Below are 250,362 nucleotides of genomic sequence, written 5' to 3' on the forward strand. Positions count from 1 at the left end.
GAGTGGCTGGGGAAACTCAGCCAGATGGGCGGGGTATAAATAATAATATATTATTATTATTATTATTATTATTATTATTATTATTATTATTATTATTATTATTATTATTATTATTATTATTACTACTACTATTACTATTATTATTATTATTATTATTATTATTATTATTATTTGCCATATCTATAATTTAGGATTAGGATAGTTTGAGTGTTACAGAAACCGCATTGACAGAAATGCTTGCAGAGCTTCTCTGAATTCAAGTAGAAGTATAAAATGTGTTTTGAACATGAAAGAATGTGTGATGTTGATTTTTTGGGGTTGGGGAGAATTTATTTTTAAAATGCGTAACGTGTTATGTGAGAGGGCTGTGCGCCTGTTGCCTCAGTGGACCATCATCCACTGTGTAACCCCTGTTTAATATGGGGCAATTAAAAATACAGTGGTGCCTCGCAAGACAAAAAGAATCCGTTCTATGATTCTCTTCGTCTAGCGGTTTTTTCGTCTTGCGAAGCAACCCTATTAGCGGATTAGCGCTATTAGCGCTATTAGCACTATTAGTGGCTTTTAGCGGCTTATCTGCTGATCGGATCAGCTGATAAGCGGCTTGGCGGCTTAGAAAAAGGGGGGAGGAAAAAAACTCCGCAGGAACTCGCAAGACATTTTCGTCTTGCGAAGCAAGCCCATAGGAGATTCGTTTTGTGAAGCACCTCCAAAACGGAAAACTCTTTCATCTAGCGAGTTTTCCGTCTTGCGAGGCATTCGTCTTGCGGGGCACCACTGTAAAATAAAATCCTGTTTTCACTTGTGTTTATGAAGAGATTACGATCCAAAACTTTAGTTTCCATGTTGTCTGATTTTGCAGTTTTGTGAATGCAAAATCCTGAATTATTTAATCCCTGCAGTATGTGAAGTTTCTTGGCCTGGTAGATTAAGTCACCCCAGCAAGACTGAAGCCAGCCCATCTCTGACATCTCTTTCTTGCAACAGCAAAACAGCTGTTGGAAGAAAGCCTGCTGTCTGCGATTTCAGCATTGTTTCTTTCACTTCCAGTTTGGAGCATAATGTGGCAAGCTGGGAGATGGAGGCTGCGTTGGAGCTATGCCCACATTAGTCTAATAATCCCATTTCTGGGGAATCCAGCCCATTGAGTTGAACTGGAATTAATTCCAATTGCTATGCACAGAGAGTCAACCCTGGCAGTTTTTAGGAGTTTTTCAGTGGTTGCTCTTCAGAGAATAATATTCCAGCAGCTACTGGGGCGATTCTTTCTCACCAGGAGAGGCAGCAACAGGGCCAAGGGGTTGTTGTTCTTCCTTCTTTAAAGAACCGCCTGCACTTCTACATTGGAACTGGGTAAATGTAACCACCCCTCTTTGTTCCTAAAAATACCCTGGGAACTTTTCAGGAGCTGGCTTGTGTTCGCTTGCGTTTGTCTGCCAAACCCCAAATGTTATCTTGTGAGAAAACCAATGTTTCTGTCTAGCAAGTAAAAGGAGGGTTTAAAGGCAGAATATTTTTAGCTGCGAGGCCACAGTGGAGCTGGATAAGAGCTTATTGTTTTCCACAGTGCTGAAAATGCTACAGTTTGATGAAGCAGGTGTGAGAGAGCAGGTTTGGGCTCTTGTGAATGGCTCCTTTGTCTGGTGTGGAGCTCAAAGCCAGTTCCTTCAAAGTGTCTGCCACAGTCAGGCCAGAAGGACTCGTGAGCAAGGCAGCAGCCAGCCTTAAGGAAACATGTTGCCTTTTCAGAGTGCATGCAGTTGATTCCTGGGACCAAGTCAGAGCCAGTGTGGTGTAGTGGTTAAGAGCAGTAGTCTCGTAATCTGGGGAACTGGGTTCGCATCTCCGCTCCTCCACCTGCAGCTGCTGGGTGACCTTGGGCCAGTCACACTTCTCTGAAGTCTCTCAGCCCCACTCACCTCACAGAGTGTTTGTTGTGGGGGAGGAAGGGAAAGGAGAATGTTAGCTGCTTTGAGACTCCTTAAAGGGAGTGAAAGGCGGGATATCAAATCCAAACTCCAAGTCAGGAGCCCCCGGGGAACGCTGGGGCTGGGAGCCAATTTTGCACCCTTCGGCCTCATCCTGCGGCCACCTGCAGGTCTTGTCTGTCAGCTCCCCCTCACCTTCCTGTGGCCTCTTGCCAACTACGGCCAAAGTTACTAATCAGAAAAGTCTTATCATAGAATCATAGAATGGTAGAGTTGTCACCTGACGCTCCCATGGGGAGAGCAGGAACAAATATAAGCAAATCTCCCAGGTATTTAGAATGCACCATGTGAAACAAAGCATTTTAATGAAGACTCTTCCTCACCACTCAAAGCAACATGTTCTGTCAAACAGCAAACTTGAATGTTTACCTAAATTTTCTTTAGGCAGGCTTTTTATTAGCCTGGGTGCTTTTTTATGCACTCTGATGTTTTAGTTATCTGCCACACTATTTTGGGTTTTAAATTGTTTTATTTTGATTTCTTTTAGGGAGCGGATGTTGCTAATCACCTTGAGTGGCATTTTATAGTGGAAAGGTGGGGTGTCTTTTTTTTTAAGAACCAAGGAAGCAGATAAGTCAGTTAGCGATAGGAGCTCTGGTAATTCACTGCCCAAGTTTTTGAAATAGTTTATTATAAGAAGCGTGATACTATCGTGAGTGGTTTTGCCTACTTTGATGCCCAAAAACGCTTAATGTTACTCATAATGGTTGAGTAAGATGTTACTTGAACTGCTGATTCATCACACAAACAGTGCTCTGGACATGTTTGTGTGAGGGAGTGGAAGTGGGGGGGGGGGTCCCTTAAGTGACTGCTCCCGAAATTGATTGCTGGAAACCTCAATGCCTGTTTTTCAGTCTGATCCCCTTTTCAGTAAACTCTGATTAGACACTTTGAAATTAAGAAAACATAAGAAACCCTTGATAACTCTCCAGCCATCTATCATTCAAAGGAAACTAATGGAAACTAAAGCTGCACTCCTGGTCACACATACCTTGGAGAAACTCCCACTGAACATAATGAGATTTACTTTGGAGTAAACGTATAGGGAGTAACCCTGGAAGCAGAGTCTCTGGGACTTCTCATTCTTCCTTGACTTTTGGCTGCCTGGAACTGATGGGAGCTGGGAAGTCAAATATCAGCTTGGAGGTCACCGGGTTGGGGAAGGCTTCTCTAAAGCCTATCACAGACTCACATACCGACAGAACAATAGATAGGAATTGCCACAGTATGAACGTCAATAACCATAGGAGCCAACTCCCAGGGGCCGAGGGATATTGAATCACACCAATAAAATATTTGAGGGGGGCAGGTTCCCCCCTCAGTTGATGGGCATTGACATTCAAGTGGTGTGTACAGCAGCAAGAATACTCATACAGCAGCAAGAATACTCATTGCTAAGTATTGGAAGACACAAGATCTACGCACTCTGGAAGAATGGCAGATGAAGGTGATCGACTACATGGAATTGGCAGAAATGACTGGCAGAATCCGAGACCAGGGAGAAGAGTCGGTGAAAGAAGACTGGAAGAAATTTAAAGACTATTTAAAGAAATATTGTAAAATTAATGAATGTTAGAAGGATGTTGGATAGAAACTAAGTGGTTTCCAGCTGTAATGCTTTAGGAGACATGAAAAAAAAAGATTCACAAATGGGTAAAAGTTTAATGGTAAGGATTTGCTGAACTAACAAACTGAATTGGAATACAGGGAGGGGAGGTGTGAGGAGGTCTGAGGAAATAAGTGTACGGAAGTTATGTTATTGAAAATTAATGTGTGTTTTTAATTGTTTTTTATTTTGTATGTTTATTTTTCATTTTTTGCTATATTTTAAAAACTTTCAATAAATATCTTTTTTTTAAAAAAAGACATTCAAGTGGTGTGTGTGCACCGTGTCATGTGATTAGTTATGCAGGGTGGGGCTTACCTGCCCTCCCCCCCCATATTTTATTCAATTGGCAGTCAAGGACTGAGAGGGGAAAGCCATGGCCATCCTTTTGTTCTGCTGTTGGGGCTCCTCCAACCCTGGTGGGTGGAAAAGTGCTTCACCCAGGGCTGTGCAAAAAGAAATTGAAAGGCGAAGTTGTCACAAGGAGTTCCCATTGCAGGAAGGGGCATTTCCCGTCCCTGCCTAGTGGGGAGGCCAGGGAGTTAAGGATGAAGAAACCCACTCCCACTCCCCTAATTAGGAAAAGCATTTTAGGCCAGAAAAATAAGTAAAAGTTTAATGCCAGTTCTTGTCAGACTGAGATGTTTGCCAGGAAGAATTAGGGCAACAGTGGATTATTATTTCCTTAAGCCTTTGATTGAGATTTCAGACTTTCATCATGGCTTCTGTAGTGATGTAAGGGGGAGTCCAAAGACTCTGGCAGGAAAGGGAGACTCCCGACTGAAGGCCAGAAATCAAAGCAACTTTGGGGAGCAGCTTAGGCAGGTGGGTATTTATCAAGCCGCCTGCTGGAAGAAACAAAAAAAGCGGGGGAGCTATTTGCCTGTTGCTTTGAGAAATGTGCAATCATAAATGTTTTCCCAGGGGAACACAGCAAAAGCAAAAGCAGAATTAATTTTGCAGTTGTTAAGCAGAGAAGCTGACAGGATCTGGAAGTCCCAGAAGGAATTTCTCTCTTTGTCTCTCTCTCTCACACACACACACACAGTCTAGGGTTGCAATATTTTGAAGAGCAAAAAAGAGGACACATTTGCCAACTTCTGCTTTTAACTATGGATCACCATCATGACTCTCATTTTACATACCCATGAAAAAGAGGACATGTCCTGGAAAAAGAGGACATGCGCGCGCGCACGCACACACACACACACAGTGTTGGCACTGGCTTTTTGGTGTCATGTGTTATAAGAATTCTAAGGTCTCAGATATAGAATAAATGTTCATAAATGCACAAGGCAAACACACATACATGAGTATATAAACCACGTGTCTGAAATAGTACAAGAGAGCAATCCCGAAGCCATTTTGGCTCTCCCAAATTGACCTCAGATATTCCTCTGCAGTAAGGGAGGCAAATGGGCTCAGCCTTCCCATTGTCTTTTCGCTTACAAATCCTGTTTTAAGGGCGTATTTGTGCATGAAAAGGGTGAGCCTGCGACCTGAATTCAGGAACTAAAGCATTCAACCATCACAAAAGAATGGCCAGACCGCCCAGGTAATGTAACCAGTGACCATTATCAGGTCTCCTCTGCTGTAGATCACCTCCTTCTGTGATGTACCCTATGTATGAAGTTTTTTTTGGGGGGGGTCTTGGGCTACAGGGTGGGCAGTTTCAAAAGTCTATATAAGGGCTTGCGCACTATTGTTCTGGGTTCAGCCCGCCCTCCTGCGTGTGGGGAGTAGGGACCCTGTTGCAACAGTTAATAAAGATCAGGCTTACTAGCCGATTTGCTTCTCAATATACCATACTCTGGTTGGCCTCTGTTATTTTCTCCTATCAATAGGGAACCCACATAAGGACTCTATAACAGGCTCTTGGATACCCCATAAGGGAAAAGGAGTTTTTTCTTCTAGCACATGAATCCGATTCTCACTTTTGACATAGAAGCCTGTCAAAGCACACAGGAATGTCTGAGTCCTTTAGCTCTCCATCCACACAGGTGACATAACAAGAAGAAGAAGAAGAGTTTGGATTTGATATCCCGCCTTTCACTCCCCTTCGGGAGTCTCAAAGCAGCTAACATTCTCCTTTCCCTTCCTTCCTCACAACAAACACTCTGTGAGGTGAGTGGGGCTGAGAGACTTCAGAGAAGTGTGACTGGCCCAAGGTCACCCAGCAGCTGCATGTGGAGTAGCGGGGAAGCGAACCCGGTTCCCCAGATTATGAGTCTACCGCTCTTAACCACACCACCACAAAAGTGTGGCCTTCCATTTTGTGACCAATAGCTCCTGCTGCATAATGTAACCAGTCTTCTCTGTCGTTTAGCACACGGTTTCACATCACTTGTATCTTTTTTTTTTTTTAAAGAAAAGCAGGAAGAGATTGAGATAATGGCACATGCAGAGGGTTTTGAACGGATTCCTCCTCTATTTGAGTCCCAGAGAATATTAACCCCACCTTCGTAAAGCTGCTATTTGACACAAGAGGACTCTCCTCCCTGGGATAACAAGGGCGTAGCCAGGATTGGGGGCGGGGGCGGACAGGCATTATGTTGAGGGAGGGAAGAACCGAGTTATCTGCAGCGCAGTTGGTCAGTCAGTTAAGTATTAAGAATAGCCCCTCTTTATGTCTCATATTTCCAAGTGGAGAAGGGCTCGAGCAGTAGCTGGCCTCATCACCAGCTCCAGAATCCAACAAGCTCAGAGCCAGCTCTAGGGCAGGCTGCCCCATCCTGCAAGGGGTCCTGTGATCTGCTGAATACGGCTACCTGTAGGTTTTAACCTGGTGGTCTTGTTCTGGCAGTTTATAGGCTTGTGGGGATGTTAGTAAAAGCTAGCAGCACAGCTGAAAATATATACAGTTGGTACCTGATTCTGTAGAATGCTGATTTCCCCCCCTTTTGGTATGTACACCCTGTGCTGTTTTACAAACAGTGGCTCAGGAAAAGGTCTTCCTTATTCCCTACAGAACAGCTGTGAAGGCTGAGAACTGCCCTCCTCCATTCTAAGCTATTGCTTTGGATGCTATGTTGCTAGGATCAGAATTCCAGAACTACGCTGTCCCGTTGACTTCAAGGCTCCCTGCAGCTTCTTCATTGTCTGAATCAGTTCACCGTTCTTTTAATTTAAAGCCACTTCTTTCCACTGAGGCCCCCCCCAAAGTCATTCTCATTAGTAATCAGGAGCTTGTCTGTTTACATTAAAATCTGTTGTGAAATAACAAGCAACAGTCATTTGAAGAGAGCGACAGGGAGAAGATCAAACATCATCGGTATTCTTTAAGCCTCCATACTAGAGCTGGTGGCAGGTTCACAGGGTGTAAATCAATCACCAGTGGGAACAGGATGCCCCAAGGCTTGGCATAAGTGGGCATCTCCCAGGGGGCCAGACCCCAGCAGGAGCTCCCCTTACAGTGAGGAGGTAGATTCACAGAGGGAGGGTGTATTCTGAAAGGCCCATCGAAATCTAGAGCTGACAATGTGGCAGAATTTCAGATACCCTTGCAAAATAAACAAGTTCTAAGGCAAACAAGCTGTCTGTGAAGGTAGCCCTCTGGCCCCACTTCCTCCTCATCCTTTCTGTGGTCTTAGAGCAGGTGGGCAGAGAGGGTGCTCTATCGGTGCAGCACCCACCAAGCCAAGCTGCCTGCCTCCTCTTCCTTTTTTCTTTTTTGTATAATAATTTTTATTAGTTTTTCATTAATAACAATCCAATATAGACCACATTAATACAATACCAAATCATAATTCAATTAAAGAAGCCAATTGTCAGATTCCAAATTAAACATTTTGGTTGACTTCCCATGTTCTGATTTTAGTTTTTTAGGTCATGTTGATTCCTTGTTCCTGCTCCAATCCACTTATTTAATCCAAATAATACAGTTCCGATGTTGATCCTTTATTTTAACAGCCACTGATGTGTTGACTTTCGTTCGTTTTAAATTGTTCCATATCCTTTAATTTGCAAGAGGAGTTTATATCTGGTAACTTTCTGTGTGGAATGTTTTTTTTTAATGTTTGACTTTCCTTTCTTGTTTCAATCAATCATTTTCGGCATTCCTCCCCGCCCCCCACTCCAAGGACTCAATTTTACTGTGTAGTGACCTTTTGCCATCTTGCTTTTCTCAAAACCGAAAGTGGTCTGACGTCTGGCAAATGGCCATTACTCCAGGCAGACTTCCAGAGTTTTCTTTGAATACTTTCCCATCCGATAACAAGCTGATATCTTGCCAACACCATAATAAATCAAAGTTACGAGTTCTCCGTAAGAGGGTATTGCCACAGAACATCCCAATATTTTCCACACAATTCCATTGTTTCAGTTAATCCATAAGCATTATAAAGTTCTTGCTGATTCCCTCTTGCAGTCCATTAATAATTGCAATCCATTAATAATTACAATCCATTAGTAGCTACCGTAATTTTTTCTTCGGTGAAGAGCTGCCAAATCATAAAACAGCATAGTGAATATATAAAGAGAAAACAAAGGCTTCTCTCTACCACATACCACTCCAATTACGACAAAAATCTTCTCCAGATAGAGACCTTGGCACTCAGTGGCTGATTCATTTAGCAGGTTAACTTGTCTCCTTCTTCCAGCACATGCCGGTTTCTTAAGTCCAAATTCTGATATATCTTAAAAAACAGAAGCATCTCTGCTCACGGTGACCGCGTTGGAGTTTCCGATGTGTGCAGTGCTATGCACTCAGCGTTCCCTCCCCCCTGCCTGCCTGCTCTTTCTGAGACGCTCCAGCCTCATATGTGCGAGGGCTGTCCTCTGGGCCCACATTATATTCAGCAGTAAGTAACAAGACATGGGCTGAATATGGGTGTTTCTGAGCACAATAAGAGTTCCATTCCCCACTCTGCAAGCAGCTCCGGGAGGCCCCAGGGTTGAGAAGTTCTGGGAAGCTTTGAGCAAAGAAGTGTAGCTTCTAGAAGGCCCTCTGGAGTTGACTGCTAATCAAAGGATGCAGGCAATTTCATTTCTCAAGGTTTTGTTTTTCTTGCATATTGTAATTGTTGTTAATAAATTATTTTTATTATTACTATATGACTTTCTTTTGGCACCCTCAAAGCAACTGTTCTAGCTAGCTACAAAGTACCTCAGAACAGGCTCCCTGGTGGTGCTCACATCTTTTGATACCCACCACAGAGAAGCCAAGAATGCAGGGATATTTTTCATCGTCAAGAACTTTGTGGTTCTTAATAGTTGCCAAATGAGTTCTGCTTGCTGTCCTTTGATGGAGGTGGCTTTTTGCTATGAGAGGGGTGAGGAAGGGGCCTGCACATTTCTGCTGCTCCAGAGCCTGTTTCTTCTGGCCAACCTTTGCCTTTCCTGATTCATGCAATAAAAAAGCACATAAAATAGAAAAGCTAAGCTTTTAACTGTTCCAGGATTCAGCTATGCTCTCTGGCTAGTTGCTGTTGCTACAGAACATTTCACAGAGAGCTGGCTCTACATCTGTGCTTCTTTCTAAGATTCTCACCCACCTTAATCTCAAATGCTTTTGCTCATATTTCAGTGAGATTGGGGCCCAATCCAACCTTTTATCATATGTGGTGGACCTGTAGAGTAGCTGAGGAATATTGGGAAATGATACATAATGAGCTGAAAAAAATATTTAAAGTGGGGGGGGGGAGGTTGTTGGGGGTCAGGTTAGCCATATTGATTTGTAGGTGTGTGTTGTTGTGTTTTTTTTTGGGGGGGGGGAGATATGTCATTGTCCTGTTGTGCTGGGTATGTGATTAAGGGGAACCACACCAGGGTGAAGGCATCCTTTCTGCTTGTCCCTTGTGCTAATTTAAATTTGCTAGTTACCTTTTCTAGTAGGCAGTTTCCCATACATTTTGGTACCAGTGGTCTATGTTCACTCCTGATAGGTCTTTCCAGTGTCTAGTGTTTCTTGCTGCTGAAGAGTAAGCAACTTATGAGTTCCTTGTCGTCTGTGTGTACATTGTTGTTCTGGAAGATATTTAATAAGGTTAGTTCTGGAGTTACGTCTATTATGTGTTTTGCTATTGTTTCCTGCAGCTCTGATATCCAAAAGGATTGAACTTTGGGGCATTCCCACCACATGTGGAGGTATGTGCCTATGAAGGTGCAGCCTCTCCAGCATTCTGAGAATCTACCCATGGTGAGTTTTAGTAATCACAGCATCCTTTTCTAAGTGCTCATAGTCTGTTGAATTATCTGTTCTAGGATCTTTCCTGTATTGTGTCAAGCCCACACTTGAGACTGCTCTTACATCCCCATGATGAATGCCCTCCATCATTCATCATTCTCAGGTAAAAGTGGAAATTGGTCTTACCATGAATTCTGTTTACTGAGAATGATGAATGACATTCCACCCACCTCTCCTTCTTCTGTTGGCAAGCTGAGGGGTGTGGGTTTTGACTCTTGCCACAGCCATACATATGGTTAGGAGTTTTGCCTGTCAGTGTATGTTCCATTCATATTTTTTTGGGGGGGGGGTATCTGTTCTACTTTGCTGTGGATAAGCCCTTCTTATGCTTCTCTGTTTAGTGGTGGTTTCTCTTTTGCTGTTCAGTACTGTTTCTCAACTGCTAGGTTTCAGTCAATGGCAGAGTTGAAATGTTGGTGTGGGGTCAAGTTGTCCGTTCTGCTAGGCAATCTGATGTGAGGCATAACGTCTGCCCCTGGGGAGGAGGCAAAAAGCTTCAGTGGACCCTGCCTGTTCCTTCTAGGAGGAGGAATGTCCCTTTGAGGAATGTTATCAATCATTCGCAGTAAACAGAAAAATTCAGGGTAAGACCAATTTCTTTCTTTCTTTCTTTCTTTCTTTCTTTCTTTCTTTCTTTCTTTCTTTCTTTATTTTTCTTATAAATCAAACACACAATAGCATAAGAAAAGTGTTAAAATAACTGATTTACAAAGGCTTTTTTAAAAAAAGATGGCACATTTATTGCTACATAAATGTTATATACATAGTGTTTTCTGTTACATTTGACAGAAAAAATGTTGAACTTCTTTCTGCTGGTTGAAAAAGTTTATCAGTAACATCCTGAAATTTGACACAGGGTACAAATTTTCAATAAACCAACAATGGAAACCGGGTAACAAGATGAGAAGCAATTCATCTCGGACAAGTAGCTCTTACAATACTCCATAAGGTACTACACAGTATGCTAGAACCCTACTATGCTCTTACAATGCTATTGTAAATTTATGGTATTAATGGACAGGTTACGGTAAATAACCCTACATTTTTTACTACCTAATATAGTAAAATAAAGTAAGAAATTTTTTTTACTGAAAACTTTTTTGATTTCAAAAATCTAGAAAGAGTAATATTTAGAATTCAAGACACTTTCTTACAAGATTATTGTATAAAAGACTAGCTACAGTGAAAAATAAGCCAAATGTTTTCTTTTTCTCTCTCTCTCTCTTTCTATTTTATGAAGGAAAGCTTCTGGGCATACCACAAAGTCTAATACAGCCAAGAGACAACAAGCTTGGAAGGAAAAAGGTCAGGCAGTGGCAGATGAGCACTTTCACATGTCATCATAAGCAGAAGTTCATTGAGACAAGAAGCACTGAAATGAAGAACAAGGCCACAGAAGTTGGATCAGGTGTTACTGGAGAACTGATAAATAATCCAGTCAGTCACTTCACAAACCAGTTGATTTTCTAGGAACCATCTAAGACATGATCTCAAATTCTTAAGCCTGTTGTAGCAACGTTTTTGTTCTTTCAAATGTGGTGAGATTATTCAAATGGCTAGTTGATCTATTTCTTTAGTGAGTACAAGCAGATGGCAACCAGGAAGAGAGTTAAGAAAGTTGTGTTTTGATTGTCCCTCCCTCTCTGCCACACTCTGGGGTGCTACAGTGGAAGACAGCTTTTATGAAAGTTCAAAAGAGCTGGGATATCCCCAAAAGAGGGAGCAAAAAGGGAAGACTTAAGGACCATTCAGGTCAAGCTGCAGCATATTCTGAGATTGCTGGGGCAGCTTATTTTCTAGGACAAAGATGTTCTGCAAGAAGTTGATAGGATCCCATCCCAACCTTCTTTGCAGGTAAACTAGATGATAATTTTTAAGCTAAAGTGTAAGGACAGACTGGCTGTTGCTCTTGTATCCCAGTGGTCAGATCCACTCACCCTACTCCTGCCACAACAAACTTCAGATCGGACTGCTCACCAGACTTTACAACAGGTAAGTAAGTCTCCTTTGCATTTTAATATATTTTATGCTTACAACCATTTACTTATACTTACTGCTTAGAAAACAAAGCAGTTCTAAGTTGGTTGTCCCCCCCCCAATTTACAGTTCACATTGTAAGTTATACTAGGAACCCCAACTGTCTAAAGGGTTTGAGAAATCAATAGTACATCACTTCTTTTCATTCCAAGAGTGCTGTGACCATAGTATGGTTCATGCCTTGCACTTGGAACGTGAACACCTTTGCAATAAGGAACTGTGCCTGAGAGGGCTGGCAAGCATTTAAAAATAAAAAGACATACTAAGGAAAACATGCACCAAACAGCCAAAGGAATGGGAAGAATGACAGAAGCCCTTGTCCCTTCTTTCTTTTAAGACATTCACAAGTATGCTGGGAATGTGAAGGGTTAGAAGTTTTTGTAGTTTTGCTCTCTTAACACCAACCTCTCAGCTGAACTCCCATCAGCTTTGAACAGCTTAACATTTCCCTTCATATGTAGACCTTCACAGTTCCATTACAAATAAATAACAATTTGTAGTTACAATGCATTTGTCAATTCAGTTTAGGCACAAGGCAACTTCCACAGCGAGTGGAGGAATCAAAGAGTCTCTGATTGTGCTGGAGCGGCATGCTGCTTGCAAGAGGACAAGGAGGAGGAGGAGGAGAAGATGCACAGAATATTTCTGGTGCTGAAATTCTATCAGGAGGAGATGCTGTTGGCATCATCACCCTGATGCGGTTGGTCACCAGTTACTTTAACCATATAATTGTGTTTGGGTTTCTTGTGTCTCCTATCAGATGTGTCTTCGTTCAGTTTTGAGTCTGTGTCCTTGTGAAGAAAAGCAGGTCACCTTCTAGGTTTCCTCCCCATGATTCTGGAATTCTGGTGTGAAAATCATAGAAGATATTAGCAAATGATGATGGCACCATGAATGTCTGCTAAATCTGCTAATAGTTACTATTTTCACCAGCAAAGCCTGGCTGATCTGCCGCTGGCTGAAAGACTAGTCAGTCCCAGCAAGCCATGTAGGACAGCATCCCGTTTTATGTGGAAGATCAGATTCTGTTTCTCTTGAAGCAGTTTATCCCTTAGCACTGAGGCCCAATGGCCCCATCCAAGAAACTAGAGGCAGATCTACACTAAACATTAAAATCCTATCCAACACACATTTAGCCTCTCCCCCCCCCCCCAAATCCTGTGAACTTAAACTACAGCTCCCGTGATTTGGGGGGAAAGTCATGTGCTTTGAAAGTGCACTGAATGTGCTTTAAATGTATAGTGTAGATCTGCCCCACATAGAAATTGGTCTATTGCACTAGCCAATAGATCAAGTAGGAGCTGAAATGGCTTGACTTGCTTCCATTCTGTGTGGAGGGAGAGCAAAGTCAGCACCAAAGCATCAACTGTGCAAAGGAAAACACTCTACTCAGAAGAATCTCTCTGTCATGACAAGCTCATGGAGAAAATATGCCCAAGAGCCCATTTGCATTACCAGCTACTGGTCTAATTGCAGATGACCCCCTCAAAACTGGATGGACCACCTGCTGTAACCAAGTCAGGCACACAACAGAGACCATTCCTATACCAAGCAATCAGTCTAGTTTGCACGGACAGAGTATTAGCCTTGGTCTACCCTCTTCAAAACTGTTCTGTCTTCACAATATATACACACTTTGTGGTTAATCCTCACAGTGAGTTTTACAGTAGCACAAAACACAGGGAGGAGCTGGCATCTGTGCAAAGCACTTACCCACAAAGCAAAGAGCCAGGTGACAAAGTGCTTGGCACTCAGCTACTTTTGTGCAAAACTGAAGTAGCAAGGGGGAAAGTGAAGGATGCCATAATAACAAAACAGCTACATCAAGTCATGAGGGCCAATCAGGGAGCTCACTTGGATGCTTCTTCCACAGAATTGGTTTTTTTTTGTGATTGTTTTTAGTTGCATCTCTCATCTCTCCCTGCTAAAAAGTGGTACAAGTGACTTATGCAAACACCTACACAGGCTGACGATCCGGTGCTTCTTAAGGTGAGCTCTCAGTAGATTTTTAGCAATGGCAAGTCCTAAAGGTTTTTGTTGAGTACTGCTATTCATTTTAACAAAACTATATTAGATGTGGTAAAATGGTAAAGGACTTTATAGCATTTGAAAACAACAACTAGATCTGGGTCTCATGGCAACAGCACAAAGCACAAAGAGTAGTCAAATCATTTTCATATTTTAACTACAGTGGTGCCTCGCAAGACGAAAAGAATCCGTTCTGTGATTCTCTTCGTCTAGTGGTTTTTTCGTCTTGTGAAGCAAGCCCATTGACGGATTAGCACTATTAGCGGCTTATCGGATCAGCTGATAAGTGGCTTAGCGGCTTAGAAAAAGGGGGGAGGGAAAAAACCCCGCAGGAACTCGCAAGACGTTGTCTTGCGAAGCAAGCCCATAGGAGATTCGTTTTGCGAAGCACCTCCAAAATGGAAAACTCTTTCGTCTAGCGAGTTTTCCGTCTTGCGAGGCATTCGTCTTGCGGGGCACCACTGTATGTCCTGTGTCCTACACTCAAATTTCAATTCTGGATATTCAGAAGAGCTTTTTTAAACTCACACAGATGTGAAATGTTTCACTTACCTGGCTGGTGTTTACATATGACCCATAGGGTTGGTAGTTTCACTAAGTCCAGGATGGCTCCCTGGATGTGATGCTGGTGGCTCTGCCGATACGGCAGAAACTTTTTCTTCTTCCCTTCTCTTAAGGCAGGCTGCTTTTGGGTTTAGGTTCCTCTCTAAGAGTAACATAAAAAACACCACCTCTGTTAATGCATGAAAGGTGTGGTTTTGATTGGTGACTAGTTCTCAATAAGGAAGCAAACCAAAGATCTATCTACCTGGCATTATCAAGCATGCTGAACTCCACAGATAGTTCTTACAGATGTTTATTTATTTTAATCTAGATATGCCACCTTTCTGAGCCAAGGCATTGCAAGGCAGCTTGTATAATGATCTTTCACCAAAGCCACCTTTGAAACACACTGTTTTATGATTCACCAATTTTGCACAAAACAAGAGTTTCAAAAATAAAAAATCTGTTTATTTGCTGTACTCAGCCCCAACCAGATAGAGAACCAGTAGTCCACCAAGAGTTCAGAGATAGCCTGGGAAGTTTCCACAGAAGCTCTGCACATTCCTAGTGGCATCTGATTCTGGTGTGGAAACTCATGATGCAAAACAGAAGGACCATGTTGATTTACTGTTTTTCACATTTATACCCCAAATATGGTTTCAGCTGGTCCCTGAGGCAGTACAAGTCACAACTAAAAACTTTTAAAACAGTATTTAATAAAACAAACACCATGTTAAACATTTTTCATAAGATACTCCAAAACACAATGGAGACATTGCGACGTGTTACTGGGTTGTTGTTTTAATTTTGATTATATATTTTATAGTTTTGCTAATGAAGCTTAAATTCACATTAGCTTTTTTTGCATCTGTATCACACTAGTGACTCATGTGCAGCTTGTGATTGATTAAAACCTCAATAACCCTTTCAGATATACAGTGGTTAAGTACTTAATTCGTTTGGGTTATACCTCGGGTTAACTACTTAATTCGTTCCTGAGGTCCGTTCTTAACCTGAAACTGTTCTTAACCTGAAGCACCACTTTAGCTAGTGGGGCCTCCTGCTGCCGCCACACCGCCGGAGCCCGATTTCTGTTCTTATCCTGAAGCAAAGTTCTTAACCTGAAGCACTATTTCTGGCTTAGTGGAGTGTGTAACCTGAAGCGTATGTAACCTGAAGTGTATGTAACCCGAGGTACCACTGTACCAGTGTCAATATATTCTCTAATCTATATATCTGTGTATTTTATTGATTTTTGTCTAAATGCAGAAGTTTGCATTTGGTTCTGTTGAATTTCATTTTGTTAGTTTTGGCTCAGATTTCCATTTTGTCAAGATCAGGACTGTTTTCTACACTTGATCTTAGCTGATAGGCTAGGTGATTCCTGTTTTCTGAGATATTACTGATTCCTCCCAGTTTCATTTCTCATTTACAAATCTGCTAAGGATTCCGTTCACCTGTTCATTCAAGTCGGCCATCCTCAACTTTGTGCCCTCAAATATGTTTGAGACTACAACTTCCATAAATCCCAACCAGCACAGCTGTGTGGTTCATCTGGAGGGCACCAGGTTGGGGAAGCCTGATCTAAGCCATTGATAAAACTACTGCTATTAAATATTCCATTTCCATGTTCAGCTGTTAATTCCGTCACTTCCAAGATAAACACACTCATCCTTGTTTTCTTACAACGTCACAGGAAAAAAGAATACAAAATGAGGCCCAAGTTGCTGGCATAAGCAACAGAACAGATGAGATGTCACTCGGTGATTTAGACCACTGAGCAGATATTAATGTTGACACCTTCTGCATCTCGAAGACATTTATATGTACACCCTGGAAATGCATCAAATGAGAAAGCACAATACAAAACACAGCTGTGTCCAGGCGGCCCACAGGGAGAAATAAGCAAGGGAGGGAGAAACGCATCCTCTTTAGTGGGAGATGGTGTGGCTCTGATGTCCGTCTCATCATTTCTTTGACACAGATATAAAAGGAGTTGCATATGAGAGGTCAACAGTCGCTCCAGTTCGACAGGAGAATGTGATTATAAAGAACTGTGCTTATTTTATAACCCAACCTCAAGAGAGGACTTTTCAAGGTTGACATGGATATGGATTTGTTGCTAAGGGTTAACTCTGCTTCCAGTGGCAGCTGGTGCCCCCTCAAAGTCAGGCAAACCCCACAAGGATTATGATAAATGGACTTGACAGAATGTAATTTAAATAAAAAATTATCGCCTATGGTTAGGATTTAAAGCACTCAGGGCACTGGTGTGCACACAGAGCTCAGCAGGAACATTCCTGACACGGAAGACAAGGGGACAGTCCTTCCTTGCACAGAGCTCCAGGCATGCAGTGGATCCTCCTCCTATGAACCCGCACTGCAAACACCACACAAGCTGAATTCATGATCATTAGCGAAGATTATCAATGTCTTTTCAGTTGCATCTATCCTTTGCTTTCTTTATTCAGCTTTAGTATTTCAATTTGTAGATATAGCCAAACACCCAGAGGTTAGGGAGGAATTGGACCTGAGAGAGCAAGCTTAAATTCTCAGTCCAGTCATGAAGCTCCTAGCTTGCCTTGGGGAAGTAGATCAAAATCTAAAATTGCCTGCCTGCACCGTGGGAACAGTGGTGGCTGGCACAACAGTGCTGCTCACCTGCCTTCCCAGCATGGAGGTTGCTGCCAGGAGCTAAGGGAGCAGGGAGGTCGGTGTTGTGGGGGCATAGCTGCAGAACCAATCAGATAATCCCGGGGGCATGTTCTGCACCTCACCCCCCCTCAGGTTACCAGCAGCGACCTCTGCATTGGGCAGCCAGGTCAGCAATGCTGCCCCACCCTGTTCTGCCAGCTACTCCTGCCTGGGAATAAGGACTGACCTTATGTTAACTTACGTTTACTGATTTCATGCCTGCAGTAACAGTGAAATAAGCCCAGACAGAAAATCACCACAGAGTGACTGCATGGCAAGTGCCTGTTGAAGCCCTAGCACACAGTTTGAAGGAAGAATGAGGTACACAAACCAAAAAAATCACAAATAGGCCTACAAAGACTTTATGGTAAACATAAATTGAATTATAAAAGCAAAACAATTATACAAAACACACAGTACATAAATAGTATAACACTAATAGAGAAGAAAATACATGCTCCCCCGCCCCCCGGCATGGCACTTTACCCCCTTTTTCCTGAAAAAGAGCCCCAATCATAACTGATAAAATGCTACCACATGCCTATAGAGAAGGGAAACTGAGGCAGGGAGCTGCTGGCCTTGGCTTAAAGTTACTGCGCTCTGTCCCAAGCAGCACCATGCCAACCCCAGAGGGTCCAGATGCCTGTGCTGAACTGTGATTTATTTATTTTAAAAATTGATATACCACTTCATTGTTAAAGAAATCTCTAAGCGGTTTACAGCAATATTAAGCCGTATGTGATACATGGGCATTTTCTTGCCTCTGTGATCTTTCTGGGGGGCGGGGGGCGGTTTGGGGGAGAAGCAGATACAGTAGCCTGGGCCCTTTTGTTAAAAAGCAGTAAAATCTGAGTGCGTTCCCAGGTTTATGTTGAATCTTACTGAAAAAAGGAACTCTTAAAAGTTATACATGCTCAGCTCTCCCACTAAATATGCTGGAACTCAAAAAGGGTTAGGTCTGGCCATCCTAAGTTTATACACAACAGAGCTGGCAGCCGCCCATGATACTGTGGAATTGCACCACCCAGCATGAATGGATAGGTGGTGTATCCTGAGTGCATCACACCCACTTCACACAGCACTGTGCAGAAAGGTCCTGCCGCTGCCACCTCTTGCCCACAAGGCAACATGGCCTGCCCTCCTTCTTCATCCCTATCCCTCTTAGATGCAAATTAGAACATGGCTTAATGAATGACATTCAAACTTGGATGAAGAAGGCAACACAAAAACTGGGACAAAGAGGGAAAGAAGAGACACACGTTCCGCCCAGCCAAGCTCACCTCTGACTTGCTGCTCGAGACTGAGGATGACTGCCACCGCCTGGTGAAGAATAAGCAGCTTGGTCTGAGGTTTCTCACTCTTCAGATGAAGTTGACACATCCGGCCCAGCTCTTTGAATGCTTCGTTAATATCTCGGACCCGCAAGCGCTCACGAGCGTTGTTGGCCATCCGCCTCTCTCGCTCCCGCTCCAGCTTTTGTTCCGGATTTAAGTCTTCATCTTCGTTAGTGCTGCTGTTGAAACACAGGCAGGTAAAGTGCCTGGAGTAAGCACCCTGGCAATCATCCCTGTTCATATCATATCACAGAACTTTTTACTGCTGCCTACATTCCTCCTTTTCAAGAGTCTTCCATGCAAAAAATTGGCCTCTGCAAACCAGAACAATGAGCCCTAATTTCTCACTCTAACCCCACCCCCCACCCCGCTTTGGCCACTTTTGGCCAACCTGTCTCTCACACAAGTAGAACAATTGCATGAATAGTGTAATCTGTCAGTGAGGTTATGGCAACCTGAAGACAGTGTTCCAAAAATGTTGCCAGAGTTGAGATCTGTGAGCACCTGGCTCTTAGTTTATGCAAGCAAGTTGTAAGCAAGTTCACCCAAAAGTAATTAACAAGAGAAATTACTGCCGCCAAGGGGAATTTGCTGAAGTGATCCTTCTTTTTGCCTTACTAGTCATTTCCTCCAAACCAGAAGCAGATCTTTCAGAGGTCCACGCAGCTCACATGAACAGTTCAGGATGGAAGGTATACACAATAAAGACTCAGAGCTTACTTAAGAATGGCAGCTTATCAGGAAGAGCAAAAAATACCTACACCTGGCAACTCACTCCTGACTTGGAAAGCTGCCCACTTCTCCATGTGAAGTGCCTGTCATCCTTTGTGGTGTACCAGAAATAGTGGACCTTATTCTGAGGGGACAATAAAGGTCTTAAGGGCACTGCCTGGAATGAGCCTGACAGTTTGCAGGAACTACTGAGCCTTAGAAGACACTAGGGAAAAACTTCCATATTGAACTTTCCATTATTTGTACACTGAACTGACACCTGAAATCATATATGCTCTTTTTGATTATGCCCCCCAAATCACTCTAAGACTTCTTCTCACCCCAGGCAGAGGGTACTGACAGAGAACCTGACCTCTGAGGAGTGGGCTGCTATACCTTGTTCTTCCTCTTGATGAGATTTTGATATCCTTTTGGGAGGACTCATCATCAGATTTCATATCATCAGAGGAGGCAGGTTCATGTGTGTTTTCATCTTTCTCCTTGTGCTCTGACTTGATCTCAGCCGGACCTAATGCTACGGAGTGGTTCGGCAACCCAGATGACAGCACTGCATGCAAACACAACAGAGTGTAACTGGCAATAAGAAAACCGCCACTTCCCTTATGTTTGTCCAAAGACAACCTGGCTAAGAAAATGGGTAGCAAGTGGCTTCCACCCAGATAGAGAAGACATAGGAAAATGTTGAAGAAGGAACGAAGATCAGGAGGAAGGTCATATGGTAGTATTAGAAAGCCCTCCCTTCTTTTGCTCCAAACTAAACATAAGTGTTTCAAGGTGACAATGTGGGAGGCTCTAATGTTGAGTCCATTAGCTGTCTGAAATAGCTACTTGATGGGTTGGATGCATTTGTGTTTTGTGGGGAAGATGATGTACCGTATTTTTCGCTCTATAAGACGCACCAGACCACAAGACGCACCTAGTTTTTGGAGGAAGAAAACAAGGGAAAAAATATTCTGAACCTCCGAAGCCAGAACAGCAAGAGGGATTGCTGTGCAGTGAAAGCAGCAATCCCTCTTGCTGTTCTGGCTTCTGGGATAGCTGCGCAGCCTGCATTTGCTCCATAAGATGCACACACATTTCCCCTTACTTTTTAGGAAGGAAAAAGTGAGTCTTATAGAGCAAAAAATATGGTAATTTAATATGACAGATAAAAACAGTTTGCTTTTTCACTTGAACTCCTCCAACACTGATGCTTTTATTGGCTGCTCAACATGTCACCCATTAGACTTTTTTCTTGGTAAAAAACCCCCAAAACTTGCAGTTTTCATTTAAGAATCTCTCACAATTCCAGAAAACCTTTGAAATGTAATTGCTGTCTACCATAAATTAGAGGTCCATGCCAGAACAGTAGAAATTTGAGACCGTGCTTATTTCAGCAAGTGTCACAAAAGACCAGGACCAGTTCACAACAATTCTGAAGTGAGAAAAAGAGCCTCTAGGAACTCTGCTGGATACTTCTGCCTTGCCCCCGTTTTGGCTTCAAATAAGTGATCATGTAAAGCCCCGGGCAATAAGAATTCTCCCTGCAAAGACAAAAACAAATTGCTTTGGGAGGGGGAGGCAGAAACTTTTCCAGATTCCAGTCGCCTTGCCCTGCTAGCATTGTGTGCCTCAAGTGGAACTAAGTGTGGCTCTCATCCCAAACCCTTTTCAGTGCAACATGAATGGTTCTCATTTCCTCATATTCCTACTCTTGAGAACCTGAAATACATGGCACAGGTCCATATGCACTGCCTCCTGCAGCAGACTCGTATTAAGTGATCCTTAAGGGGATATAACCTCTCCATAGTGCCCTACTGTCTATGAGAAACATTGAGAGAATAAAACTTTTTTGTGATGTACCTAATAAATGATTACTGCAGGTTGAAACTGCAGGACCCACAAGCCAAATCACTGTGCTGTGGATTTACAAGATGCCATTCAAAGAAATATTATTTTAAGAGACCATTTGGAGAACTGTTGGCAAACACCATATGAATAAATCAGGGACCAGAATGGGCAGTCGTTGTGCACTGTGGCTGTAAGTTCCAACTGGTCCAGAAAATGACGCATTCTACCCCCTCTGTGCATAAGACCTACTCAAAGAAGCCATCTGTGGTACTGCTCATTTTACTGTGTGACCTAAAGGAAAAAAGGAGGGAATCCATCCATTCAGGCCAGCAAAACTTCTCATGCCTTAGCTTGTTTCAGCTGAGAACTGAAAGTGCTCTTAAAGGTACCTGCTATGAATGGGTGTGTTCTGCCAAGGCTGGGGTATCAGTTCAGCTTGTTACTGTATAAACATCATTTTTTAAAACAGGAAGTGCTACACAAGTCCATTTCAGTTTATAGGGAACAACTTCTGCAGGTGGAAAACTATCTCCAAAAGTGATTGTGCAGATTTAATCCCCTTTAGTAGATAGGCTGACACATGCAGTTTGGAAGGAAAGACAGACAACTATTATGAGATATGCTACATTAATTTACTAACTTGCATCCACATGGCCATGTGTGTGTGTGTGTGCGCGCGCACTTAAGCAGAAGTGGGGAACTTCCAGCATGCACATCAAATTTAGCCTAACTAAACTCCCCATTTGGCCCCCAAGGCCATTTTGGCCAAGCCATGCCCATGTGCCCTACACCTGATATCATACAGGATGTCAGGTGTGGAGCAGGTAGCGGTGGGGTTAAAAGAGGCATCCCACAATCAGCTGGTTGTTAGGCTTTTGGGAAGCGTATTACTGATTGAGAAGTATATGCAAAGTACTTTGCAGTTATTGTGCTCAGCACTGCCCAAACACCAACTAGAGCAGAGCTTTCCAAACTGTGTGTCATGACCCGTTAGTGTGTCGGCTGCAATGTGTAGGTGTGTCGTATGAATGCTCTTATAAGGGGTTAGTTTGCTACTAAAACTGAATCACTGTGCGCGAAATGAAGCATGTCTAAAAAGTGTCACCAACATGAAAAGTTTGGAAAGCTCTGAACTAGAGGCTTTGCAAAGCACCTTGTGCAGCAATTCTGAAGCACCCAACAATCTGCTGGTTGCTGGGTGCTTAGTAAACTCTGCACATGGGTTATGCTTTGACAGGTCCTGTCTACTTGTCAAAGATGGCCTGCACAGGTGGGGTGGGGAGAAGATACAAGATATGGCTTACTGGGGCAAAAATGTTTCCCATCGCTGTTTAAGACAGGTATACAAACATTGCCAAAGCATGCCTGGGATCACAACAAACAGCAACCCAAATACAAGTTTTTAGGAAGAGGAATCAGTGGGGTTTACATGAAGAATTTTACTGCATATCACAAGGATTTCTCCAGCTACAGTATATTTCTCGTTCATGAAGTGACAATTAAATACAGGCAGGTTTGTAGATTAGGATGCTTAGATGGTCTAGTCACCCAGAGTCCTGGGTTAGGAAAAATCCAGCCGGAATTCATCTTACCTCTGTACTCGTCTTACCTCTGTAGCTTTCTTGTGCTTTGTGGTTTAGTTCAGAATTCTGAGCAGAAAGGGCACTGGACAATCCCGAATGATTGCCACTGAGGCTGTCTTCTCGGTGCGCACTGACCTAGGACAAAAAAAGCACAATCACAGATAATCAGTCAGGCAATAGAAGCAGTCAACCCAAGGCCTTTCTCAGTGGCAGTGGTTCCTAGCACTGCTGACACAGGTTCTTCAACTGGCGGAACAGGAAATGAGTAGTGAGGTGGTTATGTTTGCTGATGATCCTAAATTGTTCCAATAAAACAAAAAGTGATTGTGAAGAGCTCCGAAAGGACATATCCAAACTGACCAAATGGGCAGTAAAATGGAATTCAGTGTAAATTCAATGTAAACAAGTGTAAAGGGATGTATGTAATGGGGGGGGGGATCATAACTGCACAAACAACATAATGGGATCTGAACTGGCAGTGACTGACCAGGAATGAGACCTTGGAGTGAAAGTAGATAGCTCAACAAAGATGTTGACCCAGTGTACAGCAGCTGTGAAAAAGGTAAATTCCACGCTGGAGTTAAGAAAAGAATTGAATTTGGAATACTTTGTACAGTTGCAGTCACCTCATCCCACAAACAATATTGTAGTTGGGGAATGTTCAGAAAAGGGCAACAAAATGATAAAGGGATTACAACTCCCTGTGAGGAAACATGGCAGCATTTTGGGCTCTTCAGCCCAGAGAAAAGGCAAATAAGAGGTTACATGATAGGCATTTATGAATTATGTATGGCATGGAGAAGGAAGAAGAAAAGTTTTTCTTCTTGCATAGCACTAGAACTTGTGTGCATTCAATAAAGTTGAATATTGGAAGATTTGGGACAGAAGAAATTGCTTCTTCACATACTGCATAGTTAATCTGCTATTGAATTTACACAACAAGAGGTAGTGATGGTCACCCAATTAAATGGCTTTAAAAGAGGATTAGATAAATTCATGGAGGACAAAGCTATCAGTAGCGGCTAGCCATGATGGCTATGCTCTGCCTTCACAGGCAGAGACAATAATGTTTCTGAATGCCAGCTGCTGGAAACCACAAGCAAAGGAGAGTGCTGTTGCGCTTGAATCCTCCTTGCAGTTTTCCCACAAGCATTTGGTTGGCCATTGTGAGAACAGGATTCTGGCCTAGATGGGCCATTAGCCTGATCTAGCAGGTGCTTCTGATGTTCTTATGCTCATGCTGCCAGTGCAGAGTTATGGCTCCCCTCCTATGACACAATGCTTCTACCATTAATTGAAGACGATTCAAGAGAAGTGAAGTTAAAAGTACCGTAAATGGGAAGGGAAATAATATCACTTCACACAGCCAAGGTCCTAGTCTTATTATAATTTACCGTATTTTTTGCTCGATAAGACTCACTTTTTCCCTCCTAAAAAGTAAGGGGAAATGTGTGTGCATCTTATGGAGCGAAGGCAGGCTGCGCAGCTATCCCAGAAGCCAGAACAGCAAGAGGGATTGCTGCTTTCACTGCGTAGCAATCCCTCTTGCTGTTCTGGCTTCTGAGATTCAGAATATTTTTTTTCATGTTTTCCTCCTCCAAAAACTAGGTGCGTCTTGTTGTCTGATGCATCTTATAGAGCGAAAAATACGGTATATACCACCCTATACCTGAAGGTCTCAGAATATAAAACCACAAGGTACTTAATCAAAATAAAAACAACCACCACCCAACAACACCCCCCAAACACATATTAAAAGGGCATAGGATGTCAATCAAATAAACCAAAGGCCTGGCTAAAGAGGTGTATGATGAAGGCTCCAGGCGAACCTCCCTGGGGAGAGCATTCCATAGACGGGGGGCCACTGCCGAAAAGGCCCGTTCTCATGTTGCCACCCTCTGGATCTCTCTTGGAGGAGGTGGGTTCATGTGGAAAGAGGCGGTCCTTGAGGTCTTGTGGTCCTGAGCACTTTAAGGCTTTATAGGTCAAAACCAGCACTTTGAATTGGGCCCGGAAAATAATTGGGAGCCAGTGCTGTCGACCAGGATTGGTGTAATATGCTCAAACCGTCTCGCTCCGGTGAGCAACCTGGCCTTGCAACAACAAACATTTGATTATTTGTACCCCACCCGTCTGATGGGGTTGCATAGGCAGAATCCAGCATATACAAAAGCATAATTAAACATTAAAAGCATTCAATATTAAGCACTTCCCGATACAGGGCTGCCTTCAGAGGTCTTCTAAAGGTTGTAACATATCTCAAGGGTTGAGAGTTGGCTTGTAAGAGTTTGTCTCCTCACCCCTCATGAGAGACCCCTTCTTGCAACATCAGTGTCAATATCATACATTTTTTGCTGATTTGCTGCCAGGATTGATGACATGCTTCACAATGAACCCTTGGCTGCTGGCACTGGAAGGCCTATGCTATAAGTTTGGCAGGTCAAAGGCCATCCCCCTCCCCCCTTTAACACACGTATTCATGGGAGAAGGAACAACAAATGCAAACCTGAAAGGGGGGGGGGCATGCAATCAAGCACTACTATAGAGATGAAGCTTCTTTATAGGAATAAATAGCAGAGAACAGCAGCTAAAAGATTAAGCCTTTAATTAAATAGGTTTATTGCCCACAGTTACACATGAGAACCCCTGCTTTTCAATAAATCCTTCAAGCCTAGTAAACTGCTGAGCTTTGAATCCCTCTTGAGTAATTAATGCAGCTTTTCTCTTTAACATTTAGTGTGGGTTTTACTGAGACAGAGATAAATACCCTTATGCAAGTTCATGCTTTAATTTACTGTTTCCTGTGAACTCCAATTCATCCTGATTTGTTGTGTTACTTTCCAAATGCAAGATTCTTCCACAAAGACAGATGCACACTAGTCAAATATTTTCTAGATGCTCTTATTTTCCTTTTAACATAGAACTGTGCCTCAGGTTAGTGTAAAGTTTCACAAGAATATCAATAGTCACCAGATAGAAATAGAAATACAAACAAGTTTCTATATGAAGAAAGTGTGAAACTCTCCGGGTTAAAAATAAAACTTTGTTAAATTCTGCCCTAGAAGTTTTGCATATCTTTATTCCAGTTATGCTCAAATCCAAATAACATTCAAGCTGCTAATCATGAGATGTCTTAGGGGTAAAGTAGCTACAGAATATTATTAAATTTTTATTCCTCAAGCAATGTCCAAACCTAACAGCTACCAGATTCTTGATAATGTTAAAATCTAAGACTAATCCAACAATGACAGACAGATCAAATGTTAGATTCAGAAAACAGTCTGGAAACTTTGAAAGTGAAGTTGAACTTCTCGGAACATATGGTAGGGGACTCAAGAAAATAATTTAGATTAAATATTTTGCCAGGAATGTCATTACACAGCAATGTAAGACACAGAATCATAGAGTTGTAGAGTTGGAAGAGATGCTAAGGATTATCTAGTCCAGCCCCCTGCAAAGCAGGAATATGCAGCTGTCCCCTGCGGGGATCAAACTTGCAAGCTTGGCATTCTCAGCACCATGCTCTAACCCAGTGTTTCCCAACCGGTGTTCCGCGGCACAGTAGTGTGCCGCCGGACGTCGCCTGGTGTGCCGTGGGAGGGAGGCGGGCGAGTCGGGCTAATCCTCCGACGAGCTCCACCTCCAGACCCATTGCTCAAATCCTTTAACCCAGGAAGGCAGGAGGGCGGGAAGGGGGGGAGAAAGAGAAAAAAGAAAGGGTGGAAAAAAAGAAGGGGAAGAGAAAATATTTTTTTTAAAAAAGGAAAGAGAGGGAAAAAAGCGAGGGATGGAGGAAGGGGAAGGGGGAAGAAGATGAAATTTGTGTATAAACAGAAGGGGAGGACAATGAAGAGGGGCGGGGCTTGGCAGGCAGCAGATAACTGGGGAGGAGGGCGCGGCTGGCGGCGGCTCAAGGCAGGAAGGGAGGAGCTGCCTTGCGGAGAGTCTTGGGCTGCAGAGATTTCCTGTTCAGGAGCGCGGGAGGCCACGCCGTGGATGGGAATCTCCTCCTCCTCTTCCTCCTCCTCCTCCAGGAGAGAGGGTGGTCCGCCCCACCGAGTCGGGCCTGCTCAAGCGTGGGAGTCTATAGTTAGAGCTCAGCTCCTTTTCTTGCCTTCCCCGCCCCCCCGGAGCACATTTTCCTCGCCCCCCCAACCCCCGCATGTAGAATAGAAGCCCTCCAGCCTCCACGGTGCACAAACTCTGTCCTCTGCAACGAAGCGCTTTGTTGCATATCTTTGGTGAGGTTTTTAGGCAGTCTTGGTGCACCTTAAATCAGCGCTAATTGCGCCTGGACGCAGTATTTACTTCCGAGTAGGCCCCCTTCTCCCCCCCCCCCCGTAGCACCTGACGTTGCTATTCGTATCATCAGGTTTGTTTGTTGATAATTTAATTGTTTTAAAAGCATCATGCTAAAGAGCTCTCTCCCACCCCCAGACCCTTGGGCAAAACAGAAACACACACAAACACAGAGATTGAGCCCTGCAGGTTTTATGAAATGAATGGATTCTGAATGCCTGCTTCAGTGGCTTGTCCGCCTTAGGCTGCTGGGCCAGACACCTGTTACACGGTGCAGTCCGTAAGCTGTGAGCGCTGCTACCTGCTGCCGAGACCACGTAACGACAGTCTTGAAAGACCTACATTGGCTCCCAGTACCTTTCCGAGCACAATTCGAAGTGTTGGTGCTGACCTTTAAAGCCCTAAGCGGTTTCGGTCCAGTATACCTGAAGTAGCGTCTCCGCCACCATCGTTCAGCCCAGACACTGAGATCCAGTGCCAAGGGCCTTCTGGCAATTCCCTCACTGTGAAAAGTGAGGTTACAGGGAACCAGGCAGAGGGCCTTCTCGGTAGTGGCGCCCGCCCTGTGGAATGCCCTCCCATCAGACATCAAAGAGATAAACCAGTGTTTCCCAACTGGTGCGAGACGTTGCCTGGTGTGCCGTGGGAGGGAGGCGGGCGAGTCGGGCGGCGAGAGGCGGGGTGGCGGCGGCGAGGAGAGGCCGCCCAGCGCGGGGCTCTCGCCGTCTGCCTGCCTGGCTGCCTGCGTGGCGCTGACGTCACGGGGCTGTAACGTGCCCCACATAGGCACACGCGGGGCGGCGAGCGAGCTCCCTCCCACATCCCATCGCCGCTCGCTTCGGCCGGCCTACTGGGCTGTCGCAGGCGGAAGGCCTGCGCATGCGCGAGGTTTTCGCGCCTTCGGGATTCCCTTCACGCCTTCCTCCTCCCGGGTCCTTGAGAGCGCGGGAAGCGGCAGCGCGAGACCGGCGTTGAGCCTGGTAGGTATTGCGCTTGCCAAGGCAGTCATTTGGGAAATGAAAACTTGCAAAGCAAGCAACCAGTTCAATCTGAAGTACGTGTATGCTTAATATCCTGTATCTGAAACCTGTTCTGCCCCCTCCCCCACACTTGGTGCCATTTTCATCTACACATGCAGCAGAGTAAGTTGACCCAGAATAGTACCAATTCAGATGGCAGATGGGAGAATGACAGTGCTGAATGCTTTCCCATGTAGAACAGTCCCTGCAAATAAAAACCTAGCATATTTGGAAGAGGGATGCTAGCCTAACCATTACCTTCTATGCTGTTACTATTTTTTTATTTTTTTTTACATAAGTAAAAAGTGACCTTTCCCCATCTGGCATGATACAAGCCCATTCTTACAACTCAGAATTTTTTCGACTGTTTCAGCTACATATGTAGAATATGCCTTCATTGATTCCTATTAAAGAGAGTTACTTTATATATAGTCAATATAGGCACAGAGTTAATTTTTTAAACATTTTCTAATGGTGGTGTGCCTCGAGATTTTTTTCATGAAACAAGTGTGCCTTTGCCCAAAAAAGGTTGGGAAACACTGCTCTAAAGAGAGAAGCCCCAATAAGACCAGAGCCTTAAATTACTGCACTGCACCTCTGCTCAGCCCCCACCCACTCCATCTGCAAAACGCAGATAAAAATGACCAAGTTGATGTGTCTGCTGAAGCTGGTGCCCTCCAGATTTATTGGACTACAATTCCCATCATCCACGATCACTGGCTATGTTGGCTAGGGCCAATGGGAGTTGTAGTCCAACATCTGGAGGGCACCAGCTTGGCAGGTCAACTTCAAATTTTCTCCTACATGTGCTTCTACTTCGGTGACCTGGGGGTTAAGAAAGAGAAGAGCCTCCTTAGTGGTGGCCCCCCGTTAAACTCCCTTTTTACAAATGTATACCCAGCACTTTTGCTGGCCCTAGGGAAAGTGCCTGGCCTATTCATCCTTTAATTACTCAATTCAGCTGTTATTTTTAAGTAACAATGTTGTCTTGCTTCCATTTTTATATTTTGCTACTGTTTCAATCCTTCTGCTAGAAATATTTTAACAAAATACATAAACATAAAATGTACACGAGAAGCACGCAGGGCAGAACTAGGCATTTCTGGCCACCTGGGCCTATAGCCAAAGCCAGCTTCCCAGCATCTCCTCTCTCTCTCTCTCTCTCTCTCTCTCTCTCTCTCTCTCTCACACACACACACACACACACACACACACCATTCCAGGTCCACTATATAAAAGGTACCATGGATGGTGCAACTGCAGAAGGAGCCCACAAGACTCCCTAGTGGAGGGCAATATCTGCCGGGGCACCAGTTCTGCAGTGCAGCCTAAGAGGCACATGCTGCTCAATGGGCTAGCACAGCAACCAAGAAAGCTATCCACTTTGGTGACCAAAACGGATCCAAGTCTCTCCAATACAAATTCTTCCTCTCCTGCTTCCAAAAGTAAAAAGCTTTACATAAGTAAAAAGTGACCTTTCCCCATCTGGCATGGTGGTGTGCCTCGAGATTTTTTTCATGAAACAAGTGTGCCTTTGCCCAAAAAAGGTTGGGAAACACTGCTCTAACCAACTGAACCGCCCAGCCATGTTAACCAAGTACAATATCAAATCAACTTACATGAGTTCTCAGGTTGATGAACTAAACCCCATTAGATCATCAACTGAATTCAAACAGTTACTTTATTAATAAGATAATTCAGGAAATATTAATTTCTGGAATTTCAAAACCTGGCCAGAATGTAAACTTTGCAACAATACTGGCAGTGTTTAGACATCACACTAAGCCATAGTTTAGAGCAAACTTAGTCTGGATTACTCAGCTCTCACTCTAATGTAGCAATCCTAAAGTAACTGACACTGAAACCAGAAGGTTTCACATCTGATCAAGGTGACAAAAAGAGAGAGCAGAGGACAACTCCCCTGTTGAAAACAATCCTGGCATCCAACAAAATGAGGGCCCATTTAAGGGGGCACTTCCATGTAGGCCAAGCCAAGCCTATGAACACAAGGATCAAACATACAGAACCAACTGTCTCCCATGCATCACAGATTTTGAGGGGATATTTACTGAAACCTTATCAGGTGCGACACGAAACACCAGCAGGAGCGCTAGCACCTGTGGGTGCTGCACTGGCAACCCCTGCACTATACATTTCTTGCAGCGGACCGAGAAAAGTACAGCATGTCCAAGCAGCTTGCAAAATAGGACTCTAACTTGTTATTGAGTACCGAGTACAAAAGGAAATACGTCAAAGAATAGAGAGACAGCCAACTTACTTGAAAGTGCTCAACATGTCTGGCAAGAGAGCTAGTGAAGGACTCTGCTCCCTACTTTAGCTTAAAGTTATTGTAGTTCATGCCAATGCCAGGCTTCTCCCAAAAAGCACAATGGAATCTAACAGTAATGTATGCTTCCAAACATGAAACAGAACGCAAAATGGTGGGTTGCTTTTAAGATTTAAAATGATCATTGTGTAAAGAGCAGGGAAAGTGTAACAGCCAGCACAACAGAACACACCAAAACAACAATTAAGCAGAGATGCAGGAAATGGTTTTTTTTAAAGCTGGCAGAAAACTTAAGCAAGTGTTACAATAAAACCATGCCTGGTTATGCAAGTCATAAAAAATAAGACTTACATTACTCATTTCCTTGTTTCTTCTGCCAAGGACATTTTCAAGGAAATTTAATTATTTTTTCTAAGAGTTAAGAAGTTAAAATGAGCTGCAATGGGATGTCCAAAATATATTGCTAAATCTTAATGAACTTTTTTTGGCCAAGGTTTACTCAGAAGGGCAAACTTTCCTACTTCATCAGTGCTTCAGTCAACATACATGATCTTCCCCAAGCTAGGGTTCTCCAGATGTTTAGAACTGCAACTCCTTTCAGACCCAGCCAGCATAGAAGGCTTTGTCCTATGCATTCTATCGACTGAGAGCAGTCAGAATTCCATCAACAAAAATTATATGGAGAAGAAACTACTAGGCACCCATCCTTCACTCAGGCCAAGGGATTCAGACTGCTCAGCTGTGGATGATGCCTCCATACCCAACTGGTGAACCCTCCACAGTTTCTTCTTAAAGAGCAAGCTAGAATGAGAAAACCTTAGCTCTTCCTCCCTGGTGCTTGAGAGGTGATGAGAGGGGTAAGGAGGTTTGGCCTTATAACATTATTACTTTCATAATGTTATATTTGATTAAGAGCTATACTCGTAATGTTCACCAATATTAGCATGTCTACTTGCACTAGTCAGCCAGCCCAACAAATCTGAGCATATTTTCTATCTCACCACTGAAGACAATCCTATACCAGACCCACCAGTCTGTTTCTCCCTTAGTACCTATGATGTAGAGCCCATCATTTCTGAATTAAATGTGGATTCAGGACAAGTTTCCAGTGATACACACAGACCATGACTGCATCTTCTACATAAATCACAATCTCTACACCCAATATGTAGTTCAAAAAAATGAAATTGGTTCTTACTATTTCTATTTGCAGATTAGGTTGGAAGACATTTTATCTTGAGTATGCCACTTCCTACTGGATTTGATAGGCAGGGACCTAAGAGTCTTTTGCCTCTTCCAGGGGGAGGAGTCATCTTGCCCCTCCAGATCAAACTGGCAGAGCAGAAATAACTCCTCAACCCTAAAAATCAAAACACAAAAACAGAACCATGCAAGGGAATAGGAAAGAGAAAACAATAACAGAAAGAAACAAGTTGAACAAACAGCATCACTAAGCACTGTGTGCAGATTGAAGGATGCAGGTGGCAGCCATGATGCCCAAACACCACAGAAGAGGGATGCAAAGTGTTTGCGAATATGGCAAACACTTACTGGTACTCCACAAAGACACCTTTTATAAGAATTACACAAAAACAAAAATCATCCGAATTAGGACTTTGGTAGCAGTCCAAGAAGATCAAGTTAGAAGAGTATTAAAATTTAATTGTCAAGGGTAAGAAGCCTGATACCCACAAGAATATTCATAGTTTGACATTTTGCTCTTTGCTGACCACAACAAATGCAGCTTCTCTCTCCTTCTGTATTTCAGTGGTTAGTTTGTTCCACCAGAGCACATCTGCAATGAATGGATACATAGCTGGCTGAGTTCCAGAAAACCTCAATATCCTTTCTACAAATGGCCAGGACAACATGGACCAATAGAAACAAAAAGGAATCCAGTTAGGGGTACCAGAAGAAACAAACTCTTAGGATATATGCAGAGAGGGGCAAAGTGGAAGGCGAAAATATACCCAGAGCCTTGCATAAGATTAAGAACAGTCTTTTACTTCCCATATAAGCCTGGTCAGTGAGTTTCATAAACTCAAAACCAAGTCCCCCATTTAACCTACTTTTCCAGTGTGAAGTGTTCGGTTTACACACACACACACACACACACACACACACACACACACACACACACACACTTTATTTCCTTCTTCATTATAGCTTCTCTCTGCACCAAAATGCATGAATAACAAAGGCATTCTAGTTTCAAGGCAATCATACAGGAAGGAGGGAGGAATGGCATTATATGCAAAGGATGTGTACACTTGTGAATAGATCCATGACCTGGAGCATGGAAAGCAGATTGAGACAATATGGGTAAAAACTGTAGGAGAGAGAAACAACAGTGACCTTACTGTGGGTGTCTGCTATAGACCGCCAAGCCAGACTGAAGTCTTGGATGATGCCTTTCTAGAGCAGATTACCAAACATTCAAAAAGGAGAAATACAGTGGTCATGGGAGACTTCAACTTCCCTGATACTGTTGGAACTCAAACACTGCCAAGAATGTAAGGACTGACAAATTCCTCCATTGCCTTGCTATCAATTTCATTTCCCAGAAGGTGGAAGAAGCAACAAAGGAATCATCTGTCTTGTACCTGGTCCTCACCAACAGGGAGGAACTATTCAATGAAATGGAAGTACAGTGGTACCTTGCTTTAAGAACAGTCCAGTTTAAGAACGATTTGGTTAACAAACTCCGCAAAACTGGAAATAGTGTCCCGGTTTGAGAACTCTACCTCGGTCTAAGAACGGAATCCAAACGGTGGGAGGGCACCAGCGGCGGGAGGCCTCATTAGGGAAAGCACGCCTCAGTTTAAGAACCGTTTTGGTTTAAGAATGGACTTCCGGAACAGGTTAAGTTCATAAACCAAGGTACCACTGTACTGGGAAACTTGAGAGAAAGTGATCATGTCCTCCTGGGTTTCGTGATACAGAGGCAAGGAAAAGCTGAGTGTAGTTGCACGCACTCTGGACTTCAAGAAGGCCCAATTTCAAAAGCTTAAGGAACTACTGGATGAGAGCCCATGGTCAGAAAAGAGAGTCCAAAATGGATGGGAGCTTCTTCAAGTTGAAATATTGAAGGCCCAAATGCAGACAATTCCAACAAGAAAGAATATTGGGAGGCATCTAAGGAAACCAGTGTTGATGTGTAAGTTTCTGACAGTAAGAGCTGTTCCGACAGTGGAATGGTCTGCCTCGGGTGTTTGTGGTCTCTCTTTCCTTGGAGGTTTTTAAACAGAGGCTGGATGGCCATCTGCCAAAGATGCTTTTGTTGAGATTTCTGCATCAGAGGGGTTTGGACTAGATGATCCTCAAGGGCCCTTCCAACTCGAGAGTCATAAATTTCCAACTCTAGAATCATAAACTTAGCCTGCTGATAATGTCTATCATGAAATTCTATGAATGCCTCGAGCCAAACATGCCATGGGAGGAGGGGGATTAACAGGAAACCAACTAGTCTCCTTGATGCTTAACAGTATTAATATAAATGGAAGTGAAAGTCAATCTGTTTTATATATTGTACCCCTTCACCAACTACTTTGGTGGGAGGTGAAATCCTGCCTTCATTAAGAAATACCCAGCTGTGAACCTGTTTAAAAGGAAACATTCTCAGAATAGCCAGCAGCTTTGAAAATCATGCAGTAAGCAAGCCAACCTAAACTGTTTGAGGGGAGAAATGAACAGAAGCAAATCTGCGGTATCATTTTCTTACACAACGATTTCAGCGTCTGACTCTGATTCATAGCTGTCTTAAATCCATTTATGTAGAATGATTCATATATGTATTAATGACAGTGAGATATTTCTCTCTTCTGGGGATGAGGGAGAAGATTAGTCTACGGACTTTGCTTTCCCATTGTTACATAAACTACAGCTGTGCTCAAAGTCATTACATTTACATTCTGAGTTTGGGCACAACCTGGTTTCACATACCAGCAGCTTCTTTCCAGGCTTGTTTGCCAGCATCTGTTACTAGAAGCTGGTTGCATTTTATAACCATTTTTGCAACCCAGAACACTTGAGACCAATTCCATCCTCCTTGACTGCTTTCCCAGTTCAATCTCCATGTTTGCTACTTCAAGAAGAACATGGCCTGCCAATTATTAAACATCTGGAAAAATCATATGTATAAGCTCAAGTACTATTAGCAAAAGTCTCCGGTTTCTGTATCGGTCAAAGCAGCAGGATTTTACGGAGCGTTCACCAGGCGAACCACTTTAGCTGTTCCCCTCTTTCTGCCCTCCCTTCCCCACCCTCTACATTCCTCCCAAATGGGAACTACCAGCAGATGCACCAGGCTGCCATTTCTTCTTGCACAACCACTATCACTAGTTTGGTTTCCGACAGATGTTACTAATGCATAACATCAAATTTTCAAGCTTCAGTTCTACTAAAAATTAAATCAAGAGTCAGTCAGTTTAACACATTCAGTAGATTAAATAGCTACTTACTATTGAGGCTTGCCGACTGGTGGTTACAAGGCTGGATGCTCCATAATTTGAGTTCAAACTACTAACTGGCCCATTGTGGGAAGATCCCAGTAAACTATGTATCTCTCCATGGGCACTCGGCAGGCTCGTTGAAGGCCCCACCGCATGGCTCCTCAGCACATTGATGGCATCATCGAGTCTGTCCAAGCGATCCTCCATCCGGGACTGCTGTTAGGATTTAGAAGGAGCACAAAGGTCATTTATTGTACACATCTGCTAAATCCATTATATACTGTCATGCTTTCTACAATGGAAGACATGAAAGGCAAGTGAAATGCAATATCAAAAGGATTTCAAACGCAGCTAAGCAGCACTCTAAACAAATAGGTGGGTAGTGGGGGCCGGTAGCTGATTGGAGAGGATGTGGAATTACTTCTGTCTAAAAAAAGAAAAGGATGTTTTTCAACATTCGGTTATTTGTAAGATTAATGCTATTTGATATTTTAGGATGCAACTTGAAGAAAGAAAAACCAGCAAAAATGTCAAAATCCCAATTTGGATTTAAAAATAAAATTGCTGCATAATTTTGCTGAAATGAAATGTTGGCCTTTTCAGTCAAATGTTGGCCTTTTAGTCAGCAAATGACTGGTGGAGTAGATAAAATACTGAAGACCCATGTACAAATCCTGCCCACCCTACAAACTCCCTCCTAACTAAGCCACAAAGATCAAAAACCGTCCTTAAGACAACTCACAGTCCTTTAGCCCTAAAACCCACCTCATTTGATATTTGATAAAGCAAACATTTTAGAAATTAGTCTGAGCTCAATCCAAATACAATTTACATACCAAAAGGAAATTTGGATTTCTCTCCCCCCCCCCTTTTTTTAAAAGGAAGTTTGTATTTCTTATTTCAATTTATCACTTTCCCAAACAGCTCAGAACAGTATTTCAAAACTACCATCCTGTAAAGTAGGTGAGGCTGAAATAGTAACTTGCATTAGGCTAAGTGAATTTTGTGGCAGTGTGGGGATTTTGAATCTAGATTTTCTGTATCGAAAACCAACACTCTAGCCACTGCACTGACTATGGCATTTTACTGTCCTTAACTAAGGTTTATTGTTTATTTAAACAGAGTAGACAAAAATCAGCTTAACCTTGGAAACTCTCTACAAAGTGACATAACAAAATGGTTGAAGGAAATGTGTTATCTACAGCTTTCACCAAACTAGCACCCTCCACATGTTTTGGAGCACCAATTCCCCAAGATGGCTAGGACTGATAGGCGTTCTAGTCCAAAATATCTGAAGGGCAGCTGGTTGGCAAAGGTTACCATACTATACTATATGGTATTTACTGCTACTTTAGGAAAGAATCTGTAAGTAGTGTTAACTGGAAAAATAAAAAGGCACCATCTAAAGAGAAATAGTACCTCACAGACATCCTTTAAGAAGGACATAGCATCTTGCAAATGCTCGTGAAGTTGTTGCTCAACTCGATTTTTCTGGCAAAGTCAAGACAGAACAAGAAGCAAAGCACAGGTTAAGTAATTTTAAAGAGGTGAGATCAACAGCTAGTATGTGTGACAGCCTCAGTGGTTAGTTAAGTTAATTCAACAAAGATTTAAATTATACTGAGAAATGAGAAGATAAAATACTGAATACTGTAGTAACATTGGAAACCTAATTTCCACATACTGCTTACATTTATTAGTAAATGTATGGCAGTAACAGAATACTCTTATTTGTTAGTTGCATGGAAAATGTTATTATTATTTTTTATCATTGTAGGTCTTTGTTCCATCCCCCCCCCCCCCAATTAGGAAATGGTACAGTGGTACCTTGGGTTACAGGCGCTTCAGGTTACAGACTCCGCTAACCCAGAAATAGTACCTCGGGTTAAGAACTTTGCTTCAGGATAAGAACAGAAATCGCGCGGCAGCAGTGGGAGGCCCCATTAGCTAAAGTGGTGCTTCAGGTTAAGAACAGTTTCAGGTTAAGAACGGACCTCCAGAACGAATTAAGTTCTTAACCCGAGGTACCACTTTACTTCCAGCTATACTTGATTACTGGTTGCCTGCAAGTGAATGTCCTCAGAATCCCGACCAAAGGCTATGTGCCATTTCTATGTAGCACACAACACAGAAGAACAGATGAGAAAAAAGCCCTACTCATTCTAGCAATCTGTTTCTCACAGGGCTAAACAGAGGCTTATGGGAATCTCTAGGCAGGCAAGGGAGCAATAAACTTCTCCTGATGTTATTCCCCAACTAGTATTCAGAAGTATGCTGCCTCTGATCTTGGAGATAAAATGTGCCATCATGACTTGTAGCCACCAACAGTTTTATCCTCCATTAATATGTCTAGTCCCTTTTAAAGCCATTCAAGTTGATGGCCATTACCACATTGTGTGGTAGCAAATTCCATAGTTTAACATTGTGTTGTGCAAACTAGTGCTTCCTCTTTGCATCTTCCACTATTCAGCTTTATTGGGTGACCCTGGATTCGAGTTTCAAGAGGGAGGGAGAAAAACCTCAACAGCCACTTTCTTTACTTTTTTCTTTACCATGGCATTTGCCTTCTTTTCTAAACCAAAAAACCCTAAATGCAACTTTTTCTCATATGAAAGTTGTTCTCGTCACCTAATCACTTTGATTATCCATGTCCAACTCTATATTATTCTTGCTGAGATAAGTGCTCTGTAGATACGGCAGGTGTTAAAGAAATATCAGAGATGGAAGTCACAGCAACAGCGAAGGAAAGTTAGAATCAATCATCTCTATACCAATTTCCATATCAAATTATCAAGCCCTTATTTCCTAAATAAAGAGTTATCATACTTTTTTGTATCAAGATGAGCAAGACATATTTTAATACTTTTCATAGAAACACAGAATAGTAGAATTGGAAGGAACTCCAAGGGTCATCATCTAGTCTAATCCCCTGCAATGCAGGAATCTCAACACACAGTTCCCCATCCAATTTGAAACCATACCAGACCCTGCTTAGCTTTGCAAATGTGCTAGCAGTTTTACTGCTGCACCACTAGTTCCATTGTTATGACAGTTTCATAGTCAAACACTGAAGACAAAAACAAAAAATGCAAGAATATTTTTTTTAATTGTGAAGTATTTGCACACCTTTTTTCTTGCATGAATTTGCTGATGGGTTACAAAAAGGTAGCATAATTTCTAACAAGACTATCACATAAGCTGTCTTTAATACAGAAGCTTGATGCCCAGCAAACAGATGGCCAAAGACCCACCCTACATATTTGGTATTGTTCATTTAAAGACAGCCATTTTTGTTAGCAAAAACTCAATTTGTAATGCTGTACTACTGCTTCCTTTAAGGACTGTAGAATTTATTAAAATTAAAGTGGTATCTTTTGGCAATGAAGTCATAACTAGCTTTAAATAATTCTTACCAAAGAGTGCAGAGAATTTTCATAGTTTGGAGAGGAAGGGGCTTGTCCTCCAGTCCTTGACCACTGACTGGCACCTGTCAAAATCAACCAGAAGAAATTCTGATGCAGGCAGGAGAAACAGGAAACAAAAAAGGCAATTTACTGTAGCAAAGTGAAGTTCCACATCATTTGTAACACAAGACTTCTTAGCTTCTAAAACTTGAGCTTTGGGAAGGACTGTAGTTCAGTGGCAGAACACGTGCTTTGCTGGTACAAGGTCCCCAATGAGATCTCCAGGTAGAGCTTGGAAATGCTCCTTCCTGAAACCATGGAGAGCTGTTGCTGGTTTGAGTACACAATACTGAGTGCTAGATGGCCTAGTGGTCTAATTCTGTATGACGCAGCTTCCTATGTCCTAGAATTCTATCACAGATGCTAGGAGTTTCCTAGATAGTATGGTAGTTTCCCAAGAGAGACAAATACGTGCCAACACAAATGTTATTTACTTATTTAGAAAACAATGGATGCTGCCCATCGAGAGGGAGGGGGGGAAATCTTAGGGCAGTTTACAATAAAATAATAAAAGCAGATGGGGAAGCAATGAATATTCTAGTAGAGTTAGCAACTGAACATCTAGTGATGTTTCCCAAATGCTGGATACTCTTTGCTATGACCCTAAATCGAGGCAGATTAAATAACCTCCTGAGAGCCTAACATGGAATAAGATCAGATTGGCATGAAATCAGGAGTTCCTTTAAATAGCATGAATTATTTTAAATGAACGCAGCACTCAAAGCCAACATATTACATCAGAAAAGTTATGACTCTGCTGAAAACAGGAATCCTATGTAGAAATTAGCCTTGTCAAAAGACTCCCCCTTGCACCCTCTTTCTTAGTGGTGGCTGGAAGCAGAGTTAAGGAGGATGGTATAGAAGCCTCAGGACTCAGCAACTGAATAATCCTTCTGAATAAATGAAACAAAAACATTTTCTACCCAGACCCTGGAAAACTTCTCAACAAGAGGGATTCTATCCTCTGTCCAACTTGTTTAATTACTTGTTTAATTACTCATTTTTATAGCCATAACACCATTTGGGGGGAAAGACAGGCAATATAAGAAGAGTGAAGTAAGCTATTACACTCCACACCTATAATAGATCAGGATTATTGTTAGGCTTCAACATAACTGACATCAGCTATTTTGTGTGGACATTTCACCAAGCAGCAAATGCAATACAGAGATTGCTATAAAGTTTTTTGTATAAATTGTACAAACTATATACTTTAAGAGTTGCATCATCCTGCCATTAGTTCTAATTCCTTGTTAAATAACAAATTTAAGTAAATTGGGCTTTCATAAGTATTCTCTGCGTGTTGAACAGCTGTTCAACATTTACTTGGCAGCTGAGGCCCTAGTATCAATGGAAGCAATAGTATCCGCTAAGAATGATGCAGCTGCCGAAAGTACCTCTCCACACTAGACAACACTCAACCCATTCTTACAAGCAATTCACAAAACTCTTTTAGAGTATTTTGTTTTAAGGGCACAATAATGTAACACCCACAGCATTCTCTCTTCCCTTTCCAGAACACAGCAGCAAGGAGTAGAAATTAAACACACACACACATTTCACAGAAACACTTTTTCAAAAGGAAACTCAAGGTTTGTGCAGCGTTATTTAAAAGCAATCTCACCATCTTGTGTTGTTTATGCAAGGTTTTCCTGAAATGCCTCTAAATTCAAACAGGAGTAGTACTAAGTGTTAGTCCTACCCAGGGTAGATGCACAGAACATGACTAACTTAGGTTAATTTCAATGAGTCTACTCTGAGTAGGACTAAGTTGAAGATAATTTTTGATTTTTGTAAGTTACTTCATTATACAGCAATTTTAAGCAGCCAATGAACTAAAAAGTAGCTAACTATACTATGCTAATCCATGCTGACTCAAAGGTGAATCCCATTGAATTAAATTATGTTTACCCTCAACTAAGTGTGTTTAGCACTGTAGCCAAGGTCTTTAAAATGTAGGTGTTTCTATTATCAAAAATGGCCATTATGACAGTTATATCTTGATTTTGCTTCATTTAATAAGATTAGGAAAACTGTGAAAGAACAAATCATACAAACAAAAAACTCCATCAGCATAGAATCTATCAAGTCAAACTACCGAGGGTGAAACCAGAACCCTAAAAAGCAAGGTTGTGGCAATGGCCCCATGGTGGTAAGTTATGACTGGGCCCCTTACAGTCTGGCTGAGCAGGGCAGAGCTCTGGACTCTCCTTGTCAAGCTTGCGTCTATGGCTGTGATATCAGCAGAGAAACCAAATTAGCTGACAGCCTGTCGGAAATTTGCCAGACAGTGTATCTCTGTGAAACCAGACTGCAACATCCAAATTTCTCTTAAGAAATAAACATATACCCATCCTTAAGAAGGATATGCAGAATACAATAAAGAGTAAAATGGGTAATCTAATAAGGAAGACATTAACTAAAAACTGTGAGCAGGGCTGGGTGATATCAACTTTTCAACATCTCAGTATTTCACCAGCCAAACATCACGGTCTGGAGATAGACCGCAACGTTGAAAAAACAAGCTGCATTGGCCCCTGCCCACAAGGTGCCGGGTGAAACTGCTGCGGCTCTCCCTGCAGGAGCTGAGGCAGTTTCACCCCAGTGCCTGGGACAAAGCAGCTTGTTTGCATGGCTCAACTGGGGTGCAGAAGGGCTCCTGATCCCCAGCTGAGGCAATCTCAGTGTTCCCCCCGCTTGCACACGATCCAGTGCTGGGCTGGGGGCTCTTTGAACTGCTCGGCTGAGGGGAGCGGCAACCACGCTCCCCTAGGCTGAGCAGTTTCACGGGGCCCCCACCCAGTCACCAGCCCATGCAGATGGGGGCTCCGTAAATCTGTTCAGCTCAGGCAAGGATAGCTTCACGTTCCTCAGCTGAGCAGTTTAAAGATGCAGAGGGAGGAACAAGCTGTATCACACTGTATGAGGGCAGAGTGGGATGGCGGTTACACTCAGCGTGAGGAGTCAAGAGTCTTGACTTCCTCCAGTGGGCATTGCTAGCAGAGGACTCAGGAGCGGCGGTGGTTTCACCAGCGATATAGCTGAGTGAAGCTGACATTGCAGTCTGCTCCTCATACTGGTCCTGGGCGATATATCACCCAGGCCTAGCTGTGAGAGGTGACCCTACCTGTGAGAGGTGATGGTGATCCAACAGGTGTTGAAGGATTCGAAGGGAAACTACTGCTAGTGTGATCAGGCGAATAAATCTAAAGGAGAAAAGGCACAAATGCAGTAATTTGAACTAATTATTATACATTAGCAAACTGTCAGTACATACAAGGTCATAGTTTCTGTTTGAACATTTTTGAAGGAAATAAAATGGTTAGAAAGCATGTATTGATATATCACCCAGCCCTAGCGTGCAACTGATCTAGCACACTGAAGTGAATAACCAGAGTTGTTAAGTTGCACCATAGCTCTCATTCACTGAGACAGAGTCAGAATTTTCTAGTGCCAGTGTTCGAAACTCCCATTGTTCTAGGCGCATTTTGCAAAGGACCAGACCATGTGAAAAATGAACATAATATTTTAGCTGCAGTTCATTCATTTTCAGCTTTGTATTCTTGTTATTAATTGAAATCAAACCTTTATTAGGCATTATGCAAATAAAACCGTAAGAAGGAAGATAACATGTAAAAGCCTTGAAATATATATAAAAAGGCAGCAGTTGGCTTCTTGTTATTAAAAAAGCGCACATAGACATTCCATTGTTGCACCCAAAAACTAGGTTTAAGGTGCCATTTAGCTCCTAGCTTTCATATCTTGGTTCTTATCTCTGTCTTAGTGCACAGTGCCCTGTAAGTTTCGGATGCATAATACTCACTTTATAGTCTTTCTAATAAGCATCTAAGAAACTTGGGAAGGCAGAACAAAGCCTAATATAATCACAATCGGATAAGACATGATGCTTTTAAAAAAAATAGAAGAAGGAAAATGTGTATTTTTAAAAGCCCACAGTTAAAAGAGACCAATATTTCTTATGCAAGTGAGGGCTGCTACTTTTGCTGCTGATGACCAATGAGGAGGAATTTTCTGGGGCTAACACGTTTTTTCTTGCAACAAATAAGACCCCTCTTTTGATTAGTCATGGTCCATTCTAACCAGTGGGATGCCAATATGCCTGGCCAAATGAAAAGCTGTCCACACAAAGCCTAAACAACTGAGAGCCTGCAGCACCAAGCCTTGGAGCTGTTAGCACACTGTTTTAAAACAGAGTACATTTCAGTTAAGCTTTGTCATGCTAATGTCACTGGGCCTCAAGCAACAAAGGCCATTCAGGAATTACTTGGAAAAGTCAACTTCCAAACATTTTCTCCTCCTTTGTTCAAGGACTACTGGCCATTTAGCTATCTAAGCGGCACAAAGGCTGTTCCCCCCTGGTTTGGAGGTAGGAATCAAAACACAGGTTCTGACAAAGAGATTTGATATAATCAACAAAGTTAAACAGCTCTCCACTTTGATCTCCTTTAAATTAAAGACCAAGTGTTTTGATTTGGCATTAAGCACTGAAATAAACCAGATGTTTCTCCTGCCATATAACCCTCCATGGGCACAATCTTAAAAAGGTTATTGTTTGGCAAATGTTCAGGGAAACACATTACAAATGGCACAAATACCCAGATTTTCTTTGCTTTCTATCTACACTGGTTCATTATCCAAACCAATGTATAATCCGTTGGGCTTTGGGAACTTTGTGTAAATACTTTCATGTACAATTCTCTTTCTTGCCTACTCTGAGATTAAGACCACAATTATCCAGGCTTAGACCTAAAATAAAAGAACCTTTGCAAACGTATTATCTGGCCTTACATGTTTAATCACATAGTGGTCTGTATGGTCTTTAATACTTAAACCGAGGAAGAATGTTGTATCTTCTGATGATTCACACATGAAAGGCTTTTGTTTTTGAAATGATGCACACCACCCGAATTTTACAATTAGACACTCTTTTTGTTGCTACTAACAATATTCAAAAGCTAGTAAAAAGAAGCAGGTTCACAATTTCAAGAAGATTTAACTACTTCAGCAACAGTTCATAGTGCTATGAACCAGGTTAAAAAGAAAACTCAAGAACAAACACACCGTGATCCCTTTATATTACTATCTACTTCCTGAAGTATAGCTTGCATGACACTGTTTGGGTCAGTGGGAACAGGTGGAGAAATACCAGAATTCCAAGTGTGCAGACTTTAGCATGAACTGTTGGAGGAGATGGAATGCATCACCATCAGCTATGATAGAAATGGTTTATGGAATGACCTACCAAGAACAGCACAGGATGGGAGACCTAAGTTACCACGACAACTGAAGTCCACCCTTCAGTTACATATACTTCTTCTTTCATCCAAACACAATAAATCTACACCCCTGCCACCTCCTGTCCTCTGTCCAACTGCCTAACCATACAAGCTAAGGTTACATTGGGGGTTTGGGTTAGGAACTTGGCCTACTCTCTCCCATTTTTCCCCCCAAAGGGCCTTGTTAGCCAAACTAGTAGCTGGGCAGGGATCAAATTCTGACCAACCCAAGAAAAATGGCCCCTGTCAAAATAGCTAACTGGAGCCCAGGACAGCAAACAACAGGAGATAAAACAAGAAAAACAAATATAAACAATTTCAATACAAATGCAGAATACGAAAGATATCCACTTCAAATGCTTGCTGGAAGAGGAAGGACAACAGAGATGGCGGCAGTCTAATATTCAACGCATATGCCTGATATAAACAAAAGGACAAGAACTTGCATATAGCTTAAATTATTCCAGAAAGTGCTTCAGATAGTATTGCTTACAGATGCCAAGGCTTTTCCAAGAGCATCCCCAGTCTGTGAGCTTCCGGCAGCATTGCCTCTGTTGACTGTAAAGAAAAAACAATGTGAATGTTGATTTAATGCAGAAGATAATTGTGGTATGCTGTTATTTAATACTCATGCTCTTTCAAAAGGATTACTATGATTTAAAAAGCAAAAATATGGGGAAGACCATAAGGGAAAATTGGATTCACTGGTGAATTGCTCTTCTCAGTGGTACAGGGGTGTGGGAGTCTTAATATTTGGGAACATACCTTATCTTAGTTGTGTTAGGTAGGTTTAGGCTGTAAATACCAAGAGAAGGTATGGAGAGCTTTCCTTACCTATACACAAAACCCCAATAGGATTGACAAACTTTAGAATAGTTATAAAAGCCACCAGACTGTCAGCAAGTGAAAAACCATGAGGAGGATAGGACATATGGCCATCCCCAGGACTCTTAGATAGTTAGCCTATAACCCAGAGCCAGGTCAGTTCAACTTGGGTATTATATTCACTGTTATGGGGGATCAGGTGGCCTCCACCATCCTGATTCTACTGAGAACAGAAATTCAAATGCAAGACCAATATTCCCTTTCTCCAGTGGTGCAGTCTTCATATCGGGAATATACTCACTCCTTTAGACAGCTAGAAAGCTACGTTTTTCCAATTATTAGGAGCCAGTCTTTGCAACATTTTCCTCCCAAATGCAGCATTGTAGACAATATACCTTTTAATGCTTTATACTTGTAAGTAGTACTAGGACCATGTAGTGAACACTGTCCAATAGCATTGCATGCTCAATCAGATTAAAATTTGCAGGAGATTGGAACTGTAGACATAATACCATCTGAGTAACATCACTTGGAAAGACAGGAGAATTAATGTCAGTGTACTGGAAGAAGCAAAGATTGCCAGTGATGAAGCAATGATTCTTCAACATCAACTTCATTGGACTGGTCATGTTGTTCAGATACCTAATTATTGTCTTCCAACTACTCTACTCCCAATTTAAGAATGGAAAGCATAATGCCGGTGGTCAACAAAAGAGGTTTAAAGATGCTCTCAGGGCAAATCTAAAAATGTAATATAAATGTAAAGGTACCCCTGACCGTTAGGTCCAGTCACAGACGACTCTGGGGTTGTGGCACTCATCTTGCTCTATAGGCCGAGGGAGCCGGCATTTGTCCACAGACAGCTTCCAGGTCATGTGGCCAGCATGACTAAACTGCTTCTGGCAAACCAGAGCAGTGCACGGAAACACCGTTTACCTTCCTGTTGGAGCGGTGCCTATTTATCTACTTGCACTTTGACGTGCTTTCGAACTGCTAGGTGGGAAGGAGCTGGGACTGAACAACGAGAGCTCACCCCATCGCAGGGATTCGAACTGCTGACCTTCTGATCGGCAAGCCACACTGGCCTGTAAGCACTCCAATTGGAGAACAGCCTTTACCAAAGGTGTCATGGACTTTGAAGAAGCACGAACTCAGGGTGAAAAGGAGAAATGAGCTAAGAGGAAGGCATGTTTGGCAAACCCTCACCGTGATCAACTCCCGCCCAGAAACCCATATCCCCACTGTGGAAGGACGTGTGGATCCAGAATTGGCCTCCACAGTCACTTACGGACTCACTGTCAAGACTGTATTCATGGAAGACAATCTTACTCAGCTACGAGGGATTGCCAAAGGAGAAGAGGAGTAACTTAACCTCCACTGCAGTTGTTGTTCAACACCAGACTGTTAATAGCTGAGAACTGCACAGCATTTCAGAATGAAGCTGTAAAGAATGTTGCTGACAAAGAAACCCTTTGTGTAAATCACCTTTGGGGAATGTGTGTGTATAAATTACTGTTTGGGAATCTCAGAATCTCCCACCACCAGATTATCTAGCAACCAATACACGTTTGTGAGTTCAACAATGAGACCTGCAATACAGCCCAAAGAGGTCTCTAACTCCTTCATTAAATCTACTCGAGCTGCCTTCAGCACCATTTAAAATAAACATTTTAATGCATTTCTCACAGAAGTTCTGTAATAAAACAAGTGTATTCACCAAGTTGGTCTACAATCTGACATTACAAAAAAAAAAAAATATATCCTCCAGATTGGGTACAGGCAGCCACTGTTTTAGGAGTGTCTGATATGAGGGCAACTGCGCACACATGCAGCACACCGAACCAGGAAGTGACCCCAAAACATCACAAAAACGTAACAAAAAGGCGTGGAATGCAGGCTTTTTCGATGGTGTTTCAAATATATGTGATTTCACTTAAACGTGCAGTAGTCTGGAATGTAACCCCGCTTAAATATGCAGTTGTCTGTACTTTAGAAATAATGCCCACATCAATTAAACAATACTGTCAGAGTTTCCTCACCTTTAAGAATGATACACTAGATTCTTGAATGAATCCATTAGGGGGGGGAGAGAATAAATTTTGGCTGGGCTCTCTCGGTGAAAAACAAAGTAATGAATTGGAAGCCCAGTTCTCACTTTGTATAATAATTTGCCCAGCACTAGAAAGTACTCCACACTACCAAATATATCCACCCACCCATCCTGCCCTGGAACCATCTCTTCAGGCAAAATTCCAGTAGTCAGCACTGACAATGCTGTAACCCCAAACGATGCAACAAAAGCTTGTGAAATGACACATTCACTTTTACACTCCACATGGACCATTAAACAGCATCAGCATGGACATACAGAGTTCTAGATTAGCCATAATCTTCCCATGATGCTTTAGGGATTCAAAAAATCTCACCCAGTATGTTGTTGTTATCTGATCCATTGACAGGTGGAGTGTGTGAGGCAACATACGACGAACTGCTGGTACTGCCCCGGTGGAAGCTAGACATTGGAGGAAGGCTGGCGTTTATATCCGATGGTGAGACTGAATGTGGGGGATAGCTCTAGGAAAAAGCAGAAAACGGGGATCATAACCGAAATATGTGCCTTAGTTAGTATTAACAAAATAAAAAGTAAACCAAAACATGCAAGTTAAGAATGTCAGAACTGTCTATCTACAACAGACCAAAGTTTATCTAGCTCAGGAGCGGCTAGAAATGTGTCATGAATATCAAGATTCTATCATCAGCTATTAGGGCTAACAGCCACAGATGGATTGAGAGACAATTCAGATACAATGCTTCCTGCTAAGTGAATGAGCCTTACGGTTATGTGGTTCCCACCCCTTTCTAAGCTATGAGGTGAAGTCTAGAAGTTTCCACTTCTGGCTGTAAATTAACCCCAGCTCCTCACTGGTTGAATTCAGATTATAAAAATCTTATGGTTTAAAGTTGGCTTCTGTCTCCCAGCTTGTTTGAAAGCCATTAACCACAGTTCCCAGCCAGGACATAATGGGAGAATATGGTGAACTGCAACTTTCTGGGTTGTTTTACTACTCACACAAAATGAGGAGTGAAATGGCTACATGAGGGTGACTGAAGCTTATGCCTTAATTTTGGGAACTGTGGTATAAAAACAACCAGGATCCAAAACTATGGCTTGAGCCTGGCATGCTCTAACAAACCACCTTGATATAAGAGGAAGCTGAGGTTATATTAAAACTGTAAGCAAAAGCTTCCAATCTCCTCCTTTGCGGAACTATAATTTTCTATAAGACCCAAAGTGATGTTTCCTGTTCTATTAGAACTTCAAGATAACTTATTGGATAGTCACAGCCCATTCGTATCCAGAGGTACCACTGTAAATATAAAATTAATGGAGAATATCATTGCTTACATCCCTTTAATGTGAAAACTCTTGGTAGAATGTAATCCACTGCTTCCTGTCTATTTTATTATGGGTTACAGGCTCCTCAGCCAAATTGCCATCACCCAGGATAAGAATGTGCAGGAAGACTGAAGAAAGTGAGAGTAAACTTACAATATTAACAAACAAGAGCTTCCCCCAAGATTAAACTATTTTATTATTTATTTTATTTATTTCAAGTATTTATATGCTGCTTTTAATAAGAAAAGATCACAAATCGGTTTACAAAGAAATAGCAAAATAGGAGTATGTACAATATTAAAAATGAAATTCAGTATGGAAAACATCAAAACCCATAAATAATACCGTATGTACAACACCAACCTCCATAACATAGAATTATATTCATTCAATACACTTACTCAATATCCTGTTAGTTTTTCCTTTTCCATTCTGTATTACAGCAACATACAAGGACCTAAGGAGCTTTTTAAAAAGTGAACACCTTTGTCCTTTTGTGCAGATTAAAATTTGTTCATGCTTGGCTATCATAGATCAATCAGCTAAAGGTTTAAATGACAATTTACTTATACCCATAATCCAGCAAAACCAGTCTCTAAAAGGATAGTAAATTTTAACAACTGTGTTTCAACTGACCAAACTGAGAGATCAAGAGTTACTGTCTTACCAAGCGGTCATGTGTGTGTCGACTGCCATAGCTGCTGGACTGTGACATGTGAGAGGAGGAGCTTTCTAGCATTCCACCAAAGGCAGGCTGGCTCATTCCACTGGAAGGGCTCCAAAGGTCTGAAGCACTGTGAGTCCCATCTTTATTTGTAATAAAAACAAAATAGAAAAAGAATGATCTTAGATTAGTAAAACAGCACATGCTGTACCGGCACTTCATTGCTCATGTCATGTACATTTTATACCCTAGCTAAATTTTATTCCGAGTCAGTGGAGGCTGGTCCACTGGGGCTACTGGGACACAGCCCTCTCACTGAAAAAGTCAATTTTTTTAAAAAAATCCTCAAAATCTCAAAGCCACACACTCTTTTCTGTCCCACACATATTTTATGCTTCCTTGTATTTAGAGGCACTCCTGTCAATCTCCTGTTCCCTGGCCAATCAGCTCTCTGCACCACTCAGTCAATCCTAATCCAAAAACATAGCTATGGCAAGAAGAGAGGGAACTCATAACTGTGATGTATGTCGCTACAACCTCCTGTTTAGAGTATAGCAACAGGCTCTATGTGAGGCAAATGGAGAAACATTCAGAAAGTGTAACTAGTAGACAGGTTGCTATTGCTGTCTGCACAGAATTCAGAATGTCAATTTCACATAAGCTCCATTTGTTACCTGTTTCCGAACCAAATTGTGCTGGTCTTCTGCTTTCAAGCTGGGTCTGGAAGGACCTTCTCAATTATGTAACCTCTTCACTGTCACCCATGAGAGGTCTAGTGGCAGCAGTTTACTGCAAGTGCCTACTGTAGTATTAGTGGCAGTGGTCCTGAGGGCTTTTCCTACTAAACTCGGAACCCACTGAACCATCTCCCCACAAGGAATCTGTCGGAGCCAGGAGACGGGTCTGCTTAAGCAAGCCTTGTAACCTTTTTTTCATTCAGAATGGATGAATCTGCAGCTCAGAGCCTGCAGTTGCTACTTGTCTCCATTCTTTTTTCTTCTTTGTTGTATTAATTTTATCATAGCTGTTCACCAACTTGGGAACATTTTACTGAAAGAATGGTTAAACGTTTACTGAATAAATAAATCTTAGCCAAGGACCCTGGGGAGGGAAAGGGAAGATTGCCTTTGCATGGGACAAGAGAAAGGTATGGAGTGTGTGTCAGTCCTCTGGGTGTACGGCTGTCATTTCACATTTGGTAGGAGAGAGGTTTGTGGGTGATGTTATTGGTTGGTAGATGCAAATTTGCTATGCTTTTTGTGGGAGTGGATGTCACTGCTGATGGAGTTTTGCTATTCTTGCTAAGCAATTGGCATGTTTCTGAGCTTGTGTTGTGAGCAGATGATACTACAGACTTCACCAGCACCTGCACAGGGGTCAGCTATGCAATAGGAATGATAACTAGGCTGTTTTTAAGCTCTTAACCAAAACATGAAATTATAATCTGATATAGAAGAAATGGGCCCTGAAATGACATGACCTATGAAATCCAAGCGTATACTTAACTTCAGATTAGCATAATGAAAATGAACCAGGAAGAAGCAATAGCACATTTTCATTTCCCACAAAACTCCTATAATGTATGAACGTTTTCTCCCTCCCCAAATTCTAATCTCACCCAATAATATTTGTTTACTTGCTATGCTAGTCTTTTAAAAAGTTGCTCAGTTCACAACATCTTACCTTGCAAAAAGAAAGTGCTAGCAAACATACTGCTTGGTGGTTTAGGAGATGGGTAATTTGGAGATTCTCTGTTAAAGTCATCTGAATTAGATGGCGCATAAACCTAAACCAATAAAATGGAAGGGAAAGGAAAGATAAACATGTAATTGTTAAAAGTGACAATAAAGGTTCCAGTGGAACACAGGATAATTGAACAAGCACAGTCAGCTCTGAAGCTAAAACTTAATTCCTCAGTTGCAAATACCTTTCCTGGAAGTTAGAAAGTGATAGTGAGCAGGCTTAGCTCCGCCCAGCCATCTCCCCCACCCCTCCAAGGTACTAATTCAAAGAGGCAACCTGATAAAAGTCTAAACATGAGCAATTACTTAAATTAAAAAAGAAAAAGGAAGAACAAACAGCAGGCTCCCTAAACAATATTTGAATTAGAGGCATTGAATTTTTCAGTGTTTGCTTAAGTTACAATTCCAGGAGTCAGGTAAAAATATAGCGTATCAAAGGATAAACTTTGATGGGCCATCTTCTACTACATCTGATGCCATAATAAATTATCTAGTCTAAGGTGTCATAAACCTATTGCTGCACCACATTAAAGTGGCTACCCCTCTACAACTATTCAAAAGGTGCAATCAGAGTGAGTGGATTTCAAGCTTCTTGGGTCTTCATTTCTTTTTAGACTTCTGAAGTCCAAAAACCAGAGCCAGGTACAAAACACAAGAGAAGAAATCTAAGCCCAGTAATTTGTTCCGAGTATCAGAATAGCACAAAGCTCACATGGACAATATAAATTTTACATGATCTATCATTCATAATAGACAACCAATCAAAATTCTCGAGAGAATGATGTGTTTTTCTAGGGAGATTCAGAATTTAAGCCGATTTTGGTTTACACTATTTTATTCAAATTGTATAACATTTTATTTCATTTTAGTTGTTTTGCTGTTTAAGAGTAGTAATCTTTCCCTTTTTAAGAGGCAAAGTTATGATTTTCCAAGGAAATTCAGCATTCTAAATCTGTCATGTTGTAGTTTGCATCCAAGTTAATTTCTGCTACATTGTCTTACTTTCATATTGCTAAACTTCCAGAATATCTAAAAACAACAAAGAAATTACTCTGAATCTTCTACGCTCAAAATCCCTCCACACATAAATTCACTACCACACCCCACTTCTTCATTGCAGCAGTGTAATTTGTAAATAAATTCAATTTCTATTTGCTCCTGCAATACACCACACTTCTGCAAGTAAAACAGAATTTCAACAAGCAACAAGCAAATTCTTACAAGTCTGGAAAGGCTACACACACACACACATGGCCTACTGCTTCAGAATGTCATGCTTTAAATATTTCATGCTAATACAATGAGCAACATTATCATTTGAGAATCAGCCAGATACTTTCAACTGCAGTCAACAAGTGAACAACTGTGTCGTATAAAGTGAAGATATTTTGCTTACAAGGTGTATAGTAATTAGTGCTGCAATTTCAAATCTAGTCCAAAATGTATTCTAAAAAACCTTTTAATTATTGTGTGTGTGCACATGTACTACATGTTTTTGTTTAACTTCTCTTACATACAACTTACATGAATCACTCAGTTGCCTACTATTCGAGGAGCTCAAACCACTTCAAAATCTGGCATGTATAGCTTAACGTTATTATCTCATTCTGACAAGATTCTTAAAATGTGCTGTGCTTTGAAATGCAATAAATATTCACAATGAAGGCTACTAATGACATCTCACAATTCCAATTACTTTTTCCTACCTGCATTTAAGAAGTCAATATTTGGCAAGTTCAAGTAATACATAATCTGATACATCAAAACAAAACTATTTCTTAGAAGATTAATTCATTAACATTCTATTAATTGATTTCACAATGAAATATCAATATATCAAATTAACTACATCTTCCTACTAGAGAACAAAAAGATTTATTATTATTATTATTATTATTATTATTATTATTATTATTATTATTATACTGCCCTATACCCGGAGGTCTCAGGGCAGTTCACAGAAAAAATCAACATAAACATCACAATATATATGATCAAAATTATCCAATGCCGACTGAACCTTAATCACAGCTGCCTTCACTTTAACTATAATCCACGTTTCCTTTCTTGATACCAATCCACATTATTCTTATATAATTTACGTAATGTAATTGAATAGCAATTATTTCCTTTTTATTTTTAAGGAGTTGTAAATATTTTTTACTTTTCAAGAAATTGTCAGGGGGGAAATAATCCTATGTAATGGCTGTTGAAACAGTAACAACTGCTAAATGTAGTATCTGAGTGTATATATAGCAAGATTTTGGGGTTTAGTCTACATCTGATGAGCTGCTGTGATCAAACTGGAGACTGTCAAATCCACCCATGGACTTTCCTGCTTATTTCCAAGTGTGCCACGCAGTCTGTTTGCCTGTGGTTTCTGCATCACGTAATCCAAGAGTCTCTCTGCATCCAGTCTGCGAATGGCAATAACGCAAAGAACAACCTGCAACCCCCCTGACAGGGCTGCCCTCCCTATCCCTCCCCTCACAGCTATGGATCACCATTCTGACTTTGGAAAGAATGATTTTCCCTTGTTGGATATATGAGAGCTGACAATAATAACACAGTCATCTTAGTTACTGTCTTCTTTAAAAGACTATGTAAGATCTTCTGCTTGTTTTACTGTTATAAAAGTAATAAAAAGGAACTGCACAACTGAACATTCTACACAGTAGTCAACTGATCTCAAAGCTGTTTTGTGCACTTGGAAGAGGAGGGTGACAGAAGCCACCAACTTTTAAAAGCAATTAAAAAAACTCTGATTTTTTTATCTGCAGTGGAGAGCCTGACAGATTTAATTTTGTACAGTACAGTTTGCTGCAATTTACAGGAAGTACACTAGTACATTCATAAGCATGGATTGTATACACCCACACATACTTAGTAACCAAATGCCCAATTTTAAATCTTCAGAATCCAAAGACACCAGGCAGACAGAGAATACTTAATTTACAAGTTGAATCCTAAACATTTTAGCATGTACTGCAGTTCCTTCAATAAGACTTACAGAATGCAGAAATGGAGATGAATATTATTGTATTAACGCCAACAGTGATAAAAACACGCTATTTTGAAACTGCACTGGGAAAATGCTCAACAATTCATGTGAGCAAGTCTGAAGCTCAGTTTAATAATCAGTGCAAGGAGAAACTGAAAAGAAAAAAAATTATCTGCAAGAAATCTGTGACAGCAATATAATACAGACCACTTTTATAATAAAAAGTGGAGGAAAAGAGTCCTTTCAAAAAGGACCAGAAGTGTTCTAGTGCAGGCACACAACTTTATATAGTTTTGCTGTGTTCCAGTATCTTAAGTATAGCTTGCAAAAACATAGCTGCAGTGATATCAAGCTGCATTTCTTCCAGTCTGGATTCTGAAGATCAAAGAATTCTTGCGGCAGAACACAAGTGATGTGGTCTCAAAAGGCTTCATTAATTCCAGATGTGGTGAAAAAGTCTGCCAATTCCACAAAAAAGAGCGAGCTTTCCTTTGTTACAGTCAGAACCGCCCACAAATTAAAACCAGGTCTCTTAAGTCATTTGATCACCTGCAGATGACTGCCAGCTCACCCCCGCCCCACCTTGCAAGCTAAAAGCAGGTTTTATTTTTTGTTACTAGAAACAAAAATTTAAAAATACAAGAACAAAAAAGAATTACTGGGATAGTGAGATTAGGCAGCCTATGAGTAAACAGATCTGCGCTTATAACTGCAACTTGACAATGAAGGTATTTTAGACTTTAAATATAGGCAGATGCTTCACTTTAAATAGAATCAAGGCATAGGACCCAATCCAGCACAAATTAGGCTCAGGTGAACAGATCCAAAGCCTTGCTCTTAAAGTTCTGCTCTCACCTCCTCATGGACCATTAATAATATAACCATTTCCCTCTAAGCTTTATTCGTTCTTTTTTTTGCCTCCCATCTTCTGATTCCATTTCTAGAGCACTTAGACCAGGACTCAGAAAAGGAACTACTGGGTACAATTCAGCCTGATTTAAACAAGCAAGGGTGCCAAGCTGCCAACTGATACTAGGCAGGAAGCCTCACTATATTGCTATCAACACCTGCTGCAAAAGTTTTTGTTTAGGCATGTCTACTCAGAAATGTAATTTTGATGCATATTTTTTTAAAAAACTGCTGGTTTTACTTTTCAAAATTTTAGGTGAAGTTGTTTGCAACTTTTGAGTTTATCTGTATTTTAAATATACATTTTACATTGGTTTTTTGTAAACTGTTTAGATGTGTTGAAGATCCAGCGATATATAACTCTTGTTAAATAAATCTTTGCTGCAGTACATTATTAATAAGATGTATGACTCTGAGCCCTGAAATTTAATGAAAAGACATTCTCAAAAGCCACTTCCCAGTTTGGGGGCTCCCTCATCCAGACATCTGGAAACGCCCAGGCCTCAGAATTTTTCAGAAGAAATGCCAAATCTTTTTTACTCAAGCACACACACACAGAGGCTGTTGATAAACAGAGGGGCCTTCAGGGGGTAGCATGCTCTTTAAGTGTTTGGAGTACTTTCAAAATGGTAAACTATTCAAAACCTTTGTGAGCAATGACCCACCTTCTGAAAATCATGTCTCTCTTACCCCTTTCAGGCTGTGCACAAGGCTCTACACTCACAGCTCTCGAAGTCTGTGGATTGCAGCAAAGCATATCTCAGAGCCCAAGACAACATAAAACAATGTTTAAACCCTCCTCTGGTCGGCTGAGATAGCCCATCTGACCAGGCTTTCCAGCCTGCAATAAACAGCTAGCCTGACCTCCCAGGCATCCCTACAAGCTCTGAAGTGCTTAGCATCTCTTACCCTAATAAATGGGTATGTAAGAAAGGGTGACGCACACACTTCTCTCTCTCTCTCTCTCTCTCTCTCTCTCTCTCTCTCTCTCTCTCTCTCTCTCTCTCTCACACACACACACACACACACACACACACACTTTATTGTCTTTGTCAGACCACAACAGTCAAGTTAAGCTCTGCCACATGCATCGTATTCCTTGGAATAATTACAAATCCAATGAACCCATCATGCATGACTTTGTATTTAGCAGGCACAGCATTAAGAATTTAATTTTTTTATGAATTAGGAAAGCACCTCAAGCATGAAGTGCAGCAAATAGCTGGAATGTCAGGTAAATTATTTGGAAGGAAAATATTAAATATTCAGCACCTTCACATATAAAGAATATGGAACAACCAGATATTAATGCTGTCTTATCTGATGTCAAGAAACTACAAAAGAATACAAAATGTTCACTGAAAATTATCCATTCTGGAACCCTGGACAATGAGGAAGCAAACATTTAAATCTCAAAAGAAATAAAAGTTGTTTCATGCTCACCCTTACAGGAGAGAGAGGGACATGGAGTGCCCCCCTTGCTTTACCTGTAGATGGGCTTGGGAATGCAAAATGGGAAAAGGAAGCCAGCAGGCAAACATTTGGGAGTTAAAGGCAGGTGGGAAGGACTGGTTAATAAATGCAAGCAGGCTCTGTACTCTCAGACACTACCATTAGAGATAGACTAAATTCAGGAAAAATGTTCTGAAACGAAAGTGCTGAAGTCACTCTCTCCATACCTAAAGAAAGGTCAAGGGCTACTGAAGCCATTTAGAAAACAAGAGCATGACTCTGCTCTCTTCTTCATCCCTCTCTTTAGTGTGGTCAATTGGTTTAAAGTCAATGTTGTTGCAGCTGCAGACAATGTCAAAATGTATTTGAGGTAATGCAAGAGAAGGCAGGCAATGGGTATTTCTGACAGTCCTGAACTATGCCAGATCCAAGCGGCATTTCGTGGAACAAACAGCAAAGTAGCAACTTCTGTTTATCAAAGGCATTCTGCAGAATAAAGAGTGATTCTTAAATGAATACAGTGTAAAAATACGGTACTTTAAAAAGAGGTTTGTGCCCAATAAGTTCATCTTTAAAAGCAGCAAAAAATATTTTCAAATTTGTGCTGTGTAAAGCCTACCTAATGAATTAAGTTCTTTTGAAATAACTAGCCCTGGCCTTATGTACTTAGAGGAGTATATATTGACAAATAGGGGTGGGATGGATATATATTTCATGCAGCAGAACAGAAAATTGGGCGGTTTCTCTGGAAATTTCTCTCAAAAGTTTCTGACAAAGGAACACATTAAAAAAAAATGCACCTCTATCTTTCTGTAAATGGCCAGCAAAAGTGAATTGTCCTATCTATATTTATACATCGTCTCATCAGTTTGAAAAGATCTGTAAGTCAGATGTCTGGAGCAGAGATAGAAACATTTTCCTGGGCTACTTCAGTACAATATCTACTAGAGACAACACAGCAGAGAGAATAATCAAACAGTGTAGTGCTACCAGCAAGTTTGCTTCTGGAGATTCCTGGATGAACCCCTTCTTAGTCTTGACTTGCAAATGTTTATTGTGATCTAGAGTCAGCCAAACACAACCCATACAGATGCTGAGTTCAGACAATCATATCTGATATTCATAAGGCGATGAATGAATCAACCTTTTGCTCATACACTGAGACCCTCTGCTCTTCTGTTCACCACGATTAAGCAAGGATATTTCTAATTAAGCATAGCTCCCTGTTTCAGATGGACTGAGAAACTACTGTTCTTTTAGCCTTGTAACACACCGAGTTCTTAATCCCGGCCAGTTCCAAATCTGTTAACCATAGTTACTTGATAAATATAGGCGGCTGCAGTACTAACTACACTTACTTAGGACTTACTTGTGAGTAGACATGGTTAATATTGCACTATATGTTATATATGTTATGTACTGATAAAAGAGGACACAAATATTTCTTGCAGCAATTGCATACGGCTGCTGCAAATTTTACTCCCCCTCCCCAAATCTACACATGAAGATATTTTCTCCTATTTCAACTTAGCATCTGTATGAGGAATTATGAGGGAATATGGCATACTAATAATTAAAAAATGTGAGATATCCAGTAATATATTAGTAAATCTAAAATGAAGATTGTTTTCTCTGCTCCCCACATGCTGATAGTCCTATAAAGTTAATATAATATCTTTCTGAAAGCATGCCTTACCTTAAATCAAATTAATGGAGTTATGTCTTTTAAAAGAAAGAACAGGATGGTGCTTCAGGTTTCTGAAACTTTCCCCCTCAAAATTTCAAGTATTTACAGTCAATCTGCTATGATGACTGTAGTTCTTAAGATCGATCATTGGCGGTATTCTCTTAACGAGTCACATCAGCATAACAATTTTTTGCTTCTGCGACAAAACTTTCTGTCCTCTTCTCCCTCCATGTACACCCTATGCTCTCTCCAGATCTGTTCTGGGAGGTTGGTGATACTCCTTGAACAGATTTAGGGGGTGTGCAACGAGTGGCGAGGGGGAAAGAACATTCTGTTGTGCAAGCCGAACTCCTTGCACTGATGGAATGATTGCCTTGCTACTATGTTGGATTCCACCCCTTACCCTTGGCTAAGAGAGGCGTAAAACAATTCAATTTCAAAGGTCCAGTTTTTACAATCGGTCAAAGTGTTCAAACTTCCATGACTGTACCACTTTAGCCTTCGGGGGGGGGGGGCAGCCTCCTCTCTAAAAATCTCCTTGCATACAGAAAAGAGAAATCTTCAGCCTCCTCTTTTCTTTTACATGCTATTTTTCTATATGTAGGTCCGCCCCCCCTCATGGGAACAATTCAAAAACAACAACTTCTTTCCAGTTTACAGTTCAAGAAAAACTTTATCCCTCCATCCCACTGATTATATAAATTTAACCCCAGTGTGTCTGATTGTCAGATCCAGACTCTAAAGAACACCTACATTCATCATTAAAAGACTCTGATCCAAAATGCACAACTGGGTCCATGACGGTGATGCGCAGCTCCTTGCCAGTCAACTCTTCCCTATTTACTGATATGTTAGGTACATCACCATAGTGTGTATGGATTCACTTTCTCAGATTTATAATGTGTTTGGCCCAGTTGGCAGAAAGCTGCTCTCTCACCAGGGTTTGACAGCTGCCATGGGAATATTTAACACAGAGCCGGGGCAAGATATTACCTCAACTTCAGTTGTTAAAGTGGAATTAAGTGGCATACAACGAAGGCAACACAGAAGAAAAACTGCATTAATACAGTGAGATTATTCTCTAACCACAACCCATTGTCTCCAAAATGTCAACAGGTTATTCTGTTTGGTAATTATTTGGTAATTCTTCACAGAACGCTAGCCCAATGGTTGCCATCAATCTGATTTGAACTGATTTTATAATGAATTGATTTTAGAATGCTGTATTATTTAACTGTTGTTAGCTGCTCTGAGCCCAGCTTCGGCTGGGGAGGGTGGGATATAAATACAATTTTATTCTTACTCTTATTATGAGACTGCAGACCACGGACCTCTTTACACAGTACAACAGTCCTTTCGAAAAAATAATCTGACAGAGGTTGCCTAACGGATACAGACAGTGCAACACACTGTGGCAACATTTTACCTATTTCTGTAAACTGGCTTACCTACACTCACAATGCACATTTTGTTCCCAGAAGATGGATGCTTACTTTTTAAATAGGTAGAGCAAAATGTAAACAAAATTCTGTCTGAAAACTAGCTTGATAAATTGCTTACACTGCATCTGTCTGCAGGGAGGGCCTTACTTGCCTTTTCATTTTAGAATTAAACTACTCAAAACTACTTCTTGCTCTATGGTTAAGCCACAAGGCTTTAATATGTTATGGCTTAATGGAGGAATAGTTGAATTTTTAAATACCGATCTGTAACAAAATATAAAGAGGCACATTTATTTCATTCTAACAAACAAAATCTGATTTTTACTTTATTTCCGTCCCAACACATTAGAGCCTATAAGGATTGCCTCCTTCATCTTATCCAGAGATAACTGAAAGAATCCCTTTCAGTTTAGTTCTTATATTGCCTCTATTAGTTAACTTGCTAACCTTTTGTCCTCCTTTAAAGATCAAAAGGGGACAGGTCAAGGAGTGCTACAGATATGAACAGCAGGCCTTCCCATGGGCTCCAAAAAGCCCTAGTAGCTTTTTCTAAATCATACACTGCCACTGAAACTTTCAGTTCCTCACTGCATGCCGGAATCTTCTGATACTTAACAATTAAAACTGTTATTTATTTGAAGTTCTGAAACATGTAACCAGACTTTATTAACTATAGACTGGGCAAATACTACACAGAAGGTGGCTGGACATGATTCAGTCTGATACGGTTTTAGGAGTGTATTAGCTATTCTTGACAAATATTAAGGCAAAAACATGCTTCAGAATGAAGCCCTGAATCAGAGCAGAAGAGAAGACAAGCCAACATTTTCCACTTAACACCACAAATATGAATACACCAATGAATCAGGATGATTTAACCTTTCTCTTTCCTACCCCCTTTTGAGTTGCTTCCATAAAGCCTAAACGCTAAAGTGTCACAACACAGAAGGGGCACCAGGATATGGAATTGTTATACAATTTCTAGCTCTTCAAGTTCATGAGCGTCACCCATGAACCATAACAAGCAGATGCTATCAATTCCTGAGGCTTGCTTCTTTACAGTACCAGCACTTCCATCCATTACAAGCCTGGAAATACTTAATAAGATCAAAGCTTTCCCCCTCGCTGCAGAACAAAGAGGAATGTTCAGAGCCAGAGAAAGAATAAAATCAACACTCCATGAAAGCCAGACTCCCATTGCTTCTGGGGAACTGCAGGCTTCATTTTACTTCTTTCCAACATACACCATCTTCACACAAAACTGCAAAACTACTTAAACATAGGAGGCGACATAAAAAGAATCAGGTTCCCATTTGGAGGGCTTGGGATGTTGACACCAAAGAAAATAAGTTTCCCTAAAGTTGCCTGAAACTCAGATGCACTTTATAATGATTTAGATAGTCCAGAGGGCAATTTACCAAACCTTTAGCATTTTGCAATGCTACTGAAGTTTGACTATGCTTTAAAAGACTAAAAACAAAACAAAACAAAACTGGATCACATCACTCAGATTGCTAATCAACGGCAATAAAATATGAGGCCATACTTGGAAAGTATAGGCAGAACATAGGAATGCCTCAATATTAATTGCAACTTATCTCTTCTAGTTAATGCCATTTGCCAATGTACATCGTTAGTAAAATCCTTAAAAAGACTAAAGCTTTTAAGTACTTTGCAGAGTGAGCAGCAGTCATTACATGACACATAACACGACTGGATTAGTTTTCTGCGGTGTCTAAAATCAGTTTTGATTACCATCAAACCCATAAAATGCACTTAAGGCTCCTATGAAATGTGGAAGGTTCAGTCTACATTACACAATAGCCATATGGACAAAAGACCAACGCACAACACAATACTTATCAAACTCTAAAATGTACACATTGCTCCAGAACTTTACACATCTGAAGAGATGCAGATTTATAAACCATTCCTAGGCTATAGAAAGTATTTTTGTATAAAGGAGGATTCAACTTCATGAATCAGATTGAAGATGTTCAAAATGAAAGCACACGGTATCACTGTAAGGACAGTATCTGACTGAAGCACAAACACTTAAGTGCAAAACAGCAGCCTGGTCAGCCAGTTGCTTTCTGAAATATTCCTCACTTTTTGTACTCACTTTTTAAAAGCAAGTAACTGGAACGGTTTCAGTTTCTTTCACTGCTGCATGAAACAGCAATAATGCCTTTCACATTTTCAAATGCATTGCTACATGAGTGAAATAATGACATTCTCAAGGCAACAGAACAGCTGCATAAAATAAAAGCAAGTTATGTGCAACGATCATAGCGCTAACTGAAGCAATTTAGTCTAAGTATTCTAGTCTATACAAGTATATCTAGCTGCTAGACCAGTCCAGAGACGACAAACAACATTTCCAGCCACACTACTTCGGAAAGTATCAGAACAAAAGGAAAGTCCCCTTACCGTTTTTCCATTGTAGTAATACATCAAAGAGTTGCTGCTCATTCCAGGTACAGGATACGCACAATACATGTTCACTCTAAAAACAACACAGCGTGCAGTCTAAGAGCACAGCTTCCCTCCAAGACATCAATTCACCAAATGAAACACAGCAATTCTTCAGTCAGATACAAGCACACATGCATCTACTCAGAAAGAATTTATGCAAAATAGGACTGAACCATCTAATACAGGAAAATAGGGTGTGCGTGTGTTAGAAACTATGCTGTAAAATCTTCCTTCAAAAGTAATCCAATTTTAGTTGTAATGCAAACAAACAAGGACTTCCATAAACGATTTAAGAATTTACACCTTAGTCAAAAGGGCAGTAGTTTGCAGCTGCACTCAAATAAAAAAGCCATTTTTCAGAGCCAAAAAGGGAAGCAATGGTAAATCCTTAGCAATTCAATCTTTTTTTGTTTTAATTAAATGAGAGCTTTTGTGGCAGCAGAGACCAAACTTCATGCATCTCTAGCCATACTTCCATCTGGTTCTCTCTAAAGCTGCTTCCAACTTTCACGAATATACGCCACTCACTGGTTTGAAATGCTGAATTACACGCTGGGAGAAGGAGGAGGAGGACCTAGACAGCTAATTGCTTCCTGGACCAAAAAAAGCAATAAGCCCTTCATCATTAGGTGCCTGTTAGAGCCCAGGGTCAGAGGACATCCAATGTCCTTTCAAAGAGCTGAGGGGGAAAATGTGGTACTTTAGGACACAGAATTCATGCATCAGTCTAATAGTTATGAACATACAAAAACAGACTATAATTAATATTTAAATTGACATAACAAAATAAGCTTGGCCTTGTAGTTGTCTGTTTTAAACATATTTTCCAATTCATTTTAGTGACATTTTTACTTAAATTTTTTAAATGTTGGTTAATATTACTTTTCTCCCTGAATGATGTAATTCAGACCTTAAGATTTCATTTCAATGCACAAAAATAAATTTATTTACAAAAATAAAGCAAGGTATAATAAAAACAGGAAGGTTAAATGCAATCAATAAATACCATATATTAGTCTTACTAAGAATTCTCAACTTGGGTAAACAGGAATTTATGTTGTGGGGGTGCAGCCTTCATGTTGCTGGTGGGGGCAGAACCTCAGTTAGTTAAGTATTTTTATTGATTTAATTGATTTGGGGGAGCAGCTGCCCCCTGGCTAGGCCCATGACTCTGTCCAAAGAATCACACAATATACTCAAATGCAGCTAAATGCTGGACATTTTAAAAACTATTTTTACTGATTTTACATTAATAACATACATAGACTCAAATACAGTGTGTGGGCAGGATGGGGGGTTGCGGGGGGGGGAGTTTGTTCAAAATAAACTTGCATCCTTATTTTGTGGTTTCTTTCAGGTCATTTCTATGTTCTGATTTACTAACAGTTTTGAGCTGAAATGTGAATATTTTACCATGAATATTATGAACAATCAAGAACAGAAATGTATACATTTTAATGTTTATATTATATGGCAGGTTCTATGGCAATATTATATGGCAATATAATTAAATGCAGACCAAAGGGATATTGTTTTAAAAAACTTAATATAGGTTGTTAGATCAGCCTTGAAGGCCCTGCTGTCAAGCCCATGCTAACTGGAAAGGAGTAGGGACAGGGCTTTCTCTGTGGTGGCACTACAGTTGTGGAATTCCTTCCATGGAAACAACCAATAGGCTCTGTTGCTTCCTGCTTTTGGATGGTCTTCGAAAACATTTTATTTCAATTAGCATTTGATGTATGATTTCTGCCATTGTGATCACTCTATGGCAGGGGTAGGCAACATAAGGTCCATGGGCCGGATGCGGCCCAATCGCCTTCTCAATCCAGCCTGCAGACAGTCCGAGAATCAGCGTGTTTTTACATGAGTAGAATGTGTGCTTTTATTTAAAATGCATCTCTGGATTATTTGTGGGGCATAGGAATTCATTCATTCCCCCCCCCCCCAAAAAAAAATATAGTCCGACCCACCACATGGTCTGAGGAATGGTGGACTGGCCCACAGCTGAAAAAGGTTGCTGACCCCTGCTCTTTGGTGAGGTTCATTATTAATTGTATTGCTTACATTTGTAGATAAAAGAGAAATCACATTTAAGAAAGACAACAACAGCAACAATATCATCATCATCAACAACAAATCCCATCTTTACAAGCCTTCAATTTGGCGTTGAAGATCTTCAAGTTGCTTCTTCCTAAAATTTACTATGCTGCTCTTTCCTGGATTGGTGCTAAAACATTTTTCTCATGTTAATGATACTGTGCTGTTGAGAGCTATTCTTAATGCTGTTTATTGTTATTGTGATAATTATATATTTTAAGTGTTTTGATGAAGCATTTTGTGTTTTCGTATGTTGGAAGCTGCCTAGTGAGGCCTTGGCCCTAAAGGGGACCTAAACAAAAACAAACCAACTGAACAGGCTGAGGAACAGCTGCAAAACAGCATCAGGATACAGGCTGCCAAGCGCAGGCGTGCCAAGCAGCTTGCAACTCTCTCTGTCCGCCCTCAGAGGCCACATGGGTCCTCTTGGGTTCCCAAAGCACTGGCTAAGATGGCTTGATTTACAAGAATGTCACTCTAGTGTTTATACTTCTGCAGGCAAGATATGTTAAATCTCTCTTTAGATCTTACTCAGGCTCTCCCCCAAAGGTTAGCAACTGTTCTAGGATTAAGCTGTTTTCCAGAAGAATATACTCTATGTCAAAGTATGACAGAATGTTTAAGACCTACTTGACTGACAAAGACAGACAAATGTAAGAATTTCCATCTGGAAGAGTTCACAGGAACACTTTCAGTCAAGTGATCCATGGCAATCTCAGTACACTTCATGAAGCCTTGACAGATATTTTGCAGGGGTGAAAGAGTTCTTACCAATCTTGACAGACTTTTTCGAGTGTAAGCATGTCAACCTGCTGTGTGACATGGCAGGCTGTAATACTTAGTCACACGGAGATTCCCTTGCAGTTTGGGTTTCCTAGAAGCTACCGATCACAAAATGTGAGTAATTGTGTTGGCCACCCAACAAAAACCATTTTTGGACCTACAGCTTTTAAAGTGAACTTTTAATCTGTGCAACAGCTACATCACACTCTCATTTTTCAGGAACAGCAGAAACTGGATCAGCAACCCAATTGGTGAACAAGTTATTTTTAAAATACCTGTTTTGATTTTTTTTTCACAATAAGAAACAGCCACCACATATGAAAATCACTTTCTTTCTCTCCCCACCTCTTTTCAATGCTTTTTATGCCAACTGTAACACATTCCTCTTCATTTAAAGGGTGCTTGAGACCACCAGCATATTTTAAAGCTCTCAAATGTGATGAGTACTGACTACTCATCACATTTAGAAGTCCTAAATCCTTTTCACAGGCTCTCATGACATGAAGCCGCCCCCCCATACAACATAGTTATTAAATTATAAAACCCTTATGCTTGAGAGTTCTGTGTGAGATAGTGAGGCAAAGTAGAGTCTGGAAGGATGCCTTGATTATATGAAATGCTGCTATGGCAGCCACCCCACATATTGCCCAGGGCAGGAGGCGTCCAATACTTTGTTCTAAGTGGTGCCCATTTATTAAAAGACACCTGCAGATCCTATCTGAGTGTCTGGTGTAAAATGAGCAACAGGAGACAATGGAATATATTTGATCTTACCCTTTCCTGGAAAATGCCATGAACAAAATTAAAGAGCATCTCTGAAACAGCAACAGCCCAAGCCTACAACCAAGTAAAAACCCACTGAAGTGAATTAGCATGTATCCAGTATACAATGGTATTGAAATATAAGAGCATATGTAAAGCCCTGCTGGACCAGCCCAGTGGCCCATCTAGTCCAACACCCTGTTTTCACAGTGACCAACCAGATGTCTGTGGAAACCACGCAAACAAGACCTGAGAGCAACAGCACTCTGCAACGATTTTCAGCAGCTAGTATTCAGAAGCACATTGCCTCTGACAGAGAAGGGAGAACACAATCATCATGGTTAGTAGCCACTGACAGCCAAATAATAGTTAGTGGTCACCATTGCCTCTTGTGTGAGTTAATTCCATAGTTCACCTATGTGTTGAGTGAAGCACTTTCTTTTGTCTGTCCTGAATATTCCAACATTCAGATTCATCAGATGTCCCTAATTTCTAGGGTTATGGGGGCGCGGGAGACTTTTCTCTATCAACTTCTTTCTCACTATCCATAATGTCTCTCCCATCTTGGGCTCAACAGGCACAGCAGGTGCAGAAACTCTCCCAACAGTTTGACTTATTCTATAATATTCAAGACAGACTGATGCCACCATCATCATGTCTCATCCCCACTAAACTAAAATCATCAAAATATTGCAAATGCACACACCCCAACTAAAATAAAATCTTAAAACGTAAAGGGGAAAACAAATCCCTCGGCTAGCTCAGCTCTATAACTTTAGGTTTTCCTGTTTAAAACCTCTTAATAAACCATTGCATTGGTTACATGCCAAGATACAATCATTGGGTATCAAAGTACTGCTGCAATTTCGGAAATTTCCTGCAGATGGCTGTATAATCTAATCCTTCTCCCTAATCAGAATACCATACTGTACTTTTAATCAAAAGTATACCAAATCAAAACGATCATGTAGCAAGTTTTAAAGCAAGCAACAGGAAGTCTTGTTTTGCAGAGCATTCTACTGGCTTTTGGAAATCATGGCAATGGGAAGTGCTATGCTCAAATGGCATGAGGAGAGAAATGGAAAATGCAAAAAGGAGCTGCCAGGCTTCAAAGACACGATGGTCCTGGCACACTGACACACAAATTTTAGACTGCTGGAAACTGGATATTGGCAGACACTAGAAAAGCCACTCAGCGTCCTTCCTCTTGCGCATCCCAAATTTATTTTGGCATCACAGCACTCAGCAAACAGAGTACCCCCTACAAGTTTTTCCTTTGATGAAAGTCCTGGCAGCAGGATTTATGCCAGAGTCTGATGCAAAGTCCAAGGCCTTTTGAAATTATTTTAATCACATGAGTTCCTTCTATGTATATTCCTGTGTGCAAATGTTATCTGGCTAGAAGCCACCATCCGAAACATGATCTGCATAATGTTCCATCAGCTTCCACATCTATAATCTGTCTCCTTAGCCAGAACTGCTTTAATGGAGCAGATAGAAGGTGGAACCCTAGAAAGCTTAGTAATAGTAGTAGTAATGTATTAGGCAAACATTTGGCTTTCTTAAAAAGGAAGTGGTGTGGGTCAAAAAACCCTTCATGATCTGGGACCCTGTTACTTAAATGACTGTATTTGCTCATATGAACCAACTAAATTTTTAAGGATCTGCTCTCCAGGCTTCCACTAAATTGAACGTGTTTGAGGAATATCAGAGACATTGTCTTCTCTGAAGCAGCAACAATTCCTTATCTAGGGAAATTTGCCAAGCCCTAAATGGTTCCCCCCTCTTAGGAAATACACTGGAGAAATCTACAGCTAAGATGAAGGCTTGAGTACCTTTATGACATCAGTGGCCAGTAGCCCTTCATCCCATCTTATCTACATGGGGCCTTCTTCATCCCACCCTTAATTAAATGATTAGGGCACTGACTAGCAATAAGGCATTGGACAATCCTTGTTGATACTTCAAGAAGCTGCAGAACAACCAACAACATCACCCATGCCTCACATGAAGGAAGTTGCAAGTTCCATGAAGGAGGCAAACATTACCTTCCAGAACAGACATAGAAAGAAAAGACCATGGAGTAACCAAGAGAGCAGCTTTCCTGGACACTCAATATAGCAAAACAGGACTTTTACTAGGCAAAAACCATTGAGAAAAAAGGACTTGAGAAGGACCCTGAGAATGCACACGCCCCTTGATGTGAAAGTCTCCCTTTCCTCAGAACAGCCTGCGTGTTCTCAATTGGAGCAGCATTGAGAGACACCAAGTAAAACCAGGATGCTTACTGGTGAGTAAGCACCAGAGAACACAGTTAGGCTTCCTTTATAGTAAAGGTGCATGAGACCAAACTTCTAAAGCTGCAGTCCTATGCATATCTACTGTTGATGTTGGTGGAGCTTACTTCTGAGTAGATCGGCTGCATGATGAAGTTTGGGGAGAAAAAGAAATGAAACTGTAGTTACATTTGGGACAGAAAGGGTTAAGGAGAAGGAGGGGAAACATTGTTGTAGATAACTGAGATCATGTCTGAGAGCTCTTTTGAATGCAAGACTTTCCAGGTTCCCCACTCCTTACATAGATGCCTTTTGCATCCAACCCTAGGTAAAAGGTAAAGGTACCCCTGCCCGTACGGGCCAGTCTTGACAGACTCTAGGGTTGTGCGCCCATCTCACTTAAGAGGCCGGGGGCCAGCGCTGTCCGGAGACACTTCCAGGTCACGTGGCCAGCGTGACAAAGCTGCATCTGGCAAGCCAGCGCAGCACATGGAAACGCCGTTTACCTTCCTGCCAGTAAGCGGTCCCTGTTTATCTACTTGCACCCGGGGGTGCTTTTGAACTGTTAGGTTGGCAGGCGCTGGGACCGAGCAACGGGAGCGCACCCCGCCGCGGGGATTCGAACTGCCGACTTTTCAATCGGCAAGCCCTAGGCGCTGAGGCTTTTACCCACAGCGCCACCCGTGTCCCTGAATCCAACCCTACCTACACACAAATCCCTCAGTAAATCCCTCCTATTTCTTTTCCACGTGCATCATTTGTATTAAATATTGACACTGGTTTTTAATTGTATTTTCATTCCTTCTTTCATTCAATGAGGGGATTCAATGTTAACTGCTGGTCTATTTTTAGCTCCTGCTTGGGAACTGAAATGGGGGAGGGGAAGATTCCTGAGGTTGCCATTGTGACCCTGAGTTTACTGGGCAGCTATTCAGCCCATGAGCTTATGCAAGCAAAATCTGTTAAGAGTCTCTCCAGCTGTAAGCTGGCTTCCAGGTAAGCTGCAAGTTCATAACACAGCTGCCCCTCAGTCTGCCCAACACACATCTCACTGGAAGGAGGAGGAAAATGAAAACAGAAACTTGGGTTCAGTTGTTTTGTGAAATACAATGGAGGGCATAAACAAACCAGAGTACCAGCTCCATTTCAGAACTAATGCCAAAGAAGGAAAGATCTGGCCCATTTTGCATCCACAGCTTTCCTCCTGCCTTTGCAACAGCAGCAGCCCATTCTATTCAGCCTGCACAGCTTTGAGTTATGACTCATCCAAGTGCACCTGCGCCATGTGTTAAGTACTGCTGAATAAAAGCCCAACACCTCCATTTACACAACAAAGAAACATGTTCTGCATCTCTCCCTCCTTTCTTGTTTGCTCTGAAAGGGAGGGATGGGTGGAAAATCCTGCCTGCATTTGATGTGGATTTTAAATACAGATTAATATATTAACCATTCTCTTTACAGAATAAGACACTTTTAATACCACAACACCACCAAAAAGCATTAGATTATCACATTTATTGATGATTTTTTACCAAGCCACGCCAACCCCAACTCCCCAATTAAAGCCCTTTATTCTCAAAGGGCACATTTTGGAGCAAGGGAGATGAACAAACCGGTTGCTTGAAAGCATTCGTGATGTTAGGCTCAAGTTAGAAAAGACTTAATGAAGGCTTGAAAATCCACAAGGGCTTCATAAGGAACATCTGACTTGGTGATTTATGCATATTAATAACAGTCCTATTGAGGCAAGCCGAGCTGCACATGTCCTACGAATCTTAATGTCTTCAGCTCCACTGGGATTATTACCAATGTAAATTTCTAGGATTCTCAGCTATTAATCTGTCTGTCCTCCTGTTCAGCAACATAATGACTAATTAAACATCAAAAGACATGAACAGAAGATAGTTCCTGGGCCACCCCTCTTCCCATGAGAGAAATGTGCATGACAGGGACAAGTAGGTAAAAGTGTACAAATATTTTACAAATCATTGCTATCAGATGTTTAAAAGCACTACAAAGGTGTAGCTAAACCAGGGGCAAAACACTCATTTCACCTTAAAGGCCACTTTAGCATTATTGATGACTCAAGAGGGATAAATCTAAGTTACACATAGAAAGTCACTACCACAATTTTAAGTTTGCATTTTGTGTGTGTGCATTCTGATAACTCCCCTTTACTCTGTGCATGACCACAGGTCATTCTGAAGCCCTTTATCCACGCTCATCTCTGCTTCCCATTCTTTATTTCATGAAGCATGCTTCCCACCTCCTCCTCTCTGTGTGTGCATAGGACTGGTCTGCAATCTGCATCCCAGTTTGTCATTTTTTTTCCTGCTTTCCTGCCCACAGATCTTTCAACAGCTGCAGTCCCTTCTTCTCTGTGCACCCCACAGCACTCTTCTCTTTTTGTCCAATCCATTTGTTCCTCACTTCCTCCTCCTCCTCCTCCTCCTCACTCCATTCCTTAGATTCCAATTTTCCTTCAATCTCTCTTTCACTCTTTCCCCTTCTCCTCACTGACTTGGGTCGCAGCAGCACAGAAGGCTTTCCCTCTTCCAACAGTTCATGTTAAGGGAGACTCAGGACTCAGCTACATTAGTAAAGAAAAAGTGTTTTATATGCATTATAACACTGTGACACCAGATGGTGCTGTGGAGTCCTGTCTTTCTCCAACATGATTTCTCACTATGAGGTTTACAAATCATTTTCCTGAATTTTTTTTTTTACTGTGTCTAGATCCAGCCTCAGTAAAAGCGGACTGTTCAACATGTCCAGCTAATTGCAAAAGGATGAAAAACTTGACCAGTTCCAACATGTCACCTGCTCCAGAAAGATGAAGAGCAGGGCAAACAGTTCTAGAGATGGCCACAATTGGTTGGTAGGCTTATGTTGTGCAAGCCTTAATTAGATTTTCAAACCGCCCTCACATCAGCATTAGCCAGCTTGGCCACTGGTCAGGACTGATGGAGCTTGAGTCCAACAACTTATGGAGAACTACTGGTTAGTTATCCCTGCTTTATAACTTATTGCTGCTCAATTTTACTCTTTGTAACCGATACACAAAGAAAGCAATCCAATGGTAACTGTTTACTGAAAGAAAGAACAACCATCAATACTTACGGATGAAGGCAAACCTGGGGGCACTTTTCTTACTTTCTTGGTCTGTAGAGAATCTGTATATGAAAAGCCAAATTTTATCAACCAGCAGCATTAGTAACATTAACAGAGTAAGTAGCATTGCCAAAGAAAAGCTGCCTAAATGAGAAAAGAACTAGAAAAATGTAGTCCTAAAGAGCAGAATAGTAGCAGGTGCTGTTATAAAACTCTTTTGCCCAGCTACTTATCTTCCAGATTCAAATACAAACTGTTTTTTTAAAAGGACACTAAGAATTATGAATTAATTTCCAAGATCTAGTTTAAGAGTTGAACCAGTGGATTCAGCCCAGTAAACACAACCAAATAGAGTTCACCTCCCAAAAGAACACCTCCTTATTGGGGAATGTTTAAGTACATGCTTCTGGGACATCATTCTGCTCTTACAACTCTTTTGTGGTGGACTGCACACTACATGGGGAATGGATGACTGGGGAGGAGTTACAGAAGGAAAAAGGCAGCAGATGCTACCTAATTTTGCACTCAAAAGGGAAAAGTGCAATGTCAAGCTGCTGGCTCCCTCCTACAGCCCACTTCAATGCTCTCCCACTTTCAACTAAGCCGCCAGGTTAAACAGAATATAAAATTCACAGAAGATAATCTATAATTAAACACATTTCTTGGGGGAAATAATTGGACATCTCCCTGAAAAGAGTGTTCTCAATCTTAAAAATGTGATGTGGGGAAAGCAGCATTAGCTAACGTATGATTGACTCACCAAGAGAAGATGAATCATGAAGTGATCTTCGTCGTGGATTTGTGGTAGGAAATGGGTAATATGATGTTCCGGCTTTTCCTGAGGACATCAGACCTGGACTTCCAAGCCCAATATCTGATCGAATCAGACTTGACTGCAAAACAAACCAACAGGAGTAGGACATTAAAAGTCTCTTTCTCTGTGCCTGGGACGCGGGTGGCGCTGTGGGTAAAACCTCAGTGCCTAGGACTTGCCGATCGTATGGTCGGCGGTTCGAATCCCCGTGGTGGGGTGAGCTCCCGTCATTCGGTCCCAGCTCCTGCCCACCTAGCAGTTCGAAAGCACTCTTAAGTGCAAGTAGATAAATAGGGACCGCTTTATAGCGGGAAGGTAAACGGCGTTTCCGTGTGCTGCGCTGGTGCTGGCTCGCCAGCTGCAGCTTCGTCACGCTGGCCACGTGACCCAAAAGTGTCTTCGGACGGCGCCGGCTCACGGCTTCTAGAGCAAGATGAACACGCAACCCTAGAGTCGGACATGAATGGCCCGTACGGGCAGGGGTACCTTTACCTTTACCTTCTCTGTGCCTAAAGGACCGGTACACACTAAGCTTTAAAGCAGGCACCCCCAAACTTGGCCCTCCAGCTGTTTTGGAACTCCAACTCCCATCATCCCTAGCTAACAAGACCAGTGGTCAGGGGTGATGGGAACTGTAGTCCCAAAACAACTGGAGGGCCAAGTTTGGGGATGCCTGCTTTAAAGAGATGAAGTATAAGAAAGCAAAACCCACCATGATTCTTTGGCTTGTGCACTCTCCCCTCCCCACTGCTCCCCCCAACACACCTAGGAGGACTATGTTAGCAGATTCATTCATCCCTTCCCCCTGAATCCTTGACTTGTTGTGTTGCCTAGACCAGGATTATTGTTTTTAAGAATGGTGACTGGTGCACCCACTGGCACCAGAGCTGGAGTCAGTGACAAGTGGAGCTACTTAAGTCTAGTTTTGTTCCCATTCTCCTCCATGCTGAGTTTTACAAGGGAAACAGTGAGACTGAAGAGGAGGAAGGTGGCAGCCAGGCTCCCCACCCCACCACTCAGGCCTGTGCTGAGCTTGTCTGAGGCTCAGAGCTGGAGTCTTGTTAGAATTAAGTTACAAACAAAAAACCAGCCAGTTCCTGGTGGAGCCCCCTAACCGACTTTGAGGCCCAGGGCAAGTGTACCTGGGCGGCTGCCCCCTCTCTGCACAGGCCAGCCTGCACCCATAAATAAGAAGGCAGACAACTGAGGGCTTGCTGAGGGCAGAGATTCATTTGCCCTAAGGGAGCAGCTTTCCACTGGTTTTTAACAAACTCTGATCAGTTTCAAAACAACTCAGCTTCCAAGTCTTTTTTAAGGAAAGTGAAAGTAAAACCCGCTAAGTCCATCTCCGGCTGTGTTTGAAAAGGACTGGAGAAGTGTGTGACACAAGCTTAAGACTGCTTCTTCCTGCTTGTGATGCCTTGCTAAAGCAATATACTATTAGCATAACGTATTAGCATAGACTGGGCCTAAGTCTCAAATGATGTGGTTAATGCATCAACCAATGACTAGTGAGAACCGTGGTATTCAGCTTCAATCTCATATCACTGTTGAAAGAAATGTTAGTTGTGGTTTTTTGGGGTTGTTGTTTTTATTAAGCCTAAGAATTATTTATTATTTTATTTGTTTGTTTCACAACATTTATGTGTCACTTGCCTGCAAGGGTTAGGGACCCCCGACTGTGGGTGCACAACGCGCCACGCAGCACATCAAGACATGACGTGACACATTATTTTCCTGGGGCAGAGGTCAACTGTGCCTTGTGCATGCTCCCCCACCCCAAACAATGGGGCTCATACCCTGAGAACTACAACCGAACTCCACTTCCAATTGACTTTTTAAAGCTATTTGAGGAAAATAATTTCAAACTAGTGGGGTGGGTAAAACATCCAAACATAGAAATAAATCCTGGTGTGGGACTCTATAATTTAACTCATTAACAATTAGAAGCAATGTTTATGTAGTGACTGAAGCTGATACAGTGGTGCCTTGCAAGACGAAAATAATCCGTTCCGCGAGTCTCTTCGTCTAGCGGTTTTTTCGCCTTGCGAAGCAACCCTATTAGCGGCTTAGCGTTTTAGCGGCTATTAAAGGCTTAGCGGATTAGCGGCTAAAAGGCTATTAGCGGCTTAGCGGCTTAGAAAAAGGGGGGGAGCGAAAAAAATCGCAAGACTCGCAAGACCTTTTCGTCTTGCGAAGCAAGCCCATAGGGAAATTCGTCTTGCGAAGCGCATCGAAAAACGGAAAACCCTTTCATCTAGCGGGTTTTTCGTCTTGCGAGGCATTCGTCTTGCGGGGCACCACTGTACCTCCAATCAATGGATTAACAGCAACTGCAAAACCTGAAAGTTGCAATAGTTCACCTGTCCCCTTCTCAGTTTTCTTCTACTTGGGGGGGAATGGCTCCTCTGTTAAATTAGCATAGTGCCATGACACCTTCCTAGATTTTGAGGATTCAGGGTAGTTTGTGCTAGTTTTAAAAAGTCATTCCTCTAAAAATGCGAGTTATTTATTTTTCTGTATTATTGCTGATACTTGAAAAGGTTTTATCCGGCTTATTTGAAGTACTTCTGTTTGCCAAATCAAAATCAATACATATGTAATTAATACATCTCATTGATTTTTCTGCCTAGCAGAACCAAGCAACCTTAAGATCTATCCTACCCTGAGGGCATCAGATAGAGATGGAATACTCCAAGGATGATCATAACACTATGAAATAAGCTTTGTATTATCAATACCAGGCTCGCTCTTGATCAAGAGCCTGGGGTCTCTTCAAAAAGATAAGTTTGCTGACATGATACATGTAGCTTAGTTCCTAATGCTCTTAAAACTGAATTGGAGACTTCTCGCAAGCTGGAACCTCGTCTTCTAAACTCACATCCAATTACTAAAGGATAATCAATAGCAAGCAATTCTCCTGGAATACTGACTAGCACTGCTTGGATTACTGTCCTCAGTAATAAGCCCTCACTGCAGTAAGCTAATTCAAATATACCTAGCTAATCCACAAATAACCTCCAACAGACACCCAAAGAAAAAAGTCAGGGACTACACAAATACTGTGCCGACTATTCACCAACCAATGAATGACCAGAAACTTTTAAAAATACCTAGGTGCTGACATCCATTTCCAAATAAACACGTTTAATTGAAACGGCAAGGCAAGTAAAGCTATCAATAAATTAAATATTTAAAATACTCAGGATATGAGTTTGGAAATCCACAGAACCTGCAGCCACAGGCCACTCAAGAGTAGTGTTAAGGATTATTCTATGGACTGCAGGACTACTGAATTCATTCTATTAAGCAAATATTTATAATGATCTACTATTTTAATACTATTCCAATAGAATTCTGTTGTATTTTTGTCACATTTTGTCACTGCATGAGGAAATTGCCTTATGAGGTATACACCCCAAAGAGTTGGCTAAGATACACCTGTCATTTGAAGAACACTATGTCTTCTTTTTCCTCCACTGTATAACACCCACAATATCCACTGAGGTGCAAGGCTATCCATCCAGCACCAAAAGAAACTTTGTTCTATCCATTATTTTGCACAGAACTCAAGGGATAAAAAATTTGGATATAGTTTTAGGGGTACAGTTACTCCTATTGCACAAAAAATATATAGTTTGTTCGGTTTTCACCTGTTTTATGCTGTAGGAAATCTAATACGATGAATAAGCTTACATTCTTCTTTGCTTTAATGTGTAAAGTGGCTTACAATAATAGAGCATCATACAATACATAAGAGCATATACAGCAAGCCATTCATAAAACAGCTATCACAATGGAGCACAACAAAACAATAAAATAGGAAAATCATCAAGAGGGAGTAGCATTAAAGTAATAAATAATGAAGGGTGATATACATTGTTTTATATAAATATAGTGGGTTGCAGCCAACCAAGTTCTACTCAGAGTAGACCCATTAAAATTAATGGATCTGACTTACTCATGTCTATTAATTTCAGTGGGTCCACTCTGAGTAGGACTAACATTGAATACAACCCAGTATATACAAGATATAAATGCTGCATTTTAAACTGTTGAATGTGTTACTTTTAGAAAAATAAAACCATGGGAACATCAAACATGGGGAATAATGACATTTAGAAATTATATTATATTGCAAATTCATTCTGAATGGAAATGTTAGAAATAAGCTCACAATTATCTGTAGGTTGTTAAGAATTCACTCTGGAGAATATCATTAGATAGTGAAAAACAAAGGAACCTTGAATGAGTAATCAATAGCAACTGCCAGAAAATGAGATAGATTAGGATTCTCTCTGGTGGTTTGTCTTAGAAAGTTTTCATTAAATGCATTGTGCTAACAAGTCATTAGATAGGTACATGATCGCATAGCACTTAAAAATAAATGGGATCTGTTGGAAATCAAACAGTGAAGAATGAAAGGTCTAATAAATTCTTGATATGCTGATAATTTCATCGTCCAGAAGAACTGGTTGATGAGATGAAAGGAATGGGGACCTTGGGTGGAGGTGACCACATCACGATACTGAGGAAAAGGAAATCTTGATCCAAGTCACAAGTGCCTCAAATATGCACTAAAGGAGGTGCCTCAGAGTTCTGCTCTGGGCCTGGTGTGATTTAACGACTTTATAACATGACTTGGATGGAGTGGAGGAGATGATCATCAAATTTTCAGTGGACATCAAATCTTGGGACATTGTGGAGGCGTTGCAAACACCAGACATGATCTAAGATATTGACAGGATGGAGAACTGGTCAAACTAACAAAAATTATTTAAACAGAGATCAATAAAAAGTTTGGTATTTAAAGTATGAAAAATCAGATGTGCAAATACAGTATGGATGACACCTGGCTTGACAGCACACACAGAAAACGGATCTAGGGGTTTTAGCAGACCATAAAGTCAGCAATGGAATGCAGCAGCTAAAAAGGGTAATACAAATCTAGGCTGGATCAACAAAAAGACAGTGTCCAGTATAGGATTTCTACCTGTCCATAAAAAATGGAATCGTCCCATTTTTGGAAGTAAATAGCTGTGTCCTGTTTTAATTTAAAATGGGACGCAGTTCTTCCATTTCTGAAATCGTCATCAAACTGTGAGGGTAGAGGGTGGGTCCAGTGGTAGGAGAGCGAGAGTTTGCGCAAAGCAAAACCAAGTTGCGCTGGGAAGGAGCAGAGTACAGTGAGGTTGCCATTGTTCAAACTCACTGCCTCCCTTCTGTGCCTGCTTGAAATGTGATGGCTAAGCCACCAATTGGAAGAGGAGCAAGAGGAAGAATCGCATCCCGGAGGAGGCAGAGTATGATGGTGCTGACTGCCTGTAAGCTCCAGTCCCACGCTGCCAGAAGCGCCTGTGGAGGGCAGAGGAGGCTTGGGGTGCGCTGTTGCGCTGGGTGCGCAGTGAAGGCAAGATGGGCAGCATACGAAGCACCACCTCACATGAAACAAACATGACGTGAAATGTCCGCTGCTGCAGCTGTTGGGCCACCACTTACTCCTTGGTAGCAGTGGCAGAAGCTGGCATAGGGATGGCACTGGGCTTTGATGTGGCACTCCAGGTCTCAGCCAGCCCCAGTATCAACCTGTGCTGGTTCTGGGCTATCTGTTGGGCTGAGGCATGCAATGGAGAGGTGAGGAACAGGTGGCCAGGTGCACGGGGAGGGGAGGGATGGGGAGTGGGAGAAGGCGGCCCTTGCTCACTCGTAAGGTGGAGGGGGAAAGCATGAGTGAACGCGGGTTGGCAAAGATGGGGCTTGCACCCAACAGGAAACCAGAAGCCTGGGCTACCGCAGGAGACTGACAGACACTGACAGGCACCCCAGGATTCAAATTGCTGGTGCTGCTGCACAAGTGAGAATGCTTCCCTACCTGACTCCTGAGTAAGTTTGCTGCTGCCTGAGTGAAATGCCGTTTCTCCAGCCACAGTGCAGATCATCTGGCTGGCACTGAGGGTTTGGGGCTAGAAAAGCCGCCCTGCACGACTCCAAAGTAAAAACTGCTCTTAATTTTTCCAATTCATTTGAATACTGTGCTGTTAGAACAAAGGTTGAGGAAGCGGAAGAACTGTAGCTGCCTGCTGCCCTTTTAAATGCACTCCCTGTCTCCCCTGTCCGTCTCAGGGTGTGTGTGGGCAAACTTTGAGCTCCTCGTTTCAGGGACTGTTCAATCTTATTTAGATAGATATTCGCTTCCCTTTGCTGTTTGGTGTTAAGCATCATGTATTTGTCTATTGATGTAAGTGGGCTTATGCAGAAAGCATATTGTTGCTACATACAGATCTGAGAAATTTCAGTGGTGCAAATCTGTTTTGGATATTGTAAAAGGATCTTTCAGGTATGCCTTTTTGCACATGCTCACTCCAGATCCTTGGCAATGTACAACAAAAGGTCTCAGGAAGTGCCACTTACTATTGCCTTGCAAACTGAGAGTGCCTGAAATGTGCAACACAGATCATTTGTTGACAGAAGCATTGCAAAGCAAACTTTGGAAGCATTTAACAAAGCTTTTAACCTTATGTTCTGAGGCAAACCTAGCAGTCGTGGAATTGGAGAACAAGACAACTTGAAGATTGCCTGAACCATAATATTAAATTGTAGTTATAAACTCTAATAATTACAGTAATAAAATATTTATTTAACAGATTTATAAGCTGCCTTCTAGGTGACTACCCTCACAAGGTAGCTTTCAGTCAATATTAAAATTCAAAAATACAGATGACTGTACACATATTACAAAAGCTATTGCACAAAAAGATAAGATAGAGCGGGAGGACTGTAGCTTCACAGAGGGGGAGGAGTATAGCAGAAGACTGACAAACCAACAGGAAGTGAGCCAGAGCAAATGGCAGGCAGAGCCACCCCTCATTGGTTGTAAAGGCGGGCAGGTGGGGATTGGCTCAGGGCAGACTGAGGTTGGCAGGGCAGTGCCAGATGTGTCCTAAGAGCCAAGCCTCCATTGCTACTTAGAACTGATACACATCATGGTTACATCACTGATAGTATGGTTAGAGCAAACCATGGCAAGAAAGATATACAACAAGAGACTTTATAGCATGTCCCCAATCTCCTAACCATGGTTAGAAAATCAGGACCTGCAGGTGAAGCATCGTAGAGGCATGATATTGATATATTGATAAATATATTGATATATTGATAAAATGGGAGAATTGCAGAGCAGAAAACTAACTTCAAACATACATATCCAGATCCTATACAATCACAAGCCATCTGCATTACCTCTGCATGCCCAGAAACACTAACAGCATTAGTACTAATAAGCTGCTGAAATGTTTTAAAACTAAAACATTTACCTGACAGCCTGAGAGTCCTGGTTCTCGACCAAACAATGGAAATTGAGTTCTTTCTGATGTCTTTCCTATAAAATAAAAAATAAAAATGAACTACCTACATGCAGAGAACCTCCTAAGTCGAGATTTAACAATACATCAACACAGCATAAAGGGTACATAAAAGAAAACAAGTACAAATGTTTGATACTTTAAAAGGTTGATTTTTTTTTTATCAGAAGCAAAAACTACAATTATTAATTTCCACACTTTGGCTTAAAATGAGGAACTTGAAAAAAATACATTTGATACACTTGCTAAACCTGTAATGAAAAATGCTAGCTTTTGATGCCTTCCAAGTATGAAATTATTTTTGCTGTTTGATATTGAAAAAAAATGTTATTTACAAATTGCTGCTTAAGACTGCAAGGCATGCAGGGGTTGAGACCTAGATAATCTATCCCTCTTGTAACACAGAATTGGAGTTTCTTGGGAGGTTAATAAGACTGACACATATTTCACTATCGCTTACTTGAAAAACGGACACATTACTGTTAAAAAAGCAAAAGAAAGTTACCAATTTTCTGCTCAAGCAATTTGCCCCCAGCAACTGTCAAGAGACCAAGCAAATAAAATACCTAGCTTGCAAAATTGTTTGAAGCAGTGTGAATCATGCTGTTCATGTTAACTGCACTCAGCATTTTCTTTCCTGTAAATAAGAAGCTCTATACCAAATGATAAACAGCTTTGACTAAAGTATGCAATATTCCAGGCAGGGTTTATAAACAAAATATTTGCACAAGACTAAATTACAAGTACTGAAAAATTGCTGCGGCAGAGGACAAGCTGAAATCTACATCTCTACAACTTTGTGGGAGAACACCTTCCCAAACATATATTAAATAGTCACTTCCTTTATTTACAGACTGCTGCCGTTTGGGCCTTTGCGCTCCCAGGCAGTACAGATTCACTCTGAAATAGGTAACTCCAAGGGCCAGAACAACTAGACCATAACCTCATTGCAAAACCAGCACTGCACGGCTAAATTCTAGATCTGAGATGATTCAGCCCAAACATGTGACATCAACAGCTCTTAGGATAGAATATACTTCTATTTTAGTAGAAGGCAAGGTCTGGCTTTGGGGTGGAACTTATTGTCTGCAGTTTTTACTCTTGGAAGAGTGTACTTCTAACTTGATAGTGTGTGAAAACTCTTAGGAGTTGTTAGAAGAATTTCCAGTTAAACAAATTTTGTATGTGTGGTATGGCAGTACCCTCTTTTTTTCAGCGCCCTACAATAATGCAAACATCTGGTTTCTCTTAAACAGATCAATGTAATTTGACATCAGAGCTCTGTAACAGGAATTAAGAATGCGGAGCCTTCTAGATTTTGTTGGACTACAACTCCCAATGCTGGCTGGGGTTGATAGGAGTTTGGAGTCCATTCAACAACTGGAGGGTCATAGATTATCCATCCCTGCTCTATGACAGGCATGTTCTTCAATACATAGAAGCCATTTTAGCAAGTAAACAGTGTATAGAATAACAACAACAACAACAACAACAACAACAACAACCACCACCACCACCACCACCACCACCATTATCCTCATCATCAGATCAGGAGGTGTTGTGAATCCACAAGGTGACTGTTAATTACTTGAAGTTGTTACTTTTCCTAAAGTATAGGAAACCATTTGCATTAATTTCCTGCAGCATTTTCTTGCCAGCTATTTTTGAAGAGAGATTTAACAGCATGCCATATGTGAAGCGTGTATGCCCATGTAAAAGGTAGGAGTTAGAAACTGAATTATACAAGTTACCATTTTGTAATTTTTATAGGGTCAAAAGATTTATTTGTTCTCTAATTGCTCCCTTCCCAGAAAGATCTTTAGAGCAGCATATGGCCTTCCTGGTCATGGATATGCAATTCCATGCAGCTGACCGCCAATGTTATATTCCAGGCTCTTGAGATTTGTAAGCAACGTTTGAAGAACTGATAACAAGTACTGGTTGTTTTGATCTTGTTCAAATCTTGTTTCCATTTTTAACAATGAGAAATATGTTGGTAGTGAGCTTTTCTGTATTTTTGTTTTTCCCTGCCCACATATTGCATGGAATCTTTAATTTTTTTAATGAAGGTGGGTGCATTATTAATAAAAGAATGTGGGAAGCCAAAGACCTATCTAGGTCAGCATCTTGTTCTCACGATGGCCTATGGGAAACCCACAAACAGGACCTGAAAGCCACAGCACTTTCCCCACCTGCAATTCAAGCAACTGCTATTCTGAGGCATACTTAGTAGGTTAGTAGACTCTAGGAGTTTGTGTAAACCTCTTTTAGAGCCATCCAAGTTGGTGACCACCATTACCTCTTGTGGAAACCAACTATGTGCTGTGCGAAGTAGTACTTAATTTTGCTGGAAATTTCCAACATTCAGCTGCACTGGGTGGCCCCATATTCTAGCATTATGGGATTGGGGCAAACTTTTTCCTATCCGCTTTCTCTGCAATATGCAGTTTTACACACATAGAATTGTGTGTCCTCTTATTTGCCTTTGCTCGAAACTAAAATGTCCAAATGTTGTAACCTTTCCTTACAGAGGAATTGCTCTTGAACTTGAACTCAGGTTTATCTAGCTTCTTCTCCAAAGAGCTCAGGGGTGGTTCTCCTGTGAGGCTGAGAAATAGTGACTGAGCCAAGATCACCTAGTGAACTTTGTGGCTAAGTGGGAATTTGAAGCCAGGATTTCTTGGTCCTGATCCACTCTACAAGATCAGGCAGGGTTCCATGGCAACCCAAGGACTCCTGCTCCTGCTGAGCATGCATCATTTCAAGCCCCCACCCCATGCTCACAGGAAGCATCTCAGGAGAAGAGTGTGTCCTGTCACAACAGTGCTGCTTACATCTCCAAAGAAGGGCAGGAGCCACTGCCATGAAACCAGGTGGTCTCATGAAGTGGGATCAGCCGGGGATAAAACAAAGAGTACATTGGGAAAACCTTCTGCCCTCAACTTCCACTGAGCAACAGGCTGCCACTGAGTACTGGCAAACAAGTGGTGGGGAAGGGAACGCTGCTCCAATATATTCCTTCCACTCCAACCCTCTCACTCTTCCAAGAGAGAAATATTAAATACACACCTTTCCCATAACGCCATTACAAAATCAAATATGCAGCTAAAGAGTTCATGAACTATGTCTACTTAATCATTTAAACTGGTTTGCCAGCACCCTCCTGCATATATCAGTGGTGGCGGCAGCAACAGTGGCACCATATCCACTGGAAAAAAAAAGGAAAAAATGGCACCTGCACAGAATCCAGCAGGGTCAGCACTGTCAGTGCTGGGAGAAAACCCTGATTCTCTACACTTCAGGAGGCATTGGATGGCAGTAGTGATCTCTCTTTCTCTCTCATCTGCTCTGGTCTTAACACAATGCTGGGTGATTTCTGCCTGCACATGGAAAACATCCAAGCTGGTTGGAGCACTGATGCGGAAGGAGACAGCCAAACACTTTGATCTGTCTTGAATACAGTGGTACCTCGGATTACATACGCTTCAGGTTACATACGCTTCAGGTTACAGACTCCACTAACCCAGAAATATTACCTCAGGTTAAGAACCTTGCTTCGGGACGAGAACAGAAATTGTGCTCCGGCGGTGCAGCGGCAGCAGGAGGCCCCATTAGCTAACATGGTGCTTCAGGTTAAGAACAGTTTCAGGTCCAGAACGAATTAAGTTCTTAACCCGAGGTACCACTTGCAATCACTGCCATCCCTTGGGAAACCTGCCTGCTCCTTCTGTGAAGAAGAGGAGAACTGACTGCTGCCAGTGGTTTCCCCATTGACAAAGGCAAGGAAAGTCAGCTTTGTTGGAACTGTATCAGCAGGAAGGATCGTGGAGAATGGAACTTCAGCAAACCCCTCTCTCCATTCTGAAGAGGGAGTTATCTGTGTTTGTATGTGTATGGGATGACCACATCCCATTTTTTGTCATCTCTACTGCTGTCATACAACCCTAAAGGGTTGGACAAGAATAAATGCAACCCTCAAAAAAGCAAAAAAAAAGGGGGGATCCCCATTCCTACTATGATGAATACACACTACATTGATACTAAAACCTCTGATTTAGCATTTCACCATTATAACACAACATATGGCATAAGAATATAAGGAAACACCCTGCTTAGATTTTCACCATCCCAAACAGTTTAGTGTCACCTTAAAATCTGACTCTCTCTCACTGCTCAATCCCAGATCATTTATGAATGCATTCACCCTACCACATTTTGAATGAAATGGTGTGGACTGCAGGGTGATGTGTAAATGTTTGCTCAAAGTTGCTGTAAGAGGTAGAGAATAAAAGAGTAACATCAGGAGGCAAAACACTGTGTTTTTGTTTTGAATGTGCACTCCTGTCATTTTAAAGCTGCACATCTCAGTACCACAAAGAGTTGGGCAGGTTATCACAGTGCCAAAATTAAGAATATCCCTGCATGTAAGAGAGTAAGCTTTTTTCAGCAGAGTGATGCCAGTATAAATCAGAGAGCCATAGGCACTGTCTGTTAAACTACTCTGATGCTGACTCTCCAGTCTTAAATTTAATGGAAATTCAAGTCTTGGAAATTCAGCACACTACATCTTTGGATTTTTTGGGCCCTTCCTTAAAAATAGAGGGAATTAAAATACTTCACAACTCTTCAAGAATTCAACTGTTGATTGCAAAGCAAATACAGAATATAACATTAAACATCCAAATGACTTGGAGTCTTACAGCTTCCAGAACAAAGCAAAGCAATGTTTGAGCACTTTACATGCAATATATGATGATTTCATTTACTGAAACAATATGAAAAAATAATACTACAGTATGTCGATTTTATAATACCGTATATGTGAGCATCCATAGATATCTGGTTGGCCACAATGGATGGCATTTGGTTTGATCTAGCAGTGCTTTTATTTTGTTCATTGTCTTCTCCTAAACATATTCCACTTCACATACACACCAATAAGCATCTAGGAGCAGAGGAAAACCACATACTTTCCCCCTAAATGCATGAGATCCTAAAGTATAATGGATTGCTTGAGCTAAGGTGGAGGGGATGGAGGATTACACACTGGACAGGTACCATGTGCAACATGAATGTTTGAAATAGTTTTCATTTTCCAATACCTGCTTGTTTAAAATTTGAACAGCCTATTTTTTTCTAGCCAGTGTGCAGAAAATGCTAATCAAACAAAACTCGCTAGCAGTAAAGGATCGGACTATAAAAAGGCATGTAGGATTGCATGTTCCCTTGCTTTTATTTCTGCTTAATGTTGCACCTTAACATAACTGCTTCTTCCCAACAGGATGAATATTTCAAAAGATTTGTTGTGCTGTTTACATTTTGAGGCATTTGTTAACCGGTACTCTTCCCCTGGGCCAAAGATGAGCAAATACCCTCTCTTCTCATTGGGCCTATTATCATTTTAATTACGTTCTCTTCCCAGGTGGTCATGTTCCTGGATTGCTGCAGTTTATAAGCAGTTACTAAATACATGCAGAATGTTAACTAAGGTATAATTATTTTTCACAGCTTAATAAAAATAATTATGGTTGTAAGCATATTGTTACTTGAATACCCTGCTTTTGCTGACCTTTTAGTTGTGTGTTGGTTACTTTTATATGTGATGATTTTACAAAAGAGATAACTAGTGTTCTACTTTGCTTGATAGTTCAGAGGTCCACAATTCCATTTCCTCTAAATGTATAGAAGAGCCAAGCAAATAATTTGCCATGAATAATTTGCATAGTGAATTTAGTTTTATTTTTCTTGTGGAGCATCTGTGAGCTGACTGCATTTCTTCCCAATCTGTTTTTTAGTTATTAGGCCATTTTTGAGCTTTCCCCTCTTATCATTGTAACATTTATTTCAGGGGTTGCCAACCATAGTCCGCAAAGATTTTCTCTGGTGCCTTCAGGTGGGGGTCCCAGTCTCTGAGCTTCCATTTTGAAAGAAAATGAAGCTTCTAGCCCTGCTAGAAAAAAGGCTACGAAACAAAATATATAGGTGCCCTTCTAACCAAAATGAACTGGCTTAGCTGCTCCTGCCTGTCAATGTTTGTAGCCAATAAATGAAATCACAGCTGTAGTTGACAAGCGAATTATCTGGACAATAGAAACCACTGGTGTCCTAAAGAGTTACTGTTTCCTACTTCACTTTAGTTTACTTTAACTGTTTTTGTCTTATTTTCAAGTCATTGGATCCACCTGTTTATTGCCCTGTTTGTTTTGTTGCCTGCCATCCACATGGAATAGGCAGCAGGCAGCTACTTGAGATAATTCATGGGTAGGCAAACTAAGGCCTGGGAGCCGGAGCCAGCCCAATTGCCTTCTATATCCAGCCCGCGGACGGTCCGGGAATCAGTGTGTTTTTACATGAGTAGAATGCGTCCTTTAATTTAAAATGCATCTCTGGGTTATTTGTGGGGCCTGCCTGGTGTTTTTACATGAGTAGAATGTGTGCTTTTATTAAAAATGCATCTCTGGGTTATCTGTGGGGCACTGAAATTCGTTCATATTTTTTCAAAAAATATAGTCCGGCCCCCCACAAGGTCTGAGGGACAGTGGACCGGCCCCCTGCCGAAAAAGTTGCTGACCCCTGAGATAATTTTTTGAAAATTGGGGTGGAGGGGAGGAGCAATTCTTGTTATGTTTGTTTTGCTGCCTGCCTGTACATGGAGCATGCAGCTGTTTGGGAAAAAACACAGTTGAATATGAGGGTGGGATGTTGGGTGGGATGTTGCATATGGGAACATTTTCTCATTTCTCATTTCTGCTGCATACCCTGCAGCAGGGATTGTTTCAGAGTTGTGGGTGCAGTCTAGTGCAGAGGCATGCTGATGACAATAATAACAATCATCTTTTTTCCTGCTTGTTGTTGAGGTGTTTGGGGGCAGGGGGAGCATTTCAGGGGCATCATCACCACCTTTTCCTCCTGCCTGGCCCGCAGCAGGGCATGTCCCAAGTATTTGGGGGGTGGGGAAAGAGCTCAGTGCAAAGGTAGAAACATTATCATCATTATCTCCTCTGCATCCTTAATTCTGAAAAGCTTGTAGAGGACACTCAGCTTCAAACATCATACTAGTCTGGGCCAATATTGTTCAAGTACTTCTTCATGTAGTGCATGGTTAAACTATGGAACTCACGTCCACAGGAGGCAGAGACAACTAATAGCTTAGATGACTTTAAAAGAGAATTGGACTAATTCAGCACCCCTAGCTGTGCTCCACAACCTGATTCAAGTAATTTAAAAAACCATAAGCAGCACCTAGCAGGGCCGTCTTAAGCATATACGGCGCCGTGGTGCAAAGTTCCCTCCGACGCTCCCCCCTTTCCCAGAGCTGTCCCTTTTTTAAGGGAGGACGGCACTGCCGGCGGGGCTGGAGGAGGTGGGCAGCGGCTAGAGGACGGCTCCTCCCGCGGGGGAAGAGGCAGAGGCTGGACGCGGCGGTGGCCACGGCAGATGGAGGCTCCAGGTGTGGTGCTGCTTTGGCGTGGGCAGCATGGCGGAGGCAGGCGAGGGTGGCAAGCTGATGCTGGGAGGTGCCACATCCAGACTGCCTCTTCCCTGGCGCCCTCCAGAACGTGGCGCCCTGTGCCACTAGCCTCTATGGGTAAGACATCCCTGGCATCTAGCCTTGTTTGGTGAAGCAGGCACTAACTAACCCTTTGCTACTGGATTTTACATGCAGCATTAACTAGTCTGTTTGCAATGATAAATGAATACACATGACTGTTGAACTTGGAATAACTAGTAACAGTATTCTTAAATGCCAATGTGTTTGGGAGTGATTGATGAAAGGCTAAAACTAGTCTAACTTCCATACATACAGCAAAATCTCCCAGGAATACTATCTCCATTCCTTCAGCAAGATTTCTGTGGAAACCTTCATGAAAAAAATGGTGGGTGCTCAACAATAGTGCTTGCGCACAATGTTTCAAAATCTCCAGGAACCTGCTTATCTTGAACACGAGTTTGGATTAAAATAAGACTAATTCAGATATAAGGCTTTACTGATGCATGTCACATACTAAAATATAAGGATTTCACTACTTCTTAGGTTGAATGGAATGGATAGCTTTAAAATTTATAGAAACTGAAGCTTAGAAGGGTGTCTAAGGGATATACAGAAGCTTTACCTTATTTACTGGGCAGTTCAGACAAAAAACCAATCATAGTCTATAGCAGAGCTTTCCAAACTTGTGTGTCACAACACGTTAGTGTGTTGGCTGCAGTGTGTACGTGTGCCGTCCAAACGCTCCCCGCACTTTTATAAGGGGTTAGTTTGTTAGTAAAACTGAATTACTTTGTCGCAAATGATGCATGTGTGTTAGCAACATGAAAAGTTTGGAAAGCTCTTTTCTATAGTGACAAGTTGTGTGTATGCACTGCCCTCTGCCTTCAAGTGCTCTGACTTCTTACATCTGAACTGGTCAAATTATGGTTTGTGAGTACCATTGTTTGCCAGAAAACCAGACTGTAAGCTATAATTAGGAGGCAAACTATGGCTTGCATGACACAGTCTGTCCAGTTCAACTGCATCAACAAACTAAGGCTTGTCACTAAATCAAAAATAAGTGTCAGGGAACTGCCATCGGAGGAACAGGTGGTGGAAGGGCTCACAGAGGCTGGGAGGGAGTCAGCAGCGAAAGCAGGGACCAGCAGGGGGAGAGATGGGTCTCTGGAGGAAGGTCTCAGGAATGCGGAGAGAGACGCAGCAGCTAAAGCAGGAACTAGCAGGGAAGAGGGAGGGCTCAGGGACACGTCCAGCGAGAACAGCGGGGAGGTGTCAGAAGCTCCCATAGGGAGACCCATTCTTCGCCGGAAGCTGCCACGTCGTGAGTCCAGAAGACGCGTTTCCGTTAAGGAGCTTCTATGCTGGAAGCGCTTCCGAAAACAACCACTGTCGGAATCTACAAGTGACTAGGGCAGACATGTTTGAGGAGCTCTGTCACACACAGAGGTTTGTGGAGTTGCACAAACTCTGAGGGACCACGATTTTACGCACAAGCAGCTAATCATCCCATCACAGCATTCCGACAGTCTTTGTAAGCTGCCTGTGCAGGAGAAGGCATCATGAGCGACCCAGCCGGAACCGGAGAGGCAGGAGTTGGAGCGGGTCCAAGCTTGGAAGAAAGGTACCGAGCGTTGGAAATCCAATTGGCGCTGCAGACGGCTAGGCTTGAGGAGAGAAGGGCTCAGGATGCAGACAAGAAGGGGAGAGCCACCCAGTTCAACAGAAAGGTACCAGGATTGGTGCAGAAATTTGGGGGGGACCCCAAGGACTATCATGCCTTTAGAACAGAGATGCAATATGCCCTCAATGTGCAGTTTGATGAATTCCCTGACGAGGAATCGCGAGTGGCTTTTGTGATTGGGCATCTTGAAAAAGGGGCGAGGGACTGGGTTAGACCCCTAATGGCAACGCACAATGACGTCCTAAAGGACACCATGAAGTTCTTTCGTGCAATGGATCTCATGTTTTCCAGCGATATTGAGGAGGGAGTGGTGCGCAGACAGCTAATGGCTTGCAAGCAGGGAAGCCGATCTGTCCGTGAGTACTGGACTGAGTTCACCATGCTGGTTCACAGATTGGGGTGGGACTTATCGGCGGCACCCATTCAAATGCTATTTGAAGAAGGCCTTGCTTCGGCTGTGAAAGACGAACTTTCCCGGGGTCCTAGGGCGGATTCCATGGATCAGCTGACTAAATCTGCGCTGACCATAGGAGCGCGTCAGGAGGCAAGAGCTTTGGAGAGGCGGGAAGGGAAGGGGGAACGCTGGAAGGAGTTCCGCATTCCTGAGATTCCAGAGACAACTTTCCCGCCGGCAGAGCCGATGGAAATCGGAACAGCGCGCGCGCGCGCAGTTTCAAAGCCCAGTGAGGGGGGAAAGAAGGAGGGAAAAGGCGCCCGGAAATGCTATCTCTGCCAACAGCCAGGTCACTTTGCCAGAGTCTGCCCCCAGAGGAAGGAATGGCAAGGGATGGTGGGAGCTGTTGAGGGAAGAGAGCAGGAAGAACCGGAGCAGGTAAAAGCCAACGCCTGGTTGCCACAGTCGGGGCACAGCAGCCAGGCCAAAGAGCAGTGAAAGTGCCCATGCCAGAAGCTCCTCAACCTGCTCTAGTGATTGAAGTGTCGCTAGAGCTGCAAAATGGACACCCCCTAAAGATAAAGGCGCTGTTGGACTCAGGCAGCTCCTGCAATTTTATGAGCAAAGAGTTTGCTGCTGAACACCAGATACAGATGATCCCTTTAAGCAACCCCCTGCAGGTGACCACGATCGATGGCAGGGAGTTGTTGGGAGGAGGAGTCAGCTTGCAGACCGTCCCAATGATAATGAGGGTGGCAAGGCACACAGAACTGATAGCGTTTAATGTGGCCACCTTGGGAGGAGCTCCTATTATTTTGGGGATGAGCTGGCTAGCGCTACATGATCCGCTGGTGGGCTGGCATCAGAGAGTGGTTTCCTTTGGTTCAGCACATTGCTTAGAACACTGCAGAGGGGGAAAGGGTTCAGCAGGGGCCCAAGCCACCCTAGCAGGGACAGAAGTAATGGAGAAGGTGAAGGTACCACCACAATACGCAGATCTCAGCGACGTGTTCAGCGAGAAGGAAGCTGACCAACTACCCCCGCATAGGCCCTTTGACTGTCAAATCAATTTACTCCCTGGAGCACAGCTTCCTGTAAACAGGTTGTATGCCATGTCAGACCGAGAAATGCAGGAGCTAAGAGAGTTCATTGACAAGAACCTGAAGAGAGGCTTCATCAGAGAGTCCAAAGCAGCGGGAGGTAGCCCAGTGTTTTTTGTGGATAAAAAACACACGGACAAGCCGAGACTGGTGTGTGACTTCAGGGGGTTAAATGCAGTGACAGAACCAGTGGCTTTCCCTATGCCCAGGATTGACGACATTTTGACCAGGGTGCGGAAGGGAAAGATTTTTACAAAGCTGGACCTAAGGGGGGCGTACAACCTGATACGTATAAGGAAAGGGGATGAATGGAAAACCACCATGTTCACCCCTTTGGGGGCATTTGAATATCTCGTGATGCCATTTGGCTTACAAGCAGGCTCGGCGTGCTTCCAATCGTTTATGAACCACGTACTGGGGCCTTTGCTTTACAAGAATTGCGTGGCCTTCCTAGATGACGTGTTGGTGTATTCGGAGAATGAGGAGCAGCATGTGAGAGACGTCAGAGAAGTGTTGAGCAGGCTGCAAGCCAACAGGCTGTGGGTGAAACTGGAGAAGTGTCAGTTTCATACCAAGGAGGTGGAATTCCTGGGGTACCGCCTGTCAGACAAGGGATTGGCCATGGATCCCGGCAAGGTCCAGGCAGTGCTGGAATGGAAAACACCCAAAACCAAGAAGGATGTGCAGAGGTTCCTAGGGTTTGGGAACTTTTATCGTAAGTTCATCCGAAACTTTGCACACCTGACGGCGCCCATTACGGACTGTCTCAGCAGTAAGAAGAAATTTGTTTGGACTGCGGAGGCGGAGCAAGCGTTTGAGGAACTGAAAAGGGCCTTCGCCTCTGAAGGACAACTTCTGCATGTGGATTTACAAAAAAAGCTGAGAGTCGAAACAGACGCATCAGACAGAGCCATAGGGGCGGTGCTTCTTCTGCAGCCAGGGAAGGAGGAATCAGAATGGAGACCGTGTGCCTTTTTTTCGCGAAAGCTGAACAAATCCGAGAGGAACTACACAGTGTACGACCGAGAACTTCTTGCTATTCATGAGGCTTTCCGGAGATGGAGGCACCTGCTAATTGGTGCACAACATAAGGTGCAAGTGTGCACTGACCATAAGAACCTAGAGTATTGGAGAACGGCGCGAGTGCTCAACCAACGGCAGTTGCGATGGGCCCAGGAGTTCTCCAAATTTAACTTTGAGATTTGTTACGTGCCAGGCCCAGAGAACGTTAGGGCGGACGCTCTCTCACGCAAACCTGAATATTTGGAGGGGGAGGGAGCACCCGAAGAAACACATGTCATTCCAGAGGACCGCTGGGTGTGTGGGGCGGCATTGGTGGGGCAAAGGGAACTGGTAGAGGGAACGGTGCATGATGAATACGCCCAGGACAAACTCAGGGGTCTCAGGAGGGAGGGAGACAAACCCGGGGGTTTTGAGGAGAGAAACGGGGCGTTGTATTACAAGGGAGCGTTATATATACCTGAAGGTGATTTGAGGGAGAAGGTACTCAAGCAACTGCACGACAGCCCCACAGCAGGGCATTTTGGGCAACACAAAACCATGTGGCTGGTTACCAGGGAATTTTGGTGGCCCAAGGTCAGGGAAGATGTGCGGGAGTATGTGAGAGGGTGTGACCAATGCCAGCGAGCCAAGGGGGAGAGGCGGGCACCGGCAGGGTTATTAGAACCACTACCCACACCAGAAAGACCATGGGAAACAGTGGCAATAGATTTTATGACTGATCTGCCAAGGTCCAGAGGGAAAACAGCCATCATGGTTGTGGTAGACCTGTTAACCAAAATGGCCCACTTTATAGCCTGCTCACATGCTGTCACGGCAGAAGAAACCGCTAAATTGTTTGTAGAAAATGTGTTTAGGTTGCATGGCGCCCCCTTGAGGGTGGTTTCAGACCGAGGGAAACAATTTACTTCCAGGTTCTGGAGGAAGCTCATGAGCTTACTGCATGTAGAGGTTAATTTTTCAACTGCCCGGCATCCTGAAACCAACGGGCAGGCGGAAAGAGCCAATGGCATCCTCCAGCAATATTTGAGGTGTTATGTGAATGACAGAGAGAATGATTGGGTGGAGAAGCTGGCGTTGGCAGAATTTGCCTACAACAATGCGGAGAACGTGTCCACGGGGATGAGCCCCTTTTTGGCTAATTACGGGTGCCATCCCCGAGCTTTCCCAGGGGGGGAAGGGGAGAACTGGAGCGTTCCAGCTGCAGAACAGTTCGTAGAAGAAATGGAAGCGATCCATCGCCAGCTCCAACTTAACTTAAACAGGGCCAAGGAGGAATATAAGAGGCAGGCAGACAAAAACAGAAGAGAAGGTGAAACCATTAGGGTGGGGGACCAGGTGTGGCTGTCAACCCAAGGGTTACCATTCAAAGGGGGTTGTAAGAAGTTAAGACCCAAAAGACTGGGCCCATTTGAAGTCACGCAACAGGTCAACCCAGTGGCTTTCAGACTCCGGTTACCGAACCACATGAAGCTGCACCCAGTTTTCCACAGGTCGTTGCTGTCACCGTATAAAGGGGACAGAGAAGGGAGGGTCACTCGGGGACCAGCAATGGAGGAGAGGGAACACAGCTACCATGTAGCGGAGATTCTCGATTCCAGGTGGAAGGGAGATCAAGTAGAGTATTTGGTAATGTGGGAAGGGGAACCGGAGTCGGAAAACACCTGGGTCATGGCAGAGGATGTCAATGACGAGGTTTTAATAGAAACTTTTCATCAGAGGTTCCCACGTAAACCTCAGCCAGTGGCGAGGTTCCGGAGGGAATATTTTGCCACCACCGACGAAGAAGAAGAGTTGGAGGGGTTCCCTGATTCCGAGGAGGAGGAGGATTCAGCGAGCCGGAACGAAGACCGATGGAGGGAAATGTTCGAGACGTCTGAAGATGAAGAGGATTCTTTTCGGGGTTTTACCTCCTCACCGCCCAGAGGAGAGGGAATGGGCGGGGGTGAAGGGGGCCCTGGAGGGGAGGTGGATGTCAGGGAACTGCCATCGGAGGAACAGGTGGTGGAAGGGCTCACAGAGGCTGGGAGGGAGTCAGCAGCGAAAGCAGGGACCAGCAGGGGGAGAGATGGGTCTCTGGAGGAAGGTCTCAGGAATGCGGAGAGAGACGCAGCAGCTAAAGCAGGAACTAGCAGGGAAGAGGGAGGGCTCAGGGACACGTCCAGCGAGAACAGCGGGGAGGTGTCAGAAGCTCCCATAGGGAGACCCATTCTTCGCCGGAAGCTGCCACGTCGTGAGTCCAGAAGACGCGTTTCCGTTAAGGAGCTTCTATGCTGGAAGCGCTTCCGAAAACAACCACTGTCGGAATCTACAAGTGACTAGGGCAGACATGTTTGAGGAGCTCTGTCACACACAGAGGTTTGTGGAGTTGCACAAACTCTGAGGGACCACAATTTTACGCACAAGCAGCTAATCATCCCATCACAATAAGGAACGAAATTTGAGCATGTGAAGCAAGGTGGAAAACACATAGGTAAAGGGTTGGCATTATATTTGATCTAATCCACTATTAGATAGGTATATTTCTTCCTCTCAGTGAGTGCAATGTTTACTATTGGTGCCACCTTAAAACAGGAGGGTGTGCTCCAATTACATGGCAAAAATTAGAAGTGCAACTCTTGTCAAGCAAATTCATCTGCATGTTAACTGAATTCTGTACTTGTGGCCCCCAACCAGAATGAGTAATAGTTAAGCTGCAGGCAAAATTGTCTCCATATACTACAATGTATTATCCCTGTCAAGTTAATGTTCTGTGTTGAACCATATGGCATGGGTACATATTCAACAAAGAAAATTCCTTAAACTTGTTATAATCAGCATTTGCAGTCATCAAAAAAAACCTGACACAAACAATAGCTATGGCAAAAGCCATGAACACAGCACAAAAATGAAGAACAGAAGAAGTGAAACTGCTGTGAAATGACTATATATTTTATAATTTTCCTAAGCAACTGATTTTCAATTACACTAAACTCAAGCCTCCTGACACAAAATCATTTTGTTGAACAAATCTGTATTTGTATAATATACTGCATGCAAATAATACTCCTAAATCAATATAATGTGGTATGTGTAACAATGCTGTTAAAAATGAGCACTTTCTAATTCTCATGGTTCCTTCTTCCCCATAGTTGTTGCATAATTACAGAAGTCTAACAGTGCTTCATTAGAAATAAGGCCATTTAAATCAAATATCTTCATATGCATTGAGGGTAGGTCATAGATGAATTAAAAACTCCCCAAAGTCTCTGGTACCTGGCACAACCCATCACATCAAGTCAGAAATGAGGCTCAAAGAAGAGCAGAACTTCGTTCCAGCCCCCAGAGTAGTAACAATAAAATGCTGAGAAAACACACCATCAAATCCTGAACACAGCATCAATTTCGGTTAATTACAGTCTTGTAAGCAATGTGATTATTCAAACAGCTCGTGCAAATGTTAATGAGTTCTTATTTGCATATTTATTTTTTCCTTTGTTGAAATGTCATTATTACATTCTACAGTGATGAATACTGCTGATGAAGTGGTCTGATATGTAATTAGTCATTAGATGGAATGAATAGATCAATTATGAAAAAACTGAGATTAAGAAATAGCAAACAAGACTGCCCAATATTATAAATGAATCTTTGAGAGAGAAAACTAAGACAACCACATAATATTTTTTTGCTATTTAGATTTCAAAATCGTTAACGATAAATAAAACAACCAATTAAAAAAAGTGAGGTTTTAAGGATAATAAATTAATCAGACAGTAGAGGTGTTCTGTGGAAATGGGGGTTAGACCTCCGATGCGGGTCCCTTAAATTATTTTTGATATCAACTATTATTTACAAATGATTGCTCAGCCTTCTAAAGTGTGTGTGAGCATACTGTCGTTGGTTTCTTTAAAACCAAAAACCAGAAATGCATACCACAGAAATGGGAGAAAGTATGGCCTGAAATCCTAGTCTATTTTAAAAAGGAACCTCTTCCTTAGCCTTTTGCGACTACTTGCTATAGTTATTAAGGCAGCGCTTGCTATTTGCTGGGGGTGGGGGAGAACACATTACTGCAGACCAGATGGGAACATTCCACATGACCAAACCAATCAATCACCTTGGTGGGGCGCAGGTGCAACACAGCCGTGTAGCAACACACCATTTCACAGTCTATCGGGCACAAACACATGGTCACCAATCAATGGCACCCTAAGGACCTCAGAGGGGGGAGGCTCTCTCGAGTCTTACTGGTCCATGCCTGATGACTTCATAATCACACATCATTTCATTCACTGAAGGATGCAAACTAGCATTCTAATAACCTTCTATTGAAAGCATTTTAGGTTGTGCATATTAATAAGAGTGCAGTTTGAAGTACAGTCACGGAGCTGAAACTGTAAGGAGTGAAGACGAAAGCGACTTGAAGCTGAAAACTTCTGCCTTGGAGGATATTTTGCTCAGTCCAAGATCAGTGACAATATCATTCATTTTGGAGCAAAATCCACATACGATTCCATTTTCACACAAAGAAGCCATTAAAAAATACTAGGCTAGTGGAGCTAAAGGGGCAAATTTTAATGTGTGAATACACAAACACACCTCCCCTTAGACTACTGCAAAATATTTATTTTGACAACTTTTCTAGTGTAGTACCTATGCATTTTTTTATTATTATAAACGAAGATAATCAAAGCTTTTCTCACTCGTCAGTGTAGCCCCATACTGCCACTGTGTGGCATCTTGCATTCAGACCAATCATTCCTGGGGCAAAAGAGCAGAGAAGGACAGGGAATAAAAAAGTAAAATCTGGCAGCCAGCCTACAGAGTGCGAGTACTTATACAGACCTGCTGGACGATTGCTCTTTTATCTCTTTATATCCCCAGAAGGTTTACATTGTTTTCCTTTTTTGACCAACACATATATGGCATCAAGAGGCAGAATAATGGGAACATATTTCATATTTCATCCAGATAGAATGGCAAGTGTCCACCTTTGTTTTACAATTATACATTAAGTTTCTCCCCAGATGCTAGTCCACTGTTTGATTGCTGGATTGATCTTTCCAACTTTGTACTAGAAGCCTCTCACTAACCACCAAAACTTCCCCTAACAAATTATTATCTCCAGAATTTTATGTCCATGAAATCCTAGGACCATACTTAGCTATACCAAGTGTCGTGAGGTTACTAAGATTATAAACTCCGAATACTTCCACCCGTTACTTGTATTAATCCAGTCTTATTTCCAATGCACAGAAAAATATATGTCAAAGAAGTTTTATGACAGTGTCATGTTCTGCATCTCCACACTGCATTCATGCCTGCTGCTTCTATAGAAGGTAACAAATAATTTACTGTAACTTATTTCAATTATTGCTGTGACATCTCAAAGATCTCCAGTACTCTTAACTTGCCACAACACCAATGGGCCTTTAGTATAACATAGTTTTAGTCTTTATATTTTTTAAAAAGTAAATTTTCATTGAATTTTAACAATAAACAGAAACTGTAAACAGTGTACTTTTCCCGTTTTTGCCTACAGAACTAAAATGTAAGAAGTGACATAGTCTGAACCAGGTCAGCACAGTATTTGTTTCTACGAGCAAATCCATACAAAAAGACATCTGAGAGGCTGGGGGCTGCAGCACATTGCCACTGCAAAATATCTACAATATCTAAAGAGAGAGAAAACACATGTAGCTTCTGCATGGCTGGAGAGACTTCCCTTAACAAAAACATTTTAAGCAGGTCCCAAAAAAGAGTACAGCAAACCTGCCTGGTGTCAATGGGTAGGGAGTTCCAAAGATCTCTTAGAAGTACGGCATGGCTAGAGGACAATGATTTCTGCATAGTTACATATTCCCTCCCTAATAATCCCTAATAAGTAAAGGTACCCCTAATGGTTAGGTCAGTCATGGACGACTCTGGGGTTGCAGCGCTCATCTCGCTTTATTGGCCAAGGGAGCCAGCATGTGGCCAGCATGACTAATTCGCTTCTGGTGAACCAGAGCAGCACACGGAAATGCAGTTTACCTTCCCGCCAGAGCGGTACCTATTTATCTACTTTCACTTTACATGCTTTCAAACTGCTAGGTGGGCAAGAGCTGGGACCGAACAACGGGAGCTCACCCCGTCGCGGGAATTCAAACCGCCTACCTTCTGATCAGCAAGCCCTAGGATTTGCCTTTCTGAAAGATACATGGAAAATGACTCCAAGATCTTCCTTGAATGAACGCAACTAATATAGAACTCCACTGGGGTATTCTGTTTAGTGTGCACTGATTTGCAGTTTTCATTCATCATTTCACTGTGTGTTGTCCCAGCTTTATAAGATCCTTCTGAAATGTCTTGGCAGAGGGCCTTCTTGGTAGTGGCACCCACGCCGTGGAACATCCGCCCATCAGATGTCAAGGACATGAGTAGGCAAACTAAGGCCCGGGGTGCTTTTATTTAAAATGCATCTCTGGGTTATTTGTGGGTCATAGGAATTAGTTCATTCGCCCCCCCTAAAATATAGTCTGGCCCCCCACAAAGTCTGAGGAACAACGGACCGGCCCCCTGCTGAAAAGGTTTGCTGACCCCTGGTCAAGGAGATGAGTAACTATATAACCTTTAAAAGACATCTGAAGGTAGCCCTGTATAGGGAAGCTTTTTTAGGTTTTATGATTTATTATGTTTGGGCAACCCAGTCAAATGGGCAGAGTACAAATAAGAAGTTATTATTAAAATTATTTTTTATGTGTTAATACTCAGTATTACACTAAAATATATCTCACCTTCAAACAAGCATTAACAATATTCAAAACCCTTCACACTACATACAGGGCACATACCTCAAGCGGTCATCCCTTGGTTCCTCCCTTCCTATAGCAGTGAAAGCAAAAAAATGAAGCCAGGTGGTTTAGCGTTACATGTGAACCAGTGCTCATGTGGTTTGCTTCTCCATATTAAACAAGGAAAAAGTTTTTGCAAGTCTTGTAGTAGGTTGGCCTAATTTTAAGAAATTGAAATTGTATGCAGCATTCTGAGCATTTTTACTGTTGATATTCAAATAAAGAAAAATCATGTTAGTTCTATGTTTTAAAAATTAAATAGGACACTTTTCAAAACCATAGTGGTATTTTTCTCTCTAAGCATATGTAACCGGCAGATCAAAATCTTCACTTGTCTTTTCAGATTATCTGTATGCTCCCTTGAGTGAAAAAACCCCTGTATCCTTACACCTGCTCACTCCACAATTTCTTTGCACTTGACTTCAAAGGCAGTGTCTCTACAGTGCTGAGAGCAGCAAGATGGTCACGGAGGATGACCCCCTTAGAGGATTTGTAGCAAAGACAGAAATATCAACGTGGCAACTTCTTGTGACCTGTGAATTATAATGTCCTACACCTGATGGCGGTTGCTGTTCCTCAGACTGCCACAGCTGCTAACAGGGAGGGGGGGGGCACAAATGGACACCTGCTGCAATATACAGATACATTTGTATAAAGCCTTCAGGTATTACTGCGCTTAAAGCCATCTGACTGAAATATTACCATAAACACGTGTGTGTGTAAAACAAGCTGAACGTACTCTTAGATGTATAAAAACCCAAGGGTAAAAAGGCTCTGTATACACTACCAGCACTGAATTATCATGTAATTTAATTTTCCTGAAACCCATTAAGTTTCCATAAAAGGAAAATGAAAAATAGATGACAGCATGTCTTCATTGTGAGCAAAATTCAATTCATGTAACACTTGGGGAGAAATAAATTATATGAGCATATTAGGCCATACCACGTCATCCCTTTCATCAGAGGCTGCTTTATCCATTAACAACTCATTTGGACTTGACTTTTTAAAGTCAGATCAAATGTATAAATTCAGAGTTTGAGCATGCAAGATGTCAATAAGGAGCCTTAATGGATTAAACCCACCCTAAGTGATAAAGGAGGGACACGGGTGGCGCTGTGGGTAAAACCTCAGCGCCTAGGACTTGCCGATCATATGGTCAGTGGTTCGAATCCCCGCGGCGGGGTGAGCTCCCGTCGTTCGGTCCCAGCTCCTGCCCACCTAGCAGTTCGAAAGCACTCTTAAGGGCAAGTAGATAAATAGGTACCGCTTACTAGTGGGAAGGTAAACGGCATTTCCGTGTGCTGCGCTGGCTCGCCAGAGCAGCTTCATCACGCTGGCCATGTGACCCGGAAGTGTCTCCGGACAGCGCTGGCCCCCGGCCTCTTAAGTGAGATGGGAGCGCAACCCCAGAGTCGGACACGACTGGCCCATACGGGCAGGGGTAACTTTACCTTTACCTTTAAGTGATAAAGGAGAGGGATTATACACAAACCAATATGAAAAGTTACATTATCATCATCATCATCATCATCATCATCATGCTCCTCCTCTTGCCCTTCACCCTAAAGCTCCAGGGTGCGTTACAACAATTCAAGCAGAATGCAAAAACAGTTTAAAAAAACTTAAAATTGCAGAAATAAGGTGGCTGTGATGCATCTCAAGTGTCAAACATCAGGGGAAAGTGGTGTGTCTTCAGCCTTTGCTGAAAACTGCCTAGTGAAAAAGCCAGAGGCACCTCTGTGGGGAGGGAGTTTCATAATAGGGCCCCCTCTGAAGATTTCAACACCCAAGAGCATCCAGTAGGGAAGGAGGCAATCTTTCAGATATCTAGGGGCTCTGTCGTTTAGGGCTTAAAACACTTACGTTAGCACCCTGAATTGGGCCCAGAAACAAACTGGCAACCAGTGCAGCTATTTTAAATAGAAACCCAGTCAGTAATCTGGTCGCTGCATTTTGAACCTATTGAAGTTTCAAAGTCATCTTCAAGGGTCGCTCCGCATAAAACATATTGCAAAAATCCAACCTGGAAGTTAGCAGTGCATGGCGTATAATAGACAAGTCGTTTCTGTCCAAAAGGCGAACCATAGCTAGGCACCACAGTTATAGAGTATTCAGACCCAGAGTGTGACAAGAGCAAACAAACAAATATTTTTTTAAAAGTTGTACCAGGGCTTTCATTTCTAAATGTCTCAAGGTACTCGACAATAGTATATCATTTCCAGCTCAAATTCAACCCCTCCCCTTATTCTACACAGCAATGGAAAACAGGATTAAGCTAAAAGTCAGCTTCTACTGGTAAATCAAATCACAGATAGAGAAAATTATAACTGCAGGCCAGAGTAATTAATGCAGTTCTTAGAAGAAGGTAATTTGGTTCACCAGGGATTCACACACACACACCCCACTCAACATTTCTTCCAAATTGCATCATCACGACATCCACCAACAACTGTTGTCTACTATAAAAGCACAATATTCTTTTGCCTTCTTTCATGTCAAACAGCCTTAAATCAAGGTACTCATTTCTAACCATTTACATTATGTGATACCCAATTACGTAGCTTTCAGCAATTTGACACCATCAGATGTAACCTTTGATGGAAAATACCGTATTTTTCGCCCCATAAGACGCACCGGCCCATAAGACGCACCTAGATTTTAGGGGGGGGAAATAAAGGGAAAAAAAATTATTTCCCCCCCAGGTGCGCTGCGCTAATCCAGAAGCTTGGGGCAAGCTGAGGTCAGCGCGCCCCAAGCTTCTGCGTGCCGGCAAGCAGTCCGCTGCCGCCCCAAGCCTCCTGCACCCGGCAGGAGGTCCCGCTGGGTGCGCAAGGCTTGGGGCGGCAGCGGACTGCTTGCGCGCACCTAGAAGCTTGGGGCGTGCTGAGCTCAGCACGCCCCAAGCTTCTGCATGCCGGCAAGCAGTCCGCTGCCGCCCCAAGCCTCCCGCACCTGGCAGGAGGTCCCGCCGGGTGCGCAAGGCTTGGGGCGGCAGCGGACTGCTTGCGCGCACCTAGAAGCTTGGGGCCAGCTGAGCTCAGCACGCCCCAAGCTTCTGCATGCCGGCAAGCAGTCCGCTGCCGCCCCAAGCCTCCCGCACCCGGCAGGAGGTCCCGCTGGGTGCGCAAGGCTTGGGGCGGCAGCGGACTGCTTGCACGCACCTAGAAGCTTGGGGCGTGCTGAGCTCAGCACGCCCCAAGCTTCTGCATGCCGGCAAGCAGTCCGCTGCCGCCCCAAGCCTCCCGCACCCGGCAGGAGGTCCCGCCGGGTGCGCGAGGCTTGGGGCGGCAGCGGACTGCTTGCGCGCACCTAGAAGCTTGGGGCCAGCTGAGCTCAGCACGCCCCAAGCTTCTGCATGCCGGCAAGCAGTCCGCTGCCGCCCCAAGCCTCCCGCACCCGGCAGGAGGTCCCGCTGGGTGCGCAAGGCTTGGGGCGGCAGCGGACTGCTTGCGCGCACCTAGAAGCTTGGGGCCAGCTGAGCTCAGCGCGCGCCAAGCTTCTGCATCCCGGCAAGCAGTCCGCTGCCGCCCCAAGCCTCGCGCACCCGGCGGGACCTCCTGCCGGGTGCGGGAGGCTTGGGGCGGCAGCGGACTGCTTGCGCGCACCGAGAAGCTTGGGGCGGGCTGAGCTCAGCTGGCCCCAAGCTTCTCGGTGCGCGCAAGCAGTCCGCTGCCGCCCCAAGCCTCCCGCACCCGGTGGGACCTCCTGCCGGGTGCGCGAGGCTTGCAGACACTCGCCCGAAGCAGGGGGAGCCCTCCAGAGGGCTCCCCGTGCTTCGGGCGACAGGCTGCTGCCCCAAGCCTCGCGCACCCGGTCGGACCTCCTGCCGGGCGCGCGAGGCTTGCAGGCATTCGCCCCATAAGACGCACCCCGATTTCCCCTTCATTTTTGGAGGGGAAAAAGTGCGTCTTATGGGGCGAAAAATACGGTAGATGCACTGCAACCAACCAGAAGAAAGCATACATGTATGCATGCTCCCATCAATAGTGTGAGCCACACACTTGTTCAATCAAAAAGTACTGTATAAGGATTCCTTAAAAGCAAGCTGCAGTATGACCTAATTCCAGAATCAGATTAAATATCAGAAGCTTCCTTTAGTGTTAAATCTGTCCTGACAAAAGCAGGGTTAATACAGAGCAACCTTGTATGAATGTAGAGGAACATGATTATTTATCTGAATGGGCAAAGGACTCGAAGACATTCAGGTCATTGCATTTTGGATAAAAAGCTGGTAGGCTTCGTTCTGACTAAAAGAGTTGGATTTTGTGTGGATCTGTTTCTATTCAGATTCTATGAAACAGGGCAGATCTTGGAGCACTCCTGCACCACAGTATCGGTAACTACCCATTTCTGCACCGGATTATTAGCTAGCACTCACCCTTTCATGCATATCTCCCTCATATGTTCCCTATCTCACCACCGGGGATCCAGGCTGGGTCTTCCAAACCACCAGGAAGCTGATTCTCTTCATGGTTTGCTTGGCCTAATGTTTAATTGTCCTATTCTGCCTACTTGTAAATAGACTAGGAATATCATGTTGAAGTGCATAAATCAGGATAGGTGAGTTTTAGAGCCACATGGCTAGTGGATACAAGCCAACTTCAAAACATCGTTGCAGACCCATATGCAGTGTAGCTGTGAGGGGTGCAAGCAAGCAGCCAATAACAACATGCACCATTTTAGGTTGGATAAAAATAAGACACAATTTACAGTGCAACAGGGTTGGCGTAGGCATTAAGCCTGTATCCACCTGATCAACCAGCCTGCTGGTTGATGAGCTGACTTTCAACAGCTAGGGTCGGACACTGCTGAGGTTCCTCACAGCATGAACTGATTATAGCAAACTTCCCCTGTCATGAGCTGGTCTTCTGGATAAAAACCCTCCAAGCCCCTCCCATGACACTTCCTTTCAAAGATCCAACCCAATGTCTCTTCTGTCGAAGGAAAGCTGTGACAATCTGAAAACTGATTCAAAATTTAACAACGTTAACATTACAGGGTGGGAAGCTCAACCTTAATACCGAAGTGGAATCAGCTGAGTGGGTCTGCCTCTTTTATGCTCCTGGGGAAGGACAGACCTCTGAAGTCTTTTCTCTCTCTGGTCCAGAAGCTATGCGCCCTGGAAGGTGAACAACAAGGGGATTGAATCAAAGCTCCCAGTTCCTACCCTCTAACTGGCTGCAAGTTGTGCATATCAGCTTGCATTGGGCAGAAGGTTCCCAAGGCTGCATGCTTCTTCCACAAGCTGCACCAGGCCACAATGCCTGCTCCCAGTAAGCTGTGTGCAGGGTGACTTAGGGTTCAGATGAGAAAAGGCAAACATGGGTGGAACAGATATGACACTTACCTTTGTACCAGAGACTTTATTTTAGATGTGCAAAAGTTTTCTTTCTACACACGCACATCTCTCTATCAAGGAAAGAGGCATTAACATAGCTCAATAACACACTCCAACCAGGCAAAAACACTTACGGAGAGTGAAGAGCAGGGCTGGTGATGGGTGTGGTTTGGGGAGGGTTTTTGTTCTGGGCAAGTCTTGAAGGCTAGATGGAGAGGCCTGGGCCTGACCTTCCTCATCCCACCCTAGTTCAAAAGGTACTCACTGTGAACATTAGCCACACTGCAGTCATAATGGCCACATTTGGCTAATCATATTTTGATTTAATATGTCAAGATATGGATGAGCCTCATGGTTTAAAGTTGACTTTATTTTCTGGCTTGTTTGGAAGCCATTAACAACAGTTCCCCAGTTTGAATGCAATGGAAAGTTATAATTAACTAAAGACTTCCCTGCTTGTTTGCTCACTCCTGCAAAGGAAGGAGCATAGCAGCTGCGTATGGGGAATGACTCTCAGCTTATTAAACTAAAAAATGGTTTTTAAAAAACTATACCTATGTTCACGATGAAAGGGGAACAGGAAAGGAAAATTCATGTGGGAGGGAGATGGAGCAAGTGCACATTCAAGCATGGTGAGGTCTGGAAGTGGGGAAATTCACATGAAAGGAAAAGTGAAGCCATGAACCTATGGAACACTCGTGATTTTTTAAAACATGTTTTCAACTGCCTTGTTGGTGTAATTTTGTATTGTCCAATATACGGTTGGTTTTGTGCATTGTACTCAGCTCTGGTATCTTATAGATGAAAGGCAAGTTACATTTGTACTGTACCTATTTTATTGAAAGAAATGAAATTCCAGATATGGCAACATTACCCTGAGCACATTTCAACCTGGTTACAAGTTCATATAATGCCATTATCTCACTCTGGTACCAGAACAACTCAATTGTGTTTCTTGAACTGCAAAGAAAACACTTTTTTCACACTGAGAACATAAACAGGCTAATTCTGGAATTAGGGATGAACACAATTCAGTTCAACATAACAGCTTTACATCCTCTGACAAAAGCACTTTAAAATGTCTAAATGAATATTAAAATGCATCTTTCCACAGCAAATTGTTCATTACTGAATCACTATCAACTCTTGTTAGACAAAATTTCTAGCTCCTGCAATGTACAAGATAATTAAAGTGTTTAATAGCTCCATCATCAAAGACAGTGGCAATTCATAATCTGCTATCTTTTCAAGCAAACATGCTTATGGCTGAATATGATATACAGAAACAATATCCCGTTGACACATAATTCTCTGTTTTTAATACTGCTTGTACGCCAGGACAGAAATTATGAAATATGTTTGTTATCTCAGTTCTAATACTATATAGTTTAAAGAACTGTGAAAAGCAATTGTTGTACTCCAGTTGAGCAAGGGTGAGCAAATCACCAAGCTCAAATCACCAAAAACTGGAGCCTCAAACAGTCTGAGACTCTGGTACAAGAAATGCAGCCAGCATCAAATTTGCTGTAATATTGTAAAACACATCAACCGCCTTTCTAAGAATATCTCACAACTCCAATGACACTTATATTAAAAAGTAAACATAAACATCAATACAGCCTTCCACTTAAAGCTGTCATACAATCTTATAATACGAACAGCAGCCTAAAGAAAAATTTCACCTGCTGCCAGGCAAGAGTATGAAAATAAATGTAGCAAAAGACATGTATGACAAATGTAGCAGGGGTGATGGGAAGTAAATTCCTCAGAGTATGAAGCACAAAATTATAACCAAGAATTTCACCTAACTTCAAGATCTTCTGGTTTAGACACTGTCTTCTACCTTTGGGGAGGTCAGCAGGGATGATGTTTGTGAGGCTTTAAACAACTCCCACTCTTACCATGAATGGGGGAGGGGGATTTCCAAACAGGATGCTAGCTTTGGAGAAAATGTTGCTACTGTTAAGATTTCACGCCATGGAACAGGCATTTGATGGTCAGCTCTGCTTATGAACGTACTTTGTGCAACCCAGCCATTTGTTTCTCTGTTTGTGGAAGACTAAAGCAGAAAACAAAGGTAAAATGGAAAGATCTACAGAAGACCACCAGGATTTGGATTTATGTAATCTACTTAGATTACTGTGGCAGTGTCTTAAAAGGACAATATCATCAAGAACACAAATAGGTCACATGCACCAGACAACATCAGTTTAGCAGACGAAGTAACATTATGAAGAATTCCTAGGCTACAGGAAAAAGCTAAGCCAACTTGCCTCAACATATATTCTACAAATCAGTGCAATTGCTACATTTAGGTCACACAAAAAAGAAAGCAATTAAAGCAGCATTTTAAGACAAAGAAAACAACCTATCCAACAGCTAAGCATTCTCTTAGCCATCTTCACAACACACAGGATGAAGTGGACCCTAGCTCACGAAAGCTCTTGTTCATCTTCGTTGTGCCTTTTTTGGCTGGAATTGCTGTTACTAAATCACCAAGATGTAACTATACTTTGAAAAACAGAAAAAGCAGTTCCAAGTTTTGATAAAGCATAATAGAAAGCATTCAAATACTTTTCAAAGCAACAGAACAAAGATACATATTAGATTTACTGTTGGTGGTTTGGCCTCTTTCACAAAGCAGTATAAAATCCCTAGACTAAGAAGTTGCCCTGTAAAGCAAATGTGAAGTGCAAATACCTTATGTTTACAGGAACTACTATCCATCTACTAAATGGAAAGAAAAATATCTCAAAGCCAGAGGGGCTTTGATGGGCTACTCACAAATAATTACCTACTTACCCATCAGATTTGAGTTCATGAAAGGTGTCGGGGATAATCCTTCATCGGGGCCTAATCGACTATCATTCAAGTGATCACCATAATGAGGGCTGTCTGTAAAACCCTATGGGAAAAGAACAGAGTATTTAACAGATTATTGGGCAGCACTACTAATTGAGTTCAAAGATACTCTTCTAATTAAATGCAGAGATACAGTCGGTCATTCTTCAGTGGGTTGGTCTTCAAATCTGCGAATCACAACAAACACACAAATGCTGAGCCTCTTAGCACTTCGTAAACTCCCTTTTCCCTTTAATTGTACAAGAAAAACAACACTATAAATGAACTTCAAAAGAAGAGGCTCCAAAGGGTTTGATACCACACTTTAAAATAATAATAATAATAATAATAATAATAATAATAATAATAATTTGACTGCAAGGCTCACAAAGTGTCCTAAACGCAAATTTTGAGATTCAGGTCTAGCCACATCTACAAGCAGAAAAGTTCCTAGAAATTAATTAGCAGTGGCAGAAATTATGGCATCATGACAGATTTAAAGAAGGAATTTCACTATTTTGAATGCCACATAGCCACATGAAGTTACCTGTTGATTTGGAATCTTATAATATATATAGCACATGGTACTATCAAGACTGTATCATCCAGAGAAACTCTGGGATTGGGCCCAGGGACCATGTGCTCTCCCCACCTCCCAGGGATTTCTAGCCTGTCCTCACCACAGAAGAAGTCACCAAACACATTTATTTCAGCACATTACTTCCACAATCATGGAATTATAAAGCATGCAGCAGTCACCAAGACCTTCAGGGGTGGTTCAACACCACCTGTAGTGAGGCAGGATGGGAATAGTGCCAATGGCCTGCTCCTGCTATCTTTGCAAATTCAAACTCAGGGAGAAAATATAATATGAACAGAATCCAAGCCTCATCCCCAAATGCAGTTAACCCCAAGTCCATGTAACAGCAATGCTCACATTCATATTTCGCTAGCCATGTTTATTCCTCCCCACCCACTGTCTCCTCCCCGCCATCTGACCCATACATACTGCTTCAATCTGCAGAACTGGCACTGTTACAGGTACTTGTTCCACGGTTGTTAAGAAAACAAAATATTTTCGTGTGGCAGCACATATGCTTTGGAACTCCCTGCCTATCTGCATCAGGTAGGTGCAATATCTGATAGTCGGTGTACTATTTTTGGTGCCTACATAGAACATTTTTGTTTAGACAAGCCTATTGAGACATTAATAATAATAATAATAATATATCCCGCCCTCCCCAGCCAAAGCTGGGCTGAGCTTTGTTACAGATGTTTTAATCTTTTTTACTGTTAATTTAATTATTGTATATGTTTATAGCTTTAAAAAGTTTTTTATTAGTAATTTTAATATCTTTTATAAACTGTTTAGGTTTTACTCCAATCAAGTGGTGTAAAAAAATTGTTAAATAACTTCAGGGATGGTGACAGGAGGCATCTACAAATTGCTGCTATTCTGTTTCATTGTACAAGAGTGGGGAGGTACCTTTTTCTAAGATCAGAATTTGAAGGCATAGTATTTGGAATGGGAGAAAACATAATTTTTGTATTTACTGATGTTTTGGTTAGAATGTCACATAACCAGGTTCTTTAAATCTCTTGGCATTGAAGCATTAAGCAACTTCTAAGACAGGCTCAAGCAAGAGAGTAAATTGCTCTGGCCTGCAGCAATAAGAAACCACCCAGAATCCCTAAGGGCTCTGAAATCATCAATCACTGAACATTCATCATTTTCCAGGCTGTGGGCTTGAATTCAAGACGACATTAATGGGGCTGAAATAGGCCTCCCTATCTTTGCAGGCGTGCTGTCAGTTCAACCAAAGGGCTAGTAACTAAGGGCTAAATATCTGTCAGATTCCTACAACTGCTTATAGATGCATGTCACAACTTTCTGCTATACTGCCTGAGCATTTATCTTCTGGGAGCCCCAGAAGATTACTCACTTTACCTACTTCAGAATCAGCGATACACATGTGATAGACATTCAGAAAAAATCTTAGTGACATTTACAACTTGCTTATGACTACAAGGGTGTCCTCCGGTATCCATGACCTGGCCCCATCTGTCAGACAGCCAGCAAGTAGCAGCAGCTGCCCAGGAAATGAGAGGCTCCTAGCCAAGGTCACTGACTGCAGTTTATTTTATATTCAAGTACAGAAGAATATTATAAGACACTAGCTGAACAAAATAACTTGCAGAGTACACCATATATCAAGCAAAATCTTCTAATGATTTGATCTTTTATCTAATTAGTGCAGCAAGACTCAAAGTAACAAGTCACAACTCTCAAGTTTTTAAGAACCAAAAATAAAACACCAACAGTGGGGAGAAGTGAATCACCATCTATAGCTAACTGAAGCCACTAAATACTGCTGAAGCTTTGCTAAAGAATACAGTTGTGTTCTAGAGTCATCCTAGTTAGCAATGGCATGTTAATACAGGAGAAACAATGCACAATATAAAAACTAGCATTATCGGCTTTGCTAGAGAGGGAGAAAAGCATGCAAATAAAGACAGGAGCCTAGCTATTATAAACAGCCCGGAGGAAATGAATTTTAAAAACAATCAACAAAAGCTGGTTGACAGTCTTTGAAATAAAACATTAAAATGAGCGTCTAAATTTAAAATGAGGCGCTCATAGTTGTCTATATTCCCCTTCCCACTCACCATTACTGACGAACTTCAGATATTACTAAAATAAAGTAATAAGCTTGTAAATGTAGTATGAACAGTGTGCTTGGCTCTCCACAAAACATAACATCCATATGGCTCTCTACTCAGAGGGTTCCACAACTCAGCTAACACAGGGTGGGAAAGACTGGGAAACTAACATTCATCGTGGGGGATGAGTGCAGAAGAAAACCAGTCAGTCACAGGAGCCCCTTCCGTAGCACCCGCTCAGTGACAGGGAGTTACTGAGAAAGCCATTAAGATAAGGGAGATTGGGAAGGAAATTGTTTCTAAGAAACAGTTGGCAGGCTTCTCAAGTAACTATTGATAAAAACACAAGCCACCCGAACTGTACCCACAAAACTGTGCTTCAGAATGCCTTTTCCATTAGGTGACATCCCTACCACCTCCACTGAGCACAACCTGCAGCCAGTAAAGCCTTGAAGTTAGAAACTAGTGAACTGTAAAGTAAAGAATGAGGTCTTAACCACAGATCAGTTGGTGAAAAAGGACTTTTGCATGCAACTGATACCAGACATTTTGTACATCATAGTTCCAGGAGTATATTCCAGCTACAGTGGTACCTCGGGTTATATATGCTTCAGGTTACATACGCTTCAGGTTACAGACTCCGCTAACCCAGAAATAGTGCTTCAGGTTAAGAACTTTGCTTCAGGTTGAGAACAGAAATCATGCTCCGGTGGCACGGTGGCAGCGGGAGGCCCCATTAGCTAAAGTGGTGCTTCAGGTTAAGAACAGTTTCAGGTTAAGCACAGACCTCTGGAACAAATTAAGTACTTAACCCGAGGTATCACTGTATACGACTAGCTGACCAGGTATAGCCTTGCTTCACTTGGTTACATCCTGGTAACCTCTTGTGTGGAATACTGCAGTATTTTGTACAAGGAACAGACTGGATATGGTCCAAAAATTTCAGCTGGTCTCAAATATGGCCGAAAGGTAACCAAACGGGGTTGGGTTCTACAAATTTATAATCCCTATAATGGCTCCCAGACTATTTCCAAGCACAAATCAGTGTTGATATTGACCTTTAACTTTTTGGTGCCAACAAGACCCTTTTTATTTTCCAGACTTTGAGAGACCCAGCAAGATTTTAGATCATGTTCTTAGCTTTACTGTTTTATCCTCCATGCTTAACAACTCAAGAGTTGTTTTAATTCATTATACCAATTATTGCATTACATGTCTTATTGTTGTTCCTAAAAGTGATATTTTGCAAACTTCACTGAGAAAACTTTGTTATATGTGGAATATAAATGAAGAAGCATGTATCATTTATTCAGTGTTCCTAAAAGTTTCTGTACTTGGGCCTTTGTCTTGGAATGTAAGAATTTGCTGATGTTCAGACTATTTGTCCATCTAGCCTAGAATTTATGTTGTGAACCAACCTGAAGGTTTCGGGCATAGTGCAGTGTACACATTTAATTGATTAATAATTGTCTCCTCTGAAAGGCTTCAGCTGCCCCGAGTCTCAGACAAGTAAAAGCCTTTCCCATCACTTGCTATCTGAACCTTTTGACTAGAGAGGCCAGAACTAGAATCTGGAAACTGCTGTATGCAAAGCAGGTGCTCTGTGGCCTCTCCTCTAAACTCATACCGTCCCTTCTGAAACAATCTGCCCCTTTTAAACTTACACTGTGTCTACCAGCCCCACCCAGCTGTGCATACAAAATCCTGCACACACAGTGATGTATGCAACCTGCTGCTGACAAGGATCTGTGGACTGGTACATTAACATAACACTGGTATTTGAAGAAGACTAAAGCAGGGCATACCAGAGTTCTTCCTATGAAGAGAGGAGGATGGAGATGAAGTGTCTATAGCCAGAAGTGCACTGTGTCCCTTGCCTGTGCTCTGCAGCTTCCCTGCTTAGCATAGTAGTTTAGATGGCTGCAATAATACATTTCTGCTGCTAAGAGAAGAGTCTGTGGCTGTCTGCTGCACAAGCCTTTCTACTACTAGAACTTTGAACCCACCTTTGAGCAACTCAAACTTTTGAGAACCATCTTTTTTCACTTTAGAACCCCAGATGCACGCAAATAATTACAGAGAAAACAAATCCCACCTCCTCATGTTTCAGCTTCTCAAGAGCTGTTGAGAGATCTGAGCTTTTTCCAAGGAGGCCACCATTTTCCTGTAAGCAAGGACATATTCAGAAAAATTAGGGCAAAATTAAAATAACGTTTGTTCCAAAAAAATTTTTAACACTGTACCTCACTTTAAAACAAAAGTCTGGCATTTAATGATTATGCTTAACAAAAAGCAAAAAAAAAAGGTTGCTTACTGAACTGTTCAAGTGTTTGGTAGTTTGTTTCGCACTCCTATATATGGAGCTGCATTTGCACATGGACAAGAGGTGGAACCTTCCAGAAGTTCTAAAAGGAAGGGTTGGAGCTCCCCTGCTTTCAGCCATGTGCTTTGCGCAAAGCAAGGGACACTCTGTTCACCCTCTCCATAGTACAGGCACCCTTAATAGATATTACCACCTGGACTTGAGACAGAGTCCATATCATAGAGCAAGAAAGTGTGACATATGACTGGAAAAGGGTTCGTTCTAGGAACAGCTAGAGGTAAGCAACCCTGTTTTCTTCATGGTCCCTGTGCAGTCCCTCACATGAGAAATTAGCAGGCTTGTTTTGTCACACAAACCACCACCCTGGCTGAACCAATTCTATCTTGAACATACAAAAAATAGTAATAATCACAAATCTGGAGTATACAAACTAAAACAATCCTTTATGAATTGTTTGAATGAAGTCCCTGAATATTGCACTGTAGAAGCAACATTGGAATAACCCTGGCACAATGGACCTTGAGAGAAACTAGGCACATTTTCCTCTAGAGACTACAAAACTCTAATTGCCCTCAGAAGCAACTGAAAACATGTCTGTAAAGAAATGCAATTGCCTTCCAGGTGTCTCTGCAGTCAACAAAATTGTTTTGATAACAGATATGGAATTAGGAGTGAGCAGTGGGATAGCCAGCCTTACTGATATCACCAAACTGTTCAGGGATATAAAAACAAAAAGTGATTGTGAGGAATTCCAAAAGGATGTGGTCACCTCACCTCAAAAAGGATATTGTACTGCTGGAAAGTATTCAGCAAAAGGCTAATAAAACGATGATGGGGATGGAGCATTCTCTTATGAGGAAAGGTTGATGCTGTGCTTGGGACTTTTTAGTTTACAAAAAAGGCAAGTCAGAGCTGACATGATAGAGGTTTATAAAATCATCCATGAATGGAGAAAGTGGATAGACAAAAGTTTTTCCCCCTCACTCACAACACTAGAACTCATGAACATCCAATGAAGGGGAATGTTGGAAGATTCAGGACAGATAAAAAGGAAATACTTCTTCATGCAACACATAGTTCAGCTATGGAGTTCATTCCCACAGAAAGCAGTGATGACTATTGTAATGGGTTTAGGGGTTGCTCGTGCGTAAGTTGCCACCACTCCTGGCTAGGTTACCTGGTTAACCCTTTCTGACTGAACAGCCTCCAGCATCGTGACTGTCTCAGTCGCTGGCAGAATCCGCCAGTGGGCGTTTCTTAAACTTCTTCCAGCACAAAAGTTCCTTGACGCCAAGTCTCCTCCTACTCTCCCTGCGCGGAAGTCTTCTGCGCAGGGAAGGTGTGGGCAGTGGAGTACCCGTACTCTCTCCGCTGGTCTCCGGCGAGGAGTCTTGGAGCCTCCTCCCCCATTCCCCCATCTCCCCCCCTTCTCTACTGGTGTTACGCTGATTTCCTTCCCCAGCAGACGGGCTCCCTCTCTCCCTACTGGGACCCTCTCCGCCATCCCTTTGGAGCCTTCCCTCCGCTTCCAGCTCCGATGGCAGTTCCCTGACAACTATCAACTTGGATGGCTTTAAAAGGAGATTAGACAATTCATGGAGGAGAAGGCTATCGGTGGCTACTAGTCACAATGGCTGCGCTCTGCCTCCACTGTCAGCCGCAGAATGCAGTATGCTGCTGAGTACCAGTTCCTGGAAACCACAGGAAGGCAGAGTGCTCTTGTGCTTGTGGGTTTCCCACAGGCATCTGGATAGTCACTGTGAGAAAAAAGATGCTGGACTAGAAGGGCCATCAGCCTGAGCCAGCAAGCTGGAGCCAGTGTGGTGTAGTGGTTCAGAGCGGTAGTCTCGTAATCTGGTGAACCGGGTTCGCGTCTCCGCTCCTCCACCTGCAGCTGCTGGGTGACCTTGGGCCAGTCACACTTCTCTGAAGTCTCTAAGCCCCACTCACCTCACAGAGTGTTTGTTGTGGGGGAGGAAGGGAAAGGAGATTGTGAGCCGCTTTGAGACTCCTTAAAGGGAGTGAAAGGCGGGATATCAAATCCAAACTCCTCTTCTTCATGTTCTTATCTCACCCAACTGGGTGAATGGAGAGTAAAATAGTAAACTCAATTCAATTCAAGTGTAAAGTGATGATTATGTATTTATAAAAGTATTTATATACTGCTAAATTACAAAACATATCAAAGTGGTTTATACATTAAAAAGAAAAAAGACATCGGGGCAAAAATCCTCATTTTACATATACAGAGTTCAGGGAGTCTGAACTGCTGGTGATTGACCAGAGATGAGACCTTGGGATCACAGTGGATGGTCAATGAGGTACAGCAGCTGTGAAAATATTGAATTCCATGTTAGGGAATGTTAGGAAATGGACTAAACTGTGGAATTCACTCCCAAAAGATGCAGTGATGGCCATCAATTTCAATGACTTTAAAAGAGGGTTAGATAAATAAATAAAGGCAACATAAACAACAAGGTTAACACAGTGGAGTAACCTCACAGGATCTCAATTCATTTTAGAGGAGACAAGGACTGAACTTAGAACAGGAAGAGACAAGACACCCAGGGACCATCTGCACGTCTATAGCAGTCAGTACCTTCTGTCACATAGCACACCGAAGTCTCTGACATTTTAAACTAATACTCAATGGATGCACAAGTATCTGCCATATGGCAGGGGGAAATCTCTTGTATCTTACCAATGCAAAGCCAGCATCTCAAACTGTGTCTTGCCCAATATGACAAAAGCAAGAAAAAGATGTGCCTATGTCAGATATGACGCCCCTTGCACTTGCAATTTTTGCCTACCCCTGGAATGCAAAGCTCTCTCTAATTCAGCCACTGGTGCAATTTTGTCTCTTGGTCTCACTGAAGTAGAGAGGACACTCTACAGCAGGGGTCAGCAACCTTTTTCAGCTGTGGGCCGGTCCACCATCCCTCAGACCATGTGGTGGGCCGGACTATATTTTGAAAAAGAAAAGAATGAATTCCTATGCCCCACAAATAACCAAGAGATGCATTTTAAATAAAAGCACACATTCTACTCATGTAAAAACACGCTGATTCCCAGACCGTCCGCAGGCCGGACTGAGAAGGCGATTGGGCTGGATCCGGCCCCCGGGCCTTAGGTTGCCCACCCCTGCTCTACAGGAGTGGTGGAGAACCTGTGCCACTCCATATGCTGCTAAGCTAAAACTCCCATCATTCCTGACCACTCGCCATGGTGGCCAGGGTTGTTAGGAATTGGGCTAAAACAACATCTTCATGTCCAGAGGCTCCCCAGCCCTGCCCTCCTGACGTATCCTAACTCAAAGTAAAAAGGTAATCATTTCCCCTCAAGTAAACAACTGTGATCTTTTATTCAATATTTATTAAACTATTTTAAATGTGCATACTATATTACTGATTCTGTAGAGCATTATGTTCACACTGTATTATATTTAAAATAACTGGAATTAACAAAGGCTACTATTGTTAAAAACTTTATAGTTTTATTGTATCTTAAATACATTGCAGGAGATCCATGAACAGGATCTGCCACTTTTTAAAATGTCTGTAACTGTAATGTAGAGACGGGTGGTGACTGCCTGGGTACCTGGATATTTTGCAGAAAGTGGCAAGCTGTTCCATGAACAGATTTTACTCAGGTAACTGCCCAGATCTCCCGCATATCTAGATTGGTTTCCATCACTGATGATAAATAATCATTTTCTTTAAAGAAATTCTTTAAAAATGCAATTAATAATTAATTTGTACAAAGATGTTCATCAATTCACCACTCAAGCAATCCTGCAAGATACAGGTATGGGCAGGAAGATTGCCAACTAATGTTTTCTTGTCTGCTGATAGATTAGTTCTAGGTACCACCTCTGAACCACAGACCGTATGCATATACAATAAATGCTCTTTTGTTAGCCATACTTCTGCCTATAATCAACTGTAGTCAAATTATACTCTTACCCTTGTAGGTTCATATGAAGGACTTGATTGACCACTTGCTCCCCAAGATGCAGCACCTGTTCGTTCTCCCATACCTAACAGCAGAAAGAAAGAGCACAGACTATATAATATAATGCAAAGATTGGGGGAAATTAGATGTATACCATCATTCTATCACATGGAAGACAGAGCAAGCTTGTTTTTCTCTTGCTCTGGAAGGTAGGATTCAAGCTATAAGAAAGGAGATTCCGACTAAACACCAGGAAGAACTTTTTGATGATAAGAGCTGTTCAGTAGTGGAACGGACTCCCTTGCAAGGTGGTAGACTCTCCTTCACTGGAGGATTTTAAGCAGAGGTTGGATGGTCACCTGTCACAGATGTTGCAGGGGGTTAGACTAGATGTCCCTTCCAATTCAAATTATACAAATCTATGATTCTATGCTTGTTAAGATAGAAAAAAAATTTCTTCGCTTTCTATCTTTCAGTATTGATAAGAAGTACACCCAAGAAAACAGGTTGTGATACCAATTCCCATCCTGTTTATTCACAGCGTTTGTAATCAAGAAATAGACATCCACTTTACCCAATTGGAATTCTGGCCGTCATTGTTAATAGGCTTTGTACTGCTTCATTACCACCACCTTACACACATTTATTTATCCAATCTTTTTAAAAAACCATTTATGCTAGTGGTTATAACAACTGTGTAAAGCAATTCATTCATATTTTCATGATATGCTTGTATGACAAGGTACAGGCAGCCCCCCATTTACGCAGGGATTACATTCCGAGGCACCATGTGCATCAGTGAAATCGAGTATAATTGCAACACACTGAAAAAAACGACACTCTGCCACCATTCCACCCTTTTAGTGACAATTTAGTGACATAATTATGTTGCTTCCAGGTTCGGCACAATGCATGTATATACACTCACACACATACTGCACGTGCATAAATGGGGGGCTGCCTGTACCTCATTGCCTAACGTTTTCCCCCACCAGTAAATGCTTCTAAGCTCTTGTCTTCAAGAGATACTAAATCACCTTTTCATACATACTTCCTTCGTACTAGTATCATTGGTGTACCCCTAGTCCCATTTCTCTCTCTCTCTCTCTTTTAAAAGACTGCTCTTTTGTAATGTGGTGTGCATTTGGTACGCAATTAACGTATTTTCCCATGTATAAGACACACCCATGTATAAGATGATCCGTATTTCTTTCAACCCAAAATTGAGAAATCAACATTCTGGATTTAGCTGCTCAGTTTATTTTCTTAATTGGTTTAATTTGGCTCTGCTTGGATTGCCGCCTGTTGTTGCAGACTTTACAACCTTGCAGCTGGGGACATCCCTACCTGCTCAACCTCACATTCCCTTTCCTTTGCTAGCATCCTAGCCTTCAATCAACCTGAGCAGTAAGAGATGGCTCGAAGCACCACACTGAGGAAGGGAACTTAAACAGCTGCATGGTGGCAGTCACATCCACATTATTTCCAGGCTCCCCAGGAAGGAGTGTGCAGGGTCAGTGATTGGTGAATCTTGCATGTGCTGTATGGAAAGTGACTGTCGTTTTTGGGGTGGCTGGGTGAGTGAGTGAATTAGGGGCATGGGTGCTGGTTTGGGTTTAATCCTTGGACGTTTGCAAGCTGATTTAACTGGGGCTAGCACCCCTTAACCGCAAAACAGTTCTGTGCAGCGTGTGCAGCTTGTTTGTGTGTGCTCCAAGATCTAATTCCAAGATCTACTTCTCCTTGGGCTGGTGAGGCTAAGCTCATACGTGCTTTACCACACCAGGGCAGCCCATCCAGCCCTTCATTCACCGCACCCTCCATCCCACCCCATCGGCTGTTGGTGTGTTTGTGCATCATTGGTCTGCTTGCTCCTGCTTTGTGGTATCTCTTTCCCCTCTGTGGGCTCAGAGGGCTTGCAAGCATTGGAGCATGAGAGCATTGGGATTGGGTGTGTGTTAGTGGGTTTGCCTTGCTTCTTTCGTTGCTCGCTTCGCGTCAGCTTGGTTGCTCTTCCGGGTTTGCTGTAGGGCTCCTGCTTGCTGCCTGAGCTAAATTATCCCCTTTTTTTTGGCCGGCTGGCAAGCAACAGTGTGTTGGGTTTTTTTAACCCCTGTGCATTCACCATCTGTGTATAAGATGACCCCCAATTTTTGACTATTTTTTTTTAGCTAAAACCATTGTCTTACACGAAAAAATGCAGTATTTGAGTTGCACTGGATATGGTATGCAATTATGTCACTTATTAGATATCCTCTTCTACAGAGAACCAAAGCCACCCACAGCATTGTAAATATAGACACACCAGATTCATAAAGGCTGTCTTTTCTCTCTTCATTCATTCCTCCCTACTGCCTGCCTTTTTCATTACTACACATGCTGTACTGACATTTCTGCCCAAAAGTCTTTCTCCTGGTTATTTCATGTCAAGTTAGAAGCATCACCACCTCTGTCTCTGTCTCTGTCTCTCTCTCTCTCTCTCTCTCTCTCTCTCTCTCTCTCTCTGTGTGTGTGTGTGTACACACACACACAAAAAAAACCAACAACAACAACACACATTTACCGCTCAGTTCCGGAATTAGAGAAGTCATCCCTTTTTCTGATTTGATCCCAGAATGGCCCGTTTTCCCTTAGGACATCCCTACATCCCTATTCAGAGAAATGTTGGAGAGTATCGGATACAACCCCTGAGCCAAGAAGATAAGTAACTAAACAACCTTTAGAAGGCATCTGAAGGCAGCCCTATATGGGGAAGTTCTTAAATGTTTAATGTTTTATTATGTTTTTATATGTGTTGAAAGCTGCCCAGAGTGGCTGAGGCAACCAGTCAGGTAGTCAGGATACATATTAAAAAAATATAATTATTATTATCATCATCACCGTCATTGAATAGGACATCCCTATTTTCATTTGAGAAATGTTAGAGGGTATGTGTTTATGCAGAGGGGGAGGGGGAGGGAAAATTATTTCCCCCACAGTATGCATTGCCTTATACCTGCTATTCTCTTATGCACTCACCCAGTTTGTAGGCATTATTCTAGGCGGGGAACTTGTGGCTCTCTATATGAGGTTGGACTTCAGCTCCATTCATCCCCAGTCAGCATGGCCAACAGTAAAGGGGTGTTGGGAGTTGTAGTTCAGTAGCATCTGAATGGCACCATATTCCCTAACTCAGGTCTATAGTCTAACTATCCACAAAGTTTGTTGTTATCAGTGAGCTTTGCTGGTTTAGTTTTTCTAATCTACAAATAATTCGTGAACAAATTATAAAGCACCCAATTTTGGACCAGACAGTTACAAATGCCTAACCAGTCCTTTGCTTCCTTCTCTTCTATCCATTTGTTTTGAAATCAAGTGATCCTCTTACCTACTAGCTACCAAGGTTCCTTGAGAAACTTTAGTAAGTGATTAGGTCAAAGCTTTTTGCATTAAACAGGTTTCAGCTAATTGTTTCCTAAATATTATTCTTATTCTTATTAATGCATATAACATCTATGTTGTACCCACTGTTCATTTTATGGAAACTCAGACACTACTACAACACAGTACCTCAGTATAGTATGACAACGGCATTCCTGGACTATTAATGGCATATAAATAGCTTTAAATTCTATACAAACCCACTTAGCATTGGCCCAATAGTCAGGTTTAGACAAAATCAAGTTAGACAAATGTGTACACTCATGCGCAGGAGGTTAAACTGAACGATAGTTTATCTATTTCAGCATCTTCTTTCTAAGGGTGGACAGGGTGGAAACTCAGAAGCAGAAAATTACAATAAAGGTCATATTCCATTTGTACCTAGCATTTGGCACTGAGATGCACTGCTTCTGAAAATGAAGGCTGTGTTTAGCTATCATGGCTAACAGACCTATTTCTGAAAGCACTTAGTGGCTATCCTTACATCTTGTGATAGTTAATTCTACACTGCAACAATGAAGAAGCACTTGTCCCCCCACAAGTCTAATTAGACCAGGCAGGGGCCCTAATGTAGCCCACAACTGCTGTTTTCCCCATGCCACACCCACCTGCTATCATATGTAATGACAGGCGTGGATAGTTAAAGTTGTGGCTGCAAAAGAATGATCAAGAGCCTTAAAGTGCACTCCCAATTTTCCTTGGCAAGCACAACTTTGCATTCAACAACTTTTCCTGCTAAAAGCAAGGTTTGCCATGGTGCTGATCACTTGACTGGCAGTAGCTGCAAAATCCATTGGGATTGGCTACATTCAAGAGTTCCTGCATGCAATCCCTTTCCAAAGCAGAGCTTGCAGCTGGCACTGGTCAGCCGTGCCGAAGCCCCACTTTAAGCAGGGATGTTACTTTGCAATTTGAGTTCAAGCTGGGAAGCAAAAGGGGAGGAAATAACCAGGAGTGCATGTAAAAATGTGCTTCAGATTCTTCCGTTTGTAGTTGAGTCACCTGATGTCATGTTGACATCAGATGATTGACAGGTGAGTCACGTATCTGTCCAAGTGGTCCATGGACAGCGGGGAGTTCAGGATGCGGCCCACTGGTTAGATCCCATTCCTCACCTCAGTCATTGTGTAATTACAGTGAATTCCCTAGTAACATGTGTGGTGTGAAGAAGTACTCTTACCATCCCTGAACCCCACTGAGAAAGACCCCAAAGGAGGAATACAACTTCTCTATCCATTCACATCTACAATATCCTCTCCCCAATGGGCAACCATAGCTATTCACAGTATTCCATACGCTAGTATAAGATCTTTATGTTATCTGCTATTTTATTCTCAATCTGTCCTCAACAAAATTTGCATTCATCAGTGCCACAGGTGACCATTTCCAGTGATCTCTATCCTGAATAATCACACCCTATTTAGATGTCCTGGGGCTTTGATCATATATGTGATTTGCTTTACATTATATACACAATGAATCCAACATGCTATTCTCATGACTATTAGAACAGGCTGGAGATTCTATTTTCTATCTGCTTTCCAACCTGAATTATTTGGCAGCATCTTCAAAGTTGACTATCTCACTGTCCAGCATGACCCCCACTTACTCATGAATATTAGGTGGCACCAGTCTCAATACAGAGCCTGATACCACATTCTTACATGTGAAAATGGTCTATTTATTTCTACTCTTTTTTGGAGTCCAAGTGTATAATATTTACCAATCTTCTCTATCTATATGCCAATGCAGTTGAAGAATTCTAAAAGCTAGGAAAATGGCTAATCTTCCATTTGTAAAAGCTATGCTGGTTTCTCCTCAGAAAGGTGCTATTTATATATATTTAGCTTTGGATAGCACTTTTCACCAATTTACCATGAACACAAGTTAAGCTAACAGTAATTCCTAGATCCACACTGATTTTTCTATTGCTTACCTTTCAGTCCTCCACTAAGGAGTTTGCTTTTAGTGATTAAAGGTAATTGTTGCAAGTAAAAAAAAGGAAATGCATAAAATAAGCCTTTTTGCAAATGATAGAGCAATTATGCTATCTAATCCAAAAGCTGCAATACCTGTATTAATGAAAGAACTAAGCAATTATGGTAAAGTGACAAAAATCAATGAATCCAAATAAAAAATAATGTATATGGGTATTTCTCCCTTTGACCATTTAATCATGCAAAAACAGACAGATTTTTAAATCTGCAGCAAGGTAATAAAATATATGGAACTGCAGATAACTAAAAATCTGTCAACTTTAAAAAACAAACTTCACACCATTTCTTTTACAGCTATGACAAGAACTTAGATCTTGGAAAGACCTACATTTATCATGGTCAGGACTCATAGCTGCTGTAAAGGTAGTTATCTGATGATGATGATGATTGTTGTTGCTGTTCAAGTTATCTGTTCAATTTATATACTGCCCTTTATCCGAAGATTCCAGGGCAGTGTTTCTTTTTCAAGCGCTGCCAAGTAGGATTACACCCAAACAATTTAAAATATGGCAGGGCTCAGTAAAAAAGTTCATACACAAAGGACAAAAAGTGCAACCAGGCTCCTGAATTATATGTATCCATGTTTAAAGTGGCGGGTTCAGAATCCCACACCTCCAAACTTATTACAGTGCCTTCCAATTAAAGCATTTGATGTCACTGATCCACAGACAAAAGGGTAAACCATGGCTAGATACAGTCATACCTCGGGTTGAAGTAGCTTCGGGATAAGTATGTTCGGGTTGCGGGCTGCGGCGACCCGGAAGTAACGGAGTGCGTTACTTCCGGGTTTCGCCGCTCGCGCATGCGTAGACGGTCAAATAACGTCACGTGCATGCGCAGAAGCGGCAAATCGCGACCCGCGCACATGTGGGTTGCGTTCGCTTCTGGATACGAATGGGGCTCCGGAACGGATCTCATTCGCATCCAGAGGTACCACTGTATAGAAATTTCAGATCCAGTATACAGAGCATGTCCATTTCTACCCTCTTTACTCACTGAAACCCATACCATTGCAAACCCTTTCCTCCACACCACACTGAATGTTTGGAAAACAGAAATTAAAAAATGGGCTTCTCTGATATCTCCCCTTATTCCTCTTCACTTCCAACTATCTTTTAAAAAAAGCAGGACAATGCTTAGATTGAATGGCTGGGAACAGATGGCAGACTTTTATACGCTAAAATACCTTTTTTTGCAAATGGTATTCCTCTATGAAAAGAACAATTCATAGTTGACATGCCAAACCTTAAATGGTCATGGTACCATTTCAATCAGCTGTTAAGATTCCTGTTAAATCCAGATATTTCCACTTAGGCAAACAGGAACCTAACAGCAACAGAACACATCTTTGTTAACCTCGCTCCTCTCTTCTTTCTCTGAGGGCATAGCTTCCTCAATTTATAAAGCTTTAATAAACCTAGAATATGGCAATCTTTTGTACACAAAAATGACGTGGGAGATGGACCTAGAAGTCAAAATACGAAATGAAAAATGGATGTCTTTGTGGTCCAAGAGCCTGCTGAAATCGGTTTCTGCAAAAATCAGGGAATCCTTATGAACACTTTTGCATAAATGGCACTATAAACCAGTGATGCTATCCCAGATATCTAAGGTATTGGAGGGGATGCACAGTCAAAGGTACATATTTCCATATGTGGTGGTTTTGTAACATCATCAAACCCTTCTGGAGTGCTGACGTCAAAGAAATAAGGTTGATATATAACAAAACTATTGACATGTATGCACTAACACTACTTGGGCTTATGATCCCACCCAGTGCTTTTTTCCTACAAAAATGTTTAGGGGTACTCTCATTTTGACTCAAGAAAATCACCATTTTATAGTTCAACTCAGGAAAAATAAATACAAAAAATGGACAAAAGTACAAAGATTCACAAAATGTTTAGGGGTATGCATATCCCTGCGGGACCCCAGAAAAAAAAAAGCACTGACCCAACCCATTCAAGATTAACCTAACAATGACCACTTAGTCTTTCTATTGAAAGCTGCCCATATGGAGATAGCAAGATATTGGAAAACTGGTGTTAACATCTATTCTAGGTACACCAGAGTATGGTCAATAGCATTGGCTGAGAAATTAGCATGTCAGGTCAGAGCAGCAAAAAACAAACACAATCCCCATGGCAAATGTTTATTAAATACATCAATTGTTCAGACTGTGGCAGGAATCCACCCAACACTCATGGGAAAATGTGGTGTGATATTTTAGACTAATCTAACAAAACTTTATTACACAGTGTGACAAAAGTCTAATTTTATCAGGACAAGTTGATTGTTGACTACTGTTGTAACACGTGTTTTCTCAAAATGTACCTTCTGTACCATGAAAAATAAACAACTTTTTTTAAGAAAAAGAAAAGTTACCGTATTTTTCGCCCTATAGGACGCACTTTTTCCCCTCCAAAAATGAAGGGGAAATCTGTGTGCGTCCTATGGGGCGAATACAGGCTTTCGCTGAAACTTGGAGAGCGAGAGGGGTCAGTACGCACCGACCCCTCTCGCTCTCCAGGCTTCAGGAAGCTATCAGCAAGCCTGGGGAGCCTGCGGGAGTTCCCGCAGGGCTCCCTAGGCTGCGGATAGCAGCCTGCTGCACGGAGCGCGGGGCGCGCTGAAGCAGAGCGCGCCGCGCTTCGGGCAGACATTGGCCAGCCCCACAAGCTCGGGGGACAGCCGGGAGGCGCAGCGCCGCCATCCCGCTGTTCCCCGACCTGGTTTGGGGGGGAAATAAAGGGAATTTTTTCCCCTTTATTTCCCCCCCCCAAAAAAACTAGGTGCATCCTATGGGACGGGGCGTCCTATGGGACGAAAAATACGGTAATTGTTGTTAATTTCTTTCACTCTCAGCTTGCATATATGTCAAATAGTTGGCTCATGGGTTAATAGCATAGACAAAGGACAAAATATTCATGTTAACGCTCATTTAAGATTGCTCTAAAATGAGCAAGGCAGGTTGAAAGAGAAATTTCAAACTAAGAATGACTGCTTTCAAGGAAGTATCACCTGCTGAAAAGCGAAGTCATATTTATTGTTAATTGGCAGCTATAATTTAATGCCATAAGGTATAGCCACAGTATAACTGTAAATCATCTGCATGAGGTACGAGGTGTGATTTCCCAACACTCTTGCCAGAGCAGAAAACCTCTACAACTTTGTCACATCTTGCAGATGACAGCGCTGTATTAATTTTGCTGTACTTGATCCAGGAGCTGAGAAAGTGTGGTGGCTGGCACTGACAAAGACAAAAGCAATCTCTTGGCATATATAACCCTTTTCTTCCTCAGACAAAACAAGAAATAACACAACCACCACCACAACAACAACAAACACAAAACAAAAATATATTTGCTTGCCCGGTACCCAGAAAGTAGAAAACTGACTCATGAAAATATCAAGATTCAGCAAAATCTGGAAACAGACTTTTTACAAAATCTCGCAGTATTTTTATTTTACTATTTTATTTATAAAAATATTCATGAATTGTCAACTCATAACAAAATCAAGGCAGTGTATACTAAAATGATTAAAACAGCATAAAACTATAAAAACTTAAATACAGAACAAATAACTAACGAGTCAGATTAATTCTTCTATTTATAATAATATTTATTAGGGGAACATACATAGATATAATAATGAACACTCAAATATGGATAGCTTGTGAACAGACCCTGCTACCAAGAACAGGGCATTAAACTAGGAGGTTGCATTGAGCCCTTTCAGGCGTTCCATAGCTGCTGGCAGGTGTTCCTGCAGGTCATAGGCATCAATGACGACGATTTTTTTTATATATATCCTGACTACCTGACTGGGTTGCCCCAGCCACTCTGGGCACCTTTCAACACATATAAAAACATAATAAAACATTAAACATTTAAAAACTTCCCCATATAGGGCTGCCTTCAGATGCCTTCTAAAGGTTGTATATTTACTTCTCTTCTTGGCTCAGGGGTAGCATACCATACCCTCCAACATTTCTGCGATGAAAATAGGGACGTCCTAAGGAAAAGCGGGACATTCTGGGATCAAATCAGAAACTGGGACGTCTTCTCTAAATCAGAAACGTTCCTGGAAAATAGAGGCACTTGGAGGGTCTGGTATTCAGGCTTTGTAAGCCAAATCCATGCTGTGTGTATACCATTGCAGGTCTAGGCCTTAATGCCTCCTGGAGCTTCAGCTGCCTAACAAAAGACAGGAAGGATTCTAAAACTCCCCAAGGAGATTATTGGTAGCCGACAGGCAGCCAATCCCTTGCTGCGAAAGGACCAGTGTTGTGATTCGCTAGTTACAGAACAAGATGACCTATGTGGGGTTGTGTTGTCTAGGCTGGGTTGTGTGCCCCCGTTTGTCATTCTTGTTCCTGGTGTTTAAATAAAACTTTCTGAGCTTAATCTCAGTCTCAGGTTATTCTTGAACCCACCTACGCTTCAGGCACCATAAAGAGTGAGTTTCTATCTGCCTATTTCCTCAAAGGCTTCATACAACATAATGACTATTTAAGTTGCATAGCAATAGCCCCTATTTTTGTTATCTGCCGTACAATACTTGTGTGTGATGTGAGGGACAGCTTCCACAGCCATCATTAGTGTGGTTACTTAATAATAGATGTAGATGGAATTTGTAATGTTCCAGTGGAATTCTACACCAGCCGCTCACAATGTTTCCAGCAGCTTTAGAACAATATTGCTTAAGCAGAATGAATTCAAGCTAGACCAGACAAGAATCAACTTTTTAAAAGACAGAATGTAAAATTATTGAATCCTTTTAAAAACCTGACTTAAAATTATTATTATTAATTCAATGTATATACCGCCCTTTATTGAAAGATCCCAAGGCGATGTACAACATTAAAAACATATTACAGAACACCAACGACAAAACATAGTTCGGTTTATTGTGTTTAGAGAATAGCCGTTACACACATAAAAATAGTAATAAGAATACTGCTACTAATAGTGGTTTACATTTCTACTCCCTGACTTTTAGTAGGTAAATCATTTCCCATTCCCCCTTTGTTTTATTGCACAAATTTGTAAAGCCTTGGCAAGAAATTGGGATGTTCTAAGGGATATATACCTCTCAAAACATAATAAATATACCTGACAAAACATAATAAAAAGCATACTGACAGACAGCCTAGTAATAAAATAGTCAACATAATAACAGTCCTCTCCCCCACACTTTCAAGGTTTGTGATCAGCACAACAGCAGCAACTGAATACAGTAGGAAATAAACAATTCGTGTCAGTTTTACAAAGTTTCAGCATCAAAATTCAAAATCCTACCTATAACATAAGACAACTACAGGAACAATTGCGCTCCTTAATTTTTTAAAAGAATTGTTTACATTTCCTGCAATGAGGCCTACATATTATCTGTTTTACAACTCTTTTCACATAATATATTTCTGTAATGACAACATTCTGAAGCAACTGATAAAAATCTCTTATTACTTCTATTTATGTTATATTATAATCTGCTTCTTTACAGTGAAAAACCTCAGCACATCCAAATAGATCTGCAACTACAAAGAGTTATTTCAAAATCCATGTGCTAAATATGCTCCACCATATATTTAATTGATTTTGAAATAGTCCACACAGACTTTGGAATTGAGAATCAAATTTTCCCATTGCCCCAGCCGGACAGCTGTTTGGACCAAGATTTCCAGAGCAGTAGGGATAGGCAAAATATTGATACTTTGTCCCTTACCAGTAGGAACTCCAGACTGCGATAAAGGTTTCATATTTTTTTCACAAGAGTGTACTGCCCAGCTGGCCTTGCAGACCCTCCCCACTAGGCAGGCAGCAGCACTTTACTGCAAAGTAAAGCCTTTACTGCAGGGGTCACCAAGCTAAGGCCCATGGGCCAGAAGCAGCCCCCAGAGGTAATTTGACCGGCCCACGAGCTGCCCCTGAACCGAGTTGCCCACGCAGCATGGGGACTCGCTTCCATGGCGCCGGAAATCACGTCTGCACGCAATCTGGCCCACAGAGGGATCTCCGCGGGACCGATCCGGCCCAGGCAAGATAAACCTTGCCAACCCCTGCTTTACTGCAAAGTAAATGGCCGTTTCCTGCCTGCCGATCTGCAAGGCATAAGCCCCGGCCACCTCTCAGCTGGCATTGCAGAGTAAAGGACTGCACTCCATTCAGCAAATGATAAGATTCAGGTGGCTTTACTCTTGCTTTTGTTATGCAGGTTTAAGGCACACACCACTCCTCTTGCTAGGTGGAGTAGAGACCCAGCTTCCCTGCTGAGGGATGGAGATTCTGGTGGCCTCTGTCGTGATGCTCAAACAGTGGGTCTCAGGGCTGCAATCTGCCTCTCCTGTCACCCATTTGCCTGCCGTGCTCCCCAGTCTTGCCAGCGCCTTTTGGCTGGATCAATGAAAGCACTAGCAACTCTCTGCATGCTGAGTAAAAGTGGCCAGGAAACAGAAGAAGGGGGGGGGGTTTGAAGTGAGGAAGAAAGGGCGAGAGGTGTTGAAAAGTGAGAGAAAAGGTTACTATTAAATAATAAACTGGGAATAGAAATTAATAGGATAAGAGAGGAAAGAAATGAATATAAAAAGGATCAGGAAGAAGTGATGAAAGAAACCACTTCTCCACTTAGAACCTCCAAACTAAAATGGGGAGGCTGAATCACCATACCTCCAAGCAGTGGTTTTTTTTCTAGAAAAAGAGGTGCAGGAACTCCCACCTTTTGGGGACAGACAATTTTCCATCACCCAATCGCAGAGAAGAAGAAGAAGAAGAGGAGTTTGGATTTGATATCCCGCCTTTCACTCCCTTTAAGGAGTCTCAAAGCGGCTAACATTCTCCTTTCCCTTCCTCCCCCACAACAAACACTCTGTGAGGTGAGTGAGGCTGAGAGACTTCAAAGTGTGACTAGCCCAAGGTCACCCAGCAGCTGCAGGTGGAGGAGCGGAGACGCGAACCCGGTTCCCCAGATTACAAGTCTATCGCTCTTAACCACTACACCACACTGGCTCAGCACCATGCCACCCGCTGCATCCAACGCAAGGTTACTAGTGCCGTTGCAACAGCTAAAGAGATGCCGAAACGCACCAAAAAGGGCAGGTGTCCGTACTTAGGTCAAGAAAAGATGAGTCATAGAACTCATTGCCTCAAGGAAACACTGTGGCAAAGAATTTAGCAATTTCCAAATATGGATTAGATAACAGTAGAAAGTGCTGTCAGTAACTGTATTTACATCTGCCACAATTTTGTGACTGGCTCTGCTCCTGCACCACCATTTCTGACTGGTGAGCCCCAGTAATTTTCAGCTGCCTCAAGTGGGGTCTGGGGATAGAAAGTTTGAGAACCCCTGCTCTAGATGTTTTGGACTCTCAGCTCTCAGCAGCTCTAGTCAGAATGACCAGTGGTCTGGGATGATAGGATAACTAGAAGGGCCTCACCTGCAGGTCTATATGGGAGGAAGCATTCTCTCAGATAGCATAGAACCAAGCGATTTAGGGTTTTGTAAGTCATCAACATGTCATAAATCCTGGCCCAATCCAAAATTTTATTGCGGTCTTAGACCAGCATAAGGTAAGAGAACCTCCATAAAGAAAGAAAACATTCTAGATAGGCAATAAGGCAACTGCAGAAGTAGACTACTCATTCTCTCAATTACAGTAGACCGACATAAGATAAAAACACATAAAACATGTAAATCAAACCTTCAATTTTAGACCTCCTATGACGTATGTCAATCATAGCAGCACTATATCTGGCAACTGAATATGTTATATCAGGATTTATATCTTGGAGCAGTAAAGAGATATAGAATTGCCCTGTGTGTCCTGGAAATTTGTGTATTATTGGCAGGATAAACCTAGCATGTATGTTTGTGCAATACTGGCAGTGCAGAAAAACATGTTCAATTGTTTCTATGTGCCCAGAGCTGTAGGGGCATTTTGTCTCCTCATAAGGTGTCTTCCTAAAACAGCCCTCCTGGATGGCTGAAGGGAGAGCCTGGCAATGAGCCAGAGTGAAAGCTCTTCCATGTTTTGGTATTTCAAGATTAGTTAAATATGCTATTGGGGAGGTGATGTACCTACTTGTTTCACTAATGAGAATCCTGGCCCAGTAGCAAATTGACAGGCAGTTCTTTTCAGAAGTGGTATAATACGCTTGCAGTACATAGTTTCATTCAGGAATCCAGCTCTGGCCTTATGCATCAGCACCAGCATCAGCTTCCAACACAACCTTAAGTTCAGCCCCAGATGCAGTACATTACAGTAATCCAGTCTAGATGTTACCACCACATGGGTCTCTGTGGCTCACCATGATCTCAGTGGCATGGCTATCCCTGTCCAGGAAAGTTTATAGCTGGTGCATCAGCCAAAGCTGGTAAAAGGCACTCCTGGCTACTCCAGCCTCCAGTAGCAGCATTGGATCAAGGAGTACCCTCAAACTACATGCCTGCTCCTTCAAAGGAACTGTAACAGGATCTAGTACAGGCAAATTACCCACTTCCTGGATCCAAGACCAACAAGGCCTCCTTCCTCCAGCCCACCACTGTATCCAGACACTGGCCCAGAACTTGCACAGCCCCCCCCCCCCCGACTAAGCTGTAACAGAGAAACAGAGCTCCAAATCTCCCAGTAATTGCTCTCAAAGGCTTCATATAGATTTTATACAGCATTCGAGACAGGTCTGACCCTGTAACAGTTAACACTCAGGGAACCGAGGGACAACCATCCAATACAACTCTGTGGTATAGATACCATGGCTGATAGCTTCAAAAGTTGCTGAAAGTTATTGTAGAAGCAATAGGTTCATACTCCCTTTACTGTCCTTCTCCCAGTAAAAGTCATTCAACAGGATGAACAAAGTTTATTCAGTCCTGTAACCAGGTGTGAACCGAGTCCTGAACAGGTCCATGTTGGGACCAATTCCTGGTTGGGGTCCTGGAAAAGCAGTGGAGAAAGGCAAGAGTGAATATCCTAATGCAATATTGAAATCTGGAGGTAAAACTGACAAGGCAAATAAGAAATGGAGTGTGTGGAACAAATCGTGAAAATCACACAAAACAGCACTAATCATAATACATCTGAAGCACAGCAGTTAGTGTAAAAAAATCACATCTACAAGCTCAACGAGGTCACAGGCTAGTAGTACACTGGATACAAGTACGAGGCACATACATTTCTGTTCAAAACCTGACTGTCCCTGCAGCTGCAACTGTTCCATTATCTTCAAAACCTAGGCATTTGTTGCATGAGGTCCCATTGGGGCCAAAACCACCTATAAGAGGGAAAGCCTACTATATTAGGTCAAATAACTATTTAAGTCCCATACTCTGTTCTCCCAGTGACCACCAGATGCCTATGGGCAAAATCAGTGTGCCATAGTATTCTTCCCACTCAGGATTCCCAACAACTTGTATTCAGAGGCGTACTGTCATTCAACACTAGATCTTAGGCGTAGGTAGGTGTAGGTAGATCTTAGGTGTAAGCAGTCATTTGTCAATTCAGTTACATCCAGCCAGGTCTCTGAAACACATATCAGGCTGGCAGCTTGATCCAATTAAACAATGCATGGTGTTCTTATTTCTATCAATAGCTATTTGCAAAAAATGGAGCCTATAGATTCCGAGGCACAAGCCAACTAATGGCACACATCAGGGGAGGCTTGCTGCCTTCATGCCCTGTTTGTGGCCTTGAAGTGGGCTTTCGCAGAAGGTACAAGCAACAGATTACTGCTGTTCCTTCTGACAAATATACAGTTGGAAGAGAGAAAATATGCCCCTTCTTTACTTCTGGGTGGTGGGAGTGTAAGAGGGTTTGCCTCCCTCCTTTCCTGTTAAGTTTTGAATAAGAGGGAGCAACAGCAGTGGTGAGGCATTGCTGGCAAAATCTGCAGAAGCCCATTGAGTATCTTAAGGGATGTCACATGGAAGACAGAACAAGCTTGTTTTTTCCTGCTCTGGACAGTAGGACTCAAACCAAAGGCTTCAAGTTACAAGAAAGGAGATTCCGACTAAACATATGGAAAAACTTTCTGACAGTAAGAGCTGTGGAACAGTCTCTGTCGGGAAGCTGTTGACTCTCCTTCCTTGGAGGTTTCTAAGCAGAGGCTGGATGGCCATCTGTCATGGATGCTTTAGCTGAGATTCCTGCATTGCAGGGGGCTGGATTAGATGACCCTCAGGATCCCTTCCAACTCTACCATTATATGATTCTATGAACTCAAGGGACAGAAGCCATGTCTTCTTTCCTTCCCATTCTCTCTTGAAGAACAGGTAAATTTGTTTCCACAAGTTGCCAGCCATACCTCACTGCTGCTTCCAGCACAAAATAAATGGGAAAGGGGAGAAGCAACAGCTTACTTCATAGCTGTCAACTTTTCCCTTTTCTTGCAAGGAATCCTATTCGGAATAAGGGAATTTCCCTTTAAAAAAGGGAAACGTTGACAGCTATGGCTTATTTCCTCCATGGAGCAGAGTGAGTAAGAATTACACTAGTTTCTCTCTTTCCTCATTAGATGTTTGTGGGGGAAACAACTATAAATGAATACAATCAGGACCCAGCATACAAATACTGCCTAGCCCAAGAGACTGATAGGATGCAAGTATACTAACTACTCCCCTCCCATGCCACTTCAACTAACAATCAACTGAACACACCATACTACTGAATTAAATGCCAGGTGAAATTTAAGCTTTGCAACCTTTGTGAAAACTTGGCTGAGATTAAGACTTCCTTAGCATTCCAGAAGTGAGGGACAACAGTAGTAAAATACATGCTCCTAGTTGCTACCATCTTAAGCTGATTCAGTGATGAAAAACTAAATTTGGCCTACTGACTCAACCAAAACTGGCAGTCCAAGCTGATATGATATAGCCTTTCCTATATTCCCAGGCAACTCATAAATCTTGGCCAGTCCAAATCCCACATTCCTCTCACCAACACAAGGAAACAAACTCAAGAGACCTGATGCTCCTACAAGCACCTTCTTTTCCCAAAGTCAAAGTGAGTTCCACCCTGAACATTAGAGTATGGATCTCTATACACACACATTCCAGCCTGCAAAGCCCATCATTTTTAGTGTTTCCCCTTTAGTAGAAATTAGTCTCCAACAGATGCCTCAGATAAGCATTTCTGGAACTATAGTTCAGGTACCATCAGTGGCTGCAGCCAACTTTCAGGTGGAACTCTACCTCACCCATCTACTTATCAACAGAAGAGCAGGGAGGCTGTTTGAATGTGTGTCTGTCTACCCATTTGAATATGTGAGGTGTGTGTTTGTTTAATATCAAGACAATTTCATAAGCATTAACTTACATCCAACTCAAACCACAATATTCAGTCATTAAAATAAGACATAACCAATCTGCAGTGAAGATAAAATAGAAGTCTCAGTGACGCCTCTCACCCAAATGTCTTTGAACACTTGCAAAGAGACACAATGAAACCTCCAATGGAAGGGGTTCAACAGCCAGGGGATCACCACAGAGAAGGCCCTACCAACGACAGTAACTGTCTTGCTGATTGTGCCAACAGTCACTTCTATCTGCTACCATTATATTGCTGGCCCTAATCCTGTACTGCCATTCTGTGACTGGTGGCTTCAGTAATTTTCAGCCCTCTGGTATGCCCTGGGAGTAGAAAGCTAGTGAACTCATCTTTCAGAACAAGCCCCTAGTGACAAACAATGCGCCCAAAGCAGATCTGAGTTGGAATGAGAGGCCAATCTACACCCAGGGCTGCAGTTTTCGCAGGGTAGTGGCTCAACTTAGGTAGGTAGTCTCACCCCAACCATCTGCCAACTGATGGCACAATAAGTCAGAATGTGGAGACAATACTCTGAGGAAAACCCTGTTTAAGCATAATATATTCATCATTAACAAAGATGACAATATTTCAAAGTAATTCATTTTTCCTATATACTTTCATTGGGAATTTTAGTACTTAGGTACATTTGCCAACCTAGCAGTTCGAAAGCACGTCAAAGTGCAAGTAGATTAATAGGTACCGCTCCGGCGGGAATGTAAACGGCATTTCTGTGTGCTGCTCTGGTTCGCCAGAAGTGGCTTAGTCATGCTGGCCACATGACCCAGAAGCTGTACGCCGGCTCACTTGGCCAATAAAGTGAGATGAGCGCCGCAACCCCAGAGTCGGTCACGACCGGACCTAATGGTCAGGTCCCTTTACCTTTACTTTTTTACATCTGCTATGCTCTGCTGAGATTAGTTTACATGGTAACAAAGGATTGCCCAAAAAAACTTTAAAGAATCTTTTTATTGCACCTCATGCTCTAGCAAGTCAGCTCAGAAACTGAGAAGGGGCAGGAGGAACTGGCCCAAATCACATGTCTACAATTCTCTCTACAACTAGCAGCATTCAATGGTTGAACAATATTTTACTATATTAGAATGCAGACACAAAGTTATTGAGAAAATGCCCGTAACAGGTTTCCTATTCCCCATCTGGCTGCAGCTTAAAGTTGTAGTAGATCCAAGCCCCTTCCTCACTCTCTCTTCAACAGGAATTAAATTAGGTTTTCCAAGGGCTGTGTAAGTCAATCAAAATGACCAATGACCCATAAAAAGTGACACAATTTCATTAAATATTAAATAAGTAGATCAGCAAGAAATGTACAGCATATATAGTATTCTATTTTCCCCCATACAGTGGTGCCTCACAAGACGAAAAGAATCCGTTCTGTGATTCTCTTCGTCTAGCGGTTTTTTCGTCTTGCGAAGCAAGCCCATTGACGGATTAGCGGATTAGCGCTATTAGCGGCTTATCTGCTGATCGGATCAGCTGATAAGCGGCTTAGCGGCTTAGAAAAAGGGGGGGGGAACCCAGCAGGAACTCGCAAGACCTTGTCGTCTTGCGAAGCAAGCCCATAGGAGATTTGTTTTGCGAAGCACCTCCAAAACAGAAAACCCTTTCGTCTAGCGGGTTTTCCGTCTTGCGAGGCATTCGTCTTGCGGGGCACCACTGTATTATTTAAATTACATTATAAAGAGTATATGCTACAAATTAATATTTAGAAACACTGCGTTTCACTGGGCAGGCACAGTACTTGTTTGTAAGTTCAAGCATAAATAAGTAACAGGAAACCTAAAACTCAAGAGTAATATTACCTAAGTGACATTTTATAAGTTTCTAAATCTGCAGAAACGCACAGTTCTAGCATAAAATAATCCTTATGCTTGCATGTCATCTTAAAGTCCAACAGCAGCTAAACAAAATTAACATATATATCAGTAGGCAAACTTTCTTCCTAGCGTCCATCTCCCAAAAATCCTTTTATCAAGTGAAAAGCAGACAATTAATATAAAGCAAAATTGATTTGGGTGGTAAAATTTATACACTGCAATGATACAGTGCCCTGGAAGGCCAGCAATCACTATAAGAAAGTCTAAGAGTATAATAATAGGTATTTGTTTTACTCATATTCCCTCTTTGCTAGATCTAAAGTAGAAGCATGAAACAGAGTTTACTTTGGGTAGGATCCAAAGACCTGCTTAGGTTCTTGCAGGAGACTTTAACCTGATTAGTGGAGTTTTAAAATTTTTCATTGAATAGCTCACTACCATGTACCATCACAAACTGCTTTAGAAACTCCCTCCACGATTGTGGAGAGGGGAAGATTCTGCCAGTGAAAAAGTAATCTAAAGTCCTTGTTCCATGGGTTGCTGGCACTTTTAAAAAAATATTCTTGACTTCGGTTTTAGCTATATCCTGAGCAGCAGCTTCATGGACAGCACTAGCAAAAAAAAAAAAAATTTTTTTTAAATGGGTCACAGCATCTGATCTAAAATATGACTTTCCATTCTTTTCTCCCAGGGAAGTCTGGTTAGATGCCATGCTACATCTTTCAGTTCCATTGCCTCTACATTAGGGGGGAATATCTTACTTGCTTATTCTGTTTCATGGAGTTCTTCTATATCATCCAAGACGCTTGGGTGCAGTTGTTCCCTGCAAGCAGATGGAGACAGCAACAAATAGAATTTTTTAATGGCGTCATCCCCTTATTCAAGGGGAGTTCACAGGCTCAAAATCCTACGTTTTCCAAGAAAAGTAAAAATAATAATACTATACCACACATATTACTTTGTAAATGTTTAATCCTCAAGTGATGGTAATACTAACTGATAAAAATATAGGAATTACAATCCATATGAAAGTTAAGTATTATGCAGACGAAACAAAAAAACTCAACTACTTGTTTATTAATAAATATCTAAAAGAGGGAGAGGGAGGCGGTCATTTTAATGCAGTTATCATCCCCATTTGATTACAGATATTACATTTGGTCACTCAAATGTTAGGAAATTGTACTATTTTGTGATTACACCCACCTCCATGTCTAATTAGCAGCACTTGCACTAGTCCAGTTTTCAACTGTCACCTTCTTTAAAAATGATTCTCTAGCAAACCTAATTCTGTAGTACACTAGTTTGTAATACAACCTGACCCTCCTACAGACTTTTAACACAGCTATGTGATCAGAAAAACCACCTCACATGCATTTTCTGACATACAGGCGATCAACACGCACACCATTTTCAGTGCCAGTGCTAGAAATTAACCGGACACATTTTGTGTCTGGCACAGGTCCAACTGCAACCACGTGGAGATCTCTGGGTGCCAGGCTGGTGCCAGGGGAAAACAAATGTCACTTAGAGAAAGATCTGAAATATTTTCCTTGAAGCTTGAATTTGTTTTATTCTGGATTGTTTTATTTGATGTTTTAATATGTTGCAAACTGCTTTAGGATTTGTAATTTTAAATGTAAAGAGGTACAGAAATGAAATGAATAACAACAACAAACCTCTTTGGGGGGGAGACCCTGGACAATCCATTGTGGCAACCATAACCTAGGTTTAAGGTGCCATTTGCCGATTAGATGATATATCTGGGTTTTTAACACTGGTCAGTGCCGAAAGGGGGCTAGGCTGGGAACAGAAGGCACTTATGCATGAGGCAGTTGGGAACAGCAACCCCGCGTAAGCAGGGATTCTTCTGTAAACTATATACATTCTTAAGCAATGCTACTAACGACACACCCAGATATTTAATCTTCTTTTCAATCTTTAAGCCTGAGAAACTTTGTAATGTATTTTTACTCTCAACATTCATATTTTTTACCAGGAGTTTGTTTTTATCTTTATTAATTTTAAGACCTGCTGTTTCTCCATATATTTTTTTATCTCTTCCAGTGCTTTTGGGATTGACTCTATTGGTTCCTTTACAGATACCACCATGTCATCTGCAAAATCTTTTAATTTATAGTCTCTGCCCCACCCTTATTCCTTTAATTTCTTGATTACATCTTATTCTTTGCACCAAAACTTCTAAAACTGTTGTAAACAATAAAGGTGACAGCGGGCAAATTTATCTAGTTCCTTTAGTTATTTTACAATTCTCTGTCAATACATTATTTACTATCAATTTTGCTGATTGATCAGTATATATTAACTTAACTCCTTTTATAAAAGTGTCTCCACAACCCATATATTCCAAAACCTTAAACATAAAGTCCCAGGAGACATTGTCAAATGCTTTTTCAGCATCTAAAAAGGCACTACCTTTTGTTGGTGCTCCACTTCATGCCAGCTCTCTTAACCTGGCTGTCAAATTTACTGATATCGCAATGCTCCTTGGCAGTGTTAGAAACTCAGACCAAATGGATCTTAAACCTTGGTTCATAGCTGTCAACTTTTCTCTTCTTTAAAGGGAAATTCCCTTATTCCGAATAGGATTCCTCGCAAGAAAAGGGAAAAGTTGACAGCTATGCCTTGGTTGTGGTCGCCACAATGGAATGTCTATTTTTGCAATAAAGTTTTTTTCTATTTTTCATTTCATTTCTATTCTGCTTTATATTTTAAGGAAAACATCTCGAAGCAGTTTACAACACATTAAAATATAAAATTAAACAATCCAGAAAAAAACAAATTTATGCTTCAAGGGAAATATTTCAGATCCTTCTTTAAGTGACATTTTGCTTTCCCCTATTTATTTACCTACTTAATTTAAAAGCTGCCCCATGGCAGAAGTACTTTGGGAACCAGTGTGGTGTTGGGGTAAGAGATTTGGACCAGGACCTGGGAGATCAGAGTTCAAATCCCCACTCAGTCATGAAGCTCACTGGGTGACCTTGGGCCAATCACAGCCTCTTAACCTACCTGGTTAAGAGGCAAATATTTACAAGCTGGCAAATATTTATTTAAAACACTAGTTCACGTAAAGGTAACAAAATTTCTGACATAACTAGTGGGAGATTGTTTGGCAACTGTGAGGCTAGTTCCTTTTCTCTCTGTGTGTGTTGAGTAATTCTATAAAACATTTACATAAGCATTTATATAACCATTAAGGTTGAGATTTTCTGGTTAGACCCAACATCATTCCCAGTGCATTACATTCACGCGTGGAAGCAATTTTTGGAAGGAGACATATACGCGCATCAATCAGTGTCCAAGCAATTAACTTCAAAGCCACAATGCTTTAATTGTATTAGCAATGTAATTGTAAAGTATTAGAATGCTAATAAACACTCCCACTGCAGTATCCCTTAATCATTCGGGCGACTAATACGATGCCTGAATTCAAAATAGCAAACAAACAAGTGCAGCATGCGACAGTTCCTTTTAAGGCGAAAACAGTTGTGAGACACTGTTCGTAGAATAGACAGTGGTGTCAGTCAAACAAAACATCAATTTTCCCCTTCCTGCCTAAGAATTATTATATTTGTCCTTTTTCCAAAAAATGGAGAGAACATATATAAGATTCTCAAGGCACCTTCCAGTCAGGTGGAGCTATATCAGACACCTTCAGACCTCAACTTTTAGGATACAACAACTCCTGGCTCCATGCCTCCACATCATCCAAAAGAAAAGCGTAGGGAACCAAAGACAGGCCTTTTCACCCTGCATGTGTGACACAGTTCCCAGAGTTCTGCCAGGTGCAGCCTTCACTTTCTTTTCAGCATTACACTACAATGTTTTTACTTGCCCAGGCCTTTCAAGATTGTTTTGTTCTTCTATGCTGCTGTTTTAGCTTCATGCTGTGACTTGTGGGATGTTACTGTATTTTTATGTGATTCTTTGTTAGCTCATCCAAGAGTCACAAATAAATATTTTAAATAAAATAAATACAGAAGATGAAACTCTTCTCCAGCAGTAGACAACCTGACAGCGTAAGTTCTCATAGACCAATAATAATAATAACAATGCCCTAGCACCACAGACACCAAAGGAACTGCCCTCTGAATTTTTCATGTAATTATCACCTAAGACAAATATTGCCTTTCTAAATATATATAAAAGTAGGTCCTACAGACATACATTGATAGAACGTATCTCATAGTAGCAGAAGAAATTCCAGTCATTACAATTATTATATTTTTGCCATTCCAAAAAATATAACTGAACCTTAAGAACTGTTGGCCCTTCATTTCTTAAAACAAACAAACAAACAAACAAACATAGGGTAGGAGGAAAATAAGATGCTTGGGTCATTCCATATCAAGTGATCCAATATTTTTTTTACCACGTCATCCAATTTTCTTAATATTTTGTACACTTGTTGAATTATCAAAACTAAGTTTAAATCTAAAAAATTAAATTTCCATTTCATCCTGTTTGAGTTATAAGGGTTTGAAAATTCAAAAGAATGACAATTTTGGCCTTGCCTGACTACACACAAATGTCAAAAGCTCAGCCCATAATTGAGATATTTCAAAACTAAAAATACCAATCTCTTCAGAACTTCATGGGCTTTAATGGGATATGTCATATGATTGACTTACTTTAAATTTTAAAGTTCAGTTACAAAATTTACAATTTTAAAAAGTGATTTTAAAAACTTAGTATGATTAAAAATGTCAAAAATGTATTAGTGATTATTTTTAGGAGCTACCTGCAAAATTTCATATTGGGATCTCAATGGGATCACATTTTTAAAAATATATTTTGTAAATACATGCCCTATTGGGTTCTAATTAGGATACCAATTCTTGAAGCAGAACATAAAAAAGTAAACAAGACTTCAAACTATAATACAGTGGTGCCTCGCAAGACGAAATTAATCCGTTCCGCGAGTCTCTTCGTCTAGCGGTTTCTTCGTCTTGCGAAACAACCCTATTAGCAGCTTAGCGGATTAGCGCTATTAGCGGATTAGCAGCTATTAAAGGCTTAGCGGATTAGCGGCTAAAAGACTATTAACGGCTTAGAAAAAGGGGGGGAAGCAAAAAAAAAAAATCGGAACACTCGCAAGACATTTTCGTCTTGCAAAGCAAGCCCATAGGGAAAATCGTCTTGCGAAGCAGCTCAAAAACGGAAAACCCTTTTGTCTAGCGGGTTTTCCGTCTTGCGAGGCATTCGTCTTGCGGGGCACCACTGTATCAGTTACTCCAGGCATTTCGTTAGAAAGCTAGTAAGACTTTTCTTTTACAAATGTGTGTTCCAAAGCAGAATAATAGCTTGCTGTTACATGATAGATATTTTTTTTTGTAGGGGAGAGCTCAACAACTCGAGTGTTGGTGATCTCAGGTGTTGGTGGGGCATGTTCCACTGCTGCCCGTGCACCACACCACCTCGCTTCCCCAGGCACTGGCAGGGGTTACTATGCCAGTGACTTGAATATTTAATAAAATACAGTGGTACCCCGCAAGACGAATGCCTCGCAAGACGGAAAACACGCAAGACGAAAGGGTTTTCTGTTTTGGAGGCGCTTCGCAAGACGAATTTCCCTATGGGCTTGCATCGCAAGACGAAAGCCCATAGGGAAATGCTGGCGGTCGGGAGCAAAGACTTTCGCCCACAGCCGGCCTTCAGAAGAGGACCTCTTCTGAAGGCCGGCGGGGGGCAAAAGTCTTTGCTCCCCCCCGCCTGCCTTCCCCCCCGCCTGCCCCGGGCGATCTTAAAATGCTGGCGGGCGGGAGCGAAGCATTCGCTGCCGACCCCCAGCATTTTAAAATCTCCCCGGGACAGCAGAGAAGTTGGGAGCATTTTAAAATCTCCCCGTGTCCCGGGGAGATTTTAAAATGCTGGGAGGCTGCCGACCCCCAGCATTTTAAAATCTCCCCCTGTCCCGGGGAGATTTAAAAATGTTGGGGGTCGGCAGCGAACGCTTCGCTGCCAACCCCCAGCATTTTAAAACGCTGTTCCGAAGCGGGGGGCGGGAACATCTGCCCCAGCCGCCCCCCCTTCGGAACGCTGTTCCGAAGCGGGGAGGGGGGCGGGAACATCTGCCCCAGCCGCCCCACTTCGGAACGCTGTTCCGAAGCGGGGAGGGGGGGCGGGAACATCTGCCCCAGCCGCCCCACTTCGGAACGCTGTTCCGAAGCGGGGAGGGGGGGCGGGAACAGCTGCCCCAGCCGCCCCACTTCGGAACGCTGTTCCGAAGCGGGGAGGGGGGGCGGGAACAGCTGCCCCAGCCGCCCCACTTCGGAACGCTGTTCCGAAGCGGGGAGGGGGGGCGGGAACAGCTGCCCCAGCCGCCCCACTTCGGAACGCTGTTCCGAAGCGGGGCTGGGGGCGGGAACACCTTCTGAAGGCGGGCAGGGGGCGAAAGTCTTTGTCCCCCCTGCCTGCCTTCCCAGGGGCTTTTAAATTGCCCCGGACAGCGGAGAAGTCCTCCGCTGTCCCGGGGTTTTTTTTAAAATGCTGGGGGTGGGAAGAAAAGCCCTTGTCCCCCCCCCCAGCCTTCAGAAGAGGTCCGGGGACAGACTGTCCCCGGACCTGGTCTGAAGGCGGTTTCCCTAGGAACGCATTAATTGATTTTCAATGCATTCCTATGGGAAACCGTGCATCGCAAGACGAAAAACTCGCAAGACGAAGAGACTTGCGGAACGAATTAATTTCGTCTTGCGAGGCACCACTGTATCAAGGTTGTTCTGTTTGATGTTTAAAATATTGATTTCTTGATTCTGGGTTCAAAAAACAGGGGTTGTCTTATACATGGATAAATACGGTGTGTGTGCGCGCACACATGTATAACAAACAATTAAAAAATAAAATTAAGCACAACAGAAGGAATACTGGTATCCTTCAGTATAATATAAAGTTTTGACTACACCATGCAGTTTTCAAGAAACAGATATAAAGAAATATTTGTGAATCAGCATCTTCAGCAGCTTGAGTTATCATGGCTTAAATATGTATGAACTCAGAACAGCCAAGTTAGCATTTTAAAAGATTAAAAATGCAAGGGGGGAGGGACTGTGGCAGCGGAACATCTTCAGATTTTTCATATCAAGCCAATACAACATTATATACATTTGGCTTTGTGCTTTATTATTCACCTGTAATCGCCTTTTACAATCATCTCAAGGTGATATGCAATGAAACAGCAGTTACAAATTTTAGTAATATAATATAATTTTAATATACAGTAGCTCCATGTGTGATGTAACACCTCCCAGTTAAAGCTCCTTATCTAGCTTTCTTCATCAAACACATCTGAGGCTGTGAGTGTCCAGAACACAGATAGGCTAGGATAGAGGTTTTCAACCTTTTTGAGTCCACAGCTCCCTTAACCAACTCCATTCTTTCTGCGGAACCCCTATGGGGCTCAGGAGTCCAGTTATGTCACCCCTTGCATGCAGAGTCAGCAGCCCCTCATCCCTTTTTGAACACCCTCCCTTGTGGAGTGTTCCCTCAGCCTCCTCTCCTCTCCTTGGGAGTCCTCCGGGAAGCTACCGCTGCCATCCCTGGTCTCTGAGCTGCCCCTCCTTGCCCCAAAGAGGGGTGCCTCCCAGAGGCACCATTTGCCTGTGGAGCTTATAGCCAGGGCTGCTGTCATAAACAGCTGTGCAAGCCTTTGGGAGGCAGATGCAAGAGGGCATCAGAGGGAGGAAAGGAAAGGAAAGAGGGACAGAGGCTAGTGTTGCCCGCAACACCCTGATGAGTCATTTAAGGCATCCCAGGCTGCCACGGCACACTGGTTGAAAACCCCTGGGATAGGACAAATATTCAATGCAAACAAGTTGGCTGGTGGTTCATTCACCCAGATGGAAGACGGAATTATACTCTAGGTATGGAAAGACTTGCCTAATTGACCACAGATTTAGGCAGATGGAGCAACCTGCCCCTCAGCTTCTGCAGCAGAGTGACTCTGCTTAAAACAAACATTCTCTCCTATATATACCCCAATGACATTGCTAGTGCATCTCTTTTGCAAGTTTTTGTAGGAACTCCTCTTCTCCAAGATTTTCACTTTAAAAAATGCAACTGGCGGAGGGCTTTGCATTCTCTTGACTTCAAAATGTACTATAGGGTCTGCTTATTGCTTAGCATTCAAAAGTAGCAATGGCTGCCACCAGCTGATGCTGTTCCTGCACAACCTTATAATTCTTTTATTTGACTCTGCTCTGAGGATTGAATGCTCTTGGGGATTGTAAGGGGAAAAGTCATCCTACCTACCATGTCAGCAACACAAAAAACACATTGCTATACAATCCTTTACAACACTTTATAGAAGTGTCAAGAAATTTTGGGGTGAAGGGGCCTCAAAACATGTGAACAATCAATGGGTCAGCATGTAGAATTCTTTCCTTTCTCAAGATACCAAAAAATCCCCTTTGTCCTCTTGTTCAATTAAAGTATCTCTTGACCACCCTGCTTCATCCTGAGGCCCTTAGTGCAGCTGAGTTCCTTGAGTTACTGGAATATCTGATCACCTCAACACATTTTTCAAAATCTGTTATTTCTATATAAAGCTCTAATTTGACAAAACCAACTTTGATTTATGTGGATGAGAGGAATGTAATGAACATTTGGAATAACCGATGCTTGAGTGGCAATGGAAGGATATTCTGGTGTCTGTGCAATTAACTTCTTCGGATCTCAGATTGCACTTAATACAACAAAAATAATTTTCAGAAAGTATTGGATCCACCACCACCTCTTCCAGAACTTGATAGAGAAGCAGAGATTGGATTCTGCATGTATTGATGGTGACAAATACCTGGAAGAATGCTCTCCACTACTGACTGTGCAGTGCTTAGAAGATTTCTCAACATTAGCTGCATATGAGAAAGCAACCCAACAGCAGCAACTGGAAGGAAAATTATCTGATATTTGGGCTTTGTATTTATATGAATTTTCATGAGGAAGTACTGACTGACAGGACTTGCTTACAGCTCCAAGTGGTTTGACTAGACTGAATCCCTAGCTTTCTGTTCTTGCATTGTTTAAAGGACTGATCACTGTCTGTTCAGTGTACATGTATGTGCTTTTGTTCTATGAGAAATTGTTTAAAACTGAATAAAAACATTGGATGGTATTCAACTGAGTTTTATCCTGAGCAGACTCACTGAAATTAATGGCTCTACCTTAGACATGTTCATTAATTGCAGTTTGTTTACTCTGAGTAAAACTTAGCTGAATGCCACCCACTGGTTAAAAAGTCATGATGTGTTCTTACTAAATTCCTTGTTTAGGTTCTTTATTTGTTCTCCATCTCTTCTGGTAGTTAAACTTGGAGAGAAATGTCGTTTATTCAGGAGATTTGAAACTTATTGCATGAAACCTATTTCTGGCCTCTCCAATAATACATACGGGAGCTAAATCTCAGCTGGTTTTTTGGTCATTAGACAAAAAAAATTGTAACTTTGTCAGCAACTTACAACATGGCATACTGTAACACTAAAAAGGAAACACCTTAATCAACATCTCATTCCATGAAAGAAGAGGCCACACATATCAGGGAGAATGCTATCCATGCTAAACTTGTAGAGCAAAATATACATATTGCTTAAAGAATAAACAGACTTAATTGGGATATGCAGGGGGAAAGAAAGAGAACAAATTTATGGAACCACAGAAAGGGGGAGGGAAGTTGAAGATTGATATTTAAGAATTGTTTCCTTTTTTGCTGAAATGTTTATTTGTTATAAATGAAAATCATAATTTTTTTAATGTGTTTTGCTTAAACCAAAACATGCTAAATTTCAGTACAAACTTGTAGTTTTGTGATTAATTAGGGTAGAGAAATCAAAACTGGGAAATGTTACACAGTAATATTATTCAGTAAAGACAATGTTGCAATTTTAGTAGTAGTAGCATGAGCCAAGGAATCCGTTTTAGATTTCACCTTGCCTTAAGTAAGCTACTACGGTAATTCCTCCGCGAACATCTACCTCGTCTAGCATCCATTCAGGCGAACGTCTGCAGCAAACCCGGAAGTACCAGAACGAGTTACTTCCGGGTTTGCCACTCGCACATGTGCAGAAGCGCTAAATTGCGCTTCACGCATACACAGAAACACAAACCACTCCATGCACATGCGCAGACACGGCACTTTGCCCTGCGTCCTTTTCGGCTAGCGGCTAGGACTCCAGAATGGATCCCAGCCACAAAATGAGGTACGACTGTACATTCTTAGCTTTTGCAAGTCCAATTGCAACAAAGAAGTGGAAGTAATCCTGACATCTCTTACTTACATGGCTCTTTTAAGATTGATAATATAGGTAATATTATTTATACACTCTCAATCAAGTCCAGTAACCCATGGTGAGCTTTAAGCCACACAAACCCTAAGTTGAAATCTATAGATCAGACTGCACTCTTTGGTGTTATCTCTGCTTTGGCTAAACCCATTGTTTATGGTGACAAAAAATAGATGCAGAAAGACTCTGGTTCATGTACTGTTCCTTGCCTCTTCCAGTGCAGTTAGAAGGAGGAAACTGGAAACCTTCACTTCCATTTTTGATTAAGCACAGTTAGTTAATCTTAACTATGGCTTGTTTCAACAAACATTAGCTATAATTTATTATTATTACTATTTATTAAATTTGTATACCACCCTTCATCCGTGGATCTCAGGGCTGCTCACAAGATAAAAACAAAATAATAATAAAAACAAAAGCAAAGCAAACAAATAGCCCCCCTTCCATCAACACATTTAAAAGGATATAGGATGTTAATGAGCCTGGTTGAAGAGCAATGTTTTCACCTGATGCCTAACGGGACTGCGGTTGTATGCTCAAACTATCTTGTCCTGGTGAGCAACCTGGCCGTACCAGCTGAAGTTTCTGAACTGTCTCCAGAGGCAGCCCTACATATAACACATTGCAGTAATCTAACCTAGAGGTTACCAGAGTACAGACAACAGTAATTAGGCTATTTCTGTCCAGATAGGGGCACAAGCTGGGCCACCAGCCAAAGCCAATGGAAGGCATTTCATGCCACTGAGGCCACCTTAGCCTCAAGAGACAGCAAAGGATCCAGAAGAACCAATCCAAGCACCTTGCCCACATCCTCAAGCCTTACTAATGGAAACTAATCCAACACAACAGGATAGGGCAGTGCTGTGGACACCGCTTGAGAGTCATCTGTAGTGGAGTTTGCCTTAAAAACCAGCTATTAAATTTATTTTTACTTTCAAACTAATGTAAAATCTCCATAAAGGCTGGTTTTAAAAATGTGAATGGGGGTTGGTACTCAACTAAAACCAATTATAGGAAGCTAACACTGTAAAATGCACAATATAAATATTTCTAAATCTAGAGAACCATACTTTATATCTTTGGTAGTTTAACAGATCTAGCAAACAGTGGCACTGTAAAGACATTTTATACCCGTAGAACTTACCATTCTTTAAAAAGCACTCCTGCTTCTGCTCAGAACCTGGAAGCTTAACTATTATAATGCTGAATTATTACTTCTGTGGTGTATTTTCTGTGTCATGTGAGCACCTTCCAACTGGCTTCCTATGCATTTTAGTATAAAAATCATGCATGCCACACAAGGTAACATTAACAGTGACTAGGCAGCTGTGCAAGGACTGTGTTCATCAAAATACATTTACTTACTACCATGGCTTTGTCCTGAAACTCACCAGCAAGTTAACCCAATTCAAAGCTACTCCAGTGCCATACATAACTAACACAAGTGTGAGGTTGGAGTAACACTGACACCAAGACAGATGTGCTGAAATGTGGTGCATGCCAAATCCTTTCTAGTGTTAAAAGGACTAGAAGCCATTCATCCCCATCTGATGTAGTCAAATTTCAAATATATTACATTCTATTTCCCACATACGTTCATCCTAAAGCTGTAAATACTATTACTGTAGATTGCATTTATAGAAAAGGCACCAGCAAAGCAATACGCCATATTTTTCCGTCTATAAGATGCCCCCATGTATAAGACGCCCCCTATTTTGGGGGACTCCGATTTCAGAAAATGGAGGGAGATCTATCCATGTATAAGACGCCCCCAAATTTTGGATATAATTTTTTAGGGGGGAAACCTAGTCTTATACACTGAAAAATACAGTAGTTACAGTATGTGTCTAACTGTAACCATGACAAAACATTTAACACAATTTTGAGGAGAGGGTATTTTGAATTATGAAATAAAGTTACACTGTTAGAATTAAATGCTTAACAGGGTAATCGCTGAGGCCTTTGCAAAAGACATGAGGGGAAAGTGACAGTCAGGATAATATTGCCAACAGCTTTATGAACTGACTTTATTTACTGGTGACTCTCAAGGTCAAGTTAGAGTAAGGGGATTTGTTTTCCAAAACAAGTGAAGAAAATAATATCAAGAACAATTATGCAATAACTGTGGATTAAGCAAGTTGGAAGCAATATGAAAAATAACAGTACTACAAAAGCCCCAAATACAAATGTAGAGCACTAATATAATGAAAAGGAAATAATGTTATTATTTAAAATAGCAGAATTTAATTCACATTAGGAAAGCTGAGATGGTGGCTCACCAGACACATTTTTTTTGTATTTCCCACCAAGGTTTTTAACATATCATATACATACAGGTGTAAAAAGAAGAAAAAATTAGAATGCAAATTTATTAAAGAAAAAAGAAAAAGAGGGGGGAAATGCAACCTATAACTGAAGGTGGATCCTTTCATTTCTACATACCTAGAGGCAGCACCACCTACCAAAAATAGGTATTGAATATGCCCTCTCTATAATTACCCATGCTAGGGTATTCATAGAAAAAGAAACTCACCACAGATTCTAAAACGCTGTTTATCTGACAAGACTGAAAATAGTCATCTAATTTATTGGTTTATCAATGACAATTCTACTTGAGACAGTAGAGCTGGGACAGGTAGTGAGGGCAGGAGTTAACCGTACAAGTTATGGAACATATGTAAGAAACCATGCATCTATTGAGCCAAACAGAACAAAATATAATAATTTTCACATACGAGTTATAGCATTTAAGAATCTCACCATCAGGGGGAACCAGTTGAGATCTGGGAGGCAGCTTTTTTAAAAAGCAGACAATGTGTTTCTGTACACAGGATCACAGACAGTAGATCAGTGACAATAACTGATTTTATCACTAATCAAAAGAACAGCATTGCAACTAAGTAAAAGTCATTATGAAAGCTGGCTTTTGATATTCTCACCTATGAACAATCCTCACATACTTGCTCAGTTTTGAGATACCATGGCTTTTGTGAATTCACAGAAGCATTTACAGAACGGAAACCCTGCTATCCTATTACATTTACTTTATAAAAGGCAAAAAAAATCCCACCCATCTCCATAACAGCAATACGGCTTCAGAATTTGTGTAAAATGAAGCTGACTATACAAACTATAGAAAATATACCTATAGAAAATAGCTGGTCAATTAACAGATTTGAAAGTAACCAATAAGTTTTTATTCTCTTAAAATGTTTGAGGGTTTTTTCATATTGTTAAAGAAAGTATTATAAATTAAATGAGAGATGCACACTAAGAAGCAGATGTGGTTAATCCCAAGCAGCAGTTGGACAGTTGTCCAACTTCACTTCCAGTACGATTCAACCACTTTTAAATTACCATGGAGGCATCTTCCAAATCATTAATCTCTCCCTCTCTCTATTAAAAGGTCAACTGTGTGCAATGCCTTTCATTTTTTCCACCTACTTTCTGGTCAGTCTTGGCTCACAGTGTCATTAAATGAGACTTCTTCTGCCTCTAAACTTCATCCCCCATAACAAGCTAAGGAGAACTCATTGGGCTGGATCCAGGCTAAGTTAGCAGATTTCAATGGGATTCAATTACAACTGACTTAATCTGGAATCTGGATCCAATCCACTGAGTCAATCCCTTTATTTTTTAGGACTAGTTCCACCACCACTCCTCTTTTATGTAGAATAAAAAACGAGCAATACGTTCTTATTAGCCAAATCCCATTTTTGCAAGCAGAATACATTTGTCAAAAACAAAGCCAACAACACCTTGATCACAGAATCTTTAGACAACTTGTTACCATATCCATGATTATTAGATCATGGCCACAGGCAAGACACTGGTACATGTCTCCAACTGTCAAAGTGAATTTAATCCATTAACTTCAGAAGATAACAATGGACAAGGCTGTTTTCCAGAGGAAATTGATTTGGGAATATTTTTCCCACCTGACAAGCAGTTTGTTGTGCCTACTTGGCTGCAAAGGTTTTAAACACCATGACTTTATAAAAGAATATATGCATATAATATTGATCAAGCATATAAATTCATTTGATTACATTTAACTGTAACAAGGTTTATAAGTATTAATGTCTAAATTTCATGTTTTCAGTTTAATATAATAAGGTTAATTGTAACTTGAAGAAAGACTCCTCAATTGTTGTATTAACATGAATCTTCTGTGTTATGGTAATATTAGCTGGCTGGAAAAGGTGCCTGAAAAAAATATTCTATGCCCTAGAATAAAACACCTATGCAAAATGGTTGCCGCCTGTATATTATTCTCAAACTCCAACCCTTTTATTGTAGAACAAGAACAGTAACAATTAAATACAAACAAAACATAAGGTAAATAAGCCAGTTTTGACCAGTTTTATAAAGATTGTATAAAGGTTCACAGTGTTGAACAGATATCAGCAAGCTTCACTGGGAGAGACTCCCATAAAGTAGGAGCTGGAAGAGACAGTTCCAGTTTATAGCCCAAACAGCTCCTGTCCAAGATCACATCCATTGAGGGCTCTCTAGCATCTCAACTGACAGGATGACTTGGGTTGGCAACAGTGTTAAATCAAGACCTTTTAGGGCTCTAAAAGGTAAAATCCAGCTTCTATGGCAGGATCTGCTGGAACTTAGGGATATCACTGGATATGATAAACCTGAACTCGTAAAGACACACTTTTGAGATGTTTATAAGATATAATTTAAGAGGGACATCTACAGCACTGGTGAGGAACTTCCATGCCACTGGTTGGTAGTACTGAGTATGGCACGCAGGTAGGGCACTGTTGCTTCCGAACACTAAGCATTGCTGCCCGTTACTGAAAGGGAGTCACAGGAAGCTCACTACACTGCAGGAATGGTGACAGACGTGTTGGATTGGCAGCATGTCACAACACACTGAACTCCCCACAGCTCTCCCTCTGAGGAACTGAAGACACTCAGTGTTCAGAAGGGAGATGAGCAATGCCACCCTACCTGTACCACCCCACCAACCACAACTGCCACAATCCTATTTAGGCCCATCAGGCATTGGAGGTTGGGCTGCCAGGTTGCTTGGGGTGAAGTTCCGCCACATTTCCCAGGTATGGTATCACATTCATGTTCAGTGAATGGCTGCAAAGGAAGGAAAACTAGGAGCACAATCCTAAGATTCTTACTTTGCAGGCAAAATTCAGCACTTTTTAAATTTGGAGCCTTTTCTTGTCACTGCATATGCCGCCAGAAAGAGTGTCATATTCAAACATCTCTGATCTCAGAGGCTCCAAAGAAAGAATCATAAATTTTAGCAGTCAATTTTATCACTTGAAATTGGCAGCTGTCAATTTCAATTTATCATCACAGCTCCATTAGTAGGAGCTGCAAAATAACTTTCAAGGTGAGGTCATTAATCAACAATTTTTTACTGCATTTGCATATGACATATGGCTCTATACAAGGAAGATTTCTGGAGGTCTTGTACCAGTGTAGTGAGAGACATTCCCACATCAATTTAAAAGATGGCCCGGGGGGCGGGGAGCGTTGGTGGGAACTTTCAAGTGTGATTTGTTCTAGCCTTCCTTTCCTGACAAAATGAGCCAACATTCTTGTGAAGCAACACACATAATGCCATTGCAATAGTGGTATCCTGCAACAAGCACATTTGAAACTAACTTTTAATTTCCCCAGGCCCCTTCCTTAAAGCAGAGCAGCACTTTATGTTTATACATCACCCACTTGTCTCATTAGACATTCTAGATGTTTTACAATACTGCAAAAATAGATTTAAAAGAATAAAAACAACGATAGTGATAAAATTAAATCCAAGTTAAATGCAAAAACTGTTGGTTGGCAAGGAAAATAAAAAGGTACATAAAAGGAGAATTCCTTGGATGCCAATACCCAGGTTTGGGACAAGTACTCTTTGTCGAGAGAACCTGAGCAGAGATTTAAAATCAAATCTTCAAAAAACGGAAAAAGGAAGACCCAGGTAACTACCGACCTGTGAGATTGACATCAATACCATGGAAGGTCCTAGAACAGATAATCCAACTGTCAGTCTGTGAGCATTTAGGAAAGGAAGCTGTGATTACCAAGACCCAGCATGGGTTTTTCAAAAATAAGTCATGTCAAACCAATCTGATCTCTTTTGATGGAATTACAAACTTGGTGGATCAGGGAAATGCTGTAGACATAGTGTATCTTGATTTCAGTAAGGCTTTTGACAAATTCCCCCATGATATTCTCATGAGGAAACTGGTAAAATGTGGGTTGAGTAAGGTGACTGTTAGGTGGATCTGTAGCTGGTTGACTGACCAAACCCAATAAGTACTCATTAATGGTTCCTCATAATCCTGGGAAATAGTGACAAGTGGGGTGCTGCAGGGTTCTGTCCTGGGCCCATTGTTGTTCAACATCTTTATAAATGACTTGGATGAAGGAATTGAGGGGATGTTCATCCAATTTGCAGATGACAGCAAACTGGGAGGGGTAGCTAATGCTGCAGAAGACGGTCAGAATTCAAAATGACCTGAACAGATTGGATATTGACAAGATGGAACATATGCAGAGAAAGGCAACCAAGATGATCAAAGGATCTGGAAACTAAGCCTTACGAGGAACGCTTGAAGGAGCTGGGTCTTTCCAGGCTAAACATACTATCATTTCTCCTCTCAAGTCTCCACTTTTCCAGGCTCAAGAGGAGACTGAGAGGAGAAATGATAGTCATCTTCAAATATCTTAAGGACTGTCACATGAAAGAGGGAGCGTGCTTGTTTTCTCCTGCTCTGGAGGAGATGACTCTATCCAATGGTTTCAAATTACAAGAAAGGAAAAACTTTCTGACAGTAACAGCTGTTCAGCAGTGGAACAGACTCCTACAAGAGGTGTTGGTCTCTCCTTCCTTGAACGTTTTGAAACAGAGTTTGGATGGCCATCTGCCATGGATGCTTTAGCTAAGAGTCCTGCATCACAGGGGGTTGGACTAGATGACCCTTGGGTCCCTTCCAACTCTACAATTCTATGAAAATATGCAGCAAAGGAAATCATGGAAATATAGGCCATTAGACCTTTCAAAATGCCCTTGTGAGTTCCTTCCAAAATTACCCTCTTCCTCTAGCATAGAAAAAGACCACATGTAAGTTAAAAATGATTTACTTACAAACTCTTTGCAGGTCAGGTTCATGTGCTTTTCCATACATCAGTAAGAAAAGAGAGGCGGTTACAGTGGTGAGAGTTTCTGAATTATTGGTATAGAACTCAATAATAGCTTGTAAAAGCCATGCGGTCTGAACTTGGAGCAATCAGTTTATACCACATCACCTTGAGCTTTTCAAGTAGACTGAAGGAGAACAAAGGACTTGATTACTTTCCTCTCAAAGTGAGGGGGAGTGACCTAGCTAAGCCTGGCAAGACAGCTTACTCTGTGGCATTAACCCATTCGTGTATTAATCAAACTTCAAGCACATTGGTTATATAAGGCTGGTTATTACGCAAAAAACCAGCAAAGATATTAAAATTACTCAAATCCTTTAAAAAACCAATGCGCTTACAAATCCAGATAAGCTTGATAGTATGATCAAAAGGGACCCTTGGACCTAGCAGATAATGAAATTTTTCTGTTTTATTTAGAAAATGTTAAGACTTTTCTTTCTTCAGCACAGCTCCCATACCATCCCCACAACATATAAAAACCTAACAAGTTCTACAAATTGGATACATTTAGAAGCATGGTTAGCTCATACATAGCGCCACATTATAAAATGTAACAAAAGCTTGTTTTGTTTCTTTTCCTTAGTATTCAGTTAACATCTTCACCAAAAGTATGTCCTTTATGCTTTTGAATGTTGTGTTTGTAACCACAGCTTTGTTTTCTAAATGTAGAGATACAAAACATTCATTCAAGTCATAAAATCATCAATTATCTCATCCTTGCTGCAAGAAAAGAAATTGACCATTACGGTTAGCCAAAAATCATTGTGTCACTCACAAAATGCTAAGATAAACTAAACTTTCAAAAGAATATGTTCAAAGTTAGAAACTGATGCATGCTTACACCAGACTAGAGAGTGAAGCAATTACTAATACAGTCATACCTCGGGTTGAAGTTGCTTCAGGTTGAGCGCTTTCAGGTTGCGCTCTGCAGCAACCCGGAAGTAACGGAACACGTTACTTCCGGGTTTCGCCGCTCGCACATGCGCAGATGGTCAAAATGACATCACGTGCATGCACGGAAGCGGCGAATCGCAACCCACGCATGCGCAGACCTAAGGTACCACTGTAGTGGCTGAGTCATAAGCAGCATTCATCACCAAGAAAAGACAAGGGTTAGAGGCAGACAGACTCTTTTTTATCTTTTGACATGGTAACAAGTTGGCTTATCTACAACTCTCTTTAAATTTTCCCATGGAAATATTCAGCACAACCCAAGATCTCTCTAAAACAGGTATGTCTAATCAATGACACTCCAGATGTTGCTGGACTACAGCTCTCAGCGTCGCTGACCATTGGCCATAATGGCTGGGACGGATGGCAATTAGGAGTCCAACAATATCTGGAGGGCTGCAGTTTAGCTACCACTGCTTTAGATGCTTTCTAAAAAGACAACTACTGAATTCTCCAGAAAAATAATGAAGACCCACCTAAAGGTCTTCCAGAGACCTCATGACATTAGACACAATCTCAGGTTCAAGTACTTCCTTAAAGTGTCAGATGCAACTCAAAACCCAAGTTTCAAAAGCCAAAATAAACAAAGAATTTGTCCTACTATAATTATTATACCCATTCTCTTCCTCCAATGAATATAGAACAGATTATTTATGGTTCCAAGGCAATCCCCATTGCAAATTTTTAAACTTTAACATTTATAAATATATTAAACTAAAAAAGCCATAAGTACAATATTCAAAGATGAAACAAGTATTATGTAGATACAATGCAAACCAACAATCACATTTTTAACCCAGAGTAAAAACATGTTAAAAAAATTTGCAAGTCCCATCATAATAGAAGTTTGTTGATGGCTTCAGAAGCCAGCCCACCCTTGGCAATCTTCCAGGGAACAGAAAATTTATGTGAGCCTGCTGTCAATCTGAAGATTACAGTAGCACAGAGAGAATATTGTGCTTTCTTCAGCTTGTAAAAGCCAAGTCCATGTTTTGCTTGTCAGATACTACTCACAGGCAGTAACTAGGAATTGAAGAATGATGCACCAATATAATTTGCTCCCAGCAACTAATTATTGTAGACTAGAAATTCCACCTACTTTTAGAATGCAATGTCTCATAACATTTTAACACAACAAACAAACACATCACTCATATTTATTTAAAACACTTATATCCTGCCTTTCTTCAGAGGAGCTTGAGATAAAAACCACTTATTGACATTTAAACATGGAGAGCTAAAAATTCACTCACAATATGAATAAAGTCACAGAAGGTAGCAGGGATGGATAAAAGAAAAACTGAACAGTAAAGTTGTGCCTAGCTGTTTCAGGTGACTATTCGTAGGAAGCATGTATATATCTATATTTATATTATTAAGTATACCCCACTTACTAACTGAAGTTCTTGAGATGACTTACCATGTATTTGAAACATAATGAAATAAACATTGACACAATAGAAACTACAGCAGACAAAGGTGTGTTTTTATTAAATCTCCTTGTTCTGTATGTTACAACAAATGCCATTCTGCAATCTCCTGGCCTAGAACTGATGGCTGAAGTCAGTTCCACACAGACCACCACTTCCCACTGGGTGGTTGCTGCTGATGCTTCTATCTGCCTCAGCCCTAGTGGCTGATGCACGAGGTGCTGAGGGGACAAAAATGTTACATGCTTCTCTCCCAGTTCCCAGATCAGGGGTCAGCAACCCGCGGCTCCGGAGCCGCATGTGGCTCTTTTACACCTTTGCCGCGGCTCCGGGGCGGATACTAGCGAGGGGAGGAGGCGCATTGTGCGCCACGACACTCCCCACTGTGGCGGGTGCTGTACTGGCTGTGACGTCGCATGGGGGCGGTACGTGCATTAGTCACGCACCGTCCCGACGTCACCTTCCCGCCCGCTGTCAGATCGCGGCTCTGGAGATATATTTGTTTTAAATGTCGCAATGGTTTTGTGGCTCCCAGGTTTTTTTTCTTCGGAAAAGGGTCCAAGTGGCTCTTTTTGTCTTAAAGGTTGCAGACCCCTGTCCCAGATGATCCAACTGCCACTTTGCTGCAGAATCTCTGGGGCACAGCAAGTCACCTAGGAAATAATCTCAGCCCAGACATGGCTGCCTAAGTATATTAGATTGCATACAATGTGGTAAACCCTGAAATCGGGGTGGGGAGAAATAGGACTTTTTTCCTATGCCTTCCCACCCACCCGGTTTTCTAGTTGAAAAAGATGACATTTGGGGGGGGGGAGAATATATATTTGGCATTTTTTAAAAATAAATGAGATACTTTTTAAAGCAATGTTTCCCTTACTCAAACTGAATGGTATGAGTACTTTTTTAGTCTACAGCCTTAGAGCATGACAGTTTGTGTTTACTACAGACACATGCAACATTCAAGTCCAATATGCATCTCTATACCTAGAAGTGCTGCCATCTTTATACTACCATCCCTTTGCTGTTTGCAAATTGATCTTTGCCTTCTTTTGATTTAAGTTTGAATATTCTAAAAGCTGCTCTACTGACCTGGCTCTTCCCTTGTGGTCAACCTTTACACCTCTCCTCTCAAACTACTATTACATAGGTACAGATAAAGGCAAAGGACCCTTGGATGGTTAAGTCCAATCAAAGACAACTATGGGGTGCAGCGCTCATCTTGCTTTCCGGCTGAGGGAGCCGGTGTTTGTCCACAAACAGCTTTCCAGGTCATGTGGCCGGCATGATTAAACTGCTTCTGCTGCAACAGGACACCGTGACGAGTGCCGGAGCACATGGAAATGCTGTTTACCTCCCCGCTGCAGTGGTACCTTTTTATTTACTTGCAGTCATGTACTTTTGAACTGCTAGGTTGGCAGAAGCTAGGACAGAGCAACAGGAGCTCACCACTGCATGGATTTGAACTGCTGACTTTCTGATCTGAAAGCCCCAGAGGCTCAGTAGTTTAGACCACAACGCCACCCACATCCCTTTACTACATAAACATCCTGCTACAAAACTAACAAGAAGCCTATACATGTCTACTCAGAAGTAAACCCCACTGAATTCAATGGAGTTTACTGCCAGCTATGTGGGTACAGGATTGCAGCCCAAGACACTATACTTTTGAGGCTACAATCCTATGTACACTCACCACTAAACAGAGCAAGTCTTCCTTTTGAGTAAACATGCAAAGGATTGCTCTGCAAATGTCATAAATATGGTAGTATAACAGAATATTCTAGGTAAGTTATATATATTGTTAGTGAAGGTTAGCTAACAAAGTAATGTATACATTTCTGGCTTTCAGCCCCCAGAAAAAATATTTTTCTCAGTGATTCCAAAATTCCCAGAAATATTATATCTATGTCTTTAGCTGTTCAGGTATGATTTAAGTCAGCAACTTAAGCGTTCTTAACATCTTCACATTTTTCTTAAACTCTAATACTACTGCATTGCCATTTTGAAATATTTCTAAACACCCCAACAGAAACAATTTCTAAGTAGAGCTTTGAATACAATACTTAAACCATTAAGTGCACTATCTATCTATCTATTTTCTAAACAAGTATCTCAATTACTTTTGGCTACTAGAAAATGTTTCCAGATATTTAGAATCAAATTGAAAAATAGATATTTGGGGGGGGGGGAAGTGGGGTAAATAAAACACATTAAATCAGATATGCATTCATTCTGAGCAGAACAACCCCCCCAAAAAAAATCCGCATTACTGACATCAACTGATACTGCAGAAAGCAATGATACCCTGGTCTGTATCAAATACAGCTCCCAAACAGTGTATAAAGTGCCACTCCATCAAGCCAACTGCAACAGTCAAGCCTCAATGCTATGATGTCATGAACAGCTGTCACTAGCCCCACCCCCAAGAAAGAAAGTTACAGCCTTCTTCCCAGATTTCATTCATTAAAGTGTGTTTCTATACACTGCCAATGCCTGCTGTTCCAAAATGAGGGTGACTCCAGACACACCTTACATCTAACAAACAAACAAGTAGGAGAGGCTAATGCCATCATTGATGTAATTTCACTACTTTAGTTTAGACCACATCAGCCACCCTTATGCGGATTCAGTTTGTGTGTGCGCGTGAGTGTGCACACACAAACATATATTTAATATATATCCTTATAGCCTGCATTTCCTCAGAGAAGCTCAAGAGGGCTAACAAGACATAAAACAATTTATCAGTGATTAAACATCAGGAAGCAAAACACAAGCAACAATATTTTTATAGGAACCATGCATGTGGCATCTGCCATAAAGTAAGAAACTTGCCATCTGAGACGCAACTGCGTGCCATGAGCATACTGATGGCATTTTGTTCCACATCTCTGTAAGAAACCCTTCCCCTTGAAGAAAACCCACACCTACAAAAACCCAGGAAGCCAACATCCAACTGCTGATTCCCTGCAAAGGGAATGTGCTACTAATATTCATGAAATCCCAGCAAGTGTATCATTATCACATCATGGTAACAGTAACAAGCCCCGAAGTACAACTGGGGATGAATCATCTATAGATTGAGGCAGTGTCTATGCCAGGGAGGAATTTCTCATACACAGGGTCCAAATACAGTGCTCTGGTCCCAAGGCCATACCCCTCATCAGCCCTGCATCCTCTTCAAAATCTTTGTCCTGGCTGGAATGTGCCTTTGACCTGTGGTAATGCCTACAGGTGTTTAGAGGCTTTTGACATTTGCATGGCTGCAATGCAACCTACTTAAGAGTTGTACCCACTTCTCCACCCACTTTTGCCTCTGACCCCTTAAGAGGGACAAGTGGCCGCTAAAAGCTGCCACAAGAGAACAGCAGCCCCTGGGGACTGAAAAATAAATAATAATAATAATAATAATAATAATAATAATAATAATAATAATAATAATAATTTATTATTTGTACCCCGCCCATCTGGCTGGCTTCCAACAAAGATGAAAAATACACTAAAATGTCACATATTAAAAACTTCCCTGAACAGAGCTGCCTTCAGATGTCTTCTGAATGTCAGGTAGTTGTTTATCGCTTTGACATCTGATGGGAGGGCGTTCCACAGGGCGGGCGCCACTACCGAGAAGGCCCTCTGCCTGGTTCCCTGTAACTTGGCCTCTCGCAGTGAGGGAACCGCCAGAAGGCCCTCGGAGCTGGACCTTAGTGTCCGGGCAGAACGATGGGGGTGGAGACGCTCCTTCAGATATACTGGACCGAGGCCGTTTAGGGCTTTAAAGGTCAGCACCAACACTTTGAATTGTGCTTGGAAATGTACTGGGAGCCAATGTAGGTCTTTCAAGACCAGTGTTATATGGTCTTGGCGGCCGCTCCCACTCCTGCTGCACACAGACTGAAAGAAAGGTAGGGACTAAGTACTTCCAAAACAAACTGGAATTGATCCCACTAACCAGGTAAGAGTGTCTAAGTATTCAAGCTAAGAAGCCCAGTCGTCAAATACAAGCTACTGTCTGTGAAGCAAATGGCAAGCTTCACACAAGCAGACAGTAGACCTTTAGACCTTAGTACAAATCAACCAGACTGGTGAAGACACATGGAAAGACAGAATGGCATTTTATAGAAACAACAGAAGAGAGGCGAGGCATTCCAGAATATATTTGGATCCTGAGCCATAATGAGTTTTATGGGTTAAAACCAGCACTTTGAATTGAGCTTGGAAATGTACAGCCAGCCAGCATAGTCATAACAGAATTAGTATTATGTGATCTGTGTTATGGTTGCCTCACCTCAAAAAAAGGTTATTTTAGAGCTGGAATTTTTTTCAGAAAAAGGCAACCAAAATAATAAAGGGGCTGGAACAACTCCATGACGAAAAGTTACAACACCTGGGGCTTTTTAGTTTTGTGGTGGGGGGAGGATTAAGGGGGCATGATAGAGTTTATGTATGATGTCGTGAAAGCAGACTGGAAGTTTTTCTCCCTCTCTCATAATACTAGAAGCTAGAACCATCCAATGAAGTTGAACGTTGGAGGATTCAGGGGAGACAAAAAAGTATTTCTTCACACAGCACAGAGTTATACTATGAAATCTGCTCCCACAAGAGGTAGCCATACCCTCCAATTTGGGTGGCTTTGAAAGTGGATTGAACAAATTCATTAATATGAATGTCAATGTCTACTAGCTATGGTGGTTATGTTCTGCCTCCACTGTCCGAGGCAATAGACCTCTGAATCTCACTTGGGTCTTGCTTGCAGGCTTCCCATAAGCATCTGGCTGGCCACTGTGAGAACAGGATGCTGGCCATGATATGCTTTTGGCCTGATCTATCAGAGCTCTTCTTAGTAGCAGCACTTGTTTCACCATCAGCAAGACACAAATGATGAAAGTTTTCTGTAGATAACTGAACCTTAATGTCTCTAGTAAATTTTACAGCCACAATCTTCCATGTTGACTTTTTTAAGTAGTCACTGAGTATTCAGTGTGACTTATTCTGATATAAATGTGCACAGGATTCCTAACTTACTTCATGTCTGCAAATAATTTGCAACAAGTTAAAAAATTAATGTCTCTCACATGCACATAAAATTCAACTACTGGAAGATTTTGTCAAGTCTCAGTTTTAGATTATAGGTTTTTGAAAGAGACAATTCCGTTCAGGTTCATGTAACAGGTTTTAACAAATTGAGCACAAAGCACAAAACCACTACTGAGATCCAGAAGATTTACATTAATATTTAACATGAAGGATGCAGACGTGAGGGTTACTTGTGAACATGAAATCTACACATTTTGAAATTATAGACAAACCTCTCAAAATATATGTTTAAGGTTATATCATAAATATGGCATATATTTCAATACAATAAGCCTCTCACATATTTATGCTGAAAAACAGATTGTCATTCTCTGCTTCCATAACTCTGCTTCAGAAAACTGTGTATACTATGCTACAATTGCAGCTGCTTGCAGCTGATATTTTCTAGGAAATTAGAAAGCCTTGGGAAGCTTTCTGTTTGCAGCCATATTCATTTCCCAAAGAAAAATGGCATATACTTGCAACTCCACATCAAGCTGTACAGGAAAATTAAAACACAGTTATGTTTCTTTATCTGTATTCTCCAACAGCAGTCCAATAACCATTGTTACAAGTTTGAAAGTTATGTTTGGTTTATCTATGATTAACACTATCACTGATGTAGATACAATGCTATTAATAGTTATTTCTTAAATGAAGTAGGGGAAGAAATGCCCTCATGACAAAGAAAACTGCAAGCACACAAGGCACTCCAAATCACTTCACTGTGATTAGACACCAGGAAGCATTATGTCTACACTGGGTCTACTATGAAATATACCAAAAACTTTTTAAAATGATCCAACAGCAATCTAAATATTAATTTTCATTCAACAATACTTGTTGAGAGTTTAATTCAGACTTTGCCGCAACAATATTAAAAGACTCAAAACTAGTAGACAGACCTGCTTGCTTTTTAGCCATTCAGAAGTTAATCTCCTTGGGTAATTCAAGTTTAGATAGAATACCAAAGATTTGTGAGGAAGGACAAGACTCAGATTCCCAGTTAGATTATGGAAATACTTACTAGATTACCCCTGACAATTAGAAGTCAACACAAATAAAAATGCAACAGTGCTTCCAAAACTAATAATGTAGCATTTGATAATATGTTTTATTTTCCTTATCTATAAAAGACAACAAGTACAACAGATCAACACAATTCTCCGAAAATGCTTTCCAATAATGCAATCTCATATAATTCTACACTGGTCAAACTAAAATAGTCATCTATTTTAAATCTGCAGCTCAATTATGCCTACTGTGAATTTAAAGTAGGATATGAAAGTATACGTAACATATGCAGGAGAGAAGAATGCCAGAAAACATGTTTTAGGCACAAGGTTGTAGGAGCACTGGAACACAGAATAACAGCTCTGCACTGCTGCCATTGCAATTTACAGCATTTTTAAAGAAAAGCATTATCTTCAATACAACTCAATTTCAAATTTTATTTCCTCAGCAAATACTTCATCTCCCAATTTAAATGGTTTATGCACACATAAATACACATCTGTTCAATCTGGTCAATATACATTATACATTTGCCTCTCTTTTCCTACTTAATTTGACCAGGTGAACTCTAGAAACGAAACACTGTTTTCCCTATTTAGCTGTACTTTATTCTAGTCTTGCTCTATGCCTTAATTTTGTATACATTACACAAAAGGCTTTCAACTTCAATATTCTGAATTTATGTTAGTGTTACTTAAATCACTAAAAGTTTTTTAAAATTCAGAAGAAATAATATAATCCCAAATTACTGACAAAAAAACCTGAATATCCACATTTTCACGAATACCTGTCTTCCTGCAAACCCAATATTCTCAACTGAATTAACCTTTAAACTCATTCCACAGCATCAACAAACTAGAGATTCCAGCAGAAAACTAACTCATTTTTAAAGTGTTTATACTGCATTTGTTTTAACTCCTTGAAAACTATATATTTCATCCACAAAAGTTTGTCATATACAAATTAAGATTTTATATATAACATAATACAACAGCATTGCTCTTGAACTTTTATGTTTTTCAGATGCCTCTTACCTGATCCACTGAACTGGCTGCTTCCTAGTGTTGTTGGTCTAGTTTTCCCACTATTAAGAGGTGGAGAAAACATCTGCAAAACAAGTGGATGCATTTCAGTCAGCATGGAATGAAAACTACTATGTATATTTGGAATGTAAAAAAAAGCTGGGAATACATTCATAGAAAAATTAATAGCATTAACTGTGCTTAAAAATGTTTCATAACACAGAGAATTAGTGGTACAATTTTTAAGGTCAGTAACATATCCAATTTATTAATATAATAGGTCTATTGGTCAAAATACTACAAGTGCAGGATAACCATAACAAAGCCAAGTAAGTATTCTGTATTTTACTTTCACAAAATACACTTGATTTAAAAAATAATAATGTGAGACATTGTGGGACATCATGACTTGCTTCCAATCTAATATTACAGTGCAAAACAGGAGTAAAGATACTAGGGCTGCAATCCTACACCGACTTACCTGAGAGTAAGTCCAATTCAACTCAATGAGGTTTACTTCTGAGCAAACATGCGCAGAATTGAACCCAGCCTACAACCCTAATTATGGATACATGAAGGCAGGTCCCACTCTTCTGAGCAAATAGGATTAGGATTAAGCTGCTTGGGGTCCCCCTCCCCATTACCTACACTGCATTTTTACAGAAAAAACAAACACCCTTTGACCTATCTGTAGAAAACAAACGAGAAGAGCTACCCAATGGCTATCTATGGGTCAGCTGGGTTTTAACCAGTTAAGATGACTGACCCAGAGCCTTCAATACGGGAGTTTAGTTATTACATCCAAGTTTCCCCTTTGGCTGAGCCAGAAGCAACCGAGCCCTGCACGCAGCTGCCCCACTTCTCGGTCCGCTTTACCGTGGAGAAGCCATAAGAAGACTTCGAAGAATATCCTACCGCGCTGAAGTCCAGCAGGTCGCTCAATTCCTTGTCTGTCCCTATAGCGGCCATCCGCTGCTGCTGAGGATTCATCTTCATCCACTTACGAAGAGTCCTAAGCGGCAACAAAAGGGAAAGGAAGAGGCGCGTTAACCAAAACAAGGAGGACGGCATCCTCAGCCTTGAGCAAAGCCAAAGATCGTTCTTCTTTCCCCCGCATCTCAAAGGCACCCAAAAGCAGCAGCAGCAGCAGAGCCAACTCCGTGGAAGTTTCTTTCCTCCCTCCCTCCTCCATCCCAGAGATGTTCGCATCCACAGAATTTAATCCTCGCCTTGGGGAAGAAAGGCGCGCCGCTGAGCTGGAAGCCCGGCCTCGGGAAGCGGGCAAGAGGGGATGCCTAACAGGAGCAGCCCCGAAGGGGAAGAACGAAGCGGAGGCAAAGTCCTCCGAGCAGGCCGAGCGGGGAAGTGAGCGGCTGGGCCGATGGAAAGGCGGGCAGGCGCTCGACTCCCTCCCCTCGACCAGGCTGCGAACAATAAGTCTCTCGCCCACCTCTCCGCCAGCCACTTCCGCGCCAGCGAAGCGCCGCCAGGAACCCGGAGTTTAAGGGGTTTCTCGCGGGAAAGAGAACCGGAGAAGGCGGCGTGTGTGCAGGAACAGGGGCCACTAGTTGGGGGCGCGGAGGGGCCGCTCTTCCCGGAACAACCCCGCCGGCCTGCGCGGAAGAGCCAGAGGAGCAGCCCTGCCGCCCCCGCGCCGAGAGGGGGTCTCCTGCCCGCCCATCCCGCGGCCCCGGCCGCCTCCCCAAAAAGGGCGCCGGAGCCTCTCAGCACCGGGCGCGATACTGCCCAGGCGCGCGCCCCGGGCCGTGCGCGTCCCCGCTTCTCCTCCCTCCGAGCGGGGAGGGAGCCCCCTCCGGCCGCCACCGGCTTCCCTTCCCCTCGGTCCCCACCCCTGCCCGCTTCTCCCGCTCCCTCCCTCCCTCCGTGACGCCTGCCTGCCTTTACCCGGTTCCCGGCCCCGCTGCCCGGGTCCAAGTGGCTCTTCTCCTTCTAAGGCGGCGGCGGCGGCGGCGGCAGCGTCACCCCCGCCCCGGAGTCAGTCAGGAGAGAAGCAGCAGCAGCAGCAGCGGAGGAAGACGGAGCGGAGGGGCGAGAATGCCGCGCGCTCTCCACTCCCTCAGCGCGTCCTTCCTTTCCTTTCTTCCTCCTGCCCTCTTCGCGCTCGGCCGCTCCGTCGACTGCCGCCCGTGGCCTCCCTTTCCTTCCTCCGCCCGCGCCTGCCGGTCTGCCTTTCTTGCTCCCCCGCCCCGTCTCGACGGAACTTGCGGGGCCTCCCCTCAGGCAGACATTTTTGGGCTTCGGGGCCTCAGCACCGCCACGTTCAAGGTTCCTGCTCTGTATCCCTCCGCGCTTGGCGGCGGCGGCAACAGCAACCTCAGCAGCAGCGCCGCGAAGAGCGCGGCGGCGATTAACCCTTCTCTGCCTGACGAGTGCTGCTGCCGCCGCCGCCGCCTTAATGAGGCCAGCGGCCCTCACTTAGTCTCTGTGAGGTAAAGACCTGGAGCAGGGAGAAAGCGGGCGCTGCTTCTCCGGCGGTCGGCCTCGTCTCCTTGCCAGGTCCCGCCCGCCTCTTCTCCCCTCAGCGAGCGAAGAAGCGGGCGCCGAGGAGCCAGGAAGCCCAGGTGGGCGGGCGGCCCCGGCGCTACTTCCTCCCGCAGGCGCGCTTCAGGGACCTGGGCTCCAGCCGGCTTCCTTGGGAGTAAGCGCCGCTCTGAGCGCAACGGGACTTGCCCCCGCGTAAGGGCACCCAAGAGGGGCGCGGAGTTTTAACTCCGGCTCAAGCGTTGCGGAACAGACCGGCTGCCTCAGTTAGTCTTGAGTCTCGGCGGGAAGGGGAGGCTTCGCTTCTTTCCAGAGGGCCAGGCGAGGAAAAGCAACCCCGAGTCTTCTGGCACCCTCAGAATAGCCGGGTCCTGGAGGCTCCACCAGATGCTGTGTTGCTTCGACTTCTCCTGTTGGCTTTGTAACAAAAACATGCAACTTATCCTTAAGATCAGCCTCCATACCTGAAAAAGTGACATCAATTTTCAAAAAGGAATCGTTTGGCCCTCTGGGTGTTGCAGAACTACAACTCCCATTAGACCCAGCAACCATGGGCAGGAAAGATTGGAGTTATTGTTCAGCCACAGCTGGATGGCCAAAAGTTCCCCAGTTATAGGCTGGAAAGCAATATTAAATACAGAATTATTGCGCCACTACAGCTTCTTCTTCACTAACCCTTTAGACGCCTTTGGGAATGTCAATAAGCATGTTGATAGCTTACTATGTGTCCTTAGACTTACAAAAAGCTTTTGACAAAGTACAAAAAGGGATTGCAAGGAACTCCAAAAGGATTTCTCCTAACTGGTGGGACGGGAAGTAAAATGACAAATGCAACTCAATGCAAACAAGTGAAAAGGGCTGGACATGGGGCAAAGAATCCTATTCACATATATGCTCATAGGATCTGAACTGGTGGTGCCCCACCAGGAATAAAACACCAGGGTTGTAGTAGATACTCTGATGTAGATGTTAATCCATTGTGCAGCAGCTGAAAAAAAGGCAGACTCCACATTAAGAATCATTAGGAAAAGAACTGAAAATAAAAGTATGTACAGTTCTAGTCACTTCACCTCAGCATGGATATTGTGTGAGCTGGAAAGGGTTCAGAAAAGGGCAACCAAAATTATCAGGAGGACAAAGTTGCAACATATGGGGCTTTTTAGTTTAGAAAAAAGGAGTAAGAGGAGACATAAGAGGTGTATAGAATTATACATGGTAGGAAGATTTAGGACATAGACAAGTACTTCTTCACACAGTGCATACTTAAATTATAGAATTAGTTCCCACAAGAGGTAGTGATCCCATTGGATGGCTTTAAAAGAGGATTAGACAAATTCATGGAGGATAAGGGTATCAGTGTCTATTAGCCATAATGGCTATGTTCTATCTCCATTGTCCAAGGCAAAATGTATTTGAATGACAGTTATCTAAGAATCACTGAGGGTGTGTGTGCTGTACTCAGCATGTATGTGCATGTGTTTGGCCATGGTTCTTATAAAGGTAAAGGTACCCCTGCCCGTATGGGCCAGTCGTGTCCGACTCTAGGGTTGCGTGCTCATCTCGCTCTAAAGGCCATGAGCCAGTGCCGTCCGAAGACACTTCTGGGTCACGTGGCCAGTGTGACGAAGCTGCTCTGGCGAGCCAGCACCAGCGCAGCACACGGAAACGCCATTTACCTTCCCGCTATAAAGCGGTACCTATTTATCTACTTGCACTTAGGGGTGCTTTCGAACTGCTAGGTGGGCAGGAGCTGGGACCGAACAACGGGAACTCACCCCGCCGCGGGGATTCGAACCGCCGACCATACAATCGGCAAGTCCTAGGCACTGAGGTTTTACCCACAGCGCCACCCGCGTCCCAGCTCCTCCACACAGTGTCCCCACAGCGCCACCCGGTTCTTATAGTCTGCAGAAATCTCTCCAAGGCATAGCAGCCCTGAGGGGGGTGGGCTGTGTGTGTGATGGCAACTCTTTGTGCTGGCTTTCACTCAAACAGGAATCACCAAGGATGAGTTACTTTAAATTAGTGTTTTTTTTAAAAAAAGGTACAACAAAATACTTATTAGGATATTTGCATCTTATCCTTCCAAATTTCTTTTAACATAGCAGGGCTTTAAAATGCACAAGCATACAACATTAAAGCAAATGTGATGGCAGAACAACAAAGATGGTGAGGGGGACTTGGAGACTAAGTCACAATGAGGAAAGGTTGAAGGTGTTGGGTGTGTTGAGCCTGGAAAAGAGGCTTCAAATACCGGTAGTTCAAAGGCTCTCACATAAATGATGGAGCAAATAGGTTTTCCATTGATCCAGTTGGTAGGAACCAAATGAATGACTTAAAATGCAGGAAAAAGGAGATAAACAAAACAGGAACAATGGTGTGATTGTAAGAGTTGTTCAACAGTGAACAGCCTACCTTGAAGAAAGGTAGAGCTTTATTTGCAGAGGGGATGGTCAGCTATCAAGGATGCAATAGCAACAGATTTAATGCATTGACAGCAGCGGGGGTTAGATCACTAGGTGGTTTTAGAAGTATTAATTCTGTTAGTTACTTTATTTCATCTTAGTCATTCAAGTCTTTATTTTTGGTCCACCAAAATAACTGAAGGTTGTTTATGTACAGTGCAGCTAGCATATTGTGTTTGCGTGTGGCTATATTCAGACCCTTAGCTCTGACCCTGAGGTTGTTGTGAACATAAAATGAGACCTCCTACATATATTGCTCTGAGCTTGAAAGAAGTATGGGATAAAAATGTGATAAACAGAAATTAATGTAAAGAGTATTTGCACAAACTCAAGAGCTTGCATGTTACGGGAGGTGATTTACATGTGCCATAGGAGGTAGTGTGGGGCATGACACAAAGAAAGGGAAAAAACACATCAATGTCATCTTACATCTACTTGCTCTGGTACAGACACATCAATTTTACCAACATAGGCATGTCAGCATTTTTAGGATTGGTGCACAAAAAGGTTTAAGTAACGATGACAACAGTATTTGCTTCAGATACAGGCAGTGCATTATTTTTAATAGTCTGCTCTAAGCCTTTGTGCAACGTGGGGGTGGAAGGAAATCAAATGTGTCACTACCTTTTGAGTCAAGTGTGTGCCAGTGATGGATGAGGCAACGGTACCAATCAATAAGTCACTGCATCGTCAAAAAGCGAGATGACAAAATGTCTACAGCGTCTTGGCCACCAGCATGAGCAAATATCTACAGATAATTAACAAAAAAATAAAAACAGCTATGCACAACCCAATCTTGAGCAATCCTACTGTCTGAGGGATGTATTCCTAACTAAGTGTGCACACAACTATAGTCTTGCAGCACAATACTATAAATGCATACTCAAAAGTTGTCTCATTGAGTTCAGTGAGGTTTGTATCCAGGAAACTGAATATAGGGTTTGCAGCCCTAATCTGTAGGATCCATGGACTCATTAAAGGTTACAAATGACAAAACTAACCTTTAGTGGAATAAATAACACTGCACTATTTCTCCTTATTGTATAGTAACTGATTCTCGCCCATTTAAGTTCTTCCAAATAACTTGGCCTTTTCCACTTCCAAATGAAAAGCAGGCTTTGTTAGAATTTTTTGAGGGAGCTTCAGATATAAGGAATGACCCATAAGCACCTATATATAAGCATTTATACATTGCCCCATTATTCAACTTTGCTTCTGTCACTAGTTGCCATTGTTAGCTGAGTGTAGATGTCAGCCATGGAAAATATACTGCAAATGGACCAGATCTCTTAAATATCAGTGCTATGTCCTTTGCAAATAATTTTGTCTGTATAAATGAAAATGAAAGCAAGGCAGTTGAACTGTCCAGCAAAATTAAAAACTGGTAGATGCTGTAAGCATTCCCGCTTTCATCCCATAATGTCCATGTAAGCAACTTCTTTCTGTGTAATTAGCATTGGGAATATTTTTAGATTTATTTATCATTTGTGCATTTGCTGTCCTGGGCTCCTTTGGAAGGAAGGGTGGGATAAAAATACTAATAAATAATAACAGTTTTAGCACAGATGGAAGGAACAGCATTTTACCTGATACAAAGAAATTGGTGATTTCTTAAACGGTTTCCTGATTGAATGGCTTGGCATTTAATACTTCAGTTGGAACTGCAACAACTGCGAAGTCAAGTTCTCTTGAAAGTAGAGTGGCTTTATCCATCAAAAGTATAGCTAGTGGGTCCTTAAGGATAACACGGGTTCTTCCCCATACTGGGAGTTGGCAACTTCTGGACTGACTGAAAGTGTTCCGCTGGCTGGCTATTTGAGGATGCAGTGCAGTTTGCAAAATGTGTCGTCTTTGCCACCTGTACTGCAGCATGGTAAGCACAATTCTGTGCCCTAACTGGTGTTTGGGCAACGTCAAAACAAGACTTGTATCACTTGTGCCCTAGTCATCATCTGGCTTGCTTTATAGCCTGCAGCTTCCCAGAATACTAAGAAGCCATATTGGCTCAGCAACACTGGAAGGAACAAGCATCCATTGTGTCAGCCACTCATCTCCTCTCACCATTCCACAGCAACAGAATAGTTGGCTTTCTTCATTATTTTGAATAGTTCTTTTATGATACTTGCTTTTTCCTATGTGAAATCTCATGGGGAAGAAAAAAACCAAAACAACCAAAGCAATATAAATGTGCCAGTCGTTATTGATGGTCAAATTTGGGTAATTAGAGCAGTGGGTGTTGATTGAGAGAGATTAATGCTTTATTGATCATACACACCATACTTTGCTGATTGAAGGTATTTCTCCAGTGCAATTGACCTTTTTTTCCTTACTGCTGCATAGCTACACCCTGAGCTGGCCACCTGAATAGTTAATAGTTTGCATTTTATTCAGTTTATTGTTTTTTATTTGTGTTAATTGTACTTCTTGACATGTATCTTTAATGAACCTCAGTAAAATAATTTTGAAAAATCAACTTTTGGGACTGAGATTATTTTGTGGGGGCAAGAAGAGTGCAGGGAGACTGCAGCTTGAAATTTATTAGAGTTCAATGCAGGCATGGTGGTTCCAAATAATATCCACAACTTATCTCCAGATGTGATTAAAATGCTTTATTATATTTACATCCCATCTAGGTCAGCAGTCACCAGTCACTGGCATTCATTGACAAACAGCAAGTGATCAGAAGCCATTAAGCAAACATCTTCAGCTAAACTCATCAGCTAAGCATCATTGCCCATTACAAAGCTGTTGTTGTTGTTGTTGTTTAGTCGTTTAGTCGTGTCCGACTCTTCGTGACCCCATGGACCAGAGCACGCCAGGCACAAAGCTAGCAAGCTAAAAATAAATAAAAGGGGAAAAGGCTATCTCTCAATTGACACCCTAACCTTTTATATGCTGTAGTTTCCAGGAGGGGCATGTTACAGAAAACCATAGCAGCTTGTGAAATAGTCCCATTTGAAATAAAGAGCAAATTAAGAGTTATAAAGCTTTAGAGTGGAATGCCTTAACAAACAGAATTTATGTCAGAAAAAATCTGTGCTGCCTTTTCTCTTTCTCCCATTCAGACACTCCTTGTCCCAGAAAATATGTGACTTGTTGAAAGTATAAGTTACAGTTGTTCCCTGATGTAACAATTCTGAATGGAAAGCAGCCTCAGAAAAAATAATGCTGCCACCCTTTCCTGCCATTTCTCTAGCCTTATCAGCTGGCTGAAAAATAAAATATTAGCCTGTCTTCAATTGTCAAAGTGATGAGCTCTTTTCCACTGACTTGAACATGGTCTTCTGAAAAAACTAATTTTGGGGATTGGCAGATCTGGTGGGTAATCCTGGATTCGAGTAAAGTATACGCATAGCTTTCACACGAAAAATATGAATAAATATGACATTTTAAAGCATTGTCAAACTTGGATAAGTATCTATGTGTTGCAGAAGTTTGACATCTCCACTCCATCTGCCCAAATGTCCAGAACCAGCTTCCTGAGGCAGTGTTGAAAAATCCTTTGCACGAAAAGAAAGGTTGCAAGGGAAGGAAACAGAGTAAATTCCATCAACTAGCTGGTTTATTTAATTAAAATAATACAGATTTTAAGAGGAGAGTTAAACTGAGCTGCAAATGTGAGCCCAAGAGGTTTAAGGGCACAAAAGGCAGCCATTCAGCTACATTTGGGACGCTTTATACAAGGGATGGGGGCGGCGGGAATTGAGGTTTCTCTTCATCTGTTTTCTCTTCACTCTCCCCAAGCCAGAAAGGAGTGTTGTGTCCTGGGTGGGTGTGTAGAACAAGATAGCAGCCACAAAAGGAAGAGTCCCAAGTGAATGTGGCATTCCTGGCAGCAGGGCTCCTATGCTTTGGATAGTTGCCTGGCAGGCAATTCAACAGGTTCAGACTGACTGGCAAGCAGAGTCAGTGCATGAGAATTATGCTCTCTCATTAGATTAGGCCAAAGGGGCCATTCAGTCCGGCATCCACAGGGACCAACCAGGTGCCCATTATGGGAAGCCCACGAGCGAGAGACACCCTCAAAAGCAGTCGTGTGTCCGAGTTATTTGTCCCCTATAGCCTTTGTCCCCCATGACTTTTGCCTCACCCCTTTATAAAGCCCTTCAAGTTGGCCGCTGTTATGTACTGAGTTGAATGTTGTTGTTGCTGTTTAGTCGTGTCCGACTCTTCATGACCCCCTGGACCAGAGCACGCCAGGCACTCCTGTCTTCCACTGCCTCCCGCAGTTTGGTCAGACTCATGTTTGTAGCTTCGAGAACACTGTCCAACCATCTCGTCCTCTGTCGTCCCCTTCCCCTTGGGCCCTCCATCTTTCCCAAAATCAGGGTCTTTTCCAGGGAGTCTTCTCTTCTCATGAGGTGGCCAAAGTATTGGAGCCTCAGCTTCAGGATCTGTCCTTCCAGTGAGCACTCAGGGCTAATTTCCTTAAGAATGGATGCGTTTGATCTTCTTGCAGTCCATGGGACTCTCAAGAGTCTCCTCCAGCACCATAATTCAAAAGCATCAATTCTTTGGCGATCAGCCTTCTTGATCGCCCAGCTCTCACTTCCATACATCACTACTGGGAAAACCATGGCTTTAACTCTACGGACCTTTGTTGGCAAGGTGATGTCTCTGCTTTTTAAGATGCTGTCTAGGTTTGCCATCGCCTTTCTCCCAAGGAGCAGGCGTCTTTTAATTTCGTGACTGCTGTCACCATCTGCCGTGATCATGGAGCCCAAGAAAGTAAAATCTCTCACTGCCTCCATTTCTTCCCCTTCTATTTGCCAGGAGGTGATGGTCCCAGTGGCCATGATCTTCGTTTTGATGTTGAGCTTCAGACCATATTTTGCGCTCTCCTCTTTCACCCTCATTAAGAGGTTCTTTAATTCCTCCTCACTTTCTGCCATCAAGGTTGTGTCATCTGCATATCTGAGGTTGTTGATATTACTTCCGGCGATCTTAATTCCAGCTTGGGATTCATCCAGCCCAGCCTCTCGCATGATGAATTCTGCATATAAGTTAAATAAGCAGGGAGACAATATACAGCCTTGCCGTACTCCTTTCCCAATTTTGAACCAGTCAGTTGTTCCATATCCAGTTCTAACTGTAGCTTTTTGTCCCACATAGAGATTTCTCAGGAGACAGATGAGGTGATCAGGCACTCCCATTTCTTTAAGAACTGAGTTGAATAGGATCCAAAATGCAGCAGTCTGATTGGTCCTAGAACAGTAGGATCCAGAAGGCAGAAGTCTGATTCATCCAAGAACAATAGGATCCAGAAGGCAGCAGTCTGATTCGTCCACAGGAGCTACCCAATCCAGCTCCAGGTGGAAGTGAATCTGCAACCTGATTGGCCAACAGGATAATCCTGGAATTAGCCAATCACGTGGGCCCCATTGTGTAAATAATGTATATAAAGAAGATATTCTGGGGGAATTTCCATTCCTCCTCACCACTATGAGTGGAATAAAGAGCATGAAATCTACTCTCAACTCTGAGCATATTTCAGCCGCCATCACACCCCCCAGGGCCGGATTTAGGTTTGATGAGACCCTAAGCTACTGAAGGTAATGGCACCCTTTATATACCCAGCTGTCCCTTGTCAACAACAAATTGTTGCTGTTTTTTGTGTTGAATATATGCTATATGGTAATTTATGGACCTAATAGGTATCTAAAGCCATTTGCACATGTTGCCATGCAACCAGTCCATGCAGAATGTAGGCACCCTATACTGTATATAGAAATGAGCAAACTAGTGATATTTTAGGGAGCAGGCCAGCAGGCGGGGCCCATTACTTACATCATAGGAGCCTACACAACACAAACACTGTTGCTGTATTTAGGTTTTATTTTGTTTTTTTATCTTATATTTTGGAAATGTACATCCAGTTTTTCCCCTTTAAAATTTTTTGGGGTCCCCAAGAGAGTGAGGCCCTAAGCTATAGCTTGTTTAGGTTATACGTAAATCCGGCACCGCTTGACGCGCCCCACTTCCCCCGTCTTGTGGCGGCCAGTTCCGCAGCCTAAAACCCTCCGCGCTGCGACGACAGCGCCTTCCTCTCGCGTTATTCAGCCTCCGGAGGGGGAAAGGAGGGAGGGCCGCCCTCTTCGCCTCTCCCAGCGGCGGGCACCCGGAGCTGCCTCCGCCCCCGCCAGGGACTGCGGCCGCCCTGAGGGGAGCGGAGGGCGGCCCGGCGGCCTCACGCCACGCCCCTCGCGCGCCCGCCCGCCGCCAGGAGGCCGCGGAGGAGGAGGAGGAGGAGGAGGAGTTGGAGGCGGCGCTGCTGCTGCCGCCATCGCCGCTGCTGCCGCGGCGCCTCCACAGGCTCGGCCTGCCCCGCTCTTTCCTCCACCCTCCCGGGCGGCCCGCCCTGCTCGTCCTCCTTCCTCAGGCGCAGCACGGTAAGCCCCTTCCCTCCCTCGCCCGCCCGGCCCGGGCCTGCTCTCCCTCACGGTGGTCCCTCAGGAGGGATTGTTGCCTACGAGACCGCCGCCGCCGCCATCTTGGCTGGGAGGGAAGCCCGGCCTGGCGGTGACCCCGTAGCTTAGGCAGGCCAGCTCGCCCCCGTCGCCGCCTCCTCGGCGGGCTTGCCTGCCTGCCTGCGGGGCGGCTGTGCAGAGTGCGGCCTGAACGGGCCTGGGTTTCGCCTGGCGAGGGGGGCCCATCGGCCGGCGAGGGGAGGCGGGCGAGGGCTGGGCCTGGTTTGGCGGGAAGCTCCCTCTCCGGGGATGGGGAGACGGCTGGAGCCCCGGGAGAAGGTGGGCGGCGGCCCTCCGCGCAGCATCAGCAGCATCTCGGGCCCAGACCCAAGCCAGGCCGGGGCTGCACCGCTTTCACACAAAGGGCATTCAGGTGTGCTTGAAAGGAAGCGGGTAGCTTTCTGCGCGCAGGGCCTTTTCCCTCCTCAGGGCCAGCCCCCCCCCTCCAGCCCATGTACCGGTTCTGGCTGCTCCAGGAGACCTTGTCCCAGGAGGAACTTGAAGAAAGGCTTGCTGAGTCTGCTGTAGCAAAAGCAGCAGGGAGCCTTAGTTTGATGGAGAAGGGTGAGGGGTTAGAACAGGTCTGCTCTTGTTGAATAATGTGCTGTTGGAAGTGGGTTAGTTACACGTGTTTGTTGTTTTTCGTAGCAGACTTTCCTGGGAAAGGGGTGGTGGTGGTGGTGAGTAAATAAAGGCCAGGAACAAGCTTTCAGCTCTCCCGGGATGATCTGTGCAGGGCTGCTACACTTGCAACACTACTTCTTCAATGTGATCCCAGGATAGACAACAGTTTGTAGCCATCTCAGTTCAATAAATAGGATTTATAGAATCATATATTTGTACAGTTGGAGGAGACCCACAGTGTCATCTTGTCCAACTCCCTGCAACACAGGAATCACAGCTGAAGAATCTCTGGCAGATGGTCACCCACCTGTTTTAAGAACCTCCAACGAAGGAGAGCCCACCATCTTCCAAGGTAGTCTGTTCCACTGTCAAACAGCTCAGGCAGTTCCTAATGTTTATTCTGAATCTCCTCTCTTGTAATTTGAATCCATTGGTGTGTGTTCTACCCTCTGCAGCAACTGAAAACAAGGCTTGCTTCATCTTTCATGTGACAGTCTTCTAGATATTTGAAGATGGTGATCATACCACCTCTGTCTTCTCTAGGCTAAACATATGCAAGTCCCTCAACAATTCCTCATAAGGCTTGGTTTCCATACCCTTGAGCTTGTTAGCCACCATCCTCTACACACATTCTAACTTGCCAGTGGCCTTTAATTGTGATGTCCAAAACTGGACACAGTACTCTAGGTGGGGCGTGACAAGAGGAAATGGAGTGGTCCTGTTACTTCTCTTGGCCTTTACAGTAGACTTTATTAAACGTGGAACAAGCATTATGCCCATATCCTTCCATTCTGTTTGTTGCTTAATCAAATATCTTCTGAAAATTAGTTTTATTTATAAGAATATTTATAAACCGGTAACTCATAAAACAACCAAGTCAGTATACATTAAAATCATTGAAACACAATACAGCTTTAAAATTGCATAACAAATGACCAACACTATTTATAAATACAAAAGGAAATTCAATATTTCAAAGGCAATATTTAGAAATCCTGAGGTATTAACATAAGATTATTATAGAAATCATCTTGGAATAACCTTTCTCTTATGTGAAAAAAAAATGGAGGGCCTGTTTCTTCTCATACACTACCAGCTGTATGAAATCCATTTTCATCTTAAATCTGAAGATATACGAACAAAACATTGAGTCTGCTGGTGGCACCCTCACAAGAACTAAGGAATTGAAGTTAAACTGAGCGCATACATACAAACAAAACACCTTACAGTCTTAAGACATTCAAGTTACTGATTGGAAGTGTTATTTTATTGCTAAAGCAGAACTGTTTAATTTAAAATTGGTCCAGTTCAGACATAACTATCTGACTCTATCTGAAAACACACTTTGCTGTTTTCAGTCAGTAATTTTTTTTGGGACTGGGAAACATGTGGCTCTACAGATGCTGCTGGACTAAAATTCCCATCATCCTTGACCATTGGCCATACTGTCAAGGACTGATGGGAGATGTAGTCCAAAACATTGAAAGAGAAGCATTTGGAGAGGCCTAGTAAACAGGCCTGCAGCCTTAGGTTACTTTTATTGTGTAACTGTAACAGACTGAATATTGAATGAGTGTGTGTGTGTGTGATTGTTTTTAAAGAAAGTCTCTCAGTCAGTAAGGTAGTTTGTAATAATAGGGTAGCCTGTCAGACCTTCCATAGTCAGATCATTGAAGGCAGCTTTCTAGCACTAATTGGAACTCTCCCATCATTTGTAAGACAGAGCACTTAGGGAGATATAGCACTGTGCTGCTTATATGGAAAAAAATATATTTTAAAAAAATGCACACAGAACACTTGATCCAAAACAAAGAAGTTCACATTACATTGTTTAAGAAGGATGTTAACATTTGTAATGTAACAGTTGCACTTTGTTTTGCCTTATGTGATTTGTATGCTCTAGTCAGTGATAGCAAAAGGACGGACAAAGCTAACTAGCGGTTCTTATATTTTTAGCTCCTTTGCTTTGTTCCTGCGTAACCTGAAATCCTAATACCTTACACACAATGTTAAACATAATGTTAAGGATTCCTCCATTGCCATTTTAGCAAGTTGTAGAGAGGAGCTTAGTGCAGTTATTTTAGCTAAACATTTTTTTTTCATTTAAAAAAATCTAGATAGAAGAGTTCTGCAACTCTTAGATTTTTACACTGTGTTGTGAGTTCTAACAAAGATGGTATGTTGTTACAGTGGACCAACAGAGCCAACTGTGGTGGTGGTGGCTGTTTGCTTTCTTTAGATTACTGTTGTTTTCCGAGCACTGATCCCACCGCATCAGCTATTACCTTAAAAGATGTTTCCACCGTGCTGGAGTAATGGATTTAACAGAAAATCTCAAAATTGTTCAGTTTCATTTAGGAATCTTCTTTCCTGACTGTAGTTATGTTTTCAGATGTTCTCAGCTTTATCTATCTCAAGCTTTCATTAAGTAACTGTTGACTTTGATAAAAACTTTACTTCATTTAAAATTGTTTTATTGTAATTTAAAATCATTCCTGCCATTGGCTGCCTTGGGTGCTACTAAAATAATGTTATAGATTTGGGAGTGGAACCCCACCCCCTAAACCCTAGAAATGGTAGTATTTTGATTATTTGGGATGTGAAGGGAGAAATACAAACTGCAGAGGAACCTGGCCAAGCTAAGGCCATTAAGAAACAATTGAGGGTCATTGGCAATGCAAAATGATTGTCCTTCCCCCCTGCTCTGAGATGCAAACAGAGACTGGGGTAAGGAAGGTTGCCATGGTAACTCTATTTGAGGAAAAGGAAAAGGGAATCTGGTAGCAAGAGGTTCTGGGAAGGAGGAGGAGGAGGAGGAAGAGAGACTGGGATCCACCTGTGGGATCCTGGGTGAGTTCCTAGAACCCCATGGGCTCTTGCCACTGCTCAGCAGAGAGGGGGGGAGGCACTCAACTTTTGTAACAATACCGTATTTTTCGCACTATAGGACGCACTTTTTCCCCTCCAAAAATGAAGGGGAAATGTGTGTGCGTCCTATGGTGCGAATGCAGGCTTTTGCTGAAGCCTGGAGAGCGAGAGGGGTCCGTGCGCACCGACCCCTCTCGCTCTCCAGGCTTCAGGAAGCTATCCCAAGTCTTGCAAGCCCGGCGGGATGTCCCGCGGGCTCGCAAGGCTTGCGGGCAGCAGCCTGCACCCAAAAGCTGGGGACAGCGGGGAGGCGCAGAGCCGCCACCCCGCTATTCCCCGACCTGATCTGGAGGCTGGCGGGGGGAGAAGCAAGCCTGCTTCTCCCCCCCCACCATCCCCACAACCTCCAGATCAGGTCGTGGAAAAGCGGGATGGCGGCGCTCCGCTATCCCGCTTTTCCCCGACCTGATCGGGAGGCTGGCGGGGGGAGAAGCAAGCCTGCTTCTCCCCCCCACCAGCCCCACAACCTCCAGATCAGGTCGTGGAAAAGCGGGATGGCGGCGCTCCGCTATCCCGCTTTTCCCCGACCTGATCGGGAGGCTGGGGGAGGGAGAAGCAAGCCTGCTTCTCCCCCCCACCAGCCCCACAACCTCCAGATCAGGTCGGGGGAAAGCGGGATGGCGGCGCTCCGCTATCCCGCTTTTCCCCGACCTGATCGGGAGGCTGGGGGAGGGAGAAGCAAGCCTGCTTCTCCCCCCCACCAGCCCCACAACCTCCAGATCAGGTCGGGGGAAAGCGGGATGGCGGCGCTCCGCTATCCCGCTTTTCCCCGACCTGATCGGGAGGCTGGGGGAGGGAGAAGCAAGCCTGCTTCTCCCCCCCACCAGCCCCACAACCTCCAGATCAGGTCGGGGGAAAGCGGGATGGCGGCGCTCCGCTATCCCGCTTTTCCCCGACCTGATCGGGAGGCTGGGGGAGGGAGAAGCAAGCCTGCTTCTCCCCCCCACCAGCCCCACAACCTCCAGATCAGGTCGGGGGAAAGCGGGATGGCGGCGCTCCGCTATCCCGCTTTTCCCCGACCTGATCGGGAGGCTGGGGGAGGGAGAAGCAAGCCTGCTTCTCCCCCCCACCAGCCCCACAACCTCCAGATCAGGTCGTGGAAAAGCGGGATGGCGGCGCTCCGCTATCCCGCTTTTCCCCGACCTGATCGGGAGGCTGGGGGAGGGAGAAGCAAGCCTGCTTCTCCCCCCCCACATCCCCACAACCTCCAGATCAGGTCGGGGGAAAGCGGGATGGCGGCGCTCCGCTATCCCGCTTTTCCCCGACCTGATCGGGAGGCTGGGGGAGGGAGAAGCAAGCCTGCTTCTCCCCCCCACCAGCCCCACAACCTCCAGATCAGGTCGTGGAAAAGCGGGATGGCGGCGCTCCGCTATCCCGCTTTTCCCCGACCTGATCGGGAGGCTGGGGGAGGGAGAAGCAAGCCTGCTTCTCCCCCCCCCCACATCCCCACAACCTCCAGATCAGGTCGGGGGAAAGCGGGATGGCGGCGCTCCGCTATCCCGCTTTTCCCCGACCTGATCGGGAGGCTGGGGGAGGGAGAAGCAAGCCTGCTTCTCCCCCCCCCCACCATCCCCACAACCTCCAGATCAGGTCGGGGGAAAGCGGGATGGCGGCGCTCCGCTATCCCGCTTTTCCCCGACCTGATCGGGAGGCTGGGGGAGGGAGAAGCAAGCCTGCTTCTCCCCCCCCACCATCCCCACGACCTCCCGGCTTCAGGAGAGCCCCACCGCCAGCCCCACAAGCTCGGGGGACAGCGGGAGAGGCGCAGCGCGCCATCCCGCTGTCTCCCGACATGGTTTGGAGGTTGGCGGAAGGCTTCCTCCTCCCCCAGCCCCGCAAGTTCCCAGAGCGATGCCAAAGCATGGCTCTGGGTCCCGTTCTGGGGGAGGGGGAAGCTCGGGCTTCCCCGCCCCAGCCCCGCGCCTGGGGGGGGGGATAAATTTTTTTTGCCTTTATTTCCCCCCCCCCCAATCTAGGTGCGTCCTATGGACCGGTGCGTCCAATAGTCCGAAAAATACGGTAATTATTAAATATGTTCTGATTTTACTTCTGTTGAAGAATTTAATTCAGCTGACTGCCTTGTTTAGATTTGCTGGACCTCTGCTACAAAGAGATTTCACTACCTTTCTGTTTATCCTTCTCTTTGCTGCATGCAAACTGCCCTGTCCACCTGAGTGTTTTTCAAGGGACCATTACTCATTTGTTGTGTGTAAGGTTTGTGTTCAGCTGTTTCAATCCCTGGAATCAGTAGTTAGAGAAGTCCTATGTCTGAAATCCTGGAAAGCTGTTGCCATGCGGTGTAGACAATACAGAATTTAGATGGACCAGTGATCTGATTGTGTATAAGCAGCTTCCTATGTTCCAAAGTATGGCTTGTCAACATACAGTTATTAAGCCTTAAGCTCTACAGTAGAGTATTTGTTGTGATAAACCTGCTCTTACTTACCTGAGGGAGAGACGATATATAATTTGTGAAATGAGGAGATAGCAAGGCTGCTTCTGGAAAGAAACAGAATACCCTGGCTGCAGAAGTTTATGATCACCACAACCCTGTCACAAATACACTTTTTTGGGGGAAGGTACTTGAGCAGGAAACTTGTTGCCTTAATCTATTGCAGTTTAATAATCCTGGTTTCAAGACTGTGTTAGCCTTGGTTGCCCTAATGAATAATCTTTTGGGGGGAAGTGTACAACCCTCTTGCTTCTGTTCAAATCTTGTGGAGCTTTTGATACCATTGACTACGGTATCTTAGACTGGGTTTTGGGTTGGGGGTGGTGTTACACTGGTTCCACTGCTACCTATAGGACAGTTTCAGTGGGTGGCATTGGGTTGCTGCACTTCATCTCCTTGGCAGTTGCTCTGTGGGTATCATTTTGACCCCAAAGCTGTTCCAACATCTATATGAATGTGTTTGGAGCATCATTAGGAGATTGAGAGTGTGGTGCCATCAATTTGCATCAATAGGCCCATCTCTATTTCTCTTCTAAATCTGAGCTGGGTGTGACTATGCAAGCCCTGCACTGGTGCCTGGATTCAGTGGTTGGCTGGATGAGGACCAGTAAGCTGGGGGGGGGGGATTTTGACATTACAGAGGCCTTGTGGGTGGCTAGTTCCTGGTTCTGGGATTTGGGCAGATTGTTCTAGATGGAGTTGCACTTGCCCTCAAGAGGCATGCGCTTAATCTCGTGGTTATTAATCTTCTTAATTATTTTTGTATTTGTTTATTAATATGTTTTGTTTTGTTTTACATGGTTTATATACCTCTTAATCATTAGAACCTCCAAGTGGTTTACATAAAACCTCTAAGTGGTTTACACAAAACTATTATTTGTTATCTAGTTCCATGATGGCAGAGCTATTTATGGAATGCGAAGAGGAAGAGCTTGAGCCATGGCAACAGAAAGTTAAACCAATTGTTGTGGATGATGATGACGATGAACCCATATTTGTCGGGGAGATTCTGAGCTCTAAACCATCCAATACCTGTAAGGTGACATTTTTTGAAAAATACTGCTCTTAGTGATATGTCTTATTGAATGCTTCTGTTCTAGTTGAGGGTTTTCTGGCACCTTGTTATAAATGAAGAGTGCCCCAAAATAAGTGATTTCTGAACAACTACCAAAATGATTTTGCTTTTCTCTGTAACTCAGTGGATGATTGGAACCAGATCATGTCCATATTTCTGACTTCAACATAATTTACTTTTAATTAAGTGTGCAGTTACACCCTTATTTTGACAGTTAAGATAAAGGCTTACACAACTAGCACAATCCAAGCTCCTAGGATCCCATTTTAATGAATGACTTGCTCATACATGTTTTAATTTTTTAGCAAGTGTTGGAGATGTTTTGGGAAACCCAACTGCATAGTTGTATGTGTGTGTGTAGTAAAAACTGCAAGATAAAGATACTTTAATTAGACAGGCTTACTGAAGAGGACATGGCTATGATTGTCCTGCTTCATTCTTAGGGGGTATTTGAAAGGAATTTAGCAACTGGCTTTACTTGTGTGAAGATTGCCAAACATTTGGGTACTTATTTTAGAATTGCTGTAACCTCATGGTGAGGAGTAGCTTGATTTGTTTGCATTCTCTTCCATATGTTCACACAAGTATATTTTACATCTTCTTACTTTCTAGTTGAACTAATTAACAGACTTAAACAACTCTCACTTTTAAACAGATATATTGAACAGAGTCAATCCCAGTTCACCACGGATTGGAATGCAGAATGGTGCACCAAAAAGAGGTATTCTGATGTACTCAATCTGGTGACTTTGTAAAACTGAACTCCTTATAGTCTGAATGTGGTGGAGTTTAATATATTTCATAATTCTTTGTGGCAGGTGCTGTGGCTGTTTCTCCAGGGTTTCCCTCTGCAACAAGACCCGTAACTAGTACTCTAGCTGTTCAGCCTCAGCCAAGGGTCAGTAACGTTTCAGGAACCTCTCAGGTCTTGCAGAGACCTCTTTCTGCGTGTTCCTCACTGCAGGAAGCAGCCAAGGCAAGCACTGGAATATCTCAGCCTATCAATAGATCTGCCACCACTCAATCATTAGCAAGGAACCTCGGCATACCTGTAATGGCTCAGTCTCCATCCAGGCCAGTGGCCACAGTAACAGCCCAACCGGTATCATTAAATCGGGTGAGAATTGACCCTTTTATTTTATTCCAAGAGGGGTTTTCTTTTATTTAACTGAACAGTGCTGACATAACAGTACTTATTAAGGGCTCTGAAAGTCATTTGGTTTTGCTGACACAGCATAGCTTTGCCTGAAAATTAGCATGTTCAGTAAGAGTAATTTGGGAAAACAAACTGATCAAAAGTTGAACTCTTCAAGACTTTTAAAACAAAATTCTTTAATGTTCTTATAATAGCAATGACTATTCATATGGCATGTATCCTATCATCTCTTAACAATTAGTCATGCTGACTGAGGCTGATGGGAATTAGAGTCTTCTCGAGGACTGTAGTTTCCTTCTCTTTGACTTTTATAGATTTTAGAGTTGCAATGTTTAATTAATTAAAACATTTAATTGACTTAAAGAGCTCAGGCTGTCAATTTAAAAGCAAACAAATCATTACAAGTTCTCATAAAAATTGCAGATGGCATTCCCCCCTCCCTTCTTCTTTTGCATAGGAGGGAAATGTCCTATAATATGATACAGTGGTGCCTCACAAGACGAAATTAATCCGTTCCGCGAGTCTCTTCGTCTTGCGGTTTTTTCGTCTTGCGAAGCACGGCTGTTAGCAGCAATTAACGGCTTAGCGGCTTTAAGAAAAAGGAAACAAACTCGCAAGAACTCGCAAGACGTTTCGTCTTGCGAAGCAAGCCCATAGGGAAATTTGTCTTGCGGAATGACTCAAAAAACGGAAAACTCTTTCATCTTGCGAGGCATTCGTCTTGCAAGGTGCCACTGTATCTTCTCTGCCATGAGCATGCATCATCTGAAACCAAAGTTTAAAGAGTCCCATGGCACATTCTTCACTCCTCCCTGATCCTAAATTGCAGAGCTAGTGAGGTACCCCTGCCCGTACGGGCCAGTCGTGTCCGACTCTAGGGTTCTGCGCTCATCTCACTTAAGAGGCCGGGAGCCAGCGCTGTCCGCAGACACTTCCGGGTCACGTGGCCAGCGTGACGAAGCTGCTCTGGCGAGCCAGCACCAGCGCAGCACACGGAAACGCCGTTTACCTTCCCGCTATAAAGCGGTACCTATTTATCTACATGTACTTAGGGGTGCTTTAGAACTGCTAGGTGGGCAGGAGCTGGGACCGAAAGACGGGAGCTCACCCCACCGCGGGGATTCGAACCGCTGACCATACGATCGGCAAGTCCTAGGCACTGAGGTTTTACACACAGCGCCACCCGCAAAGGAGGCAAAAATTAAATGTTTGCCTCCTTTCAAAGATGTGCTCCCAGCATTTTATAGGTAGATTTTCATTCCTTTCAGTTGCAAATGTTTGGTTTAATTTGCAGACTCCGTTACATTGGATATGAGAATTAAGAGGTTTTGCCAAAGACTTATTGGAAGCAATGAGTTCTAAGAAGGGAAGTAAGAGAGGTCCCATTGGAGTGTGTGTGTGTGTGTACACACACACACCCATTACAAAAAAGAGAAAAAAACAAAAAATGAAATCCCAACTCTTTCCCCCCCTCCCCTTCCCAGGACAGATCAATCTAGTTAGGTTTGTCTAATCTATTGTTTCGGTAGTTGCCATTCTTTAGGGTTATCAGTAAAGTATTTTATGTATAAAAGGATGCCATCTGGCATATGGGACCATTGGACTATCGATGAATGAACAAAGATCCAGGGCAGTAATGCATCAGGATATAAGAATGAAGGACAAGGCAAGTTTCTGACTGAATCTTAGAATACAAGCTGTGATTTGTACAGATTTCTGCAGAAAGGAAAATATTTCTTTGCAGAAATTGGGTGACATATTTAGTTAGATTTGGATTTGGTTGATTTACCTATCAAACACAAACATTCCTAATTACTTTGGATTATTTTTAAAACCCTACTGAATTTATGCTTATGAAGGTAGCATTAAGTGTTGTTTTTGAAAAGATAACCCAAAAAGAGATTACTAATTGGAATATTACAGCTGAGCTAATTAACAAATTCTTTGCAGGTTATACTAAATAATCCTTTGCCTGTAGCTTTCGGTTTAAGGCAAAATCCAGGAGTAACTCAGTGCCAGAGTGGATCTGCAGTGACTACAACAGGTATGACTAGTACATTTTCAAAGTTTATTATTCATATCATTAAAAGCAAATCTATAATAAAAAGAAAAAAGAAGCATTGCCAAAACAACCAATAAAATGTGTTTTCCTGTTTTTTGGGGGGAGAGGAGAGGCGCTTTTTAAATTGTGCATACATTTGGTGCACTAGGATCATAATGACAAATTAAGGGTTATTGGACATAGTTGTAATGATCTTCGAAGTAAAGAGGATGGCTTGAGCCTCCATAAGTATAACTAATATAAAAACAGACATTGAAATCCTTATTCTGGCACCTGACTGTATTCTTGAAGAGGTGTTTTGATGATGGAGTTGCTGGTCTTCTGATATGCATTGTCTGCAAGGTTTTTGAACATAAGGCATCTTTATTTTAGACTTCCTCCTCAGCTTTGCAGACCCCCCCCCTTACAGAGGTTATGTTCCGGGGGCCTACACACATAAATGAAATCGCATAAATTGGGGAGCACCCTCTAAAAAGCCTCTAAATGCCTATTTCCCCCTGCTCTACAGCTCCTTTTCCATGCAACTCTCTCTTCAATTAGAGTTGAAGCTCTGGGGCCAGTAAGAGGACGCGTGGGAAAGTGGCGGGTGGCAGCTGCTGCGCTTCGCCAAACATCAGCTGTTAGGCAGGGAGGCTGAGCAGCCTGAACAAAGCCCCACTGCACCTTAGGTCTTTTGAGGGCTTCATCTGCCTTCACTGACGTCCTCCTCTGGCTCCGGGGAGGCTTTCCTCATGAGCCACAAGGACTCTCCTGCCATTTCCCGGTGTGATTCTATTTATTTATTTATTTCCCAGCACCATATATATATGCAGTCACATGTGAGTATTTATTTCTTTGCTAGCGTGCTACTGATACGTCATTCTAAGTTTATTATACTTGCCTGCTGCTTGCCTAGCTCCAACTGAGATGCTAAACCGTGCAAACCTCCACCTGCAGACTTCTCATAACTGATGGCTCTTCCATATGGGGGGGGGGGACTTTGAGGAAGGCCAGATTAGAACCAGACTTCCTAAGTGGCCAGTTTTCTACATGGTGATAATTTATTTTTATTTTATTTGTGGAGGAGTATTCAGCCATGTAAGCTCCATGTAAGCTATCTTTCACCTTTAGAATTAGAGACAGCATGCTTCTGAATACAAACTACTGAGGAAAAACCTTGAAGGTGGTGGTGGTGCATCCAGTCCTGGAAAAAAACCATCCTGGGCCCAGAGGTTTATTCTAACTACCTCCTGGTCCCCAGTCTGGGTTCATGCATTGTTTTGAGACAGAATCGACCTTGGCTGTCTTGATGGATGACTTTCTTTGGAGGAGGAATAGCGAGAGTTCAACCCTGTGGAATCTTCTGCATCACTGAGTGGCTTTTGGTATCCTTGACTTTACAGTGACATCCTCCTGCACTATCTCCATGTGTTAGGAGCCGTTTTATGGCAGTTTCACTCCTACAGGGTTGGTTCCAGAGAGTAGTATTGGGTGACTGTGTCCTGGCCCCTTGGCAGTTGATTTGTGTGGTGCTGTAGGGCACAATTTTGTCCACAGAGCAATTTAATAGCTATAGCATTTGGGAGAAGATGTCACCATTATGTTGATGATGGTCAGCTCCATTTCTCTAGAACTTCTATATCAGGAGACGCTGTGCATGGGTTGGAAGAGGGCTGCATCCAGAGGCTGCAGCTGGATCTAATAAGGTGGAGACCATATGGAGGGGTGGTTCCCAGGTCCAGGCATTAAGTTATATATCTGTTTGGATGGAGTTGCACTCTCTGAAGGAGCAGGTGCATCCTTTGGGAGTGCTCCTGGATCCATTGCTTTCACTAGAGGCCCAGGTGAACTAGATAGTGCTAGATAGTGATAGCTTTACTGCAGTGGTCCATGCATTAGTAACATCACAATTAGACCACTGCAGAAGCACTGTATGTAGGGCTACTTTTGTGCCTGACTTGGAAACTACATCGAGTGCAAAATGCAGCAGCTCAATGAGACCTCCAGGTTTACGCATATTACACCAGTGTGAAATATCTGAACTGGGCACCTATTAGCTACTAAGCCAAGTTCAAGGTTTTATTACAAACATTTAAAGTTGTAAACAACTTGGGATCACTGTATCTAGCAGAATCCCTCTCCTGCCCTGGTACAGACCCAGTTGATATTTTAAGATCTTTTAAGGAGACCCTTGCTGGTCATTCTGCATTGGCACTGGTTTAAGGTACCATTTGGCAATTAGATTGTATATCTGAGTTTCTAACACTGCATCTGAGGCCCTTCTTTGTGTGCCTCCTCCATGGGAGGTCTGGGGGGCAACAACACAATACATTTTTTTCTGAAGCAGCTCCCCGTTTGTGAAGGCTCACCTGGCACCTTCGTTACATATCTTTAGGCACCAGGCAAAAACATTCCTCTTCACCCAGGCCGTTGGCTAATTAAGCAGTCTGCAGCCTTTTTAACTGTAGGGGGTTTGTTTAGTTTGTTATTATGTTGTGTATTTTGTATTTTTATACTGTAAACAACCCTGTGAAACTCAGACAAAGGATGGTATATAAATTTAACAACAACAGCAACAGTAAGGCAGGCTCCTGCAACCTCAGTACTGCTTTGAATTCTAGACATGGCTGAGAACTTGATATGGGCCTACTGGTGGAGCCTGAAATAATCATGGTTACTGGATTAACTGGATTCAGCCCTTCTGGGCCTTCTTGAAAGCATGAGGAGCTCCTGAATTTGTTACTGGATTGTTTCAGTGGGTAGGAGCAGGGGCGTTCCGGGGTGGGGGTGGGGCGGTCCGCTCCGGGTGCCATTCCAAAAGGGGGGGTGTCAAAATGTCGACACCCAATCGGCAACACCTCGGACGAGCACCGTTCTGGGTGCTGGAGCAGCTTGTTCTGCCTCTGGGTAGGAGCAGCTGCACCAACTTTTGTCTGGTGGGAAAAGTGCATATCTCTTTGTAAAGCTCAAATCACAGCAGACTTTCACCTGGTGATAGCCTCCAAAACCTTGCAATGCCCTTTGCCTTGGACAGCCTTGGACTAGTCAGAAACTTCAGCTAGAGTTGAATGTAGCAGGCTTTCTCACAGTGGGGTAGTGGGTGGAGCACATGTCAGTGAACTAGCACGTTAACTGGTTATGATTCAAGATGCTGGTTTTCACTTTTAAATTCCTAAAAAGCTTTGGATCAATGTTCTTGAAGCCTTGTTTCCTCCTTTCCTTATTCTCTTGCATTGCATTGTGATCTTTTAAATCATCCGCTAGTGCCTGCTCAGTAAAAATAACATTTTACCAAATTACGTGCTTCTGTCTTGAATAAACTCTTGATACGTCTACTGATGCTGAATGGCATGTATGTCCTAAAGCTAATAAAACAATCAAATTTAATTAATTCAAACAAATAACATTTTGCACAGTTGTTATGACTTGATAACTCTGCTCACAGTGACCTTGCAAAATACGGTTTTATGGGTTATGCCATTTTTGTTGACGATTGTACTCATTTCTGGGATACTGATTTCCTGCTCCAAGATAAGTTAGTCAAGGTTAGAGGACTTTGACTCCTCCACAAAGGCAGTGATCCTCCTAATTCTACCATACCTTGAAGGACTCCACAGCTTGAAGCAGCTGGAATCATAGTATTTGAGAAGAAAACAAGTCAAGGCTTGCTTGGGTTGGTTTTAGCAAAAGTATATTAAATTAAGACTTACTTAATTTTCAAAACTATTTGTAGGCCTGTCCAAGCGTCCTTCCACTTCTGAAGCTCACAGTATTAATCCAAAAAAGGCCAAGGCTGATGAGGCAGTTTCTGGAAGTGATTCACTTTCAGTTATATCTCCAAATGACACATCATTGCTTCAGAAAGGTAGGGAATCGTCTTATTGTCCCAGCTGTTACAGCATTTTCATGAAGAGATATATCAGAAATGTTTTTTAAAAACAGAACAGATGGTCTTTACAGGAAAAATTAAGTGTCATTACGCGGTGCATTGGTGCAGAATTCCACAATTTTTGGTGCAAAGAGTGACTGTTTAAAAATGTAAGATTAACTTTCTAGAACAATGAGAGAACATGTAATGTAGGTGTAGAAACCTGGGGCATTGGACTTAGGAAGCCAGAGACAGGCAGGTACCACTCCCTTGCCCCAGGCAAAGGTGGGAGGCTTCCACGGAGAGGGCACCCCAACTGGGGATCCAATGGCGTAGCATGGGTTTCTAGCCCCCAGGGCGGGACAAGTGTTGCACCCCCTTGGTGGACTGGGCAGCTGGGGTGGAGGTGTACGCCAGGCGGTGCACACCCTGAGCTCTTGTGAACAGAACCTGTGAGGACCCAGCGGTAAGCAGCTCTCGGTGACCACTCCCTGAAACACAGGTGGGAGCATTAAAATAAGCTACTTTCAAAACTTCTTTGTGGGAGGGGGTTGCTGGTGGCCTGTATGTCACTTTACAGTCACCTCAGCACCATCCTCAGTTGAAAAAGCAACTCTAAAAAAAATTAAATATGGGAGGGCAAAGGGCCTGGACATGCACCAAGGACTGTATGAGGTTGACATGGTGCCACATTGGGAACTCCAGGTATAAGGTGACCATTTTGCCTAGAATACACCCCCCACAAATGTTGGCTGTGTCCCTAATATGCTTACCTTGCATTCGCATCCAGAGTACAGAAAAACAATGAGAGAAATATGCTTGTATAAGAGTGTTGTTTGAAGGTGCACAATGCAGGGTGATTTTCAATTAAACTAAGGGTGAAACATCAGGGCTTAGATTGAAACATTTTAAATTTAGGCCATGCTGGAAATAGACAAACATGGTACTGAGCAAAAGCCAGTATTCCACCAAGCTGCAGAGCAGAAAGAGAGATGGGGTGGTGGGAAAGAGGAAGGGAAGTGGCAAAGTTTTGACTGCTAGCCACGCAGCATAGAACTTTTCTTTCTCCACACAGATTTATACTTAGGATTTGCTATGGTTAGGTTTCTTTTTTTAAAAAGAGCAAACACAGGCTTGCTGTTTCAGTATTGGTTTTCAATTGAAGATAGGCAGGACTGTACCATTAGTTTTAGCAGGTTAGTGAAGGACTTCTCCTGCATTTATATATTTATTAAGCTTCAGGGGAAACTGAGTGTTGTTCATTCAGGTTTGTTTGAACAGAAGAGAGTGAGGGCAGAGGCCATTCAATGCAGGGCAGCAGCGTCGCTCCCACCACCTGCTTCCCCTACCGTTGCCTTTTATTTGCTCAGGGTGGGAAGTTGCTGCCACCCATTTGCCTCACTTTCTCGCAGCACCCTGCTCTGATTCTGCCCCTTGATCTGGCATATCCCCCCCCCCCCAATTACCTGCCTCCATGACTTTGTGAGGAAGCACAGGGGAAGCAAGACAGAGAACAGAAGCTCCTCGCTCGCTTGCAGCCTTCCCTTCAGCTCTAGGAATGACAGCTCTTCTGATGCTATTAACTCTTGCAGAACTGAGCAGTAGGAACCTCTTTGCTGGTCCAGGCAGAGAGTGAGGAGAGGGACAAGGGACACTTGCGGGGTTTGCATTAATGAGGGAACCTGTCTCGGGGGTACCTGGAAGCACCTCTCTGAAATGTGTGTTGGGGCAATTGCCCCCTCGCCCTGCCCATGTTAAACCTCTCTTTGTGAATCCTTCTCTTTGCAAGGAGTTGCTTGGTATCTACCCATCTTGCCAAGCTTTAAAGATTGCACTTTAATCCTGTCAACTGTTTTATACCGTTTTTATGATTTTGTGCCTTTTAGTAATTTCTAGTTTTTGTGTTTATATTTTAATTGATTTATTTTTGCAAGGCACCCAGAGAAATGATTTATTTTTGCAAAGCACCCAGAGAATATAAAGTGTAAAAATACTTACAATTTTAAGAGTCTTGGAACACAGTAACTGATTTTGATAGCATGTAGAATGCAATTATTCTCTCAAAATTATCACCCTTTCAGAAGGCCCATAGATGTAAGCATTGCTGTGTTCGCCCTAAGAGCTCTTGAAGCAGCAGGTCAAGCATAAATATAAGTCCAAAAAGTAATTAGTTTACTTTTGCATATCTACATTAATTAGTGATAACACATTGACAGCCTGCAACAGAAAAGATTCTTTCCGTTTACCAAAACTACAGTTCTTGTGCCACTTGGGGAAATGTTTTGCTTGTTACAGGCAAGCTATCAAATGACTTACGTGTTGCCTTTTGAGGAATGTGCACACAGAGATGAGACTTTTTTTTTAAAAAAGAACAAATTATAATGTTACTGGTGATATATCTTATCTGCTTTTGTTGCTGAACTCTGTATGTTTGTCATAGTTACTCAAGCGGTACATCATAAATTTGTAAATTTGAAGAAAGTGTCTGTTCAGAAGTGATAATTAAGTGATAGGGTATACTTTTCCTTTTTACAGGTATTTCTTCGAGCAATGTTAAACATGGAGCACCTTTTCCACAAGCATGTCCAAAGTGTAATATTCATTTCAATCTTTTGGAGCCATTAAAAAATCACATAAAGGTAAGGGCCTGTTTTGGCAAGGGGAGGGGAACAAAATGAAATCATAGATGTGGCATTGAGTATTAATACGTTTTAAAGATGATAGAACTTTAGAGTTAATTATACTTAAGCATGTAATGGTTCTAGCTAGTTGCTGTTCTGTGGTGCTTTGAACATTATCCGCTTTCAAAAGCAAATTTCATGCATAGCTGTCAAGATGATAAATAAGAATGGAAGAAGGGCCTGGCTGCTGAGTCGTGCCAAAGGCCCATCTAGCCAAGAACTCTGTTCTCCCAGAGGCCAACCATTGCCCTTTGTGAGAATCATGATTTTTGCATATTAATTTTTATGGCTGATTGTGGTTTTCCCAGTGTGAAAAGCACTTTAAATGGCAGAATGTTCAGCTACAGCATTTTCTGTTTGCTATGTTTGTTTCTATGTATGTTATTAAGGATATTGTAACTCTTAGAGAAAATACATATTAAATTAAGCTGACTAGTATTAGCCCTGTTAGTACAGAGTTAAAAAGAAGCCTAGGATTTATTGTATAAATGTGCAGAATTCTGTACAGCTTGGATCTGTTATTTAGTAGCCCCTTCCCTTGAAACCATTCCAGCTTCATTATAAATATATTATGAAGAGATCTTAAATTTTCTCAATTGTTGCTTTTGATTCTTTGCATTGCTTCCTTATATGTAATCCCATAGAAGTCAAAGCTGGTGCCACTGTTATGTAATGCATAGTAAGCTAAAGATGCATTTTTATAACAGATGGTTTATGGAATTTGGGTCTCCATCAGTATTTATGCTAATCACATTTGGGTGGAATTAAGTACCCTTGATCTCAAGTTAAAAAAACCATCACAATTCTAGGTGTGTTTCCTTAGAAGTTATCTGAAATCTTTGGCCCTTGCTTTGTTACAAATGTGTTAAAACTTCTGGCCCCACTTACATACATTCAACTTACCTGGGCTCAAAATATCAGGTCTTGGGGTTGGGAGGGGAGGGTTTACAAGCATATTTTTGTTAGGTTCTAGGCTATACTTCAGTTATTTTCTTTAAAAGTGAAAATGGTTTAGTTGTTCTTTAACTTGCTTCTCTTTCAGTATTGCTGTCCAGATATGGCACATACCTTTCTGGGAATAACCCAAAGAGACAGTTCAGGGACATCAACTAAAATGGCTGAAACTGAAACAGGAAAACTGATCATGTTAGTTAATGACTTTTATTATGGCAAACATGAGGGTAACGTCCAGCAGGTGCGTCAGGAGCAGAAGACACATACGACCTTCAAGTGTTCCAGCTGCATGAAGCTTCTCAAAAGCAATATCAGGTATTTTTATATCCTGAAAAATGTATGTGTGATAAGAACTTTGGGCCCAGGGTTGGCCAGTGTGTAGCTCACAGTGTCACTGTAAGACATCTATAGGTAGTGTTTTCCCCCTTTGTTTTTGTTTTTCTGTGCAAAGCTGATTTTACATTCTTTCACAAAATGGTGTTTTCCTATGCTACACTCAGAAGAGTCTGAAGATCATACTAGAGATTGAGAGTTGATCTTTGGGAGTCCTTTCATAAGGGAGAAATGTAATCCCTGGGAATGGGGGAGTGACAGTGTTTCTCGGGAGAAGCTGCCCTATTTTTCATTTATAATCTTTGAGATCCCACTTGCACTAATCTGCTTGAAATGATAAATAGTGATAGCAGCGTATTTTAGGTTACTGTTTTTTCTATTTCCCTCTATTTCCTTCCACGTGTTTGAGGAGCTTGCACAAAGGAAGGCATGGCAGTCCATTAAAGGGCATTTTAAAAAACATAATATGCTAAATATGTGTTTATGGCAGTGTCTTTAGCACCTGTCCAGTTTATTCATTAATGGGTTGTTGTTGTTTTTAAAAAAGTGTGGTCTATTGAGCTGTTCTTTGTGTCGCTCTCAGGTTTATGAACCACATGAAGCATCACTTGGAGCTGGAGAAACAGAATAGTGAGAGTTGGGAAAGTCACACCACCTGTCAGCACTGCTACCGTCAGTTTCCAACTCCTTTCCAGCTCCAGTGCCACATTGAAAGCAGCCATACCCCTCATGAGTCATCGAGTAAGTTTCTCAGATGCTGTGTCTTGTACAGCAGCCCTTGGTCTAGATCAGGGGTTGTCAACCTGTTTATACCTACCACCCACTAATGGTGGTAAAAATTTCCTTAGCACCCACCAGTGCTCAATGGGAGGAGGATTCAGCTCGTGCTGTAGAACTCCCTACTGCCCACCTAGAATCCTGAAATGCCCACTAGTGGGCAGTAGGGAACAGGTTGACAACTCCTGGTCTAGACGGCAGCCGTGCTATTTTGTCATGATGGGGGCACATGCACTCTGCCCTAGTTGGGGCATGGGCATGCAGCAGCCCAAAGAGATATGGGATATTATGGTTAGAAATATTTGACTTTTGCAGATTAAAAGCATTTCTACTTTTCATTGGGAGCAAAGTAATAGGCAAATATTTTTGCCACAGCATGATTTAAAAATTAGGCTGCCAAAAGACTTGAGAACTGTCCTTGGATTAATAGGCACCATCTACTTTGTCTTCCGCCGTGGTTCCGATTAAGAAAAAAAAAGTTCACCTCTTGTTTCTGCTCTTTTCTAGCTCTGTGTAAAATATGTGAACTATCTTTTGAAACCGAGCAAGTTCTTTTGCAGCACATGAAGGACAATCACAAGCCTGGGGAGATGCCCTACGTCTGCCAGGTACCTCAGAGCATCCTCCCCCTTGTGCATGGCTGTTTGTCAAAGACTTGTTTCTAAAGAATATTGCTTCAAGGCAGTCCATCTCTTTTTCCATTCTAGGTGTGCAATTACAGATCATCAGCATTTTCAGATGTGGAAAAACACTTTCGAGCTGTTCATGAAAATACAAAGAGCCTGCTGTGCCCATTTTGCCTCAAAGTTATTAAAGTTGGGGCACCATATATGCATCATTTCCTGAGACACCAGGTAAAAATACTTGATTATCTCTGGAGTATAAGCACTAGGCAAGAGGGATGTAAGATGTCTCTGCAGAAGCAACCAGTAGCTAATAAATTGTTAATCCCCCTCCCCCCAAAAGCCCTGGTCTTCTATAAGTTATGGTAACAATAGAGCTTAGAGCCTTATCCACAATGAACATTTGCTGACCATTAGCATACTTGAGAAAAGTTCAGGTACGTTCACAAAGCTCCAGATGTCAATTTAAAATTGAATATGGCTAACGCAAAGGGTTTTTTCTAAAAAAAAAAAAAGTTTCCAAGGTGAGATGGTGGCAGACGGAACTTGGAAGAAGTGTTTGATAGTAGGAATGGATGGTGCCTTAACCCATACTGTTTTCTTGCAAAAGTTTGGTTTAAGGAGCTGGAAACTATATGCTGTATCCAACATTCTGTGTCTGCTAGTGTGATTGTGAGTTTTAATCTTGCCTAACGGGAATCCAGTGCAGATCACTTCCTGGTGCAACTGGACTTCTCTGTGACCCATCCCATCTGCAGGGAGGTGGGACCAATTTGGATGGTCCGCCCCGCCACTTAATGGATCCAAATGGTTTCCAGAGAGTGGTAGGGGATGCTTTATCCCATGTTGATGGCCTTTCAGCTGATTCCCTGGTGGCCCGCTGGAGTGCGGAGTTAACCAGGGCTATTGACTGTTTGGCTCCAAAGCGCCCTCTCCGATTGCATGGAGCCCGGACAGCCCCGTGGTTTTCCACGGATCTGAGGGCAATGAAACAATCGTTGAGACGGCTAGAGCGCCGGTGGCGGATAACTCATTCCGAATCTGACCGGACACAGGTTAGAGCTCAACGTCGAGCCTACCAAGTGGCGATAGCGACAGCGAAGAATAATTTCTTCACCGCCTCTATCGCATCTGCAGAAAACAGCAGCAGGAGACCTTTTCAGGTGGTTCACAATTTAGTGGAACCACCTGCTACATCAGGGCCCAGTACGGGCCAAATGTTCTCCTGCAATGATTTTGCAAAGTTTTTTGCAGATAAAATCGCTCAGATTTGGGAAGAAGTAGACTCCACCGTGGGAGCAGGGCCGGGGCCGGAGAGTGCTAGAGTTTTGTCTAGTCAAGTTGCGTGGGATCAATTCCAATCTGTTACCTCCGAGGATGTGGACAGGCTGCTTGGACGAGTGAAACCAACCACCTGTCTCCTGGATCCTTGCCCATCCTGGCTTATAAAAGCTAGCCGGGAAGGACTGGGCGATGGGCTTCGTGGGGTGGTGAATGCTTCCCTCCGTGAGGGAGCCTTCTCAGACCCGCTGAAAGAGGTGGTTATTAAACCGCTTCTTAAAAAACCATCTTTAGATGCGGCCACGATGGCCAACTATCGCCCAGTCTCAAATCTTCCATTCTTGGGCAAGGTGATTGAGCGAGTGGTTGCTGAACAACTCCAGGCACGCCTGGAAGAAGCGGACAATTTGGATCCCTTCCAGTCGGGATTCAGGCCTCATCATGGGACTGAAACTGCCTTGATCGCACTGGTTGATGATCTCCGGCGGGCTAGGGACAAAGGTGAGAGCTGTTTCCTAGTTCTGCTGGATCTCTCAGCGGCGTTTGATACCATCGACCATAACATCCTTCTGGACCGTCTTGAGGGGCTGGGAGCTGGGGGCACTGTTATACAGTGGTTCTGCTCCTTCCTCCTGGGCCGTGTTCAGAAAGTGGTGGTGGGGGATGAGTGTTCAGACCCCTGGGCTCTCACTTGTGGGGTGCCTCAGGGTTCTGTCCTCCCCCCCCCATGCTTTTCAACATTTACATGCAGCCGCTGGGAGAGATCATCAGGAGGTTTGGGCTGGGTGTTCATCAGTATGCGGATGATACCCAGCTCTACCTCTCTTTTAAATCAGAACCAGTGAAGGCAGTGACGGTCCTGTGTGAGTGTCTGGAGGCGGTTGGAGGATGGATGGTGGCTAACAGATTGAGATTGAATCCTGACAAGACAGAAGTACTGTTTTTGGGGGACAGGAGGTGGGCAGGTGTGGAGGATTCCCTGGTCCTGAATGGGGTAACTGCGCCCCTGAAGGACCAGGTGCGCAGCCTGGGAGTCATTTTGGACTCACAGCTGTCCATGGAGGCACAGTTTAAATCCGTGTCCAGGGCAGCTGTGTACCAGCTCCATCTGGTACGTAGGCTGAGACCCTACCTGCCCGCGGACTTGTCTCGCCAGAGTGGTGCATTCTCCCGCTTGGACTACTGCAATGCGCTCTACGTGGGGCTACCTTTGAAGGTGACTCGGAAACTACAACTAATCCAGAGACCACATAACACCGGTCTTGAAAGACCTACATTGGCTCCCAGTACGTTTCCGAGCACAATTCAAAGTGTTGGTGCTGACCTTTAAAGCCCTAAACCGCCTCAGTCCAGTATACCTGAAGGAGCGTCTCCACCCGCATCGTTCTGCCCGGACGCTGAGGTCCAGCGCCGAGGGCCTTCTGGCGGTTCCCTCATTGTGAGAAGCCAAGTTACAGGGAACCAGGCCTTCTCGGTAGTGGCGCCTGCCCTGTGTAACGCCCTTCCAGCAGATGTCAAAGCGATAAACAACTACCTGACATTCAGAAGACATCTTAAGGCAGCCCTGTTCAGGGAAGTTTTTAACGTGTGATATTTTAGTGTATTTTTGGTTTCTATGGAAGCCGCCCAGAGTGGCTGGGGAGGCCCAGCCAGATGGACGGGGTATAAATAATAAATTATTATTATTATTATTATTATTTTATTTTTTATTATAACAGTTGTGCTAGTAGAAACTCACTATGCAGCACATTGCTGGTAACTTGGTGCCTTCTTTGGGGCAGCAAGGTTCCCTTGGTGCAGACATTTCACTAGTGGAACAAGTGTACTTAACTTCACATTCGATACAGCCTTATGTGATAGTGTGTAATTAATGTGAATTGTTTGTGATTATTTTCTATCAATAACTTAGCACAGGATTTTGTTGATACTGAATACAGTTAGTCCTTTATTGCTTGCAGCCACTGCTCATCACTTTTGCACTGTTTATGTTTTTGAAACCTCCTGGAATATTAAGCTTCTATTATCCATTTCATCAGTATGTTTTGGCTTAAATACATTTTTCTTTTTTAAAAAAAGAAAAAGGGAGTACATCGCTGTACCAAGTGTAGACTCCAGTTCTTGACATGCAAAGAAAAAATGGATCACAAATCTCAGCATCATCGGACATTTAAAAAACCTGCTCAGTTAGAGGGATTGCCTCCAGGAACCAAAGTAAGCTTAAAGCATCATGTAATGTTTATTCTGAAAAATGGCTACAGGGAAATGGCAGGAGAGAGTGGTGTGTGTTCATGTGTGTTCCCCACTGCTGCTGGGTTTTTTTGTGGGGAGGGGATTTGAAAATCACACTAAGGCTCTCTAGAGACTTGCAAAAAGGTTCAACTCTAAGCACCTTTTTAAGAACATTTAAAACCTTCCTGGGACTCAGATTTAAATCTGCAGCAGACAGGGGGTCTTCTTTGTGGTGGCACATGTTCTGTTCTCCTGGATTTGCAGAAGTTCAGTCCTGCTTGGGTCGCCTGACCTGACCTTAGGTGGGTGACCAGCTACAAATAAATTTGGACATACACTATGCAAAACAGATAGTTTCAGCCATCATGGAGCCTTTAATGGATTTCCCCTTGCTGTGTTTGTGTGCTTTATATGAACAGGTGGGAGGGGAGTTTGCACATAGGCATGTGTGTGTTCGTCATTGCTTTACTGTGTATTGCAGCACAGGCTCTAGCTGTGATTGGATGGGCACTGATCTCATGGTGGGCATGCTGCTAGCCATTGCCTCTGACAAAGTAGTCTGAGGGTTACAATAACAGAATTGTAGCATTGGCAGGTACACCAAGGGTCATTTATTCCAGCCCCCTGCAGTTCAGCTTGCTCAGAACTGCTCAGCCTTGTGCCCTCCATGCACTCTTCTTGCAAGTCTTTTCAGCAAGATAAATGATTGCCATTCATTTAGGAGAGAGTTAACCAGGTCTCATGTTTCTAGGTTACCATCAGAGCTTCTGCTGGATCTCTTCAACCTGGATCAGCAACTGCATCTCCTGTCATCCCAAGTGCGTCTACTTTACACTTGTCCACCAGTGCCGCTAAAGTGACAAATGCTAAAACAACTCAGAACAAAACGAATACAAATAAAGTAAAGCCAAAATTGAAGCCATTGAGCGTACAGAAAAAGCAAGGTCTGGGGACCACCCACAATAACAGTAGCAGCAGCAGCAGCAGTAGCATTGGTGGCAGCAGCAAAAGAAACAATAAAATTGCAAATACAGCATTAAATAATCTAAGGTAAGTCTTCTGGTAGCTTTCCAGAGTGTAGTTTTGAATGTTAACTGATTGGAATAAAAAAGGAAATAGAACTTGGAGTTCTTCTGAATCAGTAGAATAGTAACATGATTAATTTTGATTGGAATGGCCAACTGCTTGGGCCTTGTTCAGTGGGTGGGTATGTTCTGATCGTTAAAGAGGGTTGGTGATGCAAGTGTCACTTGGATCAGTTCTCCAGTATAAGGGTCACCTTTCTCCCAAATAGGACCTTTAGAGGCAGCAGTTTAAGTAGGAATTTCTTTCAGTAGATCAGCTTAAGGACTGTACAAGTAACATCAGCATATTTTTTCTTAAATTGTGTAGGTTTTTAAACTTAAGGACTATCTGCTTTCAAACTCTTAGTGACAGCTTATAGCTTAATGTGGACCTTCTAGGATACACAGTAGGCTTAACTGAGCCAGCCTAAGACAGGGACTGGCACTGGTTCCTTTAAATTCCCAAAGCTTCCCCACTCTGCTCCTTTCTTTTGCTGTGACTGACTAAATAACCATGACTATAAAAGTGCGTGCACAAGAGAGACTCTTTGCCCAGAGCATGTGCCTCTGTAGGGAGACATTATTGGCATGGAGAGATGCAGTGAGATAGAATCAGAGTTGTTGAGTTCCAAGTGTCATCTAGTCCAACCCCCTGCAAGGAATCACAATCTCTTTGTTCCACTGTCAAACAGCTCTTACCACCAGAAAGTGCTTCTTGATGTTTAGTTAGAATTTCCTTGCTTATAACTTTTGCAGCCATTGATTTGCATCCAACCCTTTGGAGCAGCAGAAAACAAGCTTGCCTCATCTTCCATGTAACGGCCCTTTAGCTATTTGAAGATGGTTATCATATCTCCTCTCAGCCTCCTATTATCCAGGCTAAACTTACCCAATTCCCTCAGCCATTCCTCATAAGACTTGGTTTCCAGACCCTTGATGACCTTGGCCACTCTTATCTGCACACGTTCCAGCGTGTCAATATCCTTCATAAATTGTGTCCAGAACTGGACACGGGACTCCAGGTGGGGTCTGATCAGAGTCTTGTATTGGTTCTCAGCTACAGTAGCAGTAAAAACTCTGCAGATAAAAGACATTTACAGTAAAAACAGTCTCGGGCATGTGCCTGAGCTGGAGCCACGTGGAGGGTGCCTCTGCCCCATCGCTGATAAAAGCAAGAGAGAGGAAGATGTTCATATGAAGAACCTTTGACAGTTGCAACCTGTGTACACATTTTCAAACCTTTTCCACTGCTTTCAGTTGGTTAAGCATTGCAAACCTGTTTGCCCAGTATCCATAAGGCCTTGAAGTAAAGAAGGCTATTTTCAGAATGCCATATGCTCCTTGGAGCTTCCCAGCTGCCCTTCCCACTTTGTCCCCTTGTGCCACATTGACTCCCACCCTGGAAGGTCCTCTGGAAAGCCTCTTTCTAAAGATGGGGCGACATTATAAAGCAGAATTCAAAAGCCAGATTCTTTTTCTCCAGGCCAGTGATATTAACTAAGCAAGCTTTTCTGGAAATAATGATTTGAAATGGGAACTTAACTTTTTTCTTAATACTGCATACTAATTCTGACATTGGTTCATATTAGATGCCCAAATATTCAGAAGTGCATTGAGTGTTATTCTGATATAAGGACATTCGCCAGCCACTTTCCAGCCTATGTTCGCTGTAGTTTATGCAGATACAGCACAAGCTGCAGTAAAGCCTACGTGAATCACATGATGAGGTAGGAAATCTTCAGCTTCAAGTTGTTAAATTATGTCTGTAGCTTGTTTCTGTTATGGTAGATTTCTGGTCTTTTTTATATTGCAGCAAGTCTGTGCCTCAGTGCAACCCTAACACCACCTCCCCTTGTGTGGGCACTGACCCTAACCAGGATTACTCCTGGGTAGGTTTCCCCCTTAAAAAATATTTGAAACCTGTTTGTTGGTGGTTGTAAGCCTGGTTAGCGTTCAGTGTGGTTAAAGCTGAGGCTGGGGGCTTGTGCTCAGGAAGAGAAGAGGCAGGCAAGGAGCATACTGTCTCTCAGCCAGTGCTATACTGCAATGCCACAGCTGCGTTAACAGAAGATTGGGGCTCTGCATGGCTTTAGTGTCCTCTGTTCCATGATTTATAAATTAGCATTTATGCTTTTTTTAAAATAAATGCTAGGCTGCTTTCTTCCACTAAGGAACTCAAAGCAGATTACAGCGTAAAAATAGAAAAATAATCAAAGCAATACCAGAGCAGCACAATAAAATTCTGTAATAAAATCAGTAGTCAGAAAAGCAGTGAAGAAAATCCAGCTTATCAGAAGTAAAAAAAAACCTTCAGTTGATTTAGCCTTCCCCAGAGATCTCTTCAAAGAATCAGGTTCTCACCTGGTTCTGGAAGGCCTTCCTAGGGAGAGCATTCTGAAGCACTGATGCCACAACTGAAAAAGCTCCTGTTCCTCGTGCCCATTTAAAAAAAATCAGGTTTTGACCTGGAGCATATGGGTGAACAGGGTGCTTGAAGGCCAAATTTTTCTCCCATTTCAAAGAGGGAAAACTTCCTCCATGTGAACATACTTACTGAAGTGAAGGCCCTTTAACATTTCCCAGACATTTTAAAAAGTATTGCCATTTTAACATGCTACAATTTGTTATATTTTAGCTTTTTGTAAACCCACCCTGGAAGCACTGCTTCTGCTCTCCTCTCAAAAGTTGCTCTGGAGGAATCTCCGGTTCTTAGCAGAGGTGTCTGGATAGTGGCTGACATCAGTGGCACAGCCTCCTTCACTAGTAGACGCATCTCCCGGTCATGCAGCAGAATCTTTGGGCTCAGGAATGACTAGACACCTGCTTGTTTCTATACCTTAGATTGCAGTCTTATTGTTTAATGTTGTATTATATGATATGGGGGGACGGGACATTTCTTTGAGAAGTCCATTTCAGCTATTTTATTATCTTTTAGTTTTCACAGTGCTCGACAAAGTAAACGATTTTGGATTTATAAGACTCATTCAGAAGATCTGAGGTAACCATCTCCTTTTTCTTTTTTAAGGTGTACATTTTTTGCAACATGCATCACAGTCCTTGGATAAGTCCCGCTGTGTCGAATGAGGCTTTCTCCCCAAGTGTATTTCAGATTGCAATTTCAGTTACTGCTGAATTGGATTTAAGATGTGTGCATGTTATCTGGATTCCATCTAACTTTTATTTCTTATATAAAGCTTTGTTTTCAGAATGCAAAGCTTTCTTCATAAAATGAGACAACCCTAAACTAATATCCAAGCCAAAATTCTTGATTTTTCCGATGTTCTGAGATGTGATACTGATTCTTTTGTTTGTTAAATTTTGCTCATCATCATGATTTGTTGTTTTGAATCCATTTTTCCACATATCAGCAATTTCACATATCCAGAAGTTATAAGGAAAACCATCCAGGGAAGGGCGGGCACTGATAACTTTGCTTACCGAAAAAAGTACAACCTTTCCTTCTGTAGTCTTGTTCTTTCCAATAATATTATTCATATATGCAATGCTTATGAGAAATTCTTGGAACGAACATGTGTACCAGCTAGTATGTAATGAGTTTTACGTATATGTTAGTCCAGTGCATGGTTGACTTCACATGACATGGTCAGAAGAAGCTTTTTGTAACCTTTTGCCTCCCTTGCACTCAGGGTTACTTCTTCCTTTTTCCCCTAGGGGTGTTACTCTTGTTTGTCTTAATTGTGAGTTCCTGACTGATGCTTCCGGCTTGGATAATATGGCTACGCACTTGAACGAAAACCTTACTCATACTTGTCAAGTGATTATCGAAAATGGTATGTGGCTCATGTACCTCTGACATAAGCCAGATGTTAGCCTGTTGTCTTTTTGATGGTTTTTAACACTACTGATCTTCTCTTTAATTCCAGTTCCCTCGGACTATCTGGTTGCCGACAACCTTTCCCAGTAAGTTTCTGAGATTAGCTTGTTTGTCAGTTGGGTGGTTGTGTTGATGGTCTTCCAGCATAGAAAGAAAGAGTAGATACCTATTCTATGATACTGAAGCAAGTTTGGTGGTACTCCAGATAAAAAATGCAAATTCCCTTTTAAATATTTTTATTAAGCTTTATTACATACACAAAGGACAGGATAAAAAAAACCCACGCAACTTGCTTCAAGTGTTTTGGGGACTTGAGGTTTATGTTTTACGAATAGTAGCCCCCAATACTGTGTGTCAAGCCATATTTGAAGCCTATGTGTTTGAGTGTGTGTATGATAGTTGTTCACCGGGGTGTGTGTGTGTTAAATCTCTGCTTAGCATACCTGAAGTGCCTTCTTTTGGAATCACAACCCAAGTCTAATTACAGTGCTTTGTCTAATAAATTGTAGTGTTCTGATGCATCCTTATTGATGAGGAAGCAGCCACCCAAGCCGGTGGAGTTCTTCTGTGTGCTGCATCAGGTCAAAGGGGGCCCATCTAATTCAGCCTCCTCTTTCCCAGAGTGGCCAAGCCTGATGCCCCAAAGGGCCTCTCAAAGCAGGACACGAAGGCAGCAGCCCTTCTCTGCTGCTGCCCCCACCATCCACAATTGGCATTCTGGGTACACCGTCTCCAAATCTGGTGTTTCTGCCAGCAATCGTAACAGTTGATAAAGCTCTTCTTCATGATTTGTCTAAATCCACCTTTAAAACCATCTGAGCGAAACTGTTAGCCACCTTCCTATCTTGTGATAGTGGGTTCCAAAAAGCATATTGTGCTTTGTATGAAGAGGTTTGCTGTTGTCAAGCCTAGCCTGAGCCTGTTGCTGGTTGTTCAAATGCCTTCTGTTACACCCTGTTAAAAAATGAGTTCCCACCTATTTCCTGTAGTTCTAACCTGTTTGAGGGATGTGAAATTTACCATTGTTGCAGCACCTTTTATTCTTATTTAGTTGGTCAAATTAAATATGTTTAGTGTCTCCCATATACAGATTTTTTAAAATTTTATTTTTGCTGTGTCAGACAAGTTTTAACATAAGACAGTTTATCATACTTTTTTTTTCAACCACAGTAACAAATTATCAACCTTCAATGTAAATAAAACAATATTTTCTGTATGCTGCATCTCTGGACCACTTTTGGAATAAGATAAAAGCCTGTTTCTCCTTTCTGAGTATCAGTTGCATTTGGCAACTTGGGTTCCCCACAAAGCTGATATATAGCAATGCAAGAAAAGGAAGTCTCTTTTCTCTGGTCACTTTCAGTAACATATGGCTTTGACATAACATGTTTTGCACATGGTGGGTTGTTTTCCCCGCAATACGTAATAGAAACAATAAACATGTTTCACAATATAAATGTGATTTGCATGTTCTGCAGATATTTTTAACATGTATTGCTGGTTCTATGTAGTGTTTTAAAGTCATCAATAAGACATTACAAGAAGTTAGATGTACTTTTAAATTTATGCTTTTAAGGCCAATCCTATGAAGAATCTTTTGATAATTGTCAAATGGTTGCTAATGACATACATCCTTTTAAAGTTACAAAAAATGGAATGAGTTATGTCAGCCTGTTAGCACTGGCTTTCGCCCTCATAATTAAACACATGCAGCTCCTTATTATGCCAAGTACCTTGTATGTTGCTGCAGCCTTAGTAGGGTCATTAATCATTTAATTCATGATTAATAACATTTCTACCCGGGTGTAAGAGGTGCAGTTCCATACTTCAGCGGATTAAAATTCACTTCAATGCCACATCAACAAAGAAGATACAATCACCAGAAATTTCTTTAAACAAAAGCCTTTGAAAGGTTAAATTGTATGTTAAAAATCACACGTCCACAAGGTTTTATAGGAGAGGTGCACTTCTTGCTCTTTCTGCAGTAGAGTTGTTCTAGCATAAAATATAAAAATCAATCATGGTGATGTGAGAAGTTGCTTGTTTATTGTGGTTTAGAAGTCAATACATTTAAATAATGTATAACTAATGAAGTATGCCCTGGGGGAATATTTACAGAAAAATCTACCCTTTAAGTGATAGATTGAGGTCTATATTTATCAGCAAACACTACAGAAAAGCCCTTCATTGCGGTACAAAAATGCAGAGTTATGGCTGGAAGACTTTTTCCATGAACATCTCAGTTAAAAATAGGCAGGTAAATGGGAGCCCATTCTTTCCACAGAATGGCAAATCTGTGAACTTTTAGGTATGCATTTTGCTAATAATTTAGTTCAGGAATGGCAACAACCTTGCAGTTCAGAAAGTGCAGCTGCTGGGCATTAGTGCTTTACAGAATGCAGAGGCAAAAGAAATGCAGGCCTTGCCCAAGAAGCTTAGTCTAACCTAGGTGTGAACAGGAGCTCCCATTGGTTGCTCACATGTTGGTCCCATTTCTATATAATTGGGTGGGATTAAACAAGCCTGGCTGCTCCCGTCAGATTTTGTTTAGCCCCAAAGTTGAATGGGGAAAACAGCAGAGGGGAGGGGAGTTTCCTCTTAAATTGAAATTAATTTATTTAATTTGAGCAATTCATACCTTATCCTTCTATTCCAATAGCAGCACTCGTGACTTACAAAAGACAAAATAATAAAAATTTGATCAACAATAGACTATTAAACTGAGACAAGCGTCACAGATGAAACTGCATTATGCTGCAGAGTTATCTGCTAAACCTTTTTGAAATTGGCACACCAAATTCCTAACAAACAACTACCCGGAACAAGCTGGTGAAGAGTAGAGAGGTGGGGCCAAGTGGGTCTCTCTTTTCAGGTAGTTCCACAACCTGCATGCAGAATGTTGTAGATGGAACATGCAAGGAGTAAAACAGCCATACTTCTCCTTGAGTTATTGTTTCATTAGGGAAGGAGGAAACCAATGACTCACAGTGGAGATTTTCAGAATAGTTGAAAAATTTAAATGTGTGTTAGTATTAATTTCCTGGACTTTAACATTGATGATAATATGCTGTCTGAGAATAACAGATGTTGTTTCATTCTTTAGCCTGGTTAGTGATGCATCATTGAACAGTGGAGGTGAAGAAACATCCCAGGTAGTGTACCTTTGTGTTCTCAACCTTTTGAACTGGCATGCTCCTAAAGTGTATTTAGAAGTGTGTGTTTGTGTGTGTGTAGCTTTATTTTTATTTATCTGCAGCATAATAATCTCCAGTGTGTATATATTCATTGTTCAAACCTGAATTTAGATTTTCAAAATGGTAGGTTTCATAACTAAAAAATATTTAGTGGTCTATTAAGCCAACTTTCAACAGGGCAACTGCTACTTTCCTGTGTGTATGTAGTGTGATATTAATGCTTGAACTATTTGGCATGTATAGTGACTTTGGAGTGAAAAAAGCATGCCCATATCCCAGATGGCCCCTGGCCATGTGGGTGGGGAGCAGAAGTTGCCACAGCACATCCACACTCTGCAGAAAGCTCTCTTTCAAACTAATCTCAAATAGAAGGCATATATAGGATGGGAGCAGGTGAGCAAGGTGGGCTAGCAATGTGCCTTTATCATTGGAAAGCTTAGGGTGTTACTGGCTTTGCTGAATGAAGGAAATCTGAAGAACTTGCATTGCTGGGGTTCCTTAAATCTACAGGGCTAAGTGATATTTTGCAAGCAGGTCTGGTAATACCTTGTGTTCCTTAACCTGCATGAGGCATGGCATGCCTCCATCTGGTAAGCCCAACTCCTGAGAGGCCATGTCCCCCTTTCCTCTTTTGCTACAGTTCCTCCCCTCCCCTCCCAGCCAGAAAAAAATGGTTCTCTTTCTGATTCTGTCCTTGCCACAGATTTTGGGCTTGTGTGATCACCAGTTATCTGTGCATGTCCCCACTGCTTCCTTCTTCATCTTCTCATTTACTGCAGCTCTAGACTCATAATTACAAGAGCTTCTGGGATCCCAGTTGTTCTACAGGGGTTTCCTCCTAGATTCGTGCATGCAATCTTGTTAGATATTCACTGAAGGTCACTCTTCATTGGGAGCCCAGATTGTCTTTTGGAAACCCTCATTTCTCCTTAGCAATACCTAAAACTCACTGCATTTCACTGTAAAAATAATATTGTGTATATTTCAGGAAATTCCAAGGCTCAGTGCACCTGAAGAGCAAAAAGAGCAAAAAGAAACATCCATCTCTGCAAGGTAAATATAAGCACTGTGTCTTCTCACAAGGTAAAGTGAATCCAATATATTGCAGTTCCAAACTGATCTCCAAATTAAGTATCCCAAGTGGGGACTTGCAACAACCTTTTGCAGTTTATAATGCTGCTCTTCTTCTTCATGTTTCCAAAAAGTCATGTCCTTTTTCAGGGTAATCTACTCCTTTCTCCTGGTTTATTCTTTCCCTTCTCTATCCTGCCTCCTGCCAAAAATGAAGAGAAAAAGAAAAACATTCCATGCCTTCTCAGCATGATCAGTCCTAATTTAGTTGTTTTGTGTTGTTGTTGTTGTTGTCGTCATCATCCCCCTATGCTTGGACTCCCTCATGCTTGTTCATGGATGGTACCTTTTTGTCTACATAAGTATCAGCACTCAGAGGGTTGAATTGGCTCTTGGTTTATAAGACTGCCTGAGCTGATGTCTCTCACCTTGTAACTTGTTTTTAAGGTTGGGGCCTGAGCATATTTTAGAGAGAGAGAGAGAGAGAGAGAGAGAGAGAGAGAGAGAGAGAGAGAGAGAAAGAGAGAAAGAAAGAAAGAGAAAGAAACAAGTTTTAAAGTCCATCTCTTCCCCTCCTTCACTTTCTTTTCTATGTCTTAATGCACAATAATGCACAAAGTGGGGTGGATTTATCCCACGGTTTGAGCTCTTACTGCTTTATAGTAAGGGAGGAATTATTTAATTTCGAGGGTTGTTTTTTTTTTAAAGGCACTACTAAAATATAAGCAGTATGTTTTCTGAAAGTACTAAACTCTGTTGGATTTGCTTTTTCAGCCCAGAAATAAAACACATTACAGAAGAAACAGATAAGGACCATCTGGAAAATCAAAGCGATGAAGCTGCTTTAGAAGTTGAGTGTGAAGAAAATAAACTGCCTGTTCTAGAAAACAGCCTTGGTTCAGAGCTTCAGGTCTGCTCAAATGACTTCACAGGCTCTGTAGATGGGGGAGAGACAGAGGCCCTTGGAAATCAAAGGGATGGAAGCCCTTTCACAGCTGAGTTCAAAGAAAAGATACCTCCATGTCCAGAAAACACTACTGGCCCAGTGTTCCAAGCATGCTCAAAAGATTCTTTGGGAGAAGGGAACTCAGATGACCTTGCAAATCAAGGTGATGAAGACGGTTCTTTAGCTGCTGAGTGTGAAGAAAATCCAACATCTCCGGTTTTAGAAAACTCAAATAACCCAATAAACCCTGCAGAAAAAACAGACATAGAGAGCTTCGTAAATCAAACTGATGAAGGTCCTCTACCTGCTGCTTGTGTAGAAAATATGCCTATGTCACCCATGGAAGACTCCTCCATGTCAGAACATCAGACTTGTTCAAAAGGCTCTACAGGAGAAGGGGACCTTGCTGTTGACCTTGCAAATCAAGGAAATGAAGGTCCTCTGGCTGCAGGGTGTGAAGAAAGCACACTGCCTTTGGTTCTGGAAAACTCCTCTGGTTCAGGACTTGACTCAGCCAGCTCAAGTTATCCTGCAAAAGAAGAGGACACAGGTGCCCTTGCAAATCAAACTGATGAAGGTCTTCTAGCTACTGCTGCTTGTGTAGAAAAGATACCTGTGTCACCCATGGAAGACTCCTCCATTTCAGAACATAATAGTTGTTCAAAAGGCTCTACAGAAGAAGGGGACCTTGCAGTTGACCTTGTCAATCAAGAAGATGAAGGTCCTCTAGCTGCAGGGTGTGAAGAAGGCACACTGCCTTTGGTTCTAGAAAACTCCTCTGGTTCAGGACTTGACTCAGCCAGCTCAAATGATCCTGCAAAAGAAGAGGACACAGGTGCCATTGCAAATCAAACTGATGAAGGTCTTCTAGCTGCTGCTGCTTGTGTAGAAAATATGCCTGTGTCACCCATGGAAGACTCCTCCATTTCAGAACATAATAGTTGTTCAAAAGGCTCTACAGAAGAAGGGGACCCTGCAACTGGCCTTGCAAATCAAGGAGATGAAGCTCCTTTAGTGGCCAAATGCAAAGAAGAGAAATCTCCATGTCTAGAAAACATTTCTGATCCAGGGTTTCAAGCCTGCTCAAAAGACGGTTCAGGACAAGGAGAGACAGGTAACCTTGCTAATCAAGATGTTGAAGAAAATCCATTGCCTTCAGTTCTTGCAAATCAAGAAGTTAAAGAAAATCTATTGCCTTCAGTTCTAGAAAACTCCAAGTCAGGATTTGCAGCCTCCTCAAATGACTCCATAGACCCTGTGAGCAAAGACACAGTAGGCAGCCTTGCAAATCAGGACAGTGAATGTTATTCAGCAGCTGAGTGTGAAGAAAGTACATCGACTTTGGTTCTAGGAAACACCTCTGGTTCAGGACTCTCAGACTGGTCAAATGATCCCATAGATCCTATGGAAGATGAAGATGCAGAAACTCCTGCAAATCAAAGCGATGAAGGTTTAGCTGCCAAGTGTAAAGAAAGTCCATCAGCTGGAGAAGAATCCTCCGTTTTAGAACCCCATGTCTGTGCAAAAGGCTCTGCAGAAGATGCTTCAAAGGACTATCTTGAAAATCAAACTGATGAGCATGAAGAAAGTACTTCTGTATCAGCTATGAAAGACTCCTGTTCAGGATCCCAAGCCAGTTCAACTGAGACCTCTTGTGAAAGGACAGAATCTGATGATTTGGGTAATAGTGATCAGATAGAAGAAGGAAAATCCCCGAAAGCTTCAGATAATAAAACCAACTCTTTCCAAAGTTCAAAGGATGCAGTCTCTGCTGCCGAGACAAAGGTGGCTGATTTGGATGAAGCTGAGCTAGAAGACATAAATTCTGACCACTCAAAATTGGCATCTGATGAAGAAGATGTCAGTTTTGAACAGTTTCTGAGGAGAAGTGAACCTGAATCTGTGAATTCTGATGCGAGTGAGCAAGGCAGTGTTCATCTGGAACCTCTGACACCATCAGAGGTCCTTGAACATGAAGCTACAGAGATTCTCCAGAAAGGTGGTGTTCCACCTTCAGCAAAGAAGGCTGAGCCAGGTTCTGAACTAGAGGATTCTGCTGATTCTGAAGAGAGCAGCCCTGCTAGCCCTGTGGAGTCACCAGTAAGCCAGGCAAAAGAGAGTGATGAAGCAAGCTGAAGCAGAATATTTGCATCACTTTGAACCAATTGCTGTGTATACTCTTACAGGTGCCAATTGGGAAAGAAAGTGGGGAAACAGAACCATGGACTATGTAATACTGCCGAAGCTCAGTGACAAATGAGATATTAGACCCTCTGATATGAAAGAGCTGTCAGAAGCCAGAACCATTGCCTGCAGTGACCCAACCTGTGAAGCCAAGAGGGAGACATGTTATTTATTTGATTCAAAGTAAGATCCCGATAGGGGCCACAGTCTTTGTAGTACTTGGGGTACCAGTGTTGCTCTGTAAAGGGCATTTGATCCACCGTCGCTTGGGTTTGATGTTGCATTCCTGTCCCATCAAGTCATGCTAGGAAGGAAACTGTGTGAAGGTCTGGCACCTCAGGATTGATGTGATCTTACATGATAATAAGCTTACTCTTAAACTTTCAGTGAAAGTGGAATTATTATTAAAAAAGTAAATATAATTGTGAGTTTCCCAATGTGCAAGCTGTGCAGAAACCTGACACTTTACTTGTTTGAAATAGGGCATGTGGTGGCCTCTGTGTCTTTATTTTATTTTTATTTTTGTTAATTGGCAGCAGGCCCACAAAACACAAGGTGGGTGGGAAGAGTTTAAAAAGTAATATGGAAATGTGTAAACTGTTACGAAAAGAATAGGACCTGAGAGGCATTGATACATTCTTAGTTGAAATTTATGTAAAACAAGCAAAGGGGTGGGGGTGGGGGATGGCATGAAAATCATTTTTATACATAGTTAGGTTAAGGAATGTGTGTGACATCATTTAGAGTAGCTTGCCTTTTAAGTATTAAACTGAATTAAGTGCTCTATATGAACCTTTTCGGAAAGTGATTTTGAACTTGTTGAGAATTGTTTTCAATGAACATAAATGTTTTGAACTTCCGTTAGGACACCAATGTACATATTTTCGATTAAATATTTGCAAGAAAATATGATGAATTATTTTGTTGTTCATGTGTGTGTTTTTATTAATCACTTTGCTAGCTTGTGTTTTGCTCACATTTCTTTTATTAACGCTAGGCTATTATTAAACTGTTTTTCATCTTCACCCCAGAATTACTGAAGGAAAACCATGTTTAAATAGTTAAAAGACCTTAAACTACACCCCGGACTGCAACGAAATGTGAATGTATCATAGGAACAGTGTTCAGTTTTATGCGCTTATGGCAGGTGTGAGGTTTTCTGAATGGAGGCAATCCCCCTGTTCTCATGGGTCCTTCTCCTGCCTATGCTACAGTTGCCTGTAAGTTCCACCAGCTTAAGTGGTAGAGAGAAGTATGTGGAGCTGTGTCATCTCGCACAGCAGGTGGGAAAGAGATTTCTCAGTCCTTTCTCCCAGGGGTGAGTCCACTAGAGGCACCATTTTTTTAAGCACTGAAAACTCCTGCATGCTCTCTGCTTTCCCCCTTCAACTTGCTGTCTGGGCCAAGAGTTGCCATATATTGAACCAGCTTGGCCATGACCATACTGTATTAGCAAAGTGGGGAGTTTCAGCCACTGAAGAACTAGGTTACGCCATGTTTTGAGCTCTTGGAGGCTTGGACCAGTGTCCTGTCCTAAGCTACATGATTCTGTCAGCCTTCCCTTTGCACTTGGAGGAGACATTTTGTGGGATAGGGTCTGTGGGAGTCATAACAGCCAACCACAGGCAATCTTCATTTTGTGCGGGGGATACATTCTGGATACCCACATGCATCAACAGAGCACACATAAGCCTGTTCTGCCCCTTCTTGTGACATCTATATGATGTTTTGGGGCTGCTTCTGGGTTAGGCATGTTTGCGATTATGCATCATTTGGCTGCTCCTAAATCGGTCGTTGTCTGTGCATCCACTTTGGCTTCTTTTCCTGAAAATAGCCGACCTGTCAGGTCCACTGAAACTCTGGCCTGGGGGTGTTATTTCATGCACAAGTCTCTACATACCACACAATATATTTTTCTTGGCAGGCTACAAATCTGTGCCCATCATGGCTCTCCCCCCCCCCCCCATCCAGCTGCCTGAGAAGAGCTGTGCATGGAATTGGGAGTGTGCAGAGGTAACATTTTTGGGAAGCAAAGTGTGGCAGCCAACTCTGGCACAGTGGGTCTTTGGGCATTGGCGGGTGGTAGAGCGGAAGACTAACAGGACCAGCCCATGTGGCGCTATCCCCTAGAATGTTCTCTAACTGGAATAAGTGGGATTTGTATCATGGATGTTTGTGCAGGGAGGTGTCCCAGTGGATTATGCCCCGTTTTGATTCGGGTGTAGGGGCTGCGGCCGTGTGCCCTGCACCGCTCATTCCCCCTCCTAGGTGGAAACGCCGTGGAGAACTTGTGCTTAATAAGATGAGATTAGAGAGCTCAGTAATGTAACTGCTGCTGGCAGACCAGAACATAATTTCAAATATTTGAACTATGTGGCACATAGTGCATATTTTTCTTTGTTTAAACGCAGCATCAGTCTCTGAGCATGAGACAGAATCTCAGCCAAGCTCCCTGAGGTCCAACTAATTCAGTAATGAGCTGCGACAGCTCAGTACGTGGTAGCTGTACCAATGCCTGAAACCGTAATATCTCTAGATAAAGATGTGTCTTTCTCTACTTTTCAGAATTCAAAAGGGAGGTCGATGTAATTCGGCCACCTTCACTTTGGGTGAAACAGTGGCAAAATCGATAACAAATGAGTGCAGCCTAAGGCTGTGTAAAAACGTTTCTGGACTTCTGAAAATTAAGTCCAAGAGCCTTATTGTCAGTGAAACATGATAGGTTTATTAACGACTCAGCAGAAAACAGCATCTGAAATACAGCTTTTATCTGATGCGATTTTTCTCCTTAATTTGAATTGTGTATGCGATGGGTGTTTCAGAACATCTGGATGCGGTGATTTTTTTTTCTTGCCTGCACCTGCAAGCAGAAGTACGCACATAAAACAAAAAAAGAAATTAAATATTTCACAGAGCAAGAGAGGAAGAACTCCATCTAGCCATGAAGCTCAAGGGAACCTGATGACTAGAGCAGAGCTGTAAACATGTTTTAGATTTAATTCTTCTGACAAGTGCCAGTGGTGGCACCTCACACAGGCATAGCATATGCCCAAATTTCAGTGGAGGGATCATGGGAGGCTTCATGCAATTCTGAAAAGGCTCAGAGCACACCAGCCTCATTTTTGTCTAAAAATAGCCTCACAAATCAGGAAGAACTTGTGTCATTATCTTGATTTCCTAGAATTAAAACAGACTTTCCCCTGAAACCCCACTGGCTACAGATGGCAATTCTCATATGCCCAGAAATATTGTAGTGTTCAAAAATTTACAACTAGCTTACTTGCCCATGGCTGTCTTTCAATGTAGTTTTTAATATAAAATAATTAAAATACAACGAGAAGAAAACTAATTGTAGTTGAATCTGGATTACAGATCTTCCCTCTGGGTTTTGGGAGAGTGTTTAATGCTTTGCTCTGCAAGTGCCTCTTCCATTAGGGCTAATTCTAGCATCCACATTCAGGGGTTGTTACTCCAGTAAATAATTAGTAATAGTATGTTAAAATAATCTAGAATACAACATTACAAACTGTTTTAAAACAAAGTACAATCACAAAAATGGGGTGGATCCTAAAAGCATACAACTCTTAATGAACCACCTAGCAGCCGCTTTAAGAGGTTTATGCTCTTGATCTTGAGCTCCAAATCATTGTGTCTCAGCACAATATCTGGGAGCACCACTTTAGATCCATCTTCACAGACACAATGACCGAACATCTGATTTTGACCCACATTGGAACACATGCTCGTTTTACCCAGCCCTACCAGCTTTTGCGAATTTGTTGTGTTTGTGTGCCTGCAAACATGACATGAAGTCTGCCAGCACCACAATTCAAGAAGGACACTGACAAACTGGAACGTGTCCAGAGGAGGGCAACCAAAATGGTCAAAGGCCTGGAAACGATGCCTTATGAGGAACGGCTAAGGGAGCTGGGCATGTTTAGCCTGGAGAAGAGGAGGTTAAGGGGTGATATGATAGCCATGTTCAAATATATAAAAGGATGTCACATAGAGGAGGGAGAAAGGTTGTTTTCTGCTTCTCCAGAGAAGCGGACACGGAGCAATGGATCCAAACTACAAGAAAGAAGATTCCACCTAAACATTAGGAAGAACTTCCTGACAGTAAGAGCTGTTCGACGGTGGAATTTGCTGCCAAGGAGTGTGGTGGAGTCTCCTTCTTTGGAGGTCTTTAAGCAGAGGCTTGACAACCATATGTCAGGAGTGCTCTGATGGTGTTTCCTGCTTGGCAGGGGGTTGGACTCAATGGCCCTTGTGGTCTCTTCCAACTCTATGATTCTATGATTCTATGATTCTATGATTCTAACCCCACTGTGGGGGAATCTGCAAACTCCTGCAGTGTCGAGCTGAGCATCCATAGCAGTGACCAAAGGAGAAATGACTGCTGGGAGGAGCGCCGAGAAGAAAGGCCATGGTGCCTCCGTCTGCCCCAGCTGCAACAAAACATGTGTCTCCCATATCATTCTCTACAGCCACAGCAGGCGCTGCAACCTTCCAAAAGTTTGACTTCAGCTGCAAAGGCGTGCTCCATTGTCTCCCCAGACAGATGTACGCCAGACAGACCTTTCAAGTGCTCCCAGAGTTAGCTTTGTGATGCAGGGAAAGAAAATGTATCTAAAGTCATATTGTCTGCTCGGTGGCCGAGTAAGAATTTAGACCTGGGTTTTGTAACAACCGTGCCTGCAATTTTTTTGAAGTGATTTACTGCAACAGCAAAGACATTGCATTTTTTTTTTTAACCAAATCATCAGGATTTCCTGAGGGCTCTGAATGGAGGATTTGATGTTCTACATTCATAACATGATTGCTTGTTCATAGTTCATACTGGCACCTGCCTTCAAATGCTTACTGCCACTTCTGTCGTCATCATTTCAAATATCAGGCCCTGCCTCAATTCCATTTCCATTCATGTAGAATAATACAGAGTGCAGTTCATATTTCTCCATGAGTAGCAAGATGTCTCAAAGGCTGGATGTACATGCTGTAGAGCAGCGCTCCTCAACTTTCTCAGACCAAGGACCTGTCCTTAGTCCAAATACGCATTTAGGAAGAAACTTTTTAATTTGGCACACTGTTTTGTATGTTGGTAGTGTTGCTGCAGCTCACTAGTTGCAACTCGCCAATTTTCTCTTCAAACATTCTTTCCCCAGCCCTGCTTACTACACCACTTTGCATCGTGAGGTTGGGCTCTCTACTGGCTGTTTGTAGACTTGTTTTATTGTTTTCGTCAATACTGCCTGCCTGCCATTGTCCTTAGTTCGTAACACTAGTTCTACCCCATAGGAGAATGCAGCCATCATTCCATGCTTTTTCCAGGCCACCAAGTCTGCTTTCCACTTCAACAATCAATGGGGCAGCATTGGTGTCCTCCAGCCTACTTTTCAGTGATTTGTTTTTAATTTTTTTCAAAATACTTATATACCTCTAATTCATAAAGAAAACATCAGTGGTTCACAACATATTGAATGGTGTACATAAAACCATGCAATGAAAACCATTAGAAAGTTAAAATTAGAAATCAGCTAACTTGTGAAAACATTTATTTAACAGTAGTGCTGCCTGTTATTACACAATTGCCCCCGTCAGCATTCTGGCTACTACATTCTGCAGCAACTGGAGCTTCTGTACCAGGCCCAAGGGCAGCCCCACGATAGAGTGCATTACAGTAATCCAGCCTCAATCCAGACAATGGCCAAGTTATCTCTGCTCAGAAATGGTTGCAAACCAGACGCCTAGGCTTCTAGTGACATATGACATATCAGGTAATACCACCAAGTTAAGCACTTGCTCCTTCAGAGGGATTGCAACTCCATCCAGAACATGCCTACCTCCTGGACATGGGAACGTCCTACTCTGAGTCTCTGGTATCCTAAGATTCAAGTCGTTTATTGGCCCCTGTCCAGTCCATCACTGCATTCAGTGATCTGGAGCTTTCATAGTCTCTCCTGATTCGGATGTTATGGAGAAGCAGACCTACTTGATAAACCTAATAGTAAATTCTGTTTCCATTAGTGGTTCCAGAGTGTAAAAATTCTGTGTGTATATTTAGCGAAGTTGGAAATAGTTTTGGAGAGAGCCTTGCTATTAACAATGCATGAAATTTTGGCTCTTAAGGAGATTTAACACTTTATTCAGTGCCTTTTCTATCTGAATTATTTAAAAACAGCTATTCTTTTTAAACTATGGCTCTGCATTAGGAATGCTATTGGCAATTTGCATCCTAAATAGAATCCTAGCCACAAGGACACACAGAGAATCAATGATACCATTTCCCTGTCACTGCCTGTAGGAAAGCTGTACTTTGTTGTCAAGAAAGATAGCTATAAACAGAAGACATGCTTCTTAACCCCTCCTGCCCTCAGAGGAGTTCCAGAAAAATTCCCAAAGCTCTCCCATATCAGCCAGGTTCCATTCCTTTGAGCTCTACTGCCATCTTCCGACAAAAATGCAGATTTGCAACCTTGATGTTTCTTCTCTGGTCTGCAATAGATTACTTGGTGAACTCCGGTTGTTGCATTGAAGCAGCTGGAAGAAGATGAGACTTTGCGTTCTGACCTTGGCTCTGGGCCATTGGCAGGTGTGTGGTAAGGAGAAAGGGAGCAGGTACGGCTTTTGCCAACATCTTGTTAAAAAAAGCTTTACCTGTAATTTCAACTGCCAAGCAGCTGGCGAAAGCTAGTGTGGTTTAGTGGGTAGAGTGCTGGCCTAGGACCTGGGAGACCCGGGTTCAAATCCTCATTTGGCCATGCAGCCCACTAGGTTACACTGGACCACTCACTGCTTCTCAGATTAAGCTTCCTCACGGGTTTGTTGTGGGAATTAAATGAGGAGAGAGGGAGAGAACCGTGTATGCTATCTTGGGCTCCTTGGAGAAAAAAATATGGGACGTATGTGCAATAAATAAAAGGTAGAGTGCTTCCATTTGGGAAAGGATAGTAGGGGTATCTGTCTCTAGCTGAAGTCATAAGGTGAAGGGAAAACATGTTCTGACAGTTAGAAATATCTGCAACCTAATTTACTTTTAACTTATCCATAGGCTCTCCATAGTTTACAACTGCTGTTAATTATAAAATGAGAGATCTGTGCTTCTACTGGGCTCTGAACAAAAAATATACAGAGGAAGTTAAACTTTCTTCTTCTTGGTTTTCCTGCTTTGTACTCCACCCCTCCATACAGCTACAAGTACAGGCCTCCCAGCTTCTCGGGGGGGGGGGGCGGATTAAAAAAGACTAAGGCTGCATTCAGACAACGTTTTCTATTGTCTTCTCCTTGTTGCCTTACCTATCAATTTTTGTTCTGGAAATCTAATCAGAGTTTAGCACTTATGTTGGGGGTGTGGTGGGGAATCTGCTTGCAAGCCTGGAAACCCAGGATATCACAGGAGTTTTGCACTTTAAGTTTTCTGTGGTTTTCCTGGATCACACCTACAACCATGTCATAAGTCAGCTCCTTAAGGCCAGGTTCCACAGCAGCTGCTGTTGGTGCTGGTGAAAGGGCAGGTGTCAACCTGTGATAATCTCGCATGGGTGGGAAATACAGGGAAGAGACTTGCCCTCCCTCAGTTTTCCAATCCCAGTTTGTGGATGCTCCCTGCAGCCCACAACCAAAGCAGGTGTGGCAATGAATGTGCTGAACTGACAACTCATACCCATCAACCATCCAGATTTGACTGGGCCATCCTAGAATTTTTGTAAAAATTGCTTTGAGACTTTGTAAAGTTGATGAACAGGTGTCATAAATAATAACAGTGGAATCCACCTGCATCTGAGATGGGTGAGGAGCAAGGGCAACCTGAGGAGTAGTGACGAATTTCCCTCCTCCTCTCGTTCCTTGCTTGCTTGTCCCATATGCTGGTATAGGCATACATGCACACCAGGTTCCAGACATCTAGGCCAGGTGTAAAGAGCACAGGCAGCTTCAAGTCAGAGGTGCCTTCATGGCGCTTGCTGTTTTGCAACAAAAGGACAGGCAGCATTTGCAAACTGAAAGCCAACCAGGATGGTACAGTGAGCTCCTTCTCCCTTTCAGAGTGAGCCGAGCTCCCTGGCTGGCTTCTCCACCCTCTTCATCTTCCTGTTTATTCCAAGTTTCATTAACGTCAATCTTCTGCAGACGGACTGTCATTCACACTTGCACTGCCTGAGCCATGTCCTCTCTCCAGAGAGCCCCCTTCATCATTCTGATAAATGGGCTGTTAGCAGAGCGCATGATAAAACAGCAGGGATGAGAGGTTCTCTGCCGCCTATTTCTATGGGCTGCAATGAGGAAGGCAATTCAAGCTGGATTGGGACAAGGAGCTATATGAGTTAAGGCAGGCTCTTGTTAATTTAGCAATGCATGTGAGTAGCAAAGAGTTTTAAGAGAAGCCCAAGAAGAGACCTACACACTCCAAGTTGGGGCACTTTCAAGAGGAAAGAAGGTAGCCTGCTCTATAGCAGGTAGGGAGCCAGCTTGGTCTGGTAATGGAGTTTTCTTTACCTCAACCTCCCACTCAACAGGGAGATCAGAATTATGCATGGAGACAGAAGAATCTCTTGACACCCGCTTTAAGGTAGGGGCTAATCATGGGCAGCTGGAGTGTGTGTCTCCAAAGTCCAAAGGGATCCATATCCCTTCTAAGTGTGCAGTCTTGCCTGTGACACTTTTTCTAAATGGCGATCATATTCATACAATAAAAAGTGTGTGTCCATCACTTGCAAACTGCATAATTGTTTGCTTTTCCACAAGACATATATAGTGTTAATTACCTACACATGTTCAAACCTCTACATTGATTCCCAATACATGAAGGTCAGGTTTATAATAAATAATAACAAACCTCATTGGGAAGAATCGTGCATCAGCTTTCATTTGTGTACATTTATTCTAAGCCACCCAGAGTACTTTGTTGTGGGGTGACAGGCAACAGCATAAATAAGCAAATGTGTATGAACGGAAAATGGCCAGGGGCCTGGAAGCAGGCCTTTGTTCTGAATTTTCCTTCTTTATCAGACGTTGGCACAAGCTATCCCTGCTGCTATTGCTATTGTTATTATTTATTTATTGCCTCTCACAAAGCACAGGGCAGTGCACAACATGATAAAACAGAATACAGCAATAATAATTAAAAGCAATTAATTACACCAACTCAATGAACAACCAAAACAGCAAGACATAAAGAATAACACAGAATCAGCAAGTCTTGTTGCTTTCTGTTTGTTTGATAGAAAAATTTATATTCAATGTATCTTTGCTTATATTTCTAGTTCTTTGTCATTTTTGCAAGCTATCTGTGGAAAAGATTGTTAGAAATTAATTGAACTGTATGATCAAACCAACCCCAGCTTGACCCATTAGATCTGCATTTTCTTAGCTTTCCCCTGGGTCTTGGGGGAAGAAGGCGGCTACTTTATTCAGAGACAGTCACCCTTGAGCAGATGTGAAGTGCTGCTTTATTCCCCCAGTTAGGGTCTTAAGCAGAGGCTGATTTAAGTGACTTGTAAAAGTAAGGTCCTTAATCCTTGAAGTTCAGGAAAAGCCCTTTTGAAGATGGCAGGTCTCCTGGCTCATGCATGTTTTATTCCCAAATAAAAATCGATAAAACAATGGTTTACTAATCTCAACAAGGCAGGACTGGATGGAATTCCCAGTTTGCAGCAATGCCAGGCGTTTGACCATCATAGCCAGGCTATGAAATCACCTCCACTGCCCCAGGTCACACGAGGAAGCCCTCTGTGCTCACAAGCAAAACCTGTGATCTGGACAATCAGTGGTACAGTTAGATCAATTTAGGTGCTAGACTTAATGATCTTATGAAGGGTGTCACTCTTTAGGTGGCAACAGGTATTATTTTTCCTACTTCAAAATGTGCTCAACCAGCCTTCCTGGGTCCGGGGTCCTCCTGCTCAACATACGGCACGAAGCCCTGGCCTTCTGCCCCATGATATTTGTGTTATAAAACGTTATGAGATTCTATCAGGTAGTTAAAGGACAGAACGATGCAAAGAGTATTGAAAGTGGGATAGTATCAGGTAAAGGTAAAGGGACCCCTGACCATTAGGTCCAGTCATGGCCGACTCTGGGGTTGCGGCGCTCATCCCGCTTTACTGGCCAAGGGAGCTGGCGTACAGCTTCCGGGTCATGTGGCCAGCATGACTGAGCTGCTTCTGGCAAACCAGAGCAGCGCTCGGAAACGCCGTTTACCTTTCCGCCGGAGTGGTACCTATTTATCTACTTGCACTTTGACATGCTTTTGAACTCACCCCGTTGCGGGGATTCGAACCGCCAACCTTCTGATCGGCAAGTCCTAGGCTCTGTGGTTTAACCCACAGCGCCATGAGTGCCCAAATAGCATCATGGGCACAAGTCATCAAGACCATGCAATAAAAAAGATGTTTGTTAGGGGCCCATTGTGAATGACTTGTTTCTAGGTTTCTTTTGACAGTGATGCTCCCTTTGCTGCTCAGGCTACTGTCCCATCCATCAAGCAAAACAAGCACATTTCTTAGCAACTTATCCGAGTCTGTAATAGATCAATATTTTTCTCTTGATGGGTTTAGATCCTTCCAATCTAATTCACATATGTCTTTTCACTCAAGACCTCAAAATTGTTCCACAAAGAACGCAATGCTATCCCCAACAATGGCTTATAATGTTGCAAACTCAGCAGGAACTAAATAGGCTCATCACAGTCTCATGCATTGCCTACTTGCTTGCAAACAAATTTGGCAATGCACTATGTGTTGCATACTTTAATGAACTTGTTGACAATCATCATTCTAAAGTTTCCTAACTGATGGCTAAAAGAACTTTATTGAACAAGCGGGATATTCTTGCATCAGCTGGGAAGGTTACGCTGCATTTGAAAGCTACATAGAAAATATTTTGGGGAGAATCAGCAGCAGGTTTTTCAACTGCCTTGGGGGCTCTAGTGAGATGCTGGGCACGTCTGATCCACCATTCTCCACCTGCATACTTGTAAATACACACCTTTATTTATTTAACTTATATCTCACCTTTTTCTCCCAGGAGCTCAAGGTGGCATACACAGTAATCCCCACAAGAAACCTGTTGTAGTCACCCACTGAGCTTCATGGTTGAGTGGGGATTTGAGCCCCAGGCCACCAGGTCCTACTCTGGCACCCTAACCACTACACCACACCCCCCAAGGTCTCATCCAGCAGGAAGCTGATCCATTTACCAGTTCCCCTGCAGCTCATCACTGGAGCTCCCACAAGTGGGAAGCCAAGAACATTTTTTGACTATTTCTAGGGATGGCATTTTCAGTCCAATTAAAACAAAAACAGTGTCTTGTGGCACTTCAAAGGCAAATGTTTTTGTGTGTATGAGTGTGGACTTGAGACCATTTAATCAGATGGATGGAGTATTACCTGGCTGGTATATGCACACATACAGGGAGAGAATGTTAACTGTACACTCAGACGGAAATAAAATGCAACAGTTGCACTACAGCTTAAAACGATCTAGAATAATTGCAGTGGCCATTTATACATTCAACGCTGTTGATGATAACACAGATATCCTGGCATAATACAGTAACTAACGTTGGTGGAGGAATAAAAACCCATGATCTAAAACCGAACTTCCTGGCAAGCGCCAATTCAGCAGTTATTTATTGCCGCCTTTTTCTCCAAGGAGCAAAAGGCGGCGCAGGCGGTTCTTCCCCTCCCTGCTCTTTAATCCCCACAACAACCCCGTGAGGGAGGCCAGTCGGAGAGGCCGCGGAAACGCCGACGCCCGAGGAGACCGAGGCAGAGCCAAGAGCACTGCGCAGGCGCAACGGCGCGGGCCAGCAGTTGCCCCGGTAACAGAGCTTCCTCCTTTCCAAAACGGTCCTCGCGGAGGCGGAGTCAAGCTCCGGGCTGCGCCAATCGGAGCTCGGGCGGCTCTCGCAGGCGGGAGGCGGGGTGGGGGCGGGGCTTCTCCCGGAAGTGCCGCCTGCCAGCGCCGTTTCCACGGCAACGGTGTGCTTCAGCGGGAAGCGGCCGCTCGGGGAGCCTCCGGGGGCGGCGGGAAGATGGTGAGTCTGGCGGGCGAGTCTGGCCTGAGCTCCGGCCCCATGACGACGCAGCTGGTCTGCCTCGCAGGGTTGCTGTCGCCACGTTTTGCTCTTGTCTCGCCTGCTCAGTAAATACAATTCCGAGGCGGCTCCTCAGGGCGAGCGGGCAGCGGGGGGGGGGGGGGTTTATATCGCAGCGCTTGAGGATTAACGGGGCGCTTTTCCAGAGCGGCCTCTTGAGTATCGCGTTTGCCTCGCGAAAAGGCTGCGGGCGAGTTTTAAGCCATTGCCTTCTGAACTGCTCTTTGGGTTTTTTTTTAATCTGTTCCCAACCTTGCGCCCCCTGTGCGCTTTCTCAGCGGCGAGAAAGTCTCCCTTCCTGCCCTGGGGGACTTGCAGTGCTTGCAGCTCCAGGGGTTGAGGGCGGGCCAGGCGAGGGCCCTGTCCATCTCCACACAGGGCCAAAAGCTCAATTAATTTAGCAACCGGGGGGGGGGGATGGGAGCTGACAGGGTGAAGGTCCTGTCTTCAAGGGCCACCCCTCCGTCTTCAAGAGCCACCCCTCTTTCTCCCTCAGCTGCCTCGGAAGGCGAGGGCGCCAGAGTTGGCCTTTTCTAGATGATCTCAGCAGCCAGCCAGGCAGCCAGCGTGCAGAGAGCTCCCTTCTGAAGTCTAGGGTCAAGGTTGCCCTGGTTGTGCCCCTGCACTTCTCTAGGGCCTCAATAGGGTCTTGCTAGCCTGTCTGACTTTCGGATGTAGGAAGCTGCCTCATGCCAGATCCAACCTGCCCATGGAGTCCAGTCCTGTCTGCTCTGTCTGGCAGCTGCTTTCCAAGCCCTCAGGCTTTCCCATTCTTTTGAGACCAAGAGACCTTCTGCATTCAAAGCAGGTGTTCTCTAAGCTATGGAACCTCTGGCTAAGAAGAGAAAATGGACAAAGCTGTTTCTGCTCGTGGGCTATGACACTGCTTTGTACACAAGCAATCCCATTATCCATCTCGCTTAGTATGGTCTACTTTGACCCTTGCTGCTTGATCCTTTATGCTGGAGAGATTGAATCAAAGCAGCAGCTTTGATCTAAGCCAATTGTCCCTCCCATGATGAAGTGTGATTGCCACAACCAGTGTCTGTACTTGCTGCTACTGGGCTGCCGGCTGGTGCATTTGGCTCCCAGCCCTTGCTTGAATAACTGGAGGCACATTTATGGGTAATCTTCCTGTGTTCTAAATGGCACCAGACAAAAAGAGGAGGTGGTGCCACCCTACATGTCTGTCTGTTCTGTAAGTACAACTCCCAGTGACAGCACTCCTTAACTTTTGGGTTGTGTTGGTGATCTTGTGTAGAAGAGGAGAAGGGCACCATGCCAGTGTGAGCCATCTTTCCAGTAGGATGCTGGTGGTCTCCGTCATGGAGAGACCTTGACAGTGCTTTCCTGCAGCCATGAGAATTCTCCCATATCTGACTCCCTTGCAGGCGATGGCACGGCAGCGGGGCGGTCGGGTGCCGCTGACAGCGGCGCAACAGCTGGATAAGAAACAGCATGAGGCTTACTTCCAAGAAATGAGGGAGCTGGAGCACATGAAAAAGGTGCAGCGCGTTCATCAGCTAGAGGTGATGTGGGAGGCTGAAGACCGTGTTGAGGAGAAGCGTCTTGCACGGCTGCTCAGGGAGGAGGAGCATGAGCGGCGCATGGAAGAGGCTATTCAGAGGGTGAGTCGGATTGTCTGGAGGCAGGGAACTCCTCCCCATAATTAAGATCCTGATGATCTGTTGCATATTTGGTGAGTCCCACTGAGTACACTGTGCTGAAGTTTGTGTTCTAAACTGCAAAGGGACAATGAGCCTGGCTGCTCAGCAGATTTGAAGGGAAGAAGGGCCACAGGCTGTAGGTAGGTTAGTGACAGTCGTAGACTGTGATTTATCTCTGGGAAACATGAAACAATTATAGTAATGTTTCACCTAACAAACAGCCTGGGGGGCGGGGCTGTAGGTTCTGCTACCCCAGAGACTCCCAGGGCCTGAATAAGAACTTGATTCTCATGGTTGGTTGAGGCGTCTTGCTCCTAGGGCTTGGAGCATCCCAAGACATCCCTCCCACCTCCATGGCCCCCAAAACTGGATTCCAGGTAGTGAGACAGCTTATACAAGCTTGGTAGAGTTAGCAACAACCTGGCAATGTCTTGTGTAATGAAAAAGGGTTAAAGCTGAATATATGGGTCTTATGCTACGAAATGTTGATGAAGCCTTTCTGGATCTGCATTGCGTGATCTTTAAAACCTTTTTTTCAGATGTTAGGCTGTTGCTTAATCAGAATAAACATCAACTTTGTGCTCACTCTAAGATTAATACTGCTGAAATCTATATCTTCTTTAAAAATGCCAATGTAATTGTAAATATATCTTCTGTCAGTTCAGCACAGTTTAGTATAGCAGGGATCTGAGTGAAAGTGTTCCAGACTGAAGGTATGCAAATGATTTCCATTCCACTGAGGTTTTTTAAGGATTATTGCAGGACACACTAACCATTTCTTTAGAGGCACACTGAACTATCAGACAGTTGCAGGATAATAGTTTAAGAAAATCTAGGCTTTCATTTAAGTTCTAGAATCCAATTCTGATTTGTTAAATTCAATTTTGTGGTCAGGCAGAAGAGAATAAAAGGTTGAAGGAAATGGAGTTGCAACAGGAAGAAAAACTGGCAGCTGAGTTAGCAAGATTAAACCATGAGAAACTCAAAGATGAAAAGATGAGACAGCAAATAAGAGAGACCAGGTATTTCTTTCTTCAATGAATAGGTTTCTTTATAATCCCACATAAAGTTGCAGCTTCCCTAAACTCTAACTGTTATGTTTTTGAACCTACCTAATACTTCTGTTTGATGTCAGAGTTTAGCACTGTTGGGGCATCATGGCAGATGAAGATAATCTCTGTGGTGTGGCGGCATCTTCTTCTTCCCCAAGCTAATAGATGCCAGTCTAGTGGCTTGTCAGAGTTTTAGCATGAACACACTGGGCTGGTAAAAGCTTTCATTTTAATGTTATCTTTTTAAACTATATAAATGTGTTTAAAATCAGATTTGAAAAGTGTCTGCAATGAGATGTGCCAAAGAAAAGAATGAGAGGCAGTTTTCAACACGTTTCATACTTTTTGTCAATTTGGTTTCTAGTATTGAACTTCGGGAGCTGGAGTTGAAGCTGAAATCTGCTTATATGAATAAAGCGAGGGCTGCCCAGATTGCTGAGAAAGAAGCTATAAAATATGAAAAAATGGTAACTGGCTTTATGGACTGTTCCAATCTTGGATCTGCTCAGCGTGTGTGTGTGTGTGTGTGTGTGTGTGTGTGTGTGTGTGTATGACAACTGACTTAAAATCTTGCTTGTTTGGAAAATGGATTGGTCAGTTTAGTTAGATTTTGGATAAGCCTAGCCCTATTGTTTGTTTTCACTGGGAACTTATGGTAAAGGGTAGGAAAGACATTGAATTAATGACAACAAAAATGTTTTACTTCTGAGTAAGCATGCTCAGGATTGCACTGTTAAATAAATAAGTACTACATTTTAGGGAAAAATGGCACTGAAATGGTTTACAATGCATCAGATTTGTGGTTTGGATTTCTAGTCACCCATCCTAGCTTTCAGTTGCTTTTTACAAAGATTCCATTGCCCTTAGTAGCTTCATTTTCATAATTTTATTTCCATGTACTGTTAGTTTAGCTGAATGGATGCAACAGTGTGTGTGGAGAGAACTATTTATTGGTGTCGCAGGTGGAAAAAAATGGATAGTTCCTAGAGGGCTAGGTTAATAGGAGATAAATATATGTAAATAATACGGTTCATCAGCAGTGCACAGTGTCCTTTCACTGGGATGCTAGTCTTCTTTGGAGTTTGTTACTCCATTCTTTAACTTTTTTAAAAAACAGATTAAAATCTTTTCAGAAAGATGATGCAGAAATATACAAAGCAATGAAGGAAGCACAAGAAAAGGCAGAGGAAGAAGAGAGGACGGCTGAGGCAAAGCGGAATCAGGAAAAGCTGCTTTATCAGCAAGAACTGGAAAGGCAGCTTGAGGACCGAGAGAGACAGAGGCAGGCGGCCTATGAGGAGTTCCTCCGAGAGAAGCTCTTGATTGATGAAATTGTGAGAAAAATCTATGACGAAGATGAACGGTTAGTTTGACTTCCTGTGTTTGTGTTTTAAACTTGTTTAGCCTTACTGTTTGCACTTTGAGTTTTGCGGTAAAACTTGCTTGCTTCTTTGTTGCCTGTTAAATGTCACAAAATGTTAAACAGTCTTGGACCTAATGATGCACAGTAATAATTTTTTTCTGGTCTGAGGGGTTCCTTGCTTTATTAATATTTCTGGCTCATGGCTCATCCGTCCAGCCTGCCCTGTGCTTACAGTGCTCACAGTAATGGCAGACCTGCTGCTTCACAGTGAGCAAGTTTTGGGTCTGGTGGCTCCTACCTCAGAGCATTTGAGCTTGACTAGAGGACTTTCAGGCTGTGACAGTCACTTAACTGGGAAAGTTGTCATGAGCACAAAACGGCAGACCCTGGAGTGTCCTTAGCTCCCCGGGGGATGGCTGGGTGTGACACATGGGTTATCTGGGTTACATTTAGAAAAGTTACTAAAGTTTGAGACTTCTCCATAGAGCAAAACAAGGAAGACTAGAGAAAATGAGAGCAACTCAAAGGTTCATAGAAGAATTTAAAAACGATCAAGCTATGAGGAAGAAAAGGCAGCGTGAAGAGATGGAAGAGGAAAACAGAAAACTCAAGGAATTTGCCAACATGTGGCAGGAAAGAGAAGATAACAGGATGGCAAAAATCCAGGAGAATGAGGAGCGGAAGCAAAAGCTCCAGAAAATGGTATTGAAATGCCTCTTAAATTTCCTTCCTTTGATATGAGAGGCAGCAGGTGCCTAAAATCTCCTCCCTCTCCATGACAGCTTGAAGAGGCTCTAGAAAGGGAGCAGCAGGAACGGGAAGAACTTGAACAAATCCGTGAAGAGCTGTATTTTGAAGAACGAGAAGAGGAAAACCGAAAGAAGGAGATGGTAAGTGACTGCAGTTTTTAGTCTTGTTGTGGGCCTGCACAAGAGAGTTTAGCAGAGTTAAATAACAATAATTTAAAAACACATTCCCCTGCCCCCCCAATTGCCCTCCCTGTGAAATAACAGCTTCAAGAGCTTTATTTAGTTAGTTTCCATGGCTTGTTAACCTCCACTACTTCATATTGCTGCAGACATCTTTGTCTTCCTTAAATATACCCCCTTCACGTAGACAAAGCAGTAGCCCTTTCTGTACTTCCTTCTTCCCAAGGGACAGTATCTCATCCAACATGAATTTGTGAGGGTGCTTTGCCAGGCGCCATGTAACGCTCTCCTCCAGGTCTTGCCTGCTTGAGGAGGAAGGCTGCACTTGCCCCAGGATCCTCTCTCTTTCCCATCAGGTGTTCCCATGTCTCATAAAACTGGCTTAGATGACAAGCTATCACAATATAAAGGTATTGAAGCAAGGTTTCCCAAGCTGTGGTCCACGGACCATCAGTGATCCACAGGCCTCTATCAGGTGGTCTGTGGCATGTCTCTGAGGAACGGCAGCAGCAGCAGCTCTGTCACTCAGAACCTGGCGGACCACCTGGAAGGTGTGTGGGATGGGCTGGAAGTGATCAGGGGAGAAAGCACTTGAAAAGGGGCGGGGAAGATTAGCAGCAAAGATAATGTGAGGCTACAATTAAGAAGTTTAATCTGGATTCCATAAAAAATCAAACAGCATGGAGTGCAGTGTGTTACATTTGCTACAAGAGGCAGAAAAATCATTAAATGGTCCTCCAAGACTCTCAGCACTTTTCAGGAGGCCCATGGAGAAAAAGGTTTGGGAACTACTGTATTGAAGGTAGTAGTGCAGGCAACCTCTGGGGGTTGCATTCTGGGTCATTGTATGCATTGGTGGAGTGCACATAAGCCCGCCTCATCCTGTTATGCCCCCATCACACCCTGTTCTGGATCTGAAAATGGCCCATGCGTACAAGGTGGCACATAAAACGGGAGTTGCCGGTATCTTGCCTAACTGTTCACCCTGTGAACTGGCAGTACTTTTTTGTTTTAATGGCTGTTGTATGCTGTACACTCCTTCCCTGTAGGAAGAGTTGGAGAAGAAACTTAGGCAGCGCCTGGAATTGCGCAAAGCGTATGAAGACCAGTTGGCCATGAGGGAGGTGATGCGGCAGGCCATGAAGGAGGAGGAGGAGGCCTTCCGCCAGTCCATGCTGGCCAAGTTTGCCGAGGACGACCGTGTTGAGCAAATGAATGCTCAGAAGCGAAGAATGAAGCAGCTGGAACACAGGAGAGAAGTAGAGAAGCTCATTGAAGAGCGGAGAAAGCAGTTCATTGCAGACAAGGTGAGAAACTGGCCTCTTTTGACAAAACTAGCCAGAGCTAATAAGGCAGCTCTGGGTTCTGTACACAACATTTCAAGTAGGGCAATGCATGCACTTTTATAAACTAAGAAAATCTTTAATAAAAAACATTGCGGGGGAGGGAAATATTAGAGCAACCTATGGCTTTAAAGCCAGAGCAGAAGCATTTTGTTTTTCACAGGGCAAAAATCTCCCATAGCTTCATGAAATTGGTTTTGAACTAGTAAAAGGTAATACATTTTTATACTTCTGTATAGGAACGTGAACTTGAAGAAATGCAGCTTGAAGAAAGAAGGAAAGGCATTGTTAATGACATCATTGAGGAGGAGCGGCAGAAGCTGCTTAAAGAACACGCAGTTAAACTATTGGGATATCTTCCCAGAGTAAGTAGAGACAAATGCAGCTTAATGGGGGTGAAATAGCAGCAGCAGCAGCAAAGTTCCCTGCATTAGGATATCCAGGTAGCATTTAACATTGGAGCAGGGGCAGGCAGTCTTTCCCATGGCTAGCTCTCATCGTTCACATGGAAAATCTATGTGGATTCTGGTGAAAAATGGAATTCTAATCGTGCAAGACTGAAGCCCACATTCACCTGTCTTAAAGGACAAATGAACAAGGCTTAGAGTGGGAAAGATGGGAGAAAAAGTAAAGCTGAATGACTGAAACACTCTTTGGGGGTTTGCTTTGACAGGCAAGGGAGAATGTGCAGTGAGCTCTGCTCCCTCAGTGATACTCTTTACACCAGGCAAACACCTTGTTAGTCTGAAGGGGGGCTGGCTTACTTGCATGTAGGGTTCCCAACACTGGGACAGGAGCCCTGCACATTGGCACTTAGTCTTTCTCACATGCAAACTGAATGTCTGAAAAGGGCTTGAGTTTAAAGGGGGAAGGCAGAGGGGGGAAATGGCATGGGTAGGGTGTTTAACATTTATTTATTTATTTGTGAAAGGGGGGGAATTTTGGAGTGGAATCTTGTTTTGATTCTGGGACAAAGTGGGGAAGGATGGGTTAGTAGAGAAGGCAGGGCAGACCTGTAAAAGATGCTTCCTCGTGTATATTTACTCAGAGTAAAGCCTTGCTGTTTTAAAACAAAATCTTTCACTTTCCGCCACTCCTCACCCTTTCATCCCTGCATTCTCAATATGGTGCTCTAGTTGTTTTTGTACTCAACTGCTGCCTTCCCTCAATTCTCTTTGCCTTCCCCAGAGGTCCCTCTGTGCCCTTGCCTGTCAGTCCCCCTTCAGGTTTTGCTGTTTCTGTCTCTTCACCCCCTTCTCCATCCTTCCTTGCTGAATTTAGTGGCTGCAGTACATAAGGTTATCCCTCTCCCACCAGTTCACACATTGAGGGAGTCTGGCACAGGGAGGCCCTGCAGGAAGGGTGTATACTCTCCTACATGCCTCTGAATCCAGGGAGAGAACTACCTTGGGTATAGTCATGTAGTCTTCCTTGTAACCCTACCCACATATTTTCTGGGCTCAGGTGGCCTGAGATGTTTCCACTGAGATGGGAAATGGGCCACAATCCATGGGAATCTAGAATTTCCAGAAGGGGCTGTAATGAGTGATGGTGAGGTTTAGAAGTAAGGCCTCAAGTTGATCCTGCTGCCTGGCAGTGTGCAAAAATGGCTCCTGGAGCAGCTAGAATGGGAGAATCTGATAGTCTAGAAGGGGCAAGGCTGCTTTGAGATTTATTTTCTCAAAATGCAAAAATCTTACAGCCTTGACCCCTGCTTCCACTAATCCAGAACTTCATACTTGCATATTACAATGCATCACTATAGTGGAAGCTTATCACCAAACTCCAGTTTGGTAAACAGTGCCATTGCCACTTAAGCCAAGTACAGTTAGCAGGATAAAAAGAATTAAATGCAACATAGAACAAAGCACAAACCATTAAATGTTGTGCAAAATAAAAAGTGTTTGAGAACTTTACTGTGCAGGCTAATTCTTACAGACTTCCAGTAACTACAATCTTAAAATGCCTTTTATGGTGTCATATTGAATTGAATATTGTTCTTTGTGTGTTCAGGGAGTTCTTAAAGATGAGCAAGATGTTAACATGCTGGGAGAAGAGTTCCGGCAAGCTTATCAGAAGAGAAAAGGCGATGGGCCAGCACACGACAATTGAGACCTAGGTTTGCTTCAAGAAGTATTCAAAGAAGCCCTGGGACTGTATAGAGTGCAGTGTTCTTACTGCTAGGTAATTTTTGCCTCTAAATCATTCCATGTGTCTTTCAACTGCCTTGCTTTTTATAGTGATAAAATTATTTCTGCAAAAATAGCTACTTTTGTTTGCATTTTGTGCTTATGCTGGAAATGGGGAGCTGAATTTATCTTCACTTGTTGCAAAAGTCTGATAGCTTCAAGTGTGTTTACATTAAAAATGCTTTAAATTCATATATAGCTAAAACTTCTACAGCTTATTTAATAAGTGATTGGAAATGTACTCATTTATTTGTGCTTCTGTGGAGGGAACTGTGACATGGGAGTAACCTTGCTCAGAAGCAGCTCTTGTTATTTAATGATGGACAGGAAACTTGGAAACTAACAACTTTATTGTGAAAAACAAAAAGGCTTTACTAGCTACTGATGAAGTAACTCATAAACTTAAGGGAGTCTTTAGCGTCAGTGGAATATGTGAAGCTCCCCAAGCTAGTCTTGGTAAACTGGAAGACAACAGCAGTCGTCAGTACAATTGCATAAATGGAGGAAGATGAACCAAATGGCAGCTGGCAATAACAGTGGGGAGGAGACACCAAACAGGAGCTGATACTACACTAAAATTAACACATTACAGTGTCTGAGAAAACTTCAGTGGATTTGCTTTGAAACATGTTTGTTTTTTGAGCCACCATAGTGCTGAATGTTAATTGTGTTTCTGTCCAGTGTTGAACATTAAGAATTTCCCCATTCCAGGGCTTTCATAAACTCTTCTTCAGTGAAAGAAAGCATCTTTGCAGATTCAATGTGCATCTAAGGAAAGGGGGAAAAACAATTCATTAATAGTTACATGAAAAATTTAACTCTGACAAAATTTACCTTATTCCCTATTTTAACATTTGTAAAATCAAAGTGCAGGTGAGAAGGAAGCCGAGGCAACCACTTATTCTTCTGTTATGTAAGAGTTTCTTCCAAGCTTTTATGCTGAATTATAAAACTGGCCATCTGCACCCTTGACGATAAAACTGGTTCTCCCCCCTCTAGACCAGCTCCATCCATCTCCTACTTACTATGACAGATAATGAAGTTACATGACTATAGCTGAGTCAGCTGGAGGGAGCAGATCACTTGGGATGCCTGAAGCCACTGCTCAAGCTGCTGGTGCTTTCTGAGACAAAGCAGCCCAAATCCTTTTCAGACCTCTTGGCTCTGCACAACTTCCCTGGTGGTGGTTCAGCTGCAATACTTTGCTTATTTTTCAAACAATTGTCTTAAGGAAGTTGTCTGTTCTTAAGTCCAAACCACTTCCAAGAGAAAGTTTAGGAACAGATGTAGCTGGAGGCTGGCTAGGCCACCCAAATGTGCTCCATGGTTATCTGCTGCCTTGCTAAGACTAAGGCTTGCTTTCCCTTTTCCTGCCAGGAAAGTTTTCTGTCTAGTAAGACACAATGAAAAAGAAATTGTATTTGTTCAAACAGAGAAGTTCTTAAATCTCTCAATGTAGTAGACAAAAGACAGCATGGCTAGTTGCTAATACTGATACCTGGGAAGGGAAGAGATGGGTGTCCTTGCCTTTTTCTGGACTGGTTCAATGGAAGTCTCATGTCCTAGTCCTAAAGCAGCCATAATTCTAGTTTATGTTGGCTCAATTGTGTAATCCAAAGTTGAACCACACCATAGTTCTGAAAATGATCTTAACCTTCTTGGAATTTGGGGCCTCCGTTTCATATTTTGCCATTGCCTTCCTTGTCTCCCCACCCAATCAAATAAATTCAAAAGAGTCCTATGGCCCTAACTTTAATTCAATGAAAATTGCCAACAGCACAGGATAACTTGCCTTTTGTCTCTTTAATATATCAATTAACTTTAATTGTTTCTTGAATCCTGCCATCAGCTCTCCCTTTTGTTTCTCCAACTTCTTGTTCTCAGTTTTCAGGTCTTCAAGCTTTTTATGTTCCTGGTTGACTAAATCCTAGTGAGAGCGGAAGGATATAGTGTGTGTTATGCCTTTATAGGGGACGCAGGTGGCGCTGTGGGTTAAACCACAGAGCCTAGGGCTTGCTGATCAGAAGGTCGGCAGTTCAAATCCCTGTGATGGGGTGAGCTCCCATTGCTTGGTCCCTGCTCCTGCCAACCTAGCAGTTCGAAAGCATGTCAAAGTGCAAGTAGATAAATAGGTACCGTGCGCTGCTCTAGTTCGCCAGAAGGGGCTTAGTCATGCTGGCCACATGATCCAGAAGCTGTATGCCAGCTCCCTCGGCCAGTAAAGCAAGACGAGCACCGCAACCCCCGAATTGTCCGCGACTGGACCTAATGGTCAGGGGTCCCTTTACCTTTACGCCTTTATAAGCAGCTATGAGTAGAATCCTTTGGGATGTTCTTGTAGAACCCAGAGCATGTCATTCCAAAAGGGAAGGTTCAGCCATAGGACCAGTGCTTTATTTCTAGGGGAAAAGGTGCCACAATGCACCAGACCCCCCATCCCCTCCTATCCCGCCACCGTTTGCCTGCTTGCTCCCAACCCCACTCACACCTTTGCCTGCTGCTACTTCCCACAGCAGTAGGCACAGCCTCCCAGAGGCACTTTATTATTATTATTATTATTATTATTATTATTATTATTATTATTATTACTTTGGCACAACCCTTTTACAATCGCCAAAGTGCTTTCCAGGAACTTGGAAATCATAAAAGGGTCGTGCCAAAGCGCCTCTAAGAGGCTGTGCCTGTCACTGCGGAAAGTGGCAGGTAAAGGTGTAGTGCAGGGTGAGGCATAGGTGGCACTATGGCGTACAGTGGTGCCCCGCAAGACAAATGCCTCGCAAGACGAAAAACTCGCTAGACGAAAGAGTTTTCCGTTTTTTGAGTCATTCCGCAAGACGAATTTCCCTATGGGCTTGCTTCGCAAGACGAAATGTCTTGCGAGTTCTTGCGAGTTTGTTTCCTTTTTCTTAAAGCCGCTACGCCGTTAATAGCCGCTAATAGCTGTGCTTCGCAAAACAAAAAAACCGCAAGACGAAGAGACTCGCGGAACGGATTAATTTCGTCTTGCGAGGCACCACTGTACTGCCTCAAAAAAGGCACTGCACGTGATTCAGGTGATGAACCTCTTTCTAAAGCAAAGGGGGCCAGTTAGTCATTGTGAGGTGTGTATTCCAGGCACACAGTAACAACATCCAGGCATCTATAATTCTGCAACCAAAAGAAATTCTCCTGGAATTCTATTTAATTTCATATTTGACTCTGACTGCTGTGTTTGGCGTAAACATATGGACAATGTTGAGGACAAAGATACAGTGTTGTGGTTGTTGTTACTCCACCTTTCCCCCTGACATGGTCTCAAGTTAGCTTACAGATAAAAATAAATTCAGCTAAAAACATGGGGAGGGGAGAGTATTATAAAAAAGTATGGCAGCCTTGTTCACTTGGTAACTTTCAGTCTAACCTACCTGACAGGGTTGTTGTGAAAATAAAATGGGACAATCTGCCCTAAGATCTAGACGGCTAAGGAAGCTACAGGGGGCTATTGCAGAGTGAACTTAAACTTGGACATCATGTACCTCTGCTGGTTTTTCCTGTTTTCTATGCAAAAACAAAGCCTACCTTGTTGCTTTGCTTCACTTTATTCAGTTCCATTTTATATTTCTCTGCTTCTTCAAGAGCTCTGTTGAATCGAACCTCCACTGTACTCTGGCTGGCTGAAGCCTGTTTTTGGGCTCGCTTCAGATTCTCCAGTTCCTATTACAGTAAGTCAAAACAGAAAACAGGATGAAGATTTACAGCAACATGCACTTAGGGTTCTGGAGGTGGCAGGTGCTGGATTCTCATGTGCCTGTTTAGCCCAGAGGGCAGCAGCACTGGAGACTAGAGGAAGGACTTCCCAGGTGACAGGACCCAGCAGACTAGGTGGTTGCTTTGCAAGAAGTCCATTGCTGCAAATTCCTGCAACCAGGGAAGAACATTTCTCTTTGGAGGTGCTCCTGCCAAGCCACCACCTTGTTGACTTTCAGAAGATGGGGAGAAGACCTCTCTGTTCTGCCAAGATCAATGCTGCTGCTTTCTTATTGTGGCATCCTTTCCATGCTTATGCTGGCTTTGTGTGCATTATATCATTCTACAGCTATCTGTTGGTGTTTATGAAAAAACACCAACAGATAGCTGTAGAATTTTATAATGCACACAAAGCCAGCATAAGCATGGAAAGGATGCCACAATAAGAAACATCACTTTCAGCATAGCACCGTGGGAAATATATACGGGACTGTTGTCCGCCCTGACTGCTAGAAGCAGGAGAGTGAAAAGGGTGCTGAAGTACAGCGCTGTTCTTCTCCCTGCATGGAGAAAATGCCCCTATGGAGGGAAAATAAGACAGAAACAATTTCCCTAATAATATATCCAAATTTGATTTATCTGATCACAGGAGCCGAGCAAAACACCCTTTGCCCTTGCCCTGGCTCCTGCCTTGGGAGCAATGAAATGGCTGCTTTCCCTTTCTCTGTACTTTTCTGCAAGATGGGAATTAAACTGAGGGCGGCCAGTCCAGTGACATATTGCCATGTAATGAGGCTGAAATGGGGATCTTGTTACCTTTTCTAGTGCAGAGCACTTCTGCTGCAGTCCTTCACTTTTACCGTTTGCTTCTTCTGACAGCATTTTATACTTTTCTATTTGAGATTGCTGTACACTGGCTGTTCGCTGCAGCCTCCCACGCTCTTCTTCAGCCTCTTTTAGGGAGCTGCTTAACTTCTGATTTTCTTCATCCTGAAGACCAAGAATTAACTTACTGAACTGAGTTTAAATATGCAATTTTCTTTCACAAGTAGTGAAGACTAGGGCTGGGCGATATCTGGATTTCAACACCGTGGTATATCATCAGCTAAACCTCACAACATATTGATACACCATGATGTCTGAAATAAGGATGGAGTTATGCAGAGGCATTGGCTGGCTTCACAGTTTTTCCCACATTGTGATTTTTGCATAGCACACACACATCACAATTTGTGATAATTGCCAGGTCAAAAATTATGAAACCGCTATCACAATATGGATTTCAAACTGGTTTTTGAGGATATATTGATATATCGTCTAGCCCTAGTGATGGCCACTAACTTGGAGAACTTTAAAAGAGGATTAGACAAATTCATGGAAGATAAAGTTATCAATGGTTACTAGCCACGGTGACCACGGTCTGCCTCCAGCATTGGGAGGTCTGACGCCTCAAATGCCAGTTGCTGCTGGGCTTCCCTTCGAAGCATCTGGCTGGCCACTGTGAGAACAGGATGATGAACTAGATGGGCCATAGGCCTGATCCAGCAGCCCCTTCTTCTGCTCTGTAGGTGAACTTAAGGGGCCGCTCAATAACTGCATTTTCTTGGAAGTTTAACTTGAGGAAGGCAGATTGAAAAAGCTGCATCCTTTCGTTTAACATGCACACCTCAATAAGATGCTCAGAAAATGTGACTGAACTTACCAGAAAGAAAAAAATGGGAAGCCTTTGCCTCTACAAATGGAATTATGTGCAAAGTAGCACTTGCAGACCTTCAAATACTCCAAGGAAGCTTTGGAAGGCACAGATGAGGAAGAGACGGGTGGTGGTGACAGGCGATGTCAGGGGACTGCCATCGGAACAGGGGAGGGAGGCAGGGGGATACAGGAGCAGCGCCTCAGAAGCGCCTCCTCCAGCAGTGGAGCAGAGGGGGAAGGGGGCAGCCAAGCGAGGGGAGGGCTCGAAGATGCTACTGAGAGCCCAAGCGCCTCACCTAGCCCAGCTGGCCAGGAGGCAGACGCGCTGTTTCCGTCGCCCAGCTTACGCAGAGGGGTGAAATGTAAGGAGGGGAGGCGGAGATTTGGGGGGGTCTAAGTTCTTACATTGGGGGAGAAACCGGAAGGGGCCACTCCTGGAGTCTGCAAGTGACTAAGACGGACATGAACTTTGTGGTTCTGCACTGTAAATAGTTTGCACCAAATAAAACCTGTTAAAAACAGGTCGGAGTCCTGCCTGGTTACTAACGAGCAACCACCACCAGCACCTGACAGGTGACTCCCTACCGAGGGGGACAGGCAGCAGGGCGTGGAGGAAACAGGATGTCGCGGGAGGTGTGTTGTCTTCCAGGTGCAAAGATTAACAATGTGGCAGAGAAGCTGCCAAATCTGATAAAGCCCACTGACCACTACCCCTTTGTTCTGATTCGTAGTTGAGATTTCTGCCTTTCAGGGGGCTGGACTAGATGACCCTTGGGGTCCTTTCAAACTCTACAATTCTGCGATTCAAGCAGGTGCTGGAAGCTTCTGGGCAGCAGCATGGCCAGGGAGCTCTGGGCAAAAAAGAAGCACCTACCATCGGTTTCAGCACCACCAGCAAGGCCTCAGTTCTTCTACCTCTTAGGTTCATTTCCCACCCAGCTCTTCCCAAGAGTGCTTTGGAGGAGCAGAGGAGTAACGAAGCAGAGACTAGAACTATCCTGGCACCAGCCAGAAAAATATTTGTTTGTTGACTGCATCAAGAGGATTGTCTGTTGTGTAGGATTTCTGCTTGCGGGTGAAGAGTACAGGCTTTGCTGCCTGCAGAAGGGTACTGGCTGAGGGAGTGTGAGTGTGGACCAGAGCCCAGGCTTGGCTATAGGAACAGCCTTGGCCCTGTACAAGCATACACTTCAGATCCCTGGCTGGTGAGTATGTGAAAAGACCTTTAATCTCGCACTGAGTAACATTTAGGTGCTAGCAACAATTGTGAGCCAACAATATAGCCCCTCATACAAGGATGTTGCTGCTACATATTATGATGCAGGAACAGAAAGTCCACCTGCTCTTACCTTCTTACTGCATTCTAGTCCCATGGCATCCAGCTCCTCCTGCATAACACGAAGCTTTGCCTTTAGGAACCGGATTTGGGCCTCTGCAGATTTGCAATAATTACATTTAATGTTCTGGACCATTGTGCCATTCTAGACCTGACAGAAAAGAGCCTCAAAACATCTGAATAGCTTTTAACCACACGCTTATGCTAATGGTACAATGATATAAAAGTTTTGAAGACTGACAATTCTAGAACATCCTTCATAGATGCAAAGACATTCCATGAAACAGGCCATTCAATTCCCTGGACTGGGGTCCCTAGTGTCTGAAGGGAGCGCACAGGATTAAAAAGTGCAATGTTACCAGCCTTCCCCTGGGACGACCTTAGGAGTGATTCCTTGCAGGGAGGGACACCTGAAAACAATTTCTCACCCCAGGTGGCTTGCCAAGTGTGGTGATTTGCTGTTGCCAAACAAGCAGAAAGGAGATGCAGCTATGGCAGCAATGAGGATAGCACAGGTGGGCAATAAACTGTGAGACACTGAAAGACACCTCCGTTTTCTCATGTGACTGATAATTTATCCCTCATTCTAGGAACTAGATGAAACACTGCCAATTCAAAGGGTACACATGTGTTAGAAAGCCTATGTGAGGCCTTAAAATTTAAAGATCATATGAACAGGTCAGTTGGAAGAGAAATCCAGCTCCCTTTTAGCAGTAAGGAAAGGACAGTAAAAAGCAGACCCACCTGCTCCAATTTCACTTCCTGCACCGGGGATAAGATCGTCCTCTAGATCAGGAAAGTTTCCTTCTTCAAGTTGCCCTTCAATTTTCCCAATTGTCTTGGCAAGAGAGAAGTCTGGGACTGCAACATCTGCAGCACTTGGAATGTCATGTGGTCTTAGTTTTGTGCTAGAGACAAGGCCAAAACACAGCATTTCTAAGCATTTTAAGAGCGAACAACAGAAAAAAGGACTGGAATGTAAGAAGCAATTGGCAAAAACAAATAAACTGATAAGGGGCTATTTAACTTTTCTATAAAACAAATAAACTGATAAGGGGCTATTTCACCTTTCTAGAAAAGGGGGGGGGGTTCTCCAGACCTGGTCCTGAAAAGTCAACAGGACCAATTATCCCAGTGAAATAGAACATCATTAATGTGACATGGATGGGATTGTTAGCTGTTGGGGTGAGGCCAGTTTTTTAAAGCTGCCCTTCTTCAGAAAGCAGAATGCTGTTAGAGGCTTTCTGTGCTTTGTTGATTGTTTTTCAGTTCACCTTGCTATTAGCCTCCGTCAATGCTACATAGGCAAAAATAGTTTTAGCCTCTTTACTTTTAATTACCGGTATGTTCATGTAGTTACTATCACCAGGCATGGTTAGAAGATAACACCAGTTACTGTTGTAGTTAGAAAAATGCCCAAGATAAGCTGGGTGCTATTCAGCTGCTGCTGCTGCTGCTGTACCTTGACAGAGTTCCTTTCCCCTTCTTTCCAGATAGTGGCCTAGTCCGAAATGTAGACGCAGAGCTAGGTTTCTTCTTGTTTGGTTGCTAAGGAAAATTCACAAAACAAAAACTCTTAGCTACCTAAAGCATATCATGGTCTTAGACATAAGGAGACAAGAGGAGCTCTGCTGACTCAGGCCAGTAGCCCACCTAGTCCAGCAGCCAGCAGCCAACCAGGTGGCTTGAGGGAGGCCCCTGAGCAGGATCTGAGCACAACAGCACTCTCCTCGCTTGAGGCTGCCATCAACTGATATTGAGAAGTATCCTGCCTCCAACAGTGGCATTTTTCTTCTCCAGGCCTGCTTTTCTGTAAATTATGAGTCACAGGTTTTGTACAAAAGTTTATTCTAACTACATGTGAAGCAGAGTCAAATCCCCACCCTTGCACAAAGTTCTCTAGCTGCACTAGTCAACATCTCTCAGCTCAACTTCTGTCCCTAGGTTGCTGTGAAAAGATAGCATGTGCTGTGACACTCAGATTAATTTTAAGTGGTTAAATACTGCACTGGTTACTGTGTGTCCCCAATTGATCATCGTATCCCCATCCTGTTTGCAATCTTTATCTTGTTTATCCATATTAAAGGACCTAGAAAGGAGGGCACAATCGTTCCTCTTTTGTGCAAGAGCAGCTGTGCAGAGCTGGACCCCTGGCAGACTGGAGACAAAAGACAGAATGAATAATGATCCACCGCTAGAGGGCCACAAGGAACATGGAAAATTTAGACTATCTTTCTTAATGCTCCTCTTGCTTCTGGATCACACACAAACAAACAAAAAACAAACGCCCTGTTGCCACAGACCTCTGGCCTGTCCAGAAGCTCTTTCATTTCCTCCCACAGGCTCGCACATCAACTCTCCACTACTCCTTTTGTGCAAGGATCCTTACAAGCCCATGCATCTGAGCCCATACAAGCGGACTCAGCAATGTAAGACTACAAGCCCTACACAAACGCACCTTGGCGCAAGCGTCCCTGGATTCCGTGGGAATGACGCTCACTGTGATACCATTAAGGTAAGTGGTATAATAAGCAATTTTTGTATCTGCAAAACTTATCTTCAGATCAATGCACTAAATTTAAGTAACAATGTTTGTGACTGTAAAAGGTTCATATATAAGTGTCCATTCCCAAGGTTTTTTTAAAAAGAGTAGAAAATTTGAAGGCCTTGAACAATTTCCTTACACAGGAGATCTGTCTTGGGTGTAGAGAAATAAGAGCCAAGATGAATAGTTGTCATCCGGTCAACTGTCCTGCTTCAGTCTAGCCATGATCCAAAGAGAGGCGGGTACTGTCCCCCCTCATTCTCTGACTCACTGAATGGATTCTCTGTGCCTCCACTGCTATTGAAGACACACAGCAAATGTTACCTTCTCCTCCTGCTTTGAGAGGAGCACATCCGCCCCCAATTTCAGTACCTTATTAAGTGCAAGAGGAGCAGTTGGCAATTCAGGAGACCACTGATCTCTGGAGAGAAAAAGGAAATTGCAACAATTAGCTTATTTTGAAGAACAAAATAAATTATGTATTTTACTGTGTTTTAATTTTTTTGAACCAAAATTGTAGAAGAGAAGATCAATGATGCAAAACACATCACTCACTTTTCAAAATGTTTTGGCTTCATAGAAACAGCTTCAGTAAAGAGCTCCTTCCTGTAAGGTGGGTGGCATGAGCAGCACTGGCAGAGGACTGTGGTCTGTCACGCTGGAGATACCCAGAGAGTCTGAAGCTGGCACCATATGGTCACATCCTCATGGACATGGGAAGAATCAAAGCATCCAAGGGGGGGGGGAAGCCTGGGGGGAAAGCCTTCCTGTGGGATATCCAAGCCCTCTCTGTATTGGCTAAGAAAGAAGGGTAATCAAGGGGGAAGCTGTGGCATTTGCCTGCTGCTCAATCTTGCACTTGATAAAACCGAAGGCAATGCTCACCAAACCAGGGCACAGGGGTGACATTTTAAGACTGATTTGTGTCCTGCCCCAATTTAGTAATGTGAAGGCCTGGAGAGAATGTCAGGGGTGATGAGACTAGGAAACTGTCCCCCACCATCCTGGACCTTCCCATCTTCCCCTGCAACCCCAAGTCTCTCTTCTTCAAGCCCCAGGCACAGAGATCCCCAGGAGTTCACAGTGTAGCTGACCCCTCTTGACTTCTGAAAGCTGTGCGGCTTGGTCCTTCAGCAATCCTACTCTTTTGCAATTAGTTGGAAGACTACTTGAAACTATAGGACTGTAAAGACACAGGCTACTTCCAGACTTTGTTCTCCAGTGCTGTGTGTCTGCTGCCCAGCCATGAAGGAAGACTGCGAAATGCAGCCTGGATGTGGACATAGTGCCCAGTTAACAAAATGCAGCTGGCCTTTGGAAATATCCTTGGATGGTTCTGGGTCCAAAGGAAAGGGCAATGCAAAACTCTGGCAACTTTCTTGTGTGGTCTAGTTATTTTACGAAGCAAGGGAGCAGCAAGCACCATGGTTGAGATAAGGTCAACATTTTTCTTCCAAACAGTAAGTTCATATAAAAACAACCCAGAGAAAATTCACAGAAAAGTCTACTGGGCAACCAGTAAAGTTATATCCCCTTCACTGGCCATAATGGAACAGCGATCTCTCCCTAACTTTGAATCTAACTGATCCAAGAGATCAGATGCAGCCATCTGGCTTGGGATGAAAGGAAAGGAGAGCTGAGCTCACAATCTTCAACATCCTGATATGCCCAGATCCTGGCATGGGCACGTGCAAATTTACTTAGAGGTAAATTTAAAAGATTCTGGGTGTGTTGGCATAAGTCACAACCCCCAGCATAGGAAGCCAAGTCCCAAAGCACCCCAAGCATTGTGGAAAGACAGGGTGCTGCACAGCCAGTGGCCGTGCAGCTACCCTTAAAATTGCTATGAGAGGTTGGAGCAGTCCACACAGAAGCTCAAAATCAGAAGCCGCAAACCAGTAGCAACCTGCTTGTCCCCAGACATGGCTAGCCCAGCCAGTTGATCATGCTGGCACTGAAGTGGGAGGGGCAGCTCACGGCTGTGAACCCCTCCCTGAACTGACAGTTCTAGGCCCTTTGATAGAAGCCCCGACTACCTTTTGCAGGAAGCTTCTGGCTCAGTTTCCTGGAATTGGCCAGAAGAGGTAGAATAATAATGCATCTTAAAGGGAACAGCTTCCAGATTTAGGGGCAAGACCTATAAAACTTTGTAGCAAAGTCCCACTGCTTAAAATGTCCTGTGAACTAAAGGCCAATCAAGCGCACAGACACCGAGTAGGGAAAAGCGGCAGCACTTGGAAGAAGAGGGAGGAAGAAGCAAGCAAGCAAACAAGCAAGCAGGGGAGGTGGGGAAAGGGAGGAGAGGAAGGAAACCAGCCCTCCCCCACCCCTGAAAAAGAAAAAGACTGTACTTCCAGAATATAGTGACTCGTGTTGGTCACAGGCAAGGATCACTGCCTGCCTTCAGAAAAGCTGATTTGGCAGAAACAGAAAAGCCCAACACACCTATACAGAGGCAAGAAGAGAAGAAAACTAAACATTAGATTATAATCTTGGCAGGGAAGGAGAGAGTGTCAGGAGTGGGCAGCCCTTGGGTTTGCAGCTTCCCTAGGTAGTGCCAAGCACTCATGCAAGCAGAAGTTCACAAACTTGTATGAACTGGAGTATTTACAATGGGAAACATAATAATAGCTGTGGGGTGTGTAAGCTAGAAACACACTGTGTAACTGCTGCACTGTTTGAAAGGTATGTATGTGAATGTGGAACAAAAGTGGTGTAATCTGATTTGCCAGCTGACAAAAGGGCCAATTTATCTGCAGCACTTTCTTCCTGGAGAGTACTGATGCCCAACAAGCTGCCCTGCAAGTCTTGCTGGGCGGGGGGCACTCTCATGCCATCCACTGACTTAGTGCCTTCCCACTGGTTTCTTAACATCCCCGGAAAGGGCTTGGCAGCACCAGACACTCTGGTCTGCAGCTCACCTAAATACAACTGGGGGCAGAATTATGAGAATTATCCTAAAATGATAAAGAAAGAAGTCCTGATGTGAAGAACAAGGGGTGCCACAATGGCCAGAAAAAGCCAGGCTAGAAAAACCAAGTCTGTACCAAACAGAAAGTGGAACTTCAGTTATTATGTCTCTTCACAGGATGCGGTCTAAACACTGCACCTTCCTTGTGCAAGCATCAACCCACGAAAGGCCACTGCTGCAAGCCACTTGTGTATTAGGGAGGATTCCCATGGCACCCTTGCCTACACTTGATCACAGAACCACAGTTCCAGGCTGGAGTATACTTGCTGTCTTGTTAGACCATGTATTATTTCCTCCCCGGAGGACTTGCAAGCAGGAGGGCCAGGACTCGGGCTCTTCTACTCAAATCTGTGAGATGCTGTAACCCAACTTATTTCTCTGCCCCTCTCTCCTGAGCCACTTCTTAAAGACTCTGGATGCTACAAACCCTCTGAAAACTGAAGTTACTTGCGCACAGCTGTGAGAGCTATTCCCATATTCAAATGGGTCAGCAGTGACCTTTTGCTGCCTAGGGGCAGAAACAGTTCAGCTCCAGTACTAGTGGAGTCTGAGCGGCTGGATGCAAACATGAGAAGCACATGCCTGACTGTCTCCTCTGTGTTCAAGTAATCTGGTTCCTACCTGACCACACACTCATCCCGGCCAAATGCTATGAGATGCACGGCTGAACAAAAGGCCAACAACTGACTTGCTTTGGTTATCAACTGTAGAAACAAATCTCCACCCCAAACATATATTCAGAGGCATATTACATTTTTTAAACTTATAGGTAAAGGGACCCCTGACCATTAGATCCAGTCATGGCTGACTCTGGGGTTGTGGCGCTCATCTCGCTTTATTGGCCGAGGGAGCCAGTGTACAGCTTCCAGGTCATGTAGCCAGCATGACTAAGCCACTTCTGGCGAACCAGAGCAGCGCACGGAAACGCCGTTTACCTTCCCGCCAGAGCGGTACCTATTAATCTACTTGCACTTTGATGTGCTTTCAAACTGCTATGTTGGCAGGAGCAGGGACCGAGCAACGGGAGCTCACCCCGTCACGGGGATTCGAACCACCAACCTTTTGATCGGCAAGTCCTAGGCTCTGTGGTTCAACCCGCAGTGCCACCCACGTCCTGAAAAACTTATACAGTCTATCTTATGCACCCGTTTTAAGCACTGCAATTACACTGTTCATGCACAACATGGAGCTGTGTGCTCCTCTTTAGGTGAGTTTGTTTAACTGCTGTTTCTGACTCTACGGGGAGGGGGCACAAAGCACACCCTTTGCATATCTAAGGACTCAGGAGGTCCATTCCTTGACTTCTCCTGTTAAAAGGGGCTCTCAGCCAGGTAAGAGGGCTGGGAAAGGCCATGTGCCTAAGATTCCAGTGAACTAACCTTGTGAGGTGATGTGAACCAAGGATTTAGCTTGGTACAAAAACAACTCCTTGTATAGTCTGGCTTTTGATTCCTCCCCCACCTAATTTTTTGTTAGGGGTAAGGAATTTAGGAAAACAATAAGTCATCTCAGAAAATAAAGGGAGGGACTCTACAGAAAATACTTGGGCTGTCCACACTTTGAATGCCAATCATTAGGGCTGGGCGATAACTGCTTTTCAACATCGTGATGCATTACCGGTGAAACATTCCAATATAGTGATAAATCACAATGTCTGAAAATGAGGAGTTTGAACTGGCTTGGTAGCCAGCCAGCCCTCCATGGCCAGCCACACAGGTGATCAGGAACACTGTGCACTGCTTCTTCATAGTGAGGCCAGGTGGGCAGCTCTGCCCTGGGTAGAGCACATCAGCTGGGGTGCAAACAAGGAGCCCTGGGGCACAGCTGACCTCCCCACCACAGTCTCTCCCTGGAGCCAGCCCTGGGCTGCCCGCAGCTCCCACTCACATCGAGGGTGACTACCGGGAACTGCTTCATTCCTCCAACGTGGTGGAGCTCCCATCTGTGCTGTTCACTGCCACCTACTGACCAGGAAGCCCAGACCCGGAGGCAAGGAAGAGGAGCCAGCACTGCTTCTGCTGCTGCTCCCCATGTGCTCTCACCACAGGGACCCTTAGGACATGGCCAGCACCCAGTGCGAGGTGGAAGGGAGGCAGGAGGCAGCTTGGTTGCTCGGCTGGAGAAGTGCTAGCAGGCAAGTGGCAGGCAGGTGAGCGAATGAGCACACAAGAGATAGGTGCAGGCATGGCTGTCGCCTCTGGCCCCACTCCAGTATCTTAGGGGGCAGCTGGGCTGCAGAGGGAGGGAGGGAGGGAGTGGGCCTTGGGTGGCCTTGCAGGGCTCCGAGAGGAGAGCCGAGGACTGGTGATGCTGTGTGTGAAACCCTGGCGAAACCTGCTGGCATTCATAGTATACTGCCTAAAATTGTGAAATCGTTCCTGTGATGTAGGTTTCAAAACCGGTTTCGGGCAATGAATGAATACATTGCCCAGCCCTATGGATAATCTTGCTTCTAACTGATTGAATTTAAATAAATTTGTATACTACTAAAAACTAAGTACAAGTACACCCCCCCACTTGGGTGTGATCATATATACGTGTGGCACTGGAAAATAATTAAATAATTAAATAATTAAATTAATATCAGGTAATGGAGGAAGAAAGCTGGAGAATCCTTTTGGCTTGAGAGATCCTTCCCGGAGCCCAAACAGGACTTCAGTTAGGGTGGAAGAGACCGGAGGTGTAGTGGAGCTTTGTTTAGTGCTACTGCACACCTCAGCTGCAGTTTTCCATGCGTCCTGCACCCTCCAGCTGGCCCCAAAACTTCAATTCCAGTTGTGAATATTTTGGATGCAGTATTTTTTGATCTGGATTGGAGTGGCAAAGAGGGCATTTAAAGGGTGCTCCCCACTTATAGAATTTTCATTTGTGCATGTGGGGCGCTGGAACGTAACTCCTGCATAAATGGGGAGTTGCCTGTATAGATACCTCTGTAAAGTATTGAAGGAAGTGTGGCGCTTGTTCGGAAGAGGTGTCCCTCCTCCCTTAGACACAAGGGGGAATGCCTCTTCTGAAACGGAGCCTGCTGTGACATACATATGCATCAAACAGAGGCCTTATTTCTTCAGGACAATTTATTCATATGCAAATTCGTGCAATTTCACTGATTTAGCCAACAGCAATAATCAAGAGACAGTCCTAACCCTCTAATATGCCAGAGATCAACCACCTTCAAAAACTAAATGACATGCCCTTCAATCTCAGCCTCACCATTGAAAATTTGTCCACTGTTTCATCAGCAACAAAGCTAGTTTATAATTCTACCTCCCACATTTTGCAGCCATACAGAACTGACAAAGATACAGCACAGGTATGAGAGAGCAATTCTCAGCATTTCCTCCACTTGATGAGTTGCCCCTTGTAATAGGTATGAGTTACTCGTGCGTAAGCTGGTGCCTTTCTCAGTTAATTTTGACTTGTTAAACCTTTCTGACTGCACAGCCCCTTCTTCCCGTGGCTGCCTCAGTCACTGGCAGAATCCGTCAGTGGGCGTTTCTTGAACCTCTTCCAACATAAAAGTTGTTTGACACCCAGTCTCCTCCCCCTCTCACTGCGCGGGAGTCTTCTGCACAGGGAAGGCGTGGGTAGCGGAGGACCTGGGCTCTCCTCACTGATGTCCAGTGAAGAGTCCTGGAGCCCTCTCTCCACTTCCCCCGTCTGCCTCCCTTTATCCCCGGTGTTGCGCTGATTGGCTTCCCCCTCTACTGAGCTGTTTCTCCCCCTGGTGCTGGGTCCTTTGCCAGCATCATCTGGGAGCCTCCCCTTCGCCGCTCCCTCCGATGTCAGTTCCCTGACACCCCTGTTTGGCCTGTCCCAGATAAGACTGAGGCATTGTTGGTGGACAGTTCCCTAGACAGGATGGATGGGAGGTTGCCTGCTCTTGATGGGGTTACACTCCCTCTGAAGGAGCAAGTACATTGCCTGGGGGTACTCCTTGATTCACTGCAGTTACTTGAGGCTCAGGTGGCCTTGGTGGCACAGAGTGCCTTCTATCAGCTTTGGCTGGTGGCTCAGCTTGCACCCTTATCTGGCTAGGAAATAGCCCAAGTTCTGTTGTCTATGCTCTGGTAACCTCTAGATTAGATTACTGCAATGTGTTATACGTGGGGCTGCCTCTGAAGACGGTTCAGAAACGTCAGCTGTTGCAGAATTCTGTGGCCAGGTTGCTCACTGGGACAAGATGATTTGAGCATATTACACCCCACGATCATCTTCTGAGGCCCCACAAGAGGTCCAGAGAGTGGCAACAAGAGAACAGGCATTTTCTGCAGTGACTTCCAGCTTGTGGAACGCTCTCCCCCGGGAGGCTCAGCTGGCAACTTCATTACATATCTTTAGGTGCCAAGCAAAAACATTTATAAGCAGGCCTTTGGCTGATTAATCTATGGCCTTTTAAGCGTGTTTGTGGAAGGGGGTTTATTGGTTTGGGGAAAATTTTGTTATGTATTCTTTTTTCTCCTTTTGTATTTTTATGTTGTGAACTGCCCTGTGATCTTTGGATGAAGGGCAGTATAGAAATCTAACTTGAATAATAAAGAAAAACTAAGTATAATAACAGCCTTTGATGAGAGACGTGCAGTGTGAGCTTATACAGGTCAGTCCCAGGGGGTTTATGGCTTGGTGTTAGGTACAGAGGATGGCAGCCTTAGTGGGGAACTATGCAGCACAAAAGACGGGGGTCAACAGGTGCCTCAATGTTTCCAGGAAGAAGAGACATACAATTGTTCTGCAACATGGGAATGCAAGACTTGAGAGGCCCTTACAAGACCTGCATCACTTGCACAAGGCCTTGCAAAAGGTCTTATGAAATTGGAGGTGGGGTGCAGGTGGAAGAGAACAGGTCAAGGAGGAGGTCTCAGCACAGCTGTGGAGTGCAATCTCTTATACTGTCTGCTTTGGGAGACCAGGGCACTTGAAGGACTCAGAAAGAACTACCGTATTTTTTGCTCTATAACACGCACCCGACCATAACACGCACATAGTTTTTAGAGGAGGAAAATCCGTAGGCATGCCACCCGTAGGCATTCCCTCCATAACACGCACAGACATTTCCCCTTACTTTCTAGGAGGAAAAAAGTGAGTGTTATGGTGCAAAAAATACGGTATTTCCCAGGTAAGCACAACTACCCAAGAGCCTTTTAATGGGAGAAGCAGCTGGACCCTGAACCTGGGACCCCATGCATGCCAAATGTGGAGTTTCCCACTCAACTATGGCCACCATTACATTATCCCACAGCCCTGAATTTTGCAAATAAAAAACTATTCTCTCTCAAACCCCTCTCTGGCACTGAAGGCCTTCAGCAGATACATTTTAGGAAGAGCTTACCTCTGATGTTTGGTCTCCTTGTCAAACAATTCAACCTGTGTAGAGATTGGCCTGGACAACATTTCTTGTTGATCTCTCTTCAATAAGGAAAGATTTTATATTATTGTCAAATACAGTGTATACTACATCCAATTAACAGCCATCATATACACTTAATTATTTTGGTTGTGATGATTAAGAGATGTGCAGAAATGAGCAATAACTACCTCACCACCACACTGTGTCACAGACTACTTTTTTAAATTCCGCAGAGTTCCCAAAGCTTTGTTTTCCACTACTGAGATAATTCTATATTACAACTTTAGTGAGAAGAATTTAGAATAAGAAGATAACTTTAATTACCAGTTAGCCCAACCCACTCTACTCTATAGATGCTAAGAAGATTGCCAGGATTAGAAAGAAAGCTTTGGTGGAGTTTTACTCGCCAGTAAAGCTAAATTTTTCTTTCCATACAAGGGCAGGTGAAATCGGTCCTTCTCAAAGCAAATGTTTTTGCCATTCAGGGGAGTGAACCCTGTCCAACCACAATGTAGGGACAAAGTCAGGTCACTGCAACCCAAACTGGCAGGGTTGGGGGAGGGGAAGGCATCAGTATGTCTAGTACTATATAAAACCAGTGTGAGCAGCAAGTGTGCTAATGGTATCTCCCTAAGCCTCACCTACTGCCTTGTAAAAGAAGCAGAAGCAAGAACAAGAAGCCAGCACCCACCAATCCATACAGAGAAGGAAGGTGGCCAGAGAAGTCCTAATCTCTATAGACTGAGTCAACAAGAGAGACAATCTCCACATGCAAAGACCACCCCAGTGTTGTGGCTAAGTACTTGCAATCAGGCCACTTTTAGAGATAGGCAATGTGAAGTACATGTTTTTTAAATATTCAAACCATATAATGGTCTGAAAACAAACGTTAGTGTACTGTGTACGAAAAGAATGCTATTGTAATGATGTGCAAAGATGCCAACTTTGCTTTGTCTTGACTGAAGCTAGGAAATAAAACATGGGAGTGACTGGACACACAAACTGGTTGTCCATTGTTCGTTTTTCTAAATGATCCATGAGCAGAAAATCAAGAACAAACCTTGGTTTCCGCTTCTGTTTCGTCTAGGAAGAAACAAACCACGAGTGCTCGTTCACATGCAATGCCAAGCCAGCCACTCCATGGTTTGCTTCCTAGCTGAAGTCAGGGAAGGCGTTAAAGATCTCCATCTTGTCAGCATTCAATCACAGCTTTCATCCAGCCCACGTGTTTAGGGCATGCATGGCTTCTGTTGATTCAGATGCCCCAAAAAGAGTTGAGTATCGTCAGCATAGTGGTCACACCTTGCCTCACATCTCCTAATAACCACTCCTAGTGGCTTTGAATAGATATTAAATAGCAGAGGACAAAACTGTGGCCGGCGGGTGGAACTACAAGGGGCCCAAAGCGCAGTTGCCGAGTACTAATCGCTAGAACCAACCCCGTAAGTAGGAGTCAAACTGCCGTAAAATGGTACTCCCAACTCATGGAGGTAGTCCAAGAAAATACCGTGGTCAACAGCATTGTAGCTCAGCAGGTCTGACACTGGGTACTCACCATGACTTCTTCAGCCTGACGCACCAATTCTGCTGTCTTGGCTTCTAATTCTGCATTTACACGCCTAAAACAGTAATTGAAAACTGTGTTTAACTCGGCTATCTTTTAGAAAGCAGGACCACTAAAATGGTGCTGCAAGGAGTCTGCCTTCCTGGAACAGACTCCCGGGAGAAACTTGCCGGCTGACAGCTGCAGGGCGCAATAGAAAGCAAATACTTTGCTAGGAACACAGAATCATAGAACTGTAGAGTTGGAAGAGACCCCAAGGTTCTCGTCCAATCCCCTGCAATGCAGGAATCTCAGCTAAAACACCCATGAGAGATTGCCACCTAACCACTGCTTATGTAGTCTGGTCCCATTAGTTTTAAAATCTGTGTTTGAACTTTGGGCTTGTGCTGAGTTTTCTTTTTGCACTTGTTTCTTCTGATTTCATGGTTTTGTGTTTCTATACTTGTCTACTGAAAGCCACTCAGAGAAGGGTAGGTAACACGCAAATCTCATTAATAAACATTAATAAACAGGCAATAAACAGGGCAACTTTATCAAGGTCTCTGGAGGTGAATGCTCTGCTGAAGTCATCCACTCAGTATGCCTGAGCACCCTCTATATATGTTGGAAGTACTGTAGTGTATTAGGTAAAAATGTAAAGGACTCGTGGCCGGTCAAGTCCAGTAAAAGGCAACTATGGGATGCAATGCTCATCTCGCTTTTCAGGCCAAGGGAGCTGGTGTTTGTCCACAGACAGCTTTCCGGGTCATGTGACCAGCATGACTAAATTGCTTCTGGTGCAACGGGACACCGTAACGAGTGCCAGGGCACATGGAAATGCTGTTTACCTTCCTGCCACAGTGGTACCTATTTATCTACTTGCATTGGTGTGCTTTCAAACTGCTAGATTGGCAGAAGCTGGGAAAGAGCAATGGGGAGCTTACCCCGTCACACAGATTCGAACCGCTGACCTTCTGATCGGCAAGCCCAAGAGGCTCAATGGTTTAGACCAGTGTTTCCCAACCGGTGTTCCGCGGCACACTACTGTGCCGTGAGACATCGGCTGGTGTGCCGTGGGAGGGAGGCGGGCGAGTCGGGCGGCGAGAGGCGGCGGCGGCGAGGATCCGCGTCGAGCCGGGGGCGGCTCCGCGGTGGTGGTGCCGAGCGGCGGGGCAGCGCGCGCAAAAGGGAGGAGCGCGAGACAGCGGAGGAGGAGGAGGCCGGCATGTCTGGGCAGCAGCAGCAACAGCAGCAGCAGCAACTCCCGGCGACGGCTCCTCAAGCCCCGCCGCCGCCCCCTCCTCCGCCCGCTATCGCCGCCACCACCACAACAGCCGCCGCCGCCTCAGCTGCCGCCGTCCCTCAGTCCCTCGCTCTGCTGCCTCCTCCCACCCCGGCAAGGGGGAGGGAAAAAACTTTCACTTTTGTGCGTCCCTCCCGGCGTGACGCTGCGCGCTGACGTCACGGGGCGGGGCTTTAATGGTGGTGTGCCGCGAGATTTTTTTCCGGTAAACAGGTGTGCCGTTGCCCAAAAACGTTTGGGAAACACTGGTTTAGACCACAGTGCCACCCACTACGTATTAGACTACAATATGGCCAAGGGGAGTTGCAGCTCAAAGCATCTGGAGCAAATGGATTCAACTTACAGGAAAGGAGATTCTAACCTAATATCTGTACAGTCAAACCTTGGTTGTCGAACATAATCCGTTCTGGAAGCCCGTTTGGCTTCCAAAACGTTTGACAACCAAGGCGCAGCTTCTGATTGGTTGCAAGAGCTTCCTGCACTCAAGCGGAAGCTGCGTCGGATGTTCGGCTTCCAAAAAACGTTCAAAAACCAGAGCATTTACTTCTGGGTTTTTGGCGTTCGGGAGCAGAAACGTTTGAAAACAGCTATTCAGGAACCGAGGTTTGACTGTACTCTGACAGTAAGAGCTCTTTAACAGTGGAACAGACTCCCCTAAGAGGTGGTGCACTTTCCTTCCTTGGAGGTTTTGAAAGAGAGGTTAGATGGCCACCTGTATTGTATGATCTAGTTGGGATTCCTGCATTGCAGAGGGTTGGGCTAGATGACCTTCAGGGATACCATCCAACTCTACGGTTCTATGAGGCCAGCAAGCTAGGAAAGGCTGCTGGAGCACGCTTTGAACCAGTCACTGCGGTGCAGAGATGAGTGAATGCCAATAGTGCCTTAGTGCAGAGCAGACAGGATGGCAAGTGTGGGACTAGGATTCAGGGACCTTCAAAGAAACATTTGAACTAATTGATATTGGCCTGAAAGCGAGAAGTCCTTTGACTGGACTTAACCGTCCAGGGGTCCTTTACCTTTATTTACCTTATTGGGAAATATTGGGAAATTAATAAAAACATTTTTGACAACAGCAGCATTTAAACATTTCAGTGTAGTATAGTACAGTTTAGTATCAAAATGATTTGTTTGCAGAATATGGATAGATATCTTTTCAAAATCAAGCACTGCTGGGAGCTGTTTCTTTTGGTTTACCAATGCATTTCTTAACAATACAAAAATTCGGTGTGGTGTGAGCAAATTATCATGCCCAGGGAAAAAAGTTTGAGAACCACTGGTCTAGAGCAGGGGTGACCAACTCCCACGAAACTGCGATCTACTCACAGAGTTAAAAACTGGCAGTGATCTACCCCATTTTGGGGGGTTCAGGTTAAAGTTGTTAAGTTTTTCAGGGAGGAGGTAAAATGTTGGGCTTTTTTTTAGGGGAGCCACAGTTGTTCAGCTTCTTTGGGGGGAGCCAATGATCTACCAGTGATCTACCGGTAGATCACGATCTACCTGTTAGATATGCCTGGTCGAGAGGAAGGCAAGGGTGCTTCTGAGAATGCCTAATTGCCTCTCTCATATCCCCGCGCAACTGGGCTTAGGGGCTCAAGCCTGAGCCCGAGAAATCGGCACTTACTTGGGAGTAAGGAAGCAAGGGGGGAAATGCTCTGTCGCCATCAAAACCCGTCTCTTGGACCAGACACCCCCCCCCCAATAAAAAGCCCCATCGCAGCGTCGTGTGGCCAGAGCGAGAGTCGGGGGCTTCCTTGGCCAGCCTCGATACGCCCCCCTCCCACTCGCTGGATTCTCACGAAGAAAAAGACACGCGTCTTGAATCAAGGGGACGCCCTTGAGGACTTAACGGGGGGCGTTAAAGGGGGGGGCGAGCATCAGCAGGGACCCCCCCCCTCAGGGAGAGAGACGCCCCTTACTTGTACTCCTCCTCCTTGGCCAGGAAGGCGGCGGCGCTGCAGCTCCTCGCCTTCTGCTCCGCGCCCGCGGAGGGCCGGCGGAGGGGCACCTGCGGAGGGCGGACGAAGCGGAGAGGAAAGTCAGGCGGGAAAGAAACCTCCCGCGCCACGCCCGGCCCGGCCCGCGTCCCCACCCCACCCCGCCTGGGGGGTCCGGACAGGCCGGCGCTTCCTTCACCCACCCGGGCCGAGGACGAAGAGGCGCCTCCCGCCGCCATTTTGCGCCGCAGCCGGGGAGGAGGAGGCGGCGGTGGCGGCAACTGGGGCTCCGGCGGCGCTTCGCCCTCGCTAGGCAACGGCGCGCGTGAGGGCGGCCCTCCTGCTCCGTCCTCCTCGGGCCAACCTCCTCGTCCTCTCCCTCCTCCCCCAGGTGTTTGGGTCGGCGGGGGGGGGGTGTTTGTTCATGGCATTTACTGCATATCTCCCCTTTTCCTCCAAGCAGCTCAAGGTTCTCCCCGCCCACGACAACTCTGTGGGGAAGGTCAGGCTGAGAGGCAGTGGGTGGCCCGACTGAGCGGGGATTTGAACTCTGCTCTCCCGGATCCTAGTCCAGCCCTCCAGCCACTGCTGGCCATCTCAGCAGCCTCACCTCCCTCCCTTGAGGAGGCGCCTCTTCTTGGGGGGCTTTTCTGTGGGGGTGCATAGGATTCCCCATATGGTGAACACCAGCTTCAGTGGCCCCTGGGGGGCAGGGACCTTGGCTTGTGTTGCCCCCCAGCTGAAGCTATTGGGGGAGGGAGGCTAGCTACAGGTGAAGCCTCCAGAGGGGTGCCATTGAGGCTCCTAGCCTGTGTGTGTGTGTGTGGTGTGTGTGTGTGTGTGTGTGTGTGTGTGTGTGTACACAGATGCACATGGGTCTTTGACCTGGGTGAAATAAAGCATGGGCGCCCTGGTAAATGTCAAAGAGCAGGAGCTGACTTGTGACAGCCCCCAAGGAGAGGCTAAACATGCGGGTGTTATTCATATGCACCAAAGAGCAGCAGTACAAAGCACAATACTGAATTCCTTGGGACCAGTAGCTGGCAGTCATGGGATAGAAAGGAGGCCTCCCTCTCTAGCTTCCATTACCTGCTCAAGCTACAAAGAACTGTAAAACTTGAAAGCCTCACTCTGTTCACGTGCCAGAGCAAGGAGGGCTGAGAAGACTAGATCTCCCTCAATTGGGGGATATGGGTGCACATGTGGCCAGGCCATTCATACTGCACAGGCCTGTGCCTTTCCTGTGCTCATAGCTTTGAGTCCA

General features: G+C 43.2%; 4 protein-coding genes and 2 long non-coding RNA genes across 29 annotated transcripts; 4 read left to right on the forward strand and 2 right to left on the reverse strand.

The window, feature by feature from the left end:
- Positions 1-9,339: 9,339 nt before the first annotated feature.
- Positions 9,340-10,682, forward strand: LOC308573596. Of its 2 annotated transcripts, none has more exons than XR_014002120.1 (3): positions 9,340-9,730; positions 10,224-10,362; positions 10,568-10,682. It is a non-coding gene; the product is annotated as an uncharacterized lncRNA (long non-coding RNA). The 2 variants fall into 2 exon arrangements; XR_014002121.1 differs by having other exon boundaries at positions 10,302-10,362.
- On the reverse strand, positions 10,494-163,238 carry TCF12 (transcription factor 12). Of its 18 annotated transcripts, none has more exons than XM_081170576.1 (22): positions 161,770-163,238; positions 160,227-160,323; positions 159,324-159,396; positions 113,805-113,878; positions 109,615-109,683; positions 104,820-104,922; positions 78,127-78,191; positions 70,760-70,892; positions 70,009-70,061; positions 49,946-50,048; positions 48,266-48,405; positions 46,628-46,775; positions 43,870-43,934; positions 41,207-41,285; positions 38,029-38,102; positions 36,035-36,106; positions 34,625-34,831; positions 22,586-22,694; positions 19,522-19,693; positions 18,361-18,590; positions 14,396-14,549; positions 10,494-12,660 (listed from the first exon to the last, which is right to left on the reverse strand). In XM_081170576.1, exons 2-21 carry the CDS (start codon positions 160,305-160,307, stop codon positions 14,407-14,409), a joined length of 2,193 nt encoding a protein of 730 aa, XP_081026702.1. In that variant the 5' UTR covers positions 160,308-160,323; positions 161,770-163,238; the 3' UTR covers positions 10,494-12,660; positions 14,396-14,406. The 18 variants fall into 18 exon arrangements, with proteins under 18 accessions (XP_081026702.1, XP_081026704.1, XP_081026709.1 ...); XM_081170578.1 differs by having other exon boundaries at positions 18,361-18,593; positions 160,188-160,323; positions 161,770-163,235; XM_081170583.1 differs by having other exon boundaries at positions 18,361-18,593; positions 161,770-163,234.
- Positions 163,239-170,548: 7,310 nt separating this feature from the next.
- On the forward strand, positions 170,549-206,980 carry ZNF280D (zinc finger protein 280D). Of its 5 annotated transcripts, none has more exons than XM_081170501.1 (22): positions 170,549-170,667; positions 171,591-171,721; positions 177,638-177,783; positions 178,480-178,545; positions 178,643-178,941; positions 180,931-181,024; positions 181,837-181,860; positions 184,755-184,886; positions 187,425-187,528; positions 188,613-188,839; positions 189,441-189,598; positions 190,142-190,242; positions 190,342-190,488; positions 193,615-193,749; positions 194,519-194,817; positions 196,421-196,558; positions 197,767-197,829; positions 198,504-198,622; positions 198,716-198,752; positions 201,770-201,818; positions 202,849-202,913; positions 203,706-206,980. In XM_081170501.1, the coding sequence occupies exons 3-22, from the start codon at positions 177,642-177,644 to the stop codon at positions 206,011-206,013; spliced, it is 4,707 nt and encodes a 1,568-aa protein (XP_081026627.1). In that variant the 5' UTR covers positions 170,549-170,667; positions 171,591-171,721; positions 177,638-177,641; the 3' UTR covers positions 206,014-206,980. The 5 variants fall into 5 exon arrangements, with proteins under 5 accessions (XP_081026627.1, XP_081026628.1, XP_081026629.1 ...); XM_081170502.1 differs by having other exon boundaries at positions 171,638-171,721; XM_081170503.1 differs by lacking the exon at positions 171,591-171,721.
- An 11,000-nt stretch (positions 206,981-217,980) lies between these two features.
- On the forward strand, positions 217,981-226,774 carry MNS1 (meiosis specific nuclear structural 1). The gene is made up of 10 exons (XM_081170635.1): positions 217,981-218,095; positions 219,547-219,783; positions 220,717-220,844; positions 221,239-221,341; positions 222,008-222,237; positions 222,723-222,939; positions 223,020-223,127; positions 224,216-224,473; positions 224,749-224,874; positions 226,523-226,774. The coding sequence occupies exons 1-10, from the start codon at positions 218,093-218,095 to the stop codon at positions 226,619-226,621; spliced, it is 1,509 nt and encodes a 502-aa protein (XP_081026761.1). The 5' UTR covers positions 217,981-218,092; the 3' UTR covers positions 226,622-226,774.
- A 256-nt stretch (positions 226,775-227,030) lies between these two features.
- On the reverse strand, positions 227,031-249,805 carry TEX9 (testis expressed 9). 2 transcript variants are annotated; one of them, XM_081170662.1, is made up of 12 exons: positions 249,709-249,805; positions 249,081-249,169; positions 245,871-245,934; positions 244,298-244,374; positions 236,373-236,421; positions 234,918-235,003; positions 234,200-234,363; positions 233,469-233,551; positions 231,241-231,414; positions 230,257-230,391; positions 228,491-228,625; positions 227,031-227,466 (listed from the first exon to the last, which is right to left on the reverse strand). In XM_081170662.1, the coding sequence occupies exons 1-12, from the start codon at positions 249,772-249,774 to the stop codon at positions 227,389-227,391; spliced, it is 1,200 nt and encodes a 399-aa protein (XP_081026788.1). In that variant the 5' UTR covers positions 249,775-249,805; the 3' UTR covers positions 227,031-227,388. The 2 variants fall into 2 exon arrangements, with proteins under 2 accessions (XP_081026788.1, XP_081026789.1); XM_081170663.1 differs by lacking the exon at positions 249,709-249,805 and adding an exon at positions 249,302-249,462.
- LOC308573602 lies at positions 232,345-235,740 on the forward strand. Its single transcript, XR_014002130.1, has 2 exons — positions 232,345-233,324; positions 235,542-235,740. It is a non-coding gene; the product is annotated as an uncharacterized lncRNA (long non-coding RNA).
- Positions 249,806-250,362: the final 557 nt, after the last annotated feature.

Source organism: Podarcis bocagei, assembly GCF_964188305.1.
Source record: "Podarcis bocagei genome assembly, chromosome: 14".
Taxonomy (NCBI): Eukaryota; Metazoa; Chordata; class Lepidosauria; order Squamata; family Lacertidae; genus Podarcis; species Podarcis bocagei.

Bases quoted from the DNA above. Each gene is read 5' to 3' on its own strand.
- TEX9 (XM_081170662.1), bottom strand. From the start codon at position 249,774: ATGGGGAATCCTATGCACCCCCACAGAAAAGCCCCCCAAGAAGAGGCG. The intron at 236,422-244,297 runs GTAAGCTCTTCC...TTTTCTCTCCAG, and splicing joins AAGGAGACCAAACATCAGAG to AGATCAGTGGTCTCCTGAAT. The intron at 227,467-228,490 runs GCAAGTTATCCT...CCCTTTCCTTAG, and splicing joins ATATATTAAAGAGACAAAAG to ATGCACATTGAATCTGCAAA.
- MNS1 (XM_081170635.1), top strand. The intron at 219,784-220,716 runs GTGAGTCGGATT...TTTTGTGGTCAG, and splicing joins TGGAAGAGGCTATTCAGAGG to GCAGAAGAGAATAAAAGGTT. The intron at 224,875-226,522 runs GTAAGTAGAGAC...TTGTGTGTTCAG, and splicing joins TATTGGGATATCTTCCCAGA to GGAGTTCTTAAAGATGAGCA.
- TCF12 (XM_081170578.1), bottom strand. From the start codon at position 160,307: ATGAAGATGAATCCTCAGCAGCAGCGGATGGCCGCTATAGGGACAGAC. The intron at 109,684-113,804 runs GTAAGAGTATAA...CCTTGCTTACAG, and splicing joins CTTCATATGAACCTACAAGG to GAAAATGGTGGCCTCCTTGG. The intron at 38,103-41,206 runs GTAGGGTCACCT...TGATTTTGACAG, and splicing joins ATCACCATCACCTCTCACAG to GTGCCAGTCAGTGGTCAAGG.
- ZNF280D (XM_081170501.1), top strand. From the start codon at position 177,642: ATGATGGCAGAGCTATTTATGGAATGCGAAGAGGAAGAGCTTGAGCCA. The intron at 178,942-180,930 runs GTGAGAATTGAC...AATTCTTTGCAG, and splicing joins AACCGGTATCATTAAATCGG to GTTATACTAAATAATCCTTT. The intron at 193,750-194,518 runs GTAAGCTTAAAG...TCATGTTTCTAG, and splicing joins GATTGCCTCCAGGAACCAAA to GTTACCATCAGAGCTTCTGC.